Source organism: Tiliqua scincoides, chromosome 16, assembly GCF_035046505.1.
Source record: "Tiliqua scincoides isolate rTilSci1 chromosome 16, rTilSci1.hap2, whole genome shotgun sequence".
NCBI lineage: Eukaryota > Metazoa > Chordata > Lepidosauria > Squamata > Scincidae > Tiliqua > Tiliqua scincoides.
Genome location: NC_089836.1, coordinates 7,840,779 through 8,117,729, shown reverse-complemented (window position 1 = coordinate 8,117,729; position 276,951 = coordinate 7,840,779). Strand labels below are relative to the sequence as shown.

Sequence of the window (276,951 nt, the reverse complement as noted above, 5' to 3'; positions counted from 1 at the left end):
AGCCTTGGCAGGCCAGTGAAATTCCAGTTGCTCCCACAAGTGGCCAGCCGCACGCCCACACGGTCAACTCTTTTACTCAGACTTCTGCATTCAGCCGCACTCGAGGGGCCCTCACAGAAACAGAAGCCTCAAAGGCTGAATTCATCCTTTCGGTCTCAGTCATCACGGTCTTCGCAGTTTCTCTTCCGTCACCACACCATCAGCCACCTGGCAACTGTCTGGCAACACTGGTGGCCCCTGCCCGACTCAGGACCGGGGCTGCAGCACCAGAACCAACTGCAGGGCTGACACTTTGACAGGGCACACCTGAGGCGCACAGTGCAGAAAAGAAGAATCCCAGAAAGAATATGGAAAGCCGTTTTCAAAGAAGCAGGGAGAAAATCGGAGGCTCCTCATGGAGAATGGATGCCCGAAGCAGCGGAAGATCCTACTCGCTGCTGAAACCACCTGACGTGAGCCTAGCAGGGTGGCAGTCTTCCCGAGGTACATGAACACACAAGGGACGGTCCCATCCGTGGCAGAGAGGCGCCTCTGGCCGAGGGCTCAAGCACCCCACAGCCAGTCCCACAGAGGAGCGCATCCCACAGGCAGAAAGGCACAGAGGCCACATCACACACTAAGCCACTCAGTACGTGGAGGAAAAAGCCAGCAGGAAATTGTGCTGCGTATTATCAGGGGGCAATACTCTTTCGCTTGACAAGATGTTACAAATTGGAGTAACTGACCTGTGAAAGTGGCAAGAAGCTCAAGCGAGTTAAAAAATTATCCCATAAATACCATTAAGATTAACAGATCTTTCATATCCATCCAAGAAGCACTTACTCCAAGTACAACTGTTATGGTACCAGAGATTATTTACTCCGTGCTGTTGCCTTTAATGTAAACAGTTTGCCACAAAAACAGCACTGGGTTCTTAATCCTCTGAAGCTGAAAGTCATCACTTAGATTTTCCAAACTGATTAAGTGTGGTCTGCAGTGAGGGGGGAGAGAACACACACACACACACACACACACACACTCCTCAAGTCAACTTGCATTCCCTTCTAATGGCTGTAGAGCCCCCCCCCCCACAAGGCCTGCCTGCCTTGGCACTGTTTCCCCCCAAACCTCATGTATGAGGGTCCCTTTTTCTTGCAACAGAACAGGCTGCTGAGAGAGGCATTTGTGCATGTGGTTCTCAGAGCTGAACCACTATTGAGGTATAGAATATCACACATTAGACTGGAAAGCAACGGGGGGGGGACTACTTGCCCCCTTACAGTCTGGAATTTCCAGCACCAGCTTCCTTGCTCAGCCCTTTTTTCTCCTAATGCCTTAAGGTAACAAATCCTTATTCCTGTGAAGCTGCACTCTGCCATCAGCACAGCCAGAGCTGTGTCATTCCATAAGCAACAACAGGAGGCCCCCTGCCCTCAAGGATGGTGCAAGTCCCTGGCAGTGTGGAGGCCGCAGTGGGGCGCCAGGATGGACACCACGCGTTGCATCATGAAAGTGGGCAGGCAGTGACTTGATGGGTGGTATGGACACAAGCAGAGACAAGGAAGTCGGAAGAGCCAGGAAGGTTCTTCCAGAGGGTGGACCCTTGGCAAAAACCCTGGCACAGGTCAACAACGAGGCCGGCGAGATACACAGTAAACACTCTGGAGGAGCAGGTTGCTAAAAATACAGAAAGACCAGCAGCACACACATTGTAAGACACCAGAAGCAGGAAGCCAGCCAGAAGCAGGCACAGACAAAGGGGCAAAAGGGTCAGTGGGGAAGGTCCAGAGCGTGTAGAGGAGGCAAACACATCCTCTGCCTCAGAAGATGCCAGTTAGGTGCTCTCACCCACGCTCCTGGGAGGAAGGAGGGGCAGCTGAAGAAACACACCAAACGGAGGTGAGGAGAGACGAAATTCTAAGGCTAACAACAAACCAAAAATCAACACGTCACTGTGTCCAGATAGCAGACACCTGAGAGCCCTGGAAGGACGCATTTGTCAAACTGCTGACAAAAAAATGTGCAACCTGTCACTAAAATCAATCTTCTCACCAGAGGACTGGAAAAGAGCCAATATAACAGTGACTTTTAAAGGGGCGGGGAGGAGAGTCAGTAAATTATAAGCCCAATAATTTGATGTCTGTTTTCGGTAAACTGGCAGAAAGCATTTAAAAAGACAGGATTACTAAAAACACAGAAGACCAGGGACTGCTAAAGAACCTCCATGGCTTCTGAAAGGGAAGTCCCGCCTCATCAACCTTTGGGGTGTGTGCATGTGTGTTTTAAGTTAGCCACATATAGATGGAAGATACAACCACCAACATTGCTTATTTGGACTTCACAAAAGTTTGACACGGTCCTTCACCAAAGGTTCAGAGGCACATATAACAGCAATGAAATAAGGGGCAGAGCCTTTCACAGACTGGCTACTGGTTAAAGAATAGAAAACACAGGACAGGAGTAAATGAAGAGTTCTCCTAAGGAAGGGAGGCAAGCAGGAGCGCCTTCCACAAACTGCTGCTATTTAACTTGTTCACCAGTGACCGGACTCAGGGTGAAGAACCGGAAGCCAAGTTTGGAGACGATACTAAATTCTTTGGGAGTGCGAAGACGGAGACAACTGCAAACAACTGCAAAAGGATCTCTCCACACTACGTAAACAGGAAACAACCCAGCAAATAAGAGTTACTGTTTGTAAATACAGATGGAGCTTCTCTTATCCAGACTGCCTGGGACAGGAAGGTGCCTGGATTTCAGAATAATTGCATAAATATGCCATGAGAGAAATGCTTCCTCTTTTCTCACTTACCTCTATGGGGTGTCTGCTGCCCTCTGTGACGTTTCCCAACAGTGCCAGTGCAGGAACACACCACAGAGCGGAGAGGAGAACTTACAGCCTGAACGTGGAAATAGGCACAAGACCTTCCAGTGTACAGAATACAGATCCTAGGCCAAAATGTCCAGATTTTGGAACGGCCTGGATTCTAGATGCCTAAATAAGGGGTAATCTGCCCATGTAAAGTGAGCCCCCCCCCCCCCAAAAAAAAATCCCAACCTCAAAAACACAGCAATGGGGTCTGAACTGCCTACGAGCTTCTGGCACAGGGTCTGGGACTAGCGGTGGAGAGCTCCACAAACTAGCACCTGCATTTTAAAGAGGCAATTCCAGCCTTACGGTTGATTAGGAAAGTATGACCCCTCCAACAGCGTGAGGCCTTAAATGAAATGCACAGTGTAGCACAGTTCGAATACTGCATTTCTTCCAGAGCTTTCCACAAACAAAAGGGGTCCTGCAAGACGTGAGGAAACTGCAGGAGAGTCATTTCCCTGAGAAGACAGGCAAAAGCATTTGGGACATCAAAGTTCAGAGAATGAAAAAAGGCAACAAAAGCAAAGCACACTATTATTTATTTTATTTAAAGTATTCTGCCTTTCTCCCGGTGAGGGCAACCAAGGAGGCAGAATTATTATTAGTTTAAGGGCAAAGAAAAAACTTCTTCAGGCACGAAGCACAAGTAATGTGTGGAATTACCTGCCACAGGACATGGTGACGGCTGCCAGCTTAGGTCACTTTAAGAAGGGACTAGACTTTTTCCTCCATAAATATGTCCAGCAGCAGCACCTATTGCCCACCACGGCTAAATGAAACAGCCAGATTCAGAGGCAAAATGGGGCTGAGCACCAGTCACTGGGGCGTGATGCTGCTTGCAGGGACCTGGCCCGCCACTAAGGGAGACAAGATGCTACACAGACTTTTGACCCAATCCAGCACGGGGCTCTCACAATTCAGTTTAACACACGGAGGATCTTGTCTTGGGATCAGGAGATAGATTAGAGATCTTTCTCAGTGTTGAAGGGTGCCAGAGGCCCACTCTTCGGGAAGTGGCCCAACCAGCTCTCCTGGGGAGCGCCTCCCTGATGTTCTAGGGAACAGAAAGCTTGAGGAATACCGATGGATTAATGAACAATCAAGCAAGCCAAAAGAAAATATACAACTCCGGCCTCCGCATAGCAGAGCAGCAAATCCACACATTTTCAGAGTTCTCTGCAAACCGGCTTCTCCACTGACTGACTCTGGCCATTTCTATGACTCTGCCGAAGGGAAGCAAAAAGGCGCTGATTTGCATGGCCTTGTCACAAGCTCTTCTTCCTTCCCCCAAACATGGATTCAGACTCACAGCAAGCAGAGTCAGACAGCAGTCGGCTCCCAGGAAAGGGAAAAATCTGGAACTTGAGCCGCCCGACACCCACTTGAGCCAGGAGCAGGCTGCTGACTCAGAGGCAGGCGCTGACAGGCAGAGGCCCGGGTTCCAGTCCCCTGCACGTCACCTGGCAAATGCACACGCGGAGAAAACCATCCCAGTCACCCAGCACCCACTTTCTTGTGCGCAAGGCCTTTTCCAAAAGGCTGGTGGACGTTTCTCCTCAGACAGGCAGGATTCTGAGCTCACAGCCAGCGCAACCCAAGTAATCAGAGAACAGTAAACACCAGCCCGGCCTGCGAGCCCTGAGAGAGGAGCGGGTGCGGGCCACCACCTGTTCCAAGCGCATTCTTGGCGGGGGCAACAGTTCGCCAGGCCTCTCCAGTTATGCTTCACCTCTGCAACTTTGAGGGCACTAAACCACAGCACTTGATTTACTCTGAAAACCAAAAAGCCCCACAGGGAGAGAGAGACCAGCCAGCCACACCATTCATCCGACTGCTGCTCTAAGACGACAGACCAGTCGGAAGACACTCTCCGCATTTTGCAGTTTGGGCAAAACGGCCACTTTATGCCTTCCTCCGAGCAGCTGACGGCTGTTCTGTCAAAACAGACAATCAACTAATTATTTCAACAGCATGAATTACTGCGGTTCTAAGGCAGGATCTAAGGCGCAGGCAGGGCACGTCTGCGTTACCTTCAATAGCAAAAGCTAACAACAGGGGCTTCGTTCGGTGTCAAGATGCTGAGAGGTGCAAAAGACGCCTCTTTCAAGACCAGAGCCTCACATCTGCTTCCTTTGAGCCTCTACAGCAACAAGGGAAAGGCCCTGCTCTTATTAAGGAGTATTATTCTCCAGGCGCCCTGACCTCGTTGCGTAGAAGCAAGAAGAGAAACGCCACCGTGTTTATTCTGATAAGTCCTAAAAAGACAGTTTTGAGAGGCAGAGAGGGAAAGGCATTAAATGCAGGCACTTACAAGCGAGTCGCTGCAGGGACACTAGTCGAATTCCAGGGGAGAATTACTATTTCAAAGCAGCTCTGGGCAATATGTCAGAATCAATATTAGGCAAAGTTATCTGCGCTTCTAAATCTGCTCTTTAAAGAGAGATCTATAGAGCTACGTGCCCAGTCTCCGGAGTCAGGCATGCTTTACTCAGGAACGTCAAGTTCCAGGCCTCTCGTTCCGTGACGCACCTCGAAGGCCTGACTAGGGTTTTTATGAAGCAGCAGAGGAGGCGCCTAGGAAAAGGCGGCTGGGAAGGGACAGGTGGAGGGCTTGGAGAAAGCACCTGCACGCTCCCCTGCCAGTTCGCTCACCACCGTAAAGGGTTTGAGGTGGGGGGGCGCTCGCAAATCTAAAAACCAAATGAAAAAGGATATATTTAGCCTTTGCTTAAGGAACTACAAGGTGGGTATAAAGCAAACCATCTGCTCAGCGCCTGGGCGTGAAGAACCATCCACCCAACGACAGGCTTTCGCTAAGAGTCAGAAAGTCAATGCAGCCGACTGGATCTCCCGAGGTCTGCAGATGGAGCAGATCCCCTGAACTTTAGACAACTCTGAAGCACGATTCACACCAGCAGGGTGGACAGAGCCACCTAAACACTCAGCATTCTTTTGCGTCAATGGCAATCCCATTTTTTAAAGCAAACATTTACCATTTCCCCTGATTTACCCCTCGGGTCTTACACAGGCAGCATTTGGGCAACGTGCAAGAACTATGCCCACCAGCAACGCCACACTGAGGTGCACAAAACTGTCCCTGTGCCAGTTCCAGGCTCCCACAAGCCCCACTGGCTGGGCACAGCACTTCCCAAAGCGGTTTGCAGGGGGAGCGCGCACGAGTCTCTCTCCACCCACACAGCAGACTACACCTTCCGGTGGCTCTTTACTGGTGTTTCTTTGGCCTCTTTTCCAGGCTGTGACCCCTGTGGGGACAGGGACCATTTCTTTGGCTATGTACACCACACTTCCGGTCTTTTTTTTTTAAAGCACTACATCAATATCACCAATACATTAATTGGACTGATATTTCGTGTAGCACACACCTCACAAGAAGGGCAGACTCCACGGTCATCAACGTAAGAGGCAGCCAGTGCCTCAGAAAGAGTTTCCTTAAAGACTTATGACTCATTTGCTGCATATCAGACTGCAAAACTCTGCTTTCCGTCCCCACTCATGTTGCTGGCACCAAATAAAAGTGATAAATATTAGGAACAACACACTAAACAAATCCTGTCTGGACTGCAAGTTATTTTCAGGGGGTGGGAGGAAAGAGAATGTTTGTGTTGATCACAATCCCTTCTTTATGCCGGGGAGGGGGGGGCTATGAAGCCGCCACCTCCTCAAGTGTTGCCTCAGCCATTCTTTACAGGCAAGAAAAATCCCAGCCCTTTACAGCTATTGTTCCAAAATCTAGTGGTGCAATTAGCAAGTGCAAGGCTCTAATTCTCTCTCAAGCATCTAAAGCAGGGGTGCTCAAATCTACCGGCAGATCGAGAGGCAAAATGAGTAGATCGCGGAGTGCCGACCCCCCCCTTCAGGTGCCTCTGGGAGGAAACGCTGGGAGTAAGGCCCATTGTATTCAATGGGGCTTACTCCCAGGTAAGTGTGGCTAGGATTGCAGCCTCACAGCCTAATCCTAGGCATGTCTACTCAGGAGCAAGTCCTGTTATACTCAGTGGGGCTCAAGGTACACCAACATACATTGTACACATAAATGTTATATGTTATGATGGCGTGAACATTGTAAAAAAAAAAACTCTGGTAGATCTCCGGGCCTTGCTGGGTTTCAAAGTAGCTCTTGAGTCAAAAAAGTGTGATCACCCCTGGTCTAAAGACACTTGCTTTCTTTCCCCCAGAACTAGGATCTGGATGAGTCCTCAGGTACAAGACAGCAACTCAGTTCAGCGCTCAGGGGGAGGAAGAACATGTGTGGTGGTGGGCAAGAATGAGGGCAGGAGCAGGAGACTGCATGGAATTTATCAAGCCACTGAGCTCAGTGGACTAGATGTGGCCTGTGGGCCACAACTTGGGACCCCTGCCCGACAGACAGCAGAGAAAACACCACTCCCAGCACACGCTTCTTACTCTTGGGATGAAGGGGTTGCAAGGACTGCAGGCTCAGGCGGACAGCAGGCATCAGGCAGCGACTCTGAGCAACATGGAGCATGGTCAGTGCCACATGAGCTCTGCTGGCACCGCCAGACTCACTAGCTTGTTGTCTTTTGAGGATGACAGCAGTGCAAGGAGAGAAGAGCAACTCCAGAGACAGCTCCCTTTCAGGGCAGATCTAACCACGAAGCCCAAGTCATCATTCGGCATCCGAGATAAGCGTGACTTTTAACAAATCATTTTAAAATTACAGACACATTAAGGCTGTTTGGTGCGCGGCCGGAAGAGGCTCAGGCCACCTGGTCACTCACCGTCGTGCCAACGTGGCCACGTGCAGAAGAGCCAACCCAGGGCAGGCTCTGTGGGCTGCCTCCCCAAGCAGGACCCTGGCTGGGCTGAGAAGCAGAGCAGGCAGCGCGCAGGCACCTGGCAGTCCTCAGGTGTGCCCGTCACCCTCGGCAGCTGCTTCCCACAGACCACTGCGGAGCGGGCGCGAGGGAGAGGAGCCGCTTCCTGCTCAGAGCTGTCTGCAGAGAGAAGTTCCCAGGAACAGCGTTCCCAGGCACGTCTTCTGGCAGGGCGGCAGCAGGAAGGGCCGGGCCACGGTCCCGCACCGGGCCGCACAGGTGACCCTGTTCCTGGCAGAACTGCAGCCCTGCAGAAGGGGCTCCCAGGCAGGCTGGGGGGGGAGAAGCCCTTCCCACCCCCGCTCAGGAAACCGAAGGGGGCACAAAGACGACCCGAGACTCCGTGCAGGACCTCCTTCCCTGGCACTTGCGCCCCCCGCCGAGGCCTGCCCCCGCCACACCCCCCCGCCAGGCTCCCCTTCCTTGAGCCCCCCCGCCGGTCCAGGGCCCGTCCTGCCCCCGCTCCCAGCCACACCCCCCGGAGAGCAGGCGCCTGCCCGCCGACCACCAGGCTCCCCGGACGGCCCAGGGCGCTGAGCACCGGCCTGCCCCCCGCCCCAGGAAGCAGCGCCCTCCGCCCACAGCAGCTCGGGGGCTTCCTCGAGACCCCCGGAGGCGGGCCCGGGCCTCGGGCCAGAGGGAGGTCCCCGCTCGCCCCCGCCCAGCCACTGCCTGGCGCGGCCTGCTGGGCCCCAGAGGCGGGGGCCGCCCACCCCCGGCGGGGTCTCGGGGCAGCGCCCCGGGGGGGGGGGGCCGGCTGGCGGTCCGGGGGTCTCGGGACCCCGCTCGCTTCCTCGGCCCGGCGGGGGGCTCCGGGGGGCGTGGCGCGGGCTCACCTGCCGCAGATCCCTCCGGCCCGGGCTCGGCCTCCCCCCAGCGCTGCTCAGGCGGCCCTCGGCGACCGTGCGTGCGTGCGTGCGTGCGCGCCCCCGCCCCCTGCGCGCGCGCTCCGGCTGCCACGCAGGCCTCTTCCCCCTGATTGGCCGCCGCTGGCGCCCCGCCCCCGGCCCCGCCCCGCGCCTCCCAGTCCGGGCCGCGCGTGCTCACTGCCTCCGCCGAGGGGCGTGGCATGTGGGGAGGGGCGTGGCCGGGCGCGCGCGTGCGTAGGGGCGCCCAGTATGCAGCAGCAGGTCCCTGCCCCGAGGGGCTCCTGGGGAGGGCCTGGCCAAGGGGGGCGAGCAGCTGGCCCTCCATGGGGCAGGATGAACCTCTTTGGCCTCTGGGCAGAGAGAGTTACCCTGTGGAACTCCCCGCCACAGGACCGGTTACCCTGTGGAACTCCCCGCCACAGGGCGAGGGGCGGCCTCCAGCCTGGAGCCTTAGGAGGGGCCTGGGCAGAGCTCTGGAGGGAGAGGCCGCCCCCCGCCCGCTGCATGCGACGCCAGGCCTTCCCTGCAGCTCTCAGAGGCCTGAGCACGACGTGGCCAAGCCCGGGGGCACCACCAGCATGTGTGAGGCTCAGAAGGGGTGCAGAGGCCGCTGCGGGAAGGAGCCGCGTGACGACCGGCCGGCAGTGCTCCGGAGGCCACCCTGTTGCTGGGGCAGGCCAGCGCCAGAGCCCGCCGTCCCCGCAGGCCTCCGTGCCACCCTCCTCCCTGGGCTCTGCCACACAGACAGCCTCACTTCCGGCACGCGGCCATTGTGTTCGGGCTTGCGCAGCCTCCTCGGGCCGGGGCTTGTGGGGGGGCTGCCTGGCCAGGGCCGCGTCTGCTGAGTCAGCAGCAGGAACAGGCAATTACGTCCAGCCATCTGCGTCTCTGCCCCGACAGGACGCATCCCAGCAGCCAGCCAGCGACTGTGGGGCAGTGTGGAGCAAATTGGTCCCTGTGGCCGGGGAGGAGGAGGGAGGGGGCTCGGCTGTCAGGCTCTTCCACTTCCTGTGGCCCCCGAGGCTGGCTGTGCGGCTGCGGTCTTGCTCAAGCTGGCGGCCGCAGCATCGACAGGAAATCCTCCTTCCACAGAGCCCTGTGAAAGTCATCCCGGGGCAGGGACCGAATGCAGGGCTGTTGGGGGCATGCCTCAGAAGGGCCCCTGCAAACAAAGCGGGACCCTGGGGGGAGGGGAAATGGTGTGCGGAGGCCCTGCTGTGGGGGCTGCTGTGACAGAAAACTCCTTGGGAAGGGACAGTTCAGACACGTCCCAGTGGCACTGGGAGGTTTCCCCACCCAGAGAGAACGGGCTTGGAGGCCACCGGCTGGGCCTTTGGGTCCGCGGACACCAGGCAGCAAGACGCTGGGGTTGCCAGCTGACCAAAGCCGAGCCAGGGCTGTTATCTTGTGCTCTTATCAGCAGCTCAAGCCGGCCGGATCGGTGCAGAGGCGCTTCACAGCCTGGAGAACAGAATCACCTCCTTGAGCTCGCTGCTGTTCACGGCACAGGAACGCAGCCAAGTGTTTCACCTCCTGGTCTGGCCACTTCTTGCCGCCTTTTGCAGCCAGATTCCAGGCCCTGCTGGCCAAAGCCACGCCCAGCTCGAGCCCTCGCAGTGACTGTTCCCCCTCAGTGGGGCAATGCAGGGCTTCCCGGGAGTGCCTGCGGGGTGGCCAGGAAAGGCCAAGGAGATGGTGCTGTCTCCGGGAGGTTCTGCAGGCAACGGGTTTTTCGGCTGGCTCTGGCAGGGAACGTCCTGCTGTGGCTGCGACTGCCAGTCACTCTCCCGGCTCCGTGTGCCAGCCACAGCTACGTGTCCTGCCACCCCCACCTCATTTGCCTCGGTTCAGCCAGGCCCCAGGCCTGGGCCCCTCCACCTGCCCCCCGCTGGACGCCTGCAGCCGTTCAACCTGGCCAAGAGGCAGCAGGGGCCAGTCAGTGTCACGGCCATCTCCAGGCCTGAATGGCACGGCCGGCCTCTCCACCACCCCGTCCCTTTAGGCAGAAGGTGCGGAGCGAGGGGGCTCCCCTAATTAGCTCCCATTGTGTATGATGCTGTCAGGTCAATTTCCTAAACGTGCAGGGGAAATCTCTTCATTTGGCCAGCCGATGGTGGGTATCAGCAGAGCTCCCGGGAGTGGGCCTGACACCAATTCCCCCTGGTGATGTTACCTGTCTTGTCCACCTGCAGCCGTGTCAACAGCACCAGTGTCAATGCTGCTGATGTCCGCATCGAAGTCGTTTGTTGGGCTTCTGATTGATCGTGAAAAAGAGCAGGCGTCAGGCCCGCTTGTCTGGAGTGACAGTGAGGCTGTCCAGCCCTCTGAAAGTCCAGGCCTGCGAGACAGAGAGGCAGCAAGCTGCCCTCTCGCCCACTCGCCAGTCTGTGCCCAGAATGCTGGCGTCTGGGTCTTCTGGTGTTGCTTCCATGCCTCCAGGTAGCCTGCCAAGGTTGGTCTGTGGCAGCAGTCAGCGTGGGGCCAGGAGCTGGGAGCCGGGAGCCAAGGCTGCAGTCCCCACAAGAAGCCTTTGGGGTCTGGTGGCCAGCCCAAGCAGGGCAGAGCCAGTCCAGGCTTTGGGAACACTCTTTGCCCAGAAAGTGCTTTGAAGGACAGCCAATGGCTCTTGCACCAGGGAGCCCCTCGGCACTGGATGGACCCCAAGGTGTGTCCTGTGCCAAGCCTCCTCTGAGGCTAGTGTGCCTGGCCCATGTTTGGGCACCTGCTGGCAGCCACCAGGTGACCCCAGAGATTTGCAAGCTCCACTCGTGGCCCTGCTCTTGGGCATTTGGGGAGGGGAGGGCCCCTACCAGGCAGGTGGGCACTTCAGACCCTGGCAGCGTCTTCTGAGGAAAAGACTGGGGTCTGCTGCTCTCAGAGCCATTTGAGAGGCTCAATCCATCTGTGCCATCCAGCCTGCGACGTAACAGCAGCCACCTTAAAGTTGGAAGCGACCCGATTGCCAGATGGACAGGCCCCAGAAACTCACCCCTCCCCTTTTGGGATCGAAGCCTGCCACTCTCTGTCAGTGGCAGCAGTCTCCAAAGCACACCTCATGAGGTGCCAACCCCACCCTCGTCATCGGAAATGTGACTGGCTCTCCGTGGCAGCTGGGGGATGGGGGGGGAGAACAAGCTCTGGCACCCTAGAGAACTGAGAGGACAAGTGTGAGCACTTGACTGCGCAACGGCCACATAAATCAGGTTGCAATTCCACACGCGTTTACAGGGGAGTCGGGGACACTCGCATCAAAGCAAAGCGTCTTGGGAGCTGCACTGTGGCAAGGGGGCTGGGAATTCTCCATTGAAACCCTCCGGCCTCCCTCGCAGCTCCCGGGGGAAGAAAGCCTGCTGGCGACCTTTCTGCTCCAGCAAGGGAGAAATCTTCCTGCAGTCCCCATTAGAGGGGCACAGTTTCCAGCGCTCTCCCTCCCGGCAGTGATATTCTGAGCGCAAGCGCGTCTCATCCAGGTAAGGCGCTTTCTGGATGCGAGGCCTAAAGGCCCCTCTGGGACACGCTGTACGAAGCGGAGCAAACTCTCGTTCTCCTCTCTCTCTCCCTTTCCTATCTGGTCATGATTCCTCCTCTCCCTCTCGCTCCGAACGGTTGAAGCCTTTTGACAGAAAGCGGAGAAGCGCTGCTGTCATGCTGCGTGGCAGGGCTGGCTGCCAAGCCTCCCTTCCCCATCCTGAGAGCAGGGGCTGTTCCAAGGGGGCATATAGCAGTGGGGGGTCCACAGAAGAGCTGCCACCCCCGCCAAGGCCTGTGCTAGCAGAGAGGAGAGAGGAGCACCTTGTTTAAAAACAGGTGGCAGTGCAGGCTTTGATCTTCCCCCAGGCAGATTAGGCGTCAAGCCTAAAAATCTGGGGCTGCCACAGAACGCAAGTGGCTGTCTCTGCAACGCAGGAAATGAAACAGGAGACCTTTTAGGAACCTGGGACAAGCGCAGCAAACCGGCACAGCCATCCTTCAGGGCCCAGCCGATCCCGTTGCTGACCTGGCCGCACCACTACCAGCCCTCGCAGTTCCAAACTAGGCCTAAGCACAGCACCAGGACAGTCAGTCTGGCATGGGAAACCCCGGCTCTCTCCCCTGGCAGAGTGACTCAGAAAGCCCTCTTGCCTGGGCCCTGCAGGGCCTCCATGGCATGTGGGGTTGGCACACGGCTGAGCGGCTTTCCCCTTCCGTACCCAGGGTCTGCTGCTCTCTTGCCTTTCTCACTTGCCAGGAGGAGCCTCTTCTTCCCTGAGCCGTCCAGCAGCAGCCTGACACCCCCCCCCCCAGTTTCTGCACCCACAGAGCTCTCCTCGATGCTTATCTTGACACCACCAAGGCATGACTCACTGCTGCTCTCACCCACCAAGGCTTGTGGTTGCTTCTTAGAAAAGGGAGGTGGGGGCAGCCCATTCGCTCCTTGCCTGAAAAGCCCCTGCAGAGCGCATCTCTGCCTGCAGGGACTTGAAATGACGCACCCAAGAAGTCACGAGATCGGGGCCCGGTATTTTATCAGGAGGCAGAAATGAAGCGGGCGGCAACCTAGATGGACATGGTCTGTCACCCCCACATTCCCCCAAAGCAAAAACACCAGGGTGACCGTCACAGCTTAACTCCCCACATGAGGCAGAGTGGGGGCTGGCGGGTCCCTCTCTCTCGCAGGTCCTCCTCTAACAAGTGCCTCTTCGTCCAGCAAGAAGAGAGGAAGAGCCTTGTGCAGCAGGCACTCTCCAGGACCCCCACAAAAACTGAGTGGTGGGACAGTCAGGACAGACAAAAGAAAATATTTCTTTACTCAGGTGTAGTCTATGGAACACCTTGCCACAGGACGTGGTGATGGTGTCTGGCCTAGATTCCTTTAAAAGGGGGATTGGGCAGATTTACGGAGGAGAAGTCCATCACAGGTGACAATGGGTATGTGCAACCTCCTGGTTTTAGAAACAGACGACCTCGGAAGGCCAGGTGCAAGGAAGGGCACCAGGCTGCAGGTATCTTGTCATCCTGTGTGCTGCCTAAGGCACCTGGAGGGCCTCTGCGACACAGGAAGCTGGACTAGATGGTCCCCTTTGGCCTGATCCTGCTGGACTCTTACTTTTTGATGTTCTGAGGCAGAGTCCAGGGGCTCGGGCGCAAGCAGGAGTCTTCAGGCCATCCCTTTAAGTACCAGTAATGGGAGTGCTTTACTGGGAGCCCAGCACCATCCAACCCTTACCTTTTATTTATGGCTGTTGAAGCTCGGAGAAGAGTAAAAAAAGAAATCATAATCCTTTAAATAATTGAAGGCAGCAGTATTAAAAGTTCCCCGGCAGTTACAGTGGTTGCAAAAAGTCGTCCCCGCAGACCTGACGCTGCACACACCGGCCGCATTTTTAATTTTTCCAACATATTTCTCTCCGAATTATCCGGTAATACAAGAGAGCCACGTTTATGGGGTGATAAATTACTGTAATAAACTGCCTGATGTCCTCAGGCAGAGGCAGGGAGCCACCGCAGGCGAGGAGCGGGCGGCCCAGCCCCAGGAGGACGGGGGCCTGGCAGCCAAAGAGCCCAGCGCAGCCTCTCCGTGCGCTAAGCCTTAATTGCTGGAGGGCGGCTCCCTCCAGCGCTGGAGACCCCCCTGCAGCTGCAGCCGAGGACCTCCACTTGCCCACCAAGCCTGCGCTCAAGTGCCAGGTGCTGTGGAGTTCAGACATGCTCGGAAACCCCTCTTTCCTCTGGGGGCTGAGGAGGGGGCACAGAGAAGTATCCTGGGCAGGGTGTGAGGGAGATGGGCAGGCTTCTGCTGTTCCTAAGACCAGCCAGGCCAACTCAACCATCTCCATGGCAGCCCTTGGCCATCCACTTTGCGGCCTTGGCTGGGCCACCACAAGGGGGCACCAACAGGCAGGTTCTGGGGTCAGCAGAATGTGATGGCCTCCCAATGCCCGCCTTGCCCTCCCTATCACCCTTGTGCATGGGCAGGAGATGTGGCAGTGACATTTCTAGGGTGTGATAAGTGGGGGCATCTGTCTTGGGTGCTGGGCACAGACTCACCCATATTCTGCCAATGCTGCGTTTCCATGCCGTGGGACCTCCAAAAAGAGGTCAATGAATGCTATTTTTCATTTCTTTTTCGGGGGGCTGAGCCCCTCTGGATTTGTGCACTCCTTCACTTGGGGGGACAGCGCTGCTTCTTCCCCATCTCCCCTTCTCTGTGTAACCTGCCAAATCAATTCACTGGCTGGGATGGACAGGGCTGCCTTGCCACCCCACGATCTCCCCTTTTCTGTGTGAGCTGGGGCACAATGCCAGTGCTTGCCAGGGGCACCATTTTCCTTGTGTGGCTTAGCTTGGGGGTGACAACCCCCAGGAGCCACAAAGAGATGTGTAGGATGGATGGGGGGAAAGACAGACAGCGGTCAGGCCAGCACCATTCCCCCAGACCACCTCGGAAGTCCGGCCCCCTTCTCAACACAGACAGTCCAGCAGCCAGCTCTTGGGTCAGCCAGTGGTCAGCAAGAGGAGATGGTTGGGGATGGGGACAGACCTGCTTCCCCCCTCCTAATGGGAAACACAGGCACAGCACTTTCACTCGCCCAGCATTTGGAAGCCTGGGCAAGGATCAGTATTTCCAGACTGGACCCGATTAGGTTACCCGGAGGGGGCCCCGGCTTGCCTGAATGGCCGCTGCAGCTAACGAGAAGTGACAGAGTTGGAGAGAAAGCAAAGCGCGTGCCTGTCAAGCAAGGAGGTCTCTCAGAGGCCAGACGAGCAAAGTCCGGGCCAGAAGGGAGCCGCCCACCAAGAGCTGTCTGTTGCAGCGGGCCGGTTGGTCTTCCAGGGCCACGAGCACCCCGGCTCCTCTTGGGAAAGACCCCCAGGCTGCTTGTAGGCCCAAAGACCCGTCACTGGTCACGGCATTTTGCTAAAACTTTGAGAACTTGGTTGTTGGAAGCCACCCGGGGATGCTGGGATGCGGAGGGCTTGCTTGCCAGGGCTGGGAGGTCCGGCCGCCTGCCTCACCTTCGCCCTCTGCTGTCGCCCAGCAGCAGAACCAGCAAAGCCACCCCAGCCACAGCCTGCAGCCCTTCCACGGGCCATCCTGGACAGCTGCCTGCAAAGCCGCCTCCCTCAGTCTCCAGCCACTGCCTTTAGACAAACGTTATCACATCCAAGAACCGAGCCAAGCCTTTGGTGGGAATCACACGTCTGATCACTGGGCCTGAAAGGAAAATAACACCATTTTTCCAGGTGCCGCCCTTCGTGGTGGAAACGCAGTGAGAGCAACAGAGGTTGGAAAACAGAGCCCAAGGGTGCCAGCAGTCCTTCCCAGCAGGTGCGGGATATTTTGGACCTCACTGTTCCTTCCTCCTGCTGCTCACAAGCCCCACACTTTCCCTCTCATGTGCCTCGTATGCCCCGGGGGGCCTCACTTGCTCTCAGGGGGACTGTCACACAGTTTTCAGCAGCAGCCCTAGAAACCCACCGTGACTCTCGTGGGCCTACAAGGGAAGAGAGTGTGGGGTCACAATGCCATCCAACTGCCAAGGCTGGCTGTTTTCTGTGGTGACGTTCTGGAATACCTTCTACTCAGTTTGGCTTCAGACCGATGGCTGTGAGTCTTGCAGACCCCCCCGCCCCGCAGTGACCCAAAGGAGCAAAGCATCAAAACGCCTGTTCTGAAGACTGCTGCTCACCTGGACGCCTGTTTTCTTCAGTGCTGTCAGGTGCCAGACCAAGCCTCCCCCTTTTCTGCACAACTGCTGGAAGTCCAGATCCCGTGGACCTCCTCCTTGTATCCCTGCCCCACAACAGGTGCCCTTGTACAGAGTCTGTGTCATTTTCATGATTCCTGGCAGTCTGATCAGGTGGCTCCTAAATTGGGGTGCAGAGTCTCCATTAACCCTAAACACGGAACACGTTCATGGGGCCAAGGAATTCCATGTGGGTGCTTTCCGCAGTTTGTTTGGCTGGGCTGCACACAAACATCCAGCAGAGATGAAACCCTTCGCTGTTGATCAGATGCATCTCTGACGGAAGATGTTTCATTGTCCGTAATGAAATCCATTATGGGTTACAAGCCATGATGTGCATGCACAACCTCCTGATTTTAGAAATGGGTTATGTCAGAATGCCAGATGCAAGGGAGGGCACCAGGATGAGGTCTCTTGTTATCTGGTGTGCTCCCTGGGGCATTTGGTGGGCCGCTGTGAGATACAGGAAGCTGGACTAGGTGGGCCTATGGCCTGATCCAGTGGGGCTGTTCTTATGTTCTTATGTTCTTATTGGCCTCAATTACAGGTGCTGGGCTGCTGTGCTTCTGCCCCCCCAGCACATGCACCATAAGTCATATTGATGGACACTCACCCCTCCAACTTTTAATGGGAAACTGATTAGAGGGACTGATTAAAGATTAGCTGCGATCTTTAACGAAGCGGCTGCTGTTCTGCAATCACAGGCACCAACCTCCAAAAAGTAATTAAAACCTACAGAGGCCACCCGGAAAACGGAGCAAAATCAAGTTATAGAGACTTGTTAAAGGACAAGTTGTGGGATACGACAATCACAGCAGACATTGAATTATCTTTGATGAAAAGGAGCTGTGTGGGCAGCTGGGTCCCCTGGACAAGAGGGGAAGGGCACGACCCAGCGGGGGAGGAGGGGGTTTTTGAAATGCGCTGGGACTGAACGCTGGTGGTCAGGGCACCCAGGAGACACTATGTGGGGCTGCCATATCAGGCGCTGGCAAGTGCCACACCAAACCCCTCCCTTTCACACAAACGATAGGAGGACAGAGCTCACTGGTCCCATTTATAACAACGATGAGTAGAGATTCTACAGGACATGCACCACCACCCCAGTCAATGACAGGGAGAATGCATTTCTCTCTGCTAGTGATAGGACATGTGCACAGGCATAGCAAAATGCAAAGGTATGTGAGCGCCAGACCACCCGAGGAAGGAGCAGGTGGTTCCCAGGGGAGGCCCTGACCCTTCGTCCCTCTGGTGCTGGTGCTGAAAGTAACCAGCCAGCCCCCCCCCCATCCAGCAGCCAGCACCTCCTTGCACTGAGCCCAAGGTAGCTACTGGTGGTCCCAAGAGGTGGGTGGCCTGCTTTACGGCCTGCCTGTGCCATGACGAGGGGGGAGCGTGTTTGACCTGCTGCAGCCTCTCCTGGGCCAGCGCCGCTCAGGCCCCCAGCTGCTCTCTTTGGCCCCGTACCCAGCCGAGGCTGTTTCCAAGGAAGCACCACAAATTCTGGCTGCCTCCCACTCTCCGGAGACCCACAACCTCCCTCCTCAAGACAGTGCTTGAATCACACTTGTATATCACATTAGCACTCCTGCCTCCCATTTTCATCTTGATCCCTCAACACTTACTCTTGGCTCTAAATTGTTCGGTATAAAAGGGTCTGCAGGGACCTTGTTATTTTTATTACTGCAATAAGGCAGCTCCGCAGACCAGGACGGGGCTTCCAAAGAGAGCCCCAGAGGCTGAGCCGATGGAGGGTGCGGGGAGGTCTTGCTGCGGCCGGCTGTCCCTTTCGGAAGCAGGTGTGCCCCAGTGGTGGCACCAAAAGAGGAGCACCACACCCGAGCGGGCGGTGGACTGGACCAACCTGGCCTCTGCTCTGCAGCCTGCTTAATCCCGCCCTGGCCGGGGAAATTAGCCGCAAAAACCCCTTTGTGCCCCAAGAGCTCTCCACGCTTCCTTTCAGATCTTACAAGGCAGCGATTGATGTGCCCACCACACTGGGCCCTCCAAACAGCTCACAGCCTCTCGTGGCGTTTGATTTCTGTTCAAAGGCCTCGTGATTCAGAAGCCGGGGCCCTTTTCTTCCCCCGGCCCAGAAGAGGGTGGTTGGCGAGAGCCGAGAAGGGCAGCGTCCCTGCCCCAGAAGACGGAACTGCCCTGCACTGCGCTCATCACAGAGGTTCGGTTGTGAGCAGCTAAAGCAGGCCCAGCACTAGTTAGCAGGGCACAAACACCACTTCCACAGCACTGTTAATTAGCTGCAAAGGAGAAAGAAGAGTTGTGGAAGCAAGCAGGGAACAGAACAAATGCATGGAACTTTTCGTTGCCAGACATTTTAGGGACTTGGAGGATGACCCCGAAGGTGGGGACAGAGGCCTTTGGAGACCTCTCCAAGGGAGCCTGACAGCCGATACTCACCAAATCCAGGCTGAGCAGTAATAAAGATGGGAGCACCACTGGGCATTTGCACAGCGCCTCTCCTCAAGAGAATCAGGCTCAAGGGAGAAGGGAGGGCGCGGCTGTTTCCTCAGGTGTGTTCTTCCTGTGGCCACCTGCATCTGGCTCGCCTCCTCCTGCCCCTTTGTCAAGACAAGTCATCCCCACTGGTTCCCTGAAGCCTCTTTGGCAAGGCAGGTGGAGGCCTCCGGCCCTGAGCTCAGCACTAAGTCAAAGAGCGGCAGCTGCAGCACTCGCAGGCCCCTGTGGAGCCAGCTGCCATCAGTGGTCCGCCAGGTGCCCGCACCAGCTCAGAAGGATGCGCCCCCATTTCTCCTTGCCCCTCCCCACTTTTTGCCCTGTGTGGCAGCGGAGGAATGCACAGGTTTCTTTAGCGACTGCCTTTCATCTGGGGATGTCGCTGCCCTGCCCTCCACTTTGGCTTGCTCCTCTCCTGCCCTCCAGCCCATGTCCAGCCTACATCCCAATCCCTTCCCGCCTTTAGAGGTCGACCTCCGATAGGCGGCCCCTCCGAGAAGCGCTGCCTCGAAGACCAGGCCCTCCAGCCTCGGGCTGCCATCCACAGGCCTGAGAGCACTTTCCGGAAAGCGCACTGGCTGGCTGGCTGGCTTGGGTCAAGCTGTGCTTTTCTCCACAGGCCCCTTTAATCTACGGCAGTGGATTCAGAGACTTCCCTTCACCTGAAGGGAAAGCAAGCTCTCCGCCCGGCCCCGGGCTGCATCTGGGTCATTCAGCGGATAATGGCGGGAGGCTGGCCGCCTCCTTCTGCCTTTGAGGACTGACTCTCCAGCAAAGGGTGGTGGAGCCTTTGTGCGGCTGCTGCCCTCCTCGTCTGGCCCCGCTGCCCTGCCAGCCTTCTCATCAGAGAGCAGGCGGGGGGGAGGTGGGCACCAGCCTTCCCCTTCATGTCCTCCAGCTCTGTCCCCCTCCTGCCCCGTTTTCTGCCATTCCTTTGGCTTCTGAGGAAGAAAGTCGGCCTTCAGTGAGTGGCTGGGCTGTGATGCTGGAGTCTCCCTGCTGGCAGACGTGGGCCAGTCTGTGCCTCCCCCTTTGTACTGGGTGGATTGGAGGGGGAAGGGAGTGGGCCTGGAGCCCGGGCCCCCCCAGCACCTGCTGCCTCCATCGCCAGGTTGTCCCCAATTATCGGGGAGGCCCATATATTCTGCCTTCCTGCGATCGTTCCCACCACGTTATTCTGCGGCTGGATTCACGGCCTCCGCTGGGGAAGGCAGTAAAGCTGTCTCAGCCTGCCATTTTACGTCCACCCAGAGAGAGAGGCCTGAACTTCAACCTCACGGGCTCGTTCCCTGCTTACTGCCTGCACCAGGAAGGGGGGAGAGCCAAAGAGAAGCACCTGCAGAGCGGCCAGTCCCCTCGCCTGCCGGGGAGCCCGTGAGCAGCTCCAGAGATGCCTCCCGTGCAGCCTTGTGAAGCGGCTTCACATTCCTGCAAGGTGCTGATCGGCGCATTGAAACAGCCACGTGGCTGTCCATGGAAATGTGCCACCTCTGCACGTATTTTGTATTACATTTCCCCGTTTATTTTTCATTTATCTCAGTGTTTATATACCGCCTTTCTCCAAGACTCAGAGATGTGAGTCACATAGACTCATAAGAACATAAGAACAGCCCCACTGGATCAGGCCATAGGCCCATCTAGTCCAGCTTCCTGTATCTCACAGCGGCCCACCAAATGCCCCAGGGAGCACACCAGATAACAAGAGACCTGCAAGGCCTCCTGGGAATTGTAGTTAAGAACATAAGAACAGCCCCACTGGATCAGGCCACAGGCCCATCTAGTCCAGCTTCCTGTATCTCACAGCAGCCCACCAAATGCCCCAGGGAGCACACCAGATAACAGGAGACCTGCATCCTGGTGCCCTCCCTTGCATCTGACGTAGCCCATTTCTAAAATCAGGAGGCTGCACATACATATCATGGCTTGTAACCCATAATGGATTTTTCCTCCAGAAAATTGTCCAATCCCCTTTTAAATGTATCTAGGCCAGATGCCGTCACCACATCCTGTGGCAAGGAGTTCCACAGACCAACTACACGCTGAGTAAATAAATATTTTCTCTTGTCTGTCCTAACTCTCCCAACACTCAATTTTAGTGGATGTCCCCTGGTTCTGGTGTTGTGTGAGAGTGTAAAGAGCATCTCTCTGTCCACTTTAGACTCAAGGTGGTACACAGAGGCAGGCTGACCATAAACCCCATTTCCCCCCCATGGGGTTTTTACAAGCGTTACATGCAGCTGCCAAACAGACCTCACGCTGGTTCTCAGCATGTGATCCACATCTTGCCAGCCCCCAGGGTGCCCTCCACAACCCTAACCCTCCGAGACAATGCCACAAAAACCACTCACTGGAGATGTGGGTGCCAAGTGTCTCCTTCTCTAATTCCCCCCTTGAAACTTGCCCTGCCTCATTTCCTTGCTCATTTCACCCGAAGCCCTTGAGGTGGTTTGCAAGAATCTAAAACAAACGTCTGATTCAGAAACTTCCCAGATAAACACAAAAGCTAGACACTGGAGTGCTTGGTTGTGCGTGTTTCCTCAGAAGAAAGCCCCACAGGATTCAATGGGATTGCCTCCCAGGTAAATGTGCATAGGATTGTGGCCTTGGGCTACAGTCCCACGTCACACAGGACCTACTTCCACCTGAGCACATCCAGGATTACCTTATTAATGTGATGCAAACAGTTGCTCAGGCAGCCCTTGGAAGGATGGTGACTGAGACGTTCACGCGCACCCCAGGCCAACCTCTCAGTTGGCCTCCCTGCTGCCTCTTCTTAGCCAAGAGCCTTTGGAGACAGTTTCAGAGGCAGCGCCTGAGCACTCCTGCTGGTGGAGAAGCCTCACGGCTGCCTTCTGCCCTGCTCTTCCTCCAGGACGCCCTGGGCTGTGTTTTGCCAAATTCCCAGCCCAAGCTTTGCCTAGAGAACCTGTGCCCACTTGAAGCTCATTAGCTCCCCAACAGTGGCCCTAGTTTGGCACTGCAGGACCCCACCACCAGGTTAGCTTGCCTGTTCAACCTACAGAGGTCCTCCTTCCTGCCCTCTCCTGCCAGCAACTTTTCCAGCCAGCAGCACCTTGGTCCTCAGCCAGCCTTGGGATAGCAGCCACACACTAGTCTCCAGCAGTCTCTGTTCCAGCAGTCCCCATTCCAGCAATCTTCAGAAGTCCATTAGTCAGTGAGTCCACTGGACTATCAAGAGCAAGGGGCCACCACACCCTCTGTCCTTGAGGGATCTTGAATATTTCCATTACAGCTGGAGGTGGCCCTTCGGAACTGTTGCTTCAGGCCAACTTCCTCAGTCCCGCAGCTTGTCCCTGGGAGAGTCACGCAAAGCCCACTACCTCATTTCTTCCCAGGCTGCTTCTTGGAACTGGCTGCCTGCAGGAGCAGGACCATGGGGGGGGGGGGGGAAGACTACCTTCGTTGTGTTCTGGATCTTGGCTTCTGCCTGACCAAATATGCCTCGGGCCCCATTCACTAGCTGTAGGCAGGCCTGACCCCAGAGGGCCTCCTTGTGCCCCTCCACCGCTGCAGAACCCGCCAGGCCTGGCTGCGGGTTCTGAGAGCGCAGGAAAGAACATCAAGGCTCCCGCCCCCACAGTCCTCCTCCACCTTGCAGCCCCCCAGGCCAGAGCAGGCTGGCGTCCCGTTCCAAAGGCGTCCTGTTCCACCTTCCCTCCGGCTTTGATAGATGAACGGACGACCAAGAGGAGCCTTCCATTGTTAGCCCAACTCATTAGGTTTGTTTTAAACTCAGGAAAGCAAATGAATATCTAACGAGATTCTCCCCCCCAGGTGTAATTAGTGGCAAAGCCTCATGTTTCTCTAAATATACCTCTTGACTCCCCCCCCACTAAGTGCAAGAGGCCCGGAAGCCCCACCGCTGACACTTAATGAACTGAGCAAAGCAGATTGGAAACCAAGAATATTTTAATTGTGTTTATTTAGCCTTCAGCAAAGGATCAGAAAGATGGTCCAACCACATTAATTTCAAAAATGCAGCTGCGTAAAGTTGTCCAGCTAGGGGAGGACGTCCACATCGATCAACTGCAGCAAAGCCTGTCCTGACTGGACAGTCCCGGGGCTGAAAAATGAGGCATCTCCCAGAACACGAACCTGGGACTCGTTTTTGGAAAAGCCACAGAGCTGTTGATTCATTCCAGAGAGAAACTGCAGCGTGAGTGACGGGAACCACATCCCTGTGTGTTCAGGCGTCCTGAGTGGAAGGGGAGCAGGAAGAAGGGCTGCTCCAGGCCAACTCTGGGGGGAGGCAGGGGCTCTGCTGGGCTGACTCACAACCTCTGCGCAGGAGCACTTTGGAACCAGACCAGGCCCCACTGGACGTGGCGCCGGCCAGGGCAAAGCTGTTGGGACAGCAGACCAAACCTGGACTCCTGCCTTCCTCTTCCCATCCTGCACATCCTGTGTAGAGGAAGAGAGGTCAGGAGATGCCCCATGAGCAACAAAGGCCAAGAAAGAGCAAGACGTGGCTTCAGCACCCACGGGAGGTGCTCTCCATTCTGCACACAAGCTGGAAAGAGGAGGCCCTGCTGCGCCAGCCCAGGCTCATGCCCCACACACCTCACCCTCCCCAGCAGCCTCCTTCCATTCATATCTGTGCGCATGAGAACCACCCAAGAAGCTGTTCTGGAATGTCTCCCCCACAGCAGCAAGGGGCAGCATCAGAAGGCAGCCAAAACTTTGCTTGCCTGGCATGAGGCCCGACCCAGAAGAAGCCCAGAGTCAGGATCTGTGGATGGCTGGTACTGCCCCCCCCCCATGTTTAGCTGCCTCTGAAACATCCAGGGGCAAAAAAGTCCCACGTGGGCTGAGAAACCGTCTTTCCAGGCCGACAATCGCCGCTCCACCCCGTGGTGTCGGAGCAGGAAGGGCACAAAGGAGCTCTGTGGCCGCTTCCTGCCCTCGCGCCCCCTTTTCCAAGTCCGTGCGCGTCTCTTGGAACCGAGGACTTGTCCAGAAACAGGGTCTTTTTTGTCACACGTCTCCAGAGAGTCACATCACATCCTCCTCCTGCCTGTCCCCCTGCCTGGCCTGCCCGCCCCCTCCGGAGTTCCGCGCAGGGAGAGCTAATTAATTCTGACCACCCCTAATGGCCTGCTCGGCCAGAAACGGCGATTCGGCTGCGCTAATTTGATCTCTAATGTCCTCGTCGGCCGCATTCTCTGCCCGATTAACTTTGTGAAATTTAGTTCCGATAAGTGGAGGCGAGCTGGGCAGAAACTTCCGAAGAGATTTCCTTCATGGGCAATGGAAGGCCAGACCTCTCTGGACCTGCAGGGAGAGTGCCGGCCAAAGTTAATTCAATTTCCCCGCAGTCTTGATGGATGCCGCGGCCCGAGCGCAATCTGGGTCACTCCGCAGGCCGGAAGACAGCGGCCCCCCAGCACACACGTGAGGACACGCAAGTCGGAGAGAGGCTGCAACAAATAGATGCGGGGAAATGAGTGTTGCTTTTGCAGAAAATGGGGTGGGGGGAGACCCCATAACTGGAGACGGATCTGTGCGACTGCGAGCCAGAGGCCAAGAGGAGACTTGCAAAAGGAACTGGGTGCCCTCTTGAGTTGCTCACGAGGAGCCCTGCTCTGAATACACTTGACTGGGAGACTGCTCTAAGACCAAAGGTGCAAGTTCACTCACGTCACCAGTCCCTGGTCCTGCCAACAACAACCCAGAGTTGCAAGTAGGCCGCAGCTGAGGCTTGAGCGCAAGAAAATGGGTGCCAAGCATGTGCGGTGGGGCAGCAAACCTTGGCGGGCTGAACCGCCCAGATCCTGGTCTCCTGTCTTCTGCACAAAAGCTCCACTAAGTGTGGGGAGCAAACCCTGTGGAAGATCCCCATTTGGGGACCCCCAGAGACAGGTTGTCCTCAAATGCACCAGCAGCAAGAGACAACTGGGCAGGTGCAGGGGGGGTGCCACACTCCCCCCTCCCCGAGCTGCCTTGCCTGAGTCAGAGACCTGGGCCAGTTTGCCTGGCACTGCCCACTCTCTGAGTCGCCGGACAGAGCGGGGGTTTCGCAACCTCTGCATGCAGAATGAGGCTTCTCCTGCCAGGTGCCTTCTTCAGAGCTTTCAAGGGGAGTAGGTGTCATAAATATGTACACTTTAGGCCTAGGTTATCATGTGGATCCTGAACCAAACTAAGTCAGTAACGCAGAAGTGGCTCGCAGTTCCCAGCTGCGAGAATGTGAGTAAAGAAACACAAAGATGGTTGTCTCTCCTCTGCTGGCCAGAAAGGACAGATAACAAGAATTACAACCCATTGGAATGTAGCACCTTTGCAGAAAGAACAACGCCTTTTCAAGCTGATGAAGTGCAGCTGTGGATCTGCAGTTGGGAGGGGTAAGAACAAGGAGGAGTAGCAACCAGGCCCACTCCGAGAAGGTTCTGTCCTCAAAAGTTTCTGATTGGACAGTCTAAATAAGTATGAAGTCACCTCAGTACTATTGGCATAAGAAGTATACTAATGAGTGCCCCAAAGGGTGTGTCCGCTTCTTCTTGGGCAGAGTTTTTGGGCGCAACATCCTGCACGCTGGGAGCTCCATTGCCCACCATGGGCACCTGGCCTCACAGGTAGCCTGGAGCTAAAAGATCTACAAGAGAAGCTGACCCAGGTGAGAGGTAGGGCCTAACAGAGATAGCCAGCTAGCTTTATTATTTTATTGCTGATATGTTTAGGCCTCTAGCATTTGCTGCCTTATGTAACCTTATGTACCTAATAAACTAAAATCTCTTTTACCAAGTTGTTTCACTGTCTGTTGGGGACAAAGGTTCAGAATCCTGCCTAGCTGTTCAGCAAGCTGCCAAGTGCTCACTGAGGTCTAGTAACTTGAGGACTGAGGCTTTAATTGGAGAAAGCGCTCAGTGCCTGCAAGGGATAGAGTTAAGCCTAGAGGGTCTCAGTGCCCCTGAACTGAGACACTGGCACGTACAGGGTGGTGGCAGTAATACTGGACGGGGGGCCTTGAGGGCTTTAGGGCTCGAGAACCAAGAACTCTTGAGCACCCCAAACCCCCCCCCCCAAGTCTGCAACACTGGGATGAAGGGGGGGCACGTTGAAGGCCCTGGAATGGAATGAGCGACACGCACCGCACAGCCCAGCCTGGCAGCCTGTGGGCAGTCAGCCCCGGTGGGCAACAGGAGCGATTCCCGTGGCTTGAGGCCCCTGGCCAGCTGCAGCTGGTGGGACGTGCAAAGCCCTGCTGCTGCTGGAGAGGTGTGGGGCAGGCGAAGGGGGGGCTCCCCTGGCTGCAGAGAGAGGCAAGCAGGGAGCGCTTGGTGGAGGAGGGGGCTGGCCATCGAGCACCCCGCCTGGGCCCCTCGCCCAGGAGTGGGGGAACAATGGGGGTGGCCGGCCTGGCCTCCCTCCACAGCCTGGGCCCTTCTTGAGGCTCCAGCAGGGGGAGGAGGGGGAGGCCTTTCAAGGCGGCCTTTGGCTGGGCAGAGTGACAGCTGAATGGCTTCCCAAGGGCGGAGAGCGGGTGCCTGTGCCAGGAGCCCCCCTGCCCAGAGCACAGCTGCAGCAGCCGGGAGGTCCAGCCATTGTCCCCTCAGAGAAGAAAGGAGGGCTGCCCCCTCGCCCCCCAGACCTCCATCGCTGGCCGGGAAGGCCGAGGGGGCGGGATGAAGCGCACAGCTGTGCAGGGGGCTCTCCTGATCCTGCTGGGCAGGGCAGACCCAGAGGGGGCAGCGCAGGACGCCAGGGGGGCTTCCGGGGGGGCAGAGCCTGGACAAGGCGCAAGACCCCCCCTTCTGGGGAACACAGAGGGGGCTGAGCCCCAGGACTGCGAGGCGGCTGTGGGGTGTGTGTGAGTGGCACTCTGTGTGTGCTCAGGAACCCAGACTGTCCACAGCGCTTTCCCAGCCTAGCTGTCGGTGGCCTGCGCTCCTTCCCACTGGCCAGGCAGCAAGTGGCAGTGAGTCCCCCACGTCTGTCCCTGCAGGCCGGAGAGGCACTTTGCAGGCCCGGCTCTCACTTGGACGTGTTTCCTTTCCTCGCAGGAGGATGATGGCCGCAGTCTGTTTTTAGACAGAGCACAAGGCGGGCGAGGAGGGCGGGCTGCTCATCTGCATATTCTCGGCTCCAACTGCAGCCGCTGCATAATTTAAGACTGGTGTGAAAATCGCTGCCCACAGATTTGGGGAAAGGCTTTTTCTGCCAGCCAGCAAGTGGGAGGAGGGAGAAGGCGCTCCTGGAGGGGCCTCTTCATGTGGCCAAACTGGTTTTGCCCCCCCCCCCCAAGCAGCAGCACGATTGTCTCCTGCCCATGAAGGCTCCTGGGGGGGGCACATGCCTGGAGTCATCCCACCCACCCCCCAGTTCCTGCTTTCCAGTTGCAGGTGGACACCTAGAGGCTCTTTGGTGAGCACTTACAAAGAAACAGGTGGTGCCCTCGGAGACGAGCACATCCATGGGCCGCCCTCCCAAATCTCCTGGTTGGTTTTCTTGCCAGAGACTCACACAGCTGCAGCCCCCTCCGCCCATGCCCACCCCAAGCCAGGGAAGGAGTCCAGAGAGAGATGGGCGTGGTGAGAAAAACCAAACAGCATTTCAACAGCAGAGCAACAGAGACCTGGAACCAGCCTGGCACAGGCACTCCCCCCCCCGGCCCCGGAAAGTGGAGCCGCAGCCCTCCTCTTCCTCAAACCAGCCCCTCTGCTCCCTAGACTCACCTCCACAAAACTATCTACAAGCATTTCTACTCAGGCCGAAATGTTCCCCTCTGTTTTCCCAAAGCACTCAGAGGAGAGGAATTGAATGTCCCGCTCAGGTGGGACGTTCAGGGACTGGTGGGACGGGAGGTTCCAAATGGCTGTCGGCTGAGAAGACCAGCGTTCCCCAGTGTGGCTTCATTTCTACTTGGGGCAGTGCTCACAGCCTGGAACTCTCCAAAGGCCGGCCCCTGAACCCACGGCCCAGCCAGATGGTCCCAGCCTGCCACTCAGTTTGCTGGGCTGCACTCGCCCTCCTCTGGGCACTGGGCATCCTGTTTCTGGCCTGAGATCACTTCCTTTCCACCTGGCGGACCGTGGCCCAAACCGCCCCACCGGCTGCCTGCCAAGAACACGATCTCTCTGCACTTTGCACTTCCCCCTCTGGGACCAGCCGGCCAGGCAGCCTCTGGCCTCAGCGGCCAGCAGGGGTTTCTAGGCCAACAGCTGCGACCTGCTCCCGTCCTCCCCTGCAGGTCATGCCAGGAGCCTGTGGAAGGTCCTTGCTAGCAGGGCCTGCCCAGCTTCCATGACCCGGCAGCCCACAAGCAGAGGAGACTAGCAGCAGTGAGGAGGTGCATGGCAGGGCAAGGTGAGTTGCCCCCGTCTTCTCCCCGACAGCTGCAGCCCAATTAAACGCCACCGTGCGCAGGTGTTTGCGGTAATGACTTTAACACAAAAAGCGCTGCTCCCTTTAGAGCCTTTAAAAAAAATTTAGAGCTCTTTAAATTTTAGAACATAAGAACATAAGAACAGCCCCACTGGATCAGGCCATAGGCCCATCTAGTCCAGCTTCCTGTATCTCACAGCGGCCCACCAAATGCCCCAGGGAGCACACCAGATAACAAGAGACCTCGTCCTGGTGCTCTCCCCTACATCTGGCATTCTGACTTAACCCATTCCTAAAATCAGGAGGTTGCGCATACACATCATGGCTTGTACCCCATAATGGATTTTTCCTCCAGAAACTCGTCCAATCCCCTTTTAAAGGCGTCTAGGCTAGACGCCAGCACCACATCCTGTGGCAAGGAGTTCCACAGACCGACCACACGCTGAGTAAAGAAATATTTTCTTTTGTCTGTCCTAACCCGCCCAACACTCAATTTTAGTGGATGTCCCCTGGTTCTGGTATTATGTGAGAGTGTAAAGAGCATCTCCCTATCCACTCTGTCCATCCCCTGCATAATTTTGTATGTCTCAATCATGTCCCCCCTCAAGCGTCTCTTTTCTAGGCTGAAGAGGCCCAAACGCCGTAGCCTTTCCTCATAAGGAAGGTGCCCCAGCCCCGTAATCATCTTAGTCGCTCTCTTTTGCACCTTTTCCATTTCCACTATGTCTTTTTTGAGATGCGGCGACCAGAACTGGACACAATACTCCAGGTGTGGCCTTACCATCGATTTGTACAACGGCATTATAATACTAGCCGTTTTGTTCTCAATACCCTTCCTAATGATCCCAAGCATAGAATTGGCCTTCTTCACTGCCGCCGCACATTGGGTCGACACTTTCATCGACCTGTCCACCACCACCCCAAGATCTCTCTCCTGATCTGTCACAGACAGCTCAGAACCCATCAGCCTATATCCAAAGTTTTGATTTTTTGCCCCAATGTGCATGACTTTACACTTACTGACATTGAAGCGCATCTGCCATTTTGCTGCCCATTCTGCCAGTCTGGAGAGATCCTTCTGGAGCTCCTCACAATCACTTCTGGTCTTTACCACTCGGAAAAGTTTGGTGTCGTCTGCAAACTTAGCCACTTCACTGCTCAACCCTGTCTCCAGGTCATTTATGAAGAGGTTGAAAAGCACCGGTCCCAGGACAGATCCTTGGGGCACACCGCTTTTCACCTCTCTCCATTGTGAAAATTGCCCATTGACACCCACTCGCTGCTTCCTGGCCTCCAACCAGTTCTCAATCCACGAGAGGACCTGTCCTCTAATTCCCTGACTGTGGAGTTTTTTCAGTAGCCTTTGGTGAGGGACCGTGTCAAATGCCTTCTGAAAGTCCAGATATATAATGTCCACGGGTTCTCCCGCATCCACATGCCTGTTGACCTTTTCAAAGAATTCTATAAGGTTTGTGAGGCAAGACTTACCCTTACAGAAGCCATGCTGACTCTCCCTCAGCAAGGCCTGTTCGTCTATGTGTTTTGAGATCCTATCTTTGATGAGGCATTCCACCATCTTACCCGGTATGGATGTTAGGCTGACCGGCCTATAGTTTCCCGGGTCCCCCCTCTTTCCCTTTTTAAAAATAGGCGTGACATTTGCTATCCTCCAATCTTCTGGTACCATGGCTGTTTTGAGGGACAAGTTGCATACCTTAGTCAAGAGATCTGCAACTTCATTCTTCAATTCCTTAATAACCCTTGGGTGTATGCCATCAGGGCCTGGTGACTTATTGATCTTTAATTTATCAATGAGGTCTGAAACATCTTCTCTTTTAACCTCTATCTGACTTAACTCCTCGGTTAGGAGGGGCCGTTCGGGCAGCGGTATCTGCCCGAGGTCTTCTGCCGTGAAGACAGATGCAAAGAACTCATTTAATTTCTCTGCCATCTCTAAGTCTCCTTTTATCTCCCCTTTCCCTCCCTCACCATCCAGAGGGCCAACCGCTTTTATATACCAACTACATCAAACCAAAGTAGGAAACAATAAAGAAGAGGAGGGGGTGAAGGGACTGTGTGACCCCCCCCCCAGTGCCCAGCTTGGTCAGGTATGCATTGAACAAGGCCAAGGGGGAAGGGCACATTTCCCCACCCCCAAGAGATGGTCACACTGGGGTATCTCAGAGGCTGGGAAGCGAAGCGTGGGCACCCCACGACTCGTGTGTTCTCCCCAAGCACCCTCTCCAGCACCAGCTCAGTGATGCCAGTGGACGGGGTCAGGAGTCTGCTGGCAAGGAGAGACTCCTGACAGGTAGCCAGGCTTAGCAGCGGGAAGACCACAGAGCCCGGAGCAGCTCGGAGCCGAGTCAGGCTCCGCAGCCATCTAGGGGCAAGTGCCGCCTTCTCGAGTCACCCGAGCTGTTGCAGGGTGACTGCCCTGGACAGCTTCTTGGCCAGGGCAGCCCTTGCCATCAACGGCCTTTCACATGCAGGCAGAAACCAAGGGCAGCTTATGCCAACAAGGGCCCTCCAGACCTCCTGCAATCAGAGCACACTGCACATCAGGGCCGGGCACAATTCAGATTCTCAGCTAGTAGGCATCACAGGGGTTCAGCTTGTTCCAACTCACAACCCCTCCAAGTGCCCATGAGAGGGGTTCAGGAGGCAGTCCTGCACCACCACCACCCTGCACTACAGGCAGGGAGATATGGTGGGCAGGCTAGCTCCAGCTCCACCTCAGGAGGTGCGCCCCCTCAAGGCATGGCACCCAGGGCATTCCGCCCCCCCTTAGGCATGCCACTGTCGGGGAGGGCTGTGAGGCCGGGCAAGCAGACGTGCAAGCAAAGGCCCTCCAGCAGCAAGAGCGGAGCAAGCCAGGCCCCCAATTCAGAGTGAAGCCGTGGAGCTGCTACTCGAGTGCCACGGTGCACATCGCAGCCCTTTCCTTCCCTCCACTCGGCTTCAATTTATAGTTCACACAAGCAGCTTAAACACGCTGATTTGAGATCAAAACAGAACTGGGGGCTTCGGAGCATCTGCTCTGCAGAGGGAGCTGCGCGCCTCGAGATAATTTTAGAAGAACGTGTGATAAACAAGATCTGTGGCGCTCTGCAGATGGTGGCGAGCCGGGGGTGGGGGCAGGTGGGGGCACTCACAGTCTAACCGCAGACAGTGTTTAGCGGGAGCCGCGAAGTCAACTTTTGTTTGCTTTCAGGCGGCTTCAGGTGGGGGGGAGGTGGCTTGCATCCCCGTGGCCCCAACAGCCCTTCACTGCGAGAGGGCAGGTGAGCCCCTTCGTCACAGAGCCCCCGAGGTCTTGCAGCCCCTCAGCAATGCACAAGGAGGGCAAGTGAGGCCATTGCAGCCCTGCTCTGGCCTGGGCCCCCTCAGCACGTGGTGTTCTGAGGTAGCAGCCTCTGTCCATGGAGGTTCCACCAAGTTCTCAGCAACGGATGCAGGACTCTGGTTCAGACCAGCACACTTTTTTTAAAAACAAAGCGCCACAGATGGAATTCAGAGGACTGAGACTCTCAGGTGCTGTTTGCAAACAAGCCCCTCACTGCATTTCCAGCGCTCCTTCTGTATCACAGGCTGCCAGGTGGAATCAAAGCTCCACCATTGGCAGTGAAGAAGCCAATTCTATGCTTGGGATCATTAGGAAGGGTATTGAGAACAAAACGGCTAGTATTATAATGCCGTTGTACAAATCTACGGTAAGGCCACACCTGGAGTATTGTGTCCAGTTCTGGTCGCCGCATCTCAAAAAAGACATAGTGGAAATGGAAAAGGTGCAAAAGAGAGCGACTAAGATGATTACAGGGCCGGGGCACCTTCCTTATGAGGAAAGGCTACGGCGTTTGGGCCTCTTCAGCCTAGAAAAGAGGCGCCTGAGGGGGGACATGATTGAGACATACAAAATTATGCAGGGGATGGACAGAGTGGATAGGGAGATGCTCTTTACACTCTCACATAATACCAGAACCAGGGGACATCCACTAAAATTGAGTGTTGGGCGGGTTAGGACAGACAAAAGAAAATATTTCTTTACTCAGCGTGTGGTCGGTCTGTGGAACTCCTTGCCACAGGATGTGGTGATGGCGTCTGGCCTGGATGCCTTTAAAAGGGGATTGGACAAGTTTCTGGAGGAAAAATCCATTACGGGGTACAAGCCACGATGTGTATGCGCAACCTCCTGATTTTAGAAATGGGTTATGTCAGAATGCCAGATGCAGGGGAGGGCACCAGGATGAGGTCTCTTGTTATCTGGTGTGCTCCCTGGGGCATTTGGTGGGCCGCTGTGAGATACAGGAAGCTGGACTAGGTGGGCCTATGGCCTGATCCAGTGGGGCTCTTCTTATGTTCTGTGAGGATCACCTCGTGATTAAGGGCCATCTCAGCCCTGCAGGCAACACCCAAGACAGTTCCCATCAAGAAAGACGGGCTGCTGCTTTGCATGGACCCCTCGGGCTCAGCACTGGAGCTTGCAAAGTGAGCGCCGTAGCACTGGGACTCAAGCCCCTCCCTGCCTGTCACAGCCATGACAGCAGTGGGGGGATCCCTGCAAGAGGGTCACTGTGTAGACCTGCATCGCTCCAACACTATTAACTGCTGGGGGGGAGGGGGGTCCCTCTGTCTTCCTTTCAAAATCTTGTTGTTTACATTTTCATTCTTCCCTCCCAATCTTGGAAAGTGCCAAAACGCAACATTCAGCTCCGCTCTGGCACTGACAGATGTTGGCATCCTCAGTTGTGAATCAACATGTCAAAACTCCTCGTGGAAGCACCAAAGTGTGCGCAGTGTTTCGGTGGCACCCTCCGAGCGGCGCCAGCTCGCTGGGAAAACCGTTCCAGAAATGCTGAATTGGTGGGGAGGAGAGAACAGCGGGGGTCCCTGTCGGGGCCACGGGGTGGGAAAGCCAGTGACTCCCCCCCCGCGAAATATCAGAGCAGCACCACTTGAAAAAGAGCCTCTTGGCCCAGCCAGCAACGGAGAAGAGTCACACTGCAAGCAGGACCGGCTGACCTCGGGCTGCACAGCGCGGCAAGACGTCTGAGCGGGTCGCCAGCCTGCTTTTGAAGCCTGGACCAAGTCAGTGAGTTCCAAAGAACCCACGTGGCCCAGCTCCCTGACCGGACCCGACCCGTGGGACATGCCTCCCAGCCACGCAGCACTTGTGGGTGCAGCCCCAGAGGCTGGCCAGGCCCAGAGGCGGTGGGACTTCTGCTGCCACCTCAGGCCAAAAGATTTCAGGCAGGCGGGGCAGAGGCCTGCTTCTCCCTTGCCAAGCCTCCGGGGTTTGCCCGCCCAAGTCCCTCCCGCTCCCCCCCCACGCACATCTGTCTGTTGTTATCCCTACAAAGAGAAGCCGGGGACGTGTCTCAGGAAGTGCTTTCTCCTGCTCAAACATATCAGAAATATTGCTGACACTGATCCATGGCTGGGAATGTCATTTCTGAATAAACATGATGTCATTCCCGTTCCATTCATGCTCCTCCTGGACAGCTGCTGTCAGCACCACTGAAGAAAAATGCCACCTCACCGCTGACAGCTGTCACTTGAGCTACTTTGTGTCTCAGCCTTGCCAGGGCGGAGTGGGGGGGGCCGTGCTGCACAGGGAGGGGGCCAGTCATGCAGATGCTATTTAAAGTATTCGCATCTTGATGAGGCTTGCAGGAGGGGATCTGTGGCCAGCCGGGGCTGTGCGCTGCCAAACTCCAGGTAGGGAAGGACTTGCCGTCTCCTCGCAGCCTGGCCTGGAGCGGAAAGTTGTCTCCAAACGGGGCCTTTGGCGATCAGCGTACTTTGGCCTCCTGCCTCCTCCACTCACAGGCCGCTGTCACCTGGCTGAACAGGGTGCATGCAGAGACACGCAAAAGAAGCTTGCCCTCTTCCCAGCGGGGGGGGGGGCTGCGCATGTCCTGAGCCCCTCCCTCCAGCCATCCATCATCACCCTGGCTTCGCTTTGCTCCCTGGTGTTAGGCTGGGGCTCTCAGCAGGCTGCTGGTGGGTGGCTCACCCCTGTTGCTGTCCTTGGTCTAACGGCAGAGCCCACTGTGAGCTGCACCCCTCCAGGCACACCTTGGTGGTATGTGCCTGCCAGCAAGGAGCCAAAAGGGGAAACTCGCCAGCCTGCACCCTTCACTGCCTGAGTACTAGCGGTATGTGTGTGGGTGACCCAGCCCCACACTGGACCCACGCGCCAAGCCCAGGGTTCAAAGCAGGCTCCAAGGCTGGGATTGAGCCTGCCTCTGATTTAGCCCTGCAAGTGCCAAGAGGCTCGGCTCCAAGTGTCCCGCCGTGGCCCAGAGGCAGCAGAGCCCTGGTCAGCCAGGTAACTGCCTCACCTCTGCTGCCTCCGACATGTTCCTCGCTGGCTGCACCACAGGAGACATGCCCCCTCCTGGAGGCCTGCCAGGCACGGCTGGAGTGGCACCACCTTGGCTTCCAGCAGGACCTTCAACCTGCCAAGTGGGCCTGCTGTCCGTTGCACGTTGTGTGGCTGGGCTGCCACACAGCCATTTCTCCTCCCCCAGCAGCAGTGGCTAAACTACACCTCTCCTCCTCCCAGCAACCACATCCATTCCCCACACCACGGACCAAGTCGCGCGGCTTCCCCTGCCAAGGGGGGGGCGGCCATTCCGCCCGGGGAGCATATGCTCTTTTGCAGCCGTAAGTGCCGCACTAATAGACTCTCTGGCCGACAATTGCTTTAACTGTTATTGCGGCTCTTCCCCAGTAACGGCTCTCAGGGGTTGCTCTGGGGAAGCATCGTGTGCAGATGGCAGTGTGGGGAAGGCCTTCGGCAGTGGGGGGGCCTCCTCCTCCTCCTCTCCCACCCAGAGAGACTCGGCTTTTCTGCAGCAGCCCAGCCCGGCTGGCACACTCTTCCCTGTCAAGAGCCACTGTGGTCCTGTGTCTGGAGAGGGACTGACAGCTGCCACTCAGGCCACCAACGCAACACTGTGCCGTCCTTTCATCTTCCAAATTTGACAATCTGTCTTGAGCGGAACGAGAACCAGGAGCGCTGCTGCCAGCCACAGTATGGCCAGGCGCTGCTTCCCCGGCCTTGCACAGGCCTCCAGCTCACCACCCTTGCCACTGGGCTCCCCTGCGCCCCCTCGGAGGCCTGCCTGCTGCTGATGTAGGTCTCATCTGCCTGGAGCAGGGCTGGCCCGTCCAGGAGGCCGGCTGAGGCGCTGGCCTAGAGCCCACCACACTCTTCTCCCGCACACCTCTCCAATCCAGGGAGAAAAGTGGCCACTGCAACACCTAGCACTGTGCTTTCAGGAACCAGGAGGCCTTGGGGTGGCCCTGGCCTAGGTCAGTGTCGTCAACCCAGCCTGGCACGCCTCTCTGGGGCTCCAGGGAGAGGTGCCGCTGCCAAGATTGGAGTCTGGGCAGGCCTTCTGTGGCCAAGCTCGGGGGGGGGGGGAGGCTCTCTCACTAGGCTGCCATGCCTCCCGCAGCCTGCAGGTGAGCCCGTCTTTTGGCACACAGATGGGGGAGCCGCTGAGGACTTTGTGGTCAAGCTGCTTCTGGGAGATGGTCCCCAGGTGTCCCTGGAGCAAGTGCAGCAGGAGGCCCTTCCCAGGCTGGGGGGGCTCTGCTGTGCAGTAGCCCACATCCAGTTCTCTTGCGCCAAACTCCACCCTGTGAGCCACGGCTTCGGGTGGATCTTGGACTTCCCAGGCTTCTTAGAGGCAGTGCATGCACCGCCGGCTGGGAGGGAGTGCAGGACCCATTCGTTTGCTCTGCAGTCTGGATCGACACTCTGCCCAGTCACCCCGAGCCCCTGAACCCCAGAGGGGCTGCCTCCGTGCGCCGATCTTGGTTTGTCTGCCAGGCAGGCAGTGGGGCTGTTCCCCATCCCTGCCTGGAACATCAGCTGTGGAGAGAACTTGTAGGAGAGACCTGCCTGGACAGCTCTTCCAAGGAGCATCAAGCCCGACCTCCTGCTCAGACATGCAGCACCACCAGGGGGCGCCTTGCAGGCCGTGCCGGAGAAGCCGACATCTGAGTTCACATCTTCTGGAATAAAGGAAAATGTGTTCTGTGCCCTCTGAGGCCCACTTTTTGTACCCCTGCCCTGCTTGTGCCCCAGTTCTCCACACCTGCGCCACAGAAGTGTTCCATATCCCCACAGTACATCGCGCTGCCACTCAGTGTCGTGATGCCCACCAGCCTTGAGGGCTTGGAAAGGTGATGAAGCAAATTTGCGGCAAAGGAGCACAATGTCTCTCTGTGGCTGCTGGCCAGCTTGGCTACACAGAGGCTTACGTCTGGGCACTGAGGGCACTGAGAGCAGAAGAGGCCTGAGTGAGGGCCGGATGGTGCCCTCACTGGTCCGAACCCATCATCCTGTGCACCATCCCATTAAAGAAGAAAGCAAAATCCTGCTGAAGGATATTCACGGTCCCTCCTAATCTGAGAGGCCCTCTCCAGAGTTCTGCTGTCTTGCCAAATGCCTGCTGTGAATTTGGCCTAGAGAACCTCTGCCCACTTTAAGGCTGGTTCCCGAGGCGGCAGTCCTTCCAGGTGCCCCTTCAGCTCTCCACCACCAACCAGGCAATCAGTTCATTAATCAGTTGGGTAGTCAGTTAGTTAATCCACAAGTCAGTCCATTGGTCAAGTTGCCAGTTAATGAGTCCAAAAGCCCAGTAAGTCGTTAGCCAGGGACTCAGGGTGCAATCCTAACCCACTTTCCAGCATGGACGTAAGGGCAATGCAGCTCCAAGGTAAGGGAATAAACATTCCCTTACTTTGAGGAGGACTCCGTGAGAACCACCCGAATGCAGGATGCAGCACACGTCCCATTGGCACCGCTAGGCCAGTGCTGGAAGGTTGGTTAGGATTTGGGCCTTAGTTTGCCAAGCAGAGCCGTGAGTTATAACAGGCTGGTAGGTCAGTTAGCCAAAAAGTCAGTCCATTTAGCCAGCAAGTCTCGTCTTGTCTCGTCTCCTCTCCCTTCTCCACTCTGTCTCCAACTACAGCCCACCAACTCTCTCTGCCCTGCCTGCTCCTTATATCCTGTAACACCCTGACTGCTTCTAGGGGCTGCAGCTGTGCAGCACACCCTCTGCTGAAAGCCCAGGCCTTAACCCTGTGTTTCCCAGATTCACCAGAGCAAAGGGCCACTGCAGACCCCACAGCCCGTCTCCTGGCTGCATCTTCCGCGATTCCAATGCATCTGTCCAGCCCAATCTCCTTGAAAACACTCACACTTCACTGACCAGGAGGGGAGAGAGAGAGTTTGTCAAGCTGTGGAGAGGCCCAAGGGGAGGGCGGGGGGGGGGGGTAATAAGACCCCCAGAATATTCTCTGGCATCTCAAACAGGGGCATTCAAAGTCGAGCTGCAACGCTCAGGCAGACCAGAAACTCACCCTGGCAAGTTCGGAGAACAAGAGAAAGCAAGAAGGAACAAGCGAAGAATAATTTCGACAAGTCAGAGCGGAGCAGGCTCATTTCAATAAGCTGCATTCTGAATTTAAAACGCACTCACAAAACAGCATTCAGAATTCCGATTTGATGCCCGTACTAATGTATATATTTTAAATACATGTCAGAATCTCTCACTGCAGGCAAATGCAATATTTATGGGAAGCAACCGTGAGACTTCAAAACCGCTCTGCAGATGTTAAGCAGCCAGTTTATTCACAGGTTGAGAATAACTCGGAAAACAGAATGACACAGATGTACCTTTTTTTCTCCCCAGAACGGTTTCCTAATGCTTTGTCTCGTGCCCCTCCTGGGGAAGCATCTCCTGCCAGGAGCAGTCGGGGGTCTGGGCTTGGCACCCTGTTCTTTTTTGCCCCGTAAAAGTCAACTCCGTGGTCCTCCCTTGCAAGAGACATGAAGGCCCTGATCCAGCGAGAGTTCTCCCCTGTGCAAGCCCCGCGATGTGGTCAGGAGCGACTGGAGGCACGAGACTGGAGGGTCCTCGCTGCTGGCCCCCTCACTGGACCTTACTGGTCAGCTAGGAAGGGAGACCCACAGGGATGAAGGCCAGTTGTGTCCCCAGACCTGCTCTTGGGCCAGCTCCCCAGGGTCTCAGGAGAAGGCTCTTTCCCAGCCCCCCTCCCCCTGGTATAAAACCATGTAGGCTCATAGAAAATGTGGATGCCAGTCTTCACGTAATACAGTTTGTGCAAACATTTTCTGAGATCCCAGGAAATTTTGGGCCCCCCTCCTGCAGCCCCTTTTTGACACTGGGCCCAGGTACAATGCATGGCTTGCACCCTCCCCTCAAGGGCCCTGGAGTTCTTCTGTTGAACGAGCAGCCTCTTTCAGGAGAGGGCAGCCTCAGACACCTCCACAGCATCTCTAGCCTCCTTAGTGGCATCTGAGACTGAGCCCTGGCAGGCTCAGATGCAGCCCTGCCTGCCCATTCCCCGCCCCCCCCAAGCATCCAGGAAACTCTGTTCTGTTTCCCTCCCCCCCCAACCCATGAGATCTGAATCCTGAATTATGGCTGCCTGAGCTCTGAAATGTTTATGGCGCATTCACCATTAATGAGGATTAATGACTTGTTAAGGTGTTTCCAAATATTTATTTATTTTAAAATTTATTGCAGATTTATGGACGTTGTGGAGAAGTGCTGGATAAATTATTGAAGGTAGGGGTGTGTGTGTGTGTGTGAGAGAGAGAGAGCGAGCTGCATTTTCTTGGTCTCACTTATGCCTGGCTTTGCGCATGCAGGGATCTCTCTCTCTCTCTCTGCCACACACAGATGCAGCTGACACCCCCCCCCCAGGCCTTTTGGATTTGGGAACATGGCAGTGCTTGCCCCAGAGCCTCATTCCTTTCTCACACAGGCACTGACTCAGTGCCACTCAGTAGACTGCGTCCCATCACCAGCAGGGACAAAGCATAGAGTCAAGCACATCCAGGACACTAGCCAATGTGGGCATGCCGGGCCACAGAGTAGCAGCCCCTAGACTGGACATTTTCTGAGATCTCAGTGGCTGCAGAGCTGTGTTCTGTTGGGCAGGCCCTCTGACCACAGTGGCAGCCTCAAAGAAGGCCTAGACTGGCTAGTGTCTTTGCCACCTACGGCTGTCATCTTTTGCATGGAGAGCTTGAAGGTTTCGCCGACATCTACCCCTCACTGAAGCGACAGTGTGAACTGCCCAGGGGAGAACGAAACAATAGTGGAGGGTTTCTAGTGTGGGACAACCTGCAAGTGTCGTGATGACAGAGTGTCTGAGTGGAGCCAGGGAGAGATGGGTGCCACTTCCCACTCAGTCCTTCACTCCTTCAGGCTTGCCCAGCTCACAGGTGGTGGTGTGGATTGAAAGGAAGAGAGTGATGCACCCTGCCTTGGAGAAGGGAGGCTCAGCAACACAACCAGAGGAGCCCCCCTTTGGGTTGGGTGCACCAGGGGGCTTCGAGACGCGGACAGTGCCTGACTGGGCTGCAGCTGGTTCAAGCTTTTGCGGATGGCTCTTGGGGGACCAGCCTGTTCTCCCAGCCCCTACCCTGTTCCTGCAACTCTGCCTCCAGGTCTGGGCCACGTGAACAGCTGCCAGGCTGCCGTCTTAGGGAGGCACCCCTCCTTTGCAGCCTCCCTGCAGCGCTGCCACCTTCCCATCTCAGGTTGTTTTCACCTGCCAGGCTCAGGAGAGGCTGTGGGGAGGTCTCCTGGTGATGCAAGGGAGGCTGTTGTTGCCGCAGTCGGCTGGCTGGCAGTGAAGGCCTTGAGGGGCTGCGTGAGGAGCAGCAGGGACAGAGTATTTCTGGAGCTGCCGCCTCCGGGGAGGGGGGACGAAGCCAGGGAAACAGGCTGCTGGGAGGAGCTCAGCAGTGGGGAGGGGGTTGCTTCACTCTTCCTTTTGGCCCCCAGCCCCAGGGAGAGAAGTCAGAGGGACCCTTTAAGAAATGCAGGCACCCCCTCTAAGGAATGGGCCCCCTCCCTGGATCCTTCCCAGCATCACTGCAAAAGGAGCCATTGCAAGCAGTAGCCCCTCACCTGTGACCTAAGCAGGGGTCACTGAAACTGTCTAGCTGAGCTCTGATCGCCCTCGATCCCCAGACCTAGAGAAAGGCAGGGCTTTCCCAGAGCTCCAGAGGCTGCCACGGAGTGGGCCTGCAGGAGCCTCCAAAGTGCAAGCATCCCAGGGCCCAGCCTGGCCCACAGCGGTTCAGAGGAGGCGGAAGGGCACTCTCTTGGAAAGGAAGACCCAAAACATAAGAACATAAGAAGAGCCCCACTGGATCAGGCCCATCTAGTCCAGCTTCCTGTATCTCACAGCGGCCCACCAAATGCCCCAGGGAGCACACCAGAGAACAAGAGACCTGCAAGGCCTCCTGGGAATTGTAGTTAAGAACATAAGAACAGCCCCACTGGATCAGGCCATAGGCCCATCTAGTCCAGCTTCCTGTATCTCACAGCAGCCCACCAAATGCCCCAGGGAGCACACCAGACAACAAGAGACCTCATCCTGGTGCCCTCCCTTGCATCTGGCATTCTGACATAGCCCATTTCTAAAGAGGGTGCCTGGACTGTCCCACTGACTGCCTTTCTCCAGAACCAAGCCAGTGCTGGGGTCCTGCACACCTCAGTATGGTCAGATTTGCTGGGGGGGATGAAGCACTCCATGAAACAACCTAAACTGTTCCAAAGGTGTAAATCCCTGGAGGGCCCAAGAGCAGCGGATAAGTGGAGTGAATGGACTGTGATCGTGGCCAGTGGACACTCACGTCTGCTCCAGCAGCCACTGCAATGAGTGACGGTCCGGTTAGCAATAGGTGAGAGGCAGAGGCCCTTGGTGGACTGGCCTGCCAGTGGCTTCTTGTCAGGATGGCTGTAGAGTCTCTGTGGTCCGAGGCAGTCTACTCGGAATGCTGGTTGCAGGGGGCAGGAGGGGAGCTGTACAGCAGGGCTGGTGCCTCCAGGCTCAGTCTGCAAGCACCAGGGGGGCCACTGTCAGACATGGGATGCTGGGCGAGGTGGACCTCTTGCCCTGACCTACTTGCATCCAGCACAGAAAGCGGTTGGTGCGCAAACTGGAGCAGCCCTATTATGATCTGTGAAACTCTGGCGGGAACAGGAATGCCACCTGCTGCCCCTAGACCGGGGGGGGGGGGCTCTGCCTCGCAACCTCCCTATGTTCCTTCAGCTGCCCCATGGACTGTTGCTTGGAGTCATTTGGCCTTCTGGTTGTTCAGTGCGTCCTGCAGTTGCCCCATGATGTCCTGGATTTGCCCTTTTAATAGAGCCTCCGTAACAGTGAACGCAGAACCAGAATCCAACGGTCTCCCAACTTCTGGGAGTCAGAGCCCCTTTCTGCGCTGCTGTAGGGCAGCCTTCCAAGCGCCCTGAGTCCAGCCTTCCCCCACTTGCTCCTTCTTCCCCCTTGCTCACTTCTGGGCACACTCCCCCCACCAGAGCTCCCTGGTCTCCACGAGGGCAGCCAGCGTGAGGTAGTTTCCGTAAGTGGTTTTATTACTGGTTAGATTTTTACAAATTCTGATAGCTGAACAGACTTTTCACCTCTTCAAAATTCTAAAACATCAGAACAACCAATGAAGGGCTCGGGACTAATTCAAAGTAACAAATTCTTATTAACATTTTTGTCTTTTGTTTGTTGCCCTGGTCATAAATACACAGAGAGAAAAAGGAGGACCAAACGGGGGTGTGGGACGAGACGTGTGCTCCAAAGGACAACAGTATATAAGGCACGTGGCAGTCTTTGAAAGAACAGAAGCTTCAGCCAACTTAAATTAATTGCTGTTCCCCTTGCCCAGTCCACAAAACTGTACATTGACACAAATGTTGTGTGGCAGGTTTAACTCTTCCAAGTTCACCGCGACTTGACTCTCAGACCAGAACGAAGTGCCCCCTCCTGCTTCCCGGAAAGACCCTTGCGCTGTGAAAAGCCTCTAGTAACCGTACGCTTGGAATTCGACTAAGGGCGGTTCCTTTCTTAAAGAAACCCAGTGGGGAGAGTCATCAGAAGAGGTTGGTCAGCGTGGTCTGTGACGGGCTGCGGGCTTCGTGGACCTCCAGGCTCCCTGGCACCGACGTCAAGACCGGAGTGACCGAGGGCATACTGGGGTTGGTCAAGTCCGTGAGGGTGGTGGGGGTGCTGGAGGGGCTGGTGGAGGCGTTGGAGATCTCGGACGCAGGGCCCGACGGCGTGCCGGCATGCAGCGCTGAGTCGGACGTCTTGTCCACGCCTGTGTTCTCTTGACGCAAGAGGTTCCGCCTGAACTTGGCGCGGGCGTTTTGGAACCACACCTGAAAGCGGTGCACGGAAAGAGAGAGGGGGGTCGTTTACTGAGCAAGGCTGCTTTCGTCTCAGCCCAGACTCACAAAGAACATCATCAACATCAAGCCCACAGCTGGCATCAATCTGGGAAGGGCGGCCCCCCGCGACTGTCCAGCATGCCCCACAGTGACTGGCAGCAGGTCTCCGGGGCCTCTCCAAACCCGCCCTGCATGTGCTGGCACAGCAGGAGAGGCTCTGCCTCAAGACTTGCCTCCACCCCCACTGCTTGGAGCACCACTGCAGACCCTGCCTCATGTGCTGTAGGAGGCCCAGTTGGTGGGGAGGCATCGCAGAGTGGCTTCTAGAACTCCCTGCCTGGCACCCTGGTGTCATGCTGGCACGGGCTGGCACAAACACTCTTCCGCCAGAGCAGGGTATATACAGACTTCTGTGTGACATATCTGCTGGTTACACTTTTCCTTTGTGTCACTAATTGTTGTGCAATTATGTTTTGCTCTTGATTTGATTGCCTGCTTTAACCGATTGCAGACTACCTTCTTGGGGCAGGAGGGGAGGGCCTGGAAGGTGGGACGCAAAAGAAATAACAAGAGACACAAAAAATAAACAAAGTTTCGGAGCGTGTGAGTCTGACCTCAGCAGCCTGAAAGAGCCAGGATGAAATCCCAGCTCCGCCATGAACCTCACAGCAGGGGACTGTGAGCAGTCTTCCTCTCTCAGCATAGCCTACCTCCCAGGGTGGTTGTTATGACAACAGAATGGCTGGAAAAGGCCACATGCAACACGCTGAATGGCTGGGAAGGCAGGGAGGTCATGACGCGAAGGGTGCCAGAAGTCATGATCAAGAGGGCTGGATCCTGGTGGGTCAGGAGTGTCCAGCGCGAGGCTTCACGTGGCTCTGGTTCCAACTGGACCACGAAGAAAAGAAGCTCATCTGCATCGCGAGTGGCAGAGAGAAGCCTCCAGGTGGCGTCAGTCGCTCTGCTCCTTCTCTGGAAGGTCTTCTGGCCTGCCAGGGTTTGCACCACCTGGGGTTTTCCTCCAGAGAGATGGACAGATCTCAGAGGAGAGATTCCGCTGGGAGCTGCCACTCCAAATGCCAACTCCCATCATTCGCGCCATGGGGTTGGGGGGACAACTCTGTTCACATGAGCAAGACTGGAGTTGCTCCAGAAGTCATGCCAGGGCCAGGCCAAAAAGTGCCAGGGAAGCATGGCACGGAACAGCAGCATTTATGAGCCGGGGAGCTGGCTCAGTCTGCGTTCGGGTAGGAGAGGTGCAGTTGTCCTACAGGGTGGGAATTATCTGTAAAGAGGCAACACACACACACACACACACACAGAGTAGGTTTATGATGGGGCTACAGGCAGTGACCATTTGATTTCACTTTTAAAGAGAACACTCCAAGCGGCCCTCTAAGTCCTAAAGTCTGGACTCAGGAAGTCCAGTGTGTGGATCTCGGTTCAGCAAGGAAACAGCCCTGGCCAGGACACGCAGGTCAGCCAGGCGGCAGCACACACACCTAGCTAAGAGCCACCGCCAAGGGATGGAGATGTCAGGCCACAACTCTGCAGGTCTCACTCAGCCCCCCTGAAGCGCCAAGCCCTGTCCCTCATTGCCAAAAGCCACCCCAAATTCAAGCCACTGGGGAACAAGACAGTCATCCGCTATAAGGCCCAAGAGCCACACACTCCGCCTCGGAACACCACCTTCTGGGGAGACTGTCTCCTGCTTTGGGGCTTTGCAGGAGCACGTAATGGGCCACTGTAGAAAATGGGGCTCTTCCAAAGTCCCTAGAGGACCCAGGCACCTCTCCTTGTACTGGGGGGGGGGGTGTCACTAAAATCCATTCTCTTCCCAGGTCACCTTTGGACTGGACATTCCCTGGCATTGCCTTGAACAGATGCTGACACAACAGCTCTTGCATGGTAGGAGCTTCCCAGGCTGGCCACTCTCCCGCAGTGATGGTGCTGGCTCTGTGGAGTACAACAGATCTCAGGTGATGCCCAAATTCGGCACACGAGAAGGCACCTGTTGGGCACAGGTACCCTAATCCCCAAGCCTGGGCTGCAGCTGGCTTGTCCTCGGTTCTGCTGCAGTGCCACCCGTGCAGGAGGCCAGAAAACAGCATGGTGGCTGCCAGCTCAGCATGCACCAGTGGCTACAAGGACCAGCAGGGCTTCACCTGATCCTAGATCTACTCGGGATCTGGCAGACCCAGGCTCCTTCTTGCCCACAGGCAGGCAGAGACTCCATCGCTACCTCACTGCTGGTCCCTGGAAACTGGCAGGACACAGAGTTCCCTTCTGCTGCTGGCACAAGGAGGCTCAGAGGCACCTCCTCCTCCTCCATGCATCAGTCCAGTTCCCTTTGAAGGCATCACCTTCCTCCTGGAACTCAACTGGCTGTGATGTGATTGGGCTCATTTACTCACTTATTGCCTTTTTTTGACACGGTGAACAAGTGGCTCCTATTGTCTGGGCTTCATCTCGTGCCAAGACATTTCAGTGGGGGGTGGCCCTGGGATCTGGTGTCACGAGCAAGGAGGAAAATGACTCCCTGTCCACCTTCTCATAATCTCAGAAGCCTCTTCTTGTGTTCCTCCCATGCAAGCTTCCTCCTGACTGTAAGGAGCTCTGCTGTGGAAACGGACCATTTCTGCATGTTCGTTCAGGACCATCTTCTTTAACCAGCTACCACTCTGTGAAAGGACCTGCCATCTTGTCTCATGGCTACTAAGGTCACACAGGAGACTTTGGGGCAGGAATTGGTCCAAGGCTTTTTGGAAGTCCACGACTACACTGCCTGCCAGGTCACCCCATCCTGCATGACTGCTGACACTCTGAAAACTCCCCAAAGGCTGCACGAGCAGGACTCCTTTTGGCAGAAGCCAGGCTGACCCCTCCTTGGCAAGGCCCGTTCTTCCACTCACTCCGTTCTGGCTTTAAACCTGCTTTCCACCAATCGACCCAAGACTCAACAGGTTTATAATGTCCTGGTTCTTCCCTGGATCCTTTCTGCAAAATCAGTGCTGCACTGGAATTGCCTGGTGAGGAGGCCAGTCCGAAGGATGCGATATATCTGTATTGGAAGACTGGTTATTCCACTCTTTAAGAACTCATAAGAAGAGCCCAGCTGGATCAGGCGAGAGTCTGTCTGGGCCAACTTCCTGTATCTCCAGCGGATGAAATCCAGACCTGGTGACCGGCTGATACATGAATTGTCCATTTGCTGATTCTTCTCTCTCAGGAATTGTCTCCGTGACTGTGGACCGTGGGGGCAGCCAATCCAAAAAAACACATTCCAATTGCAGTTGTGTTTCTAAGAGCGTCCAGCCCAGAGGCTACCAAGCTGCATCTCGGAGACCTGGGTTCCAGCTTCCCCCTTGGCCATAGATAACCCAGCCCCAATCCGATGAGATGCCTGGGAGCAGAGGGTGGGGGTTCTGTCTGTGCCTCTTCCTGGGCTGACCGCTCCCTCCTGATCCCTCTCTCCCTCCCCGCCCCCCACTCCCAAACAGGTGTTCAGAAGGACTGAGGAACACTTCAGAGTACTTGAGTCAGTTTGACAAAATGGGGGGGGGGGAGGAGTGCAGCCCTCGGGACCAGGGCTGACTCTGTCACACACACACACCCTCCAGCTCTTCTATGCCCGTCTCCAGCGTAAAGAATGGCAAGGCTGTGTTGGGGAGCAGCACAATCCACTTGTCAGTCAGAAGCCGAGTGCCACGGCTGGAACAAGGGCTAGAAGCCCTTCTTGAGACACCCAAGTCCTGCCTCTCTCATGTCCAGCACGGAAGGGAGTCTTTAAGGGGACGGAACAGGGAGTCACATCCACACCAGACAGCATGCCAACGCTTTCCTCTCTGCCTCTCCCCACAAGGAAGACGGCCTGGAAGCTGGTGCAGCCTGCTTTTTTTTTCTCCAGCTGGGACCCAAGGTAGGGATGAAGCCAAAGGAGCAAAACTGTACATGTTCAATGGCAGAATTCACAATCTGGCTTTGCAGAGTCCACAAAGACGGGCCACAGAACCCCTAAATGCTCTGTTCCAGCCTAAGAACGCCAGGCTCAAGGGACCTGGCAAATTCAGCCACCTCCAGCTGAGCTGCTGGGCCTGTGCACCCCCCCATTGCAGACAAACCACCCACATTTCCTGGCAAGGCAGAAAAGGCAGAAGGGCAGCCCTCACCCCATGGCTAGCAGTTGTCATCTCAGTTCTCCTGGCTCCGAGGGACACTGCCTTGCGCAGGCCTTGATGACCCACCAAACCCTCCTCTACCCCCTCTTGCTGGCCCCAAGAGGTCCTCAACACACAGTACTGGGAGAACGAGAATGAGCCCCCAAGAACTGCTCTGTCTAGCGCCTCCCTCTTGGATCACTGAGAGCCCCTGAACGCAGTCAAGCATCTCTTCAGGGTTGAGAGCTCTTCCAGGCAACCGTTTCAGCCAAGGAGCCCTTCTGCCTTGAGGGCCAACCCAAGACACTGTCGCTTGGGCGGAGCGAGCCTGTTCTTGATCAGTGACGTTCACAGTTGTGTGGTCTGCCTCCCTTCTTCTACCTGGTGCCAACTCTCCAAGCTCTGCTCTGTTTTAAACACGTATCATGCATAATGCCTTAACCCAAACCCTCCATCACTACCTTGCCTTTTTCAGCTCTTTTGCTCGCTTGCTGGCAGCTAACCCTGGCTGCAGCCTCACAAGAGCACAAGGACTGTACAAGAGCCGCTGAACACGGGTGAGATGCGAGGAGCAGAGGAGGTCCTTGCCCCACACAATACCCGTGGCAAACACCACAGGAGACCCCTGAGAACAGACTGCCTTGCTTTGCAAAGAAGAGAAATGAGGGGGAAATTGTATGTTGTTCTCAGGGTGCTTCCAGAAAGGGGGGGGGGGCTTGACCTCAGCATTTAAGGAGAATCATGCAGCACTGTCTCATCTCCCACCCCCTGCCCAGCAGGGTTTCCCCAAGCACATGCTCTCGCATGGATGGATGGAGGGAGGGAGGGAACCCGGCTTTCTGGAGAGCAGCACCATGACTGCCCATGGGGACTTTTGCCTGCACTGCCCTCTGCTGGGCACCACAGGCCAGGGCAGAGGCCAGGGGGGCCCAAAGGGAAGGGTCAAGCTGGTGTGCCCACTGATGGTGCATGAGCACCGGCACCAAAAACTGGTGGGTTTTAAAGTGAAATCTTATCTTGGAGAAAACGAAAAGCTTCCAGTCTTCCCGATTGCGGGTGGAGGTGAGACTTAGGCAACGTTCAGCGTTGAGAGGCTGATGGCTTCTCCTGTCTTGTGTCCCAGTGGCAACCAGGCCACCCAGGTGCCCTTCCCCACAACCCTCCCAGCCCTCTAGACCTGTGAACCCAGTCCAGACCCAGCAGGGGCCACATCCAAGCTGTATCCTGCAGCACAAAATCTGCCTTCCCAAGGACGGAAGTTCCAGGGAGTGTTCGGCTCAGCTCAGTGCCCTCACCAACAATCTCAGCTCATTCAGGACTCTTTCTGGCCCCGCGCGAGCTCCCCGAGAGACAACCCCCCACCGGTGAGCTTTGAGTGATCTTTCAAGGGGGCACACTTAGCAGCAGAACAGGTGTTTTCCACGCAGAAGCAGGTCCTGTTCCCTGCACCTCCAGGTCAAGGGTCCAGAGAGCCAGGCTGGCAAAGCCCCTTCACTTCCTGGGATGCTGGAGAGCCAGGACAGGCAACGCCTGCCAGGTGGGTCAGCGTCCGACTCCGGAGCAGCTGGCTGTGTGGGGATCCAGGCCCTGCAGCTGCTCTGGTCTAAGGGGGCTTCAGCAGGCAGCTTCCATGGGCAGCTTCGGGGTGACTAGTCCTGCCCTTCCTCTGGGCCACTGTGCACCACTCTGGTTCCTGGAGCCATGAGGCAAGGGGTCCTCTCATTCAGGCCAGTCCGGCGCAGCTGCATCGTTTGTCTTCTTCAGGCCACGCCCTGTGGGAGCGACACTCCTGTGAGGCTCCCAGGCACCAGCCACATCTTCTGGGGCGCAGCAGAAGGCCCAGGTTCACTCTCTGACAGCACCTCTGGCTCACAAGGGAGCAGGCACTGCAAAACGAGGCCTGAGTCACGTGTGTGGCACCCCCACTGCTGGAAGCGCAGCTGTGACTCAGGCTGGCCTGGGTGTTGTGTGGGAAAGAACAACTGACTCTTCCCCTCAGCACAGAGCCTCCAGTTGCGCAGGCAGAGGGGAGGAACTGGCACCTGGCCGGCAGCGCTGCACGGAAGGCACCCGCCTCCTTGGGCCTCCGTCTCAGCCCACCTGTCTGCAGAAGCCGTGCCCACGTCTGCCTGATGCCCCACATTTCAGCAGGATCGCAGGAGTGAAAACACACTGAAGCTGCTCAGAGATGCTCTCGCAGGTGCCGCTGCCTTTGCCAGAGGTTTTGAAAAGCCCCACACGGCAGAGCCAGGAACTGGCAGAGCTCCCACGTCCGTCAGCCACAGGGAGGCAGAGTAGCTCATCCCCCACTGCCCCGCCCCCAAACAAGCTCGGCTCACCTGCCGCTCAGCTCCAAAGCGGCCTGCCTGGGGAACGCATTGCGCCTCACCCGGCAATTGGAGCAGCGATGCTCTGGAACAGCAACCATCACCATGGCGCCCAGCAGGGGAGCATCTGCAGCCACTCACCCTGGGGGCCATGTGCTGCCGCAGCCAGGGGAACTGCCTCAGATCAGTGCCATGTCTTCCCACCAACGCTCCTTTCCGAGCCACCTGCCAGGCTTTCCATGTGCTTCAAAGACCGACGGCACGGAAGCTCCCATCTAATGCTGGACTCTGAGATTCTGGAGCCCGAACATGCCTGACAGTGACTCTCCCCCCCCATCATAAAAGGAAACATCAGCACTGCTGGATCAGTCTGTCTGTGCTCAGGGAAAGGGGGCTGCAGGGGAAATGTGCACAGAGAGCAGATTCTGCAAACTCGTCTTCTGTGATTGTGAAGCCAGCAAGACAAAATGCCCGACTCAGGCCTGTGTGGCTACCGTCTGAGCAGAGAGACAGGAGGGACACATCTTCCCCCAGCCGGCCTCGAGTGCCAAGGTGGGGGCTCCTGCCCCCCCCAGCAGGAGCAACACCTTGAGTGGCAGTGACAAGCGTGGGAGGTCAGCTGCCTGTCCCCCCAGGGCAGCGACCACAGCTTGAGGGACGTCCTTACCTGGAGGACTCGCTTGGTCAACCCCGTTTTCTGAGCCAGCTGTTTCAAGTCCTTGGCATCGGGGTTGTGGTTAATAGCAAAGTAAGACTTCATTGTCCGCAGCTGATGGTGCTTGAAAGACGTCCTCATGCGCTTGGTCTTCTGATTGCTGGGGTACTGCTGGTCGCGGTCCAGGTGGTCCCCGTCGTTCTCGTTGCAGCTCAGAGCTGGGGAGGCAGCAAGGAGCAGGACAGGGGGTCAGCCAGGCTGGCAACAGAAGCAGGCCCCTACACTTCACCCCCCTTCCGGCCCGTGGCTCTCTCTCCCCCCCCCCGCATCCCCCCTCACCACACTTCCAGACACAATGGGAGGAGTGGAGAACAAGCCACCCTGTTGCTACACTGTGCAACGACAGACCCACAAGCCCTGAATCCAGCCGTATCTCCTTCGCCATCCCCAGCCCTCTCCCCTTCAATATTAACTTCCCAGAATACAAAAGAGGACATTCAGTCATGTTCAAGCTGGGAGGGGGGGGGAGAAACTGCACACACCCAACAGCAACTTTCAGTTACGGAGGGTGGGGAAGGGATTGTTGTGCCCAAGACCGCTGCAGAATAAAGTGAAGTGCCAACCCCCCCCCCGTGTGTACAGCAATCCAAGGCCCCCCTCAGAAGGCTTCAAAAATTCACAAATGTCATCTACACAACGGCATTTACACCAATAAGATAATGAGCAAACAGAGCCACAATCTGCACACCAAGCAAAATATTCCCGTGCGTGAAAAGTCTCCTTCTTAAAGAATGTAATTATTTGCAACTGAAAATAACTCTCCCCCCCCCCAAACACACATTTCCTCTTAAAACACCTGAAGCATCCAGGCTGCGCCTACACAGGAACACAACCAGCAGGGTCTGAACTCTCTTTGGACCTTCTGCCATTGAGACTCTTTTCCCCCCAAACTTATTTGGAATTTTTTTTTAAGTTCCTCCTTGAAAAAAAGGGAAATTCCCATAAACTCCATTTTATGCTCTCCCTTGATCATGATTTTTCCCCTGTAAACATTATATAATATTTATAATTTGTTTATACTGTGGATAATCATTCATTGATCATTTATTATAAATTTATAGTAAATTGAAATTATCTACTGTGCCAAAATGACTTAAAAAAAAACAAACCAATGTAAGAGATAGTTTTGTCTGCGTTTGAGCTTCTGTCCAAATTTTAAAAATAAAATGCACACTGTGGGAACGTCTAAATAACACTGTTACTGATCCAGCTGTCTAAGCACCTCTATACAGCCTTTTAAATGGTCCATCCTCACAGATTCAATTTATCTCAGGTCAGTGTCTGCATGGATGTGGCTCCGTTTCTAATGCAGATCATTTATCCCGTGGAACCCGGCAGAATAAACCAGGATTTCCAGAGTGCCAAAGCCCCAGACGACGTTGCACTTTCCCAACCATGCCCAGACAGTACACGGCCTTTGCAGGGCTGCGTGGGGAGGGGTGGCTTGCATGGCCACAAGCCCAGCCCAGGGGCCAACTTATCCACAAAGAAAAAACATTTGCGCAATGGCCATACTTGGCCAGACAACTCATTTTTCAGGCTATGCAACTCTCCAGTGCTGATGCAGCCATGCCAACAGGCGTGTTGCATCCTGCAGTGCTGGTGGGGGGCAGTCACGGAGCCCTCCTCAAGGAAAGGGAACCCTGGGGCTGCGCTGCGGCTGCATCATCGCTGGAGAGTTGGATAGGGCTGGGCCCCGAGTCTCTACCAAATATCCCCAGGAAGCTGCCTCTCTTGCTGTCCATCAGCACCTGGCTCTCAAAGTTACATGCTGCCTGCAGACAGGGAGGTTCTGTTTCCAGCTGTCATCCCTGAAGGCTCTTGGCAGTCCTGTCCCCCACACTGGCTCTCTAGTCAGCCACCCAGCCTCAGGTGCGCATCTCAGAAGATGACCAGGAATAACTGGGAGGGGGGCTTTGGGCACACACTGGATTCCTCACCTGACTCCTGGAGAGCCCTGCACAGGGCTGGCAGCCTGCCAAGCAATTGCCCATAGGCCAGTTCTTTGGCTCCCCAGCGCTTGACCCCTGCCAGATATTGTCCGAGAGGCTGTCCCGAGAAGCCACCTGACACCATCACCAACAACCCCCGGCCCCCTCAGCCATAATTTCATCCTTTTGTTTTTAATTCTGCAATTGCCAACTGATCCCGGCGCTTGCCATAAAAGCCAGGGAAGAGCTTTGCCGTGAGTCGGTCACATCGATCAACGTGAGCTCAGTCATTATGATAACTAATTACAGTTATTTGGAAAATTCACGTCGCTGTTTCACCATAACAGTTAATTCATTTCTTTTTGCCATTAGCAGAAGCCGCCTGCCTGACAATTAGAGTCTCTCTTCTCTTCCACATTGCAAAGGGCGATGTTTAACCGGCCCCACGCCCAACCCTTGGCCTGTGTGGCTCAGATGCTTGCTCTGTGACACCTGACGCTCTCCCACACCAGCACCCAGCGGTGCCCACACTTGGGCGGCAACAGCATGGAGGAGCCTATGAAATTGCACGGTCCAGAATTCCTTGCCACGTCCCAGAAGACAACGGGGCAGAACACCCTGGGAACCTTTTTCTTCCAGCGCTCTCAGGACCTTGCTGGGCAGGAAGTAATGTGGTCTAGAACCCCCCCCCATGCCCCCCACTATCTCAGTCTGCCACATAAATGCCTGGAACGTCCCAGGGAACCTATGGTCTGTTCTGTGGGGCACCAAGCAGCACCCCCCAGGCCCGGGACAGATTCTCACTCTGAGTAATACTCGGTGGCAACTTAAATGAACACCACGAGCCATGGAAATGACACCAAGAACGCTGGGGGGGGCGTAAGCTTCTCGGCAGAGACACGGGATCCTGCACACAAAGTACTGCCTTCAGACTGAGGTCAAGGAACACGAGGGCCCTGCAGTGATCTCAGAGGTCCCTCTCCTCTCAGTCAGCAAGGGGAGGAGGACACGGGGTTGAGCAAGGGCTGGCCGGCTGGCTGCTCACGTCTTCTCCCCTTCCTTTACACCATGGTCTGGCTGTGGTGCTGCTTGGCTTTTCTTTCAATTTTACATGCACGCAAGCATGTCTAGAGAGACAGGTGCTCAACACCCCAGGAGAGGCACCCCCTTCTCCCGCTCCAAGAGGGAATGCCTCTTTTCAGAGGCAGCGACAACCCTGCGACAACCCTGAGGTGCATCTCCTAAAAACAAAGAAGGGCTGCAACTGCTCTCACAGCTCTTTACTCATCTGCAGAAGTGGTCAATAGATTGACTGGCTACAACTCATTTCGTTAAATGCCCAGATTTCAGCATTTGTGCCACTGAACACATTTCAGCATCAGCATCGGTGCCACTGAACACAGAGGCTGCTCTGAGTCCCTATAGATTGACACAAGCATGCAGCATCTCTGGAGACGCAGCAACCCGGGGGCTGCACGGCATGACATGCTGCTGGGAGGAGAGGGTGTCTGCCCGGCTTCCCACCAGGCCCTCGAATCCAAGCCAGCAGGGTTTGCATCCTGGGGACGCCCCATCCCCACGGATCAATCCTTGACTCCTCAGCACTTAATTGTCAACAAAACACAAGCCATCACGGGCGGGCGGCAACGGAGGGAAAATTAGTCCTGCTCCCAAGAAATCCCACATTGGTCCTCTCCCTTTCAGAGTGGCAGGAGGAGGTGGTGGTGAGCACACCAGAGAGGGCTGGATCCTGGTGAAGTGGCCACCCACCCACCAGAGTTGTGCAACCTGGTGGAAGCCACTCACTGCATGTCCCAGGGAGGGCTTCCACGTTTGTCCTAGCCCTGAAGGACCGGAAGGTCACCCCCCTCCAGTGCAGGACGCCCTGCAACGCCGCTCCTGCACCCTCCCACAAACTCTGAGGCCAAGAGTGCACCCCAAATCAGCAGCAGCTGGGCCAGGCTTGTCTCCTTCCTGTCCGCACCATCCCACCCCCCCCCCCCAGCCTGTACAGAACAAAGATGAATGAAGCCTTTGTCCACCCTGTGCCCTGTCAATGGACGCCCAATGGGCGCTTGCCCTGAAGGGATGAAGGTGGTGGTGGGGAGCTGGTCTAACTGGGTTGGGAAAGGAGACTTCCCGAGGGAAAGGGCCAACCCCCCCCCCCAAATTTGGAAAGGGAGCCCTTCCAAGTTGATGCTGAAGGCAGGAGGTGCCCTGGCTCTGGGTCTAGGTGGGCCCTCCTCATGAAAGGAAGCTTCCTACACACCAGTGAGTGCAGGCTGGCGCACTGCAGGGTGATCTGCTACGCTGTGGGCGCAGCAGTCCAGGGTGGGCAGGAGGCCTACGGAGTAAGGAGTCATAATTGGTAACCTCTTGAGCATTCAAGGGTGGGGGGAGGGTGCCATGAAGAGTTGCTCTGCCCAGGGGAAGGTCTGTCCCCAGGGCCCCCCCTTTGTTTGGTCTTCTTGCGTACTCCTACTATTGGGGGGGGCTGAAGGGTAAGGCTGGCCAAGTCAGCCAAGAGCAGCTGGGCGCAACGGGCTCCTCTGGGGATGAGGAATGGGGCTCATCCAGACCTGAGCTGCCATTTGGGCTCCTGCCACACACTGCCAGGGGCTTGGTGGGAGCCTGGAGGCAAACTTGCACACTAGGACCTCTGCACAGCACTGCGGCAGCCACCTCTGGAACAGTTTGGGGAACGGAGCTGCTGCCAAGCTGGGCACCTGCAAGGAGCTGTCTCTTCCTCACAGTCAGTCCAGTGGTTCTTCTGCTGCCCCCCCATCTTCATGGCAGCTGCAGCCAACAGACCAATGCTTGCCACCATTCCTCCCCAGTCCTGCAAAGCGGGCTCAACATGCTGGCACCAGTCCAAGGACTTTCCCAGTTCTGCTACTGGCAGCTGTTGCCAGAGATGGGGGGGGGGGCTGTGGCTGAGTGCCTGCAGAGGCTGTGTGTTTGCAGCTTGGTTAGGGGAGGGGAGAGGCTGGAGTCCATCAAGTGGAAGGACAAGAAAGCACTTAACTTGTAGGCATCAGAACCCCCAGCAGACGTGGCCGAGATGGGCAGACGCTTGAACTGGGCAACCAGCCAGACGGGCGTAGCCATCACCACCAACCATTAAAGCTACATGAAACCTCCAGCTCTCAAGGCAGTGTACCTCTGAACTCCGAGTCTGGGACAAAGTGAAAGGCCTGGCTGTCAGCCACAGCGCTGGACTACTTTGAAAACTGAGAAGGACAAAAAATATGTCTCCTTGGTGGGGGTGAAGAAGGGGCGGAGCCAGAAATGCTGCTCTGATGTTTGCATGGTCTGCTATTCACATGCTTTTGTTTAACAAAAACAATTATGAATGCTAATGAGAACAGGAAGAGGATGGGAGGAGCTTTCCGGGCCTGATCCACAGGGCCCTTTGCAAGACAGCAAGCCCAGCGCTGGCCAGGGTCTGCCTCCCCACTGCCGTCCACTGGTCCCTAGAGCTGTTGGTTGGCAACCTTCAGTCTCGAAAGACTATGGTATCGCGCTCTGAATGGTATCTGGTCCCTGGAACAGGGGCATGTCAAGGGGTCTGGACCAGCCCAGGTCAGGACGGATCCGGCTATGGAGTCCCCTCCCCCAAGTCTAGTTTCTAAATGGAGACTATTGTCTGGGAAGGGGTTTGTTTGGGGGGGGCTTTATTCCATCAACACCTCCCTCCTTGCTGGAGATCTCTTTGTGGGAGCCACTATACAAGGTCTAGATTCAGAAGCCCGCACAGCCCCTTTGGAGGGGATCTGCCTAGCTCTGCCCCATACTGCGGGCTACCCCATACTAAGCCTCCCCCTGCCATTGCTGGTCAAATCCCTTCCCGAAGCAGAAAGAAGGAGCTGGGACCACAAAAGAGTGATGGGGGGGAGGGAGCGGGATCCGTTTGAAGCTCTGGCCCCCTCCGGAGCCTTTTTCCACTTGTCAGACCTCATTGGCGTCTCTGCCCTGGCCAGCAGCCCCTCAGTGCACTTTTGCGCCGCCTGCCCTGAACCGGGTGCTCAAACTGAGATCGAGAACCGCACAAAGGGCCCGATCCTATCCAGCTTCCCAGTCCGTATGCAGTGGTGCCACGGGGTGTGGTATGCGCCGCATTTTGCGATGGGAGGTTCGCCCTCTTTCACTCTAACTCAGCTGTCGGCAAGGCAGGGGCTTTCTGGGCTCCGCTCCCCCCCCTGCCTGCTCACGCCCTCAGAACCAGCCTGCCTCCCTCACCAGGCAGGGTGGCCAGATATCCAAACCCCAAAAGAGGACCAGGCACCCCAGAATGCAGAACATCGCAGAAAAATGTGGGACGCGACAAGATAAAAACTAAACACTCATCTCTGGATTTCACGGACTTAACGCAAACGCCTGGCTGCTGCTTAGTAAACCGAAAACTACATCACGGCTCGTTTACGACATTTAGGGCATACAGTCCTAACCAACTGTCCAGCACTGGCATAGCGGTGCCCGTGGGGCACGTATTGCACCCTGCAGTTGGGGGGCAGTGACAGAGGCAATGTTTGTTCAGAGTTGCGTTGCCCTGAGGGCTGGAAAGTGGGTGAGGATGGTGCCCACAATTTGTGAGTTCCCAGGCGAATATCCACTGCTGCGGGGTCCACTCCCAGGACGGAAAAGAAGGACACCAAAGTTCTTTTCCAGGACACGGCCTGGAGAAGGAGGGTGCCCGATCACCCTGACCACAGGTCGCCCGGAATGCCGGCCCCTCAAGGCCTTCCCACCCCGCCGAGTCTCCGCAGACAGACCCTCCAGGGCTCCTACCTGCGTTGTAGGCGGCCAGGTCTGCGCCGGGGCCGGGGCTCTTGCGCTTGCGGGGCCGGCCCTTCTGCACGGTGCCCACGCCGTTGTAATAGGGTGCCAGCCCCAAGGCTGCGGAGGCGCTGAGGGCGGCGGGGCCCTTGCCGGCGGGCCCCTCGGCGGCGGTGCTGGCGTGGCTGAAGTGGAGAGGGTACTCGCCCTGCAGCAGTGCCTCAAAGTGCAGGCGGCAGTAGACCAGGCCGTCCTTCATGCCGAAGTGGTCGCCCGTGGTCAGCATCTTGGCGCACGTGGAGCAGGTGAAGCAGTTCAGGTGGTAGACCAGCTCGCGGGCCCGCATCACCATCTCCGAGGCCGAGATGCCCAGGTGGCAGCGGGCGCAGCGCTGCACCGAGAACCTCCTGCAGGCGGGCAAGGGAGAGGCGGGCTCAGGCAGGCGCCGGCCAGGCGCCACCACGGACAGGGCCCTGCCCAGAGCAGCCAGCCCGGCTTGCTCACCGCCCGCCCGCCCGCCCGGCCCTACCTGTAGTAGTCCTCCTTGCAGTAGATGCTGCCGTCCTTGCTGAAGCAGGTGAGCTCGGACTCCAGGTGCAGCTTGCACTCACAGCACTGGAGGCAGCGCATGTGCCACTGCTTGTCCACCGCCAGGAGGTAGTAGCGGTCGGAGATCTTCCCCCCGCAGCCCGCGCACAGGGCCGCCCGCTCCCCGCTGCCGCTGCCGCTCAGGGACGGCATGGCGTGCTGGGGAGGCAGAAGACAGACAAGCCGCAGTCAGAGGGGAGCTTGTGCCCACAGGAAGCGCCCACCTGCCCGGGGCCAGAGGAGGCACTGAGGGCCCAATCCTGCCCAGCCTTCCACTGCCCGTGCGGCAGAGTGAGCAGATGTCATCACTGCAAGAGAGGACCAGAATGTAGGGCAGCCACAAAAACAATGGAGTTCTTGTGCTTAATTTAAACACTAAATTACTTCTTATTAAATTTGTGATAATCATTACAAATTATTATTTTTCTTTTGCAAATAAACGAAATTTGTTCTCCTGCATATAATTTATTCCGTATTAATTCCAAGCGGGCCCTGCGCTGGTGCTTCAGGAGCGGGCAGGGCCTGGACGCCTGGTCCCCCTGCCAGGCGCAGCCCCAACGGGAGGGAACAAGCCTTCCCTGAGGAGGCTTCCACGGCTGCCCCCCCCCCGCTGCATTAGCGCTGGAAAGCTGAACAGGATTGGGCCCTGCGCTGGCTGGAGCAGGGAGGGAGCCTGCCCCGACGGGCGGGGTGAAGAGAGCCCCCCCACAAAGAGCCTGCGCCTCCCCCCGGGCCAGCAGACCCCTCTACAAAACACCAAGACAGGGAGGGACGCCTCTTCCCCCCCGGGCCCGGATCCGGCTGCGGGGTGGGGGAGAGGGGACGAGGGCAGCTACGGGGAAAATCCAGTCCAAAAGGACACGGCTCCGGCTCGGGCGCTGCGCAAAATCCGAGCCGCTCTGTGGGGCTCCCGCCTTGCAGGATCGGGGCCCAGTCCTGCCCAGTTTTCCAGTGCGGTGTGCGTTGCATCCTGGCCTGGGGGCCCCTCGCAGAGGCCTCCGGAGGGAGGGGGAAATTTGCTGCCTGGCCTGGAGGCTGCAGCGGAGCTGGAAAGTTGGAGAGGATCGGGCCCAGAGGCCGAAACGAACGCGGAGGCCGGCCGGCCGGCTCTTTCTTTCTTTCTTTCTTTCTTTCGCAAATCAACGAAATCCAGGGGCCGCTCCCCCTCCTCTCTTTCTTTTCCCTTCCCTCGTTTTCGGGAGATGCGTGCCTGAGCGAGGCCGACCGGGTGAAGCGCAGGCCCCGCGCCCTTCCCGGGAGCAAGTCCGCTCCCTTCCTTCCTTCCCGAACCTCGGGAGAGAAAGCGAAAGCGCCCCGTCCCTGGACTTCCCAGCCAGCAGGAGGCTGCGGGCGAACTGCGGGGGTCCCGGGGCTTGCTCGGAAGGGGAGGCCTGCGGGCGGCAGCTCGGAGAAGGTCCCGGCCGAAGCGCCGCGCTGCTCCTTCGGAAGGCCTTCGGGCGATGCTCGGACGGGGACAGGCGCGTGTGCGGAGCGCGCAGCTTCTCCGAGGGCCGGATCCGCTCCGCGCAGGCTCCTCCGACAGGCTCCAGCAGCGCGAGGCGGATACATCTCCACGCCACGAAGCTCCGTTCGAGGGAGCACTGCGGCCCTTCCTCCCCGCCGCCCGCGGCCGCAGCCTCCCCAAGACCGCCCCGGTCGCGACTGCAAACGCGGGCCGCGGAGACGGGAGGGCCGGCGTCGCGCGGAGGCTGCTGAAGGCTGCGCGGCTCGGCCAGACCGGCCGCCCCGTCCCCTGCCGCCGCCCGCGAGGCCCCGCGGGACGGGAACGAAGGAGGGCGCCGGCGGAGGAGGGGGGCGGCCCCGCGCGCTCCCCCTGCCCCGGCGAGGCCCGGCGAGCGGGGCGGGCGCCCGGCCGGGGGGCCTGCGGTCCGAATTCGTTTCGGGGCCTTCCCGAGGCGCGCCTGCAACGGGGCGGAGAGGCGCGGCGCGGCGCGGAGGAAGCAGGGCAGCCAGCCGGTGCTGGCGGGCGGGCGGCTCGCGGAGGGCCGGCGCCTCTCCAGCCCGGCAGCCCCGCTTCGCGAAGGGCTTGGCCGGGGGAGGCGGCCCGTCCGAAGCGAAAGAGGACGGCGGGACCCGCTGCGGGGCTCCGAGAGGCCCCAAACCCCGCCCTGCGCGCCTCAGCCCCGTTAGGAGGGCGCTTCTCCTCCGGCCCGGAGTGGATCGGGGCCCTGGCGGCCTACCGTCTCGGCGTCGCCGCGGTCGATGGCGGAGCTGATGGCGGGCGCCTCGCCCTTGGCGCGCCGGTCCATCTCGTCGATGACCCCGTGCGGCTCGGGGCCGGCCAGGCTGTGGAAGAGCATGGCCGGGCGGGGGGCGGCGGGGCCGGGCGGGGGGCCCCGCCGCGGGCTCACGCCTGCCGCCGAGCCATCCCCGCAGCGCGGCCGCCCCGTCTCGCCGCTCCCGGCGCTGCCCGGCCGCAGGAGGCTGGAGGGCGCGGCTGGGCTCCGCTCCGCTCGGCTCGGCTGCTGGGGGACGCGCGGGCGGGGGCGGAGGGGGGCGGGCGGCGGCGGCGGGAGGAGGAGCGGCGGCGGCGGGAGCGGCAGTCCCGACCCGCGCAGGGCTCCGCGCCTTTTCTAGCGCCGCGCTGACATCACGTCGGGCGCCGCGCCCATTGGCTGCTCCCGCCGCCGGCTCCATGTGCTCGGCCGCCGAGGAGCGCCCCCGCCTGCCTGCCACCCCAGCCCAGCCCAGCCCAGCCCCGACGGGCGGGCGGGCGGGCTCGCTGCCTTCCGTGGGCCCCCAAGAGAAGCGCAGCCCAGCCAGTGACAGCCCCGTGCTACCCACGCTTTCCTGGGAGGAAGCCCCCTTGGCCACCATGGGATCCGCTTCCTCAGGCTGGCACCAGCGCAGGCTTGAGGCTGGAGGGGGCAGGCCCCAGCGCGCCTCGCCTCGCCTCCCCTCCTGGAGGTGGCCAGGCAGCCAGCTCCATTTGCAGGAGTGCAGCTCCCTTGCATCAGCTGCCTGCCCGCCCACCGGGCGAAGGGCCTGCGTGCGCTGCCACCGCCCCTCTGCCTCCTCCTGAAGGTGCGCGAGTGTCAGGCAGGCGGGCTGCTTGGGGGCGCCCAGTTTCGGGCCTGGGGTCAACCCCAGGGCTGGTCCAGAGGAGCCCCATGACGCTCCCTGCCCACCACGCCAGTCTGGGGCATCCCCTGCCCAGGGAGGGGCTGCCGCAGCCATGCCCGCCTGAGCCTCCAGGCTTCTCCCAGGCCCTCCCTGAGGTCTCAGGCTGCAGATGCCCCAGCTGGGCGCTGAAGTCCTAGCCCCAAAAGAGGACCGGCGCCCAGAATGGAGGAGGTGGGAAGCTGGAAACGCTCCTGGCTGCAGTTCAGGGGCTCCTGGAAACGCCCCCTCGTTGGTTTGTTTATTTATTTATTGGATCTGTATCCCGCCTTTCTCCCCGAAGGGCACCCAAGGCGGCTACCAATCAAGTTAAAAAATACAAGGCAGACCAACATTAAAACAGTTAAAAACAATTAAAACAGGAGAAAATACGTGGCCGCAGGCTGAAAGCAGGCAGTAAAAGACATCAGTTGAAAATTCACATCAACAGCCCTTATAGTGCCTGGAAGGCTTTCCGGAATAAAGCAGTGCATCCCAGCCAATGCACTGGGGGCCTGGACAGGGAGGGGGGACCCCACCCCGCCAGCCCCCCTCTGGATCTGCTGGAGCTGGTGGGCAACTGCCAGAAGACCCCGAGGTGGGCGGGACGAGGCGAAGCGCAGAGGTGCCCAGCGGGCCGCAGGCTGATGGCGGAGCCAGAGAAAGGGAAGGAACCAGAACAATAATAATAATAATAATAAATAGAGCTTGCGACAGTAGTTATAACAGCAAACCAGGGTCAAAACCAGGTCCTTGGGAAGGCCAACAACACGCACCTGACTGTCCAGAAATCTCCTGCTCCTACTCGGAGTGAGGAGCCTGGCTGGGGACGGCGAGAGTCCTGCGACCGCAGGATGGGACCCCAGGCCGGCCAGGCCAGGCCGCGAGGAAGCGCCCAGCCCCCCCCCAAGAGCCCAGAGAGTGCCCCGCAGCTCCGGCGCCTCCTCCTGCCCCCGCCCCCATCGGAGGAGACAGGTGAGCGCGCCCTCCCCGCCCGGGCCATCTGCCGCCTGGCAGCCACCGGAGCCGGACAAAGGCGGCGGCTGGGGCTAATTGCGGGTTTCGGGTGCCCTCCGTCTGCTCGCCCGCAGTTGGGAAAGGCCCTGCCTCGGCGGGCTCAGGGACGCCTCTCGGAGGGGCGCACAAGGCGACGTCCCGCAGCTGGACCGGAATCCTGCTGGAGAGACCCGGGCAGCCCCCCAGGGACGGGCCAGAGCTGCCGTCCAGCCTCTTCCCCTCGCAGAGGGCGCAGAATCCAGGGGGTGGTCGCGGGAGAGCGAGGGAGGAGCCCAGCGGGCGCTGTCAGGAGCCGGCAGGGTGCCCGGGGGGCTGCGCAGAGGCAGCGGAGGATCGCGCGCCGGGCGGCCACCCTCCCCCAGCGCCCCTTACCTGCCCGCCCCTCCTCCCCCCGCCTGGCGATGCGGAGCGGCAGACCCACATCCGTGGCGGAGGCGCCCACAGCCCCGACGGCATCACCGAGGGTGGGCAGCGGCAGGGAGGCGGCGCGTGTGCCCGCAGCTTCCCCGCTCTTGCGCCGGGACCTGCCCCGAGAAGGCCTCCCAGGAGCGAGCCGGTCCGGGAAGAGCCGCTGCAGTGAGGGCAGCGGGGGGGGGCGGCCTGCCCGCCCCCTGCAGCCCCCGCACTTTCATCCGGGGGTGGGCGCTGCTCAAGCGTCGGAGGCTGGAGAAAGGCGAGGGGGCGCGCGCGCGGGAAGGACCCCCCTCTCTGGGCAGGCAGCGGAACGCAGCGCCACTGGAGGGTGGGTGTCCGGCGAGGGCGGGTAGCCTTCTCCAAGCCCCCCCAGCGCGGACGGAAAGAGGAGGGGGCGCGTGGGGGGAGAGGCGGACGAGGCTCCTCTAACACCCCACGTTGGAGGCCAGCGGAGCAGCAGGACCCCCCTTCAGACGTTCGCGGGACGTCCCGCCCCCCCTTCAGCAGCACCCCCCGTGCCTGAGCAGCGGACGGAGGTGGGGTCGGCAGGAGGCTTCCCTGCTGCTGGGCTGCATCCACGCGAAGTAAGTGCCGGCGCAGCCCCCCAGGCGCTGCACGTGTGAACTGGCCACCAGCGCCCAGGAGGGAGCCTCTCCCCTCCCAAATCGGGGAGACGAAACAGGCCCCCCTTTCCGCCCCAAACACCCCCAATCGGAAGCCCCTTCCAAGGCGAAAGCCCAGGGACCCACCACCCCAAGGAATGAGGCGCGCCCCCCTTCTCTCTCCCACTGATGACCCAAGCGGTCCTTTGGCTTCCTGCCCTCCTTCTCCAAGTGCCACCCTGCCTGCCACCGAGAGTGCAATCCTATGCTTGTCTACTCAGAAGTCAGTCCCATTAGAGTCTGAGGCTTACTCTCAGGAAAGCATGGCTAGGACTGCAACCTGCCCAACTCAGCAGTCCCCACTCCACAGGAATGAAGCTGTCAGCAGTGGGGGAGGGGCTGGGGCGGCCCAGCGCCACCTCCCCCACACGCACTGCTCAAGGGGTGCCCAGAGGGAAGCACTGGCTTGGGGGGGGCCAGGGGCCTCTCTGTCCTGGGAGGCTGCTCAGGCCACATGGACACAGAATGGCCAGTTCCGCCCAGCAGTGCTCAGGAGGAGCTGGTGCCAGCCAGGCAGTGCTTTTCCAGTGCTCAAAACGCTGTTTCCAGCACTTCCAGTGTTCATGTGCACACCCCCTCCCATGCCAGCCTGCCCAAGCACCAGGCCAGCCGGTCCAGCCATCTGCACCGCCCAATCTGGGCTCAGGGTCCAATCCTAGCAAACTTTTCAGCGCTGGTGCAGCGGCAGTACAGTTCCTAGACAAGGGAATAAATTTCCTTACCTTGTGGAGGCCTCCGTAACACCCTCCCACACAGGATGCAGGGCACACCCCATTGGTGTGGCTACACCAGGGCTGGAAAGCGGGGTGGGGCCTCAGTCCCCAGATTCCAGGGCCTGCCCCGGGTTCTGAGCACTCCTTTTCTCTCCTCCACTCAGTGCTCGGGTCTGCGCCCAGCCCGGCTTGCTCCCTCTGGCCAGCAAACACCACAAGCCCAGGTGAATCCTGCAGGTTCTCTTATGCATTTCAGGGTGCAGAAGCAGGCATGGGGGGCCAGCAGGCCATGCTAGACCCACAGCAAGCTCCAGCCTGCTTCTCCCCAGACCAATGGTTCTTGCCCCAGATTTAGCAGGCTGGCCTGATGGCAGCTACTTTCCAAGGAGTCTTGTTCCAAGAGCGGCCAAGTTGCCCAGCACTGCCTCCTGCCCCTGTCAACAACTGGGCGAAAGACCCACCGGCCCTGTGCAAGGCTCACTCCTCTAGCCTCCCACAGCAAGTCCTCCCTCTGTGGTCTGGGTCTCTGGAAGCCCCTGCTTTGAAGCCAGGGCTCCCCCCCATTACGAAACCAGGCCACTGACTGAAGGGCGTTTTCTGCTTCCTTCCACTGTGGGGGCCGCACACAACCTTCTGTGCACTGCTGTCTCCAACCGTTTTTCAGCTGACAGTTTCTCATTTCCCTGCTCTCCATTTTAGGGCCTTTTTTACTAGCTCCCTCCTCTCTGGTTTTCTTTTTTCCTGGTATGATCCGTCCCCTGAGGATGCTGAAGGTAATTATATTGTGGTCAGTTTACTTAGTGGGTCTGTTTGAATTACTGTGCAAGTCTCAAGTCCCAGGCAGTTCGGAAACCAAAGGTGAAAGGGAGGCACTTGCCCCCCTGCTCGAGTTGATCAATCATGGATGCGCCATTCTCAGGCGCATGAACAGGCACCCTTACTGGGGGGGGGGGAGGGAGACGTTCAGTGCCAGCCACCCTTACACAGAAGGGCCACCAGCCTCGCCAAAGAGGCTTTGAAACACACCATCATACTGGAGAGAACAGAACTGGTCAAAGCCTTGGTGGGCTGAGCTGAGCTGCTCCAAGATTTGTGAGAAGGCAGCTTCAGAGGCGCTGAATTTTACACTGTGAACCTCTTGGGGCAGTGACCTGCCCTCTTAAATGCTGGGAAGCGCCATACCCATAGGTGGCGCTATATAAATAGCAAAGAATCACAGATGTGGTAGGTGGGGAGGGAGGGGTTCAGCAGCACCCCCACTGGGCCTGTCATCCTTGGATCCAGAGTGGCTTGAGCCTGCCCGCCATTTCTCTTCCTCCCCCACTGAGCCGGCTTCCTTGGTGAGTCCCCTGCGCCCACGTGGGCCCTTGTGGCGATGCTCTTGTCCTCCGGATGGAGCCTCACCTTGACCCCTATCGGTCATTGTCGCGCATGTTCTTTTCAGTTCAATCCCTGCCAGCATCTCCAGTTAAGGGGATCTTGGACAGCAAAGCTCAGGAGTTTCCACTAAGGCCCTGGAGAGCCTGCTGCCAGTTGGAGCAGCACTTCTGGGCTGACTGACCCAGTGGTCTGTCTCTGTAAGGGCAGATTCATGCGCTGGGGGCAGAGTTGGCTGCAGCTCAATGACAGAGCGTGGGCTCTGGGTGTCGAAGGCCCCACATTCAACCTCCTGTTGTCTCAGGTCGTGGGCCTGGGGAAGGCAGGGCCCACAGCCTGACTCCACACCAGCAGCATCCTGTATTTGTGAGCAAAAATCTCTAGCTGTTCTCTCTCTGTTTGGCACCTGTGGTGGCCAGAGGTTGTTTTGCAGCGTCCCGCCCCGAGTCCCGATGCCAGACTCTGGCACTTCAGAGCTGCGCTGCCCTTCACAGCAGCCAACAAAGCGGCTCACTCCCCGCGGAGAAGGGGGTCAAACACAGCAAAACAATTTTTTGGCCAGTGCTGTCATTTGCCTGCAAGGAAAAGACTCGGAAGCGGAAAACAGCAGCCCTCGCTCAGGGAGGGAGGGGGAACCGCCAGGCCTGGGCAACGCTGGAGACATCAAACGTGGAAATGCCTTCGGTGGAGAACTGCAGCCGCAGCGCTGAAGTGCTGCCGCAGCCACGTAAAGGTCTTGCTTAATTGTGCTCTGGTTGGAAACATGCTCATTAGGAGGCTTGTGGGGGGCTGGCATGATGTTGCTAAGCAATGGCGCGCAAGAGTCGCTGGAGCCCAAAGACTCGCCGCTGCTCCGGGCTCCAGGGCAGCCCATTAGAGGAGGAAAACTCGGCCGAAGTGGGAGGCTGGCTCGCGTGGCGCGGAAACAGCTGCGTGAGGGGTGGCGGTGCCATCAGGACGGGTGGCTGGGAAAGGCCAAGGCAGGACGCAGCCGTGTGTGTGTGCGTGTGCGCGCGCGTGCGCGTGCATGTGCGTGTGTGTGTGCGTGTGTGTTTGTAGACAGGGCTGGCCAAGGCTCCAGGCCCTTGGGCAGTGTGCAAAATAGATGGTGGTGCCCCAGCCTCTGCTCCTCCCACGCCCTGGAATGCAAGAAGGATGTGAGGGAGCAGAGGACAGAGGCACAGAGGAGAGGGGGAATGCCGCTCTAGCCCACCGCTCTAGCCCACCGCTCTACTCCCCGCTCCTCCAGATTTCCTGTTTTGCTCAGTGCCCCTCTTCCTCTGCCAAGCCAGGGACTCCAAAGAGGAGGAGTGGCGAGCAAGCAGGCTGAGACCGCCAGCCAGGCCAGGCCCTGAGCTCTGCCAACTGCCTCAGAGCAAGACCAGCTGCCTCCAGAATGGCAGAAGCACCCTGCTGGGCCAGGCCAAGACGGGCCCCCTTGCTCAGCAGCACTGGGTTTCCCCCTGCAGAGGATCACGGGCAGGACAGGAAGAAGGCAGCAGTCCTCTCCCGTGGCTGGTCCCCAACACCTGTTTCTGAAGGGAGCCCCTGCTGGGCCACAGGAGGATTTGCCTGGTCCAGCCTCTTCTTTCCAGCCAGCCACACACACCTCCTGGCTTCGGAGGCCAGCCACCTCCCTGCCAAGACCACTCTTGGCCTTTGCCTGCTGCAGAACTCTGGCTGCTTTCCTGAGCACAGGCTGGGTGCAGAACCTGAGGAGTGTGATGTCTTCAGCACACGCTGCTGTGCCAGCAAGGGTGGCAGGTGGGGGCTGCTGCTGCTGTTTTTAACATCACTGCGGGAGGGGTGTCAGGCGACTAGGTGAGAACAGCAGCCTCTTCTGGCAGGCTCCTCTCACCCCCCCTCCCCCATCCCGTCTCTTGCTTGCAAATTAAAACTAGCAAAGATGGAAACTGGGTTGCTGGGGTTGGGGGAGAGGAGCCCTGCACAAGCCAACAGCAAGATGTGTTGCACTCACCAGCTTGCCAGGGGTCTTCTGGTAAGCAGGATCCCACCAAAGCTCTTCCCACCAAAGGCCCCGTTTCCACTGCTTGAGCAGAGTCTCTTCGGAGCACCTGCAGAGGCTCTTATCTCTGTGCACATGATGGGAAACCCCACCTCTGTCCCAAGCTCTCTGCACATGACGCGGGACTTGGGGACAGAGAGGGAGTTGGCAGCAACTACCAAAAATTCCTGGCTAGGAAGCCAAGGCAGCATTGGTGGATTCTGCTCCCAGATTCAGACCTATGGGATCTAGGGATAGAAGGAGGGGTCCAGAGGAGAGCCAGCTCAGTTGTTCTCAGGCAAACGCAGACTCGGCAATGGGCAGCTCCAGGACCCGGCAGGATGAAAGCTTTGCAAGCAGCCCTTCCCGTGACAAAGACCACTGCAAGCGAGGTCGAGAAACTAGAACGTGCCATGAACATCCTATGGATTTCCAGAAGGGCCTGCTCCAGCTGCTGCCAGTGGAAGGTAGCCAGATCAGGACCACAGGGCACTGTACCCCACCTGGCTGCAGACCCAGTCTGGGTTTGCCCTCTCTGTGGGTCTTATCTAGCAAGGAAACTATTTTTATCATTATTTTAGACACTTAAACCCTGCCTTTCCATCGCTAAAGAGATGCTCAAGACAGCTTACAAAAATAAAAAAACCCAATATTTACACAATCAACACAGTACAGTAATAAAAATATATCAATTAATCCCCAAGATGAAAACAGCACATAAAGCACAAAGCCACAAGAAAAGCCAGAACAGAAGCAGCAAGACAGAACTGCCTCCAGGAGCAACTGCCAAGAAGCGTCCCCAGAGAAAAGGCATGGGTGAAGGCTTCTTCTGTTTCCAGATGTGCCTTTGGTTGTGACCTGGTAGAGTCACACAAGAGGGCCTCACCCACCCACCCACCCACCCCACTGTGCTGATGTCAGCAAGCAGGTGAGGGTCCAATCCTATCCAGTTTTCCAGCACCGGTGCTGCTGTGCCAATGGGGCATGCACTGCATTGTGGTGGAGCAGCAGTCACAGAGGTCTCCTTAAGGGATGGGAATATTTGTTCCCTTGCCTTGGGGCTGCACTGCGGTTGCACCAGTGCTGGAAAATTAGATAGGATTGGGCCCTGAGTATGGATCGCAGGCCCAGGCCACTCAGGGCTTCCACGGACCAGCACTCTGGATGATGCCAGGAACTGGCTCCACATGGACCAGACTCACTCAAGAAATAAGACCCAGATGTGGCTGCAGGCCTGTAGCCAGGATTCTAGAGGTGGGGGAAGGACTATTTTTTCAAAGGGGGCAATGATGTCAGGTATCTATACCGGTGGACAAAATGAAAGGATAAGTCTGGAGAAACATCAAAAACCTGAAACTTCCCCAAATTTCATGAAGAGAAAATAAGTTGGGGTTGTTTTTTTTGACAGATGCATTCATTATCTGTAAAGCTGTAACAATAATTGGCATAGAATAAATGCATCTCTGCATGCAACGTAAAATGTGTTGCCTACATAGAAATAACATTGCCTACATTTAAAACTGCCTACATAGAAATAACATGCAACACATCCTTTCATTTCATTCATCAACACCTATAAAGCGCCTATCAAGTACCTATCTATATAGCACCCATTTAATACCTAAATAATGCCTATCTAGCACCTACCTAGTGCCTATCTAGTACCAATCTAACACCTATATAGCGCCTATCTAACATCTATATAACCCCTGCTAATTGGGTAAGAGGCACTTTTTCAAGTGGGTGCTCCTTTTTTTAGCAGGGGGAGAGTAACTGGCCCACCTCACCCCAGCACTGTCTCTTCTAGTGGCTGTCTGCTGGTATTCCTTGGCATCTTTTTAGATTGTGAGCCCTTTTGGGACAGGGAGCCATTTAGTTATTTGATTTTTCTCTGTAAACTGCTTTGTGAACTTCTAGTTGAAAAGTGGTATATAAATACTGTTAATAATAATAATAATAATAATAATAATAATAATAATAATAATAATAATATAGCGTCTATCTAACACCCATCTAACACCTATATAGTACCAATCTAGCACCTATCAAACACCTATATAGCACCTATCTAACCTATATAATGCTGAACTAGCACCTATCGAACACCTATATAGCACCTATCTAACCTATATAATGCTGAACTAGCACCTAAAGAGCAACTATCTAGCACCTATCTAACACTACATAGTATCTAACACCTACATAATGCCTATCTAGCACCTACATAGCACCTATCCAGCACCTATATAGCGACTAGCACCTAATACCTATAGTGCCTATCTAGCACATATCTAATACCTATCTAGCACATATCTAATGCCTATCTAGCACCTATTTAACACCTACCTATACAGCACCTATCTAGCACCTAACACCTATCTAGAGCCTATATAGCACCTGTATAGTGCCTATCTAACACCTATATAGCACCTATCTAACACCTACATAATGCCTATCTAGCACCTATCTAGTGCCTAACACCTACTTAGCACCTTTATAGCACCTATTTAACACCTATATAGCACCTATCTAGCAGCTATATAGCGTCTAACACCTATGCAGCAACTAGCACCTAATACCTATCTAGCGCCTATCTAGCAATTATTTAACACCTAACACCTATACAGCAAGCTATCTAGCGCCTATCTAACACCTATACAGTGCCTATCTAACACCTACATAATGCCTATCTAGCACCTTTCTAACACCTATATAGCACCTATCTAGCACCTAACACCTATCTAGCGCCTAACTAGCACCTAACACCTATACAGCGCCTATCTAGAACCTATCGAACACCTATCTGGCACCTATCTAGCACCTATCTAACACCTATATAGTGCCTATCTAGCACCTAGAACACCTATATAGCACCTTTCTATTGCCTATCTATAGCGCCGATTTAGCGCCTAACACCTATATAGCACCTACATAGCGCCTATCTAGCACCTATATAAAATCTAGCTAGCACCTATCACCTATATAGTGTCTATCTAGCACCTATAAAGCGCCTATCTAGCACCTACATAGCACCTATCTAACACCTATCTAGTGCCTATATAAAACCTATCTAGCACCTAAAACCTATATAGTGCCTATCTAGCACCCATATAGCGCCTATCTAACACCTATATAGTACCTATCTAACACCTATATAATGCTGATCTAGCACTTATGTAGCGCCTACCTAGCACCTATCTAACTCCTATATAGTACCTAACACCTACATAATGCCTATCTAGCACCTTTCTAACACCTATATAGCACCTCACCTATATAGCAGCTAAGACCTACATGCCTATCTAGTGCCTATGCAACACCTATCTAGCGTCTAACACCTATATAACGCCTATCTAGCACCTAGCTAGCACCTATATAGCGCCTATAACACCTATCGCCTATCTATATAGCGTCTATTTAACAGCTATCTAGTGCCTATCTGGCACCTATCTAGCGCCTATTTAACACCTTTATAGAGCCTGTCTAGCTCCTATCAATCAGCTATATAATGCCTATCTAGCGCCTATATAACATTTGTGGATGACACATTGCTGATGCATTGATAGATATTAAAATAAAATTTATTTACTTTACATAAAAGCAAGAGAGATGCTAGTCAACTGCAGCAACGCCACTGGAACACTAGTTTTTTTTACAATATTCATTACTGTTAAAAAGCAAAGTATAGAAGATTTGAATTCATGGAATCTGCCACGGAAGCAGCAACCCCACCTTGAAGATCCCAGCGGTGGGAAGAGCACGTGAATCTTGGTGCAGGTGCCCAAGTCAACGCCACGCTTCTTGGGGGCCGGAACAAGCCTTGCTTCACGCACCTGCTTGCCTGCCTCACTGCCTGCCCAGCGTGTGTGTGTGCCAGTGGCAGCAACCCCTGCAGGCCTCCTTGCACTGATTTATTGGGGATCAGCTCCCTGAGCTGATTTAGGGAAGGCGCACAAGACCATAATATTTTTACGCAAATGATGATGCAAACTACATCCAGGACAGAAATATGGCCGGCAGAAGAGGAATGTCTTCTGTCTCGGGGAAGTTAGTAAACATTTAGAGCCTGGGAGAGTGAGGCGGGGGGGGAGGCCATGCTGGTAAATCAGAGGTGGCTGTTAATCATCCAGGGCTCGGCAGACAGGCAGAAGTGGTCTGTGGAGAGGCAGCAGCCCTCGGATGTGCTCCCCGTATTTAAATCTTCCTCCACTATAAAGTGGAGAGTTCATTCCAGGTCAATCATCCAGTGCTCTTTTCTGGTGGGGATGAGTCCCCAGCTTGGTTAAGGGGGATTTGTGGGCCTGAGTTACGACTTTTGGCATAATCACAGGCCGGTGATTCCTTACTCCTTTGCGGAAGGGGCACGAGAAGGTCACCTGGAGTGTGGTGCTCTAACTGCTTCCCAAGAAGTGCTGTATATCAGGCTTGTTAGCGGCCAGGAGGAAGCCTGCACAATGCTGCTGCCCTATTGCCAAGCGGGAGGAGGTGGAGGGAGGGGCGTGACTGGGGGGAGAGGGAAGAGGCTTGCCAAAGCCAATGGCCAATTAATCAGTTAATCAATGAATCATTTATTCATTTACTTCATACATTAAATTTGATTTCGTTGTGGGGGGGGGGCTATAAAATGTTCTTTGACCCTTAGCGATGCCACAGCCCCATTTTTCATTTTTGTCAAAGCCTGGGTGTGATATTATTAACAGTATTTATATACCGCTTTTCAACTAAAAGTTCACAAAGCGGTTTACAGAGAAAAATCAAATAACTAAATGGCTCCCTGTCCCAAAAGGGCTCACAATCTAAAAAGATGCAAAAGAATACCAGCAGACAGCCACTAGAACAGACACTACTGGAGTGAGATGGGCCAGTTACTCTCCCCCTGCTAAAAAAAGGAGCACCCACTTGAAAAAAGTGCCTCTTACCCAATTAGCAGGGGTTTCACAGGGAAGTGATATCACTTCCAGGGCAACATTTTGCACTTGGCACCGGGCTACACTTTCATTAGCTACACCACTGCGACTAACATTCTTTTAATCTTGGCAGCCCTACCTGTGCAGTTGCTCTGAGCCTGCTCCACACTGCGGCATGGGTGCTTCCTGGATGGAGGGTCTTTCCTCAGCGAGACAGGCTTTGACCGGATAGACATTAAGGGTCTTACCAACAGCAGCCACGATCCTGTGTGGAAGAAGGGGAGCTGTCAGCTGAGACTGGCTGCAGAGCCCCGCTTGGCCTCTTTTCCTGCTGCACCCCAAGGGTCACCTGCCTGTCATATGCACAAGAGCACACCTCCTCAGAGGTGATGCTAGGGTGATTTCCTGCCCTCCAGTGCCTCGGTCAGTCGGACCGGAATGCTCTCCCAGCCACTCAAACCCAAACTCAGCCATTCATTGGCAGGAAGCCCCACCTGGCAGTATCCCAAGGCTTCTGCCCTTCTTAATCCCAGCATTGTTCTTTTTTGATGGAAGTTCCCAAGGGCCTTCTTTTGTGCTCTATGGCTCAGCATGGCTGAGAGACGAAACCCCGCAGCGAAGTGGCTCCTCTGCCTGGGAGGCTCCGAAGCCCCGGCCCAAAGGACAGGGCAGCCAGGCTCGACCCTGTGCCAAAGGGCTCCGCTTCTCAGCCACCTGCGACCAAAATGTACTCCTCCTCCAACCACCTGCACCACACGACAGCAGGCTATGGGTTGCTCAGCTATCAGCTGAGAGGCAAGTGGCTAGTGGCTAGCTAGTGGACCTCGTTAGAGAAAGAAGATACTCCAGCAAAGGACCCCTCTCCAACCTACATACAAATCCTCACTCATGTGGAGCCAATTTAACAGAGAACTAAACACCACTTGGTTTTCAAAGGCCTGGTGAAGCAAAGGCCTGGACTGAGGGGCTGCAGTGGGGGGCTACCACAAAAGAGGCCCTGCTCCTTGATGTCACTTTCGACCCTCAGCAGGCACTGTGAACGAAAGCTTTGGCCCTCTGTACAAAACGAGCCCTTCAACTGCCTCTTTTCCAAGTAAAAAGCCCCCAAAAAAGGGTGACCAGATGTCATAGCTGCAAAAGAGGACAAGGCGCCCCAGGATGCAGGACACCCACGAAAAATACAGGACTTGACAAAATAAAAGCTGAAAACACTCTTGTATGCGTTTCATGGAGTTATTGGTTGGCAACCTTCAGTCTGGAAAGACTCTGGTATAAGCCTACAGCACCCAGTATTCCCAGGCAGTCTCCCATCCAAGTACTAACCAGGCCTGACCCTGCTTAGCTTCCGAGATCAGACGAGATCGGGCATGTGCAGGATAACAGTTGCTGCTCATGGAGTTAATGTAAACAATACATGTTTACAATCAATGTTTACATGGAGTTAATGTAAACAGCCACCGGGTAGATGGGACTCGTCAGCCTGGGAAGGCAGCTCATCTGAGAGAAGGAAAACTCTGACCCCAAACCTCCTCTGCCTTGTGGCTACATCCAGTTACGGAAAAGGCTTCAGGAGTCAACCTCGAGGCAAAATCTGGAACCGGAGTCCCTGAGGCAGTTCATGGCTGAACACAGTCACGTTCTGGCAACTCCTGCGACGCCGCTGGAACCAACCGTATTGGCTTCTGCCTTTCCATTGGACCATTTCAGCGACGTGGAGAGGGGGGATTTGCTGCATGGGTAACAGCCTATCCTCCATACCTACTTTACCCAGGCTTCACGCACTGGAGAGGACAGTCTGTTCCAGAACCACCATTCAGAGCGTGACACCAGAGACTTCTGAGACTGAAGGATGCCAACAATGTAAACAATATTTGCTTATTATTAATTTGAAAACTATATTGCTTATAATTTATTAATTCCAAGAAGGCTCTGTGCTGCCTGGTGACAGGGAAGAGGACATTTAAGTTCTTTTCCAGGACACGAGGCTAATAAAGAGGACGTGTCCAGGGAAAAGAAGACGCCTGGCCACCCCACCCCAGACGCTGTATCCTCACCTTGTGAGGAAGGCGCTGCCTGGAACTCTGAATGTCGGCGGCTCCCTCTTGCGCCTTCCCCTTCTTGGAGCCCGGTGACCAGGAGTGCGCGCGTCCTCCGTGCCATGGCCGGCTGCGTATCGACGTCCGCAGAGGCAGCGGAAGACGGGGGGCCTTTGCGTACAGTCCTGCGCTTTGGTGACGGCGGCCTGAGTGCCGCGGCAAGACACGGCACACGTGGTCTTGTGTGCCGGTGGGACGGCAGGCCTGCCGCCGTGGCCCGGTCCACCGAGGACGTGCCGCGGACACCGGGGGGCCGACACGCCTGGGACTGCGGCCACAGCAGTGCTGCGCAAGGGTCTCCTTCCTGACTGGGGCGCTGGCACTGGCGGGGTGGGGGAGGGGCGCTGCACGCTCTGGGGGCGGCACTGCCACAGAACGGCCCCTGGGTGTGTGTGTGTGTGTGTGTGTAGGTACACACACGTGTACCGTGCAGGTGTGCAATCCTCGACGTGTACACGCAGGCATGTGGCGCGGGGCGCTCCACGAGAGTCCTCACGACGCTCTGCAACAGCGCGGCCTACGCTCCTGAGAGGCCTGCTCGCGCCTGGCACGGAGCGCGCGCGCGCGCACGCGCAGGAAGAGCCGCCCGGGGCGGGGCGGGGCGGGTCCAGCCGCGGCGCCTGCGAGGGGCGTGGCCGGGCGGGGGCGGGGCGGCGTTGCCGGGCGACGCGCTTCCGCGTGCGGCGAGGACTGCGCTTCCCGGCAGGCCTCGGGAGCGCTTCCGCCCGCGGCCGTCCTGCCGTCAGCCTGCCTGCCTGCCTGCCAGTCCCGCGCTGCCCGCCGGCCCCGAGGAGAGGCGGCCGGGGCGGCGCGAGCCGGGCCAGGCCGCTCCCCGTCAGCCAGCCAGCCAGCCAGCCAGGCCGGTGCAGCGCCAGCGCCGCCGGGGCGCGTGCGGCGGAGGCTGCGGCGGCGGCGATGGGGTCCCGCGTCAGGTGAGCGGCGCTGCCGGCCTGCCGGGGCGGAGGGGCTGCGTGCGCCGCCGGGGAGGGGCCGGCTGGACAGCTCCTGGCCGCCCCCCGCCTCAGCCCCGGGCCCAGCCAGCGCCCCGTGGAGGCCGGAGCGCCCCCTCCTCTACCCCCAGCCAGCGCCCCCAGCACAGGCAGCACCCCGGCGCCTGCGGGCCTCAAGGCGCTCCCGAGACTCTGCAGCTGCTGCTTGGGGGCCCCACGCGAGCACCCCAGGACAGGCCGCTGCCGCCCCACCTCTTGGGCCTGCTGCTCTCTGCGGAGCCGGTGCTCTGGGGACCCCCCACGGGAGCACCCCAGGACAGGCCGGCTGCCTCCCCACCTCTTTGCCTGCTGGTCTCCGCAGGAGCGGGTCGCAGGGGGTCCTTCCAGCCCCACACTTGCTCTTCAGCATGCACCGCTGTATGAAGCACGCCTGGAGGCCTTGTCTCAATTGGCTGCCTTTTCCAGCCCCCCCCCCCCCCAAACACCTTTGGCGCCTGTGTGCGCGACTGTCCCTGCGTGCAGTGGGCTGGTGGGCTCTCCGGGGGCAGGTCTTTCCCTTCAGGCTCCGGGTCAAAGAGGTTCTGTTGTGTGTGTGCATAAGGCGCAGACACGCAGGGCACGTGTGCGCAGGACAGTTTTTCAAACTGCGGGTCAGCACCCACTAGGTGGGTCCCCATTTATTTCAGAATTTTCTTTTTAATATGTTGGTCTTGACGCTCCCGTGGTGTGTGGCTGCATTTGGGGGAATTTGGCAGATCTGTGCTTCGACCAGGCTGCTCTTTCTAGTGCTTTGAGCAATGGTAGCCAATAGGACTTCTTCTTGGGTAGGACCGCAGCCTGGTATTGTCAACAATTGCCCTGCTTGATGATGTCATTTCCCATCATGACATCACTTCCGGTGGGTCTACAGATTCTCGCTCTAAAAAGTGGATCCTGGGAATGCTTCCTGGGAGCCATACTTCTCCTCCCTCTCCCACCTTGGCACCAGGTGGGCCCTGTAAAGGAGGGAGCAGGGCAGGTTAGCCAGTGGAGGCATGTCGCTGCTGCCCCTGGCGAGGCTTCTGGGGCATTCCAAGCGTTTGCATGATTGGGAAAAGGTGACATCCTGGGCTCCTCAGGTGTGGGTCCTGCAAGTCTTCATTCAGGTGGTGCCGGTTTTTCTGTCAGGCCAGATTGTGGAGGAAGAAGCTGTCCTTGCAAAACCTGTCCTGTTTCTCCTGCTACCCTTTCCTTCCAAAAGGGTCTTGTGTTGGTGCCATTTTGGCATGCTAACAGCCAGCATGTCTGTCAGTTGTGAGTGAGGTGTGTGTGGCCCTTTGTGGGCTCCTCGACTGTTACTGCAGTGCAGGAATCCTCCTCTGGCTCTAGGGTCCTGACACCTGTGCCCAGGTTGGCGGCTGAGAGCACTTTCCCTCAAGACAGCAGCCTAAGAAACTGTTGCTTGAGTAGGGTACAGAGGGCTTAAATATGCAGTAGGAATTCAGGCTTGACTGAGTTTAGAAAGACACGGAGTTTCCAAACCTTGTCTTTTTCACTTTATCCCTTTTGTTTCTTCTGAGCCCTGGATGCTGAATCACCCGGGGAAGAATGTGAGTCCCTGGATGGTTTCTGGAAGAGAAACTTGAGGGCTTTGTCTTGGGTCACCTTCACAACTGGCGTTAATGCTGCATAGCCCTTTTTTGTGGCAACTTGTATGCATGCACTTGTGGTCTACCTTAACGCAGGCTTCTTTGTGCCTATGACTGCTTGAGAACAGCCGTGCTCTTTCTGAGACACATCACCCACCTTTGTGCTTTGTTGTCGGGATGTGTGTCGACTTCTGTGGTGCTTGTGGGGTGTGCGTAGGAGGGAGGCACTGTAGTACAAAAAGGGTTCCTTGAAGGGTGTTGGGCGTTTGGTAAGGTGGTTACTTGGGGGGGCACCCCCAAGCTGCCAGCCAGCACCATCAACCTTGAAGCAAGTAAGTTCGGTAGGCAGTGTGGGATCGGTGGCCAAGGAATGGGCACATCCAGTAAAGAAAGTGATGATTGTGGTTCATGTACAACACTGGTGAGGTCGTCCATTTCCCTGAATATTGTGAAATTTCTTGTCAGCTAGTGGGGGTGGTGGTGGTGGGGAGAAGCATACCAGAATTGTGTAATAATTGCTTGGGTTGGAAGTGTTTAGCAACAGAATGGAGTGGATTTTTCACCTACAGAAATGGGGATATTACGGCAACAAAATCCGACTGGTATGGAACTCATTATTTTCCTATTATCTTCAGGATGGAAATTGCTAGGAGACTGGAGGCAAGAGCAAGAATGTCCAGTATTGAAAATAAGTGCAGCACATTAGAGAAAGCACATTGAGAAGTGAGTTGCGATGATTTTTTTTCCAGCCTGAACCCTACTTCCAAGCTCTGCTGCGGCTTCAGACCGCTGGCCCACCTAGCTTTGCTAGCACGTGGCAGTGGCTTTTCAGGGCTTCAGGTAGGAATGTTTCTTTGCCCTTGCCTGGGGATGCTGCCAGCAATTGAGCCAGGGCACGCAGGGCAGGTGTTGATGCCTTGTGCCACAGCTCTTCCCACCCACATACAACGGTTTGGTTCTGTTTCCCTGCTTCCGAACATCTGCTGAGCCAAAAGAGGCTCGTGACCTGAGAGACCTTCAGCCTTAGACTGACTGGGTAGTTGCAGAATTGCCGAGGCAGGCAGCTGCTTCTCTTTCTGCCCCTCTTGCGTATCTTCCCTCAGTGGCCCCACTGGTTTTATATATCACCAACTCATTGGATTTTCGTGGCAATGAGATGGCGTTTAATTTCACCTGCTTTACGTGACACAGGAGTTCAAAATGCTGCATCCTGTCCTAGAATCCTACTTGGACGGAATCGGAGCAAATCTAATTCAGCTGCAGGGCTGTCTACCTACCAACTGCCCTGCGAGGTTGCTTGCTACTGTACGTGTAGAGTCCATAGCCGTCTAGGCTGGAGAACTCCTGTGAGGCTGTGGAATATTCATGAATGCTTCGTTGGTGCAAAAGGAAGAGGAAGGGTCAGTCATAATATAACATTTTAGGGCAGGAATTGTGTGGAAATCCTGTGTGTGTGAGGAGAGTTGCAGGGACAGGGCTCCCTGCACCACCAACCAGCGAAAAAAAGGGAGGCACATCCAGTTTTGCGATGCTTCCAGTTTGCCAGATTTGCGTTGCTCCTAGCCTAGCACTTTTGTCTTCAAGGTTGTGGGCTGGCTGTCCAGCTCCAGCACCCGTGATCCTTCCCCAAGGGATGTTGTGCGTTGAGCCAGCCCTCTCAGGCACGCTAGGTGAGGAGCCACCATCCTGAGGAGCTTCTTCGTGTGCGTGCAATGCCAGGGTCCCTCATTTCCACTGATGTTACAAGATGTTCAACAGGACTCAACAAATCCTCTGCTGAGGTGTTGGGTTGTTGAGGATACGAAGAATATGTCCTTTGTTCCCAGCCTTCTGGCTTTTGCAAGCCCGCTCCTTATTTTAACACTTGGGGGAACAAATGAAGGCCTGTTGGGGAGTCCTGGGTCTGGTCTGGTCACAGCGCTGCCTTGGATGTACTGCTGCGTAAGAGGTGTTTCTGCTTGGGGGCCTGATTGAAGCACAGGCAGCCCTATTGAGTTCATAGTTAGAAACAAAAAGCGTCTTGACAGAGGATTAAACTGGCCTGTGCTGTAAGGAATGGAATTTGTGTGTGTGTGAGAGAGTGAGAGAGAGGCTGACTTTTAGATAGGTTGAAGGACTGCAGCCCCAGAGTTAACCACTTCTGATGTGTGGCTCTTGATTCCCTATCACTGCAGTTGTGACAGGAGAAGGTAATTGAAGGGTTCCGTCCCTTGAAACAAGTGTAGCGAGTGTCGTCTTTTATGTTAGTTTTTGGAGTGAATCCATAGCTTGTCTTGTTACACTTTCAGGCCAGTTCAGTGAACTGGTCTGCAAAAAGGAGGCGTGAAGCAGGGGATCTCCCCAAATTGCAGCCCACCACCTGGGATGCGAAAGGCCTGGTTGCAGCCCCCTCTCCCGTACTTGCAGCAGCCGTTGAACGTGATCTCCAGCCATCTCTGCGACACGTTTTGAAATATTAAAGCACACATTTAGCTCAAATGAAAACAGGACTCGCAAACTGTGGGCCCATTTTTAAAACTACTCCAGGAGGTGTTGAAAGGCTGCCTTGGTCTAATTATAGCTACTGTTAAGTAATGTGTTGCAATAATTAATCATCAGCTCTGCTTGTAGGAACAGGGGAGCTGGCGCCTGTTCCTCTTCAGCCCACCCTGGTGCTTTCCACTGGCCGGGGTGCTGCTTTTAGGAAATCCTGGGGTGCCCCTCTTCTAAAACCTGCAGTCCTGCCTGTGGGGGGCTGTTGCCCGGAGGAGTGCTGCCTTCTCCGTGCCGGTGGTGACGGCGGGGTTTGCTTCAGCAGTATGCGCACCCGTTCGAGTGGCGCTGGGTGCTTCCTGTGGCACTGATCCTGGTTGCCAGCGAAGCAGGCTGCGGCTGCCCTGCATAGGCACGAAGCGTGACCAGGCAGCTGGATTAGTTATCACCCAGATTATTTATTATGCAGTGTGCTCTGCAGCTCTGGTCAAGAAATAGTTTTGCCAACAGATTCCAGTTTGAGTGATTGTGGTAAGCTATTCCGTTGGCCCCCTGCGCTCTGACACCTGCCCTTTGGAGAGGTTCAGGCTCTTGGGGAGGCAGCAGTGAGTGGGCTCCTGCCAACCTGGTGCTTGACCATCTTTCCTGAACTGCAGGGCTGCAGAACAAGCTAGGTCTGCCTTGGGAAGCACAGCATGAACTGGTTGATACTTGGGGTTTCCGCGCGGCCTCCTTGCTTAGCTTCTACCCACTTGGGGCTGGGCTCCAGCCTCACTTTTCGGCCACTGTACCTGCCACTCAGGGTCGCGCTGGTGGTGGTATCCTGCTGCTTGTGGCCCATGTGGCTGGTTGTGTGGGCTCAGTGATGCAGTCCAGCTGGGCTGCTGCTCAGGCAGTTACAGTGGCTGTCAGTTTGTTTTTGGGCGTAATTCAAGGTGCCGGTTTTGACAGTTAAAGCCTTTCTTGGCTTGGGTCCAGGGTATTTGGGGAATGGGTGCCCCGTTGTGGGGCTGGGGAGAAATGTGGGATGAAAATATCTTAAATCAATAAAATCTGGGTAGGTTTTTTGTTTTTGTTTTTGAAGAGCATATTAGCTGTTCCGGAAATGGTTGTTCTCATTTTCATGTTGTCTTGTTTTCTTTCAGGCAAAACCCGGAAACCACATTTGAAGTCTACGTGGAAGTGACGTGCCCAGCGGCAGCAGGCACAGGTACGCCATATAGGTTCTGTTTGTCCCCCTTGGTCAAATGCTGCAGAGGCTAGGCTCAGCTCAGGCTAGGCTCCCAGCCCATGGTGAGCAGTATCCTCAGTGGTGTCCTGTAGAGGCTCCGAGTTTCCAAGGAGCAGGTTTCAAGTCTTGCTTTTTATGTCAGCTTATTTTTTTTTGAGTGTGTATCGCCCTTTGGGGTGCCCTTGGTGGCTTACAACACAAAACAGGCAGACAGCCTTTACACTGTGATGTACAATACAGTTTACAACACAAAACAATAAAAATAGCAGATAGAAAGGAGCTATTGAAACTACTTAAAAGGGAGCAAAACGTTGCCCCCTTTCTCTGTGGTGTCAAAGTTTGCTGTGGTCTTGCATTTGGGCTGGAGACTGCACTTGTCTCTGTCTGCTGGTTGAATGCCTGTTTGGGAGGTGTGGGTGGGGGTATTCTCAGAGCAGTGCAGCGGGCAAGCCTGTCCATGAGAGATAAGGTTGGCACAGATGGTGGCGATCTTGTGGCATGTGCATGTGGAGTCTTAGATGACTTTCAAGGACTGTCTGTGGCTGGACCTCCATAGTCCTAGGACACCTGGGAAGGGAGTGAGGTGGTCTGTCTCTTGCACTAATGTAACGTTGGAAAAAATCTTGTCTATGGGCCCCAAAAGGCGCCCCTTAGCACTGATCTGCTGGGAGCTTGTTGTCCAGAAGCTGCCAGGGGTGTTGCTGCTGTGGCTCCGCACAGCGGAATGGTCCTCGGCGCGGCCTGAGCTTAAAGCTTGAATTTTAGTGATATTGAACTCCCTGCTTGAAGCTAAGAAATGGTCAGATCAGTTGAGAAATTGGACTGCTAATAGAGACAACTTTTTTTGGGGGGGGCAGCAGCATCCGTATCGGCTCCAGAGCCTGTTCCTCTTACATTTCCTGCAAGGTTAAATAATAAAAAATCCCGCCTTTGCCCTTGGAAGCTTTGATAGGACAGCCCTGAACATTTTGTTGCCTACGTTCTCCTCATCTATAGAAAGGTTCTTATACATAGAGACTGAAAATAACCTCATAAAAATGTCACAGACGTGCTAAGAATGAAAAATCAGAATGACTGTTTCTTCTTTTCTTGTCTGTCTCTCCCCCCCCCGCCTTCCAATTGCCTATTTTGTTTTCTTAAAGAAAGCCGCTGTGTGTCAGGCGCCAGAAATGAGCTGCTACCCGATTCCAGCTACCTTTGAGACCTGTGCCAAAGGCCCTTCCTTGCTGGGAGGGGGAGCAGAGAGAATTTGGATACAGCTGTCTTACTAATAGTATAGGGAGGAAAAGTGCGTTTCTTAGTCTAAAGTAACTGATCAAAATAGTTACCAAAGCCGGAGCATTTGAAAGTAAAAGGCCCACAAAAGTGGGGGGAGAAATTCCTCGTGTCGCAGGCTTTTGTGTGGCTTTTTTGTGTGTGTTCTTGCCAAAGGAAACTTCAGAAAAGTGTGTTGGATCCTCCGCTTTGTCACGCAGGGAGCCAGAAGGCGCTTCCCTCCAAGGACCTTCTCTTTTTCATCTTTTTGTGAGAGCCACGCAAAATCTTGCTGTGTGTTCAAGGAAATAAAGCAAGAAATGGTTTTACACAGCTACAGCTTTCCTTTCATTTTTTCCTTTTAGAAAGAAAAATCCTGATGGTTTAAGTTAGAAACCTAAATGGCACTATATGGGGATGAGCAGGGCGCAGTTTTTGACAAACGATCCCCTGGATTAGTGAAGGAAGCGGCCACTTGGGCTGCTTCCCTTTACAACAAAGCCTCTCAAAGGCCTTGGCTGAGGAGTCTGGCTGTGTGTGTTTCTTTTCTCTTTTCCCAAGTATACCAGTAGGCTGAAAGGGGAGATGAATCTTCCTGGGGAAACTATTAACTCAGAGGGAGTTTATCATTGTTTGAGAGAATGGGTGCATTTGCATTTGAACTGGCTCTGAGTGGAGCCTGCCTATCCATAATCTGGTTCCTGCTGGAAACTGGTGGAGTAGTTGGTGCAACTAAGTACTTGCTACTTTGCGTTTTGACCTCTCCACGCAGTAGTCTTTATTTTTCTTGGCAGATCACAAGAGCTGCGCCTTAAAGTCATCAAAGTCCCAAGCTCAGCTAGGAGACGATGCTGTGGCGTACCTGGGTCTTACGCACTTCCTTGGTAGGACTTCCGCAGTTGGCAGGGAAGCCTAGAGAACTTCTTGGTGCTGAGAAGTGGGATAAGTGCGGTATCTGGGTGATGTGTGGAGGAGCAGCCTTGCTGCCTCAGACCAAGGCCCCCACGTTGGGGCATGAAGGCAATAACTATCCTTTGCAATTGCCCCTTCCTGGGAACATGGAGATTTCACATACTTCCACTGTTGCAAATAATCACTGATGATCATCTCCCGCCTCATGTAATTTCTGAAATATCCTTTCAAAACCGTCTAAGTCAGTGGCCAGCATAACCTCTTACGATGATGAATTAATAAATAATAATAAACTTTATTTATACCCCGCCCTTCTCCCTAAAGGGACCCAGGGCGGAATTCCAGTTAATTATGAACAATTTAAGGGAGCTTATAGTATCAAGGGAGATGACACGCTGGACTGCGACCCCACTATTCTCCTGACCTTGCAGGAAATGTAAGGTGGAAGCCTGGCGTGCTGTCTCTCTTCTGCTTTCTTTTCTGCCAAAGAAGACATTCATATTCATTTAAAAAACAATCAAAAATCCCTGGAGGAATGGTGGACCAGCCCAGCCAGCTGTTGACCTGGATAGTCGCACTGACTCAGAGGGTTGGAGTAACTGCAGAGTGGGATGGGTTAGTTGCTATCAACCAGGAAGCTCCCAGTTCAGATCTTGTCTCTTTCACGGGCTCTGTCAGGAGGTGGCCTTTGGCAAGCTGCTTACAATACCAGGATCCTGTCAGTCTGTCTCGCAAGACAGCTGTCTGGGTTCCTGAGAGGCCATCCGACTGTTGTCAAATGCCTTCAGGATGCCGTCACTGTATGGCGCTCCTTCTCTTACTGTTCGCCCAGCAGTGGAAGGTGTCTCGGGACCGCTTCCTGCCTGGCATTTGCTGGAGCCATTTCTCTAACCACTGGGAGAGCCAGTGGTTCTTTGCGTCTGTCTGCATGGAAAGCGGAGTGCATTCTGGCCCCCGTGCCTGCCGAAAAACTCAAAGTTGTGTGGTGGTGGAAGTCTGGGAAGTGTCTGGGAAAAGTGTGCAGCCAGTGATCAGTTTGCACGTTTAATTTTCTTGCCAGCAGTAACGTGGACTGGTGTCGCCTCTACATCATTGGACAGGAATGGTCGGATTCAGTGCGGCTTTCTTGCTGCTGGTGGTTTAGCCAGAAAGAGGACCCTCTGTGTAGAACTAGGCTTGATCACAAGGCTTTTTTCCTTTACGGGGTGGAGGGGGGAATCTCCTCCTTTTGTTGATTTTTATATATTTAAGGGAGCTTGACATCTTCATCAAGTTCACAGTGGGCCTGCTTTGTTTGCTTTCTGCTGAATGGGGGATAAGACTTTTTTCCCCCTTCCATTGTTTTGTGCAGCAAGAACAGGCCTTGCCGGGCTGAGGTGGGTTCTCCCCCCCTTTCTTTCTTTCTTTTTCCCCCTTGTAAGCTCACAATATGGTCATTGTCTGGTGCTGAATAATTGTGGCTGGTTTTGTACAAGCAGAACGAAGGCTTTGGCTTTGAACAGATTCCTTCTTAGCGTGAAAAGAGACTAATCCATGTAAATACAGGACCGAAAGAAAGCTGTACAGAAAAAGGGAAAGGCAGCTATGCAGGAGGGCAGAGGTCAGCAATTTAACCTTTAACCTAACAAATAAGAAGCATGAAAGTTCATGAATTGGTTTACAAAGGCAAACTCCTGTGATCTGTCAGTTTTTCTTTTCAGGGCGGAGATGGGCGCGAAATCTGACAGCTAGTGCCTCCTTAGCCGCATGTGGAAATTTCACCACTAAGCCTTGGTGGGGTGAAATTTACTTTTTAATGGTTTACAAAAAGTTATTCATGCCTTTTCACTCCCCCCCCCCATGTTTGGGGGCTGTGTGTGCCTGAGGATGGTTTCCCATGCGTGGAAGGGGAGGGTCTGCGCTGGCGAGCAGAATGGAGAGAGTCCACTTCAGGCCTTGTTGAAGGATTTGGGATGGCTGAAGCATGAAGGGCCTGTTGGAGAAGCCTTTTTCGCAATTAAGTGCTTGTTAACGGGGCTCCTTTAAGATGTGGGAATTGCATTGAAACAACCGGCTGCACACAGGTTTTCCTTTTGAATGGGAGTCGATGGGTTGTGTGGCTTTGGTTAGAAAAGGTTTATTTTAAAGGTATGGTTTTAAACTCTTATCTCCTGCTCATTGACAAAATTTGCAAACAGTTTTCCTTGTTTGTGCTTATTTAATCACAACAGGTAATCTTGTTAATGAGTGTTAATTTTTGCTCTAAGCTTTTAATGCATCTGAAGTCAGCTGTTATATCTCACTATGGAGAATTCTGTGATTGGGGAAGAACTTTAATTAGAGAGTCATTGAGATTAAAAAGAAACAATGAACTAATGACTTTAAAGCAGACTCCCCATAGATTAATAAGGGCAGTGATTAAGAGGCTGAGCTTCATGTGGTAAGGCCCACGTCCTATTGTTGATTTTTACCATTAAGTTCCTCCACCACTTGCAATGCAGCTGCTCCTCGGGGGGGGGGGGCCCTCCCATGATGGATATTTCTGAAGCAGCTCCTATGCTCGTGTGGTGTTCACTGGGCTTCTTGGCAAAAAAGACTCTCTGCGACTCATGGAAAAATGCTGGCTGTTTGATCAAGATGCTGCCACTTATGCAAATAATACCTGGATTTACCAAGAGTTTTTTTGTTTTCAGAAATCACTGGTGATGTTATTGGAAACCTGTGATGCCTTTAAAAGAGGGTTAGGCTGATGGAGGAGAGGTCCTTTGCAGGTTACGTTATGAGGACTGTGTGCAGCCTCCAGGTTTTAGAGGAAGTTATCCCTGAAAGCCAGATGCAAGGAAATGGCAACAAGATACGGCTCTCTTGTTGCCTCTGTGTTTCCAGATTCCTGCAGTGGTGGGCTGCTGTGAGATAGAGGAAGCCGGACTAGAGGGCCCACGGGCTGATCCAGGACAGTTCTTAAGTTCTTAACGTATACTTGTTGGTGCTTGTTTCGTTGTGGGGACTGTACCTTTGGCAGCTTGTGCACAGCCTGCCATGGACTGTGTGTATCAAATATGGTGATATTATTGTTGTTTTGTGGGTGAGCTGCTATAGCATGCTGTGTGGTGTACTGTCCTTAACGCTCTGGCGTTAGCTTGTGGAGGCTTCTGTTGGCTTCCAATTGCCTTCTGAATGCAATAGCATGTACTGCTTCATGTCTCTGCTGTGTTCCCTTTAATAGTCTTCTTTTTAAGTTATAAAGCCCCAAATGCTGTAGTCTTTCTTTGCAGGGAAGGTGCTCCAGCGCTCCGGTCACTTGGTGGCTCTGCAATATTTTTCTTGAGGTGTCCATAAGAACTGTACACAGTATTCCAACTGTGGCTGCACCAGAGAGATATATGCGGGACCATATAATGTTGGCATTCTTGTTCTTCTAGATCCCTTTCTTAACTATCCTTAGCATGGAATTTGCCCACCTGCATTGCTGCCACGTGCTGGGTCAACATTTTCACTGAGCTGTACACTGTGACCCTGAGATCTTTGTCACCAAGAGCTTAGACCCCTTCGATGTTTATGCAAAGCTGGAATTTTTGGCCCTAGTGCTCTTCACTTTGTTTGCTGGTGCTGAACTGCCTTTGCCACTGGTTGTCTGCCTGCCCTGGAGATGTCGCCCTGGCTAGTTTGGTGTCATCCTCAAACTTGGCCACCCTGCTGTTTACCCCGACCAGGACATGGATGAACTGGTTGTAAAATTCCCAGCACAGATCCTTGGGCAGCACAGCCTTTTCCTTCCACTGTGTGAAAACGATTCATTTATTCTTACTCCCCCTTGTTATTTTATGTTTTTGCACTGCTCCTGTGATGCTTGTGTTGATCAACCATAATTTTAAAACACTAGAACTGTTTTGATTGTTTGTATGCCTCCCTAAGCCCTTCCCTTTGGGAGGGGAGCAGTGTGGTTTTTAAATATACAATTACCTTCCCGAGGTTGCTGGAATGGGCTGGGCTGGTAATGTAAGTAATCCTGCCAAGTCCCCAGTGCAGTGGGGAGCTGAAAATCTCTCCCTCTTGTATCCTTGACTGGGCAAGATGAGAGGGGTAAAAGGGCAAGCACTGGTGCATTCCCAGCCCTGCCATAAGGGAGAACCACAGTAGTGCTCATGTTGTGCCCCTCCGCACACCTGCCACCAAAAAGGAACCCGAAGAGGCAGAAAGTCCATCCTGTTGCTCTCTGTCGTTCTCAAAGCCTCTGCAGCTTCAATTTTGAGGATCTCTGTGTTCCTTGCAAAGGGGATAGCAAAGGTTGCCCTGCGCAAGCGTTGATAAGGTGGCATCAAGAGAAATGTCGTGCTCTCTGAAACGTTTTCCTTTTGCTTCATTCCCTCTGCGGTCAGGAGAAAGACAAATGTATTTTATTTGATGTACTGCACATAAGGGAACTGAAATGAGGGGAGTGAAGAAATGCACAGGATGCTGAAATACCTTGAATAGCTGCCTGCTTGCCAGCGAAACAGGACTTTGCAACCCCTTTCTTCCCACTGCTACCACCAGAGACAGCAGCTGCACACAGCTGTGCACAGGAGATGACCGTCCCTTGTGCATGGCCCACTGTGGGTTCTTCAATTACAACCACCGCTTGAACTCTTCTTCCCCAAACCATGCCTCTGTTTGGGAGCCAGGCAGCTACACAGCACCCCAGCTCTCCTCAGTCCCTGGGCAGGGGGGAAATGGGTGCTCACCAGGGCAGTGCAGCTTGCTACCATGTGCCGTTCTGTGATGAGCTACTGGTCAAAAAGTGCTGCCTGAGTAAAAGTGGAGAGGGGGACACACAACACAAAACAGCCTTCTCTAGTAGCGCCACAAGGATGGAATTCCCTTGCGGGGGAACTAAGAACTGTCCCCGCCCTCCTGCTCTTTCTGTCTTGTGCCAGTGACAGGTGACATGTCGTTGTCTGTCCCCTGTGTCTCTATCGCAGTGCTTTGGGTATAAATACTTGCCCTCCTCTAGTTTGTTGTTTCCCATACGATTTTATGTATTGTTTTATATATTACAGATTTTAATTCTTGAATTTTAAGCCATCTTGAGCGTTAGCTCTGGCGTAGAGAAGGCAGGATATAAATCTTTTAATAAATAATAAATGGACAGAGAATCTTGTAGCACCTTTGAGGTTAACCAGTTTCTTTCAGTGTGAGCTTTTATTGCTGTCCACTATGACCAGAAATGCTTACGATTATTACGTATAGGAAAAAAGGCACTGTGCTGAAGGCTTTTGTGGGGAAGGGGGACTTTAAGAAGCAGCATGCAGGGTGTGAGTGAGGACCAGTCCTGCTGGCGTCCTGGGAGGTGGTTGTGTTGGAACATGGGCAGAGGCGGCATCTTATGGCAAGAAGGTCCCAGGATGCTCCTGGAGTGAGTGGCCTGGCCTTGGGTTCCATGCTGAGCCTAAAGCACCCGCCTTGGCTGTGAAATCCTTCCACAGTGGGAATGCCAGTCCCTGAGTCGCTCAGCGCTTGCCCTGTTCTTTCTCTCTTCATTTCCCCCCTCCCACTCAACGCCCCATGAGTTTGACGACTTGCCAGAGGAGTCCCCTGAAACCAGGTTTGCCATGCGCAGCGGCTCAGAAGCAGAGATCATTCAGTTACTGCCAATTAGGGAATCTTACCCTAAAGTATTGTTTGAAACGAAAAGTCTTCCTTTCATGCTTAATGGAGAGGGCCGTGAGCTCCGTGGAGTGCCCAGTGGGTAGTCTTTAACTGGGCATTTGCGATAACATGTGAAAATGGTTGGAAAAACCCTTTTTCCAGTGGTCTCCCTTTCCTGACTGAAGCATCGAGCAATTTAGGGGATGGTTAAGAGAAATGTTACATCCAGAGTGATGCTCTCACTGAGAGCTGGAGTTTTGCCGATAGCCTAACTCAGAGGGCTGGTTGTCGGCCATCTAGCTAACTTGCTGTAAACAGAGCTTGAAAAATCCATACTCCAAGGAGATTTTCCTGCTGGGGCACCAAAGCAGATCCTTCCTTCCCAGCCTTTATTTTTGCTTGACGAATGTTTTGTGGTCTCAAGTCCACCACGCAGAGCCGTCTGTCCAATGTGTTCTGCCTTTGCTGGGAAGCCTTCTGCATGGGGCTGATTACAAGATCATTTTGGCAGGTGTCCCATAGTCCATTCTCTAGAACTGGGCTGTCCAAAGGCTGTGTAGGCTGGCTCCTGTAACCCTCCCATAGTCCAGATTCTCCACTTGTGTTGCTCCACTTGTGGTGTTGCTTCATAGAGCTGGAAAGCTCCAGTGTTCCAGTAAGGTGGTGAGCTGAGAGAGTGAAAAATGCACGCACTGATTCTGGTGTGCTTGTCTGTGGGTTGGAGGTTGTCCCCAAGTAATACTCCCTCCCTGCTAGCACCATCAGTTTGCTGTTGGGATATTCTCTTCTGCCTGTTAACTGGAAGAGGCGAAGACTCTGTTAGACCTGCACGTGGTTCTTTCACTGGCACCAATTAATATCTGTTTGAGGTCCAGTAGTGCAGAGACCGATTATGGTGAACGACGGCTCAGGTCACCATGTTGAGTGGGCTATTTTCGTGTGGCAACTCGACAGGTAGGAATTAGGCAAAGACGGAGTATTAATTCATGCTTATCATCTGTGCGCCAGTCTTTCTTTTTCACAGCACAAGCTCTTAGGCCTTTTTTCTATAATTTGTGTGGTGAAAATTGATCTAGTTACTCCAAAGAGCTGTTTGGGTCCCCATGCTGGGCTCTCCTGAGTTATGGCAGCAAACTGGGGAGGTCTCCTGAATGCCGCAATGTACTGCTGAAGGTTTCGTTGTTGCAGTTGTTCCATTTTGGTGTGGCTTGTGGTGACTGGAATTCCAGAAAAGCTTATTGCGCATGCTGGAAGCAAGAGGGAAATGTTTATGTTTTTATTTTAAAAACATTTTTATCCTGCCCTTGTTATCACAGGGCAACCCACTACAGCTTCCCAAACAGGGAAGGCCTGGTTAGTACTTGGATGGATGGGTCAGGCCTGGTTAGTACTTGGATGGGAGACCGCCTGGGAATACCAGGTGCTGTAGGCTTATACCATAGTCTTTCGAGACTGAAGGTTGCCAACCAAATGGGTGTGGGGAGCTTTGTATATTCTGCAGCAAAGCAAGCGTGCTCAGCTGGCTTTGAGCAAGACTGTAGGAAATGCTGGGTTGCACGTTCAGAATGGCCCAGCGGGGTGGAGTGGGTTTTCTGAATGTGCTAGACATGGGTTAAGCACTGGCCTGAAGTCATGTGACTCTTCTTGTTCACAAAAACTTGAGCTGGATCTGTGAAGTACAGTTCTCTGAAAAGCGAAGGTGGTAAAGTGTTCCAGTTCACACCCGGTTCATATATTTGGTGGTACGAGCATAAAAACTGGCAGGTGCTTTTCTAGGCATCACCCACAATTTCTGACATGGATCCTCGATCAGTTCGAATTATTTCCATCCATCTTCAGAATGGATGTCAAACCAGTGGGAAGGATGGATGCCCCGTTTACAGCAGAACTGCCCCTTTGTGATGCAAACATGACACGGGCAAAAGTACGTCTCGCAATATTTTTGACCGTCTGACACGTGGATCATAAGAACATAAGAACAGCCCCACTGGATCAGGCCATAGGCCCATCTAGTCCAGCTTCCTGTATCTCACAGCGGCCCACCAAATGCCCCAGGGAGCACACCAGATAACAAGAGACCTCATCCTGGTGCCCTCCCTTGCATCTGGCATTCTGGCATAGCCCATTTGTAAAATCAGGAGGTTGCACATGCACATCATGGCTTGTACCCCGTAATGGATTTTTCCTCCAACGCTAGGTCAGAATAGATGACTGCTGGGAAACTGAGCCTACACACCATTCCATAGAACAGGCAGGAAAACTGGTTGTGGATCTTGTCTGTGGATCTTTCCATTTGAAACTGCTTCGTAGTCGGGCTCTTACCTGGAGTAGTTCTGGTGAGTTATCTCTTCTATGTAGCATTTTTAATTTCCCTGTGCGCTGCCTTTGAGACTTCTCCATGGTTTTTTGACTTAGATCTTTTAAAAAAAAAATGTTTTAAATGTGGTAGTGAAGTTGTATACCACTTAGGACTTTTCTCTGAACTTAAAAGCAACTATACCATATGTTTTCATGATGGTTGTGTTCCTCTCTGGCCCCCTCCAGTGGCACATTCCCTGTGCTTGCACACATTTAGATGTGCCTCTGAGGACAGGCATGGCTTCAGTGATGCAGGCTGAACTTCAGCAAGAAGTGGGGACCTTCACAATGAAGGGGCTTCTGCTTTCTACCCAATAATGTTTAGAACGGCCATGAGAAGTTAGGCGTTTTGTCTTTCTCGCTCCAGTGCGCCTCCCCCACTCCATTCCCAAGAGCAGCCCTTCCCTCCTAAGGAGAATCCAGCTGCTCTCCTTAGCAGTTGAAATGCTGTGATTCCCCCCCTCCTCCCCCCTGCACAAAGCCAAGACCTTTCTCTTGTCTTCAGTGTCCAGCCTGTGGCCTCTTGGAGGTGTCACACTTGCAGTGGTGTGGAACAGGGTGCAGGACTTGTTGTCCTTTGGTGTGATCCGGCAGAGCTCTTTGTATGTTGCCTGTTGTAAAATATTTATACCTTGCCCTTCCAGCCCCCAAGGGACTATCAGGGCAGCTAACAGCATATTAAAACAATATCCTTTAAGTTCCGGCTGCCAGGAGTCTGTTCAAGGCAGCCCGCCTTAGGCCAGACTCTGGCTGAATTCCTTAAAAAATGTATCCTGGTTGGCACAGACAGGGGAGAGGAGGGTAGCTGGAGGCTGTGGTGAGGCGTATCAAGTGCGTTGCATTGCTGGTTGTGGGGTGAGGACTTGCCGGCCCTCTGAAGGAGGTTGCAGCCCGCCTTCTGCATGTTTTATTTACTCCCAGCATTGTTGACACCCGGAGCTTCATCGGTGAAAACCCTCCGTAGCGTAGCAGTTGTGATCTGTTCTCTTTGTTTTGTTGAGCAGAAACGTCACCGATGCCTGCTTGGAAAGTTGGCTTTGCCTCAACATTATGATAAATAGTGACAGATTCTATGCTTGTGGAAGAAAGCATACTCCACCGACACCTGGAGTAAAGCTTTGCAATGCAGTAGGCTTCCTACGGACAAGCTAAATGGGAAAATCGTCGTCCTTTACGTCAGCCTCGTATCTTCCTCTTGTTGATTTCAAACTTTTAAAAAATACCTAATGGCCTCTTTGCAGCCTCACTGTAATTACCATGTTTAAACTTCTGTGCATTTTTTTAAAGTTTTAACTGCCTTTGTGTTTAAAAAAAAAAGGACTAAAAGAAAATTAATGAGAAGAGACAAAGAGACATCAAAGAGCCGTTCCCTCTGATTGCAGTGTTAGAACTCTTGCCTGAAAATAGGTTACATTTCTCCTGTTTTCAGTCGAATCCTCATTAACTTTACATTTTAATGATGTCCAGAGCAAATCACGCCATTTATGGTAGATGGCTTAAAGGGAAGCTCTGAGGACACCTCTTCAGCTTTGTTGCTTTATTGGAAAGTTGGCTTTGCCTCCACATTATGATAAATAGTGACAGATTCAATGCTTGTGGAAGAAAGCGTCTTGCTGAAATGCCGTGGGGGGAATTATTTATAATAATTATAAGTAAATATAAAATTTATAAAAATTAGAAATAATCTTTCTCGCCATTTATTTAATTCCTTGATCTTTGATTCTCATTTTAACACAGTCTCAACATTTGTGGGTCTAATTTTTCCTCCTTACGGCAGCAGCTACTGCAGTGCTGTTGTTTAGAAATGTTTAAGAATTATTCTTTTTTTTCCCTCCTCGTCATTTGCAAAATAAAGTTTCAGTTTATAACAATGCAGAATTAAGCACAAGCCTTTCACACGAATTTCATTTTATTCCATCTTAAGAAAAAAAAATGCAGTTTTAGAAATGCTGCAGGATTGTGTCTGGCCATGCTTCTGCCGTGTTCTTGGTGTGGTTTTGGAACATGCCGCACTGTTAAATGCTGCGCTGGGCCTTCTTCCTCCATGTGTCATTGTGCAGACTTGGTGTTTATGGCAGCTACTGGTGCCTTGGTTTTGACCAACATGTTGTAGTAGACAGTGTCAAGAGAACGTCAGCATGGTGACTGGGAGAAGCAATGGTCCCTCTGAGCGTTGGAGGGAAGGTGTGGGCGCAGTGGGGTGGGGCCAGAAGTCATAACTCCCCAGGCACAAGTGGAGACAGCCCTAGTGTACCAACATCATCGTATGAAATGGAATCCTTGGCTATTAGTAGATGCTAAACAGACTTCTGGAATGAAGGCCTCAGCAACATCTATTGCTCGTTGATATTAAACCCCAGTTGCCTCATCTGCTTCCTGCTCCCCTGTGAACGTGGGTGACTTGGAATACTGAGTATGCTGAAGAGCGACGTGCTCCAACAGAATGAGAAAGGCAGGTCGAGAGAGAGGGTGATGGACCTCATAGTTAAAGAGATCGTAAAGCAAGTCTCAAGTAGTGTATCCTTGTTCGGAGCCAAAACAGGGAGATGTTAAACAGGGACCCCAGCCGCCGGGGGCTGCACAGTGGCACTCCAGTTCCATCTCTTCCGTGCTCACAGCTTGAGTACGCTTTTCTTTCACCCAGAGGAAACCGGAACCCGAGGATGAAGATGGGTGTGCTTTTCACTTCATGTGAGTATGTGGGAGCAGAGGGTGGCGGTGGCAGTACCAGTGACCCCTCCTTGGAATCCTGAATGAACATAAGAAGAGCCCTGCTGGATCAGGCCCAGGGCCCATCTAGTCCAACTTCCAGTATCTCACTGCAGCCCACCAGATGCCTCAGGGAGCACATAAGATACTTGCATCTCGCTGCCACTCCCCTGCATCGGTTTACCCTTGCACCCCTCAAGTGAGCGAGGGTGGCTGCCCAACGAGATAGCAGTGGCCCTCAGAAAGCCCCAACCCAATGGGTATTCCGATCCAGACCAGCGCTTGGGGTTTTCTGATAGGGCCATTGCCATCTTGTTGGGCAGCCAACCAAATGGAAGCTTCTTTTCCCCAGTTCCTGTCTTCTCTGTGGTCAGCGACCTGTTTACCTTGTCTGTTCTGTGCTCTCATCTGCCCAGGTCTTTTGGCCTCTGGAGCCTTGTTTTCAACTTCCTCCTTTAAGCGTGCGTATTTTTCTTGTTTTCTGTCCTGTCTTGTGCGCTTTTATTCTGTATTGTGAGCTTCTCCTGATTGAAGGCATGTGTGTATACTTTGAATTCTGCTTGTACAGAGCCATTTACAAGGGCTGAAATAATGGCGAGGTCTACTTGAAAGGGAAAAGGTGCATCCTTGTTTTCTGGCTTTCCCGGCATGCAGTTAGCTATGGAAAAAGCACTAAGGAATGTACTTCCTGGAGACTCGTTGCCCAGGTGTTCCCACTCTGGCAGTTTCTGCCCAGTTATGGGTTAATGATCGTGCCATGGAGAGAATGTGTTCCTGTTTCCAGGCTCCTTTTCTTACATTTGCAGCTTTGCCCATTTCTCTCTCTCTTTCCCTTTTGCGGTATTTCTCAGGCTTTGTTTTGGTCAATTTTCTCAGCGTAACAGAGAAGACATTTGCTTTGTTGTCATCTTTCTCTTCCACCCCCCTTAAAATTTCCAAGGAAGTTATTCTTGAGAAAAGGCTTACCAGAGAGAAGAGCTATTTCTGTCGCAAGCTATTGATTTTTAATTAATGGTGCCTGGGCTCATCCATATTGGCAAAATTGCTAACAGCTTGTGGCATTTTTTAAATTCACATCTTCTTTTTTTGTATTTTGACAGTGTCATTCAGCTCTCATGATAAAGTACCTCCGTCAGGTTAAATGTGTTAAAACATTGAGCAGAAAGAAGAGAATGTAACATCGGGGCTGCCTGGAAACCTTGATCTCCTGCCAAAGTATTTAAACAATTTAGTGTTTTGGTTTCCTAGCTCCAAACTGCTTCTCAAATCCCTTGCTAATTAATCCAGTTAATTCTCAGTAGACTCCCTCATAGGCAAAGCTTTTTGCCTGAGCTTCTATCACTTGCTTTGTTGGAGCGAACCTGGGCTCTGTCAGGAAGGCTGTAGTAAAGGAAAGAGGACTAGGAGATGCGAGTGCAATGTCTGAATGGTCCATAGAGCTCTGGGTGTGCATGCGCAGGTCGTCCTTTATAGGCTGCATGTTGCAGATTTAAAGGTAATGAATCATGGCATAGAAATGTGGATGTATTTTCCTGTGAATGTGCTCTCTCTCCCCCCACCCCCCACCCCCAGCTGGAGTGGCTTTGGGTGGCAAACTCAGGGACTTCCATCCTGCATTGTAAAGCTTGCTGGTCCCAAAGAATGAGAGCGGCAGGAATGAGTGAGTGTTAGGGCTGCACTGCCTCTCTTTTGGTATTCTTGTGGCAGTTTTGTGCCATGCCTCATGAGGAACAAGCTGAACACCTGAAGTGGAGTTTTCTCCCATAGTCAGGATGCTGCAGGGTAGAAAGCATGTGGGTGGAAGAACAGGAAATGGAGACCAGGGGAGCAGTTGGGAAGCATAAGGGGAAGGCTGTGGCTGTCTGCATACATGTGGAAGGTTTGGTTCTTTGGTATCTCCAGTCAGAATGAGGGGTTGGGAAAGGCGTCTCTGCCTGAGCCCCGCCAGCCTCTTGCTGAAGAATGCTGTGGCTCTGTAGGAAGCAGTGAGAGACATTCGGTGGCGGGGTTTGAATTGCAGGTGGAGGTGGCCTGGAAACGGACTGGTATCTGTGGACTTGTGTAGACGGAAGTGTTCAGTACCGGACTTGCATTTGGGAGAAGTGGAGAGCAGCGTAGTCACCGTGTCGGTGCCTGCCCACAGGCAAAGCTCCGTAAGCTTGAAGAAGGGCCTGCGCTCGCGTGAGCTTGTGGCACAAGCACAGGCCGCCTTCCAACACAGACAGCCGTGCGTACTGGGGCAAGGGTTGCAGGGTGTCCTCTTTGAAACCTGCCAGCGGTGGAGAATTTGCGGAACAAGGTTTCCCTTGATGGGTAATAATGGCTGGTTATGGTTGTCGGAGGGGGATAAAGAACTGAGGTATGGAAAGGGATAAGTAGACGGGCCCTGTTTGGGGAAAACGGTCTGGAGATGGAGCTTGACGGATTCCTCGTAGCTGCGCTCAGTGTAGCGTGTCCAGGAACATCCAGGCCCAAGGTGGAGAAATGGAGCGGAGGGAGACAAACTCAGCTCCGGGTGTGCATTTCCTGGTGACAGGAAAAAAAGAGTTCCTGAGTTTCCACAAAGGAGGAGAAGCCTAAATTAGGGTCTGGCACGGAATGTCCACAGCTTGCAGTGAGTGGGAGACGAGTCGGAAGACCCTCTTCCTAATCGGCATTCTGTTCATGATCTTTCTTGGCTGGTACCACAACTTAAGTGCCCCCCATTCAAGCTGCTCCCGGATTTCTTTCTCTTTATCCTCCCCCCCCTTTCAAAAATATGTCAATTTGATTGGTTGTGTGCAAGATGGCAAGCAAATCCAGCATGTGTTGGGTGGTTCTGTTGGCTGTGCGGGGCCAGCAGTATAAATGAGCCTTCAGCAGAGCTGTCGGATTCAATTACAGAAGCCCGTTAGGAGCAGATCTGCGTCGTCGTCTTTTTCGTGCCACATTTTTCTCCCCCTCTTTTTTTCCACATGTTCGTTTCTTAGAGGTGAACGGCACTTCTTGAATTTGATCAATGTCATTAAATATTGATTGTGAAACGAGAACATGCCTCCAAGCAGGTGTTCAGTGGTTCCCGCGGAGTTGGAAGGATCTTTGCAACTTTTCCCAAGCACATCTTTGGAGAAGGCGCTCTACAAAGTGGGGAAACGGCCTGCTGGTAGGATGCACGCTGTTCTTCCCACCAGCGTCTCAAACTCTTTGTAGTCCTTAAATATAGACGTTTCCTGATTGCGTTTTGTATGGAATCGCTTGCATTTTTGATGCCCCTCGCGTTGATTCTGGAAGGCAGGAGATGGGGAAATGCAAGGGGCGCATTTGCAGAGTCCAAGGGACGGTGTGAGGAATCCAGCGTGCGACTCTGGCCTGCACGGCTGGCCACACCTGAGAGACTCCTGTACCAGACTCCAGTTTGTGAGTTGCAGGGAAGAGGGATCTGGACGAACAAAGCCTCAGTTGCCTTTGCAGATGGATTAGCCTGGGTGGCTGCTTGTTGCAGCAGTGGAGAGATGGCTACAGTCTTCCAGCCCGTCGTCATCATCTGGAGGAGGAGAAACGGAAAGTTCTGCCAAAGAGTATGGACGAGCCTCGCATCGTGCCAGAAATGGGAGCCCCAGACATTGGGATGAAAACTTGGGCAGCAGGGAACAGGCCACACAGGCCCGGCATGCAACATTCTGCAAAGTAAACTGGTAGGACTGGGGAACTGGAGAAGGGTTGAGTCTTAATGTTTCCAACCCGCCAGGATTGACCTAGCGTCCTCTGAAATCAGCATCGACCCGCAGGTGTCACCTGGTGACTTTAACATTCCTCTAGGAATGTCCATCGTTGCATCCTACTGCAGAGGGGAATCTTCTCCAGGAATAGCTGTGGTCAGGGTTGGCGGCTCTAGTTGTGTTTGCTCTGGGGGCTAAAAACCATGTCTTTAAAAAGTGTAGTGAGTGGTATGTTGGGTACTCTGCTTGCTTAGAGCACATCCTTGGAGGGGACATAGAACATGTGCTTGATGTGTGGCAGGTCACAGGTCTGATTCCCGGTGACTGAGGTAGACCTGGGGGATCAGGGTTCCAACAGGAGAGCCCACTGCCCTGCAGGCTAGACGGCGCTGAGCAAGTGAACCAGCGGTCTGCCTTCTTATAAGGCCTGAAGCCCTGTGAAACGGGTTGAGCACCACACATGGCCAAAGTCTCAAAGCAGCAAGTGTGGTGCTTGGTGCAAGGCGCGGCCTTCCTTAAAGTGTTGTTGGAATGACTTGTTCCCTCTCCTGCAAGTTTGTGCTTCATTTGCTGTTTAGGTCTAACAACGCACCATCCCTTGAGTTTGACTTCCAACTTTTGAGCAGCACAGTAGTTCCAAAACCCAGAAGTGGGGAGAGTGTATCAGAAATGAGGCATTCTCTCTCTCTCTCTCTCTCTCTCTCATTTCTCCAGTTGCATGTTTTGGGAATCTCTTTCCATAACCTCCAACTGCCGTCGTCTTTGTGCTCACCAAATGTTGTGTTTTCTGCCAGTGTTGTCACTCCAGAGTTCATCCCCTCTTCCAGATCATTAATGAGTCTGCCAGAGAACAGGCAAGGCCCAGTGCAGCTCCTGGGGGCGCCCCGCTGCTTGCTTCTCTCCATTGAGAAAATTGGGCATTTATTCCTCCCCTTTGTTTCCGTATCTTTTCACCAGTTGCTGATCCATGAAAAGACTCTCCTTTCTTGCCCTGTGTCTACTACTTAGTTTCCTGAGAGCTTTTGCCAAAGGACTTTTCCAGGGTTCTTCTGCAAATCCAAACAGAGCAGGCATCGCCCTGAACCATATGCTTCTTGGTGTACTGGAAGAATGCAGATATTCTCAAAAGGCTCCCTTTCTTTTCTTGGCCTAAATAGCAAGCAGTTTCAGAGTAGATTTTTTTTTTGGGGGGGAGTAACTTTTCCAGATCTTCTCTATCAGTTTTTTGGGTCCACATTGAACAGCAGAAAACAAGCAACCCAAATTTTGTGCTGACAGAACTCCAGAAGCAGAAGGAAATACTGTACTCCCATAGATCCATTTCTCTCCCCCCCCCCCGTAAGGAATAATCAAGGCAAGCTCTTTGAGAGAGAGGCCAGGTGCCTCTTCAGTCTGTAAGAAGAATATGAACATGGCCTTTTATGCTCAGTGCTGATGCACTTTGAAAGAGAACTTCTTCATTAGGGGAAAGGGATGGAGGAGTCGCCGTCCCTCTGATCGCTGGCCCTGGGCTAGGTCTTTATTTATTGCCATAAATCGGCTCTTGGAAACGGAAAAGTCATGATCAGTGTTTCATTCTGTGTGTGCCTGTGAACCTCTTGGGTATAGGCACATCTGTGTGGTGGTGCTTTCTGGACTTCTTCCAGCAATAGCCAGTGATTGGTTGTTTGTGGTTTTTTTCCTAGTGAGAGAAGATCCCCTTTATTGAACTTTGAAATTTAGGAATATGTGGTGGAAGATGAGCCTGGCTTCCTTGCATTCAACCTTTGTGTGACCACAGCCCGACAGCTGCAGACCTTGCAACACAATTGACTGGAGTCAGTGATTTGCTAAGTAATGGCTGGGGCCTTGGGGTGCGAGAATGGGGACCTTCCAAAAGCTTGTCTTCACATGGGACACAGAAAAGACTGGCCTGGGACAGCCACAGCACTGGACACTGCAGCCCTGCAGAAGGGGAGCAGCTGCCCTGCAAGTTGGCCTTGGTTTCTGTGAGGATCCCAGCTGTGATGGCCAGGATAGACAGAGTGCGGTGGCACTGAATGTTTTGCTAACCAACGTGTCTTGCAGTGTGTCCTGGTGGGGCTGGATGAGGCTATTCTTCTTTCCCCTGCTTTTACTTCTTGCGCCTCTCACACAAGCAAGCATTTTTCTAAACATTTCTGCTGCCCCTCAAAAAGCCACTTGGCACTTTTGAGGGGGACGGAGTCCCAAACCTCTAGTTGCCTTTCAGGCTTCTTTTCAGTGGTATTGAAAAGCTGCCCTCCCTCCTCTGACCTTGCTCTCCTCCCCCTCCTGTGCAAAGTGAAAATGTGTTGGACAACCTTCTGGAATGAGGAGGGTTCTTTGTCTGAATTAAATATTCTGGAGTTTCAGACTTTCTCATTGTTTAGTGGAGGCTGCACCATCTTGGCTGCTGTAGGTATTTTCTAGCACATTCTTCTCTCCATCTTTCCTAAGAAATAACACTCTGGTGTTATTGTTAGTCAACTTCTCATCCCATGCATTGGTTTTGTATGACAACAAAGTCTTTGCTTCAGGGTTAAAAGGCAAACAAGCCACAAAGCAAGCAAAAGTGATGTTGTAAATGTTAGATTTATTTGAAGTGACATTTTAAAAGGTATTTTGGGATCAGGGATTAAGTGTTAAGGGAGCTGTTGGAACTTTTAGAACAATTAAAATTCCAGCTTGGGCCAGTCTTGTAACTTCCTGGCATGTATTCATTCAATCATTCTTTCTCTCTGGCTCTTTGATTCGCTTTTCGAAATTCAAACACTTGAGAATGTTTTGGTCCTGGAAGCAAAGCTGAGACACCTGACAACGTCCTTTTATTTGTCGATGTCCTCCTCTTTCTTTCACAGTCCAGGATTGGTATATTTTATAGTTAGCGATATATTTGTAAATTTTTGCATAACTACCTTTGCTGTTTTTAAAATGCATTTAACAGGGGTTTTTATCCAGACTGCAGTGTTCTACCAGTTGCACTGTGGCTGTTTCTTGAGTTATCTGGTGTGCTCCCTGGGGCATTTGGTGGGCCACTGTGAGATACAGGAAGCTAGACCAGATGGGCCTGTGGCCTGATTCAGTGGGGCTGTTCTTATGTTCTTAACTACAATTCCCAGGAAGCCTTGCAGGTCTCTTGTTATCTGGTGTGCTCCCTGGGGCATTTGGTGGGCCGCTGTGAGATACAGGAAGCTGGACTAGATGGGCCTCTGGCCTGATCCAGTGGGGCTGTTCTTATGAGCAAGTCATCAAACCAAATTCCTGCAGTATGTGCTGGAAGTCTTCCCAGGGTGACCACAAGAATAGGAGTTTCCCCCATCTTGTGCTACTATAGGTCACTAGGCCTTGGCAGATGCAGCCACCCTTAGTGGCTGGAATATGAAGCTAGGCTTGGAATTCTCTCTTCTAGTTTTGAGAGGAAGCTTGTTTAGAGGGAGCTCACTGCGTGATTGAGTCCTGGTCTTGGTACGATACACGATGGTGTCTTTAAAACCTGTATTAGTGTGTTTAAAGGGTGGGCATCCTGTTTTGCAGCCAACAGGGCACTCAGAGTGACTTCGGGCAGTGGGAAAAGGGCAGGCTTATTTTCTGCTCTTCCTTGAGGGGCAGTTGAGGGGGGTCTGTGACCACTGAGGAGCACAGGCTTATGAGGTCACCAGTAATTGAGCCGACTTTGACTTAATTCTGAGCGGTGCCAGTCCCTGGTGTTACTTGGGAGCAGGGGCTTGTTTCTCAAATTCAAGGCAGGCAGAAATGTTGAGTCACCCAGCACGTCCCCCACAGTGGCATTTCGTTTCTAAAGAGGAATTGTTTAAAAAAACTGAGGAGTTTAGTTAAAAGGAAACTGAAAGGGAAAGTCAGGAGGGTCCAACCTTTTCCACAATGCCTTGGAAGTTATTTTAAACCACACAAATAGAAGCTTGGATTAAAAATGCGTATTGCAGATTAGGAGGTCCTGGGCCCTCCGAGAGGATGCCGGCGTGGTTAGGGGACAGAGTCAGGAGGGAATAGACGGAAGGGGGGCTCCTGTCTGAAGGCAGAAGTCTTGCTGAAGCGAGGAGAACAGAAAGCAGCGCAATCTCTGGAGAAGGAGGAGGCAGAGACTGACGGGCAGTGACGGATTGCAGCTGTTTCAGGCCTGCTGATGACCAATGAGTTTGCATGGGAAACGACCAGTATCGCTAAATGTTTTTCCTCTTGAATTCCGTAGAACATTGTGGAGTTTGGAATGCAGTTGTGTGTGCTTGTGTGTCCATTCATAGAGAGCAAGTGTAATGGCGAAGAGATTGGTGCAGGGTGTTCCTCGTCACAAACTCTCACTAGATGGCCTTCGGCAAACCGTTCCCTTTCGGCCTTGGTCTTCCCCATCTGCAATACGGGGGTAATATTTGCCTTACAAGGGTGGTTGTAAAGATGACAACATAATGCAGGAGAAGCATTTGGCCTGCTTGGAAAGAAGTGTTAAAAGGATTTCTTGTGTTCCTTGCAATTTTGGTCCATGAACTTTCATACTTTAGCAAACCTGTTAGACTTTGAGATGTTTCGAAAGTGGTGCTTCCGTTTAGCGACTTGTGGTGTGATCTCCTCTCAATCCAACGGCCGTCCCCAGGCGTGCTGCTGGCCGTGACCTCACAGGACACGCTGTAGTTGTTCAAAAAAACATTCAAGGTGGACTTTGGCCTGGCGTAGGCAGAGAGTTTGAGGGGCAGGGTTGTGATCCGCTGGAATGGTAGCCATTACTGTCCATCCCAAACGCTTCTCCCCCCTTGAAGGCTCCTCTTCCCTTTTCCATGTACTTCTGCTTCTCCTTGTTGCTGCAGCAAGAGTATCTCCTAAACTTAATTTTTAAAAAGCCTTTCAAGATCAAAAGGAAGCTGGGAGTGAGGACAGCGGTGACCCCCCCTTGCAGCTTGGAGGGCTGAAGAAGGGAGGCACGAGCAGCTGGAGCACCACATGGCCCCCCCCACGGGTGTCTCACTCTTTGCGCCTGTTTATGAGTTAATTATAGCCACGATGCAAAAGCATTTTCCAAGTTTGTCAGGGCACTTTTGGCATCCAAATCACATTTTTTCCCCCAGCACTGATGGGGGGGTGGAAGGGGGGAAACTGAAAAACAAGCCCACCCCCTCAGATTCCCTTGTTTTTAATGACGGGGACGCTTCTCCAGCAGCTGATGCATTTAGTGCTGGTGGATCCCCTTAATTGGTGACTGCACCACTCTCAGAGCAGCTCCAGCAAGTGGAGACAAGAGGTCGTGCCTGCTCCTCCAGGCGCAAGCCTAGTCGGAGCCGCAGGGCAGGATTCGGTGCTCCCGGGGAGCAGTAATCTCTCCCGTGAATGGAGGCTTAGCTGGCCGGTCGAAGGTGGGTTGTGCTTTTGGTCATGCTGCATCCCGCTGACTGACTCGGAGGCTTGTGTTTGCGGCGATTAAGTGCCTGCTCCAGGGAGCGGCTGGCTCTCCTCCGTCAAGACTGCGCCTGGACCGGGAGTTGTGAGGCAGCCAGTGCTCCTTCCTCCTGTGCGTGGCAAAGAGCAGCCCTGCTTGTCGGGCTGCAGCCCCGCGCCTGCGTTCCTGGAGCCGGCCCCACTGAATGCAGTCAACACGCATTGGGCTGCCCTGCTTCTGCAGTGTGAAAGTTCTCACCTGGTGGAGGGGCTTGTTCCTGTGCCCCAGAGCATGTCGGCAGAGGCCCTCCAGCTGCAGCCCCTGTCTTGGCTGGAGCTCTTCTCTTCCAAGCTGCTGGAGAGAGTCGGGAGGTGTGTTGTGGCTGTGAGTTCTGTGCTAGAGCTGGTGGAGCATCCTCTTCCGTGGAATTCCTTCCCACCCCTGTCTGCACCTTCCCCCTGTTGCTTCTCTGCTCAGCCTAAGATTGTTTGCAAAGGCAGATCATTAACCTTGACTGGAAGCTGCCTTGTGTTGCATCTGCCATTTCTCTGCTCTTTTCTGGTGGGGGGTGTTGAGCTGATCCTTTTTTTTTTTTTTTGAATTTAAATTGCAGTACATTTGCTGGCTGCCTTGAGTAGTCCTGAACCTTATCCTACAAACGGGCAGACTGCACCTTGCAAGGAGTTGTGTGACGTGCAACCTCTCCCCCTCTTCCCCCTCCACCTCCGCTGCAACCTTTTCTGGTGCGGGAAAGAGAAGCAGGAAGTGAAGGCGACCTGGAAAGTGGCAGGGCCTTGCAAAAAGGGGGCTGCTTTGTTTGGCGGTTTAGCCTTGCCAGGTGGTTTACTTGGAAGCAGGGCTCATTGCGTTCAGTAAGGCTTCCTCTCAGGTAAATGGTGCAGCCCAGGAAATGAAGCTGCCCAAGAGAAACTCTCCCTTGTCTTTATCATTCTGGCACTTGTTCTCTGTCTCTCCGCACCCTGGTGCCCCCAGACACTTGCTTTGTGTCCTGTGAGTGAGTTGGGATGGTGTGTGTGTGTGTGTGGAAAGGTCCTCTTCCATTGTATTTGAAAGTTGAGCCTGCTTCTGAAGCATGCTGGAGAAAACGGCGCCTCTTGTGGCATGATTGCACTGCTCACTTTTGATCACCGTTTGCTGCTGTGGCTTTATGCATGAAGAATCATTGGAAAGAAGCAGGATGTCTCTGTTTCTTGCTGCAGTCAGGGGAATGTTGATGTGGTCCAAGAGAGAAAAGAGGGGCACCAGCTCACTGATGTGGGGCAGGCTCCCACCTTGTCTTCTGTAAAATGAAATCTGGTTCCAGCACGGGGGCTTGCAGGGAAGGCAGGTGAAGCGTTCAGAACCTGAGCGCCTCTGGACCTTGGCAGAGGAAGTTCCCCGGACACAGAGTACGTTTTGGAGAAGGTCTGTAGGCCTAACCCAAATTCAGGTTTCCCACTGCTTCTCCTCCCCCCCCCAGCAGACTTTGAACTTGCTAAGGGGCTTGTTTTTAATATTGACCTTGATGCTGAGGGCACTGGACAAAACCCCTTTTAAAGACAAGTAGACAAAAGGAGCTCTCAAAACACTAGTGCAGGGCTGTGGTTCTAAATGCAATTTAAAGGAAGTTCCTCCAGTTGCCAGGAGGTGTTTGCTATTTCTCTGTAGACTTACTTAGCTTTGTGCTGCAGGTAATGGTTGCCCAGGTGATTGAGCATTTGTGTGGGGTGGGGTGGGGGGAGTTGGCCAGCAATTATCTCCTCCTTGCTGGACTTATCAACTTACTGGTTGGTTTTTATGATGGTTGGCAAGCCAGTTGGACCAGGAAAGTGGGATACAAACGTAAACACACACGGCACTGAATAATGCCACAAAGCTGAAATGAAGCTTTAACTGTACGCCTTTTTGATCAGATCTGTGGGGAGGTGGCCATGTTCCCAACTATCAGCTTGGGGGTGGGCAGTACTTGCCCCAGAGCTGCTTGGAGAGTGACCAGTTCCTTGGAAAAGTAGGTCTGAGTGTCAGTTCCCTTCCTTGCATTGCTCCCAGCTTGGGAAACTAGTGGAATATCCCTCACGCATGTATATTTTCATGATGCCTTTCTTTCTTCCCCCCCTTCCCCCCTCCCACATTAAACTGAAGGCACTTGTCATTTTTGTATCCCCACTGGAGCAGTGAGCTTATCTGAATAAAGGAGCTAATTCACGTTTTACAGCATAAGAAAACAAAGCTTTTAACGGGAGGCATAAATTGTTTTTAAAATGTAGGCGGCCTTCGTAACTAATTTGTAAATGTTTTATTGGTGCAGAGGCCTGTATTTTGGAGTGATCTCTTTACAGCTTCTCTGTAGCAGTCTCTGCATGCAGTAATTTCTACGGCTGTGTTCTCAACTTCGTCGGTGTAGCACGAAGCCTGATTTGTGGACGCCCACTTTTTCAGAAAGCCAGGCCCACCTGAAGTCCTTGTCTGTGCTCAATGTAGCCATAAAAAGCAAGTCACCCAGAAACCACTTTTTATTTTTTGTGGTTAACCAGACTATTTGCTGAGCAGCACTTTGAAAGCCACTTCAGGGGAGTTTGCTTGAACAGCGGTTTGTATCTGTAGGTATTATCAGCTGGTGAGCAACTCTGATGAAGAGCATCGGCTTGGCTGGGCTGATAGCTGCGGGGAGGCACGGTTGTTGTGAAGTTCTTTTCAGAATACCCTCTGAGTGTTCACGGTTTCTCCACGCACCTCTGCAGCGACTGGTAGGCCCTGGTGCTCTTGGGGGTCATCCTGTGGTTGAAGCCTTGGTGGTGCCTCCCCTCACACCTCCCTCTCTGGCCTTGTTCTCGGGTTGCTTTTGCACTTGAGTGAGAATTGTGAGTGGAGTTCAAGTGCAGGTGTCTACTTGGAGTTCACCCTTCCGAGTTTTCATCTCTGCCTGGAGGCCACTACTTAGCTGGGATGTGGAGGTTGTCACTTCCTTAGGTGACTGGCTAGATTGATGGAAGAGGATCAGCCTTCCTGTAGAGCCTGCCTGTTCAGGGGCAGCCTACCTCTGGTTGACAGGTCCTGGGGACAAATGGTGAGGAGAGGTGTTTGCCTTCATGCTTGTTTGGCTTTCCAGGGGCAGCAGGTGGGAAGCAGGGCCCTGGGCAGGGAGAACCTGAGCCAGAAGGGCTGGTCTGAAATTTTGAGAGTGCAGCCGGAGTAACTGTGAGCTGCAGCTAAAGGGGCTGAAGCCACATACAACGTGTGCTCCTTCACACTGGATGGCCTGCGTTCCCCCATCCCAAAGATGTGTTTAATGTTCCATAAAATGCCCCCGGCCCATTTAAGGCTTGTGAAACGGCGGAGCGGATGCAGTGCAGCCCCCGGGCAGAGCCCTGGTGCAGGAGGCGCTGGTGTTGCTGCCAGATGGAGAATTTAAAGGCATTTTGCGAGCTGCAGGGTGCCAGGATGTGTCCGTATGCCAAGCCGTCAGCGATGGAAATTGGGGCTCCCGGAAATGTGAGCATCACCGGGGGAAAAATGTGGGTCAGGCCAGTCTGTCAGCAGGCCTGCTGCTCAGGAGGCCATTTCCTTTAACACAGGACTGTTGGGGTGAGCTCGGCGGAACCTACTTCTGAGGAAACATGTACCGGACTGCGCTGCAAGATGCTTAGGCAGCAGCACCTCGTCCGTGTCTGTTTGGCCGGCTTGCTCTGGGTGTGTCTGCTCTCGTTTCCCCAGGCCTGGCTTGTCCTTAAATGGACGTGCAGTCTGTAGTTGCGTGTGGAGGCAGATGGTGGTACCAGGAAAAGCACAGCTAGTAGCACATGCTCCAAGAGGGCTTGGTTTGGGCTGGGTCAGGGCAGGGGAGGTCTCTTGGGCTGCTCAACTCTGCCCTTCCCCAGAGCGCATGACTGTGGAACCCAAACCGCAGCCTCCCACTGTGGGGCAGAGGGAATGAGGTGCCCAGAAGAGGGACAGACCTGATTTTGGAACGGCAGCTGCTTGGATACTTGCAGTTTTGTCTTTTGGAGAACACTCCCAGCTCTGGTTTTGAAACCCGCCCTGCTGAATCTGGCTTAGAATCGCTGGAGATGGATTCAGATGTTCACTGTTAACTCTTCCTGTGGAGGACACACGAAGGCCTCACACGTGTCTTGTGCTTACTCTTCTGCGAAGGTCCTTCCCATGTAGGAAAAGTGACCTGTGAGTTAATTTCCTGGAATGTATCCTAGAAAGTCAGGCATAAATGCCTAAATATGTGAAGAGGTGCCATGTGGAGAAAAAGACTGAAGTGCTTCTTAACTGTGTCTATCGCTCCCTTGACTCCCTTGTCTGTGGTGTTGATTTGTCAGCTCTCCAGTCATCGCTTGGTTTGAACAGAAGCTATTCCATGAAGTCCTCGGCCGCAGTGGAAGTGCTGGATACCTTGGGCCTGGCTTGCACAATGCCAGGCCATGTTTGCGCGTGTTGCCCATCAGCCACAGCCTGTCGTGGCGAGGCGGTGGCCAAAGGGTGGGGGTGCCCGCTTTGGTGAGACATGACACCAGTGGCTTCTTCGGGGCAGGCAGGTTTCTCTAGAAGAAGAGGAACGAGATGCCTATTAGCTATAGGGCATCTGATCTGAATTTTGGGGTTGAATGTAACTTGTGACACGTGGGCATGTGGCAAAAAATTAGTTAATAAGACCTTGAAGTGGGAGGAACTTGTATTAAAAAGTAGGGATTGTTTATTTTGAACTACCTGTATTCTGCTTAAAGAAGCGTGTGTTGTGGATCTCTGTGTGAGCTTCCATGATGCTCCCTGCAAGGGTGGCTGTGCACCTACTTTTGTGGCAGGGGCAGCTCAGCATGCACACAGGGGCACATGCATAGAGGAGCATTGGGCCTGAAGCTACGGACAGTTGGCTGCAGACCCCCTCTGCCTTTCCCCAACTATCCAGTGGCACCTGCAGGGAGCATTACTACAGCACAGAAGTTGTAGTAACCCTTCAGGACTTTCCCTGACAGTCATGGGGCATGTGGGGTGGGAACCTTGCTGGGGATTCAGCGGCTCCTAGCTGAGGACGTGCAGGGGATTCCGTCCTGTTGTTGTCCTATTCTGCACGGCTCTCCATTTCTGTTATGATTTTCTTTAGTGTGCCCTCCCCAATCCAAATGCACTGCTAAAGGCCTGCAATAAAGCTTCTCTCCACATGGAAAAATTAATATCAACATCAGCCAGCCTGTTCTTTTTCTTTCTTTTTTTTTTTTACTGCTCTTACTGTACATTTAAATACCTTGTTGAAAGCAAGTATAGTTTAGTGGAAATTCTGCATCTGCTAACAATTGAACCTGCCAATTAACCAATTTATTAGCAAAACAAACTTTTGCCTGTATGGAGCTAGGGTGGGAGGACTGGCTTGGGGTGTTCTTAAAAGAAGTATATGCTGTATACATCATAAAATTATTCTCTGCCCCACAAGCCTTAACTCAGGCAGAGGCGAGCAGTAATTGAGCAGTAAAGATTGTTTACAAACCCCTGCTCCCTCTGTAATGATCAAAACGTGTGGAAACATTTTTTCCCCAGCAAAAATGGAAGGCATCTGGTTAATCGCACTGCATCCGGCACAGCGAGCCTCAAGGATGGAAATGTGGGCGCCCCAAATGTTGGTCTGACAGCCAGCTCCCTGCAGAAGTGACAACTTCTTCCTTGTGAAATCCAAGGCGGCTCGTCCCTTAATCTATTATGGTTATAATTAAAAATTGCACTGGTAATACGGAGCCTGGCAGTCTTGGAAACATGGTTAGGATAAGCAGATGGTCGCCGTGGAGTTGTTTTGAGACGGTTTGTCAAAGAAATTATTTCGGTCTGGGTCTGCGCGTTGCTGCTTCTGTTCTGCGTGTCGTACAATTAAACTGACTCAGACCCGCCGTTTCTTAGGTTAGTCTCCTGTCATTGCTGGTCCTGAGAAACGAGAGAGCAAAGAATTTTTTTTTTTTGGGGGGGGGGGGTCGGGGGAAGAGATTGCAGGACAGAAGGTGATGTTACTATTGCAGGAGAACCCCATGCCCTACCCAGGCTATTTTTTTGCTGGATCCTCCTCAACAGTCCACTTTCCTTTTTGCCTGTCCACTGGGGTCCGATTTGAAAGAGCTGTGATCAGCCTACTGAATACTTCGTTGGGTTCTCCCCCCTGCCCCCTTTTTCATAAAGTCCATTCCTGTAGTTGGCTAAATGAGGTGCCTGATTGAAAATAAGGAGTCCAGGCACGCTCTCTCACCGTTCCCTTGCAACGCACATGGCTGGCAATTTGCACCTGGTTAAGTTTCTGCATGAGATAACAGCCTAAAGTTAACAGTAGCATCAGGTCTCTCTAATTTCTTTTTTGTCTTTCTGGAAAGAGGGTAAAAGGAGAGCCTTGAGGGGTCCTTACTTCCTCTTATCTGTGCCTCAGCCTCAGCCGCCCTTCTTGGATCCCCCACCAGGACTGCTATCATCTTCTGATCAAATATTAATGTGTGATTCTCTGCTTGCTCGCTAATCCAAAGCCAATTAATATTATCTGTCAATTATTTACAGATCCTGAGGTGCGGAGGCGATTCCCGGAGGACTACAGTGACCAGGTTTGGAATGCGTAATTAATTTTTTACACGACAAAATTCATTTCAGCGTTGTTCAACATATTCTAGCTGTTCTTTTTTCCCCTTTTTTAAAAACCAGGAGAGAAATGAATTTTTAGAAGAAAAAGGAACTGTAATTAGACGCTTGAGATGTTTAAAAAGGAAACACACGAACAGTCTGTAAACTGGTGTGGGAAGACCTGATCGCAAAGTGTTTGGCTGCCAGTGAGCCTTTGCCATTGTGAGAATTATTTGGGGTCACAGACCCATGAATTTCAGTTAAAGAAACATGTGTGCGGAACTTTTCCTCTTCCTGGTTGGGTCTGCTGCTGGCTACAGAATTCTCACTGTCGTTTCAGAGGTTTATGAGTTTACTTAGTTGTCACAGCTTAGTTTTTTCAAACTGTTTCCAGGGGTACATCAAATCTTGCAGAGCAATAGAATTTTTAAAAAAAATGGTGGAGGGGAGTGGAGGGGGGGAGCTGAGTATGCCTGTCAACAACCGTGGGAATTTTGCAATTAGTGTGCCGACCAGAGGGGACTCATCCTGCAGCATGATAGTTCGTGGGGATGATTGCTATAACTAAAAGCTATGGCTGATCTTGATGGCTCCTTCCTCCTTTGACTGCATCTCATTAGAGAGTGGCATTGGGAGGGAGGGAGGGAGGGTGGGAGGGAGGGAAGTTTATTCTTTGCGGCTGTAGTTCGAGTGCTCGTGCTGTTTGCAGAGAAGCTGCAGCTTTTGGAAAGGGGTTTTCTCTCAGCCGTTGCAAGTAACGTCTGGACCGAAACTTGGCGTCTGGAAGAAATTCTTTTCAATTGTTGCATCCCTGAGAATCTCCATTCGGAGGAAGGAACCTGATGCAGAAATGGTGGGACAGAAAAAAGCCCCCTTGATCAGCTGTACTGGGATATAGTGGAAGTTTTTGATTCCCGTCCTTTCACCCCCCCCCCACTCTTCTCCCTCCCTCCTTTAAAAATGTTTCTGTTCCGTGTAAAGCACAGCAGTGTCGCCTGCCTGCCTGCCTGCTGAGCACGTTTCAATGTGGCCCTTCAGGGCTCAGAGTCCTTGACTTGTACTAGTGTGTGTGCCGCCTGGGACAATGGTTGCCCTGATGCCTGTGCTCCTAGAGGGTCTCTGTAGTATTAATATTAATTTTTTTTTAAAGAGCAGCGTGCTGCTTGACTTTTTTTTTTGCTACAGTTTTATAGCAGCCCCTTGTCAGCACTTACAATGCACAGTTGTGGCCACGCAACAAAGCATCCTTTTGTAAACGCACGAGTCCTCATTGCCATCTCGTGCCAATAATCTGTTAATAAATAGCCCCTTAAGTACACTCTGCAGCAGTGGGCTGCAATGTTTGCTGAAACCGCCGCTGCTCTATCGTGGCGAAATGTGCTTGGATTAAGGGTCCCTCCGAGCTGTTGCTGTCTCTCGTGCCTGTGATCTGTGGATTATAGGACTGTCTCATACATAAAATATTTTTCCTTTTGTAAAACCACCAAAAAAAAGAGAGACAAATTTCAACATGCAATAAAGCACCTCAGACTGGATCAAGCCTGCAAAGCGAGAGATGCTGAGATCAGGCATTGCTACAGAACTTTCCTCATCCATATATTCACCTTGCACAATCTCTGTGTGTTTTCCCTATCTTTTAAAAAAAGATGGTCAATCAATTCAGGAGGTGGGGAAGCGGGGGAGGGAAGAAAGCAAACTTCTCCAACTTAAAGCGCGCGCGCACCAATTTCTGAAGCATAGTCCTTTCCCTTGATGCCTTTTAAGGCACTGGAAAGATGTAAACTCCCCATTTAAACCTGCAAAAGACGACTCGAGGAGCTTTCGGGAGTGATGCTAGCAATGACCAACATGTGGCTCAGTGCTCCCGTACGCCTCTCAGGCAGCACAGAAAGCAGGAGGCAGCCATTTTCCAACTGATTCTTCTTTTGGTTTGCAGACGTGGCAAGCCCAGACGCTGCCTTTGAAAGGGATCACGAGCACCTTCCAAGGCAAGCAGAGGGTGGAAAGTCAACCGGCAAACACCATTTGAAATGTTTGAGCATCCAGGTGCCCCAAACGGGCTTTTTTAATAGCGTGTGCACAGCATGTTCAGCTTGCGCACGGGACGTGTGTGTGAATCCTGGCAAACGTTGTTTCTTGCTGCTAAACACCGCTGACCCAAATCCGCAAGGAATACGGCGAGTTAAGTCAACACCCGGCAAGCCACTCATTAGGACGAGAGCCCTCGAGTTCTCTCCCTGGTCCAAATTCCTGGCGCTTGTTTTTATATACAGTGTGTTTCCCATGTAGGCAGCGCATCTGATCAGAGACCTTTGCAGCTGCTGGATGTTTTATTCTGTGTGTTCTTTGTACCTTACAGTATAAGAATCTGTCACAAATTATTGTGGCTCCCAGCTTTAGAAATGGGAGAAAAAAGGGAGGTTAGACTGACATCTGTGGCTGAATAATGATGGGCCGCCTTTTGGCTCCCCTTGAGCCACAAAGCCAGCACTGCCTTTAGAGAGGAAAAAGGAGTAAGAAGAAAGGGGGAGGGATAAAAGGAGGGTTACAAATCTGTGGCCCCGGAGATGTATGACTGTTGAGCCAGTTGTCTGCGTGGCACGATAATCCGGTTTGATCTCCTGTCTTAATTGTCTGCTAAGACAAATGGGCAGGAAAAGTTCATCAGTTTCATCTCTCTCTCTCTCTCTCTCTTTTTGTGCTTCTCATTTAGAGGCAGAATAAATGATCCGTCACTACAGAAGAACGCCTTTCTTTTCCGACACGGACGGAAATGTGGACCCCAACACATTTTTATTAAAATATTTCTCCCTCATTATTTCAGCTCCGATAGATCTTGCTGTTTCATGAAAAATGTAATCTGAAATGTAAATAAGGGGTTTGGTACAAAGTCGGGAAGTAATGAGCCGGCTAGTCTTGCATTGCCAGAATCTTGATTGTCACTCCTGACCAAGGTGGACGTCCCCTCGTCCTGATTTCTCCCCTCCTTCCCCAGCCAGTCGTCTTTCCTTAGTCAGACCTGGGCAGTGGACACGGCTCAAATCTGTTAAAACAGTCATTGTCCTTGGGTTTTATTCATAAAGTGATGTGTAGGCTATTGAAGGGGCATACAGGAACAGCAGGAATGTTAACCATCTCTCAAATTTATAGGAACAGGAAGGATACTCTAGATGAGTTTGCCTTTTCAAGGTGGCCCCCTTTAGCTTGGTTCACTTTTTAAGAACATATTTGGTGGAGAAAACTGTCTGTTCTCCCCCTCCGTCCCTATTTGTTTGTGTGTGAGAGGTGTATAATGGACATGTATTTTGTGTGTACTGATCTGTGCAAGCTATGGACTATGAGCCAGATCTGGGTTTCTCTCTAGTATCATTATACAGTATATCACGCGTCCTAACTGTGGAAATAATTTTAACTCTTCCAGTTGTTCTGTTGCCGTGTTCAGATTCTCAAGCAGGTGAAAGGTGAAAATAATTTCCAGCCCCTCCAATCATTAGGAATATTCTGAGCAAGTAATTCCTATGATTGGGGAGAAAAAGTTACCTTGGGGGTGTGTGTGTGTTATATGAAAAGAAACCGAACACTAAACATTGGGGTAGGATGTTTTTAGGATGGCTGTTAAATTTTGGTTTGTTCGATATAGAAAAGCAGTGCTTGAACGAACCAAATTAATTCTGTGTTTCTGTTCTTTTTTTTGTAGCTTTTATTTGAGTCTTTAAAAGCTTGTCCTTTATCATACTTGTTCAGGAAGATGATAATCCTGAAAACTCTGGTCTCAAGAAGTGTGTTTCCTCTTTTTATGGGCACGATCCAGCCAGCTTAATCACACTGATGTTCCCTCTTGTCTTTCTTGGGAGAGTGGTGCATGTAGCTTCATCCCTTTTCCCTCTTGGAAGGGGGCTTAAACATGCCATACTGTTGTTCTTGCATATTTGCACCCTGACTTTAGAACTTCTTTCACCATGCTCTACCTTCACACGATCACACTGTGTTTTGGTAGCTGTGGTGGGAAGACTTTTGAGATTATTTTAAAGGGGTGGGGGAAATAACTTGAGTGACCCTTTAAAGGGAGTGTTTTGGCACAAACCAAGTAGTAATTGCAGGACAGAACTGCTGGACCTCATGGGCATCCTAGTCTCAGTAAGTTGCTAACACAGCCTCCTGAACCATTAGTTGTTCCCTTTTATTCCTCCTGCAATCTTTTTATTGGCCAGCCTTCCCCCCCCCAAATGCTGATTTATACACTCCATCTGCTTCCTAGCAATATGATGACAACCTGCCTATATATAATTTGATCAACGGTTGATGGAGGGCTGGGGGGCACTCCTTCAAAACAGCTACCCCTGTGCTGGTGGCAGGTATTTTCTCTTCCCCCTTTCTTTTTTCCACAGGCAACAGAAACGGGCTGTAATGAATCCCACCATTTTTATACGTTTATATAGAAACCATAAACGTTTTACGGCCCACTTTATATAGAAAGTAAAAGTCTTTCTTGTACAAACTCTATAAGGCATGTAAGAAACATCGCATTGGTGGTGGGGGAAGGACTTAAACATAAAGGGCGGAGGGAGTCCTTCTTTTGTTACCATGCTACAAACTGATTTGGAGAATATTTATGCCGTGTGGGTTGTAAGCAAGCCCTGTGTAAGCCTCGCACTAGCCCAGTCAGGTGTGCTGAAAGGCTGCCTTTAAACAGGGGGTATTAGAGTCCTCAATGGCCATACCCTGTGACAGGATTTTGGGTGCCATTTAAATGGAGATGGATCTGATGCAGTGAACCCGGAAGGACTTCTGCTGAAGCCTTTTTGAAATGAGCAGGAGCTTTGTGCAGGCAAATGTGTTCCAGTGAGGCTCCTGCAGGAGAATGTGACGATGGCCTTCTGCCCCTTGAAATTAGCACCAGCTTGGAGGGGCACAAAAACACCTTTGGCCACCGCAACTGGAATCAGAAGCTTTGCCTTTATTGGTTGCATACAACACCGTGTAACATCGGTATGGCTTTATGCATGCGCAGTTGTGAATTGTTCCAGGCACTACAAATAATATTGAATTCTTACGAGTGACTACAAAGAGCCAGTTCCTTTGTTTCAGACGAGGAATGGTTCTGTGGCAGGCTTGAAGGGAAAAGTTCAGCAAATTGTTGATGGTCACAGAAGAAGAGCAATTGGCAGCACTGAAATAATGAATTTCAGTCTGTCCTATCCTAAGATTGCTTGTCGGAGCCGGATGGTTGGTGAGCAACACGGATGGTGAATGAATGGGTCCCGGCCACCTTTCCAAGCTTGCCTTAAGAAGAGATGGGGAGGCAGCACCCTGAGGAGTAAGTGGAACTGGGTGTCCTGCCTGTTGGTTAGGTTTTCATCCCACCTTTTCCCTGCTATCAGAAAGTGCCGCCTCTGAGCCGTCTGGTGTCTAAGAACTGTGACGTTGGCAGATGCAGAGCTAATTTGCCACAACCCCACCATTCCTTGTACGGATTAAATTTTCCATTTTGTTCTCTCTCTTCACCCTGCCCCACCTTATTGCTGTAACTGTGCAATTAAGAACAGGAGGGCAGCTCTGTTGGATCAGGCCCATGTTACTCCTGAGAAGCCCACATTCAGTGGATGAAGGCGTCCTCCTCTCTCCTGCAACTGGAACTTGGCAGCCGACCCCCTCTGAATCTGGGGGTTCATTCACATATACCAGTTCTTCCATTCATGTTCCGTTCAGGAACGGAAGTACATATTCTGATGTACTAGGAGTTCACTGATTATGGATCAGCCACCTTCCTGTGAAGGGCACTTTCTGTTACCTTTGGGCACTTTGCCTGTTATCGATAGGAATGTGATCAAATTTGGGGGGCGTTGTGAACATTGCTGATGCTGGTTCTTCCTTTTTCTCTTAAGAATCTGGGGATCCTTTTGTTTGCATTCCCTTTATGAGCAAAGCTGTTGCCAAGCTGGGCCAGAGCTGTGGTTATGTAACTAGCACCTTGCCTTGGGCATCCAGGGTCCAGGCAGGAAAGGTCCCAAGCAGGGCATATGGTGGTCACGCACCCGTCAGTTCCCAGGATCTTGTAAACCTCCTCTAAATGCGGAGGTCACTTCCCGATCCTCCTCTCTGAATTCATCAAACTTTTGATAGGCTTCCTGTTTGGTGGGCCTCATAGCTGTCCCAGTTAGCTCTTCCTTGCACTTTCTGTACACCAGCCATCCAGGGTGTGTCAAATGGTACTTGCCAGAAAGATGAGCCAACCTCAGTTGGTCGGAGAGGGGGTGGCTTCGCTTTGCTCAACACCAGGCTGCCGATATCCTTGCAGGCCCTTGTTTCGCGTTAGCAGGTAAACCTGGTGGGCAGCGACGGCCGAGCCTGTTGCGGTGGGCAGAAGGATGGGTGTGCAGCAAGGCTTCTCCTGTGAGGAGAAGAGCTTGTGTTGTGTGTATTCACGGCCTGGAGGCTCTTGTGTGGTGGCTGTGAAAACGCAAGTGAGGCGCAAGCAGTTGTGCTTCTGATATAGTACACAGGAAAAGGCCCTTTGCATCTCTAAAGGCTAATTAAATTATTCAGAAATAAAATCCGGTTTAAAGTGGTAATGGACATAATTAAGGAATTTTAAATAGGCTGTGAATAAGTGCTGTCTAATTCTACTACCAACAGGCTGCCAAAAAGGGGGCGCTTCTGGCGCTCCCCCCAGTAATTTATTTGATAGCTTGCAAGATTTAAAGCAAAATGGTGATTTCCCAGGATTTTTTGTTTTGTCTGCAGTGTTTGGGTTTATGACAGGGTGGCAAAGGTTTTAATTCAGCGGAGGTTTAAGTAGCTGCAGATTGACTTGCTGATTACAGTTTGCCACCAATAAACTGCTAGGGCCAAACTGGGAAGACTGGGCTTCTGTGCAGGTCGCGTAGACATTCCTGCCCCCTCCTCATCCTGGTTCCAGATCTGCTGATTGACAGGCTTGTGTGTGTGTGTGTGTGTTTTCCAGCTTGTATTCATAGTTGGCAGATAGTTTTGTTTGTCAAACTTGGGGAATTGGTGATCCCTCTGATAAAACTCTGCATCTCAAAGTGCTGGTAGACTTTTTCTTCCCTCCCTCCCTCCAAGTCATCCTGGTTTTGCTATTGAAATAGGGTTGTGTTTTTGTTTCGGCCTCTGAACTGATAAAAAAGAAAGTGGGTAAAGATGGCACTTTTTTCTTTTTTTACACAGAATGGCACTTACGATTTAATAAACAGAAGCAATCTCATTGTTTAAACTGCCCCTTGAAGACTTGCATTTTGGTGCAAAGTTAATCCTTCGGCTTTTGACTTGACCACTTGGCTAATCCTTTAATTAGGCGGTAGCCTCGGTATATAACCGTTGGTCCCATAATTGGAACATTTAGTGGCGGTCTGTTTTCCCACTCCAAAATCTTGTCCCAGCCTCCAGCTCATCTTGTAAGGTCTAGCGTACCTAGTGCTTGGGAGAGCAGAGCTGTATCTTTGAACAGTCTTCAGTTTGATTTATTGTCCTTGAGTCGGGTTGATGCGCTTTGCCACTTGGTTCCAGCAGTCTGGTGGTTTATACAAGTCTTTTTTACTGCTGTAACCGTTGGCATTTTTTTATGTGCTCACTGGCAGAAGCTGCATCAGAAGCCTGAATTTGCTTGCCGGGAGCATTATGCCAGCCACAGAACTTGCTGGTATAATGGAACGTGTGCTTCTTGGCAAGAGCAGAGGACCAGGAGATGCGCATGTGGCCTTCGGTCCACGCAGGTGGTGTTTTGGGGGATGAGATCCAGAGTGTGAAGACTGGGGCACATGGCTGGGCCGTGCCCTGCCCTCATGTGCACTTGAGGCAGGCAGAGGTTCTGTGGGGCCTCCATCCAGGGACTTCCTGGGCCCCTGGTGCATGAATTGGTGTCATTCACGCGATGCGTTGCTGCCCAGCAAAACACTTAATACGTACAATTACTGCACACATGCCCACCTCCTGCTCCTGTTCTTGTCTGTATCATCCAAGGTGGGTGACCTTTTTGGTCCTTGACATTCGCCTTGTGTCCAGCACGTTCAGGCCATGCTCCTGGAGATGAGACTCAGGGAGCTGGAATGCCGGCTATCAGGGGTTCCTCTGGGCCGACCGGGCCCAGAGCAGCTGCTTTATGGTTATTCAGCTTATGATACATACATTTTTGTTTGTTAAGTCAGGCTTGAAGTGCAACAGAATTATGGACAGGAGACCTTTCCACGGCCTTCCTTGGCTGCCCCAGCGCGTATTTTGCCCAGACCGTTCACCCAGCAGCGGGAAGGAGGCATTTGTGCCCTCACTCTGGCCTTCTTTGGGACGCCCGTTTCACACCGGCTCTCTCCACCTCTCTTCTTGTTTCTTGTGGTTGGGTCTGTGAGCTTAGTTCCCCCCCCACCTCCGTCAGCCCCCTCAAGTTACCCTGCTCTTTCTTTCAGTCGTCTCTGCTAATTGAATCAGCCGCTCTGAGTGCAGAGGAAGAATTAAGATATTTACTCTCCCTTGACCCGATGGTGGGCTTCCTTTCTCAGCTTGCCCTGGTCTTTGCTGCTCCAGTAATTGCTCAGTGTTTGCATTTCAGTAATTCCCTGAGCCTGCCGGTCTCTGTGCTTTCTGTGGGCCACTGCAGGCATCTCTTGCACGCTCGGAGCTGCCCGCCCGCCCGCCCAGTTGCTTTAACTGTGTAATGAAATACTTTGGTCAATGTGATTGTCACTCTGTAAACACTGGGCAGGACAGTGTGTGTGTGGGGTGGGGTAGAATTTTGCGCCTGTGCATGGAGATGGCCTGTGGCTGCAGTGGCAACCGGACCTGCAGTTGTTTGTGGATGAAAGGCGGTGGCAGCTGGAAACGCGGCAACAACATCTCCTTGCTGTCCACCCCAGAAGGCCTTGATTTTGCCAGTTTATCTAAACAAGCGCAGCTAATCCCAACTATCTGGGGGAATCCACTGTCAAAGGAGCTCCAGGGCCCGCAGGCAAGAGCAGCCACACAGAAAGGAAGGAGGCTGGGGCTGCCAGTGCTCTTGGAGGAGGCTTTTTCAGGGAGAGGCAGAATTTGCATGACGCCTCTTTAGTGGGGTCCTTGTGGAAGGCTGGCAGAGGTCCGGCTTATAACTCTCCGCCACAATGCGGAGTCTATAGGAGAATCCTTGAATGACCCAACGGTATTGAAAGGGGGGAGATGAAAGCACAGCCCGGGGAGGGGACGAGAGGCGGCGAGGGGGCCGCGGCATTGTCTAACATCTGCTCTCCTTCTCGTTAGTTTTGTTCTTTGCTATTCTAGGTGGACTTTGGAGAAGCCGAGGATAGCCGAGCGAGCGAGTGCGGAGCCTATAATCTTCCCTCTGAATATGTATATGGAGTTCCTGCCCCCTCCTCCTCCTCCTCCTCCTCTAAGCGGCCTTTGCATTCCCCCCTCCCATTTATGATGCTCTCTGTTGAGGCCAACTTTTCAAAAGTTAAATAAATGTTTGTGGGTGTTTATAAATCTCACTTGCGCAGATTTGCCTTTCCTTGACAGAGGTCACTGTTTTTTCCCTCTAGCTTTGAGGACATTGTTCCAAAAGTTTGTTTTTTGCACTGGAAAAGTCTTGCTTGAGGGGGAAACGGGCTGGCAGGTGTGGTGGGGTTCAGGAGAGTGGCAGAATCGCTGGTCTTTGGAAAATGTTGTAATGCCCAAGAACTGAGTTTTTACTGGCACGGCTGTCCCCAGGGAGTCCAAGAAGTGTCTTCAAAGAGTAAATGTTGTACAGTGCGGTCCTGTGCCCGCCTGTCTCCTCAGGAGTAAGCCTCACTGTTTGGCATGGGGCTTGCTTCCTGCGATGCTTATCCCGGTAGCCTAATTTCACAACACAAGGCCTCTGCTTTTGTCTTCCTCATAGCATATCCTGACCACCTTCTGCACAAAAGGGCTTGAACCTGCCCTGGCTGGTGGAACAGTTCTCTGCATGTTGTGAGTGCTTTAATGAAATGCCTACGCAAATAAACCTGTGCTATACGAAGCCCTTGGGTTGGAGAGAAAAGTACACCTGTCGGACAGGACCCCGACTTATTCTTCCCCTGTAATTTGATGTATAAAAGCGGGACATCAGAGATCTTGGGTCTCCATATTCTATGGTTGACAGCCTTGATTGGTATTCTGTGCTTCGGAGGGTCTGCAGTTTTATTTTATTCTTAATGACTGTATTTAATTGGGAAGGTTAAGCTGGTTTAATGTGGTGTTTGTGTTGGGTTTAAATTTTGCTGTGTGTGAAAGGAGGGGAGGGGAACCTGACTGCTCCCTCTTAATACCCCTTCCTTTGCATGTGAATGCCATTAAGGCACAAATCAGAGCTATGTTTTTCCAGCAGAGAGTGTGTGTGTGTGGGGGGGGGGTTTAAAAAATCACATCTGCTAGGTCTGCATCCCAGGAGGAGCTGTGTAGAACAGTGAATTCAATGCAGACCCATTATCTTCTTCTGTATTAAGGAGCGGGACCTCAGGGAGGCTGGGAGTCTCCTCCTGTGTAATGTCCGAGCCAGGTTTGGAGGCCTGGTGGCCTTGGGAGGGGTGTGGATTTGAAGATGCAGGCACAATTAAGCTTAAAAAATTCAAGGGTTGTCAAAACTGATAATGAACAGAGGGGCTTTCCCCGTACGCAATGCGAGCAGAGAAAACTTGCCCATCTGTGTATCGCTTGTGGAGGTGAAATTTGCATCCAAACATACCTCATCATTTTGCTGGCAAAATTTGCCTCCAAGATGTTGTCTCCGGTTCTTTTTTCCCTGCTCCCTCTGGGGGAGTGGCCGTTCCACTAGACTTGGATTCTTCTGCGTCGCGCTGGACTTTTTCCAGATCATCTCTGAGTACTGCACACTTTTCTCTTCCCACCGCACTTCCCTAACTGCGCTTGGAGTTAAAAGCTGTCTTTAAATTTCTAGTGAAAAATTGGGAGACACTTGACTTTCTGTTAAGATCATAAGGAGAGCCCTGCAGGGTAAGGCCCAAGCCCTCTCGTCCAGATTGCTGCATCTCACGACGGTGCACCAGGTACCTCGAGGAGAACACAAGATACTTGCATCTCAATGCAAGATTCTGATTGTTTTTATTAGACTATTCTATTTCTAGGTTTAAAAAAACCCACCGTGATTTTAAAGTAGCTTTTATTTCAGTTTCTGTTGACCACTAAGAATGGCTGCAATTTGTGTCCAAAATCCCTGAACGTGGAAATTCTCTTCTGCCTGCTAAGTAGTTCTGTGGACATCTTTTGTCACAACTGCACCTTCCTTCCGTATTGCGCGTGTCATCACATTCACAACTAAGGGCTCACCTTGAATGTGTCCTGTGTCGTGCCGCAAGGGCAGAGTGATGCCCATCAGATATATTCTGCGCCCTCATTAAAGTCGGAAGGGCCTCCTCTCCCCCTCAGGAGCTGGCTTGCCTGTGGCCACAGAAGCAAGGCTTCTGGCAAAGTGTGATTTGTCTCTGGTTCCAGGGCGGGGCAGTCTGGTCTTCCTCTTGGGAGTGGGTCACATTCCCAAGAAACATGAAGGGAAGGGTCTAGTCTGGCCTCTGCGTCCGTCCCCCCCCCAAACTGGCCCTCCCTGGGTAGTGAGTGTTTGGTTGACATGGTCTCAGCTCCAGCCAAACCCGGTCCTTGTGCTGCAGCGCGACTGCTGTGCTATAGAGTACAGGAAAGGCCTGCAGTGTGCCTCTAGGGCAAGCCTGGGCTCCGCTCCCCTCTCAACTCTGAGGTCTGCTGAGCAGTGCCCCCCCCCCATTTCAGCAGGACTCTTCTTGCCCATTCAGCCTGCCTCAGGAGAAGGCGTTGCCTGGTTCTCGCCAGCCGCTCTGAATGACATCGGAGTTTCCTGCCCATGTTCTTCGGGTAGCCATAAGTGTCAGACAAGAATGAATTGTTTTGCCAGTGGGCAAAGCCTTCTTGCTTGGCCCCTTCCTGAGGCGAGGGGTGGGACAGTCACCCACCTCCCCAAGGCTGCCTCCTTCCCTGGGTGCTCTGTGACTTGCAAGTGCTGCACGGCTTTCCTCGTGGCTCATTTATTTTGGAAATTTCTGCTCCTGGAACAGCCAAACTTAATCAATGTGTTGTCTCCAATAAGCTGTGCACTGGCTGGATCGATGAGGAGGGATTTCAGAAAACCCACGTGGGGCTTATAATGTCAGCCGCGCTTTGATTATGAAACGAATTGGAACCGAGGGGACGTCGGAGCCAGGTGGCAAGTGTCCTCGCGCCAGCGGTGAGACGGCTCTCCCGAAGGCCTCCTGGGATGCAGTTCATGCCCTGCACTTTAACTGTGGTGACGGGCTGGTATGGATTCTCTCTCTTTTTTAATGCTCATTAAAATGTTGAGAATCCAACTGCGCATGAAAAGATTTGTGAAAGCATAAACTTGGGGGACCCGATCCCAAAAAACTGGCACGTGCGACCCAAGGGAGCCTTGGTGGCAGCTCTTTGGTGATTTACATCTCCCTTCGCGGGGGCTTTTGAATCATCCTGTTGTCCCCCCCTCTGTTGTGGTGGGGGGAGGGGGGAAGAGAGGAGACATGGGCAATTTTCATGACATGCAGACCCCCGGGGAATTGAGCCCAAAAATGGAGGTGATTCCTCATGGCTGTCTTTGTCAGGTTACCATAAGAAACCCCCATTCATGATATAAAAAGGATGGTGTTTGTGCAAGCCCATGCTTCCAAAGAGATGTGTGCCCATGTGGGTGAGGGGGAGGGTCCCCAGCCCTATGGAGGGGAAGGCAGAAATAGTTTCATGGTACACAGTTGGAAAGTGAGGTTTGCAGTGGGGCTGGGGTTTGTACACAGTTTTCTTGAAGGAGTTAGGCAAGAAATGGAGGGGCATGGCTCTGTCAGTTGGATGTTAGGACTGCACCCTGTTTAAGCCAGAGGGGGGCCTCCAATTCATGATGCCTTGGACTCCTAAAGTAGACTTCCAGTGTCTGCGGGCACTGGGGCAGCAGACGGTTCAGACTAAATTTACGGGTAAATGTGACACGAGCCCCCCCAGTCTTGGTTTTTCATCATCACCCATTCACACGTTCACTTTAGACAAAATACCGGTTAAATTTTGAAGTAAACTTTTACTTTGAAACAACCTAGTTTTATAAAAAAAAGTTCTGATTACCACTGGAAGCAAATATATTTACATTACAGTACAAGGGTGGCATGTTATCTGTTTAAGTTATAATAGTTGCAGAGTCTTTCCTTTCCCTTAGGGGCAAAGCGAGAATCTAAGGGTGGTAGGAGACTGCATCCACTGTTCAGCAAGGCGAATGTGTGTATTGCGTCCCTTGGGAAATTGCTCTCCGAGGAGCACTGCTGATTTAAAGATGCAGCACTCCCTTTGCTTGCTGGGAGCCAGGACAGATATAAACTTGTCCTAGAGATGATCCTTTCAGGGGCTTAACAGGTGAAAGCAAAGCCTGTTCCACCCTTGAGGCAACAGAGGCCTGTTCTCAAACTCCCGTCCACTTCCCTGTATTGTCACTTTCAGCCTCTCGCATCAGGTGGGTCTGGGCTGGCAAGTGTGTCGGGCTACTCACTAGGGTTGTGTCGAGGATGCGTGTTGAGCTGGCACCCCACCTTGCAGGACGTGGGTCCTTTCTCTGGCCTCTTACTGGTGGGTTCTGGCCTTACCTTGGCACAGCAGTTGACCTGCTCCATCCTGCATGTGCTGAGTTTGGCTGGCGTGTGGGCTGACAAGCCAAACCCCACGAGTGTGTGCAGGAGGTCTTTAGGGGGATCAGTCGCCCTCATTGCCTGAGATTTTGGAAACGGGCCGCTTGTTTGGTACCTGACGGGTCACAGAGCCTGGCTGGTGACCTGTGCTTGGCTTGGTGGGTTACATAAGAACATAAGAAGAGCCCCACTGGATCAGGCCATAGGCCCATCTAGTCCAGCTTCCTGTATCTCACAGCGGCCCACCACATGCCCCAGGGAGCACACCTGATAACAAGAGACCTCATCCTGGTGCCCTCCCTTGCATCTGGCATTCTGACATAGCCCATTTCTAAAATCAGGAGGTTGCGCATACACATCATGGCTTGTACCCCATAATGGATTCTTCCTCCAGAAACCTGTCCAATCCCCTTTTAAAGGCGTCTAGGCTAGATGCCATCACCACATCCTGTGGCAAGGAGTTCCACAGACCGACCACACGCTGAGTAAAGAAATATTTTCTTTTGTCTGTCCTAACCCGCCCAACACTCAATTTGAGTGGATGTCCCCTGGTTCTGGTATTATGTGAGAGTGTAAAGAGCATCTCCCTATCCACTCTGTCCATCCCCTGCATAATTTTGTATGTCTCAATCATGTCTGTGGTGGTGCTGTGAGCACTTGAGCTTGCAGCCTATGAAGGAATGGGATGCGCTCAGCTGAGTCTTGTCGGAGGACCCTCTTCTCGCCAGGAGAGTCAATATGTTTTCTGCTCCATTGAAGGGGTGATTAGATTGATGTGGTTTATTTGTTAAATGATGGAAGTGGTTTTGAGAATAAATGAAGCACGAAGCATCAATTCTGTTAGCACAGATAATTTATTATTACTAGCCTGGAAGTACTCCATTTTGTAAATTGATCATTAATTTTGTCAAGCGTGGTGAGGCTGGCGAAACCCGACTTTATCCCTCCTTCTTGGATATGTAAATACAGAGAAAATGGGGCAACGTGAGGATTCTGTTGTTCTCCCGGAGTGGCAGCAGCTAAACATGGGTCCTCCCCCACCCCCAGTGCCCCACAGCCACTGCTGCATTGTGGACAGTTTTTTCCCCTTTCATGCCTTCCTTTTTTGAACTTAGTTCTACAAACAGGAGCGTAACCTTTTATGATTTAAAAAGTAGTATTTAGAGTCACGCCAAGAGTTTGCAGATCCATGGAATTTTTGTAGAGAACATTTGTTTGATAGGAAGTTTTACATAGTAAGTAAATCTAGTGTGGCCAAGCCCCTCTTGCGTTGGCTTCGTCGTGTGCTGGGGATATTTGGGAAGCCTTTCCGGCTAGTAGGGACTCCCCCTTGTTCCTAGGAAACGGGAGAGTGCTCAGTGGTGCCAGGAGAGGGAAGGCTGCCAGGCGGCCCCGCTGGTGTCATTTGCTGGTGTCCATATGGTCAGGTCAGAGCGCCTCCCCAGAGGCGAGTTAACACTCGCCGGCCCAGCCTCCTGCTCCTCTTTGGAGGCCACCGGAGGGCTCCTGCTGCTTGCCCGTGTGTGAATCTTGATTAATTTTTCATTTTTAATGAAGTTTGATCATGTTTATTATTTCACATGCTTGACTGTCTGGTACTCCTTCCATGTAATTGATAAAGCGCATTTCTCTTCATCTGTCTCTTGTTTCTTCAGGGCAAAGTTGCGGGATTGTGTTCTGTGGTTAATGTTAGATTTATTGGTCCCATTAGATGTATAAATTATCTCTCTCTCTCTCTCTCTCTCTCTCTCTCCAGGAAATTCTACAGACTCTGACCAAGTTCTGTTTCCCGTTCTACGTGGACAGGTAGTGTGAGATTTCTGAACTTTTACAAGAAGGAAAAAAACAAACGGCCCTCTGTCAATAAAACACTTGGAGAAAATAAAAACCATGCCAGGCTCAATGCTCTGTCTACCTGAGCGTGATTTAAAGTGCCCAAGTGTAAATTATAGTGGCAATATCCTTTTTCCTCTGGATTTTTACTAGGCACCATCAAAAAAGTTTTAATTTTACCAGGCATCAGCAGCAGTTTGCTCTGTTTTTGTCTCCTAGTGAAGCTTTTAGTGCCAAAGGTAAACTTTTGCTGATTTAATAGTTGCACTCCTACAGTTGACAATATGCAGGATTTACAACTGTGTGGCTGTGATTTTTTTTTTTACAAGTATTTGGCACATTCAGTGTGAGTTGCTCTAATTATATAATACAGGAATTGCACTTTCCTAAACTTTTTGGGTAGGGGTAATGAAAGTACCCCTTTGAAATGAAAGATAACTGAATGTTGTCTGAGGCTGAATTAAAAGTGACTCATTCGTTAAAATATTTTTATCCTGCCTCCCTAATTTTTTTGAATTGCTTGTAAGAGTTCACAATACCAGTAGCTTAAATTAAAACAACAACAATAAAAAAAATAACCCACGTGTGTGCATTGCATGTGCACCTCTGCTGGTGAATGATGAAAAGCACCTTCCGTGTTGGGGGGAGGGGTTTCCGCGCTGCTTTTCCTGGTACTGCTTTCCTCCTTTGTCCTCGCTCACACTTAATTGGATTTGCTGGGTTGGTCCACGTGACTTTGTCGTGGGTGCCTGCAAACTAAATCCATGGGGGCTGCCACGACCAGTGAGGACTGAGTGGCAGCGTGGGAAAGTGAGGGGAAGACGGTGAAGGAGAAGAGAGGACACAATGGCACCAAGGAGAATCAGAACAGGAAGGGGTCAAAGGAGTGTTGAGATGGCATTCGTTGACCTGCTCCGCTGTGCAGTATCCTAATTTCAGTGTGAACATCCATACGGCTGCCCCTTGGAGAGGATCACCTGCTCTGCATGCAGAATTATTTAATTAAAATATGTCTGGACTGCCACTCCCCACTCCATTTAAGGGACCATCAAGCCATCGTTCCTTCTCTGTAAAACAATAAACTGCAGTGTGACAACAAAATATGAATTGAGAAGAGGCCAAACAGTTCAAAAGAGTCTTGATTAAAGGAAGGCAGCGTAAGGGTCAGCTGTGCTTCAAGGGGGAGAGAGTTCCATGGTCAAGGTGGCGACACCAGAAAGGCCCCGTTAGCTCGTGGGATGCAGAAATGATGTGAAGGTAGGCTCCAAAAGTTCCAGGCAACACAAAATCTCGGGTAGGAATCTCAGAAAGCCTTCCTCTGTGCAAGATCCTGGAGAGCCACTTTTAAGCAGTCAGTACAGGCTTGAAAGACCAGTGTTGTGGGGTCTCAGTATAAGGTCACTTTCTGTCTTCCCGGACAGTATTTGGTGCAGCCCTAATTTTAGTGAACAGCATCCTGCTTGATGAGTTCGTTGGGAAAGCGTGCCTAGGATTGCAGCTTCAGGGAATTCAAGGGGTTTGCTCTGTGCCTGCCTTTTGGCTCACAACTCTCTGCCTCAGTTCTGCAAGGGTTGCTCACAGCTCTGGTTTCCATATTCAGCTCCCTGCAAACCCCACTGGAGCACTACAGCCAGTGGCCAACTGAGGGCTGGGCACGAGAGGCCAACCTCAGGGTGGCAATTTGGGGGAGTCTTCCTTTTGAGCCTGGGGCTGGACTAGATGTGCTCCAAATTCACCATTCTCCAACTACATCCCTGCTTCTGACGGTTGCTTCTCATGCTAGAGATAAAACTGTCATTCCGACAGTCCTTATCTGAAAATCGTTTTGGTTGGAATTCAGTAGGGAAGCTGTGAGCTGCAAGGGGGCAGAATCCTCCCTCCCTCGCCCCCCATTCCTCTCTCTTTCACCCCTTTGGATGGCTGACCCTTGGCCGTGCTCAGAGCACTTTTTGCTGTTTTACGGGCTGGCAGCGCTGCTGTGTCCACGCCGTGTCCCTCTTTTGGGGGTGGCCCAACTGGAGCTCTGCATCTTGCAGCTGTCCCATCATTCATGGGACAGGAGCAGCTGAGTGCTGCAGGAGCTGGGGTGCTTGGATGACGGCATCTCTTTCCTGTCTCCTGGTTCAGTTTTTCAGATGGAGGTGGGAGGTGGCCAAGCGAGGTGACTCTTGCTAGGAAACCTGTTTCTATAATCTCCTGTGTGGTGAAGAGAGGCTGTCGTTGGCCTGTTCCGAGTGGGCACATGCCCCCAGAACGGGAGGCTCAGGCACTCGGTCCCAGTGAGTTGTGAGTGTGGGGTCCTCAGAGAGAAATTGGTCAAAGTGGGAGGGGGTCAGAGGCGGTGGGTGGGAGCCGTGCTGAGAGTTTTACCTGGACTCCGTCCCTGAGCAGAGCAGGGAGGAACCATCAAGGCAGTCCCAGGAAAAAGGAAAGAGGAGCCAGGCAAGGTCTCTGCTGCCCGCCTGTAAAATTGGAAGGCTCTTGCTGTGAGCCTGCTGTGAAGCTCTTGCAGGACTGAAAGCGCCTGCCATGCCGGAGTGAAGCATTGTTCCTCCTCTGAGCCTGTGGAACAGCGGCCTGGGCGTCTTCTCTGGGGCTTAATTGCCTCTGAGCCGAATCAGCGGCTTCTGTAGGAGCAAGCCCTGGATCTCCCAGGGGGAACTCCGAGCCTGCAATTTGCCCCGGGTATTTTTGTGTGTGACGGTGGCGCACACAAAAACTCAGCAAAGTCTCGTGCGGAACGAGAGGGACCTGCTTTGTGTGCTTCTCCCCCTGCACCCCGCTCTGGATATTCGTGCTTTAAGTAATGGGTTTCACACATGGCATAAAGCAAGCTGTTATTTATGAGAGAGGCACCAAGCTGCTAGCAGTAATATCCTTTACTAATTATAGTGTTGGGGGAAGGAGGCTTTGTGCCCTGCTCTCAGCTTCTGCCGCTGCCCTTCCCCTGCCCTGCTTGGCTTCCTTTGCCGGAGCTCCATTTCACAAAAGGTGGGGAGGGGGCTTCCTCGCCAGGTACGAGGGGGTTGGCGTCGTCAAGCAATGTTGTGGCATTGTTTGCGCTCTCGCAGAAGAGGCAAATGAGCACCTCTGTGCAGAGCGCGGTGTGATTGGGGCTTTGGAAAAGGGCCCAGATATGAACCCTGTTATCAAGCTCCCTCTTGGGTGGGGCTGGGGGGTGTTTCTGGAGCATTGTGTTGACAGGAGAACACCAGGGAAGGTGTGTCTCAGCTGCCGCAGCAGCCTTGCATGTGCACCTGTGCTGCACGAGAGCCCATTTTACTCACTCCCTTTGAATGCCCCCTCCAATTTAAATTAATATCAGTGACAGATTGTAGCCTCCTTTGACCTGTAGTGATCTTGGGGTAATAGCGCCGAGCACTTTAGAAATGAAAAGCTCTTATCGAAAGTACGAATGTTAACCTGAAATCTCAGCCTTCTTCTTTTGTGGCAGCTTTCCCCTGGGATTAAATATCTTGATTTAAAGAAGCAGGGCAAAAGTAGTTCTCCTGCTGCCTCATTAGGTAACCCAAAACTTGTCTTTGGCTTGGAGAGGTAGAGTCTCTTAAAAAAATAATAAAGTAATAAAATGAAATAATATTTTAATATAATATAATAATATACGATATTTAATTTAATAAAATAATAATAAAAATAAAGTGATAAAGTAAAATTCTGAAAACCTGAGCTGGATGTGTAACTTTTACAGTTTGACGTGTTCTGATCTGCCTGTTGATTGTATTTTCCTGTGTAATTCACTCCTGAGTACCCCTCTGCCCGTGCAGTAATCTTACAAAACAGGTAAAAGACACTGTCCCCATTCCGGCACGATGCTTCAGCGTATCTGAGTGTGCGCATGGTGAGCTTCAGGCTCATGTGCTTCTCCTTTGCTGTGAGGGGAAGGGGCGGGCTTCCGCCTCGGGCTTCCAGTGGACCACAGCGTCCTGTCCACATGGGAACGTCACGAAGGCATGGTTTGTTGCATGCACACACGCGTGTTCTGCTTTTCGCTGCTGCGTATGTGCCTGTGTCACAGAAGGATAGTGTTGCAGAAAATTCCTTCCTTCCTCTGGGTGTGTGAAGGGAAGGAAGGCCTCCCTGCCACCTGTACTTTGCTGAAGTCCCAAGAACTAAAAAAGAGCTTTCTTCCTACACTGTGACTGATTAAAAATGAGTTTCTTGTTAATCAAAAGTGTTTTTTTACTGATCCAACCAGTTCAGTGCCTGATACTACAGCCTGTTAGATCAACTGGGGAGTGCCTCTTCCAAACTGTGTTCATTTTTATGTGCGGATGTTTCGTTGGTTAAAGCTCTTGTATCATTAGCCAGCTAAGATTTCAGAAATCTGATGGTGGTCCGGTATTTTAAGTTCTAGGCCTCTTCTGACAGTGACTGGCCCAGGTCCTCCTTTCTCCAATTAGCTTGTGAAACCATGAAACAAAGTCTGCTGTCCCAACAGCTGATAGCATTTTAGAGGCCCCCAAAGGCATTTCCTTCTCGCCCCCCTTCTCAGCAGTTAATTCCTAAGAAAGGAGGTGTCTCAGGAGGCCCACCTCAGGTGCATCATGACACCTTCAGGCGGCTGAGGCCTGTTGCACGTGACTCACCCCTGAAACCTGCCTCTGTTGAAGTAGCAGCCCTTTCTCAGTGCTGTATTGGACCCTAGAGCAGCTCCTGAATCGTAACTAGTAGGGTCCAGAAGAAACCCTGAAAGGCAGGAGGCGTGTCCGTTAAATGCGAAGAACGGTCACTGCGGATAAGAACCAGATCCATTCATACTGTGTGAAGGGATATCCTTGGACTTGAAGGGTTTGGGCTGCAAATTCCTAGCGTCGTGTTTAGAGGAAGGCCGGCTGGCTCACGACCTGGTCCATGTGGATGCTTAGCGTAGCTCGAGTGTGAACAGCCCCTTAACAGACGTCTCTGTGTTTCCCCACTTCCAGCCTCACCGTGAGCCAAGTTGGCCAGAACTTCACTTTTGTGCTCACGGACATTGACAGCAAGCAGCGGTTTGGGTTTTGCCGCTTATCTTCAGGGGCCAAGGCCTGCTTCTGCATCCTAAGGTAAGTCGGCGTGCTCGAGGGCCCCCCTCTCTCCAAGAAGCCCTGTTGACAGGCTGCTCCTCTTGCTTTTAATTAACACTTTCCAGCTGTTGAAAGACTCTCCTCCCTATCTGTGCCTTGAGAAGTCACTGCACTTCTGGAGCCTGTGTATGCCAAGAACTTGGCTTGCCCTTGTGGGGGTGGAGGGGAGGGCTTCTCTCCTGCGATCTGTATCCTGACCTGGCTTGTGTGAGGATTCCTGCTGTGTTCTGTGGGGGTGGACTAGCACACATGAACCCTTCCAGCTGCAGTTACTGCCGCCGTACTGCCACAAACAGGTCTGGTGGAACCCTATGCAGGTGAGTTGGTTTGCCCCTTTAAAGAGTTGGAACGTGGTGACATTTCCCAGGAAGTCGCAAGGCTGACCTTTGTGCAAAAGAACGCAGACGTCAGCGTGCAAAAGGAAGGGCCTTGCAGCCATTCTGTTCACTCTCGAGAGCCACAGCAGTAGGTTCCCTGCTGTCTTGCTGCACAGAGCCTTGTCTTCCAGAAGTCCTCAGCGTAGCCCAGAGAGGAAATAAAGTCCTTGTAGGTGTCGTGGGAACACTTGAAGCAGGCCCTGCCGTGGCCGTATTCATGTGTGCAAACTGCTGCTCAGGGGCAGATCACTGTGTTTCATTTCCCTCTGGGTTTTCTACCAAGTGGTGCGCAGCAGTGTCCCAAAGATTGATGTAAAGGCTCAAAAGTGATGCAAAATGGAAAGCGGCACATAGGCAGAAAAGACACTCACAGCTTACCAAAGGGGGAGGACGGGTCTCCCCCTTTGCACCCCATTTTACGTGGGAAAGGAAGGCCCCTAAGGAGGAGGCCTCACAGCTGTAGCACCAACACCAGGAAGTTCTTACTCCGTGAGCCTGCCCAGGCAGAGTTGGATGTCCGTACCTGACCTTCTGATGGGCAGGTTCGTAAGGGGGAAGGGGTCGCCAGGGTGTGCTGGGCCCAAGCCTAGATGGAGCTGTGTGTGCTGCTGGCTCACAGCCTGTGCTCAGTGGTGTGGTCTCATGAGGGAAGGCTTGGGCATAGGAAGTGTGCCTCCTTTGGAGTCAGACTGCAGGTCCGTCCACCAGAGTGCTGTCAGCAGAGACTGGCAGCAGTTGTCCAGGGGGCCCCAGGCAGAAGAGGGTCTTTCCCAGCCCTGCCTGCAGAAGCTGTGGGGGAGCAGCCCTGCTGGGACTTTCTGCATGGCAGCACAGGGGAGGTTCCACCACTGAGCCGCAGCCTCCCATCCCTGTTTCTCCTGCCTGTTGGGCTTAAAACTCCTTGTCTGCAACGGTGGCTAAACGCTCAAATGCGCCGATGCTGCTCCACCGACTGCGCGAGCCGTTTCTCCCTCGAGGGCTCCTTCTGATGCATCTTGAAACTCTCCTCTGTGATTTGCTTACATTTCATGCTTGGATTGCCAACCTGTTCCTGAGACGCTCGAAGGGCATGGTCTCTGCTTTTCGAACAGCAGAGGGCGCAGGAGAGCCCAAAGCACCTTCTCGTCCATCCTGTTTCTGCCTGGAGGGTGCAAACTTTTTCTGTAGAACTGCTTCGTGTTCTTGGTCAGGTTGAAACAGATTAGAGGAGCAGGTATGTTTGTGTTGATGCTCTCTCTGTGCATCCATCTTGGTGGTGCTTCTCATGTCCTGCCATTTGTGCTGTTCTTCAGACCTTTGAGAGCTTCAGACAAAACCCCACAGTTCTTTTTTTCCTTGTTTTTGGCACAGGATAGGCATATGTGCCCACCTTTAAAGATGTTTTATAAGTCCCTCTGTTTTCATTTTTGCTCTTAGACTGTCAGCTGCTTTTGTAAAGCCGCTGAGGCTCTCTCCTACCTGTGTTTTGGGCTGCGCTGCTGGTTTCCTTTTGCGAGAACTACTTTGCGTGTTCAACCCAGGGGTCTGCATCCCATCACCGGCTTCCAGAGGAGTTGGCCCTAAGCCAGGATGTGCTGTGGAAGGGGCAGCCCCAATTTCCTCTACTACTGTATTTACCTGTTCCGGGCAAATGGCCATTAGAAGGCTGACCTCTCCCTCTTGCAATTGGACTTGTCTTTATAAAACCTGTGTGTGCACCTGCCTGTGTTGTGGCAGTGAATTCTTCCTGTTAATGATGATTTAGGGGCTAGACTGACTGGCCCCTGCCCCCCCAACACTGTAGAGCAGTGGTACTCAAACCTTTCCAGCCAGTGGCTCCCTTGACCCCCGTGGCTGTTGGCCATGACTCCCCATCATGTTCCTGACGGCTGGAAGTGACATCATTAAACAGGAAGTGGCCAGAAATATTAACTATATTATATTATATTTATTATAATGTAATATTAAATATTAAATATACATTAACTATATTAATATTAATTATATTAATCATATCATTAATTAAATGCAGATCTTAAAAATATATTATTAATACACAGCAATATACGTGCTTTATAAATGATCAGCTGCTGATCACTGTTGGAGATAGGATGCTGGAGTAGGTAGATTTTGTCTGGTCCAGGAGGACTCATTTTTTAAAACCTTGTAAGCATACCAATAGAATTGTGTTATCAAATGAACTTTGTGAGCAACCAGTCTGACCAACATTACACACACACACCCCTGTGGACCCCAGTCCAACTAGTCATTTCTCCCATTCTCCTTGGATAGGATCGAACCCTTTATTAATTTAATGAAATTAAATTTTCCCAGCAGCTGGTGGGGAAAACAAAAATAGACCATTAAAATATATCAGAGCTGATAAGGGTTTGGTTAGGAAGCTGATTTGTCTCCTATACTAGGAGATGCACAGCCCAATCCTATGCATGCCTACTCAGAAGTAAGTCCCATTAGAGTCAATAGGGCTTACTTCCAGGAAAGTGTGGATAGGATTGGGCTGGCAATCACTTCATCAATGGCTTATAAGTATTCCCTTCAAATAGCAAGGTTCATCACTTTAAAAATACAGCCTCTCCTCTTCAGTCAAACAACAAGATTAATAAATCGCTTTAAAAACAGTACCCTTTTTCTGCTCCTGGCCAAGTAAAGTGTGTGCCTGTCTCTCCCCTCCCCCTTTGCCAACTGCATGGAAACAACTTTAAGGGGAGGGGGAGGAAAGCAGGAAGGTTTGGAGACTGAAAGGGGGAAGAGGGAGGGGGTTGAAAAGAGAGATTTCACTTTGATGAGAAGCGATCCCAGGCTGGGAACTAGGAACCAACCAGACAAGGATCAGTGAGGGTTCAGGACTGCAAGCCGTGCTCAGAAGAGGACGGGGCGGCAGCAGCCACTCTCGCAGCTGAGCAACTCCCATTTCTTCTGCTTTTAAAAAAAAGCGCAGACGTCTTTGAATAACACTGCTATAGAGCTTAAGCAAGTAACACACACACACAAACCCCTTGCAAGTCTCCCAGGCTTCTGGTTGCCTTGCTGGGTCTTGGTGGATTCCCTCATGCTCGGAGCGAAACTTTTTTAGAACTAGATGTATGAATTGTTCTCTCTCTCTCCTCTCTCTCACTCACACACAGAGAGAGAGGGGGGTAAAAGTGTCCCACGTAGAGGCTTTTTACTTGCCTGCTTAGGGTCTCATTCAATGACTTCCTCCTCCTTTCAGTGCCAGCTCCGATTATAAGTTGGGAAGGAGGAACCCTCCCCAACGGAGGACAGAACAATGTTTTCCTTGGTCTGTGTTGTCCTTTAAAAGGCCTCTTTTGCGACCCATAGAGAACAGTTGGGCAGTGGTCGTCCCCCCCCTCACACCCCACTGTTTCAGAAAAACCTATTTTATGGTTGGAAATATTTCCAGCATTGCTGTTCAGCCATTGAAAGTGGTGGGGGAAATTCTTTGTGAAGCAACAGAGGAGAAGCGAAACGAGAACTTCCAAAGGACAGTTCTGTCTTTGCATCATTTGACTATTCCTCCTTGAAGGGGAGGAGTGTTTGTGAAATGTGCAGCTTTGAAGCATTTGGGGCAGGGAACCGGAAGGGCATCTGCCGGCACAGAGGATGGGCGCTGCATTGAAATGTGTGGCTGCCTTTGCCGAGATAACATGTCGTCATCCGAAGGAAGGGAAGCAAACTTTCCGAAAGGGGGACTTGAGGTTGTAGGGATGCTGCAGTCTTGACCTGAGAGTTTTGTTTGCTTGATACATGCAGGGAAATCAAAGGCAGCCTTTAAAACAGAGAGGAAGGGGGGAGAGAATGAGCCAAGCTGAATTTTAAATGTGTTGGGGAGGGCAGGAGGAAGAAAAGAAAACCCAGTTTCTATTCAGGAGTTGCAGAAAATGCCCTCTGAACCATCAAGGGTTGACTTAAAATCCGTTGCTGTTCCTAACGCAGAAAGAATATTTGTTAAACAGTTCAGAGTTCAAGAGATAATTTATGGCTTTTAATCCATGCTGTCTCTGAACAAACTCCTCTGAAGGCATCTTCTCAGAGTCCTGCGTGTGCTCTGAATTATTCCACAGCCCATTTATGTTGCTCTGCATTTGCAGTGAAGTCTCTACTATTACTATTACTATTACTATTATTTTATTGGTTTCTGATGACTAACCAGAATAATTGTGTGGTTTGTCTTGGGGCGGGTGGAGGAAAGACTTGGGATGTTGCCTGTGTGTGAAGCCAGTTCATTTGGGGGCTTTTTCTTGGATCTTATTTGTAAAAGCGAATCCTCACCTTCGGTGTGGCTAGTTAAGTTTTGTTTTCTTCGAAGTGATTTGCTTTGCTTGCCACTGTTTTGGTTGCTAGATGCGTTTAGTTCTGGAGTGGTCCTAATCCAAGCCGTGAAGTTGTTTTCTGTGCATGAACAGACGCTAAGCGGTTCACAGACCTTTCTACGAGTCTCTTACTCTGCAGAAAGGCCTGATCTGGACCTCTTGTGCTCTCTGTGTCTGTCCCGTCAAGGTTCTTAACCCACCCAGTCAAGTTTCCCTGTGTGTTTCCGCCTGCCCAGCTGCTTGGAATAATCACACTGGATCTGCTCCTCTCCATCCAGTCCCTGCCAAATGGGCTTGTACAGAGGTATGAGCAACACTTTCTCCCCCACCCCCCCAGGAAGGAGGGGTCGTGGCTGGCTCCGTGTACCTTTGCACAGTGTCTGCAGCTGGGACTCTCCCCTGCCAAAGCAGCTCTGCTGCATGGCCCAGGTGGTCTGAGGGTGACCTCTGCAAATGGAAAGGGAGTCTCTCCCATTTTTCCAAATTACTTCTGCAGGCACCGTTAGCAGCAGGAGTGCTGCTTTTGTTTCTGTAACCCTTTTCAGTGTGCAAAGCGTGTTAGCAATTCCCGGCTCACTTACCTCTCCACAACAACCCTGTCAGGTAGGTTAGGGGTGTGTGTGTGAAGGTGGAGTTCCACCTTCAGGATGGTGCAGTGGCAGTGTTTGCAGGCAGATGTTTGCCCCAGCACGGCCAGCTTCTTCAGCGCCCTGCCAGCTGTGGTGTCCTAGCATGAGAAGGCCCCCTGGAGCAGCTTGCTTAGCTGTCCAAGCTTGTACAGCTCAGGCACCACACAGGCTGCGTGGATGGGCCCTGGGTGTGGCTTGTGGGGTGAAGGCCTTTTCAGGGTCTTTAGTCTGCCATTGCTGGTGGGTTTGAGGGGGAAACAGACAGCAGCCCACAAACGGGGTGCTGAGGAAGTGGAGGAGGGCCAGTGCAGCCCCTCCCATTCCCTTTCTTGTTCTAGTCCATTTGGCACATTTCTGCCTCTTACGTTGCAGGGGAGAGGAGCACCTGAAAGATCCATCTGGGGTAACATGGAGACTTGTGGGAAACAGGAAGCGCTCCTGTAGCTACTCCTCTTTAGATGAGCTACTTGGGGATCCTTCCACCCACCCACTCCCCTCCTCTGTGGTCTCCCTTACAATCCCTGTGTACATTGTATGCCTCTCTAGACCTGTCTCCTCCTCTTTTGTGAAGCTCCACATATGTGGATGGTGCAGGCCACAAGGGCAGTGCAGACCATGTGCAGAGATGTGTGAGGACCAGGCGCAGCCAGTCCACTTTCTTCCCCTGTCCAGAACAGCTGAGCTGAGCATTCTGGTTGTGCGAGGGGGGAAAGCCTCCCGACCACGATCCCTGGCTCTGGCACGCCTGGAGTCATTCTGAAATTTTATGGTGGTCTGGCTCCTGGACTTGGAACAGAAAGCGCACACACCCATTGTAAATGAAACGCAGGGATCTGCAAGACCTCCCCTTGCTGGGAGGATCCTGTCTTGCAGAGGAACGGTTCTGCTGTCGTCCCTGCCAGATGGAAGCCCACTTAGCAAACGGCGTAGTCCCTGCCTGGGAGTTTTTGGGGTGTGCGCTGCGTTGCCGTAGTCTCGAATTCCTGCCTTTTCTATCCACTGTGTTGTAGGGAAAGAACAGGGGCGATGAGCAGGGTGGGGGCTGTCTTGGGAGCAAGTCACACATTTTTTTAATTGAGCAGAAACATGTGGAAGGATCAGGAATATCTTGAGGGATTACAGGAGGAGAATTGTGAGTGTGCGCTGCTTACGGCTTGTATTGGGGGCAGGTTCTGCTGGGAGTAAATGGCCGCAAGCGGCGCAACCTCTGCCCTTTGGACCTGTGGATGTGGCTGGCAGCCAAGAGCTGGCCACAGAACGCCTTTGTTAGGCTCATTCATGGCTCCGTGAGCACTCCCAGCTGGTGCCCGCTGCCAGCTCAGAGGCGGGGAGGCAGAGCCCCCTTCTTTCCCAGGCTCTGGAGACGGCAGGCACCCTCCACCAGCAGGCCTCTCTTAATAGGGCTCCATGGCCCAAGCAGGATCGGAACTGACAGTTTCCTGGCACAGGCTCGCCAACTAGCTGGGCACCAAGGCACGGGAACAAGCGGTTTTGGGGCCCACTGCTCTGTCTTGATGGGTGCACAGATGAGGCTTGACTTGCCAGTGTTGCCAGGCCTGGCCGGGGGTGGGCTTAAGCAACGGCATTTTGTTCAACCTCTGTGGACCCTTTTGAGAAAGGGGGCATGCTTTGAATTGCCAAGGATGGAGCAGACGCCTGGATTTTGCCTGTGGAACAGGCCCAGAAAAGTACCCCACGTCCACTGGATGCCGTAGAAATGTTGGCGAGGCTGCGTTCAGTCGGCTTCTGGAATATTCTCCCTGCTTTGCTTTCCGTGCCTGGTCAATGCCAGCTAATCCCCTGCTTGAAGGGGATGTTGCTCCACTCTGAGCCTGCACAGGCCGCCAGTAACATAACCTGGTCTGAGCTTTATCACTTCACTGCCCAGCCGAGACGGAGGCCTCAGAGGTGATCTGCTTCATCCCTTGGGAGCCTCCGACGTCTGGGGAGTGTCCTGTTGGCAGACACTTTGTGGGGCAATAGCTGGGCAGACCAATCATGGTGTACTTTTACATCTCTCTTTCCCATCTTTGCTGGCACAATTGTGAATGCCCCAGGCGGGGGTCTTGCTTCCTCAGTTCCCTGAGTTGAGCCAAAGGCAAGGGTAGCTCATGGCTTATCCTGAATGTGCTGCCGGGGGTGGGGTTTGCTACAAGATGGCAACACCCCACAGTCCTCTGTCTTGGGTGAATCTTGCCCCCCCCCCACACTTCAGAGTGCTGAACAGAGTCCTCACACTTCCGCCACACTCCACCAGCTGTGCCTTGGGGGATGCCTTGTGCTAGAAGAGGCCAGTTCAGCAACGAGGGTAAATTTACCCCCTAAGTGGGGGGGGGGGTGTCAGGGCTTGAGTCTGCATCCACTTGACTGCGCCAGTTTCACCCCCCTCCGCACGTCTCAGTTGCTCACTGCAGATCAAATGCAGGATGTGCAGCCGAGTGAAAGCTGCTCATGCTTATCGGGTTAGCAAATGGGCAGGAGGAAGGCGATTAGGCTTGGAAAAAGGAGCGCCTGCCGCAGGCTGCGAGTCCCTCTCTGCTCCTGGGAGGCCAGGCAGTGAGTGACCAGTTCTGGCTTCAGGGCTCAGGTGGGGCTTCTCGGGGAGCTCAGCACAGGCCAGAGCGGCATAAGCTGCCACTCTAACATGGCCGTGGAGGAGAAGCCAGGGAGGACTGTCCCTCGACAGGTGTAGTGGCCGGCTTTTCTTGCCCACTTCGCCCTGCCCTCCTGTTAAATTTTAGATTGCCTGCTTCCCGGGGCAGGGGCCCGTCAGCTTGTACTTTGTCACTGGTTGCAGAAGCGTTTGGTGCCAGGAAGCTGAGTGCCACCGTCTTCATGCCACTCCTTGCCCAGGCCTGGACTGCTTCAAATGAAAAGCAGCTCCTGTGCTGGAGCGTGTGGGGGGGAGACGCTGGCCTGCCACCCTGGGGGAGCACTCTGTGGAACCTGAGGGCCTGTGGGGGCGTCGACTGGGGGGGGAGTGCGTGCACTGCACGATCCACCCCAGGCACCCATCTTTTGAGTCTGAGTGTGGTCTGACTGGGGGCCGGAGAGCTTGTAGGGCTGAGCTGCAGCAGCGGCCTGAGAGAAGGTGGGGCTTAGGCCCTGCAGTGCTCCTCAGTGCAGTGGCCTCCATTTTGTCTTGGCTGGGAATTTCCTCCACCCCAGCTGCAGGAGCCAGTGCGGAGGGTGACGGACGGGCCACGTGGGCCACGGTCCCTGCCCTTGTGTGCTGCCTTTCTGGGGCGCCTGGACGTGGCTTGAGGCACCTGCCCGAGGTGGTTGAGTGAGCAGCTCCAGGCCGTGCCTCGCTCCGAGAACGCCCAGCAGGCACCAGGGGAGGGCCGCCTCTGCCTTGGGCACCGCTGGAGCTCCAGCACAGTTCTGGCAGCGGCTTCTGGTTCTCTTCCTGTTGCGCCCGCAGCGCCGACTTCGGCTCTGGCAGCCCGGGCTGGAGTGTTGCCAAGCTGCTTGCAGGAGGCGGACAGGCTGCCCACCAGCCCTTCCTTACGTAATGTGGCTTGGAGCGCACTGCGAGCTGGCATGGAAACTGAGGAGACGTGAGGCGCACCGGGGAGATGCCATGGCAACCCAGCACAGGCTAGGTTGAACTCAGGGAAGGACACTCGCTTGCCCCCCCCCCAGAGCAGGAGATCTGCCTTCCCTCTCTCTCTCCCTCTCCAGTCCTCAGGGGCTTCCTGAGCCTACAGGAGTCTGTCCCTTGGGTTAACAGTCCCCCCAGCTCCCTTTTGTCTCTCCGGCTGTGTCCCCGCAGCTTGTTGCCTGGCGGCATCTTCCCCTTCCCTGCTTGGGACGTCTTCTGTGGTCACTCCTGGTGCCTCGAGCCTTCCTCGGGAGCAGGGGCTCTGCTTGAGGCTGGCTCTGCAGTGTCTGCCTTGGGATGAAGTTGTGCCCTTGCTTTTTGTGGCTGCAGAGCTTCCCGCAGCCAGAAGGACAAGGAGTTGTGTGCAGAGGGAGCCCCTTGCGCCTCCCTCTTTCTGCCGAAGCGTTCAAGCAGCAAGGCCGGCGCAGTCTATTTGGCACAGTAGCCGCTCTCCCTGGCCCCCGCCTCCCCACTGCTAGGCAGGGCAGAGGATGTGCCAGATCCCCCGTTGCAGCAGAGCAGGCCTCGCCTGCAAATCTGCTTGTCGTTAGCCTCGGGCTCTTGGCAGCGCTCGGCAGCCATTGATTTAGCTGCAATCCGCTTCCCTTAATATTTTCCATCTGGCCAGCAAAGACCTCTCCAGGCAAATGCAGAACAGGGCTGGAATGAGGAGGACCGTGGCCGAGAAGACACTTCCAAGCCTCTCTGCTCTAGAACCTGTAGAGATGGGCGGGCGGAGGCGGAGGCAGAGGGCTGTGGCGCTGCTGTTCCCACCAGGCCGGAAGGAGGAGGCTGCTTTCTCTGCAAGTGGCTGGTCAGGAGCTGCTTCTGGACCTGGGCCGAGCTGAGTGAGCCCCTGCCCTGAGTGCAGGCTCGGCAAGAGACCAACACAGGCTTCAGGGAGCTCTCCCGAGAAGCCGCACCTGGGGACCCTTTTAGCTGTGGTCCAAACTGGGTGTCTGTCTGTCTGTTGCTTGGTCCTGGCAGAGTTTCGGGACTGGGATCTGGCTGGCCTGCTGCCAGGTGCAAGGACAGTGCTTTCTGTCTGCACTGCCCTCAGCCCCGGGCTAGCCGGTGAGTCTCCTGTCTTGCCTGTGGGTCCAGTCCTCTTGGGCCGAGACCTCTGGGTTGAAATACGTGGCCCCCAGAGGGCCCCCAGAATGAATCTTTGCAGCCAGAACTGGGGTGGAAATGTCCTCGCAGTGCGGTTGTGTGTGTCCTGGACGTGCAGGCCTTTCTACTATCAAAAGGCACTTAAAAAAATTATGATGACACAGAGCCAGGATGGGGAGCCTCTCCGGAGCCCTCTGGGGAGACGCTTCTGCAACAGGTACTACCCGAGTGCCGGCGTCTGTTTATTTTTGGCCTCGGATGGAATGAGAAAACCAAAGTTTTAGGGCTGCCCAGACAAAAGCCCCAGTGAGCCAGGAGCCCGGCTTTTATTTACCAGAAACTCCTTCTCCTCCCATTCATTAATTAGGCCTTCCTAAGGCACCTTCCCCGGTTGCCAGGCAACCGTAACAGTAGTCGTTAAATCCTGCCACTTTTTATTAACCCTTTGGCCCTGGGTGGGTTGGGAGCTCTTCTCGTAGCACTAATGCAAAATGCATTAGTCCCCCCACCTTGAGGGAAACCCAAAACCCAGCATCGGAGAGGGGCGAGCTTGCAGGTGGGGGGGCGAGAAGGGATGCGGCCAAAGGGAAGGATGGACCCAGGGTTTCCTGGTCTCCTCAGCAGTTGAGGCTCTTGGAAGGAGGCAGCTGTGCGGGGTGAGGCCGCCCTGCTCTCCTCCGCTGACAGACGCGCTCAGCCTCTCCAGGCGGGGGATTAGAAGGCGACTTCCTCCTTCCGAAAACAACAAGAGCTCGTGGGGTCCCTGGGGACAGGCACTGATAATGGGGGGGGGAAGGTGTGAGAGGAGGAGAACCACATGTGCAATCTGGGCTGCTGCCTCCCTGCTTGGGCTTGGAGCCTGCTGCAGGGGGACCCTTTTCCGCCTCTCCTGGAAGGAGGCTTCCCTGTGGGCAATTCTGGCAGGCTCCGCGGAGCCTGGGAAGCCTGCTTCTTGTGCGGGCCCTCGGTGGCCAGACAGGGTGGTGCACTGGTCAGTCTTTGTGGCGCAGGCAAAGGAAAAAGAGCAGGGAGCGCTCTCCAGACTGAGCTGCCGGAGGTGGGGGTGCAAGGCCGGCGGTGGACCCGTCCACAGGGAGGAGGGGGGTTCCCACTGGGCTGAGTGCCCTGCCCCCAAGAGGGTGAAAAATCTGTCTTTCCTGTAGGGTTCTGCTGCCCGGGCCCTCCCGTGGTTTAGCGGAAGTGAGTGCAGCTGGAGCAGGCACAGTCTTCTCTTGTTTGCCGGCCAGAGTTCTGCTTGCCGACTTCCGTTGTCTCCCTTGTGTCAGTATCTAGATGGCATGCCCTTTGGGGCAGAGACCTGCTTTTTCCCTCGGTGTGTCAAGTGCCAAGTATACGGATGGGGTTATGGCTGTGATAAATAATAGCTGGAGTCAGTTTCTTTGAAGTGAGCTCAAAGTCTTGCACGCCCGAGGGGTCTCCGAGCAAAGGCCTGCAGCCCTGAAAATGTGCTGCTCTCCCCAGGCCACTGTTTCTGCAGAGCCTGGAGCTCATCCATATGCCAAGCTGCCAGCCCCAAGTCCTGCATTTGCCCGCACTTGTCCCTTGCTGCCCTTCTTTCCTCCTCCTCCTCTTCTTGTCTTCCACCTTGCACGAGGTGCGTGTCCTGCGCTCCTTTTCCGTGTGGCCTGGGGAACTCCTTTAAAGTGGCGTCTGTCGCTGTGGGATGTGAAGCCCCCTCCCCATCTGGTTGCAGGCCGTGGTCCCTGGGAGGAAAAGGAGAGAGTTGAGGGGACAACTGGGAGGAATAGAGACTTGCTCAGGGAGGTGGGAGGCACGTGGGGTGGGCTCCTTGCCTAGTGCGGAAGGGCTGCTGCTGCTCCCAGGAGCTTCTGCACATTCTCTTAGTCCCGGCCAGGCCATAAAAACTGGTTCAAAGCCTTCCTCCTGGCACACGGTGCTGGAGCCCAGTCACTTGTGTGCTTCCGCAGCCCAAGACCATCCGGTTGCACTTGATAAATCTCGTATCTCCTCCTCTGTCAGCCACATTGCGCCAGGTCCGCCCCTCCTCCGCCTTCCTGCCAAATGTGCACCCGCTGGCCTCCCCTGTCCTGGGGGGGAGTAGCTGCCCTTCCTCGCCTTTATTAGTGCTGTCTTTGTACTCCTAATGGCGGTGTTTGTGCTTGGTAAATGCAAACAGACTTCCATTCGCTGTCTCTCTCTTTATTAGGTGTCGCCAGCCCCCCCATCCTCCTGCCTCCACCATGTCTGCCTCTTTTTGCTTCCAGGCCGAGCACATTAAAAGAGCTTTTGCGGGTCTGGCACTGGCGGGGCAGAGGGGGCAGCGCCACTGTGCCCTGGGGTTTATGGGGGCTCCCACCTATTTTCGTGGATGTTAACAGAGCTTGGAGGGACAGTAAAACCACACTCCCTTCTCCCCCACGTCCTACAGCTTTGGGGGCTCGTGGGCACGCTGGGGCTGACATACCTCACAGCCCTCCCCCCATGTTGCTCCAGTGTATACCGAAAGGGGCGTTCCTGCCTGCTGGTTCACAGCCCCTCGCTGCTGTCTGGGCTGTCACCTTTCTTCTTCCAGAGATAGGGCCTGCCACCTTCGCGCCTGACTGGCAGCTCGTCACCAGCTGACTGGTTTCACTCTCTGGGGTCCATCCTGACATAGTGGCTCCATATTGTCAAGCTCTGGCCAGCAGCAGGAGCCTTTTCCAGCCCTACCTGGAGATGCACAGCAGGGGCTGCCCCCTTGGGCTGGCTGCTGCTGCTCCACTCACTTGAGCAGAGGACCACTGCCAGCTCTCCTCTTGCTCCCCCGTCGGCTTCCTTGTGCCCCAGGGCTGAGGAGGGCTTGGCTCCCTCACTCACCCCTCTTTTGAGAGAAGTGCTTCTCCTCAGCAAGGTGGGATGGGGGCCGAGCCCCTCCCTCCCATTTCCTTGCTGGTGGTGCTCAGTCCTCCCCCCACCCTTGGCAGCTGATGTCCCAGGTTTAACGGCCCTCGTAACACACACAACTTGCCCACCTGGGCTTTTTTAATTTTGAAAGTCTAGAAGTATTATCTTTCTGCAGAAAACAATTTCAAGGCAAACAGCAACTTTCCTAAAACCATTAAAAAGATTGGCAGCCCGACCGAGGGAGCTCTCCAGATCAGAAGAACCCCTGGGCGCTGCGTAGGCCATCGACTGTCACCCAGAGTGTCACACAGAAGCCAGGTCTTTGCTGGGTGCTGAAGGCTGAGCTGTGCTGGGGCCAGGCAGGCTTCCGGGCGGGGGGGGGGTCGCTTTTCCATCAATGATGCCACGACCCAAAAGGGCCCATCCCTAGCAAGTGGCCGAGCTTCTGACAGTGGCAGGTGCTGAGCTGGGCTCCAGTATTGATCTGAGTGTCCAGAGGGGGCTGTCCTGCTTTAATGAACACTGGCCACATCTTGTGTGTGCCTGTTACGGCAGAGGGCATCATCTTGGGGCATCGTGTTACGGCAGAGGGGGTGTCTTGGGGCATCCGGAGTTCCATCCTGTTCTTCTGTGGCATTTCTGTCCCTCTCTCACATCCAGTATGCGGTGCTCCCCCCGTGTTGTCCTTTCAGCAGCTTGGAGGCACACAAGCAGCTGGCCCAGGGCGAGTCTGGCGCAGTGTTCAGCACTGTGTTGGCTCTCAAGTGGCTGGCAGGCCCACAGGTGTTCTCTGAGACAGGTGGGGAGTGGGGCATCCTGTCCTGGGTCTGCAACCCAGCGGACCTGGTGAGGGGAGCTCAGCACGGATGGCTCCCTTGCGTGCAGAAGATGTGCTCTTGTTGTGGCGGAAATGCTCGCTGCACGGGGCTGCTTCTGTGGCCTTCCTTGTGCACTTCTTCCAAGCAGGGCACGCTGGAGGAGGTGCCGCGGCTCTTGTTCTGGGCCAAGTTCTGTTAAAATCCTGAGGTCGCGCCTCGTCCTTTGATGGCCGCCTCCGGGGTCGCCTGCTTGAAAGAGGAGTTTCTGGAGACTCTCTCGGGACTCTGCGACTGAACAAACCGAGCTGCGCGGAAAGATCAACGGGGCCTCCCTCAAAGGGCTCGGCGATGGGATTGACGGAGGCCATGAAAGCCGGGAGGCGAAGGCGCTGGGGGGCCTCTCCCTTCAAAGGGCGACAGGCAGCCGCGCACAGGGCTGCTTTCCCCCTAACGAAGCCGGTTCCGACTGTAGTGACCGGGTTGCGGAAGCGGAACAATGAGGGGCTCCGCTCCCGAGAAGCCTCTCGGCTGGTTCTGTGGCAGGCCGGCCTGCGCTCATCGGCAGGCCTGCTTGTTGCCATGGCGATGCGTGCGCATCCGTGTGCGCTCTGAGCTTGCAAGTGTGAGAATGCTGTAATGGGCTGTGGGGCAGAAGAGGGAGCAGGCGGTGACAGGCCGGGTGGCAGAGGAGGTGCAGACCTGTCTCTGTGGTGGGCAGGGTTGGCGCCCACCCACCCTGAGTGCCCGGAGGAGCTGGGAATTGGGGTGCCAGGAAAGGGGGGGCTCAGTCTTTTCTCACCACCTCCCGTTCGGGCTGGTCAGCGTCTGACTTGCCGTGCTGCTGGAGGCCTCGTAGTGGTGTCTCCGTCACAGGCAAGGGCAGGCTTATGTGGGCAGACAAGCGGTTGCGTGCATCACTGGGGCAAGTGTGGGAGTGGGGTGCCCTGGCCAAAATGAGACACGTGTGTGGGAGAGGGAGCGGAGTCTGCCCTCCACCCTGCAAACTCCAGATGCTGCGCCGGGGGTGAGGCCTGGGCGAGCGTTGCCCAGCTTTGCTTTAGAAGAGCCAGCACTCCTGAGTCCGGAGATATTCCCCACCTGGAGGGAGCAGCTTTGCCTGCCCCTCTTTGCTTGGAGGGTTTTGTGCAGCTCTGCCCCAGGCTCCTGCTCCGCATGTCAGCGATGCTTCTCCTCACCATGAGATGGGGAGAGCTGCTGCTTCCACCCTCCTTTCCAGTTGCAGACCAGCGGAATGGTCTTTCTCCGTCTCGCAAGGCGAGGCCCTCCAGGATTGGCGCGTCTCCTCCTTGGGCTGGATTTGTGGTTCCCCGGCAGTCAGAGCGGCTAACCTCTTCTCTCCCCCCCCCCACTTTGGCGAAGCAGCCGTGCCTCCCATCAAGGAGGCGTTTTTGCACCCAGGCCTTCTTCGTTCCTCCTGACCTTGGGTTGCTGGCTGCTGGGCGAGAGCGGCTGCCGGTGAGCTGAGCCCGGGCCTGCCGCGCTGCCTGTCTAATGAGCTGCTCTTCTTTGTTTTTAAAGGGGAAAAATCAAAGGGATGTTAATGGTGGAATCTTCACATTTCAAAGGGAAGGATATTTATTATACAAACCTCCAACTCATTAGGAATGCCTCAATGTGAGAAGAAACAGCTGCTCCTGGTTTGGGGGTGGGGGGAGAGGCATTTTCCTCTCTTTGCACACCCCCCCAGCTAATATTTAAATTTTGCTTCTCATCCAGCCGTGCCGCGAGTGCTTTCTCGGGCTCTGTGTCGGTGTGTAATTTTTTTTAAAGGTGAAATAGTTTTGCATTTCTTCCAGAGGCATAGTTGCACGTAACACTCTTCTCTTGCCGCAAGTCGTCTCCCTGCAGGAGCATGCAAAGATTCCCCTCCACGTTGGTCAGGCCAAGGCTTGGCCTCGCCCGCCCTACGCTGCCCTGGCTGGAGAATGGCAGCAGCAGCTCCCCCAGGCCTTTGGCAGAGAGAGATCCTTTGAGCCTGGAACTCCTCTCTGCTTGCGCGTTGCACGGCACCCACAGAAGCTGAGCCTTGTCTGGTTTCGGTTCCAGTTTGCTCAGCCACGTGCAGCCCAGAGCAGTTGGCCCGGAGCCTTTCGTTTGACGTGCTCTTCGGCTGTTAATACTCTCCCTTTGCTGTAGTGAGCTTGAGAGGTTCCAGGCTGCCGGGAAAGACTTCATGATGTTCATGTAGTGCAGCGTCGGTCGGCCTGTCGTTTCCGAACAGCTCCATCCCGCTGCCTCTGCCTTCCCTTTCTAGTTGGCCAGAGATGAAACAGGCTCAGTTTTAACATCTCCTTCTCCTTTACCTGGATCCGTTTTCCTCCTCCTGGTGGGCAGAAAGAACGTGTGGCCTTGATGAAGCGGGGATCCTTCCTCTGCATGTGGCCAGCACGACTGGTGGAGTGCGAAGGGGGAAGAAGCAGCCGGAAGCCCGCTTGGCTGCAGTACAGCGTTCTCATCTGTGGAACAGCAGTGAGCTCCCTGGGCTTGGCTTCTTCAGCAGGGCAGCAGCCGCAGCCTGGCCCGGGGGCTTCTGTCCTCTGGGTCCAGTGAAAACCCATGGCAGGCAACAACCTGACGAGCAAATGTCTCGTGCCTGTGAACTTATATATGCAAAGCTGTATCTCCCCCCCCCCCCATGCACTGCCTGTTTTGTGCATTTGATGGAGGACGGGGTTTTGCCGGTAAAAGCTGCCAGCCTTGGAGGTGCCACAGGACTCCTGGCCTGCCGTGACAGAAAGCAAAGCAACCGCTTGGCAAACAGAGCTCCCCTTCTGGAAGTCATAAAAGCAGCAGCCCCACACAAGCTACTGAATGAAGCAGTGTGAGTCCCACCCAGCCGCTTAACTGGATCATATAAAAAGCGCTGGGGTTTGGTGCCCAGCCTCCCAAGGCAAACAAACAATCAGGCCTCCATCAGACAGCCCTGGCTCCTGCCGCGTGGCTTGCTCACCGAGGGAAGGGGGAACAGTCCCGGGGGGCCTGCTGACTGAGCCAGGCAGAGGTGGCTGCGTTGTGGCTTCTCGCGCCCCCTCCCCTTGCGAAGGGGAGCTTCCCCCATAACGCAGGGGACAGCACAGCATCCCTGGACCAGGTCAGCTGGTCAGTGCTTGATTTGTGCTCCAGATTGACAGTTCCTGGAGTCTTTGAACTTCAGCTGTCTGGAACAATCTCCAGCCTATCACTTCTGTTAATGTTCCTTGAGCCAGGATTGTTCTCTTCCCCCCCCCCTTTTGTAGTGGAGCTCTGGGCTATTTCAGCACGACGGAGCACTTCCCTTCCTCTGTTTAACCTCTGACCTGTGAAAACAAGAGTTAATCAGAAGTTCTGAGGCCGCTAAGAGGAAGGGGAAGTGTTTGGTTACAAATTAAATATGAGCAAGCCGTGCACCATAAATCCCAGCTCGGTGCTACTTGTCAGGGGGCTTTTGGTGCTCCGGTTCCATGCGATGCAGGGTGTTGGGGCTGTAAATTCAGCCTCTGTGCCCTGAGAAGGAGAAATGCAAAATCGATCTGACAGGCCGGCCGTCCCAAGATAAATTCTCTCTGTAGGTCAGCTGGTAGAAGTTAAGTGGGACTTTGAGGAAAGGTTGTTGGCTGGTGTGCAAGCAGGAGGAAGGACAGGGGGGCCTTTCCAACAGCCACTGCAGCAAAGGTCAGCCAGACCAGTGCTGGGCACTGTGAAGAGTGTTGGCATTTTGGCACCTGGGAGAGGCCTGTCTAGCTGTGAGGGGGCACGTGCGGCACCTCTTGCTTGCCACTGGGTGGGACTGGGTGATGTGTTTAGCATCCATTCTAACAGTGAGCAGGGTGCCAAGGCACATCCTGCAAGGCTGCCCAACATACATGGGGGTTCTGCGAGGGTTGGGGTTGCTCCAGCACTGGAAGCCAGGGAAGCGCTGCTCTCTGGGCGTCCCTGTGCATTGGCAGTGCCAAGTGCCAGGCTGGTGGGAGAGGGTTCCTCTTGTGCCGCAGGGGTGGTTTGTGTGGCTTCCATCTTTTCCTGGTTGCTAAAGCCCCAGGTTTGATTCTAAACCTTCAGCCTTTCTTCTGCCTTCAGCCTGACCACATGCCTGCTGTATAAACATTTTTCCCCAGGGATGCCTTCGTCCTGTGGCGGGGCGACTGTGTTGCCCGTGTACGACTGACAGAGTTGCTCTGACCAATTTGGGCTTGACTCCCTCCCTCCGTTTTGCATTCTTGCTTGGAGCAAAGAAGCTGCGTTGAAATTGGCTGTGTTTCCAGATAGCTGCTCAAGGCGGAGTGTCTGCTGCTTTCTCTCCCCAGGTGCAGAGAGGCAAGGCAAGCGTCCCCCGGGAGCTGCCTGGTGGTGGTGAGAGCCATGCGGAGTGAAGGGATCCGTACGCGGTTGCTTGGCAAATGGAGTGCAGGTCCCCCAAGGCGCCCCCTCCCTCCTGCGCTTGGCACTTAGACCAGGGGGAGAACTGTCGGCTGGACGCCCAGCCCTTTCGCAAGGTGTCCCGGCTTCAGTCCTGTGCCTGCCAGTATTTTGTTAATAAAACTGCCTGCCTGTTTGAAACGGCAGAGCCTCCCCTTTTCTGTCAGTTGTGTGTCCTTCGTGCCTGCGAGATCCAGTCCTGTTCCCAAGGCAGCCCTGGTGGTGTCTGGGGGTTGGCTGGCATCAGTGCCACCTCAAATACTGAGTGTGTGGATTCTCTGTGGCGTTCTGGCAGTTTGCTTTGCCATCCCCAAGAATCCTGCCGAGCCAGGAACAAACGGCATGGAGTGAACGGAGACGAGGCTGGCGGTGCAGGCTTGGGGGCGGCAGGCAATGAGGCTGAGCTGAGGGAGGCACCTCTCATGACAAGAGGAGGCCACCCTCGCGCCTACCTGGGCACTGGCACCTGCGTTCCAGTCATGCATTGCTGATGGAAACACACCTTGTGCAGACTCAGAGCTGCTTCAGTCTTCTGCTGCAGTGTGGACTGTCATAAGCTGGACTTCCCTGGGAAACAAGTCCTCGCACAGAAGTTGTGCACACAGGCCCACAGATGCCCTCTCTCCCCCAGCCATGCTGCCCTTCCTGCTTGAGTGTGTTTACCAAACTTCATCTTTTTGCAAAGGCTTTTGCTTCGGAGGCCTTTATCTTTCTGGGTGCTCCTGTGGTCAGCTCTGAATCCCCGAGCTGCACAAGACCTAAAATGGGAAGCAAAACATTTCATCGTCCCTCCGGTCCCCCTGAAAGAGTTGCATCCTGTTGCCAAGCTCGGAAAAACCCTTTGCAAGGGGCAATAGCCTTTCGGCTGGCCGTTAGCCAATCCGCTCCTGGAACATACTAACAGCTGTGATAATTCTGTCATAGAACGTGAAGAGTTTAGTTCCTTATCAGTGCAGGGTTGATGAGCTGCTTAAGTTCTGTGGTAGCCCTTGCAAGCTGCAGGCAGACGAGACCAGTAGAGCTGTGCTCCCACCCTCTGTCAAGCCTGCTGCCTTGCACTTCATTTATCACCAGGACTTGACTGGTGGGGCACTGACTCTCTTTTGCGGCCACGGAGACGGCCGGGCTGTGGGGGAGCCTTAACCCTTGTCTCTTGGACGTGGCGGGTACTCTGTTTGCCCTGATAAGAAGTGTAGAAAGTCTTCTCGGGGCTCTGGTCCACTGCTGCTCTCAGGGAATTCCTGGCAGATTTTTGCAACCCAAAGCCCCTGCTACAGAAGCTTGCTCCAAAAGCCCACCCACCTGAACCTGCAGCATGCACCGGTAGCTGTCCTTGGCTTAATTTCGGGGGTGGGGCATGGTATTTTCCCTGGAAAGCCAGCTCATGCTGGATCTCTCTATCTTGTTTTTACGCCTGACCTTTGTGTTCCTGGTTAACGTGCAGCTGGGTGGAGAGAGAGAAGGAATAGCCTCCAGTGCCCTTTTTGAAGGGGCCTGCAGAAGTTTTGTCCTAAGGAAACTGCGGAGGGTGTGTATGATGTTGTGTTCTTCCTTCTAGTTATCTCCCGTGGTTTGAAGTCTTTTACAAGCTGCTCAACATCTTGGCAGACTACACGGCAAAGGGCCAGGTAACCCCTGCTGCACTCCAGTTTCTGTGAGCGAGCGAGCGAGCAAGTGAACCTGCTGGCCTGGGGAGTTTTGTCTACAAGCAAACCTTCAACTTGGTTCGCGTGTGACATATTCCATCCAGGGCACGTGCTGGTGGTGGGTAACCATCACTTGCACAAGAGACCCCCAAATCTGACACCTTTGAAAATACTAAAGGCAGGGTTGGCTTTGCTGGCAACCTCCAAAATCAGACCTGACAGTCATGTGGGATCAAGTTGTGGGTCAAGTTAGTTTTAAGTGGACCTGCGTCCCATTTGTTGCCCTGGATCCCTAGATATATATGTTCCCCATGTATCAATTTGTCCTAGGAATTTCTGCCACCTTTCAGCCCTCTACAGAGCCGATCACACCCAAGTAAACAATGTACATAGATGACGACGATAATAAAAATAGAAAGCGTCACCCACAAGAAACAATCCCAAACCTGGCCACTGCAAAATCTAGGGGTCCACTGTGACTCTGGTTCCCAAAAAGGTTTTGGCCAAATGATTTGGGACTCAATTTCATTTGGGAGCCAGAGAATACTACCGATCCTCTGCTCCCAAGGAGGAAATGGTGGCTAGAGAGCAGTGTCCCATCTCATGGGCTCAGGGTGGCTCACGGTGGTGCCGCCAATGCTGTCTAATGTTGGTCTCTCATGTTCTAGGACAACCACTGGCATGAACTCCTCGAAGCTCTTTATAAACTGCCCATTCCTGACCCCGGCACGTCTGTGCATCTCAGTGTGGTAAGTAGCAGGCATTGGATCAAACCAGGATGGCTCCATCTGGCCCGGCCTCCCGTTCTCAGGAAGGGCCAGGAGAACACAAGTGCGAAGGAAACGCCTCTCCCTGAGTTGTCCCCAGAGACTCTCTGGTGTGCGAAGGTCTACTCCTTGAGCAGGGAGTTTCCACTCTTGGTGGCTGTTAGCTGGAGCTAGACAAGGTTTGCCGTGAATGTTTGTAACCCTTTCCAAAAGCCCCAGTCTGGGTCAGGGCAGGTCCACGCAGCTGAAGCGGCCAAGCAGATCACCCTGGGAGGCTGGCAGACAGCCCTCCGCTGCTGCTCCTGTGTGTCGAGCTGCCCTCGAAACGAGAGGCCTCTGTGTAACCCTCCAAGGGGCTTCTCCCCGGCTGGCTGCATCGCCCTCAGAAATGACACAGCATGTCTCGGCACGGGCAGTTTGGGCAGATTTTAGCAGAGCCTTGCCGAGCAGACCCGCACCCTGATGTCTGCCGAGGATGAGACTGCTGCTGCTCCGTTTGGAGTTCTCTGGGCTGGTCCCCCCCGCCCCCCCGTGCCATCTCCAAAATGCTTCTTCTCACTGCTCTGCTCCTATAATGCCCGTGAACGGGCAGGAGCTCTTTCACCCGGTGAGGCCGCCAGCTGGTGTGGGAGGCCCCTCAGGCGGCTCGAGGAGAGCACCTTTTCTCCCTGATGCAGAGGACGAGCCCTCCTGTGTCAGGCAGGAGGAGAGGTTGGGGTGTTTTGGCCAAGATGCTCCAGTGCGCGCAAGGAATGCTCTTGACCTTCTTTGCCTGGGACGCTTCGTGGGCGGCGGAGCAGGAAAGGGGCGTCTCAGCAGAGGCCAGGGGCTTTCTTGGTTTCTGGCTCTGCCTGACTCATTGCGCACCAAGCCCGGCTGCCCCTGTTCAGTGTCCAGTGCTCGACTTGCCGCTCCTTCTGCAGCGTGCTTTCTCTGTCCCTTTCCGAGCACACTGATTCCACGTCAGGTTTGGCAAGCATGGGCTGTGCTGAGCCTGTTTCCTCTCCAGCAAGCAAAGCTGCAGGGATTTCAGCCCATATGTTGTTCACGAGGTGCTGAAATATCCGATAAACAACAGAAAAGGAGCAGGTTCTGCTGCTCGGGTAAAGCCTCGTCGAGGAACATGCCGCGTTTGGAGCTTCCGCGGTGCTGTGGGCTGCTGTGCGTTGGGTGCGGCACTGCTGATCTGGCCTTGACAGAGCTACAGTTCTGCTGCCCGGCAGGGGCCTGCCTCCCCTCTCCCGGCACCATCTCTTTCCCCAGAATTTCTGGCAGGGTTTCCTGTACTGGGGAAAGGCTGGTGGTGGCAACCAAGAGCGGTTTTTGTGGTTGTTTTCTCTTGCCCGTTACCATTAATGTTCTGTCAGCTCCGCCTGCAGGGAGAGGTGTGTTTCAATAAATGCACAGTGTTGGTTGTGGTCTAAAAGGAGGCCAGCCTGAGCCCACATCTGTGTCCTTCCTGTCTCCTGCAGCACTCGTACTTTACTGTGCCTGACACCAGAGACCTTCCCAGCATCCCAGAAAACGTGAGTAGTGTTTTGATGGCCATCATTTTGGCTTCCTTCATGGACCTCCTTTGCCCCAGCATTCAAGGGAGCGGCACAGAGAGAGTGACTCTGGCCTGTGGGCCGGGGTTGTGCAGGGCCTGGGACAGCTCTGGGGGACCAGCAGATCCTGTTTGGGCTGGGGGCTGGCTGCTAAGAGCCCGGAACGGATCTGCTAGGAGTCAGGGGCAGCCGGGCTCCCTCTAGACCTCCCGCAATTCAGGCCTGCCCTTCTGACTGCGAGGCTGGGCCCGTGACCCTCGCTGGAGGCAGCTTGCTGTATTGCAGAGGGGCTGTGAAGGCACGGACGTGGGAGGGACTGAGAAGGCACGGGCGTGGGAGCACTGCACTGCCCTTGTGGTCCGTGCCGGCACAGAGCCACTCAGTGGAGAATCTCTGGTCCCTCCAGAGTGGCTGCTTTTTATGGCATGGAACTGTGCTCTCGTAAGCCCTCCCTTTGTGTCGCCACATCAGTGTCTCGGAGAGCGCTGCTGTCATGCTCAGGCAATTGTTGCAAAGCCCCAGAAGCTCATCAAATCCCCATTAAACTGTCAGGACCTCTTTGCTGCTGTGTTTCCTTCTGACAGCCACGGCCAGCTCCTTTCTTCTTGGGGCCAGGCTTTCCGTCCTCTCGCAGCTCAGTCCGCACCGACCAGTGTCGGTGAGAGCCACATGGCCTCTGCTGAGGCGCAAACAGCTTGCAGGGACAAGAGCAGCAGGAGAGGAGAAAAGGGCCTTGGACCAAACTGGTCTTCTTCTTCCTCTCCCACCCACTTTCCTTACCTACCTGGATGTGGGGCTCCCTCCTTCCCTCCCCCCTCCAACTACCTGGTGAGAACTGAGCCAAGCCAGGACGCCAAGGCGGCCTTCACAAGCCCTGTGTGTGTGGCGTGCGCTTCTCAGAACAACCAGGAATCGCACAACGCACCCAGTTGCTGCGAAGCGCAGGCGCAGTTCCTCTGCCTGCAGCTTTCCCTCAGTGTTGGGGTGGCAAGCTGTGGAACATATTCCCGCACAGTGTGACGCTTCTTGGCAAGCTCCTCAGGCCAAGTTTTGGGGGCAGGGAGGTTCGGAGTTCTCTCTGGCTCTGTTGGAAATGGTGATGGGCCCTCTGAGCTTCCGGATCTTCTTCTTCCTTCCCTCTTTGCTGCCTCCTTCTGGGGTGCCTGCCTGCCTCCCTGTGTGTGTGTGTGTCTGTGTTCCCAGGTTTACTCCCTTCCCCCACTGGCATCTGTGAGGTGGTGAGATGGCTTGCTTGCCCACGGCTGTGTGTCCTCCTTGGCCTCAGTAGTGACCTCACTGAGCTCTGCAGCACTTGTGCTTGGCAAGTCAAGGCAGGAGTCCTTGCAATGCAGGGGAAGGGACGCCTTACAAGCAGGAGGCAAATCTGGTGACTGTGCAGGTCTGTCCCCCTGTTCCCTGAGGCTCGGGGCCCTTGTGGCTCTTAACCCCCCAGTCCCCAATTACAGTGATGGTCAGATTGGCTGGTGTCTAGGAGATTGTGTGTGTCTTTTCATGCCCCTGGGTGACTAGAGCGGCTTTTGAGAGGGTTCTTGCCAAACACTCTTCCCCCATCTCTGAGTGGAGCATCACGAAGCTTTCTCTCTCTCTCTCTTTCCTAGAGAAATCTGACGGAGTATTTTGTTGCAGTGGATGTGAACAACATGCTGCACCTCTATGCCAGCATGTTGTACGAGCGCCGGGTCCTCATCTGCTGCAGCAAACTCAGCACTGTAAGTCGGGGGGGGGGGCGGGCTCATGGTGGCCTGCAGGTGGCGCTACTGTTCTGGTGGGGCACCATGGAGCCACCTTGGGGATCTGAACAGGTGGATAGGCAGGCCAGTCTGTAGGGAGCCAGCCAAGGGGGGAGGCTGTGTAGTGAAGTTGGCAGAGCGCTGACCCCTGGGTGACCTGGGACCCCCTCCGTCTAACCTGCCTCATAGGGTTGTTGTAAGGTTAAAACGACTTTGTTCAGCCATTATAACTAGTGGCCCTGCCGGCCTCCTCCTCTGCCCCTATGAATTTGTTCAGCTCCCTTTTAAAACCTTCTGAAAGTAGCGAACCTCCCTTCACCTCTTTCTGTGACGGCAAGTGTCACCCGTCGGTGGTGTGACCCACGGAAAAGCCCTTTCTTTTTATCTGTGCCAAACGTGTTACTAGTCTGTCTTGCTGCACTTCCCCAGGTGTTTGGGTATCCACGTCCTCCGAACCTGGCCTCGCTGCGCAGCCCTCGTTCCGTGTGCTCTTGCCTTGATTGCCCCAAGTGGGCTTTTGGGGGGAAAGCCCCTTTGTGGTCATTTCACCTGCGTCTTTTTCAGCTCCACAATACCCTTTTCTCAGTGGGGGCAGCCAGAAGCGTGTTCCAAACACAGTTGCACTGTAGATATGTGCAAGAGCCTCGGTCCCAGACTCAAAACAGTGGCTGAGGCCCGCCTGGTTCTGCTTGGGTTTCATGTCAGCCTCAGCAGCACGAAGGAGCTTGGCAGAAGAAGCGCGCTCGGGATAGAGGTCTTGCTTCTTGCCCTGTGAGACGTCTGGAGTGCCAAGTGCTGCCTCTGGGTGGCTGCAGGTGCTCTGGTAATAACGCACACGTGGCATCAGCAACGGCCTGTTGTGTGTGCTCTTGTCTCCTTGTTATATATAAAATCCCGAAGGAAATGGAGAAGCGAAGCTTTCAGGTGGGTCTCCTTGTAGCCCGGTCTTGATGAACTCTGATGGCAGATGATGCTGTGTCTGAGGACGGCATTTTTCGCAATTTTGTTGGATAAGGACGTGGGCTTAATGCTACTTAGGCTCCATCAAGCCCCTGCGAGATGAAAGCAGCAGCCCACTCAAAGCGCCATCTGCTTCCAAGGTGGCCCCACATCATTACTTAAAAAAACCACGAAGCAAAAAACACCCCAGCTTGCTTTAGTTCAAAGTTTAGATCTCAGTGTTTTCAAGGTTTTTGCAGTCAATATGCTGGTACGCATTTTTTTTTCCCTAAACAGAAGCAAATATTAACACTTCCTTGCCGTTTGCTCTGTAAATGGGTATTGATTGGGGTTTTTTTTTGTTCGTTGCCTTTATAAATGGTGAATGAAATATGTGTCTCCTTTAATGCCACAGACTTAGTTGAAAGGCATTTTCCAAAGCTCCTGTTCCTGTGTTGTGGCTATTACTGGCTTGTGAGTGACTCTGTAGTCCCAGTCTGATCTTGATTGTACGATATTGCAACTGTACTAAAGGGAGCCGGAAAAACAGACGGCCGGGGGGGTTGGTTGGTAGGAGGGATGGAAACAAATGGTTTTGAAGTAAAGAGAAGGGGGGAACGGCACCTGTTGATGGGGGGGAAAAATGGAGGGGACCAAGATCTGAGTTCAGATAATCTCTGAGTCACACTCACGGTGCCCAGTTCTGACATGCGCAGGTGAAACCCTCGAGCAGAGTTTTCAATTAAAATACAAATCTCAAGGGATATGAGATCTCCTCATTCTGGACTCTTTAGAGATGACTCTTTAGACTCTTTAGAGATCAGGAGATGATGCTCCAAGCCCTGCCTGGCAGCTCATAAGAACATAAGAACAGCCCCACTGGATCAGGCCATAGGCCCATCTAGTCCAGCTTCCTGTATCTCACAGCGGCCCACCAAATGGCCCAGGGAGCACACCAGATAACAAGAGACCTCATCCTGGTGCCCTCCCTTGCATCTGACCAGACCTGGCAGGAGGTCTGGTCTAGAGGGTAGAGCCTCCGTCTGCCTGAAGATAACATCCACAAGGTCGCCAGTTCGAGGCCACCGGCACCGTGCGACCTTGGAGCAGCTGACAAGCTGAAGCCGAGCGATTCCATCTGCTCTGAGCGTGGGAGGATGGAGGCCAGAATGTGAAGCCAGATCGGAATGAAACACCTTGCATGTAGTCGTTCTTGAAAGAAAGAACCTTCTTTGAAATTGTAAAAATCCCTATTTAATAAGGGATTTAATAAGACTGCCTATGTAAACCGCCTTGAATAAAGTCTTGAATAAAGACCAAGAAAGGCGGTATATAAATACCTGTTGTTGTTGTTGTTATTATTATTATCTGGCCTTCTGACATAAACTTTAAATGATTAAATAAGCTGCTTTATTAACCAGGAAGTTTGCTTATCTGGGCAGAGGGAGAGGCCTTACTCAGTCAGGAGGGCTTGTCACAGTTCATGCATGAAGCCCTAGCAAGAGGAGCCAGTAAGAGCACAATGCACCAAAAGAGAGCGAAGTCCTTCCTTGACGGTCGCCCTTCACTTCTCCTGTGGCTCGTGCTGGAGCAGTTGGTGTATCTTAAAGACCAATTCAATTAGAATTCTTTGCATTGTGAGAAGTTGCTGCGGCCCATTAGAATCTAAAGGGAAGGAGTTATACTGAAGGTTAGACTGACTAAATGAAAATTAGATCTGCATGAACCTTTAAGGTGGAAGGGTAAGTCACAGGCTGCAGTGGAAGAAGACATGAACTTGTAAGCCTTCCTCCCAAAAAAAACTCTCTGTGGATTTGTGTGTCTCGCAGTTGTTTCTATAAATCTTTCCTCCCCCCAAGGGCTGTGATCCTTGGGAAAAGGATCTGAGCAAATTGGGAACTGCATACTAAACATGATTTTAGCATTCAGTCAGTTCAGAGTGTGAGCAGACAGCATAGCCCTCGCTCTGTTTTGGCCTGATCGAGTTGTCAACCAATTACAGCTGCGTTGGTGGCAAGCCTTGGAAATGCAAGCACAAGTTTTTGTCGATTGGTCGCTTCTGACACGATGTGGCATTTCAGAAGTAAACACCTGTGATGGAGACCCGGTTCTGTTTCCTTGCAGTGTGCGAGAGGCTTTGCGGGCACAGGGGCCTCTTGAGGTTAATCTGAAGTAAGATCCATGTCCTTCCTCTTAACCGAAATGGAGATTTATAACAAGCATCTTCCAATTTCGGTTAAATTCCACCCTAACCTTCTGCCGTGTTTCCTGAGCCCCCCCCCCAACAAGGTGTCGAATGAGTCAACAATGAGTTTTTGTCATTCAAATGGATTGATTTCTCGCGTTCTAGGAAAGCTGGTATTTGCGCCACAAAAGACTGGTGGGAGCAAGTGGGGAGCTGAGGACCGTGCTCAGTGTGCGAGGCCCATTAGCTGCTGAATCCCCCTCCCTCATTTCGTGCCTCCCACCGCATTACTCCCAGCAGGAGGCAGCATTGCCAGAGTCTCTTGTGTTGATGGGGGAGGCCACACACCCCCTCGCAAATTCTTGTTAACAAGCTCCTTCCTGCCTTCAGCGGCGGAAATTGAGCCCTGGCAGGTGCAAGTGGCGGAAGGTGAAAGTTGGATCAGTGTCTGAAAGTGGCTGTTGCAACCTTCAGAGCAGCTTAGCTGGGCAGGGGAGGAGGGGAGCCGAAGCTGGCATGGCAAACAGTCACTGTGCCCAGTGGCTCTCAGGATGCAGATCTTCCAGGGTGCCCAATGTGGCAGCTTCCCCCGATGGCACTCGCAAGCCATCAAGCGGCAGCCCCCTGGGGAGAGCGCTCTGGGGGTTCTTCTCTCCAGCTTCCAAGTGGGCAGAGCAGTGGGTGGCTGGGTGGGTTCGAGCTCAGGGAGGAGACTGCTCTGGGCTGTGACTCATCTGCTCCTTGCAGCCTGGCGTTGCCTCTGGCCACAGCTCAACTCCAGGTTCTGGCTTTCGCATCAAGGAGTCACAGAAACCCACGGAGGGGTTGCGTTCGACATGTTTCAGCCTTTGCCTGGGTGTGCGAGTGGGGGAAAGAGAGTGGGGTGGGGAGAATTCCATCTGTTTTTTGAATAGCAAATGGGGAAATCTATTTTTGTTCACTTCTTACGGTTGCTTTCCTGCATCAGGGTTCAGAGACGCTTCCCTCCACTTCTCCCTGGAGAGCCTCAAAATCTCTGGCTCGCCACCTCATGGCATATCCAGATCAGTCCTGATCCGGCAGCCCAGAGCGGCTTGCAGTCCGTGTTCGGTTCCTCCTGGGTGAACTGGGCTAGTTGAATCTGTCTGTTAAACCCATCCTTGGGAAGTGCAGAGGGGTCAGAAGTGGGGAGAGCTCAGTCCCGAGGTGGGAGCAAGCAGACTTGCTTGGGTGGGAGTTGAGTCCACCAGGGGCGTAGTGAAGTCTGGAAGCTCGTGGGCCTGGTTCTCCAAGGACCGGTGGCCTTTGCACACCACCACCTCTTCCTTGACCTGCTCAGGGCCTGAACTGAGAGAGTATCTCTTCCTCCTCAGGTGCCTAGCTGGGTGAGAAACCTGTGCCAGTCACGTGGGCGCTGCTTGGCTAGACCTGAACTTTGGCCTGGGCCCATTGCCGGTCTGGGGCCTGCCACCGAGCCCGAAGGCTGCCTTCTCTGCTTCCTTCCCAGCCAAGGAGGGTGGGTGGAGCCCTCAAGGAGATGGGAGGCCTTCCTCTTGGGGATCCTGGTGAGGCACCACTGGGAGGATTCCGCAGGTTACCCCGCTTTGCTGACGTTTTCATTGTTGTTGTGCCTTCCAGCTGACCGCCTGCATCCACGGGTCTGCGGCGATGCTGTACCCCATGTTCTGGCAACATGTTTACATCCCCGTCCTGCCCCCACACCTCTTGGACTACTGCTGGTAAGGCTCACGCAGGCCTCTCTTTTCTGCTGTTTGGTCAACCGCGTCCTGTCTTCCTCCTTGAATTGAACTTGGTTTTCTCCGCAAACTGCGATGTTTTCCTCCAGTTCTTGTTGGGATTGCGGTCGTGCTTGCTTGCGAGGCAGAACGTTGGTCCCTAGAAGTGACGTTTGGGGCCTCCCTTTGCCCCCCTGGCTCCACCTGAACCTGGCAGCTGCCCTTCTTTTTACCCATGTTGTCAGTGTGCTCCCCCGCACAGCCCCAGTTGCCTGCGCAGCCCTGCCCCATTTTTTTCCTCCTTTGGCCAGTGTCGGCACAGCAACCCCACAGCTCCCCCTTCATGTCTCTGCTTGACTCCTCGGGCAGGCCTGATTCTTAAAGAGTGGGGGTGGCACATTCAGTGGCCCCTTTGCTGACTTTGAATTGTGGGGCACGTTTTTTCCACCCTGGCTTGGGGTCTGGCAGGGAACTCTGATTTTGCCAGAGTTTTAGGCTGAACCAGAAAGAAGTTGATTCTTCTTCCCGGACTGGTGGTGTTGTGGCTACAGAGGCGACCGTTTGGCAGGCAGAATTTGCAGCATTGCCAGGAAATGGGCCATTCCTGTGGGTATTCCATGAACAGGAAGCCCCGGGTGGCAAAATGCCTGGCACTTCCTGCAGCCTGCCCCCAAGTATGCGGCTGTGTGAGCAGGCAGGGTTCTGTTCTGGGGCTTGTTCCTTCTTCTCCCCTTAACGTAGCACTCCTGCTGGAGGAGCTCGGCTGCCATCATTGCCTCTCTGCTGTGCTTGGGGACTGCCACTGCCAAGTGCTTGGGGGAAGTTCCTGGTTGCTGCCTCAGGTCTCCGAGAGAGAATGACTCGCAGCAAAATATAATTATGCCAGCTATTTTTTTGCTTTGATTACAGTACCCCGTTGGCAAAAATATTGGTTAGTTACATACATTTAAAATAAATAATGGTTTCTCACTCCCCCCCCCCCACCTGCATTATTCAGCATTGAAAGCGTCAAGCTTTGGCAGCAGCTCACGTTTACCAATAAGCACCTGCCACATTTTTAAGAATAGCTTTTGAAGTGCAGCTCCCTTCCCGCCCCGCCCCCGCGCCCCCCCATTGGCACCATCCCTGCCATTTGCCAGGGAGCCTCCTGCCGCTCCCATCTCTCTCCGTCCTTGTTAGCTTTGTGCCGGTCCTTGTTAATCTCGCTCCAAGGGAGCTGCGCTGCAGCGGGGACAGGAAAGGGGGTGCCGGAGTCGAGGGTCTGCAAACAGAGGGCTGGTTGGGTCCAGAGAGCACCTTGTGGATTGGGACCGGAGGCAGAGGCCGTCCTCCTTGCTGGATGAGCCTGGAGGAATATTGCAGCTGACTGGCAGGAGTTCTCTGGGTTCTGGGTGTGGGGCAGAGCCCTTCCCAGCAGCATCTCCAGGCAAGGCTGCGAGCCAAACCCAGGACCTTCTGCACACAGTCAGGGCGGGATCGGCTGCTGACCGGCGTCGTGGAGAGCACTGTGAGGGCAGGAGGAGTCTCCCCAACTAGACCCAGTTCAGACGCTCACCCAAGTGATGTTTGTTGCTGTGCCTTAGCAGAGGGTCCCTCCTTCAGCCCCCCAGCAGGTGGAGGCCGCCTTGGGGGACAAGGGCAACCTTATTGCATTGTAGTTTCCTGTGGAAGCTGGCTTGGAGTTTGAGGAGACGGAGGCTGGTGTGCAAGTACACTAGATAAGCAGAGGTGCCCCTTTCCTCCCAACCGGTTTGGGAGACTAGGATTGTGCAGATGGGGCATTCATGTTATTGTTATTGTTAGCAGCAACTGTTACCCTGCGCATGCCTGATCTCGGAAGCTAAGCAGGGTCAGGCCTGGTTAGTACTTGGATGGGAGACCGCCTGGGAATACCGGGTGCTGTAGGCTTCTACCATAGTCTTTCCAGACTGAAGGTTGCCAACCATTATTATTATTATTATTATTATTACCGCTTTTCAACTAGAAGTTCACAAAGCGGTTTACAGAGAAAATCAAATAACTAAATGGCTCCCTGTCCCAAAAGGGCTCACAATCTAAAAAGGTGCAAAATGAATACCAGCAGACAGCCACTTGAACAGACAGTGCTGGGGTGAGGTGGGCCAGTTACTCTCCCCCTGCTAAAAAAAGGAGCACCCATTTGAAAAAGTGCCTCTTACTCAATTAGCAGGGGTTCATATGCATTACACGCACCCTAATTTATTTATTTATTTATTTATTTATTCAAAACACTTATGCCCCAACATTCCCAAAGCTCAAGGCGGCTTACAAAACTTGATACATGAAAACACAGCATAAAGTTATAAAATGCACAATTAAAATCTAGATCATTTAAAACCAGCACAGCAAGTCAAATAGTAATTCCAAAAACCCAGAGGTGGTGACAAGGAAGAAAGCATCACACAAGCAGCGGAAGACATGTGAATACGCAACGAAAGCAGGTCCCGTAAAAGAGCTGGGTCTGAAACACGGGAGTCTACGCCCTGATCTCCAAACGCTGCCACACACACCTCCCTCCTGTGGGTGTGGGTGCTTCTGTTGTGCCGCCCCTGCAGCAGAGGAGGCAAGCCACCGTGGGGACTGAACTGTGTGCCTTGCCTCGCTGAGTTGCAGCCTGCTCAAGGGAGCTTCAGACAGGCGTGGGGGTGCCCCTGCCCGTTTGTCCGCCAGGCAGACCAGGTGATTATTAGGTCACTCTGCCGGATATTCCCCAGGCTTCTCCGGCCAAATTCTGACATTCACGCACTGGCCGTAAAAGTCCCAGGAGCCTCTTATTTCATCTCTCGGGGGGGGGGGGGTTTTCGTTGGAGGAAGAGGGAGAGAGAAGCTCCAACCTGGGCTCAGTTCGAAATGCCACCCCTGGAAAGGAGCGGGAATCATCTCAACAGGTTTTGACCTTGATCACCTTCAAAGGAGCTTCCGTGGCTCCCGTCATTATCTACACGTGCCACAAAATTGGCACCTGGCTGATAATAATCTAGTTTGTGCTTTTAAGGGGGGAAAAGGGAGTGAGAGAGGTGGGGAGGGAGGGAGGGAGTCGAGGAGGGCTCTCTGGTGCCTTCTCAGAGCCAGCAGGGATAACTAGCATGGGAAGTGAAGTGCCAGGAGCCTGAAACACGTAAATTCCGAGGAGGAGGTTTGTTCCTTGGTGGATGATTTGAGCGCAGAGACACCGAACGGAATCTGAACACTATTATCTCCCAGAGAAACGAGCCCTCCGTGTTCCTGGCTGCTCAGGAAGGCCCGGCTCCCAGTCATTTGCACGACCAGCAGGTGCCCTTTCTCTGCATAATGGGCTGCGTGCCCGTAATTAACACACGGAGGGAGGCTGCCACTGCCTTCAGGTGCTCAGAGCTGCTGCTCGGAGTTGTCAGGATAGTAGCGCGGGGGGGGGGGCTGGGGGGGAGAGCTGGTCCAGGCGGCCTCTCCCAGGAAGGCTCGCTGCAAGGGCCTTGCCTTCGGGAGGACAGGTTCTGGAGCAAGAGAGCGCCTCCCCTCCGGCCCAGGCAGGCTTATCAGAATCTGCAGGCAGCCAGGTTTGGGGGGGGGGGGGGGGGACACAGAAACAAATGAGCTCAGCCAGCGAAGCTGCAGGCATGGCTGGGGAAACCCTGTAATTACCAGGAAGAATCTAATTGCACTTTTTGCAAACACAACGCCTGATCACCCTACCCTGATGTGAACTTTAATTAGAGCGGTAATCGCACACTATAGTTGCCTGAATAAATCAATTTAGCACTTAATTTGTGTGCCATAAATATGTTTTTCCTCCCAAAATAGCTCCCTCTGTTTCTGAAGCAGGGTGAACTTTTGCAGAAGGTGCTTTTGGCCACGAAGTGCCACCCCTGTGCAGCTTCCTCCCCAGCAGCACCGGCTCCTGCCCCTCGCTGGGGGGTTTCTGCTGTCGAGGCTGGAACCTCGCTGATTTCTTTGCGTTTGAGCCGAGTTTAGATTCTGACCCTTTAGGTGTTGTTTCGCTGTTGTCTTTGCAGCTGTGGTGCTGGAAAGAGAAGCCCCAAGAGCAGGACAGGCAGCAGAGAGAGAATTCCCCCACCCCCATGCCCCCACTGCCCAGTTCTTGCGTGCCCATAGGGCAGTGTTGGTTCATGGCCGTCTGGATGTTTGTGGTTTGATGTGGGACACCAGAAGAGGCCGGTTTGTCTGTGGGGACTCTCTTCTTCCTGCCCTCTAAGCATCTCTCTGATTCATCCTCTCCCTTGCCTTACCCCGCTTCGTATTTTAGGTGGTAATTTTCAGCAGGACTTGGGTTCCTGAGCCAAGCTCACCACCCAGGCTTGAGAGGATCTGCACTTCTCCTGCTCTGCAAGTCTGTCCTGGGACAACTTCAGTGCCCACAAGCGGAAGCTGTTGACAAGCAGCCTTTGCACTGGCACGAGAGCTGTGATTTATGGCCCAACGAAAATCCAGGAGATGGTGTCGGAAGCCCAGTGCTCAGAGTTTTGTCCAGGGTGCAACTGTCCCATCGCCCCCCTCTAGGGGGTATGATATGGGGGGGTGCTATGGCATCTACACTGATTCATGGCTTTGGAAGGCTGTTTCTCTGCTGCCGTTCTCCTGGGTGGTTGTAGACTCCCCTACCCCTTAATGTCAGTGTTTTGTTTTTTTAAAGAGCAACTCTAAGGCACGGGACTCCATTGCCTTGAATTCCACAGTACATGCAGGCAAGCTCCAAGCACCCATCAGCAACATTCTCCCAGTGCATTGTCCCCTGGGGAGGACAGTTGGCATCGCACACTCTCTGTGGCCCTCTGCTCCACTCCTGAAGCCCATGCCCCAGTTTCTCTTGCAGGTTGCAGAAACATTTGTTGACAACCACTGCCCATGAGATGCTCAGGCCTGTAGCTTTCTGTTGCCCCTGCCAGCAAGATGCCACTCAGCGCTCCAGTCACCAGTGGGCAGGCAGGGCTGTGCGGATGTGGAGGCAATCCCTAATTCAGACTACCCAGATTACTCAACTGGGGAAGCAGATCTTTGCCGTCCAGTCCCTCTGTGCCCCATGTGTGTTTCAGCATCTTGGAGTACTTTTGATTTCAGCGAGCCTGAAGCTCTGGTAACTAGTTCACGGCCCCTGTTGTGCTCCTTGATGAATGGAGGAAGACTGGCAAACCAGCACAGAATGGTTGGTTTGCAGAGCTGACTTTTTCTGTTTGCTCGGTGACAGGCTGTTCTGCTGGGCGCCACAGCAAACGGCCTGTTTGGGATGGGAATAAGGCCCCCCCCCCCGCTCTTTTCCATTATGCTTGCTGAGGTTCACAAGATGAGACACTGGCAGCCCTTGAGACGTCCTGCCGAGGTTCAGGCTTCGCATTCTTGACATTGAAGCTGTCGGGTTTCCGAATCTGCTTAATTAGAAAAACCTTCGGTTCTGCCTCGGCTCCTGGAGCAGGGCTGGCAGCCTGGCCAGCCCCTCGCCCAGGGAAGCCCCGAACCTTGAGCGGCTGAGCAGGGGGTGCATTGCTTTGGGTTGGAAATGGTCCGGTGTGGCTTTAGCCTGGGAGGGGATCGTGTTTAAAGGTGTTCTCTAGTTCTGAATATTAGAAAACACCCCAGTACCCTGTCATGCGGAGTTAGATCCGGCGCGGTGGGGGCAGGGAGGGGCCCAGGCTTATCGAATCTGCCTCTTGTCCTTCACTGTTCAGCAGCCTGAAGGTGGCTGACAGTGGTCCACGTGCACCACAGCAATGAGACATCAAAAACAGGCATGGAGATGAAATTGGCAGAGCCAGCAAATAAGAGATGAGAGCCGTAAGGAGGATTCTGATGGGCCAGCTGTAAGGGAATGAAGGTGGCGTCAGGTGGGAACCTTCAGGGGAGAGTGCCGTTCTCCACTAACCTGACCTCGGGAGGTCCCAGGGAGTTCCTTTGGAAAAGCTGCTTGTTTCCGTACCTGTCCAGGTGTGTGCCGTAGGCTCTGGGCGGGCAACACATCGAGACCAGTTTGCTGTCTGATTTTTGTCTGCTCCTTGATGCTGAGGAGCTGGTTTGGCTGTTGCTTAGAAAGATTCACTGAGACCGATTCTCAGCAGCCTGGTGACCCCTGTCTCTTTCTGTCTCTTTGCAGTGCTCCAATGCCCTACCTCATAGGAATACACTTAAGCCTGATGGAGGTAAGTGCCTCTGGCTTCCTGGGGTCATTGGGACTAAGGCGGGTTGGTCTGGCTTTTCCGTTTTGGGTGCACAGTGGCTCAGGGCTTCAGCCCGTCAAGGCTAATGGGGGGGGGGGAGGTCAGAGGCCACCTCTCAAAGAGTTCAGAGGTCAAAGGGCAGGCAGAACTTAACCATATTAGTCTGCTGAGCAGCTGTTTCCAGATTGTAAATCTGAAGGCCTCTGGGCTGCTGCTGTGGGCCGCGAAGTAATAAAGCGCAATATCCGCTGTGACCAGATTGATACGTTGTCATCTCCGACGCCTGTGGGGTTCACCGCCTGCCAACAGTGTGTGCTCTTGCCTTCCGGGCATGTTTTGAATGTGGAGCCTGTTTTCCTGCAGAAAGCCTGTGTTGGGGAGAGAGAGGAGGGGGGTCCTTTCTGTTTTTTTTAAGAGGAATCTCCTCCATTCATACTTTGCCGTATGAGCCGGTATGAGGAGCTGGTGGGGTGTGTGCTTTACGTTGCCGGCTGCGCACAGGGGCATTGAGACTAGGAAATGAGTGGTGCCTGGGTGGGTCACCAAGAACAGGGCCTTCAGCAGTGTCACCTGCACTGTGGAATGCCCTTCCTTGGGATTCTTGCCATGCTCCGCTCTGCCGGCCTTCGGACAGCAGGTCAAGGCCTGGGATTCCGGGATGCGCTGGGCTCAGCTGCGCGCTGTGGCTCTGGGTGGCTCTTCAGCAGAGAGGCATTTCTGCTCAGCTGGTCTTGTCGCATTGCTCCTGCCGTTTGGCATCATCACGTAGAAGCCGCAGGGCGAGAGGCTGCAAAGATGACGTCTTCTTTTCCTTCTGACGATTCCAGAAAGTCAGAAACATGGCCCTGGATGACGTGGTCATCCTGAATGTGGACACCAACACCCTAGAAACGCCTTTTGATGACCTCCAGAGCCTCCCCAATGACGTGGTGAGTATCCTGCTGGCTGGCTGTCTCCAGGCCTGTACGTGGCTGGCTGCGTCCCAAGGCCCGAGTTCCCTTCCTCCTTGAACGTCCCTGACTCCTTCTGCCCACTGGGGTTCTTGTCGTATCAGAGTCCACAAGGTTTGCCTTGGCTGGGGCTGGAACAGGGATTTTGAAGAGAGTGACCCGCTCCGATGCAGTGGGCTGCTCTGGCTTCCTTCCACCTGCTGATTCGCCCCTCCCGCACACGTTCTCCATAGCCCTGGGGAAGAGCAGAGTTCATGGAATGGAGTGAGGAAGGGGCTGGATCCAGGCCTCACATAGGGGGGCATGATTTGTCAACAATCCATCTTCATATTTTATTTCATGGCCTTCCTTGAAAGCAGCCGTTGTGAGTGGAGCATCAGAGGGAGTCTTGGCAGATAAACCCCAAGACTGGCAGCCTTGGGATGCCATCAGTTTTAAGGGACTTCCTCCCTGGGTTCTTTCCGTTTCGGGTCCAAAGAGAGCTGCGTGACGCTGGTTAAAACGCCAGGATTCCGTTTTCCGCGGCTCCGGGGGTGCAGTTAGGGATGTGTGAGTGCGTGTGTGTGTGTGTGTTTCAAATTTTGAAGGCTGTCTGGAGCGTCAGAGGGAGCGTTGCCAGCCCGTATTCAATTATCCCGTTTGGCTCGCGATGACAGTGTACGTGGTTTGGGGGTTTCCTCCTCCTTCCCTCCCCCCTTCCCAAACTGTTGCGTAAACACAGCTGGGCTTAATATTGTCCACGACAAAGCTCCGAGTCGGCTCCTTCTGCTTCCTGCCTCCTCCTTTCTCCCACTTGTGTCTCTTTCGGATGCTTTCCGCTCTCCTCTCCACAATGGCTCTGGCTTTGGGGGTTTCTTAGAGAACAGGTGTCCCCCTTGTTGTTCACACAGCGTTTCTGTGTCTCTTCCTACTCTGCATGTTTGGATTTACAGGCTGCTCGACGGGCCTCAGGGAGCTTTTCCAGCTGATCTTTCGCGCTCGTTTCCCCCGGGGGAGTGCTGGGTTCTGGTGAGCCCAAATCCCCCTGGGCTCCTCCCACGTGGAAGCTGCTCAGGTCTGTGGAAAGCCATGTGTGAGGAGCGGGACAGGTAGGCCATTGCTGTGCTGTTGCGCAGTCTCTTGAGCAGCAAGCAGGCTGTCTGCGGGCACATGGGAGTGAACCTCAGAAAGGGTCCCAGCGCCACAGTGGACCCAGTGCCGTCTCGCCTGACCAGAAGTGGCTTGCCAGGGTTTTGGCCTCGAGTCTTTCCTAGCCATGCTGGCAAGGACTGGCACCTTTGCTGCCGAGCGATGCCCCAAACACACGTCAGGTCTGTGACTGCGTGCCCAAGAGCACACCTGGCAGGGCCTCTGCCTTGCTGCTGTTTTTGTGAGTGCTGAGCTGGTCTCTTCTGATCCAGCAGAGCATCCCTCCCTCCGTTCCTGGCTCCTCGAGCAGCGACTCCGACAGGCCTCTTTCCAGACTGGCCCCCGAGGCAGAGCGCTCGGCAGCCCCCCCTCCCCCCAAAAGGAGGGTTTGGTACCTGAGCCTGACGTGTGGCCTCCCTACTCAGGTGCTCAGTGGCAGCCAGACCTTGGCAACGGTGACTGCGCTGCTGGGGGTGCTGCCCTGGGAGCTGTCCCAGGTCCTGGCCTGCTTCACAAGCCCCAGTGCAGGCAGTCTGGAGGTCTTCTGCCTCCTGTTGCACTCGCCCCACAAATGGGCTCCTTCTGGGCCTGGCCCTGCACCTCCTTCTGGGAGCCTCTTCTCTGCCCCTCCACTCCTGTCTTCTGACATCAAATCAAAGCCCTGTTTGGCCCCGTGAGCAGTACCCCAGGGAACCCCTCCAGGGTTCAAGGACCCGTCAACGTGCAAAAAGAGGGGTGAAAGTTCAGGGGGATGTTTTGATGCAGCTTGTCTGCCTGGTGGCTGGACATGAGCTCAGCAGGCCCCAGGCAGGTCGCCCCACAGGAGTGAATGCCTCAGGAAGTCCCCATTGCAAAGACCCAATCCCTGGTCGTCCCCCCCACCTAATCTCTGAGCAGAGCCTCCAGTGGGCCTCTTGCAAGCATTTCCCCCAAGCATTCGTAAAAGTATATACATTCCTTTGCTTGGACACCTCTCAGGGCGAACTTAGATTTCATGTCTCCAGTTCCGTGGTCAGAACAATCAGCATAATGAATGTGTCTTTTTTCAAAAGCCACCTGTGTGGGCTGCTCTGGGGCTGGGGGGGTCAGGGTCTAACTCTCTCCATGAGCACATGGTGACCTCAACCCACATTGCGGGTGAGCTGCTGTGACTGTGGTGGTGGGACGTGTTGGCAACTTTGAGGTGGGGAATTGGCATGGAGGTGCAGGGCTAACCCCTGCCTTCTGCTCAAGTGGTCCAGGTTCAGATCAGAGCTTTGGAAGAGCTGGAGCGGGGGAACAACAGACTCTGGAAGTTCCGTTCTTGCCCCTCCCCGGTTTTGTCTGCTTCCTCCCTCCATCTCCAGAGGCGGGAGGTGCCTTTCTCTTCCAAAACGGCCTTTGGAAACAGCACCTCGACCCAGAACCAAACAGAGTTGGGGGCTTGTCAGCAAAAACGCATCCCAGATCTCCAGCCCGCTTGGTGTGCAGCCTCGTTCCAGCCCATCAGAACGCGGTTCGGGGATCAAACCTTGTGAACAGGCTAATTGGCTGGTGATTATGTTACCCTGCCAGCCAGGCATCCTCTCTCTCCCTGTTCATTAGCACGTTCTTCCAAGGAGGAAACCGTACACATGCGCTTGCTTTTTACACATTGTGGGGATCGAAACCCACCGAGCGGCTCACGTGAGCACCGCGCTCTGAACCCCCCACCTTCCTTCCTTCCTTTTTCTGTAAAGGTGGCTTGCATTTAAAGTTGCTTCTTTTCCTCCTCCTCCTCCTGATATGGTGTTTTTCAGGAGAGCCTGTTTTTTCTTGCTTTATTCATGTTGACAACTACAAAGCCTTGGACCTAATTAAAAGAATTTCCACTCGCACCTCTGCTGAACCGTTTCATTATGCCGCACTGCACAGATTGCATTTTGAAACATGGTGATAGCTTAAATCTGACCTTTAATCCTGAGCTGCCAAGAGTATAAAAATCTTCTTTTAAAAACCCTTCCGGGATTGGCTGGGCGTTCCTGTGCCTGCCTGGGTGAGAAACGGCCCCTGTATGGAGCGGCTCCTGTCCGAGTCTCTTGAGCAGAGCGGCTGAGCGCTGGGCGCCCGTCTCCAGCTTGTGCGCGGCTTTTTCTCAGAGTGCGGTGGAGGCCGAGAGGGAGGGGGAGGGAGCTGTTTTGGGCCTGCCTTTTATACAGCAGCCTTGTCCTCTGGGCAGGAGGGCCTCCTCTGAGCTGAGAGTGACCCTCCAGGGCCGAACACCAGAACACAATGCCAGCCCGGGCACACTTGAAAGTAGCAGGGAAGGGGAGAGTGTCTGAGCACACGCAGGGAGAGCCACCCCAGCTCACTCTCAGTCCCCGAAGCCCCTTTCCTTCCCCACTCGAGCAAGGGGTGTAGGTCCGGAGGAGGCGTTCTTGCATCCTCCAAGCACCAGGCCTTGAACTGATGGTCCTTTGAGAGTAGGTCTTGGGCACTTGGGGTGGGAGATGCCCGTGGACCTGCAGAGTTGCCTCCCAGGCGGGCTGGAGTGCTCCACGACTTTCCTATTCCTTGGGGCCAGATCCGTGCAGCAGTGCAGAAAAGCCGAGGCTTGTCAAGTGCAGGCACGGCCTCTGACGGTCTCAGCCCTGGGGTCAGATCCCAGCTGCAGCCGTCCTGTGCCTTGTTGACGTCGTCATGCAGGGTCAGCGCCTTGTAGCACCTGGTGGTGTTGTGTGTCGGAAGAGGAGGGGGCCTCTTTGGGGTGAGAGTGTGGGCCCTTGGAGTGCACCTGGGCGCCCCGAGGCCTCTACTCTTCAGGTTGCCAGGAGCACTTTTGGCAGCGGAGAGAAGCAGCCGGCGGAGGCTGGTGTTCTGCATGCCGGCTTTTGCTCCGCCACCATCACGGAGCGCTTCTCTGTGCAAATAGTAATGAGCCCGTTAAGGTCTGTGTTCACCTGAAGTGCAGTTCGGTGAATCGAGGCAATTAAACACCTTCAGGATGAAAGGAAAAGGGCAGTGAAGGTTAAGCGAAGAATAATCAGGTGGTGAGGAGGGAAGCTGTGGAGGAGGGGGAGCTGCTTCCGGGGCCGTGCTTTCCCTGGTGGGGGGCGGCAGGCCCTTCCACTTCTGAAGTGCTTCTTCTTGGGGATTCCAGCCTGCACTGAGAGCACGTGGGGGGAGATGCCAGCCTGGAAGTCTCCATTGTTGTTCTGGCCATGTCTGCGAGGGGGCTGTTGTCGTCGCTGCACTGGCCAGGAGGCTGGACTAGATGATCTCCAAGGTCCCCTCAACAGTTAACGTTCAGTGTTTCCTGATCGGTGTCCCCGAGAAATCAAACCAGAGAAGCACCTCAGTTTACGCGTCGCTTTAGGCGTCTTGCTGCTTTTCAAGCTGCCCTCCCCAAGCGGTTTGCACAACCGCAGTGCCCACCAAAAGTATAGGCTGAGATGCTTGGTGGGGAGAGTTTAGAGGCGGGGAGAAATGATCAGGCAGGCCTGCAGTCCACTTCAAAAGCCTGGGGACTGTGGAGTGGGGAGTTGGTACCCAGAGTGGCACCGCAAGGCCACACGTTGTGGCGGAAGTGGCCTGTTCCTGGCTGGCACGTCCCTGCTTCACCTCAGGGATGTTGGGCCTCTGAGAGGGGCCTGCCTCCAAAGAGCTTGGAGGGGCTTCCATGGGGTTCCCAGGCTTTCAGCTGGAGGACAGGGTGAGCGGTGGGGATTCCAGCCCCTTCTCTGCCGCAGCTGCTGCTTTGGCGTGTGAACTGGCCTTCCCTTCCCTTCAGCACCTGGAGCACTCTTGGAAGTGCAGTTCCCCCGAAATGTGTTGCGTGTGTCTCTTGCTCTCGCCTCCTGGCGGAAGCTCTTTAGCCAGCACCCCTGTTGCAGTACAATCCTTGGGGCCCATTCCTAGGGCGAGGGACTGCCGGACCACACTGCTTGCAGGTAAATCTTTGCTCCCCTTCCTTGTGTCGTCCCAGGTCTCTGCTCTGAAGAGCAGGCTGAAGAAAGTCTCCATGACCACTGGGGATGGAGTGGCGAGAGCGTTCCTCAAAGCGCAGGCCGCTTTCTTTGGGAGTTACAGAAGTGCACTGAAGATTGAGCCGGTAAGTAGCCCCCCAGCCATGGTGTCTCTTCCGCACTGGAGAAAAAGGCAGGAGCTGCTGGCCCAGAATCCGCGAGGAGGAGGGCAGGGCTTGTCTCCCTCCTGGGAGTGTGTGTCACTCCTGCCACCGCTTCTGACATGCTGTTGGATCAGCAGGACTTGGTGGGTTGGTTTGCCTGCAGGTGGGGTGTACCTGTAGCACCCAAACTAAGAGCAAATGTACTTGCGCCTGTGTGTGTTTCTCGGGGGCTCATTAAAATGTCAGGTGTGCACACTCAGCTTCTGGGGCTCAGCTGCAGCTTTAATTCCCAGCCATGTAAAGAAGCGCTCCGGGCGCACCGCGAGGCCCCAACTCTTAAGCCTCCCTGATCCGTGGCAGCCAGCGGCCAACCTCCTTCCTGCCTGCAGACGGTTGGCGCTCTCCGAGGCTCCTCCTGCTGGTTGCCTGGCAACTTGGCGAGTCTGGGCAACCCCCCCTCCCACTTGGAGCACGTAAGAGAGTAGCGAGAGATGAGCTCCAGCGGTTTGCAGGATGCACATTCGGGGTGCCCGTGTCTTTTAGGACTCTTCACTTGGCAGCACCAGGGAGTTGGACTGTGCTGGATGATGCGTCAGGAACCAATTATCTACGGTCCTTCTTCCCCATCCGTAAAAGTCCTCTTGGTCCAAATTCCTCTGTATGGCAGGAGTCATTTCAGAACCTAGATCTAGGGACTCCCATGCTGCAAGCCTTATATGCGGATCTCCAGTATCTGTGGCATGTTGCAGAAAGGGCAACCTGAAAAAGCCTGGGGACTGCGGAGTGGGGAGTTGGCAGCCAGAGTACCTTGCTGGAGAGAGCACTGCAAGGCCACGTGTTGTGACGGAAACCTGTGGTTTCCACAGACATGACCTGGGCTTCTGCAGGAGAAGAACCAACTGGTGGATCTTTCCCAGAGCTTGCACAGTATTTCTGGTGAGCTTGAGTGACTCTTTGAGGAGTTTGGATTGTCTGGTTGTCTCTTGGAGCAGCAGAGTCAGAGATCCGGGTTGCTTTCTGCTGAGAAGACTGGCTGGTGGTCCCCGTATCTCCCTGGTGCAGGCAAAGATCCACTCTGCAAATAAAACAGCGCGCAGTTCACTTTCTACACTGGCAGGCTAGAGGTGAAAAAGGTTTCTCAGCCAATTCTGCCCCTCCAAGTCATTCTAATTCTTAGTATGTTGGCGTTTAAATATTTAGTGCCGTGTTGCAGATGCAGTGGTGATGGTGGTGGGAGGGGCAAGGGAGCAACTTGACAATTCCCCAGTCACAAAAAGCACAGGGATCCTCTTTCCTGTGCTGACACCTAGTGGCCGGAGGCAGCTCTGCATCTGGCTGGTTCTCCAGTCTGCCTGGCATTGCAAACCGAGCATCGTCTTCTGTTGGTTGGCCACTCCCTGCAGTTTGGGGTGCCTTGAGGCAGCCTCTGTGACTACCCCCCCCCCACAAGATGCAGCGCACACCCCACTGACACAGCTGCATCAGTGATGGAAAGTTGGTTGGGCCCTGCGTCACTCCCCTACACCAGATATAAGGTCGGTTTGTGTGTTTATGTAGATATCCTCACTCGGTTCTGCACAGGTGAGAAGCCTTGCCGTTTGCAAAAATGTTAAGCAATAAGGAAGACTTGCATGGCATTTCAAGGATGCCACACGCTTCAGATACGTTATTGTCCTAATCCTTGCAGCTCCCTGTTATGTAGGTCATATTCCCTCCGTGCAGTGGTGGGGAAGGAGGCCAGGAGGAGGCTGCCTCCTTCTCTCAGAACTCCAAGGGTTGCAGAAGCATCTCTCTCCAGCCACCTTGATGGTGATGAGAAGCTGTTTCTGTCTCCCTTCTGTGATGCTTAATTTTTTCTAGCAGAGTTGGCCCGCCGTGCAAGCCTCACCTGGTCTCCTGGATGTGGAGGCCTCCTTGTTTGTTTCTCTGCCTTGAACACCATCACTAGTAAGGAAGGCAGAGATTAAAAGGAAGAACGTGTTTCCCGTGAAAGAGATGCAATTACTGTGCAGCGTTAGAAGAGTGGAGTCTGTTGAAGGGAGCCAAAGTCTTTTCCTGACTTGTTCAGGAGATCAGAGCAAGATGTGTGCGAGGAGTTTGCAGCCCCTCTCCAGTGAAAAGCGATTCCAGAGAAGCAGCACTGCAGTGAAGGTGTGAGGAGAGGAACTGGCAGGAAGAGGCGGGTGGCAGCTCTGCAAGCGCAGAAGTGACCCCTGCAAATGGGGTAGTTTTGTCTGCTGTGAGGCAGTGGGAGAGAAGATGACCAATGGGAGGCCTGTGTCAGTGCCCAGTCCAGCTTGTCCTGCTGCTGGGATGGCAGGGAAGCAAAAGGGAGAGAGGGCTGGGCCCAGCTTTGCTTGGCCAAGCCTAGCTCTTTGCCTTTTTACGTTCAGCCTGGTGGCTGCACCTCTTGGGGAACCAGGTCAGTGAAGGTCCTGCAGGAGGGCAGATAGAGCTGCTGGCTTCCTGCCTGGTGATCTGCTCCACAGTCAATGCTGGAGGCCTAAGTGCGGTTGTTGCATGACCTGTTGAACTGAGGACACCATCTTGAGTGGTCAGAAGAGCCAGCTCTGCAAGAAACACTCTAGGCGCAGCCCGTGGACATCTTCAGTATCTGTGACACAGGAAAGGGTTAGGGTTAGCCCTCGTGGGTTGAGTCAAGAGCCCAGCCGAGGCCAGGGCTCCAGGAAGCCCACAAGCCAGAGAGAAGGGCACCCCCTTCTTGAAGGCTGCCCCCGCCATTGAATAGGAGGCTGTGTGCAGAAGAGAGCCCAGAGCCCCCTCTCCTGATCTGTGACTCCTCCATCTCCAGGGTAGGTGCAATGTTGGCCTCCTCAGGCCGGCCGGCCAGCCAGCCAGCAGTGCCCTGGGAGACTTGGTTTGCCTTTGAGGTGGCCTTTGATCTCAGAGAAATGGCCTTGCTGTTTGACGTGGGGCTTGGAGCACTGTGGGGCTTGATTCCCACAAACGGGTCTGGATTAGCTCAGTGGGAGTTGGGGTTTCCCTTGCCAGCTTTAGGACAAGAGTGAGTTCCTCCAGCCAGATTGGCTGACTTTCTTTTAAGCCTCATTTAGCATGGAAGATGGAAATGGTTTAAGAGCAGGTTCCCAAGCTGGGGGTGCAAAGCTGGCTTCCTCCTGGGGGGGCCTGCCAACATCCAGGCCAGACTGGAGCCTTAGGAACTGCAGAGCTGCTTCTGGACATTTCACCAGCGCGTGCCTGTCGGCAACCCAGACTGCTGCGTTGGATAGTCACAGTACTCTCAGCTTAGTGCTTCCCCTTTTTCTGTGGGGACAGGAGGAGAAGGGGGTGTTGCTTGCAGCCTATGTGAGCAGTTGGCAGATGCCACAGACTGCTTTGGGGGGCTCATCCTGGGCAACCTCCAGAGGCCTACACGGTGATAAAGGACTTGGGGGCTGAGGCCGTGCTGCTCCCCCCAACGCAGCAGTGTTGGTGTGGGTCCTCTGGTGCCTGGGATCTGAGCTACTCCTGGCCGGGCACTTGGGTATCAACTCGCCAGCCTTTGCAGGCACGGAGGAGCCGGATCAGCGGCTGTGCTGGGGTGAAGATTACAGGGCTTAATGATGAGCTGCTCTAAGCCACAGCTGATGCCAGACCCTTCCCCCTTTACACCTAATTAGCCTCATTAACGAGCTCTCCTGCTCTCCACAGAGAGGGCAGCCTCCCTGGAATAGCAGGCAAAAATACCTCTCCCAGGTAGCAGTGCCGGAGCCCAAACCGGGTGTGTTGACAAGCCACGGTTAACTCTTGCAGCTCCTCAAAACCCTGTGATGGAAACTGAGTTGTTGTTAAGGCTCGGAGCAACGTCAGGCCTTCAGAGGCTGAGCTGCTCTTGAAAAACCTGAGCGGGGAGGGAGGGAGGGAGAGCCTCTGCCCTGGACTGTGTGAGCCGACTTGGAGCTGGTTCAGGATTGTGGTTTCTGCTGCTCTTCACACCAACCCAGGGCAACACAAAGCGGGTCCTGTTCAGAGAGATTTGCTCCCCCCTTTTTGCCGAGTGTCACCTGCTGCTGGTGAAGCCACCTCCCCCTCTAGCCCACCTCACCCTTGGGGGTGCAGTGGCAAAACCCGAGGACTGCTAGGCAGCTGGAAAGCGCAACACCTGGGAACTGTGTTCAACCTTTTATACTGGTGCTTTTCCAGGCTCCTGCTCACCAGCAAAAGGCAGAGACCACAGAAAGGTCTCTTCTCGCCCTTTCTGGAAGATGCTGGGTGTTTGCCACATCCCCCTGCTGTGGGCCCCGGCTCAGGCGGTCTGCGTCTCCCGTGCATTTAGTTCTGCTAACTTGGCACCCAAGTGGCTGGCGTGGCCACAAGGAGGACCTGTCACCGGAAGGTGCTGAAGCCAGAAAAATGGGCAGGTCTTGGAGGAGCGCAGGGGGCCGTGTGCGTGTGTGACGTTGGAGTCTTCCTCTCCGGGAGGTGTGTGGAGAGGGAGCTCTGCAGGTGCCGTGGATCTGGACCCCCCTGTCGTGGTGGGTCTGGGCGCAGGCTCCTGCCTCACTGGGCATGTCGGGCGAGGGGGACTTGCTGGGACGGATGGCGGCTCTCCTTGCAGGCGCATCCAGGTTGGAGGGGAGCTGCCTTGGCACCTCTTGGCCCTCCGACAAGCTGCCCATCTGCTCTCTGTCAGAACGCGTTAGGAGCGTGTTTGGACTCGTGCCCCAGAGTCTCAGCGCCGAGCCAGTCATGTGCTCGTCTCCACGACAACTCAGGGAGATGTGTAAACTGCCATGCTCCGAGCCAGATGCTTCTCTGCTCATGTGATCTAATTAGATGGTGTGGCAGCATCTCTCCTCCTCCCCCCACCTCCCTGTCGCGATGGAGCTCGTTGATGCTGCCGCCGCCGCCCGACCCCTTCCGTGGCTGAGGTGTGAGGAAGGAAGCTGGGGTGGGTGGTGGAGGCGGCCTGGCCGGGTTCCGTGTTGACTCCCTGGCAGGAAAGCCCCTCCTTGTTCTGTGGGCGTGACCAGTAGTGCCAGAGCAGCCCTGGGCTCAGTAGTCGTGTGCCTGCATTTGTGTCCTGGAAGCCTGAAGAACGGCCTGCTCCCTCTTCCTCCCAGGAGTTCTCCGTGCCCTGAGCCCCACCCGTTTGGGCCCCCATGGCAGCAGCCTCCCTGCTTCTCCGCTTCTGCCTGCAAGCGGTGCCTTCTCTGTCTTGGCTCTCAGCTTGGGGGGCTGCACTTTTCTCCCTCTTCGCTCTCCCCCCCCAGCAAGGCTTGTGCTGCAAGCGTCCCCGTTGCAGGAAGATGCTGTTCTTTTGACACCTGTCCAGTGACTCTGGCTGGTCTCTCGTGGAGAAGAAGCACCTGCCACCAATAAGCTGCATTTCATTGGCTAATGAGGTTTCCTTGGAGACCATTATGCCACTGGAGCAGAGACACGTGACCTTTCCTGGCCACCTTCCATTGCCACCTTTTGATTAACCTTCCCTGGCGCACCAGCTCTGAGCCTGCCGTTGTCCCACCAGCCCACCCCTTTTTTCTGGGGTGACTGTGAGTCCCACTGCTCACTCAATTAGCGGGTGCAGTTTGCAAGCCCCCCCCCCCCCGCGCTCGCGGCTGCTGCGTCCTGCGGCCAGTCCTGTTCCTCGTCCCCACGCCTGTGTTAACTGTGGGAGACGCACATCACAAGGAGCGGGGCGGGGGGAGATTGCTTCCCTCTCAGCAACTGGCTGGCCAAGTTGAGGAAAGTTTAAGGCACTGAAGGCAAGGAGTTTAAAACATAAGAGCGGCTTAGCGGTGGCACGAGAAACCAGTCCTGTTTGCTCCATCTCAGGAAGGCCAGGGTCAGGCTGGGAAAAGCACAACAGAGGGTCTGCTCTGAGGCTTTCCAGCTCGGAAAGGAGGCCGTGATGGAACCCTGTAGAATAAGGCACGGTGGAGGAGGAGGCAGGCTGCCTCTGGGTCCCGGTTGCTGGTGGGAGAGAGTTGTGGTCTTCATGCCTGGCCTGCAGGTTCCCCATTGGAGCCTCCAGCCGGCTCCTGCAGGGTGCCGGCTTTGATGCGCCCCTTGCTCCGGGATGGCTGCTGACCTCGCGGCGAAGAGCAGCAGATTCAGCTCCGTAAATCCGTTCCATGTTAAACACAGAAAGCTGTGTTACTCTCGTGTCAGCAGGACTGTATGTCACAAATGCATTGACTTGATATGCCACGGATTTGCAGATACGGGGTGGGTGCCCCTTTGGCAGAAGCAGAGCAGACAGTTCCCCCATTAGCACATTACAGTAGAGTAAAAACCCCTTTACCGCCCCGCCCGAGGATGAAAAAGTGTCCTGTTGCATGTCCGGATGGCAGGCCGGTCTCTTTGGATCTGACTGTGCAGGAGTCCTGGTTTGTGTTGCTTCGTTCACAGCAAGCAGCACCAGTGTTTGCAGCGTTGTGTAGCCCCAGAGAGTTTCTGGGGAGAGTTTCTGCCTTGTGATCAGTGCCTCACCCCTTGCCAGGCTAAGTGAGCTTAGAAAGCTGCTCTTCACTGAGCGAGAGTGCTTCTGAGCATGAGCGGAAGGCCTTTTCTTTTTGCCTCCTTGGCCCCAGGCGGCCGAGTGTGGGAAGGACCATCTCTCAGGGCGGCACCTCTTGTCAGAAATGAACCAGAGCCACAAGAGGGGAACTGCCCTGTCAGCGCCAAGGTGAGGAGGGTTGGGGGAGTGCCTGAGTAGCAGGAGGAAGCTGGTTGGGGAAGCTGTTGGGGAAGGAGGAAGCTGGTTGGGTGTCCCAAGAGCGTCACTCCTTGCTGGCCTTGGTGGGACCGGGCCCTGGGACTGTGCCAGCTCTGGGTCCCTGTTGCCAATGCTCCTCTGACCACCTCTTCAGGAGGAGCCCATCACGTTCTGTGAAGAGGCCTTCGTCGCCCATCGCTCCGCCGCCATGCGCCAGTTTCTGCAGAATGCGACCCAGCTCCAGCTCTTCAAGCAGGTAGCGTGCCAGGGCGGGGCTTCCTCTCTTCCCCACCTCCTAATCGCTGCCTCCAGAGGCTGTGATGCATACTGGGCTGTGGGTGGTGTGAAAAGCGCTGGCCGCTTCCTGCCCTCATTAGTGTAATTTATGGGTCAGAATGAATCTCTTCTGCGTCAACTTTCTCCAAGAGGTGTGTGTGTTTCCCAGAATTCTCTGGTTGCAAAACGGTGTGTTCTCTCCCTCCTCTTCGGGTCTGTGCCCTCGAACTCTGTGCGTGTGCATGCAGGAGAGAAGGGAGCACCCCGTACCATTCTTGAGCAGGATGAAGCTCCAGTCCTGTGGGCCCTCCAACAGGGAGCAAGCCTGGGCACCGGGGTGGGGTGAGGTGGGTGGAGAATGGCAGCAGCCATCTTTCGAGGCTCATCTTCTCTCTCCTCTCCAAGTTCATCGATGGCCGCCTCGACCTTCTCAATTCTGGAGAAGGCTTCAGTGATGTCTTTGAGGAAGAGATCAACATGAGTGAATACGCAGGTAAGAAACCCTTGCTGGCACATCGATGTGGGTCATTTGGGAGACACAGAACCATGGAAGGGGTGTTTGGGGGCCCACTGCTTTCTCAAGGGCAGGCTGTCAGCTTCTGAACTGCGCAGGGCTTCTTGGCCAGGCGTTTAGAGTGAGGAAGCCAGATATGTTTTTGGTACTCTGTGGCTAGCCCATGCCTGGATATGTTTGTCCCAAAGGGGAGGGGCTGAGGCAGTGAATTGGGCTGTGAGCTGTCCGTGCTGGGGAGGCTCCCAGTGGCACAAAATCCGGGGGGGGGGGAAGCAAGGAACGCAGATTAAAGACCAAGATTAAGCACACTTTTATCTCTGTAGAGCTGTTGGCACATTGTTGGGCTAGTGGAGCTGGGTGCAGATGGGGACTCCATGCAAATGGCAGGTTTGGTGGAAGGCGGAGTGGATAGAACCACCTCGTGGCACCCACCCCAGCTTGTCTCGCCTGCACTGCTTGTTGTGGTTGCTGTGGGGCTTGTCCGGTGGTGTGTTGGTGCCCCTCCCCCCGGGCTCCTGCTGTTTCCCTTGATCCCACCTGAGTAGGTCCCACTCAGTAGGTACTTAGTAGGAGTAGGTCTCTGGTCCCACCAAGAATTCTGCAGCAGGGCAGGGCAGCAGTTGAGAGAGGAGCACAACTCAGTGCCCTGCTGCAGTTCAGGGGGAGAGGACACAGGCAGCCCCCAGAGGACCTGCTTCCCACACTGGGAGCCACAAGAGAAAGCCGTCTCCTTTAAAAAGAAAAGAAAAGGAGCTTCCTCCTCACTCGTGTTTCTAGGAGGGGGGGGGCTGGAAGGTGGTGCTCTGGGGGTGCTGAGGGCCAGCGGTTCTCACCCGTGCACTGTTTCTTTCTGGCAGGCAGTGACAAGCTGTACCACCAGTGGCTGTCCACGGTCAGGGTGAGTGTCCTTGGGAGCCTCCTTGTCCTGTTGTCCTGGCAGTGTCTGTCTCACTGCTGGGGAGCAGCATTTGAGGTCCCCTCCCCAGTTTGGCCCTGCACCCACAGTGACCCCACAGTGCTGGGTGCCTTCTTTAAAGGGCTCCTTTTTGAGGTGGTGGGGCAGGGCTCCTAGCTGGGCCTCGTGCTTGATATGTGTGAATGGCAGACTCCAAATAGGTCCCTGGAGCCAGAGACGAGTGATCCTCTTCCTCAGCACGGCACATATTTAAAGTGGCGGTTGGGAAAGAGAGCATGTGCAGGGGAAGCTCTGTGCAGAACCTGCACCTTCCTCCCTGACTTTCTGCTGAGAGAGATTCAGGCATCCCTCAGCACTAGAGCTTCTCTGGGAAATAAAAGAACTGCTCTGGAAACATCAGACCTGCCTCATGGACAGCCTCGCAGAATGCCAAATAACGTGCCAAGGGTTGTTGTTGGGGGGCTGGGGGAGGAAGGTGGCTGTGAATTAATAGACTGAGTGAAGCCTGCCCTGCTCACGGCCACCACTGTTTGTCACCTGGCCTGTTGAGCCACCTCTCTCCATTAATGTCTCATCAACAGCTCGCATCAGGCAAAGTTCATTATTGCCTTAAGGAGACCACTGGTGTGTGTGTGGGGGGGGGGGCAGATTCGCTGGGAACTTGTCCATCTCTTGTGCCTGGATTTTGTACACATCTCTTGTACACGTGAATGGATTTTATTTATCAAGATACTGCATTATGCAACAAAAGTCAACAGTGCGCTGGAAGATAAATAAAACACCAGCCGAACTCTTAGATTATTCTCTCTGACATATCGGAGCCTCTTTTCTGGCTGTGTCTCTTGCACATCCAGTTTGGCCCTTCTGGAATTATCTGCCGGTGGGTTTTGGGTGCCCTGCCCTCAGCTCATGCGAGGCAGGGTCCCTTGCACCCACAGCCCCCTAGCAGTTCTGGGGGTAGATGACCTGGGCAGAAGACTCCTGCAGGAGTCTGAGGCCTGCTCTTTCTGCATGGATTCCCAGGGACTGCAGTGTCTCTGGCATGACTCTGAGCCCACAGTTAATGTGTTGCTGCTTTCCCCACACAGAAAGGAAGTGGTGCCATCCTGAACACAGTGAAGACCAAGGCAAACCCTGCCATGAAGACGGTCTACAAGTTTGTAAGTGTCCTGTAGTCGCATAAGCCATGCAACAGGGTTGGGTATTGGATGGGCAGGGAACCTGGTTCTGGTGTTGTGCAAACAGGAAAAGAACTTCTTCTATTCATTTGTCAGTCCTAAATTACTCTTCATTACAGTAAGACAATTTCCCCAGTTCTTTAGGTGTTCTCAAGGAGCCACACCAGGTTTACACAATGTGGCAATATTCATCGGCAGATTTTGTTGTCATACGCCATACAGTGGTCATCAGTGTGCTAGCACAGGGGTCTCCAAACCCCGGCCCGGGGGCCAGATGCGGCCCGCAGCAAGCCTCTGTCCGGCCCACGGCCAACTTATTGTCCTCTGAAAGCCTCTGGCCCACTCAGCTGAACATGACCAGAACTGTGCTCTGATGGTGTCCGGAGGGTGTTCTGAGCGCCAGAGAGGCGGAGTGAATGAGCCCATTCATTCATTTATTCACTCATCTAAGTTCCATCTTTAATTTATTTATTTAAATTTTATATTTAGCCCCCCCCCCCCAACACCATGCCAGATATTGATGCGACCCTCTGGCCAAAAAGTTTGGAGACCCCTGTGCCAGCCTAAAAATCTTCAGGTGTACGCAGAAAAGAGGCAGACGGAACCCCGGAGACTACCTGGGCCATACGCAGGAATATTTGCCACCTGCTGCTAGATCTTCAGGGGGGCAAGAAATAGATGGGGAGGGGGATGTGAAGAAAATGTATGGAGGAGGTGGTGGGCAAAAGCCCCCTCCTGCCAGCTGTCGGGGCTGCAGGGGGTGAAAGAAAACTGGCAACCCTAGAAACAGCCCTCTTGCCTTTGGCATGCCACTCTGGAGGTGTGGGAGCTCCAGCCAGCATCTCCAAGGCTGCAGCTGGCAGCCCACCCAGTGAACCTGGGCTGGGTTCAAAACGGAGCCCAGGGCGGACCCGCGGCCCACAGCCAGGGAGCGCGTTGCCGTGCCTTCCTCTTAAACTTTTCCCGAGCTACGAAAGGTCAGATCCTGCCCTGGAGAGAAGCACTGGGGCTTTTCACACTTGTGACTGTGCAGCAGAGATGAAAAATAATTAGAAGGAAAGAACAAGAAATTGAGGCTTTTGGAGGGGTTTGTTCTCAGCAAACAAAATCTTTTTTTCCCCCTCATTAAAGATTGTTTTTTTAACCTCTTTGCCTTTGTATTTGTGTTTATACCCATTATGTCTTCGAAGGGCTTGATGACCCAATTTTTTCCTCCCTTCCTCTTCTCGGTAATCAGAGAAGGTGGGTCTGGATGGAGTGCCACTGAGCCCCCTTGCCTTCTGGAAGGATTTCTGGCTTACACTCATTCCCCCCTCCCCTTTTTCATGCAGGCAAAAGATCATGCAAAAATGGGAATAAAGGAGGTGAAAAACCGCTTGAAGCAAAAGGTACTTGAAGTTTGTGTGTGTGTTTTTTGTATAGAAAAGCATATACTTGGCCACTGACAGCATTATGTGATCAATAGAGAGCTGTTTGGTGCTGTGGTGTGAGCACACTTCAGAATGCATTACCAGCTGTCCTGGATTTTTCCCACTGTTATAAATATTCACAGACAAAAAAGCAGCTGCATTAAGGTCCAGTGTGGGATTTGTGCCCAAGTACCAGAAAATGGAATCAGGCTAGGAAAGCTGGAGAAAACCTGCCTCTTACTTGTAGGGGGCTCGGAAATGGCTGCCTCTTTGTGTCTTCTCCTGTGCAGAAAGTCAATTTCTGGGCCCCTTTGGTCACCTCAGGTTGACTCCCCAGCACGTGTTGCTGTGCAGAAGAAAGATGAGCATCTTTTGCGGACTTTGCGCGAAGGGGGCTGCGTGTGTTTCTGATGCAGGGCGGAACGTCCACGCGAGTGGCGGCCGCAGGTGTTGGCTTGCGTTGTGTGGAAGTACCGTCCCAAATAGGAAACTGGCTGTAGGAGAAGCAGTAGCCCTTTGGACCCAGCCAGTCCAACACAGCAAGTGGGCTGCCTGATCTCCTGTGGACCTGGCTGGGAGCAAGGTTTGCGCTGCGCAGATCAGCACTTGTTCAGGGGACGAAGTCCAAAGTGGGAAGGGAATAAAAACTCGAGAGGATGATCTGTATATTCCTGGAGTGGTGATGGTGCCGTCAGCTAAGCAGGGAGGGCTTGGAGAGTGGTCACTGGCTGCCCTGTGGAGAAGCCGGCCCTGTGCTCCTGGCAGACCAGCCTGCCTGACTGTGCGGCAAGGTGGGTTGGGCACCCAGGTTGCTCAGCAGCCTTTGCTTCAGCAGAAGGGGACCAACTCCCATCACCTCTCTGGTGGCAGACAGGCAGTGGGCTTGGAGTGGTCCGAAGCGTGTGTGCTGCGTGTGTGAACACGCATTTCCAGATGCCAAACCAGTGAACCTTCCTTGCTTCCAGGGGAGACGGCCCACCCTCAGCAGGGAATGGCACTGGGCTCCCAGCCTGTCTTCCGAGCTAGATATTCCACCCATTTGGCATTCAGACTGGCTGCACCACCTACATAGAAGATGCTGTGGCTGAGTTGCCCTGGTCCTGTCCTCATGGCTGCCTCTGGAGTCATCACTGGGAGTCCAGACCCAGTCGAGGAAGCCTAAGGCTCTCGCCAGCCCCCTCCCTGGCCGCGCTCATGTTTTCCTGAACCCACCCCCCCCCAGCAACTGCTGCAGCTCTTTCTCAGTTCAGCGCACTGGACTAAGTGGAGGAGAAAGCACTCGGCCTCTTCTCTCGAGGACGCGGGGCTGAGCTCTTGGCTCTTCTTCGATTCCTGCGTTTCTCTCTCTCTCTCCTCCCTTTCACGCTCTCAAGCACGAGACGGTGAAGGTGAAGAACAGTGAGAGGTTTTGCTACATTTAAGCCAAGATGCACAGCATAAGAACATCACAAGAGCCCTGCTGGATCAGGCCAAAGATCCCTCTAGTCCAGCCACCGGTATCTCGCAGTGGCCCACCAGGACACTCAGGGATCACACAGACCCCAAGAGACCTTCATCCTCTTGCCACTCCTTTCTGCCTGGTGCTCAGGAGGTTGTGTATACTCCTCGTGGCTTGGCACCTGTGATGGACTCTTCTTCCACTGATCTGTCCAGTTCCCTTTTCAAGACATCCAGGCCTGACGCCCTCACCACATCCTGCAGCAAGGAGTTCCACAAACTCCTCGCACGCTGGGGAAAGAAGGTCTGTTCTAACTTTCCTGAGAGATGTTAGTCCATGTTCGTGGCCGTCCCCTGGTTCTCCAAGAGGGCTTCCTGGCACAGCTCCGGGCTGGAGCTCTTGGCAGATCTGTTGGTCCAGCTTGTGTGCTCCTTTCCATTGACTTTTGCAGGTGGCCCTTGCTTCACTTGCTAGTGACAGGGTTGCCTTTGCAGGAGTGATTCTTCTCTGCGTGGCAGAAAAAATGGTGCCTTTATCCCCAGCCCCCAAGTCTTGGGTGAGTCCCCCCACTTTTCTGGATAATTAATGTGGGGCTCCTCTTGGTCTGGGTGTCGTTAGCCACTGCCTGTTCTGGTGTTGACATGAACACCGCCCCAGCTTTTGGCGGAGAAGAGCCAGCCCTTGCGCTCTCCTCCGTTGCCTGCAGGAGTGGCTTTTCGGAGAGACGTTAAGATGGCTGAAGCCAGGAGAGTGGCTCCCTCCCTCTGTGCATAGCAACGATGACCTCTCCGATATAATCAAGAGCCCATCTCTGCCCCTGGTCGGCTCCAGTGCGGAGTTTGAATTGCAAATGGGGAACGCGGCGTCGACCTCCGGAGAGGTCGGCCTGGCGTATGTAAGGTCCTCCTCTAATATGATCGCGGAGATTGAATGGGGCCCCCTCTCCATCCCGGCTGCGTTTGTGGTCTGGAGCTTTAAAAGCATCCGGCACCATTTGCACAGCCACTCGCCGGTGGGGAGAGCAAAGGCTTGTTAGCGGGAACGGGGCCCAATCAGGCATTGTGCAAAGCGAAGGCAGCAGACCAGTCAAGCCATCCTCTGACTTGAAAGCCCGTTCTGTGGGTCAGGCAGCAGTGGGAGGGGGGCGCAGAGAAGGGGCCTGGCCGCTGCACGGCCCTGTCAGTGGCTGCAGCGGAGGCCTTTCTGGTCCGAGAAGCCAGGCAGGCAGGGACCAGCTGCAGTGAATGTGCTGGCCACCTCCAACGATGCTTCAGCCTCTTTGGCACGCTGTGGGGGCCGCACAGGACCCTTTTTGACATTGGGTCCAGGGGTGGCTGAGGGAGGTGGGTGTGGGTGTGGATTTCTGGGGCAGGCAGGAGTGTGTCTGGAGGTACCACGTCTGAGCCCCCACCCCACTTATTTCAGTCCACAGATCTGGCCAAAGTTTCCATGCAGGAAAAAATGTGCTGCTTTCCTTTCCCTGCACGAGGAGTGAGAGGAACATGTTGGGGCAGAAGCAGCACCTGCTCTGGTCTGTGTCACTGAGCGCAGGTGGAAGAGCCTTGGCTGCTCGGAAGTGGGTCTGCTGGCTTTGCGTCGCATTGCCTTGAAGTCCACTCAGAGGCTGCCTGGGTGCCCGCATGCCCAGCTGTGCCGGTGCTGGCCTTGGCCCTTGTCCTAGCTCTGGCACATTCCTGCCAGAGTCTGCTTCCGTCCCCGAGACAAGAAGTTGTGTTGTGTCTTGCTCCGTGTCCTACTTTTGTCGGGCTGTACAAAGGCGAGGCGGCTTTGTGCCGTCCACACGAAGCGCCTTCCTGGAGCTCCCCCTACTTTCCTTTGCCACGCTCAGTGGCCCTGGCGACAGGCCCTTGCTCCGCCTGCCGGGTCTGAAAAGGGCTGTTGTCTTTCCACCTGCCACCGCCTGAGCTCCTCACAAAGTCTGTCCACCTTTTGTTGCATTTGACCTGAGTATGTTGGGTCAGCCTGTGTCCAAAGCAGCCATTTCTAATTGGCTATTGGCTTACATGTCTCATTATAGTGTTTGAGCAAGAGAAGACCTTGAGGGGGCAGGTCAGGGGTCAGTCCATCAAAGCGCCTGGCCTCGGGGTCGAGCCTTCCACAGGCCTCGGCATACAGCACTCCAGCTCTGCAGTGGCGGCGCATTATCTCCTTGGCATTGTTGCCGAGGCTCGCGGGGCTCCAAGCTTTGTTCCTCGGCCAATTGTCCACGTCTTCCTTCCTCCTCTGATCTTCCAGGAGACCCTGCCTGCCTGCCTGTCTCTCTGCCATGCCTGCCCCAGCCTTGCCTCTTCCAACAAGCCTTGGTTGCGTGGTGCACACGTTTGCCTTGCCATGTGTGTGGGCTGGTGCTTTGCTGCCCTTTCCCTGAAGGCCAGGCTCCCTGGACTTGCTAGATCACATAGTTCCTTGTCCTCAGCTAGCTAAGGCGTTTTGAAGTCAGTTGGCTGTTTGGTCCTGAACTAACTGGCAGCTCCGTGCATTTAAACAGAGTCACAAACGGCCACATTCCAGCGAAGAACCTGCAAGAAGGGGATGGAAACTGGGAGTTTTCTGTGTTGGGTCAAATGTGGGAATATGGACTGAGGAAAGGCGGGATGCAGGTCTCAGAAACGATTCCGTATTAGAGCTGCACACTAGATCCAAAAGGCTCCTGAAATAAGCCTGTTCAAGGGCCCACTGGTGCTGAAGGTGTCTTGGGAGGGCATTCAGCAAATACCTGCTGGCTGTAGACAGAAGCGAGATGAAAAAGTCACGTTTCAGTGCCTCTTCCGTCAGGTCTGGTACCGGACAGGGGGAAGGAGGCAGAGTTTCTATGGAGGAGAGCACTGGGGATGTGCAGTCACCAGAGCGCACCCCTGGGAGCCAGCAGCCTAGGTAGGTGGGTGTGGGCTGTCAAGGGCAGGGATTTCACTCTCAGCAGGTGTGTAGTGGACAAGAAGCCCTCCATGGCCGAAGTCCCTGATCTTGACTCACAGTGTGGTTCTGGGGGCCCTGCTAAGAAACCTGCCCCTTGGCTGACGTGCTGGCTGTGCCTAGCCGTGGCCGGTGGCAGGTGCTGTCAGAGCAGCCTCATCCACTCTGGCTGTCCAGGGGGCAGGGCTCACCTTGTCCAAGCGGCTGTTGGTGGGGGGAAGAGGCTGCAGCTTGGCCTGTTGACTCAGTTCCGGCCCTTCCACACAGTGAGCTCACAGTTTGGGCCTTTACCCGGCTCCTCCTTTGGAGAGTGTCTTGTCCACTTGGAGAGTGGGGGGGGGGGGCCTCTGGACTGCCTTGGGGTGTGTCAAACGATCCAACTCGGTCCACCTTGGAGGAGGTGTCAGAGGCTGTTGTGTTGGACTTCTCCTGTGGAAGCACCTGCATTGAAACTGTGATTGGCCTGAGTCATTTGCTAATTGTGTCTTTCCTTCTGTCTCTGCTGTCTCCATCCCTGACATCAAAACTGTTCAGTCGGCTCTTTCCCCGAGTACCTCCTTTTTGCCCCTGACCCTGAATCAAGAGTGTTCCTGGCCATGCAATTCACCTTTTCCTACCATACAGGACATTACGGAGAACGGCTGCTCCGCTGTGCCGGAGGACTCGCTGCCGCAGACCGCACCCTCCCCGTTGGCTGAAAAGAGAGAGGACAGGCGACCCATCACCGTTCACTTTGGACAGGTACGTGGCGGGGGGGTTGAGCAGTGAAGTGCTTAGCGTTTGCAGACGACACCAAACTTTTCCGAGTGGTGAAGACCAGAAGTGATTGTGAGGAGCTCCAGAAGGATCTCTCCAGACTGGCAGAATGGGCAGCAAAATGGCAGATGCGCTTCAATGTCAGTAAGTGTAAAGTCATGCACATTGGGGCAAAAAATCAAAACATTAGATATAGGCTGATGGGTTCTGAGCTGTCTGTGACAGATCAGGAGAGAGATCTTGGGGTGGTGATCTTGGAGAGATCTTGGGGTGGTGGTGGACAGGTCGATGAAAGTGTCGACCCAATGTGCGGCGGCAGTGAAGAAGGCCAATTCTATGCTTGGGATCATTAGGAAGGGTATTGAGAACAAAACGGCTAATATTATAATGCCGTTGTACAAATCAATGTTAAGGCCACACCTGGAGTATTGTGTCCAGTTCTGGTCGCCGCATCTCAAAAAAGACATAGTGGAAATGGAAAAGGTGCAAAAGAGAGCGACTAAGATGATTACGGGGCTGGGGCACCTTCCTTATGAAGAAAGGCTACGGCGTTTGGGCCTCTTCAGCCTAGAAAAGAGGCGCCTGAGGGGGGACATGATTGAGACATGCAAAATTATGCAGGGGATGGACAGAGTGGATAGGGAGATGCTCTTTACACTCTCACATAATACCAGAACCAGGGGACATCCACTCAAATTGAGTGTTGGGCGGGTTAGGACAGACAAAAGAAAATATTTCTTTACTCAGCGTGTGGTTGGTCTGTGGAACTCCTTGCCACAGGATGTGGTGATGGCGTCTAGCCTAGACGCCTTTAAAAGGGGATTAGACAAGTTTCTGGAGGAAAAATCCATAATGGGGTACAAGGCATGATGTGTATGCGCAACCTCCTGATTTTATAAATGGGCTATGCCAGATGCAAGGGAGGGCACCAGGATGCAGGTCTCTTGTTATCTGGTGTGCTCCCTGGGGCATTTCGTGGGCCGCTGTGAGATACAGGAAGCTGGACTAGATGGGCCTATGGCCTGATCCAGTGGGGCTGTTCTTATGTTCTTATTTCCCGGGGGAACTCTCGCCTCCGGAAAGTGTGTGGGCAGCACCTGAGGCTCTGCTGCGCCCAGCGTGTGTTGCGCACAGCAACCCGTGAGCCCGGCCTCCCTTGTGGACCGTTCAGAAAGAAGCCACTATTCTGTGGGTGCCAGAGGATTGCTGGGGAGGCAACATGTGCGAAGAGGCTCCTGTGAACCCCACTGGGTTTCACCCAGCTGAGTTTGGCCCAGTTGCGCCCAGTGGTCTGGCTCTGGCTGCAGCCCTTGCTGCCTCTCTGGAAAGGGAAGCAGTGTCCTGCCTGCTCAACTCTGGGCTTGCTGGTGCTCCCTTCTGCACAACTTATCAGCTCTTAAGGCATCGTCTCTTCTCTGGCCCGACCATTAGTGTTGGCCTCAGCGAGCCCCTCGTTAGAATAAGCAGCTCGGCACACTTTGGACGGGAAGGGCCGTGGAGTGAGGCTGGGAAATCAATTAATGGCTCTGTAATGGTGTCTTCTGTATCGACCGCGGGGTTGTTTGGATAGTGTCTCTGGCCGTACGTTTGTGGAAAGCAGTCGGGGCTGGAGTGGCTGATCATTTTGAGAATGAAGCCCCCCTGCAGCTGCTTTGGGGCAGCACGTGGGAGACGGTCCCTGCAGCACCCCTAGATTTGTATCGGCCTAAAGGTCCATCTAGTGCAGCCTCCTGTATCTCGCAGTGCCCCACCAGCTGCCTCGGGGAGCACGAGCCCACGTGATCCCTGCGTCCCGGTGCCATCCCTTGCATCAGGGATTCTGGGGCAGCCCCACTTCTGATGCCAGGAGGCTCACGCCCTGCCCGGTTTATACCTTGTCTCTGCCAGGCCTTGGACCAGTTCCCTCAGCCTCACTGTATTGGCAACCTTCAGTCTCGAAAGACTCTGGTGTCGCGCTCTGAAAGGTGTTTCTGGAACAGCATCTGGTGTGGCTGAAAAGGCCAATCTGGGAGTGACAATCCCTTCCACACTGGGAGCAAGTGCAGTCTGCCCCTGGTCTGTCTCCCTGGGTATGGGCCTTCCTTCTTTGCCTCTTTGCCTCAGACTGTTGGCCAAGTGTCTCTTCCAACTGGGAAAGGCCATGCTGCACAGCCTGCCTCCAAGCGGGCCGCTCAGAGGCCAGGGTTTCCCACTTGTTGAGGTCCACTCCTAAGGCCTTCAGATCCCTCTTGCAGATGTCCTTGTATCACAGCTGTGGTCTACCTGTAGGGCGTTTTCCTTGCACGGGTTCTCCATAGAGGAGATCCTTTGGGATCCGGCCATCATCCATTCTCACAACATGACCGAGCCAACGCAGGTGTCTCTGTTTCAGCAGTGCATACATGCTGGGGATTCCAGCTCGTTCCAAGACTGTGTTGTTTGGAACTCTGTCCTGCCAGGTGATGCCGAGGATGCGCTGGAGGCAGTGCCTGTGGAAAGCGTTCAGTCTTCCCCATTTGGGGACAGTATTTCCTTGCCTGCGCAGAGTTGCTGCGAGGGGAGCATCAAGGTCACCCCCACGCAGCACTTTGCGTGCTGGGAACACGCTCCGTGGTGTTGTCTGCAGCCCGCCCCCTTGCCCTCTTCGTGACCATGCCTTCCCCTGGTGCAGGCTTTGTGGCCCACGATGGAGGCCGTTCTCTCCTGCTGCTGCCTGTGTTTGCGGTGAGCGAAATGAGCTTTCGTCACATGGAAAGCTCGACAGGCATGCTGAGCAAAACCCAGCCATTTCCCTCCTTGGCAGTGTCCCCACGGGGGGTGGGCTGTGGGAAGCAAGGAGCACCCCGATGCTGGAGGCAGGAAGGTCGTTAGCGTCCCAGTCTCCCAGCGCCGGCAGCCGGCTGCCCTTAGCACGGAGAGAGCGGCTCCTGGCCGACGTCCTTGCAAAGAGGCAGGCGTGGCGACTGGAGGTCTTGTTTGCAGCAGGAGAGCCTCATGTCACCCCCCTGCCACCATCGTCGGGCTGATGAGAGAGAAGCCAAGCCTGGCTGAAGTCGGGACCGCGCGCATGTGCTCCTCCTGCTCCTCAGGGCTCTCTGAGCCTGTCCGCCTCCTGCCAGGGAAGGGGCCTTGCCTTGGGTCTCTGTCTGCCTGGGAGGGTCGGGCCCTGCATGTCAGAAATATGGCTGGCTTGTGGCTGCAGCGGCTCCCGCCCCAGTGAGGCGCCTTAATTGAGATGTGTTGTCAGAGTGACAAACACATTTGCATGCGGGCTGTTTATTGGGGGGGGGGAGCTCTGGCCGCCACCGCTGCCGGTGAACATCCTTAATCAGCTCTCTGCTGCTGCGAGGGAGGCACTGTCTGCTGTCCTGCGCTGGGCACTCCTCGTCATTAAGTGACAGATTAGCTGAAGGGCTGGGCTGGGGGATGGGCCCCTGAGCCAACGGCAGCGCTTAATTTTAACTCGTTAGTGCTCTTCTGGCTGGCCTGGCAGTTGGTCAGTCGTGGACTGCTTGCGCGCCGCCAATACCCGCAAAGTGGCCAGCCTGTCCTGGCACCCGGGCAGTCAGCGGAGGCTTGTCTCTCTGTGGCACAGAGGCTCGGACATGTGCAGGCAGCACTTGTCCTTCCCAAAACAGCACGCGATTGCTGCTGGGAGGCCGGCCCTGGGAAGCTTTTCCTGGGAGCCTTGCTGTCTGTCGCACCCAGAACTCAGTGAGCAGTGCTTGGATGTGAACGGGCAGGGGCAGAACAAGCCGGTTGCACTGGCACAGATGCCGCGTGGGGGCAGGAAGGGAGGGAGGGTGGGGAGCCGTCTGCCTGTGCACACGCGGTCCACTGCCCTCCGCTTCTCCGGTAAGGCCACCTTCTGGTGCCTTGCTTCCCGCTGGCCAGGACCTTCCCTGTCCCCAGAGCTGTGAGAGGCACCTAGAAGTGAGCAGGGAACCTTCCTGTGCTGTGCAGTCTAGAACCTTCCGCTGCCCTCCCAGGTGCCCGAGGGGCCCCGTGAACTGCCAGACCCTCGTGTGCGCAGCCCAAAGAGGGCGGCAGGCTGGCCTCTTCCCGAAGCGACAGCTGCTGCCATTTGCACCCTTGCATTTCAGCTCCACTGCTGCAGGAGAGACAGTTCTGCCCCCCCCCCGCCCCGCAGCCAGTACATATCAATTGGCATTCCTCTTAAATCAGCCGGCCTGCTTGGATTTTGTAGGTGCGAATTCCGGCAATCAGTCCCACAAGAAGCTGCCAGAATGGCCAAATTTTGAAGGGAAGGAAGCGGCGGGAGATGAGAGAGTTTAAAACCCTGGCCCGGCTTTTTGTCTTTGGCTTAATGCGCGATTGGTGGGTATTCGGCGTTTTAAATGAGAAATGTATGCAGTTAGCTCTCTGCTGACAACGTCCTTGAGGATTTGACAGTGAGATTTTCCAGCAGTTGGCGCTTCGTTAGGATCCTGGCGGTGTCTAACAAGGCAGCCGAACTACTGGTACCTTCGACTCCTGTTTGTTCTCCGAGGGCTCGGGGGCTGCTGCGGTAAGCACATCGACCAGGGCTGATCATTACAAGGGCGTGCGCCGCCATGAATAAAAATGTCACTCGCTCCCCCCGTCTCACAGCAGTACAAAATGTCAGCCCTGTCAAACACACGTTGCAGGGAGCACTGAGCAGTCGGTACAAATTGGAAAGCCGAATATTCCCCCGGCTTTCTGATATTCTTCATTTGAAGCAGAAGAAAAACAGTTGTTAACCTATTAGCTGTGATTTTAAACTCCGCTGAAGCCCAGGATGGACGGCTTGTCTGCGCACGGACTGCAGCGCGGCTCGGCTTGGGAGGAAAGGCCCCCTGCGCCCCTGCCTGCTTGGGGGCCCCCCAAACAGGGGCTCGCTCCTCTGTTGCTTGCCAGCTTGGTTTTTCCCTGTGGTTTTTCCTGCGTGTGACTCAGGTGTTGAGGCAGGGAACGGCTCCTTCGCTCGCTGCCCAGTGCAGAAGCGCCAGTCCAGAGGTGAAAAATAGCCACGGTCACAGCTTGAGATTTCGGGTGGTCTCCAGAAACACTGTGAGCTGGTCCCAAAGGCGCCTCCATTTTTCCAGGCTCAATGAGACCCATGGGTTTTTTTGGAGGGGGGGGGATTGATCCAAGCAGGTCAGGATCCAGGCTTGACTTACAGGGGCAGCAGAAACTGGGCCTGGTTATGGAGGTTCCACAGTGAGAGGAGGGAAGGCACATAGCTGTGCAGTGCCTTGACCACACCGTGAGCCCCATCGGGGGCACCGTGGGGGGGCCCTTGGTGTTTGGCATCCAGCTCGTGTGCTTCCCTTCCCAGGCCAGCGACACAGAGGATGTTGCAGGAGGCCTTGGCCGGGCAGTGATCTGTGAGCGCAAGGGGCCCGGCGAACCTGTCACTGTCCTGCCCACGCTGCCACTTTTCGAGGGAGGGAGGGTGGCAGCTAACGAGCTTGGCTGGGAGGCATTGCGGGGGCTTCGGCTCCAGGTCTTCCCTCGCAGCCAGTTGTGCTAGCGGGCGGCCTGCCAGGGAGGGCAGCGCGAGGCCTCTCCGGTGTCCGAACTGGGCTGCTAGACAGCAGTGCATGCGATGGCACATCTCCCCCCCCGCCGCCAAAGACCCTTGGAAGGAAGGCCAAGCTGCAGGAGCCCAGCCTGGATGTGCCGAGCGACCACCCTTGAGGTGCTGCGTGGTCGGCCCGTTCCGTGGCCGACAGGCCTGCAGCAGTAAACGAGCTGCTCACCGCGGCCGCCTGGACACCTGTGCTGCCTCCCCCCCAGGCACCCGCCAGTAACGAAGCTGCGATTCCGACACAGCCTCCCCTCCCGACCTCTGCGGAAAGAGTGCGTTTTGCCGCATCAGCAAATCGGCTGCAGATCCAGTGAGCCGTGATCTTTGTGTCCTGTGAATGTGCGCTTGGAGTGGGAGGGGCCCCGGAACTGGAAGACGGGGCCACGGGCAGGTGCCCGCTTTGCCATCGTGCCCTCTCACTTGCCGTGTGTGGGCATGAGCTGGGCCAACTGCCTACATCCTGGCATCCAGGTCTCTACGTGTGGGCAGCATTAGACCTGGCGCACCGCAGAATCTTGCCACGCGAGTGGCACCGAGTGTCGTCTTCAGCATCTCGAGAGGCTGGTTTGTCGTCTTGTCTTCCGCTTTGCAGCTTTACGTTGTTTGCAGGGCCTCCTTCTTCCAGGCTGTCCCCGGCGCAGAAGGCTCTGGTCCATCGCGGAGGGTGCACTGCCTCCCTCCGTACCGCAGAGCGCAGAAGACCGGAGGTCTTTGTGTCTCTGCTTCTGTAAGGAGATGACTCAGGTGGCCCGGGCAGGCGCTGCCAAGAGGCTGTCCAGGGTGGCCATTCGGCCTGCCCCAGAGCAGCTCTCGAGGTCTGGTTCAGGACAGGATTTCAGGGCTTCCCTGCTTGGTCAGGCCCAGCCAGTGGGGGCTGCCTCCGTGCACTGAGCCCCGCACTGGCCTCTCCCCTTCGCAGACCTGCCCGTTGCGCCTGAGCTGGAGGCTGCTGCCACCTCCTGCACCCTGCCTGTGACTGGCAGAAGGTCTGCGTCTGCATCCCCTGGTGGAACTGTCCGCAGGCTCTGAAGGCCTGGAGAGGGAGAGACGCCTCGCCTTGGGTGTGTGTTGGGTGGCAGTTGTTGACATGCCGTGACTGGAGTTTCCATTTGCTGCTGCAGCCGAGCGCCCGCCCTGCGAGACCGCCGCCTCCCAAGATCCTGCGCTCCGCCAAGCCTGTGAGTAGCGACCGTTTGCCTCTCTGCTGCCGGCTTTAACCCTGTCTGTGCTCTGCAGCCTGACTAGATCCTGCTCCTGGGACCTTTCCGCCGTCGCAGCCACTCTCTACGGGAACTCGGTGTCCTTTCTTTGGCAGGGCTGGTCCCAGGCCCCCTTCCTCTTTTCTCTCCTGCTGAGCCGGGTGCTGCTTCCTGCTGCTGCCCTGGTGCCCTTGAGTCTCCGGGTAGGTTCTCAGCAGAGTCCAGCGCCTTTCCAACTCGGCACCAGCTTTTGGAGGCTTGTACTGCCCCCCAAGGCAAGGCTTTTCCCACCATCCGCTCTGCAAGAGGCCAGTCGGTCTCGATAAAAAGGGCTCTTGCCCTCAGCCAGATGGTGGCTGACGTCTGCCACTTTCCCCAGAAGACCTGCCTGAATGCTGGGTGCTGCTCCAGGAAGGTCTTGTCTGTAAAGCACCTTGGAAGGACTTAAAGGAAGCTGTCTCCCCCCCACCCACCCACAGGACCTGTTTCAGAGTCAGCAATAGGACCTTCAGAAGCAGGTTCCGGAACTGCACCGTGGTTGGTTCTTGTTGAGCATTGGAGGAGGAGACTGGAGTGCCACAGGCCATGGGTGGGCGGGGACATAGTATGGGACAATACATAGTATAGACAATAGTATGGGACATCCAGGGGGCTCTTTCCTCCGAGATGACTGTCGAGGGGCCCAGTCCTCTGGGAAACTTTTTCACGCAAACCCCATGGACACAAACAGGTGGGTCATTTGGGAAGGAGGGGGTCCAACTCCTGGATTATGAGCTGCGCATGTCCCACGTCCCCCCACCCTTAGTGGCCCCTGACACTTGCCTTCTGTGGCCGCTTCTGTGGTGGTCTGCATGTTGCCTCTGCCTGTGCACCCCCCACCTCCCGCCTTTCTCTGGGCCAAGAGCAGCTGCTGGTCTGGGACAACCTGGATGCCAAAACTAACCTGGGGAAGGCTGCTGCTGCTTCCCAGCCGCTGGCTTTCTCTTGTGGTGGGTGATGGGGATGGTGGCTTCCTGCCCACCTGGGCCTTGGCCTTGGTCTTGGCACCCCACCACTGGAAATGTTGGGGGGGTGTCCTGTACAGTGGGAGAGGCCATCGCCACTGAGCGGCTGCCCGTGCGAACGAGCCCTTCTCCAGGGTCGCTCCCTGCCCAGCCATCGTCTGCCAATGGCTGCCCCGTTGGCCTGGAGCCCCTTGACTCAGCCTGGTGCGCAGCCGGTGTCCTGCCAGAGGCCCCACAGTGGCCTTCTGGAGCGAGTGTCTCTTGAGCTTGCTCAACCTCCTTGCGACTTGGATGCCGTAAGCCGCCTCAAATCCCCCCCCAAGGAGGGGTGGAGCAGAGGTTTCCCTAATGAGGAGGAGGCTGTCCAGATGCGGCTGTTCTGTGGGCAGCATGGGACGCAGGTGGCAGCCGCTTGGCCCCGGCCCGGGGGTGGCTGCCTCCCCAACTCCTCTGCGGCTAATTTGTGTAAAGCCTCCTTAATCCCCCCTTTCCGTCATCCGCACCGGACCTCGAGGGGCTGACCATCAGCCGTGACAAAAGAGGCCTTCTTCCTTGCAGGTATAAATGGTGGTCTTTAGAGATGCGAGGCTGTTCCGGGCTGCAAACGTTTCCTGAGCAGGTGCAAAGGGCTCCGTGTCTCTTCTTTGGATGTGGGTTTTGCGCATGCCCAGAAGTGCACCCGAACCTCTCCACGCACCAAGCCAGCCTCGAAATCCTCCTTTGCCTTCTCAGGCAGCCTCTGCGGCTGGCGAGTGGGGAACTCTGAGAGACCCCTGCACATGCCCAATCTCCTCTGATCTCGGAAGCTAAGCAGGGTCAGGCCTGGTTAGTACTTGGATGGGAATACCGGGTGCTGTAGGCTTCTACCGTAGTCTTTCCAGACTGAAGGTTGCCAACCAACCACCCACGGCCACATCAGGGCTTTGCTGCGGAGGAGAGCGTTGTCTCCTGGGCACCTCCAGCTGCTGCCTGCTGGCCCTTGGGGTCCACGGGCTCGGCCCGCGTCTGTGGCTGCCGGCACCTTCCTCCCACAGTGGTCTTGTATTTGGCCCTGGGCTCTTTGGCACCACTGAACAGGAGGGGGACTGTGAGTGCGAGGGAAGCGCCACAAAGCCCAGCCCTGCAGGAGGAGCCGCAAGTGCAGCTGTGGGTCAGTCCTCCACCCCAGCCAGAAGCAGGGGTACGTGGGGGTGGGGGGTGGGTGCATTCAAAGCTCTTGTTCTGCTGCTGTTCGTAAAAATCTCCCTGGTGGTTTTACGGCATAAGTGGCCAAGACTGGAGTACGGTCAGCAGCCTTGATGCTGGCAGCCCCTCCTTGTGCAGAGGTTCCAGGACGCACGTGGTTTCCCTGAGCCGTGCAGCGCCAGCGGCCTGAGCGAGCCTCTCCGCTTGCCACGCAGGGACGGCAGCCCCTTGCTCTCCCCGCCTGCAGTGGGGGCCCCTTCGCAGGCAGGGCTTCCAGTGAACTGCCCGGCCCGCCTTCACGGGCTTGGCATTTGCCCTCTGGGCCGTGGCGCGCACACCCGCAGTGCCTTGGCATTCAGTGTGCGTTTAACCCCGCTTCCCCGGTAGCCTTCGCAGCCCCACTGGGATCTGGCCTTTTCCCCCTCCCCCCAGCCGACTCCGGCGCTTGCACAAAATGCTCCCCCCTTGCGCCCCTCCCTCCCCAGTGTGGTGGAGTTGCTGCCGCCGCCACCGTCATGGCTGTCGCGCTTGCCGCCCTTGCCGGGGGGGGGCAGGCTGCGCCTCCCGCCCCGAGAGGGCCGCCCCAGAGGTGAAAGTGTTCGGTGCGCAGTGACAATCCAGCTCTAGGCTTAATTAAACAGTTTTCCCGGCCTCTTCCCTGCTCCCTCGCCGCTCCCCCCTTCCTCCCTGTGTTTTATCATCCCTAATGAAGCAGTCTCCTCCATCGATCCTGCTGATTGCCAGGCCTTCCTTTTGTTTGCTGGCGCTGAGCCATGCAGGCGCTCCCTGACAGCTCAGCTCCTCTAATTAGCTCTGTTGTTCTTTTTCCCCCATGTTCCACCGCCTTGCAAGTTCACTCGAAGTTGCCGCAAAGTTAATCCTTCCATTCCTGCCATAAATTCGCTGCCTTAAGCCGCCCTGATTGCGGAGGGAGAATCAGCCTTGTGTGCAAGCCGGGCTTGGAGGCCTCTAGTATCTGACCTCCTGGCTCCCGGGGGGGGGGGCGCAGTGGCATTCAGTTTCTCTGGGGACCAGGCTGCCTGGCCCGCAGCAGTCTGGTTAGGACCAGGATTCCACGGGGAGCTGTGTCCGGGGAGCCAGCCTTCCAGTCAGGGGCCTCTTGCCATGAGCTTCGTGTTCAAGAGAGTCCCATCGCCCCACTGCAGGGGCGAATTCACAGGGAGAGTGCCTTTGGGCCTTGTGCAGACCAGCCCCTGATGGTTTGGGGCACAGGGCGCTTTGCAGGCCATCTATGGAGGACAAAGATGCCCAAAGGTGTAAAATTGCCCAGCTTGTTTCTTCCTTGCCAGAGCGCTCTGGGGTGGGCTGCAGGCACTGCTGCCTGTGCTGAGGTGGTGGGGGGTGCTCTGACGATGACTTTACAGGGAGCACTCGCCATAAGGTGAGAGAGCCCCGGACCCTACCTCTGTGTTCAGGCACAGCACAGCACACCACCACTCAAACCATTTTCCTGCGACACGGCAGGTGTCTCTGCAGGAGGCGCCAAAGGTCTGCAGGCTGGGGGGCAGCCACGCTGCAGGGGGACCGTCTGTTCAGCTCCTAAGAGCCTTGGGAGTGGGGATCTTGCACAAGTCTCGGGGCTGCCCGAGTATGGAAGAGTCTGCGGTCAGTGGGCGAGGACCAAGGACCAGCTGCTGCAGAAGTGAACCCAGAGTTCCTTCAGGTGCCTTTTGCAGGCTGCTGGGACGTGTTTCCAGCGGAGGGCTCCGTCCTGCCAACATCCCCTCTGGAGCCCGAGTGTTCAAGGCCGTTTGGGGCGGCTGCCTCAGGCCGGGGTGCGTATCTGTTGGGTGCGAGGAAGCCTGTGCCCTGTGCATCTCTCCCCTCCCCTCCCCTGCGCCTATTTATGGCGCACCAAGCGATGCCTGCTTGGATCACGGGGGTTGCTTTCAGCAGCTTAAGTTGGAAATGCGTTTCAGAGGTGTGGCTGGACCACGGTCAAAGTTTCCTATTTTTGTTGATGTGAATGGAAGAAAATCCACTGGCAGAGCCTTCCATTGAATGGCTGAAAAGCTCCAGACCGCCTCCGTGGCCGTCCATTAGCCAGGACACTGTTCCCCTCCGCAGTCTGCGCTCTGAGGCCGGCACCGCCTTGGAAGCATTGTGTGGATCCTTGAAACAAGACTGAAATGTGGAGGCCGCAGCTTCCGAAGCAGCCTGGGTCCCTGCAGGCAGGCTTGGGGCCGAGGGGGCCTGTTGTGGGTCAGTGGCACGAAGACACTTTGGAGCCGAACTCTCCAGCTTTCTGTTCGGGTGCACAGACACCTTCCGCCAGGGTTGGAGAAGCCCCTCCTGGGCGCTCTGATCTGGTTCGGGGTCTTGGGTGTTTTTTCCCCCTTACAGCTAGAAATTGATTCTGGCATTGAGGAATTGGAGGCCTCTGTACCAGCCTTGCCCACCAGGATTCCTGCAGCTCCACTGTGGGAGTTTGCACCCCAGAGTCCACCTTGCAGCAGGATCATGTGCTGTGTGTGTACAATGCGCTGCCTCTCTCTCCCACACGAACATGTGAACCAAGGGCCTCCCTCTCGGCCTGCATCTTCTGTCCCAGTGTTTCCGAAGAGACTTGCAGTTTTGCTTGGAAAGGGATGTGTAATGTGCAAGCTCCTGATTGTAGAAGCAGGCTGCCTCTGAATGCCAGGTGCAAGGGAGGGCACTAGGCTGCAGGTTGTCTTGTGTGCTCCCTGAAGCATTTGGTGAACCACTGAAATACAGGAAGCTGGACTGGATGGGCCTTGGGCCTGATCCAGTGGGCTCTTAGGCTTTTATGGAACATTCGCTCTGCCTGTCCATGCTGGTGCTCTGCTGGGCCCTAGGATGGAGCGTCCTGCCGATGGAATCTGCAGCAAGCTTAGCGAAGGGTCTTGGCGGGGGGGGGGGGGGCTCTGCCACTTCTTAAGAGCAGGTGCTGCAATGTCTCTGCTCTCTGCCAAACAGGTCCGGCCCCCCAGGCCGCACGTTGTCCGGAGACCCAGAAGCAACGTCGCCCTCGATGGCCGAAGGACGTCCGTCTCCAGTCCGGAGCAGTGAGTATCTCCACCTCGCGGCTCTCCCTTCCGGAGTGGGTGGGTTTTTTTTCTCTGCTTCCTTCATTGGTGCTGTTAGATGAAGAACGTTTTGAGGTGGGCTGAATGGTCTGCCTGATCCTGGAGCGATGTGGCCTGCGTGAGGGGAAAGACCAAGGGAGTCCTTGGGTGCCGAGGAAGTGCGCGAGGCTCTTCCCCAGTGTGCAGCTTGGCAGGAAGGGATCAGGGGATGTTCAGTGAGAAGTCGTCACCTGTGCCTGGAGCTGGGCAGGAGCCTGGTGTTGGTAGAGCGCCAGCGCCCCCTTGTGGATGCTGTTTCCACAGGGAGGCCTTGCCTGGAGGAGTCCTTGAGCATTGCGCCCCGTGCCTCCTCAGCTTGGGCAGTGAGTCCTGCGTGGGGAGTCTAAATTTGTGCCTTGCCAGTGTGAAGGGAAGACCCCAGGCTTCCCCTGCCCCAGCATAGCGAGCTGTGGGGAGTCTGCTAGAGGCTGCTGTGCTCTCTCTTTCATGGGTGTGCAGCTGCATTTCCTAGCAGGACACAAAACTTCAGCAGCCAAGTTCCTGGCTGCGTGTGACTCGGTGGGCGCGCTCCAGGCGAGTCTTGTTTGTCTTCCTTGATTTTCGTGATTGTGATTGTGAAAGTGTCTCCCCTTTGAGACGTGCAAAGCTGAGCAGGGTTTTGGTTTTTAAGCCAACTTGGAACAGGAGAGTGCAGCAGGCTGAAGCACCCTCCCCCCAGCACTGTTTGTCAGAACGTGGGCTCCAGCAAGGAGTGCGTCGGGCCTGGCCTGGCCTGACATTGTGAGGGTTACTCAGCTGTCCTCGCAGCTGGAGCGTCGCCCGGCTGGCCTTTGCCCTTGGCGGAGATATCCTCGGTGGGAGTTTGCGGCAGTGTCAAGCAGTTCAGATTAAAGGCGAAGTGTCTCGCTGTTTCAGTGCATGAGCCTTTCTCAGAACGTCCCTTTTGTGGCAGGCGGGGGGCTGGGAACTCCCCTGGGAAGGCTGCCTGGATGCCGATGGCCCTCTGGCGACCGGCACTGTGCAGGCGGGGCAACCCATCGAGCCCCCGTGCCCTCCTGCCACCACACCTCCCTCTGCCTCCCCCTCCTGGGTGTGCTCCGTGCAGAGCTTCCACCAACCAGCTGATGTTCAGACAAACAAAGGGGGCCTGGGGAGTCCTGTGGCAAACAAAGGCCGCCCCCGAGGACCCCCCTTCCAGGTGCCAGAGTCCTTCCCAGGAGAGGGTGCCACGTCTGACATGCCCCAGCTGGAGAGGAGCTGAGCTCTCGCGGTGGCGGGGGGGGGGGGAGAGAAGTCTCCAGTGCTTTGCTCTTGGAGGTCTGTTTTACTTATTCATTATTGTTGCAATTTATAGGGTTGCCTCTTAAAGACTGCCTGGGGCAGCTTCGGAAGCAGCATCACCAGGCCCAACCTGCTGCCTCCCAAAATAAAATAAAATTCATAAGCATATCTGAGAAAGACCAGCCTGCCGAGTTTCCCAGCAGCTGCGCTGCCCAGATCTGCCTGTCTCCACGTGGGCTGCTCAGAGCCAGGATTCCTGCGCAGGGACCGGCTTGGCAGCTGGGCTGCCTCTCTCTGCAGGGCTTGTGGCGAGGGGGGTGGCCCCCCAACAAAGGCTGGTGCTGTCCCTGGCCACCCAGGGGAGTGGCTGAGGGGTGGTCTTTTCGTGGGGCACCTCTTTATCTTCCTTCTGCCCAGAGGCCGTGGCCAGTTCCGCTGGCTTCCCTCTCTGGATCTGTTTATTTGCCGTCTCCCGGCCTCTGCTTCTGAGGTCCTGAATAGCCACATTTTCCGACTTGTGCCAAAAGCCCCTCAAGGAGGGCACCAGGCGGGCGGGCAGGACAGTGCCACCCACAAGAAGGTCCTGTCTCAGGCTGCCACTCTCCCTGCCGTGGAAGTGGAGGGGGTCCTCCAGCAAAGACCTTGGCAGTTGGGCAGGACCTGGAAACCGCGAGCTGTCGGGGCTTCTGAGGACAGGCTGGGTTTGCTGGCGAGGACCCCCCCCCCGGCAAAGGGGACCCTCTTTGGCAGGAAAGCAGGATATGAGTATCTGAAAGGCAGGTGCTCTCCGCAGAGGGCATCGCTGGCTGTTGAAAGCGAGAAGGACCACGAGCCACGTGGTGGAGCCGAGACTGATCCTGTGGCTGTGCCAGCGCCTCTGGCTTTTGCCTCTCGCCCAAAGGATGCCACGTGGGGCCCCTGCTGCAAGGAGCGTGGCAGAGCTGCAGGGTAACTGGGCAGCACCACCAGTGGAGGGCGAGAGGGAGGGGTGTGGGTGCGGCCTTGCCCCCGAGTTCCTTGAGCCCCCAAAGGCACGGAGGAGGGGGCTCTGGCTGCCCACAGTGGGAGGATAGGAGGGGGTGGTCCTGGCAGGCACCCTGAGCAGCCCCCTGCGTGACCTTCGCGGCACAGGCTGCCCCCACCAGCACCGCTTTTGGGAAGGGGCCTTGTGGTGTGGGCCGGGCCCTTTTCTGCGGGGGCAGGCCTCACGGAGTCCCGGAGACGGCCCTGGCCGCGGTTCTGCCGGCTCTCCCCGCAGCCCTCTGTGCCTGGGCCAGGAAGGAGCTTCCTTCTGCTGTGGGTGGCCCAGGCGAGCCTTCAGGCCGTGTGCCTCTTTTGCCCAGCGTGGATTCTTCCTGCAGACAGAATTCCTTTTGGAAGCCCCCCCACTCCTCAGCCGCCCCACCCCCACTTCCCTCGCTTTCCTTTATCTGTCTTAAGTACATTTAGGTGTCAATTAAATTTGAAATATCTACATTTGTCAGCACTTGGTTTTTGGCCGGCGTGATGTGCTGCTGATTTGTCCAGGCCTCCTGACACATGGGGGGGAGAAGCCTCCGAAATGCAGATTGTCCTCATTAAAACCGAAGCGCCGACTCTCCTAATGGTAGGCAGAGCCGTGGAGCGCGTCCTCGGCTTTCCTGCGCCGTGTTTCTGACATGATATTTAAAAAGGAACAGCCACGGCTGTCAGCCCTGTCACACGCCAGCGCTAACCGGAGACATGTTAAACTAAACATTAGAAGGCGATCAGCAAGCCATCTGCATGGGAGCTTGGCGGGAAGATTAGGGAGGCAGGAGCCGGAGCAGCCGCGTGGACGGACGGGCGCAGTGACGGACAGGTCCCTTTTCCCCGCCAAGCCGCCGCTGCCGCTTGCCTCATCGCGTCTTGCTGTGACCGCCTTCCCGAGACAGCTCTTTGTGTGCGAGATGCAAGGAGTGGGGGGTGGCAGCCAGCGGGAGAGATGCCGAAGTGGGTTAATGAGGGGAGAAGCTCCTGCAGGATTCCATCACCTCAAGCTAGGAAAAAACGTACACTTGGATGTCTGCAGGTCCTCTTCCCTAACCGGGAAGGGTTCGCAAGGATGCCCTGCCCGTCTCTGTCCTCGCCACCAGGGAAGCGCAGGGCTTCTGGGCGGGTTCCAGGTGAGAGATGTTTGCTCTGGCTCTGACCACTTATTGACTCAAATCAAAAAGGGTTTTTCCTTTTTTTTAAATAGACGTTACAGACAGAATATTGTTTCCATGCTGTCCAGAAGGGACTCAAAGCTCCCCCTGACCAAGTGAGGTTGAAATGCCCTTAGAATGACTACTTACGCAAGCAAATTAAGTACAACCCCTCGTGGGCAATTGGCCCTGTCTCCCCCAAGCTGTTCCCTAAGTAGGAAGTCGCTGCCCTGACCATCTCATCAGCCTGAGACGTCCCTGGCCCACGTCGACTGAGGCTTTGTTCATAACACGTTTTCCCCACCTTTATTCTGCTGCGCAAGCTGGGCTGCAGCTGTGACGCAAGGCCTTCCTTTTATGCCCGTGTGTCCTGGCCCTTTAGATGGGCCCAGCTAATCTCCGTTCAATGAACATAAGATTGTGGGTAGAAGAGTGGATGGAAATGGGGGGGGGGGGACCACTAGTTTTCCCCACACTTCCCTCTCTTGGCCCAGACCAGGAATTTGGGTCACCCATATAGCCTTACATATTGAATATTGTTGCTGAATACCAATACGATCGACTATCCTACCAGTACGAATGCTGATGTGATTGTAGCACTTGACACTGAGATGAATGCCCTCTTGTGGGTTTGGACTTTTTACGCCCTTTTGACCATAATTCTCTTAATCCAGCACCAGCTGCATCTCAGCATGATACGTATATATGACCAGCACAGGTTAGGATTTGCAGGGTTCTGATTGGACTCTGCGACCAGCATCTTACCACCCCTGCTGGCAAGACCTTATCACATAGATAGAGGGAGGTTTTCACCGTTGAAGGAGGAGGGCATCACTCACCCACACTGTTTTCACTCGAACCCCAGCATTGGCAGGGGCATTTTTCCAACAGGGTGACATGCTGTTGGATTTAAGCTCCCCTGAGCACTAACATGCTCTTTTGCCATCTTTGCCACTGATCCGGACCCACTCCCAGTGTGAGCTTGGTTTGTGTGCACACCTTTAGCTTTCCGTCATGCTTTTCATACATTTAACTTTCCCTTAAGATACGGCAAGGAAGTTCTCAAGGGAGGGTCGTTGTTACAGCTGCGAGTCGGGTGATCAAGCCAGTCTGATCTCAGTTTGGGACTGCAAACTGACTAAGCTCCCCAGTGATTTCCTCCAGCTGGCTTCATATTCACCCACTGTGTATGAGACCTTTCTTGTTGTGCACTCCCAGCCAGGGTACATTTGGGGAGAAATCCCCAGGCACATCCGCTTCCAAGTAATGCATTCCCACATGTCAAGTAAAGCAGATACACTCAGGCTAAAGAGGATTTCACTCTTCCTGGCACTCTTGCAAGTGTCGGTCTTAGCAAAGTTCCAAAAGTTACACTCCCTCAAGCCAGATCCACTCATTCTTCCTTCTCTTCTTTTCACAGCACACACACAAATCCTGCTTACCGACTCATTGACAGGGATCTTCTGGAGACTGGGCCTTCTTTACCATGACTTGTGTGCTCCCTGGGGCATTTGGTGGGCCACTGAGATACAGGAAGCTGGACTAGATGGTCCTTTGGCCTGATCCAGCAGGGATCTTCTTATGTTCTTACATATTGGATGAAATTCACTCACTTGGTTTACCTCCTTTCTTAATAGAGTCAGACTCCCTTTTCTGACAGTGTCAGGCAGAGAATGACGAAAGTTTATCACTCGTAAATATGGAAATATCTATAAATTCAATAAATTCAATATCCCCACACATTGAATGGCCATTGAACTCCTTAGACCCAAGTCCACACATGCCCATTAACAGACATCTGGATTTTGAACAGACCTGCCGTTGCAGGTATTTCTAAGACAAGTTATCCACTTTTTAACAGAGTATACATGATAGTTTCAGTCTTCTTACTCCAATCTAGCCCTGTGGCAAGATACAGAGGAAAAGATGGGGTGGCTGCAGCATAAATAAAAACTCCAAGGAGATTCCTGCCTTTTGATTTGAGTCAGTAAGCAGTCAGAACAAGAATCAAAATTTCTTTCTATCAGTTGGAGACCCAGATGTGACTCTGATTTATTGCTGATTGATTGATTGATTGCTTAATATTGTAGCCCTGTTGCTGGAGTGACTGCCAGTTCCACTTGCCGGCTGCCTGGGACTGTTCAGAGAAAACAGACTCAGGTGCCAGAACTGGAATGGGTAAGATTTGGCTCAGGGTGTGTCTGTTTCATGTCTGTGTATTGCTTGCTCACAAGCGCTATTGCTCTGTTGCCTTGCAATGGGGTTCTTTGGGGGCGGGCAGAGAGGCTGGCGTCCTCTGGACTGCAAGTCCTGTCTGGAAACCGTCCTGGCCAGACAGTGGGGAAAAGTTCCCAGGTGTAGGTAAAGGCTGTGCCTTTGGGTCCCAGGGAGAAAGAACTGGAGTGGCTGATGTGACCCTGGTTTCAATGGGTTGCCTTTGGGTGAGTCTCAGCGAAGTCAGAAGTTCCCTGGACTGGGTTCTCTGTGCAGGGGAGATTTCTTTTTCTCCCTGTTCAAGAGGCTGCACTAAAAGTCTCTCCAGTTCTGGCAGGTGTGGCTGCTCAGGAGAAACTTGGAACTGTGTCCTGAACTGGTGGCTGGAGTGAAAGGGGCTGTTGGTGTCAGGAAAGGGGGCTGGTTGCATCCAGTCTCGTTCACAGCTTGACACAGGCAGGATTGCACGGCAAAGAAAGTCCTCCCTGGTCTTGAGTGCAGCCCAATCAGCTCAGGAGCCTGGCAGTGCCTACAGTTTAATCAGCTGTTTGATTTTGCTCTGCAGGTGGCGGCTGAGTAATGCTCCTCTCTCTTTTTGTCTGTCTGTCTGTCTCTGTCTCTCTCTCTCTCTCTCTCTCTCTGTCTTCTTCAGCCTGGTAAAGCCCACGCGCCACTATACAGTCTTTCTCTCGGAGGACTCTTCCGGCGATGAGTTCCCGCAGGAAGAGGACCCCGTCTCCGCCTTCTCTGACAGCTTCCTCTTCTCTGCTCCCTTTGAATGGTCTATACCTTGATTCTTTGCTGCCCTAGCCAGAGCTGCTTCCCCTCCATGCTTGGAGCACCCACCCTGCAAATGTGTTGGTCTCTCCCTTGCTTGGGTGTTTCAGTGGCAAGTGTCCGTGTTGTGCATGTGTCCCGTGTGTACCTGTGCAGGTGACAGAAAGATGTTGGGATTCTTTTTCTGACACACTGTTAAAATGGTCAAAGGTCTTTAGGAAAGTTAGGAAGCTTTATTTTTTATATTAGTAGATGGATTACCAGCCAGTTGTGGATATATGTATGAACGAGAAGCCACTTGATCTCAATTTGGATACAAATGTCCACTGTTCACCTCAGCCTCTCTTGAAACCACACCTTTAGCAAATGGATTTGTGCTCCACAACAAGCAGTGTAACACATTCAGGAAACTCTGTCACATTATTTAGACCTAAGTTTCCTTTGGGTCTGCAAGATTCTGGGTAGCTCCCTTTAAGAAAATCAGGATCTCAGTGTTTTGCCAGTCACTATTTCTTCTGGTCAGTGTGACTGGCTGATTTCCCAGGAGCCCTGGAGAGCCTTGGCTGTGTCTCTGTCAGCAGACAGTTGCTTAAGGCTTTAGGGTGTTCTTTGGGGTGCAGGATTTTAGAATGTGAAGTGCCGGAGGAGGTGGGAGCTGATCTGATGCTTCCTTCCGGAGTCTGTGTTGTGCTTAGGCTCTGTTGAAACACGTCCCTCTAGAACACAGAGCTGATGCATTTCAGGAGTGGGGTGATGGGGCCTGTCTGAGTTGCTGCTTTGCTTTGTGTTTGAAGGTCTTGGTCCAGTTTTAACTTTGGAGATGGTGTTGACAGAAGACAAATGTTATCCAAACATCTGTACCAACTGGATACAAGTGGAGACGTTTGACAAACAGCAAGTGCTGTGGGCTGCTCCTGAGAACGATTTCAGGGTCACCCCAGTTGTGTTCAGCTGGGCACTGAGGTTGGGGGTGTGAAGAGTGCTGTTGGGGTCATGGCAGTTGTGGGCCTGGAGGAACTGCACGGGAGGTCTGGGGAGTGGGAGAGAAGGGCATGTCCAGTGCAGGTTGAGCCTGATTGTGGCTGGGTTTGGCATCTCTGGCTTTGGCTCAATGGGACAGCTACCCACGGGGAGCTGCTGCCAGGGGTCCTTTTCAGTGTGTGTCCACGAGGGATGGGTTGGGGGGGGGGGTTTCTGTCACCTTGCCTGGGAATCGGGGGGGGGCAGCCTCTGGGTGCTCGGGGAAGCTTGTTCCTGTTTGGGTTGCCCTCCCCCCCTTGTGGAAGCTGCCCTGCGGGCTCTCTCTTTCTGGCATGTGTGTGTGTGCCCTGGTATGGTCCTTGTGATGAGCTGTGGTGACTAGGAGTTTGGAGAGAGCCCAGGGCTTGTGTGTTTGCTGTGCAGCCCACCTGCCTCCCCACCTGCCCAAGGAGGATGAAACACACACAGGGACAGATACACACATATATAAAAACACAGACACACACACACTTGCAGACAGACATACAAACATATGTACACACAGACGGGGACGTGAGCTCCCTCACTTCTAGAGAGACAAATACTCACTGCTAGATAGATAGAGATATGTGGAAAAAGAGAGAGGGAGTGAAGGTCCAGTCCTATCCCATTCTCCAGCGCTGGAGGAGCTGTGCCAATGGGGCCTGGTGGCGTGGCAGTCACAGGGGACTCCTGAAGCGGTGGGAATATTTGTATATTTTGTATACAATATTACAAGTATTGTAATATTTGTGTATATACGAGTGTTTTCCAGGCAACACGAGCAAACGCGACCAGGTATATATAGGACTGTTTTCCTGCCAGCACAAGCAAGTGTGTATGTATATAAAATAATAATAGATGAATGATAAGGCAGTTGACCTCAATCTGGATACAAACATCCACCCTTTCCCTCAGCCTCATCTCTCCAAATCACACCTTTAACAAATCCGTTTGTGCTCCACAACACACAACATACACACATTCAGGAGACTTTGCCACATTATTTAGTTCGAAATTTCCTTTAGTCGTGCCGGATTCTAGGAAGCTCCCTTGAAGAGAACCAGGATCTCCAGCCGTGTTTTGCCAGCTGTGATTCCTGGGAGTGACTACAGCAGAGCACCTTGCAGTTATTTTTCCTAAATTAAAATAGGGAAGGAGCCATTAGCCACTGGAGATCTATTTTCACATCTGTCCACCACAGGGCTGCACAAACCCCTTCCGTGAACTGGGGCAGGGCCAGAGGCTGTCTCTGCTCTGACACTGGCGATAGCACACCCTGCTGTTCCCCACTCCTCTTCCCTGCTGCCCTGCCCCATTCTGTGCTGTCGACACGTCTTCCCAGCTTCCACCTGGGACCCACCCAGCAGCCGCTGTGGGCTCTGCACCCTTCTAGTCGGTTTGGCCCTTCCCCTCTTGGCAGTCAGCTGACCTGGGGACGCTCAGCGAAGCACAGGCCACGAGTCGCAACCAGGGACAAGGGTGGCTTGACCCTCCTGCACCCAAGAGCTGGACAGTGCTTGGAGCCAGCTGTGCTCTGAGCAGCTGAAGCAAGCGGGAGGTGGTGCAAGGGGGGAGAGGTGAACATACTCTGGGGGCAGGAGGAGGAAATGCCACGGGGAGAGCAGAGAGGTGGCTGCCCGTTCCCTGGGTCCAGCTTCCTTTTTCAGGAGCAGGTGTGGGTACCTACCCCCTCACCTGCTGCTGGCCAAAGCCTCCAGCTGCAAGAACTGCTCTGCGTTGCACCCGGCAGTAATGAGCCCGCTGGCGCAAAGAGAGCCCCCTGGCTAATGAGCGCTCGCAGGGCGCAGCTTAGAGAGAGGGAGAGGAGGGTTCCTGGGCTGTGTTGCTGTTTCCTGGGGCCTCCCTCATGTTTTCCTCCGCTGTTTAAAGGGCATGGTGAGCCTGGCTGCCAGTCAAACGCCAGTCACCGTGGAAATGCATGTCAGTCGGCTGTGTTAATTGGATGCGCGCTGCGCTGCTGTCCTCTCGCGCACGGAACCGGCATGCAAATCGCAGGGAGTTCAAGGCCTGTTTGCCGAGGCAGGCAGGAGCAGAACCTCCTGGCGCTCCAGCCTCTTCTGCCACCCCCACCGGCCCCCGGGATGGATGGTGGTGTTTCTTGGTGCAACGACACTAGTTCAATCTCTGGCACTTACCTCAGGAGGCGCCGGGAAGGGCTTGCGCTGAGTCAGCCACAGTGGAGAACACGGAGCCCTGCCTGGAGCCACTGGACCAGCAGCGGTGCCCGGGGGGGGGAGAGTCTCCGCACAGCTCACGCAGAGCACTGCCTGGTGTGTCTGCGGCTCTTCCGGGGTCCTTAGCAGTTGTCCCGTCTTCTAGTTCTGGGCTCCTCGTTTCCCAGCCAGTGTCGTTGGGGCGACTCTGAGTCACAGCCTCTGGGCAGCCTGCCTGGGCCTCCTGACTCTTCTGAGCGCCTTCTGAAACAGTTCTTTCCGTTTTCACAGTGGGGAGCAGTCCTCCTCCTTCCACTACCCCTGTGGCTCAAGAGTAGCTTAACTCTAAGGGCAGGGAACTCCTGAGTGTTTGTGGGGCCGTTTGGAGGGATGGCGACTCAGTGGCAGTAGCACTTCCAGGTTTGCACTGCTGCTGCTTAAGTAAAAAGGGTGGGGGGCTTGCACTTAGCCAGCAGTCGCAAGAACTCGGGTTTTGCCGGTGTGGGTAAGTGCAAACCCTCTCCCTTTTTTACTTAAGAGGCAGCAGCACAAATCCAAAAGTGCCGACCCTGCTGTCCTGCCGCCACTCCTCTGAAGGGGGAATTCAGCGTTTCCCACTGCCTGAGGGGGTCATGACCCCAGCGTGGGAAGCACTGCGCTCCTCCCTTTCACGTGAGCTTCTGGGCCGCTGCTCACTTCCTCTTCAGAGGGCCCCAGTGCTGCTTGGTCCCCCTGACTGGAAGGCGCTTCCGTGTGTGGCCTCTGCACCCAGGTCTTCGTCTGGGGTGCTGCTTTCCAAGCGCCACCACTGGGACTTGGGAACGGAGCAGGCCTGGGCCGTCCCCTGCATCCGAAAGCGGGAGCGCCCGGCAGGAGGATCCCTGCCGGCCTCTTTCCCATAATGCAGGCCAGTGGAGACCGGGCGCTTCTCTGAGCTCACCAGGCCCTTTCTGCCCTCCAGGCCTCAGCCTTACCGTGCCCTGAAGGAATCTGACAGCGCAGACGGCGAGGAAGGGACCAGCCCCGAAAGCAACCAAGACCCTGGCCGAGCTGCAGACAGCCCCACAGAAGTCAGCCTGCTGGAGGGCATTTTCATAGGCCTGGAAGTGGAGGCGCAGCCCCCTGTCCTCCTCAGCCAAGCCAAGAGCTTGGAGGACTTGAGGATGCCCCCCGAGGACGGAAGCCAGCTGTGCACCTTTGATTACCAGGTAGGGGTGGGACTCTGATCGCGGGGGGCTTCTGGCACGGGGACAGCTGCCGCCGCCACGGGCAACCAAGAGATCGTTCGGCAATTTTCAGCTTGTGGCACACAGACAAGCCACACCATCGGTTTTTGGACAATTAACAAGGCGCACTGCCAGTAGGGGGCTCACATCTCCAGGGTCTCTACTAGTAAATGACCCTCCCCCAATTCTCACGCACACCTGCGGACCTTTTGCGGCACACCCAAGTGCCGCGGCACAGCGGTTGAAGATTGCTGGGTTACTTGGGAGACAAAGTGGGAGGTGGGGGCATCAGGCAAGCTGCCGGGGAAAATAGTGGGGCAGTGGGGAGTGGGGAGGCCTGCAGGGAGGGGGTGGTGAGGAGGAAAGCAGAGGCTGAGCAGGAGGCGGGTGAGCAGAAGGGAAGTCCTGCAGTGCTGACCATTGTGTGCTTTCCGGCAGAGGATGGATCCTGGCTTTTCTGAGCCGAGCTGGGCCGCCGCGGGGATGAAGCCCTCTCCGTGCCCACACAAGCAGCCGTGGGGCCTGGACGACATGGCCCTGCCCTCCAAGCACTCGCAGGGCTCCCCAGAGTGGACCCGCACTGCACCCAGACACCTGCCTCCAGTCCCCCGGAGGCCCTGCAGCAGAGGTGGCGGAGGCAGCCAGGGCCCCCCCGAGAAGGTCACCGCAAGCCCTCAGACGTCCCAAAGGAGCATCACCATCCCGCGCCCGCAGGGCAGGAAGACGCCCGAGCTGGGCATCGTGCCCCCACCGCCTGCCCCCAGAGCAGCCAAGGCGCAGGCGACCCTGGAAGCGGCCCGTGGCGACCCGGCACTGGAGCCCTTGCAGGAGAACCTGGCGGCCAGGACCTTCAGGCAGCCTGCCGGGCTTGCCCCTCAGCTGCTGCCTGGCCCCGGAGGCCCCACAGCAGAGCTGCTGCAGCCCGTCAGAGTCGGCACGGAGGCTGCGGGCACCGGCAGCGACTCCCTTCTGGCCCTCCTGGACCCCCTGAAGTCGGGGCCTCGGGAGGCTGGCCAGCAACCCAGCGCCTTGCTGGGACCGGCCTCTCCCAGTCCTGCAGGAGTCGCCTTCCCCCCGATGGCAGGCGACCTGGCGCCGTTCGGACGGCCTCTGGGGTACCTTTCCTCTGCGGCAGCAGCACCACCGCCGTTTGTGCAGGTCCCTCTCAACCCATTCGTGCAGGCGGTGCCCTTGTCCCTGGCCAGACCCCCCGGCAGCCCCTTTGCCCCCTCCCTGGGCCACGCGTACAGCTCCAGCTTCATCACCTCTACCTCTGGCTTCTGCCCGCCCCTGAGGTCTCCCCCCAACCCACTGACGCTCTCCATGCCCAACCTCTTTGCTCAGCCGCCGGCACTGAGCCGCCCCCCGTCTCAACCTGCGCAGCTGTGCGGCCCTTCCAAGATCCGGACCCTGCCCCTGGCTCACTCTGCCGCCCGCAAGGAGGCTCAGGCGAGGCTGGCCGCCAGGCCCCGTGACCTCCCACTGGTCCCCCACAAGGCCAGAGCGGCAGAACCTCCTGCGTTGCCCCCTTCCAAGCCCCTGGCCCCGAAAGACCCCTTCGAGGACTTGCTGAACAAGACGAAGCAGGAGGTCTCGGTCGTGCCTGGAAAAGTGGAGCAGCTGAGGCGGCAGTGGGAGACCTTCGAGTGACCCCCGGCTGGGGCAGGGCTCTCCTCAGAGGTGGGGCAGCGGACCGTGCAGAAAGACAGTATTCCTTGGGACTGGGAGGGCTGGTTGGCCAGGAGCAGCTGCTGCTGTCCCTCCACAGCTGCCCCCGGCTAGACACTGTTGCAGGGCAGGGCTGCCCCCGCAGGACCCCCTCTGCAACCTTCACAGCTGGGCCCATAAGAGGAATGAGGGGTGTGGGGAAGTGCCAACTCTTTCAAGGCACCTGCTGAAATGGGGGGCGCCCCAAAGTGTGGTGAACTTCTTCCTCCCTCCCAAGGCTTTGCTTCCTCACCAACGTAATTAGTATTGAGTTTAGATTCTCCTGGACCCCAAATCATGTTTTGCCTTCATGTTTTGTTTTGTCTGTTACTGCTGTTACCCAGGTGCACTTTTGAGTTGGTGGGTGTGTTGCTCTGAGGATGCCTGTGGGTTCTCTTCCGGCCCCCCCTCACATACAGTGGAGGGAGCCCCTTCACGCCGCACAGCTTGGTCAGGAAAGCGGGAATCGGCCTTTCCGATCCAGCGGGAAGGGGAGGTGCCACCTGCGGACCTCTGTTCAGCCAGCCCTGTGGTGGTTTCAGGGCCTCCCTCCCCTGACGGTGTCTTGATAGTATTCCTATTATCTCTACATGTATCTCCAAGTGTTACTAGGTGGCAATGCTGCAGCTTGATGTCCTAGCACCATATTTTATGACCAAAAATAAGGGAGGGGGACAAGGGGCCAGGGCACGTGTGGGGTGCAGGGGGCTCCCTGAGATCAGGCTGGCACAAGGGAAGGACAGGAGGGTGGCAGAGTCTTCAGGCCAGGCAGGAACTGCCTTTGACTCTTCTCTACCTGGAAGCAGAAAGAAGCTAATTTGGACTCTCCCTCCGAGGAGCCTGTCCAGGCTGCTGGCACCTCTGCTGGGCCAGATCCACACGAATCCAGCAGGCTCTCATTTGGTCACTCAATCAGTTTTGAAAGCCAAACTTGACCCCCGAGGTGTTTTTTTAAGGGAAATCACATGACTTGTGTGAGGAATCCCCTTCCAGGCAGACGGGGTTGGTCCCCCACCCTCTTTCTGCTTCCAGGTGTCCTGCTCTGTGCTGGTCTCCGGACAGCTGCCTGCTGCCGCGTTGCTAGTGTCGCGGGGCAGCTCCTTCCACGGTCCAGCCTGCGTGGCGGAGGGGAGTCTCTCTGGGTGCCTCCTGGCTTCGCGTTCACCTCATCACGTGTCTGCTGTCGAATGCTTTTGCTTTGACAAGCCGTTCTCTCTGTTTTGTATTATCTTTTTTGCTGGAAAAAGGTGTTTTTGATATTGCCTAGTTCAGAAGAGTAAAATATTTAAAGTCCACCAAGCAGATGCTGGCATGTTGGTTTGGTTCATGTGGATTTGGGGCATGTGGCGGGACGGGTAGAGTGACAGGCGCCCCCCCCAGAGGCATATGCTTGGGGACGGGGCACTGCCTGAGCTGGACCTCAGGCTGGCCCGGGAAGGGCGGTGGCTCTCTGCTGCGTGTCCTGCCTTGACAGCCACGCTTGGTCAGTGATGGGAAGGTGCCAGGTGGGCAGCTGAAAGTCCACCTTGCAGCCATTCAAATGCATCTTTTCAGATGCTGCTCAACCAGGACCTGTCAATAGCATAAAACCACTATCCCAGCAGCACTCGGATTAGTCAGAAGAGCAGCTGATGGGCAGTGGTAACGAGAGGCTGAGTGGAGCATGTGCTCCTGGGGGGTCGCGTGGACCTCCCCCCAGGACTGGGAACAGCTCCTGCCAGTAAGTCTCTCTCCCTCACCCAGCTCTTCCTGCCTACTAGAATCGGCTGACCCTCGACTTGGCTCCCCTTTCCTGCGAGGGTGACAGCAGGAAGGACCCCAGGTGGTTGGGGGGCCTGCTGGCACTGCCCCTTTGTGGGCAACAGAGTGGGGTGTGTTCTGCTGTCAGCGCCAGGTCCTGTGCCTGCCTACAGTTGTGATCCTAGCAAGGGGAGGGGCTACTGACCTCCAGCCCTGGTGCAGTCCAAGCACACGATGTGTTGGGTTACCTGAGAGAGACCCACGACTTCAGGCACTCGGCCTGGGTTTCTTCTGAGGCTGATCTGAGTGAACAGCAGGAGTGAGTTGTGAGGCAGACGCAAGTGGAGTTTGAAGCACTCTCAAGCTTGTGGCCATCTTCCCCTGCCCTTGGAGAAGCCTGGAGGAACCTGTCGGGGGCAGCAGAAGCTTCTGGGCTGGGGGAGCAAATGGTAGCAGGGAGCAATTCAGGGAGGTTCTGGAGAGACCCCTTCCCCTGCCCAACAGCCCAGTCCCCTGATGTTCTGGCCGCTCACAGAGAATCTGTCCCCAGCAGCCTGCTCACAAAGACACTGGAGCCTGTTATGCTGTGAGGAGCAGCACTCGCTGCCCTGCGATGTTTCTGCAGCCAGCTCTGGGGCTGACGATGGGCTGGAGGCTGCAGGGCCACCCCGGCCTCCCCACTGCGGGGGGGGGGGAGTCCTTGGTTTGGGGTGGCAGACAGACTTCACGGTGGAGCAGTTTGATCTGTACAAATCAGTGCACATTTTAATCGCAGCAATGATCACAAGTCTCTTTTTCAAGGAATGTCCTAAGCCTCTTTGTGAAAAAATAGATCCAAAATTAAATATCAAAAGTCAGTTCACAGTGGAAAACGGGAACGTCCATAAATTAGACAGCAGGAACAAGAGGAGACGCCGTTGTGGGGTCCGTGGCAGGAAGGGCCTCTGGTGGGGCACAGAACCAGGAGAGTGACAGGGCCCCTGTGTGGAAGCAGGGGGGGGAGCCCAAGACAACCAGCAGCTCTTTTGGGGGGGGCGCAGGCTGGCCTTTTTTGGGGGTTGCTGCACTTGGTTGTGACACCTGGTCTTGGGAGGCCTGTTTGCCCCCTTCTGGAAATGCAGAAAGGGGGGTTGAGCCACTTACTGCTGCTGAGCTGCCATGTTGGCATGAGAGACCCCCCACCCCCAAAAGAGTGGTAGGAAATGGGCTCTCTGCTTGGGGGAGCTCATACTCTGCAGCATGCCAGGCAGGCGCAGACTGTTGCTGGGGAGGCTGGATGGTCCCCACCCGCTCCTCCTCCGAGCTGAGCCTTCTGCTGGTCCTCAGGGCCTGAGACCCACAGGACAGAGTGGAAGGTGGTTGTGGCCTCCTCTTCACCCCCCCCCCCAGGAACCTTCAGCTTTCCCTGATGTGATCTGGAGGACTGGGAGGGGGCACATGGTCCCTGTGGAGCTGCAGGGAGGCCTGTGGGAGTGAGCCAAATGCCAAACAACCCGCTTGGGGTGTGTGTGTGTGTGAAGTAGCCACCAGGGCAGAGCTGTGCTTCGAGATGGACTCTGTCCCCTGCCTATGCAGGGGAGAGGGGGTTTGTTTCACTGTCCTCCCTTGACAGGCTGGCAAGGCACCTGGGCTGCTGGCTGTGGCACGGCGCACTGCCCGGCAGCCTCGCCTCCCTCGCCGGTTCTCCCTGTGGCCCACGAGGCTGGCGGAGTCTCTGCCCACGGCCACTGTGGCATAGGCAGGGGAGCCCTGCATCTGTCCAGGCAGCCAGCCTCCTGTCCTGCAGTGCTCCCCCTTGCACCGCCCTGCTGCTGGCTTGATGCTCCAGCTCTTGTCCACTGGTTGTGCAGCAAGTGGGTGTCTGGTGTGTTGCCTTCGGGCCGGGCACTCAGATCAACCGCTCCAGTGGGGGCAGCTTGATGACGTTCCACATCTCCACCCGGGCCCCATCTTTCTCCTGGCGGCTGGGGCTGTAGGTGCCCTGCGTGGCTCTTCTCTTCTTCATAGCAATGACCGAGATGCCAAAGACGGTGACCAGCACGGCGGCCCCAGCGGCTCCCACAGCTCCCACCAGCGAGGAGCTGCTGCCCTGCGCCCAGGCCGGTCTCTGCAAACAAGGAACGTTACTGGCTGCCTCGCCCAGCAGCGCTGCACGAGTGAGACGAGGCTCTGGGCCACGCCTGGTAAGCTAGGAGGGACCTCCTACAGCCATCAGCCGGGCCCTGCTGCTGCCCCACCTGTGCTGGAGCCAAGCCCCCCGGGCTCTCTTCCACCACAGACACAAGAACGGCACTTGGCACCAGGAAGGAGCCAAGCTGCCTCAGCGGTGCCTGCAGAGCTGTCAGAGGCTGTGCAAAGGCTTCCAGGGGTCCTGTCAGTCCCCACATCCTTAGCCTCGTCTGTGGGGGGAGGCAGGACTTGTGCTGCTGTTGCTGTTCCAGGTGGCCTGACCCCAAGGGTTGGGGGGAGGTTCTCCCCACTGTGCTGCTGGGTCAGTGCCTGCAAGGGGCTCTCCTGCACTGTGCCCCAGAGGTGAGGCTTGTGCCTTGTGCTCAGCGGTCCCCTGGCGGAGCTGGGTGAGCCGCACATGGCCGGGAACAAATTTAGCTCCAGCACAGGCCCCCCCAAGGCCCCCTGGGGCCTAGATCAGGCGCTCTTCGGGCGGGACCTTGAGGACACTGTCCATCTCCAGGCGGGCTCCGGCCACCTCCTGCTGGCTGGGGCTGTAGGTCCCCTCGGACTGGCGCCTCTTCCTGGCAGTGAGGATCATGAGGACGAGGACCAGAATGAGCAGCAACAGGCAGCCACAGGCCACTGGCACTGCCACCTCAATTAACGGGAAGGAGAACAGGACCCCGGGCGGCCCCCTCTGCAAGAGAAACCAAGGGAGAAACCATGAGTCTGTGGCAGGGGGTGGGGGGGCGACATGCTGCCCCCCAGGCACGTGTTAGTGAAGACAGAGGGGAAGCGGGTCAGCAGTCTGTGCTGTGGAGGGGGGAATGGTTCAGTGCGAGGTGGGGAGCCGTCTTACGCAAGCACTTGCCACGTGCCAGGTGGGGCCACCCCCAGTGAACTGCAGTGGGAAAGAAGCAGGCACTGCCGGCTACGCCGATTAGCTGTGGCTGAGCGCTGGTCACAGGGCGTTGGGGGGGAGCGGCCCTGACGCCAAGCGTGGGAAGCAGGCAGCCGGCTGCAGGGACGGGGGAGCTCTGCCTGGGCTCCAGCATGCTGAGCGTCAGACACGAATCCCGCAGGAGGCACCTGGGCAACAGCAAGAGCTTCCAGCCTGCCTGCCTGCCCCACACACACGACACAAGGGGCCCTCAGGCACTCAGGGTTAGTCTGTGCCCAGCTAGGCACCTGCTCATGCAAGGGCGTTTCCATGCAAGCCACAAACACCGCAGCCCTGGCCACTCTTCCCCGTGCCCCACGTCCATCTGGAAAAGTGCAGAATTATAGCCACTGCCCTCTCAGCCCCCCCCCCCGCACAGCAGTGCTTAGAAAACCCTTTGCTGCGTTGTATCTATGCTGTAAATTAGCAACACATCCTGATGGGTGTCTGGCAACAGAAAGGGGGGCGCTCCCTGCCTCACACCTCTCCCTGTGTCTGTCGCACAAAATATTCTGAGTTCCCAAAAAAACCCATTGGTGGCTACAGTGGTGGAAGACTTAATTTCTCGGACTACAATTCTGGTTGTGTCTAATATGTTCTGGAAGGCCTTGGTGGAGCAGAGCAGGGGAGAGGTGCTGGCAGGACCCCCATCCGGACTCTCAGAGCCTAACCACTCCCCTTTGTCTGGCCTGCGGTCAAACCCCTTTGTTTCCCCACTAAGGGGGCAAACTCTCCCACCCTCCACACCACAGCAAGGAAAGGAAGCAGCCTGACTCACATCCACGTCGCACCGCTCTCCCGTGTAGCTGGCACTGCACACGCACCGGTAGCGGTTCACAGAGTCCTGGCAGGTGCCCCCATTCTGGCAGGGGTTGGGGTCGCAGTCGTTGATGTTGATCTGACACCTGCGGAGGCGACAGGGCGGCTGTCAGCCAGGGCACTCCCGGAACGGCCCCGAGCAGTGACTTGGAAAGGGGCAGTTTCATGCCTTGGCCCTTTAACAGGCAAACTTGGCCCTGACCAGTGAGCTTCCAAGCAATTCCTGTTCCACGCCAGTTCTCCTGTGAAGGAAGGTGGTGCCCCCGACCCAGCTTTCTTGGCTGGGAACGGCAGGGTCTGCTCCGAATGGCTCCACCTGCCACTGGCCCATTCCTTAGCCCAGCCTGCTTCCTACCATTGGCTCTGGTCCTTCCCAGTCCCCCATGGGACTCCCCTCCAGTACAGGCCCAGCTGTCTCACTAGGCACACTGCTCTCTGGCCCAGGCCCAGAGAACATGCTGTAGGGGAGTCTTAAAAAACATTAACAAGTCCTAAGTAACTGGTAGTGTGTGTATGGACGAGAGAGAAGAGTCAAGGCATGACCTCCCCAAGGTGGGCTTTAGTAGGAGACGGCCTATACTCTCTGGCCAGAGGGTCCCCCCCACCCTCACAAAGCCTGCAAGAGGGACCAGAGAATGCCCGCAGTACCTTCGGCCTGTGTAGCCTGGCTTGCAGGTGCAGTTGGCTCCCCAGGGCCCGCTGACGCACCTGCCCCCGTTCTGGCAGGTGAAGTTGTGGCCACACTGCTCTAGAGGAAACGGCCACCTGGGTTGAAGACCAAAGAGAAGTGGTATGTCATTCGTTCAGCGCCTCACACTTTCTAGGACTTTAAAAAAAAATATTTACAAACCAGCCATAAGGGGGAAAGAAGAACAGAATCTGATTCAGGAGCCAGTTCTCCTCCACTATTCCTTTCAGGGAGTTGGTCTCAGAGAGAGCGCTGAAGAGGGCACCCAATGGCTGGCGAGCCCAGCAGCTCTGGGAGAAGAGCTCAGCCATGGATGGGACTGGGAACTGCTGGACTCAGGCAGTGCAACCACTGGGGAAGGGGCCCTGTCCACCAATGTCACTGTCTTCCTGAGAGGGGGTTGTCAGGGCCCTGCCTGGCAGGTGGGAGTGGAAGCAGGTCTCAGCACACCCCCGACCCTTTCTCAGCTCTGAGAGAGGCCTCCACCCCGGGCCGTGCCCCTGAAAGCAGCACCTACTCGCAGCGAGGGCCCGTGTATTCCGGCAGGCACTGGCAGGAGTAGCTGTACACCCCGTCCACGCAGCTGGCCCCGTTCTGGCACTGGTGTCGGATGCAGTCGTCCACATCTATGTGGCAGCGCTTCCCAATGTAGCCCTTGTGGCACTCGCACTGGAAGTCCGCCACCTCATCCACGCACCGCCCGTGGACGCAGGGGCTGGAGGCGCAGTCGTCGGTGTTGCTCTCACACCGCAGCCCCTCCCACCCGGCCCTGCAGGCGCAGCCGAAGGCGTTGAACAGGTCCAGACAGGTGCCGGCGTTGAGGCAGGGGCTGGAGGCGCACACGTCTACCCCCTGGCAGCCCAGGAGGGTGGACCCGCCCCTCGCCTGCAGAAACTGCTCTGGCTGTGGGTACCCAGCGTGGGCAGCCAGGGGCAGGAACACTCCGCCAATGTCTGCGCGCCCCAGGCAGCCGGTGAAGTTCTCGGCCAGGACAATGACCGCATTGGCTTTGAGGAAGTCCAGACTCCCTGCGTGGCCCTGCAGGGTGGTGTTGACGGAGTCATCCAAGCGGAGCTGCCACCTGGATGAGAGCGCCGAGGGTTCTTCCATGGACAGTGCCAGGGTGTGCCAGGAGCCGTCCGAGATGGGCACTGGGCTGCGGAAGGTGGCCCCTTCCACGCCGTTCCCGCTCCTGATCTCCACCAGCAGGGAGGCGTTCTGGATGGCCACAAGGAGCGAGTCCACCTCCTGCCTGGCCTGAAGCAAGACGGCCTCTTCGTCCCGCGTCCTGAAGTCCAGGTGAAGGTTGTGGAGCGCTCTAGCAATGGATGCGTTGGAGGTGAACTCGATGGCACTGTGGTCATAAAACGAGGCATTGGCCAGACCTGCAGGGAAGAGGAGATGAAGGACAGCAGTCAGCGCGCTCAGAGCAGTGCCCCATGACAGGCTCCTAAGAAGACAACCAAGGGAAACAGAGCCTTTCTACAGGGGCCTCCGCAGAGCTTGACCGAGCAGGAACGGTGCTTGCTAGTCCTGCCAAGAGATGCACACCTCCCTCCCCCCCCACCTCTCAAGCGGCCTTGTAACTTTCAAGGTGCTACTCAAATCCTCTGAAGGACAGACAAGTGGGCTGTTTGAGCAATCAACTACTCCTTGTACCGAGGCCGAGTGTGTACAGAAGCTGGACAGATGTCCTTGACTGCCCATAGAGGGTGGGGAGCAAAAGGGCCCTTCTGGAATCAAGGGTACAGACAGCTCTGTGAGGCCTACTCCATTGAAGCCCAGCCCTCCCAGAGTGGAGCTTACAGACGTAGCCGGAAGGGACGTCCCTGCAGGTGGTAGCCGGAGGGCACGGCTCACTGTGGCACCAGACCTTCTCCTGGCAGCGCTTGCCCGTGAAGTTGGCAGGGCAGTGGCAGTCGAAGTCATTCCAGGTGACGGTGCAGTGGCCGCCGTGGAGGCAGGGCCTGGGCTGAAAAGGAAAACTGCGGTGAGAGGAGAGGCCCCTTTTTTCAGGATGGGTGTGAAATGGAGGAACACCCAGCTGGAAATGGCTGTGGCTCCAAAGAGTGAGAGGTGGTGGATTTGGACACAGAGTGATGGCCTTTGGGAGGGAAGGATGAGACTGCACGTCTAGTCATGGACCTTTCCTGCCCTCTTCGGGTGTTTTGGGGACGCAAGTCTTACTGAACACACTGGGCTGACTTCTGAGTAAGGTAAATAACACTGTTTCAAACAGACCTCTTCCCGTAGGCCTGGCAGAGCAGCCCTGCAGTGTGGAGGCCTCTCTTGGACCGGACACTCTGAAGAATCCAAGAGGGGGAAGCACTCTGTGTGCTCAGTCTGGGTTGCGCCCTCTCCTCAGAAGCCATGCTGCCTTCAAACCGGAAGTGGGGAAAGCCTCCCCCTGTGAAGAGCCAGGCGGAGCAGCTGGCTGGAACCGCCCCGTTTCCAGCCCCTGTCTCTAGCAGGCCTCTGCACTGCGTCCCCCCACTCAGGTCAGAGCCATGACAAGATGAACATGAGGTTGCCAGACATGTGCAGAAGACGCTCTTCTGAGGACAGGGCAGGGAGGCAAGATGCAATGGGGGGGAGCAGCGCCCATGAAGACATGCTGGGCACAGGACAGAGGCAGGGACGGCCTGTACTCCACCTCAGAGGGTCAGCGGCGCGAGTCTTGCCTGCCCAGTGCCCGCTCCTTTGGTAGCATGGGGAGGAAGAACAAGGACAGGCTGTAGCAGACCACCTTCCAGGCCAGCCCCACTGCAGCTTCAGCAAAAGCTGTGACCCCACTTGCCTCCACCTGCATGCCCTGGAACCGAGCAGCAGACACAGGGGGTCACAGCCCCCTCCCCCAGTAGCCCTGCACAGCCCTGCCCTCCATACCTCACCTGAAGGGTGGCAGGCAAAAGAGGGTGAAAGGCCAAAAAGGCAAATGCACAGCTGGCCCCCCACCCCAATGCCTGCCAAATGCTGCCCCCTTGCCCACTGGTGAGCTTCTGCTCCTCCAGTCTTCTCCTTCCGCTCTGTCCCCTCACTTTCCAATCCAGGGTTAGGAGCAGTGGAGGGTGACAGAGTTGGGCAACCCCCCCCCCCAGCAACCTGCTGCATGAAGCAACTGTTTCAGTTGACCTCATGGATGGGTCAGCCTTAGGGTCAGCCAACGGCAGGGCGATTCTAGACACTCTGCTCCCTCAGCCCTGATACGCAGCCATTAGCTTTTGGTCACTCCCTCAGAACGCAGGCTCCTGGGAAGCGAGACCTGCTGCGGCAAGAGTGCCTGGACACCAACACTCTTTCCAGCCAGCGGGGAAAGGGCCATCAGCGAGAACTGCTTGCTGTGTCTAAATTGAGGTGATTAGATGACCTGATGATGGCTCCTATTGCCCGTGAGGACAATTCCCTTCCACGGGGGATGGTCTTCCGGGGAGACCGTACGTCGTGTGACAGGCCCCGGCCTGGCAGAGGAAGGAAGCAGCCCCGTCTGACGCTCCCACAGGTGTGCTTCTTGCGCCACAGAACCTCAGTCTCAGCAGATCCCCCCCCCCCCGGGCTTCCTTTACCTTGCAGGTGTCATCCGATACGCAGCCTGCGAGGACGTTGGTGACGTGTGCCGCGTAGATCTCTTGCGTTGCCCCAACTTCGTCACTTCGGCGGGGGAAGAGCCGCATCGGGCGGTGGTTGAGCTGGAGGTCCTGAAGGCAGCCCTTGAAACATCCTCCCCAGGCCTCAGTGTCCTGGTCCGGGAGCCCCCCCACATGGATCTCGGTGCCAGCTGCAAGGGGAGGCACTGCCAGAGGCCCCAGCTCCTCCTCCCCGTCGAGAAGGCTGGCACGAGCAGCACCCTCCTGGAAGATCAGCGTCACCAACTGCCTCTGCCCGTCGGCCAGGTGTCCTGAGGCGCTGAGAGCCGCGGTCAGCGGTGCCTCCATCTGCAGCTGTCCATCTTTCAGGTACACGGTGAGGACCGTTTCGCTCCCGTTGCTGATCTGGAGCAGCAGGCCAGTGGCCTTCAGGGTCCGGATGAAAAAGGACAGGCTGAAGCCTGCCCCGGGACTGACGCTGACTGTGAAGGTGGCAAAGCTGGAGGCATTTTCCTGGCCAAATGTGCTCTCGGGAGACTCTGGGGAAGAGGGAGAAGCAGCAGGCCTGTCAGTGCCAGCATCCGGCCACCCCTCTGTAGGGCCAAAGGGAAGGAGCAGAGCCCGGGACAGCTCACCCCACCCCACCAATGAAGGGCTGGAGACCACCTCCCACAAGCAGTCCTTGTTTCCAAGGCAACCCCCTCCCCTCCTCAAGGGGCTGGCAGTCAGTCACTCCAGCTCGCCACTCACCATAGGCGCACGTGCGGCCTTCGTACGGCCGAGAGCAGCTGCAGCGGAAGTCCGCCCAGAGGTCGATGCACTGGCCCCCATGCAAGCAAGGCTGGGACTGGCACCACTCGGTCCTCTCACAGCCCAGCTGGACTCCAGCAGCCTCAGATCCGGGCAGCTCTTGCGGCAGGACCATCACAGAGTCAATCTGCAGGTCTTCCAGGCAGCCAACGAAGCTCCTTGCGGAGTGATCCCTGAACTCCCCTCTGAGGCCTCCGACGTACGTCTGCGAGAAGGAGGGAGGGAAGGCTGTCCTTCCCAGAGGGCGGCTCTGCAGACAAAGCCCAGCCGGGCAGGCTTCATGCCACAGCCTGAGCTCCAGGGAGTTTTGCAACAGGACTTCCGTCTTGTGCCAGCGGCCATCGTCCACGCGCGGTGCCTCCAGGCTGGCGGAGCAGGCCCCATCCTGTGCCGTCAGCGTCGCACACAGGCGGCCACCTGTGAGCTCCAGGCACAGGCGCTCTGTGTCGTGGCCTCGGCAGAAGAGAAGCGCGTCGGGGAGCGTTGTTCGGAACCGGAGCGCCACGCTGAGCTGGCGCCCCCCAGGTGCAGTGCCACTTGTGCTCTCGTTGTGGGCAGACAGGTTAACAAAGAGGTAGGCGTTGGAGCTGAAGGAGAAGGTGGTGGAGACGGAGCACGTGGGGCCGTAGAAGCCCGGCTGGCACTGGCACAGGTGCCCGTGAGTCTCCTCCTGGTAGGTGGGGGTGCACAGGGCCTGGTTTTGGCACTGGTGAGCCTGGCAGCCTGTGAGCTCCACAGAGCAGTTCTTCCCACCCCAGACTGCGCCACCCGGACTGGGGCTGCAACGGCAGATGTAGTCGGCCACACGGTCTTCGCAGGCCCCGCCATTCTCACAGGGCTGCTCTTCACACTCGTCTGTGTCCGTGGCACATTCCACACCTGGCACACAGGGGGGAGCAAGTCAAGGCGGGAGTCTGTTACTGCAGAGCTTTTCACCAGAGGGCCTCTGTCCCCGGCACCCGCACACTAGGAAAAGGAGTGTGCCACCTGCCCCTGGACTGGAGCCAAACAACTCCAGCCCCTGCTGAGCACAGGCAGGTAGGAGAGGTGTGTCCCAAGGGCCTGGAGTGTCTTCAAGTGCCTGAGGACCGCTAAGCCCTGATTAGGAAGCCTCCTTCCCCACCAGCTCCCTGACACAGGTTCCCACTAATCTTCCAAGACAGCTGCACAGATAAACACGGTCTGGATTACTCAACTTAATAGCATTACGCCTTGGCCTGCAGCCAACTGGGGCTGCTGCTCAGAGCACAAAGGGAACCTGGAACTGGTGTCACCCCAGGGCTGGTGGGGAGAGAAGCTGCTGGGCTCCAAATGCTGCCGCCTCGGTTGGTCCCCACGAGCACAGAGAGGAGTGACGGGCTTGGACTCGGGCACAGGGTTGAGGAGCCTGTGCGTTGAATCTGCTGCTGGGGCTCCAGAATGCGGCCTCTGGGCCCGCAGGCGTTCAGTGCTAGTGCAGCTCCAGGTGCCTCCTTAAGGGCAGTGCTGCTGCTGGGCGGACAAGACTCCAAGCTGCCTGCCCTGCTTTAGGAATGGGCACCACCTGCAGCTGAAAGGGCTGAGATCGGACACCCTCACAGTCCCCAACCCCCACACATCCCTATGAAGTGCATGGGCCACCTGCACAAAATGGGGAGGGGGTTGTGTGTGTGTGTGACACGCTTCCAGTGACAAAAGGGGAGTGGGTGCTGCTGGGCCCATGCCGGAGGAGGGAGCCCCTGCGAGGATGGAGCATGCCGGCTGCCTTCACTCCTTGGACGCTTCTGCCCGGGGGAGTCTTTGCAGCAATCTATCCAGGGACACCCCCCCCCCCCGCAAAAAGAAAGTGTTGCCTCTGGCCAGTGCAGGCAGGGAGGGGTGGGCCAGCCAAGTCCTCCAGGACGCCGCCTGCTGCCGGCCTGGCCCCGCGAGGGGCTCCGGCCAGAGCCACGGAGCTGCCCCCGAGCGAGGCTCCGGCTGAGCGCGCAGCCCCGCCGGCAGAGGGGTGTCGCGCTCCCTCCGCGCCCACCCGCCGCAGGGCTTCCCCGAGAGGCCGGGCCGGCAGTGCCCCCCGCCCGCCCGCCCGCGCGCGCGCCCGCCCCACCTACCTGCCAGGAGGAGCCCCAGCAGGGCGCGCAGCAGCGCGGCGGGCATGGTGCGCGCCTGCGGGCCTCAGCGGCGGACTGTGCGCGCCGCTCGGGGGCCGCCCGTCCGCGGCCAGGCGTCTAATCCGCGCCGCTCTCCGCCTCCCCAGCTGGCGCCCATCGCTGCTGACACGGGAATGCCTCCGCCGCGCGGGCTGCGCTGGCCTGGCCTGGCCGGCCCCCGCCCCTCCCCGCCCGGGCTGCGGGACCGGCAGACCGCCCGCCTCGTGGCGCCAGGGCAAGTCGCCATCTGTCCAGGATGGCGCTCCAGCCTCTGTTGGGACCCTGGTGGGAGAGCCTCCCGGACTGCCTTGGGAGTCCACCTTCCCGCCTGCTCCATTCCAGGGCTCCACACGCTTCCCCTGGCAGTTTCACGAGCCACCAGTGGACCCCGGCCCACAGCTTGGGAACGGCTGCTCTCCTCTGTCCGCGTCTCACATTAAGGCGGACGCTGTGAGGCTGGCGGGCGGGGGAGCAAAAGTAGCCCAGCAGCCTCTCTGCTGAGGACGCAGGCCAGGATTTTTGCTTTGGCTGAAAAAACAAGCCACCCCCTGGCTGCCCAAGACAAGCTCTGACCTTAACACTGGAAATTCCCTTCACCTTTTCAAAGCCCAAACTTCTCACAGTGGCTGACTGAACATTTGGGGACGTCTTCCATTCTTGGCACAGAGCCAGGAGGGCGCCCCCCCCCTCCCCTAGAAGTTCTTCCTCCTGCCTGGAGAAAACTTTGAAGCTTCCCAAGAGCCCTGTTGGAGAGTCTGATCCTCTCGAAGGGATTATGGGGCCATCCTTCCAGGGAGCAGAAGGCTCAGCTGCTCACGCGCACTGCAGGTCAGCCTGGCAATCCAGGCCACAGTGGGCTATGCGCAAAGAGCGACTGGCTCTGGGCGACTCAAGTAAGCGAGCCCAGCCAGACTTGCCATTTTGGGGACCAAGGCACAACTGGATTGTGGCGCTGGAGAAAGCAACTTGCAGCCCACCTTCTCAACAGCACAGTCTTTGCTGCATTCCTCCGTGCAACTGCCCCCCTGGCAAAGGCATGCACAAAGGGCTTCTCCCAGCTATGGCCTGATGTTGTCTCCCCCATGGTATGTGCCCAGTCCTGGGGCAGGCAGCACACAGCTGGTTTGGTGGCAGGCAAGCGAGAAGACTTTTGCTGACTCCCTTCACTCTGTGCAGAGGGAGCAGGGAGTCAGGAGTCAGCCTGGAAGGGGGGGGAATCTGGTACAGCGACTCCTTGGCCCCCAGCTCGGGGCTGCCACAGAAATGCATCACAGAAGCTTCTTTGCAGAGTTGCTCTGTGATCCTCATGTGAAGTAATAAGCTGTTTACACAGCAGGGCCAGACTGGGATTAATTGGCAAAGCAGGAGAGATTAATTGCCATTATTTCCCTGTCAGCTTCGCTCTGCCGCAAACTCTCACACAGAGCTTGCAGGGAGGCTGAATGCGACTCCCCCAGCAGCTGTTCTCATCCAGCCCTGCGTGAAAAGGCTCCCCCCCCCCACACACACACACACGGCAAAGGACTTCCAGAGAACCGAATGGAAGCAGGTGCTGGACTGGAGTCCTCTGCCTCACACCCGCCCCAAGGCGAACCCAGACCAAGAAGCAGCTTGTATCCAAAGCTTTCTGTCTTTGTGCGCAGCAGCTCAGGCAGAGGCATAATCTGAATGTGGCAACCCAGGAATCACTGCACGGGTCTCATGTGTTTCTAGTTCTTGTGGGTACAAGACTGGGGGGAGCAGCTTCAGGGAGGGCTTCACAGCAGTGGGCAAAGGGCTGAATGCCTCCCCCAACATCAAGAGTCTATCAAGAGCCAGTCTGGACAAAGCCCATATGGTGTGTGGCTTTAAAGGGAGAGGTTCTGGGGTTCAGAGCACGAACCAGGAGGCCTTGCACTGCTTGCCATGAAGGCAGACCCCCAACTGTTCACTGCCAGGCAGAAAATGTGCTCTGCATATGCTCAGAAGCCCTCTCTCTGCATGCTCCAGGACTGAGCACCATAAGTTCTGCATGGAAATGCCAGCTCTGTGGGGAACCTGCGGTTTCCTTGCCTTCCACAAGGTGGCAGCCTCCCAGCATTTTCCAGACGCTGTTCAGTGCTCATTGGGATGAACTGAGCTGCAGAACTAATTGGAATGTCCTGAGATGAATCAGAATCGAAAGCCAAATCTCCTGATTTTTTTTCTTTGCAAGCAGACTCCAGAGCAAAACAGAGACCAGAGCACTGAACCTTCACTTAGCCCACCGGACTCTGTCTTGTTCTGGAGTCTTGCACGTGGAGAAGGAAAGCTTTGATGCTTTGGCAGAACTGCTGGGAAGGACATGGTTCCTGGCGGCCCCCGGCCTGGCCTCTTAGCCAAAGTCCAGCACTTGGGCCTCTCCCCCACCCCACCCCACCCCAACCATATTGCCACTCTTGCTGCAGAGCGGAGACACCCCAAGACTGAGCCTGCAAGGCCTGGGAAGGGCAATGAAGGAGAGTGCCCCCACACCTTGGGAAGCTTGAACACGGCTCCACAGCAGCGCCTCCCCATCTCCTCCGACCACCACCAAGCAGGCCCAGAAGTTCACAGACACTCTGCAGGATGTTGTGGTGCAAGGCGTCCTGCAACACCGGCTCTCCAGCGCACATTTGAGCAGCATTTGGCACTGGGAACCTGAGCTCCAGGTTTTGTGCAGGAGTTTCTACTGTCAGACCCAGTTGGAGGAATTAAAGGCACTGAACGAGAGAGGCCAGACAAGCACTTTCCCCGCCAAGACAACTCCAGGCATGGGGCAGCTCCCCAGATTGGCTGGGGTCCTACTCTGTTGCGCACTGGTTGCCCCGAAGGGTGCCCTCACCTGAGTAGCCCGGTGGGCAGCGACACTGGAAGCTGTTCACCAGGTCCACACAGCTGCCTCCGTTCTGGCACGGCTGGGACTCGCACTCATCTGTGTTGATGGCGCAGGTTTCTCCTTCAGGGGTGGGGGGACAGAAGCAAATCACTGACACAAACTCACTCCCCCCCCCTGCTCTGGTGCTGTGCAGCCACTCAGAGCTGCAGGGTCACCCTGAGCACATTCAAGGAGGAGGAGGAAGGGGATCTATCCCTGGCTAACAGCCCTGATGGGTCTCTGTATACCCCAAACACCAATTCCTGAGAAAGCCACGGCAGAGGAAAGCTGTGGCCTTCAAGTCCTGCTTCCTGTGGCAGGAGGTGGCGGCCGAGTTGGTGGGCTCCAGGGTGGTCCACCAGGGCTCCGAATTAGAAAAAGCCCCTGCCTGTTCCCCTCTTCTCTCCCCCGTTCTCTTAAGGGAGAAACCTCCACGTGACTCACCCTCAAAGCCTGGCAGGCACTTGCAGATGAAGCCAGCAGCCTCTTGGTAGCTGAATGTCTGTGGGAAATCCTGGTGCTCCCCAAAGTGGCTCTGGCTGGACCGTTCGTAGCACTGGCCGCCATTCAGGCAGGGCTCTGCCTCACATTCATCCACGTCCACCTCACAGTGCTCACCCTCATAGCCTGGTGACATGGGGGGGGGGGAGGTTAACAAGGCGTATCTAGGGTGTGTGTCTTATTCAACACAAAGCAGGAGGTGTATGCCAACACCCAATGCCAGCCTTGCCAGGTCTAAAAAGAAAATGATTTATTGTTGAAAGCAACGCCGTCTATAGGATAGACAGCCCATCTGGTATCAGGCAGGAGGTTTTGTCCTGAACAAGAGACAGGCGAAGTTTCTTTTTGCAAATGCACTGGCTGACTGTGCACGGGCAACAGGACTAATTCAGTTCTCCGGCATGCTCAGCTGAGGCAGAAAGCCCCAAAGGGCCGCCTCTCCTAGCAGAGAGGACTGGACAGGCCTTGGCGCATCGGTTTCATGCTGGGGGGACACAGGACGTCCAGAATTCACTCAGGAGGCATGGGAAACTGCAGACCATGCACCATAGTATGAAATGATGACTTCTTCGACCTCCCCAATTCAATTTGGGAGATAGGGAAAGCCATGAGATCCCATGACCCTGGCAGGAAGCCACACCCCCTAAGCATCTCCACTTGAGTGAAGACAAGCAAAGCTTCTTCTGCATTGAGGTCCCTGCCACGGTGGCCCCTTCTATTCTCAGGCATAAGGGGAGTTTGCTTGCAGTGGGGGGTGGGTGGACAAAATGGCAGGAGCACACAAGCCAGACCTGGCTTGTAACAGGGGGAGGCTTTCCAGTTTGGGGCAGTCCACATGCCACACTGCGTCAGTTACAAAACTGACACCATCAGCTAACACACGACTGCTGAACTGGTTGAAAGTGCGCAGTGTGGATGCGCACCAGAAAGGGACTGCACAGAAAGAACAGAAAGACGTGTCATTCCAGGCAGCCCTGTGTGCATCACAGAAGGGACTTTTCCTTTAAGGAGTACAAAATTACCAGAGAAGGGAGGGCTTCTGGACCATATGGTACAACCCCTGTTGTGCACCCACGAGGCTGTATCAGATATGAGGGTTTCAAGCTGACTTCTAGAGAGACAACGGAATGGCCACAGGAACCTATGACGTCCCTCAAACCTTTGCAAAGTGGGCTGAGCCCAGAGATGGGCGAGGGCAGCCTCTCTGTCTACAGGGGGTTGGTTTGTTGTGCCAAAAACCCCAGAGAAGCTCAGAGAAGCGTTGAGTTTTCACCTGGGGAGCAACGCAAGGTCTTCACCCACCTGGCAAACAAGCGCAGCTGTAGTGCCCCACTCCCTCCAGGCAGGTGGCGCCGTTCTTGCACGGCTGGGAGGCACACTCCAAGATCTCCAGCTCGCAGGACAGTCCCTCAAAGCCCGTGTTCTGGCAGTCGCACTGGTAACTAAGAGGAAAAGCAGCACTGCTGGCTCTGTGGGATGGCCAGTCAGAACCACAAGCACCCAGTGCTTCCCCACAGAGGACGTGACTTCACCACACAGGCAAAGTTCTGAAGTTTTACTTGCCTTAAGAGTTCTTAAGAACTCTTAGCCAAACGCCTCTGGCCCTGGTGACCTGTGAGTTTGCAGACACCCCCCTCTCTGTCTGCAAGCATCCTCTGATGGACTGTGTGAACAGAAACCTGGCCCCAGGGAGCCTCTCTCCTTGCCACTGTCTGCAGCAGAGGAGCCCAGTGGAAGGATATCATTGGACGCATGAAGCAAAGCCATTGGCAGCTCTTGGAAATAGTGCTGAGCAGAGCAGGAAGCAGCAGGGCCAGCGACTCTCGGGGAAGCCATGCCAAGTCCTGCTGGGCAAGCCACCGGATGCAGCTGAGCCACCGCCGCTCACCTGTTGACCAAGTCACGGCATGCGCCTCCGTTGAGACAAGGCTGACTCTGGCACTCGTCAGTGTCCACCTCACACTGGGCCCCCTCGTATCCTGGCCGGCAAGTGCAGGTGAAGAACCCGATGTGGTCGTTGCAGCTGCCGCCATTCCAGCAAGGACCAGAGTCACACTCATCGATCTCCACCTCACAGTTCACACCTTGGCGGCCAAGGAGAGAGAACGGCTTGTTAGCAAGGGCCCTTCCACGGCACTAGAAAGGGGCACCGTGCCCCGTAGGCTTTTCCTGGTTTTGATCACAACCAGGCTCACCAGGCTCCCATTCTACGGTCAGAGAAAGTGAGGCCAAGAGAATGTCTCAATATTGCAGGGTTTTTTCTTCCCCCTTGACTGCTTCTTGGCCCCCAAGGCTGGCATCAGGCAGAAAGGGCCTGTTTTTTTTTTAAAGCACTGGCCACGCTTGCGTCTGCTGCTGCTAGCACACATTTTTAAACTGACTAATGTTTAAACAGTTACTACCCACACATTCCTCACCCGAGGGAGGGAGGGAGAAAGAACGAGAAAGGAAAACCTGGAATCTGCCCGAGGGAAGCACAAGGAAGACAGGACCTGGTTTCCCTTTCCCCAGACACCCCCCCTCCCGCTGACGCTGCCATTCTCCTGCAGAAATTCCTCCCCCACAATTTGGGCAGGGGCATCTGATGTTGCAAGCCCCCACCCCCACCGGCAATAATCTCCAACTAGGCTCCCTGACATTCCTTCCCAGCAATGTAACCCTTCCTCGCAGGCCTGCTGCTCACTCGCTCGCAAGGATGAGCCAGAGGAGGCCAGAGGAGCCTCTGCGTGCCAGTCGGTACCAGGTGGGGGCGGAGGGGCAGTGGGCTGAATTCCAGCCTGATAGCAGGCCTGGAGGAGAGTTCCACAAAGGCCTGGCGGGGGTGGCTTCAGCAGGGAGCTGCAGGTGCAGAAGGAATCTGCGCCACTCTGGATGGACAGACAGGCCAGGGAGGCAGCCTGAGTCACATGCTGAGAAGAATCCAGGCTCAGCAGAACTGGGGAGCGGAATGCAGAGCCAGCGAGCAGCTCCTCTGCACCCGAGACCCCGGCAAGCCTTCGCTGAACTGCCCTCCTCCAGAGTGTTTGCAGCTTGTCCTTGGCAGCCACATCTGCCGCCTACAGTCAGCCACTCGTCCCAGGACCAGGGTAAGGAACACGATCAGCAGCAAGAAGAGGAAGCCAGGACCCCAGATACCGCTCTCCCTTGAGAAGAGGGCCAGCAAAGACCAAATAAACACAGCCACGCAGTTGCACAGCCAGCAGCAGGATGGGGGCTGTCCAGTGTTTTGCACTATATGCCTCTGGGGTGTGAATCGTGGGTGTGCCTCGGTGCAAGGAGCTCCAGGGACTCGGAACGAGTTTGCTCCAGTGAAGCTTTAGTTGCGGACCTGGAGAAGCAGAGGCAGGGAAGGAGGGACCACAGTGACACTCCCAGACCTGTGCAGGCATCTTCCCACCCTCAGGCAGGCAGCTCCTCAGCTGCCGGGGTAGGAAGTCTCAGGGCTGGAGGATGTCATTCTGGAGCAAAGGGAAGCATTCTCGGAAGTGCCACCTGTTCCACGTGCAGGACCAGTTAGGCAGGCGGAGCTCAGGGTTTCAGTGCGTGGATGAGATGGTGGTGCTGGGAGGAGGGGTTTAGAGTCAGTGATGCACTGGAGACAAGCTGGGCCTGTACAAGAGGGACGGGCTTCACTGGACCTAAAACAGAACCAGACTGCTGGAGCGTAACATTAAGAAGGTGGCAGAGCAACTTTTAAACTGAACCCTGGGGGGAAGCCGACAGGAGCCGAGTGGCGCCCGGCTCGAGGCTCCTCATCCCTAGGGGATGAGGATGGGGAGTTTGGAGAACAACAGAGTGGGAATTGGGACTGGAAGCATGATGGGAAATGACAACCAGTCCAGGGATCATTAAGAAGGGGACTGAGAACAAAACAGCTAACATTATAATGCTGTTGTACAAATTGATGGTATGGCTGCGCCTGATGTGTTCGGCTCTGGTCGCCACATCTCAAAAAGGACACAGTGGAACTAGAAAAGGTGCAGAAGAGAGCAACCAAAATGATTACTGGGCTGGGGCACCTCCCTTATGACATGCAAGAGATGCAAGTGTCTTGTGGTCTTGCGTGCTCTCTGAGAAATCTGGTTGGCCATTGCGAGATACAGGAAGCTGAACTAGATGGGCCTTGGGCCTGATCCAGCAGGGCTCTTATGTTCTTACGTTTAAACAGGCAAGTCACCCTGGTGGAGGGTCCAGCAGTACTTTCTGAAGAACTAGGGCCATTGTTGGGGGAGGAAGCACAGCTAATTAGTCTACAGTGGACACAAACCCACTAGAGAACAGATCTGATGGGACAAATCCCGAATCCATTATAATCTGGTGATTACTCAGACCAGGAGTCTCCAAACGTTTTGGCATGAGAGCTGCCATGGTGTCAAGGGCTGGAAAATAAATACATTTAAATAACTACATTAGAAGTGGAAGTAGGGGAACGAATTTTGAAAAAGGACTGGGGAGAACAGAGTGCAAAACTGATTTGCACAGAAAGAGGAGGAAATAGATGTTGAAAAGGAAAATTAATTTTGGAGTATGGATTTTGAAAGGAGGAATAGGGGAAAAAATGTTTTTGGAAGGGGAAATTATTTGAAGGGACAGGGGAGAGAAGTGAGGTGTTGGAGGGTCTTCTGGGGTGATCTTTGGGGAAACCTCTTCAGCGGAAGCATCTCTCCACCCAAGGCTCTGTATCCAGACTGTCAGCCAATTGCTGTGAGCCAGAACAGCCAAACTTTCCCACCATGTGCTGTGGGCTGCATCAAATCTCTGGAGGGCCAGCTGTGGTCCCCAGACCAGGTTTTGGAGACCTGAATTAGACCCTTAAGCAAGACTGAAACCTCATCGGCCAGCCTTGCCAAGTGAAATTGAAGCCTGTCCCACTCAATGTTCTGATTCTTGTGGTTTCTAACTTATGTAAATATATATTTTTTTAAAGAAAAGCATCTTCTGCCTGTCTGGTGGGCGGTTCTGACATCCAGTGCATAACAGGGAATGTGTGGTGACAAGAGGCCAATGGTCACACACACCCCCAAATCTCCAGCATCTCTCTTCTGCCAGCCTCAGCAAAAGCCCCTTGAGCAGCTGCCTGGCCAGGCGTTCTTGCCCATGCCTCCCTCTGGAGAAACCAGGCTCTTCAGAGGGAGGCTGGGGGGCCGAGGAGCCCCACCCCGTGAGCGATACCTGTGTAGCCGGGCAGGCACTGGCAGAGGTAGTGGTCCATCAGGTTGAGGCAGGTGCCGTTGTGCCGGCAGGGCCGGGAGGCGCATTCGTTGATGTCTATCTCGCAGCGGTGGCCCTGGAAGCCGGGCACACAAAAGCAGCGGTAGTCGTTGGGCCTGTCCAGGCAGATGGCGCCGTTCTGGCAGGGGCTGGAGGCGCACTCGTCCACCTCCTCCTCGCAGCGGGCCCCGGCATGGCCAGGCAGGCAGTGGCAGGCGTATGCCCCGCCATTCTCGGCGCAGGTGCCGTTGTTGCGGCAGGGGTGACTGGAGCAGGGCCCGGCGTGGCAGCTCTCTGCCCTCCGGCACCGGCAGCTGTAGCCATTGGGGATCTCGGCACACTCAAAATGCGGCTGCGGACAAGGGCTTCCCGCACACCCGGCACCGGCACCGCTGCAGTCCGAACCGATGGCGCTTGGCTGACACTGGCAGCTGTAATTCAGCAGCCCGGGAGTCCCGCTGCAAAGCCACTCAGGTGGGCAGAGGTGCCTGGCACAGGCTTCATGGAGGGCCTCGCAGTCTCTTCCCACATACGCCAGGGGCTCCTGGGGACAGAGGCAGCGGTAGCCACTTTCCAGGTCCTGGCAGGTCCCGCCGTTTTGACACGGGGAGGAGGCGCAGGGGCCAAGCAGCTCCGAAGAGACCAGTCCTGGAAGGAAAGCAGCGTGTTGGTTAGGCAGGCCTGGGCCCCAGCACAGACTCCGCCAGGGAGGAGGGAGGCTCCACCAAGCCCTCTCCCAGAGGCATCGCCAGGGCTGAGGCCACTCAGTGCAAGAGCCCAGGATGGACCTCATTCTGCAGCGGACCAGATCAAATAAATGTACTATTATTTATTTAAAAGATGTGTGTCCTGCCTTTCCTGTGCTGGGGCAACTGCTCCAGGTGGCTAAATGACAATCTGCTGGGCACAGTCTCGGTGCCCTGGCTCTCCTCTCGCCCTTTCACTGCTGCAGCCCTCCCCAAAACGACCTTTCTGGGACATGGAGGATTTGCACGGAGTGCGGCAGGCTTTAGCCCCCTCCTCCCCACATGTGACACTGGGGAATGTGCTTTGCTTTGCACTGTCCAGCGCTTCCTTTGTCTTCCCCCCACCCCCCACCGGCCCCTTTGTTCTCCGATTCCCACTCAGGCAGAAAATGGGGCTGACGGAAGGTGCCTGGAATCTGCGGCAGCAATTAGTGCTGGATGCCTGGGCAGCCCATCTGCAGCAGGACTCTTTGCTCTGGCAACCAGCAGCCAGGCTGGGACACAGCACAGCCCACAGCACTGCGCTCTTTCGCTACAGCAGAAGCAGTTGCTGCCGGGCTCCCTGCAAAAGAGCGAAGGAGGAGGGGGTAAGAAGTGAGACTACCCTTGCTGAGAGGGGGCCATTGTAGGCGATTGCAGGAAGGGAGCTACATGCACCTGCAGAGCTCAGCACCAGGGTGGAAGCTGGAGTCTTGAGCAGGCCCAGGAAGAAGCTACAGCCCCCTCCGCTCCAGACAGAGTTTGGGCAGCATGTGCCCTTGCCAGGTGTATGCCCGCTGAGGCAGGACACAGCAGCTGCCCTGCGTGGCCCCATGGAGACGGGTCAAGCCTTACGTGTGTCCACGCCTGAAGAGCATGTTGCTTTTCTCATCCTGCTCTTGGCCTTCACGATGCCCAGAGTGCTTGTTAATGAGCATGTGTGAATATACACAACACATAATTAGCACAATGCCTCAATTACACTTAGCTCTTGAATGACACAGACATGGAAAACGCTGCACACAGGTGGATCACAAATCTCCTGTGTTGGAGCAATTGTTTCAGCTGCCTCGCAGTGCAGAGGTTTCCTGTGTTCTACAAGAGGCACTGCAATGGTTTGTGGGTCTCCCAGGGACTCCTTGAACTTTTGCCCCATGTCCAAATGAGAGGATTGCAGCAGACCTGCCCTACTGCCGCTTCCAGAAAGAGGGTTTCACACACTGGAGAACAGAGACTGGAGGAGGATAAACTTCAAAGGTAGCCACAGATAAAGACTCCCCCCTTTCCCTCCTGTAGTGCGAGTCTGGTGTTTGCATTTGCAGAGGCTGCATAAATAAATTACTTTGACACGGGGTCCCTGGCAAAGCTCTCAGTGTGCATTGCCAAGCTGCCATTTCCTGGCAGGACACACTTCCACGCTGGTTGCCAAGGCCCCATCAGGTAACAGGCTACTCTGTATATGCTTTTAACAATGATGGTCAATAGGGTTTACTCCTGGGTGAGTATGGCTACGATTGCAGCCTCAGATGGTCAAAAATTTTCCTGCTTGATGGTGTCACTTCTGGCTATGACTTCATCACTTCCAGGTTACTGATATCACTTCCAGAGGGCCCTGACATGTTGTCATTCTAAAAAGTGGGTGCTGGTGCTAAAATGTTTGAGAAGCACTGATCTATTCTAAACCGTTGTGAATGAGTCACAGCAAGTCTAAGCCTCGCCTCCTCCTCCTCGTGCCCAAGCAACGAAACGAAGCCTTCATTCTCAATAAGCTGCACTTTCCCGCATGTCTGAACTTGGAAAACTGCCACCCGTTAAAAAAGCAAAGCCTGGTTCTGAAATTGGGTTTCAACCCTGTTTTGTTTGTTCTAAGCACAGCAGGAATAAATCAGATTCCAGAGTCTGCACATACAATAATGGGAAGCTGGTTTATTCTGAACCAAAAGTGAAAGCTCTCCACATGTGGAGGGGAGGGAGAGAAGAGGTGCCACCAACAAGCTGATTGGACTTTTTTCCCCCTCCACATTTCTCTTAAGTCCAACACAAATGGAGCAGGGAAGTAAAACACTCGTTGTTGTCATTTTCAGGGCAACAGTCAGGTCTTTTGAGTGCCCCTGTTTGGGACTGAGCATTCCATGCCATGGCCAAATATCACCTGGCTCTGACCCCCCCCCCCCAAGAGCAGCAGGCAACCTAAACGTCACTCGAACATTAGCCATGCACCCGGGTTCCTGCTGCTTCTGCCAGACAGCCCCATTGATAAGCATCCTCACCGCTGACCCAGGTCCCGCACTTAACATTCCAGCAAGGGAGCCACAGGCCTCGAGGTTATCAGCCAGCCTCCTCCTCTTCACACACACACCCCCCTTTTCTAAGTCCTGCTACACACAGAGCAAGGTCTGGCCATGGTCAGGCAAACACTTCCACCAGCTGCAAATGAGCCAGGAGTTGGCCTGAGGAGCTTCCACTCTGCTCCCTCCCTACGCAGACCTTCAGGGTGGTGTTTATTGTCTTTCAGGACAAGGCGAGAGGCTCCCCCCCACCAAGTCTGCAAATAACTCTGTGACTTGCAGCACGTCACCCTCTGTGGAATGGAGCAGTTGGGCAAAAAACATTTTTTAATGGTCTCAACCCAACTACATTGGTCCTTTCAGATGCCCCTCTTGGCTGCTACCAGAAGAGCCGGAGCTAAACAGGGTTTGCACTGCAGTGCCACTGAAACAAGAATGGGCAAACTTAGCATGACGAGAATGGGTTAAATTGTGGTCTCTAATCGCACAACACTGTGTGGAATCTAGCAGTTCTAGATCGGAGATGATCTGCTACCTTCACTTTCAGCGTCATCAAATTTCGCTGGTTTCTTGGAGTCAGAAGGACGTGTCCCTGGCAGGCCACCTGGCTCCAGTCCTTTCCTGCCCAGAGCATCAACTCCCTGTCCCTTTCCACCACCACCCCCCATCAATACAACAGAGCTCTCCTCCTCCTCCGGAGGCCAACTTTGAAGGAGGGATGGGTGATGTTCCCATGGCAATGGAAAGGCATGTGCTTATATCAGTAAATCCAGGGTGACCTCTGCTGCCCTCCTTCCCTCCTGGCCAGCCAGCGGATTAGCCGAAGAAGGGCCTGCTCTCCGGACAGGTCCCAGGAAGGAAGGAAGGAGCTGAAGGGTGTGGCGAAGGATGGGAGGGTCAGGGCTGGCGAGTGGGGATTTGAGACTGCCAAACAACTGCTTCTCTTACAGGATGAATTGCTTCAAATCAGCAGCCCCAGTATGGTTTAATTCCTGGAGTCTCAGGGGGGCAGAGCTGACTTTAAGCCAATTAGACCCATTCCTCCCAATTGGGCCCCGTGCCTAAGGGGGCCCCACACCAGGATAATCTAGTCTGGTGTGCAATTTATATTGAAATGTGCTTTGACTCATTTGGTCCATTCGGTCACCTGCACCCTTGAAGCGCATACTTAGATAGCTTTCCAATCTACCATCTAAAGACTACAACAAATCGTATTGATAGCATTCAGATTCTGCAGTTCTTGGTTGTGAACCTGGGACCCCTGCAAAAAATGTTTCCAGTGGGGCCCCGCAGCTTCTAAGGCTGGCCCTGCGTGGAGAACCAGCAAGGACAGGGTGAGGGGGGCTGCTGTCAGTTGACTGGCCAAGAGGCTCCCAGGCAGAGAGAAGACCTGCAGTGAGAAGGAAGCAGCTGGGTGGAGCTGCCTGCATAAGCCCCTTCCTTCACCCAACCTTGCATGGGGTCTCTGCTACCCAGTTCCAAGAGATCGTTCTCTTCCTCTGCAAAACGGAGCGGAGCAAAACACTCTAGAGTCTCCTTGTCCTGTTCCAAGGGATGTTGTCCTACCCTGCAGGGGTGGCAGAAGGAGGTGCAAGCCAGGCATGTGTCCCTCCTAGGTCTTGGCCATGGGAAAACTCACAGGCACATTTCACTGGCAGCCTGCTGGGCACCCACTCAAGAGGAGTCCTCTTGGAAGAGGGGGCTGTGGAGAGGGCAGCGCTGGCCTGGCGGGTAATCCTCCATCCCCATGGCAACACAAACATTCCCTTTTCTTTTCAGTGTTGTGCAAAGGGGGTGGGGGGTGGGGCGGAAGAAAGGGAAGGGGAGGCAAGAAGAGCGGAGCAGTGTCCAGGCGCAGAGCAGCCCTGGGCTGGCCAGGTCAAGCCAAGCAGGCTGCTCTGTTTTGCACCTCCTTCTGGGCCAGGTTGCGCCAGACCGACCAACTGTTCCACGACCAGAGGCTGTGCTGCGTCCTGAGCTGGGGCTGAACTAATTCCAACTGCCAGGCAAGAGGCCCTCCTGACCTACTTCACTTGGGATCACCTCAGGCACTGCCAAAGCTCTCAGCGCCTGTGATACTCCGTAGCTGGCATCGCCCTCACTTGAGAACGGGAGCCTTGAAACATCACCACAGGGTCATGCGCAAGGAGGACAGAGACCTTCCCCCCTTTCTCCTGACTTTGCTGCTGTTCAGCCTCCAAATGACTGCCAGAAGTTTGCCATGTGCAACAGACAACTGCAGGAAGCGAATGGGTGCTCCATTGGGGTGAGGTGGGGGGAGCTGAAAGGAGCCCTGTTCTCCCCCTTGTGTCTTCAGACACTGGAAGACAAGAACTCGGGAAGTAGCCCCAACAGGTATTTTCAGGACGGGGCTTCTGGGAGGGGAGCCCAGGGTGCAGGACATCACACCGATGCGTCAGCTTGGAGGACCCACATGCTGAATCGGAGATGCATCCCTTTACAGTAGTGATGCAACCAGCCTCAGTTTCTCCATATGAAACGGACACCACTGTGTAGTCCAGTGGCGAGCAGGAAACAGTACAAACGCACCCCAATCTCTCGCAGAGCCTGCTGTTCCCCAGACCTGCCTGTGCAACTCGTGGGGACGGGCCCACACCTCCTAGGGCTTGCGGGCATCAGGAGAGGTAATACACGCCCCTATGCCAAATCCTCTGCCCAGAAGCGCTCCTCTGAGAGCAGAGGGGTGGCTCCCTCCAGCAAGCTGCCCTCCCACCCCTGTAGGGACAGATGGGGCCCACATTCACCTACTGAATATTGCCAGCCTCACTGAGCGCAGGGCGAATGGTGCTCTGCGGGAAGGGGGGCTGGCCAGGTGTGCGTTTGATCGTCTGCACCCTGCTTTCTTGTCGCTGCGCCCATTATCAGGTTTCGGTTGGGGGGGTGATGCAGATCCCATAAATCCAGATCGGTTTTATGGTTCTCTTGCCTGGGCGCCCCAGAGGTGCTTTGATCTTCCACTTCCCATTGTGTCCTGCTCCCCCCCCCACCCTAGCCAAACACCCCTCCAGTAAACACTCCTCCAGGATGACCTTCACGCTCCCCCCTCTGATCTCCCAGTCTCGCCTGCTGCTGCTGCTGCTGCACATCAAACACTGAATGGGGATCAAGGGAGGCAGTTCCGCTGTGCTCAGGTTAGCCATCCCGGCCTCTTGAGATTTAGTGCTAAATCCAGTCTAAATACGTGAGCAGCTCACGCAGGCAAATTAGCCACTTAGGAGAGGAAGGAAGGAACACTGTGACTCAAGGTATCCCTAGGACACCAGGTCAGCACCCCCCTTCAGCCAAGACACAAAGCTGGGTGCTTGTTGGACACCAGAAGGAAGAGGAGGAGGAAGGCCTAGGAACACACCACACGGACTTTGCAGCAGACCCCTGAGCTGCCTGGGACTCAGGCAGATGCCCTACCCCTTCCCCAGTCCTCCTCCGGGACTAGAACCGGCCAAGGACGTGCTCCCAACTCAAGTTTCTTGCCTGTGGCTGCCTCCCCCTCCCGGGCAAGGTGGGCTGAAGACCACAGCAGAGATGCAGAAAGGAAGCTATGAGGCCAGAGAGCACCACGCTGTGGGGGGGGGGGAGGTTGGCCTCCACCATGCGGCCTTCTAGCAACTGTGCTGGCCTCAGGAACTACCCAGCAGGGGCCACGTGCTCAGCTCCTGGACAGCAGTTTCCACACTCCACCCCAGAGTAGCAAGGCAGGCTGCTCAGCTCCAGGCAGGGTCCCCCTTGAGTGCCCATCATGAACACATCCAGCCTCCACTCCCAGGGCCTGCAACCAGGACTGCTGGCTGGCATCAGCCGGCAAGAAACCACTTGTCCTCTTCTCGACTTCCAGGGCTGAGGGCCTACAAGTGACTTCAGGGACAGGCACTCCAGAGCCTGTTCTGGGGCTTCAAGATGATTATTATTATTATTAACAGTATGCATATACCGCTTTTCAACTAAAAGTTCACAAAGTGGTTTACGGAGAAAAATCAAATAACTAAAAGGCTCCCTGTCCCAAAAGGGCTCACAATCTAAAAAGATGCAAATGAATACCAGCAGACAGCCACTAGAACAGACACTGCTGGGGTGAGGATGACCCTGGAGACCCAGCTCACTGCAGCAGCCAGGAGCAGTGGCCTTCGCTCCGCGCCCATTTTACAGAGCAGAAAGACCGAGGTCTGTCCCAAAGGGCAGGTGGGGATTCAGTCTCTGTTCAGGAAAGGGGATCAGCTTCAGAGGCCCCTGCGCCTGCAGAGCCCCCCAACCCACAAGGAAAACCAGCCTGCTGGTGCCCCAGTGGCCCCAGCCTGCTCTGCACTTCCAAGCTCTGGCCCCCACCAGCCCTTCTATGAAACCAGCGGGACAGCTCCTCCTCCCCGCAGCCCCCGGCCCATTCAAGCCGAGCTGCCCGCACAAAGCCGCCCAGTAGCCATGGAGACCCGGAACAAAGCGGCCCCGCGGAGCCCCCGCCAGCCAGCCAGCCAGCCATGCATTCCAGCAGGCCTGGACAAAGAGGGGGCCCCAGGCGGGAAGCCCCCGAGCCGCAGGCAAAGTCGGGGAGCGCCAGGAGGGGCGAAGGCAGCGGGGGAGGCTGGCCTCTTGGCTCCCCGGTCCTGCAAGGACGAAGCCCCCCCCCCCCCGGAGACCGGCCTGCCACGTTCCGGGGGCCACAGGGTGAGCCTGGAGCACCCCCGCCAGGTGCAGGGGTGCGGGTCCTCGGAGACCCTCGCCCTCGGGGGCGGCCCCGCCAAGGGAGTCCCCGGCAGGCAGGGAAGCGGGCTTCAAGTGGCAGGGGGTTCCCCGGGCTGTGCTGGAGCTCTCCCCGGAGCCTGCCCCGCGCCCCCACGTCTTGGAAGCCCCCTGCCTGCCTGCCTCCCGCCGGTTCCCAGACGGACAGCCAGTTCCCCGCTCGGGGGCACACGCGGTGCTGCTCCGCGCCCCACCGGAGTCCGTCCCACCCCCGACCGGGTCCCCCGCGGCACTTACGCGCCAGCCAGCAGGAGAGCGGAGGCAGCAGCAGCAGCAGAAGCGCGCCCGGGCCCATGGCGGGCGGGCGGGCGGGCAGCAGCGCGCCTGGCTGGCCTCGGAGCCGGCAGGTCCCGCGCAGCCAGCGCCGGGGGCGGCCACCGCTGCTGCCGCTCGGGGATGCTGGCCGCCCGCACGCTGCGCCCCCGCGGACTGGGCATCCTCGCCGGCCAGCGCCACCCTGCGGGGGCCCGGGGAAAGCCCCGCGCGAGGGAGAGCCGCGCAAGCCCAGGGGGCGGGACAGCCCCCGGCCCAGAGTCCCAGCCGGCGCCCCCTGCCCCAGCAGAAGGAGCAGGTGGCTCCTGGGAGCAAGCGCCGTCGATTAGCATGGGACTGACTTCTGAGGAGGCAGGCAGAGGACTGGGCTTTCTGGCCGCAGAACCCAATGCGGGACCAAGGCAAGAGCCCCCCCCCCCCCCCGCTGCGGAAAGCACACCCCACCCGAGCCCAGCCCCACACTGGCCGGTGCAACCGGGGCAGGGAAATCCCGCCCTCCTCTCACAGGCATCCAGCAGCGGCCGGAGGGCTCTCATTCCCCGAGTCCTTTGCAAACAGAAATTCCCTCCACTGTTCTGCCGGAGCCAAGCCCCTCCCGCCCCACTCCAAAGAGCGACTTCCCCGAGATAACCTGGAAACCTATGGAAGTTTCAAGCAGCTCGGCCTGAAACACCCCCTTCAAGGAGAGTTCTCCTCTGCGGGAAAGCTTCGCCACCAGAGGGCAGCAAGTGCTCACCAATGCCGGGGGAGCGGCTTCTCCTTCACCTGCTCCAAGTCCCCAGCCCCAGTCCAGGAGCCCTCGGTGTGTCCAGGAGACTCCGGCAGAGCCAAGGTGTGAGAGCAGATCGCCCAGGGCCAGAGCAGCACATCCGCATCCACTGCCACCTGGCCCTGCTGCAGTTCCAGCACCACGTCTCATGTTCCCCGCATTCCTTCACCCACGCATGACCTCGCAGCCCTGGCGCAGCATGCCATTTTACATTTTAAAAAATGGGTGCACAAGTCAAACGTGTCCTTGCATTTATCTATTTATCTAAAATACCTTCTCGTGTATTTTACAAGGGCAACACTCCCCAAGCGGCTGGGCAGTACTGAAGTGGACCCTGGAAGTTGGCAAAATGGAAGCAGTGCGTGGCACCCATTTCCGGCAGGCTGTTCTCTGCCATTACAGGTCACTGCTGGAGCTTTTCAGGAAGGGTTCTGCAAGGAGGCTGCAGTCACCTGCCAGGTGCCACACGGCTCACCCAGCAGATAAAAGGGTGAGACTGCCTTCTGACGGGCAGGTCACCGGTCACCCTTTCATTGCAGCCATCCCTGAATGGAAGAGCCACTGACAGAAGCAGTGGATTCCAGACACCCCTCTTGCTCAGGAGGATTTGTTTCCCCGCCTCCTCATCTCTGCTCCTGCTCACCTTTCCTATCCCAGTGCCACATGACTCCAGTGCTGCTGCGCCTCCTGACCTTCCTCCACATTTATGGCACTGACTTCTCACAGACCCTGTGCTCCCAATTGCTATTCCCCATTTGCAAGCTTGGCACTTTGCTGCTGGATTTGCTTCTGATTTTTGCCTCAGCAACATCTTCTGGGACCGTCCTTCTGACTTGCTCTCTTCTTTGTGTCTTGGACCCGGCACACAGTCCCTGGGTTGCAAGAGTGCCCTTGGCACTGCCGTTCTGGCTTTGTACCCGACTCAAACCAGACCACAAGCATCTGATGGTGACAAGCGCCTAAGACTCACCCAGCATGAAAAGAACAGAAGCCACAGCTGTCTGCTCCTGTGGCCAATTATAAATAGCTCCTTGGCAATCAAAGGCAGGAAGATGCGGAAAAAATGGCACCACTCCACTGCTGGCTGAGCAAGGGCCGTGATGGGGCAGCACAAAGTCCAGTTCTTAGATATATGCAAGCAAGAGTCCCATGAGAGCCTCTTAAGAAAGTGCAACACACTCTGGTCTCTGACTATCAGAGGGAGGCGAGAGAGGTGCGTGCACCAGTTCCACAGGACCTCAAATGCTGCGGAGAACTCTCAAGTGCTGGGCAGGAGTGTTTTAGTCCTTTCCCTGTCCATCACTCCTGTGTTCCAGAACTCTTCGTGCTGCTTTGTAGCAAAGTGGGACATCACATTTTTACTGTACAACTTTGCATTTAGTTTTTACCGACAGCCAAGGTCTCATCTTTGAGAGTGGCTAGCATGGCCACTAAGCAACCTGCCGCCCAAATCAAAAGAGAAACTCCTGCTGAACCAGGGTGCAGGATTGGACCAACCAACCAGATGTCTTGCTGCAGAAAGGTGGGGATGCTCATCATGCAGTTCCTCTTGCCTCTCTGCGGAAGCATCCCTAAGGCTCTGGCCTGAAGATTCAGAACCACAAGTCCTCTCAAAGGGCTGGACACAGGACATTCGTGGCAGGCCCCAGCCTATTCTCAGAGATACTGGCTTGTCCGTCCTCCCTCCCTCCCTTCCTCCTGGGGCCATTTGCCAGACAGCCAGTCTCTGCTCCCTGCCTCAGAGTCAACAAACTCAGATCCTTCTCCTCCTCTCCTCTGTGTGCCTATTCCATTCTCAGGCAGGTCGAAAAAGGAAAAAGAACTGAAGCCATACCCACATCTTCTAATTGTGAGCTGGCTCTCTTGCCCTGACAGATCATTGTTTTGTGCTGGGGGTGGGGGGTGGGGAATCTTCTCATTTTCCAAAGAGTGTCCCTTCTGTCTTCGGGAGTGCGACCTCCTCTACCCAAAGCAGCACCAGTGTCAGCTTCCTGATTAATGCAAGCCATGAAAGCAAACCGCCACTTGGTGGCAGAGGTTGGATGCCGCATTCTCTGCTCAAGGTGACTCTCAAGAACTCTCCTTCCCAATGATTATACATGTTTATAAGCAAGTTGGGGTTTCAAGCTTAATTGTTTATTTGGACATTCAGAGATCTAGCAGAACGCAAAGGATCAAATCCTAGCTGGAGGCAAGGGCACCCATTTGTTTTCTGCTGGTAGGACTCTCTCACCTAAGGGTCAAGCCCTCACAACACACCAGCCATCTGCTCAGCAAGAACAGCATAATAAGAAACTTTCATCCTTTAAAAAAACAAATGGCTTGGGCTGCCTGATCTCAGAGGCAGTACCAGTGCTGTCACAAATCCCCTTAGGTTTTTAGTCTGCAAAGGCAGTGGGAGAAACCCTGGGGGGCTTCTAGCTGGTCAGGTCAAACAGCGTTTCAGAGGAATGAGAATCATGGGACACTGCCCAGCAAGTACAAACAGAGAGAACCTTCTGCTCATTGCAGCTCTGGAATGGTTTCTCAGCCATGTCTGGGGAACACTGGTTGGGAAATGACTCGAGGCACCCACCGACACTCCCTTCACCCAAGAAGGCAAAACGGGCAAGGAAGAGCCATTTCAGTCTTGAACTGAAATGAACCAGGGTTCCAGGAATTAGATTTCTCTTGAAGATGCTTTGCCTGCAGCTCCTCATCCACAAGAGAAACACATAAACTAGCAGTCCTGCCCTTCTGCTTTATAAGGTGACCCCAACAATCACATGGCTTTGTCTTGTTCTTAGCAGCCCACATGAACGTCAAATTGATCTAACAACGCAGGGTGCGGTCGCACAGTATAGAAAAGGGCTGTTTGTATGGGTAGTGCTACTTTAACAGCAGATTCTCTTTCTTCACCAAATCATTGGTTCACCCGCCTCTCCCTCCCTGCAGCATCACCAGAGGCACAATCCCTCCCTCGCTCAGCAGTCCTACTCTGTTGAGCTCGCTTTCCAAGAACAAGAGGCACCCAACTGCCTTGTAGCAAGCGGTATCACTGCCAGGATAGGGCAAACACGTGCAAGCATTTTTGGGTTGTCCCTTCCCCTCACTTCATTTCCAAACAACTGGGCCAGCACTCCCCCCCCAATAAGAGTATGTACTTCTGAGCAAGACACTGTTCCTAAATTTAGCACTAATACAGCCACAGGTGTCCTGATCCAAGCAGTTCCTCTCCATTTATCTTTCTGATCTGTCCACCCGTTGGTGCAAACAACTGGCAGCCCAATCCTATCCAACTTTCCAGCACCGGTGCAACCGCCATGCAGTCCCAGGGTAAGGGAACAAATGTTCCCATACCTTGAGGAGGCCTCCAAGACTGCGTCCTCAACACAGGAAGCAGTGCATACCCCACAGGCACATCAGCACCAGCACTGGGAAATTGGATAGGATTGGGCCCTGAGTTAGAAACAGATGGTCTCCGCAGCACTGTGCCTGCTTGGGTAGCTGAGATCCATCTATTGCTCAGGCTCCTGCATTCTCACTTAGCAGACACTAGGAACACAACGATTTATTTTAAAAAGTGGGCAAAATATAACAACATCAGTCCCTACAATAAAAGTTAAGCCCCCAGCACTCCAGGAGAAGTTCACTGTTTATCAATCACATCAATAAATGATTAATGATTATTGCAGTATTTTTTGAACACAGATCAATACAACATCTCCCACTGAAATCCTCCTGCAAACAAGAGCTGCTTGTTTAACAAATGTTTTCTAGCAATGAGAGGCCAGGTTATGGTATCAGAGGAGCCACCCCCTGCCCTGCCAAAAAGCCTCCTCCTAATCAGAAGTCAGCCACCGAGGTACACAATCCAGGCAGTTGTGTACTCTGGGATATTTCTGTTCCCACCATCATCGTCTTCCCGCATTCAACGGATGAGTCACCCAACATCATTTCCATCAAGAGATGCCACCATCCTAATGCATATTTTGTCAGTTTTGCAACCGTCCCTCCTGGGTGAGAAGGGAACACAATTGGACCTATAAGGGACCGTTGTGATGTCACAACAAGGACACTGCATCACGGTCATGCATTGCAATGCTCACTCCTACAAGTCACAGATGTGCTCTTACCATCACATCTCTCTGTCTTGCCCTCCAGTCTCTCTTTCCTTCTGGCAGTTTTGAATTACTATTTATTATTATTATTATTAACATTATTAACAGTATTTATATGCCGCTTTTCAACTAAAAGTTCACAAAGCGGTTTACAGAGAAAAATCAAATAACTAAATGGCTCCCTGTCCCAAAAGGGCTCACAATCTAAAAAGATGCAAATGAATACCAGCAGAAAGCCACTTGAACAGACAGTGCTGGGGTGAGGTGGGCCAGTTACTCTCCCCCTGCTATTTATTCAGCACATGCAAGACTTTGGGTGGCATACAGATATTTACGATGTATAAAGCAGCCAAAGCTTATAGGTGCTGTATGTGGACTAGAAAACAACAGAGTCCCTGCCTGCAAACTAGCCTTACAATCGAAAACACAACACAGAAGGAAGAAGGGATGGGGAGAATACGAAAAGGAGCACAATCAGCTGCTAATCATTAAATTACATCAGTGTTTAGTGACCAGGTGGAACAGCCACTGAGGGAGATAGTTCTGGGAGAGGATGCAACACTGACTTTCAACCACCCACCCACAATTCTATATTAGCAGGATAAGAGGAGGTCAAAAGACAAACTGAAACTCAGAAGGGACAATAGGGTGAACTTAGAGGCTAAGGGTTGTTCCTCAGGCTACTTTTAAAAGTTAAGGGGGCACTTTTGGGAATGACAGTAGTGTGGAAGTGTGTAGCACAGAAACTGCATGATGATCACTTATTTTGCACAAGATACATGTGCTCCAAGGCATGTGTATTATAATGTAGCTATGTTTTGCTTTTAGTTAATAATTAAAACATTAAGAATAGTATATACTGACCCCGCAGACCCTTGATGAGCTTAAAATACACACACTTCTTATATTCACTCTTTAGATCAATGATTCTAGTTTTTAGTCTCTATCTTCATGATTCTGGTGAATTCCACTGAGGAGGCCTGGAGCGTTAAGCAGAAACAGAATTTGAAGCAGCCCAGTTGGCAGCGTGTGGGCCAAAGCCATGCCTGAGAACTCATGAGATCTCATGAGATCGCCTCAGATCATGTGGCAAGCCCGCACCTCAGCTACCGGCATATGAGTCAGGAGCAACCTTGGTTCTTGTCAGTGTTCAGTATGCTGATCAGTACTGAGGCATGTATTGATCAGAAGCAAGCTGAAGGTGTCAACCTGTGGCACGTGACAGAAGAGCTTTTGCTTCTGGAGTGATGGCCACCCCTGCCTGGAGACTGCCCACAAGGGGGCATCTCTGCCCCAGCAGCAAATCTTTTGTCCTCCAGACGGGAGCAGCCAAGGAGTCAGGCAAGCCTTTTGAAAGGGGGGAAACAAGGGCAGCTCCCAGCTGAGATTCCCAGGCACAGCATCTTCCTTTTCATTAAAATTTAAAAGGCAGCACTGCTTTTTGCTCAACAAGCAGAATGGACACTTTCATCCAGTGCAAAATAGTGCATTCCCCCTCCCCTTCTCTGCAGCAGCATTTTTCCTCTGCTTCTTTCACTCACTGCTATAGACCCAGAAGGACAGCAAGCCCTTCATGCTCACTGGAATCATGCACAAAGCACAGCTCCTGAGGCAACAACGCATCTGAAGGCCTGACACCTTTCCATGGAGGGAAGGTTCTAACCTGCCACCCCCCCCCCCCCCCCCCGTTTCCAGAGTCAAAATTCTGTTTGAATCTTTCATGTCCCAAAATAATGGTCGTTTGTGCTGCCTTGTTACAACCTCACCAGGAATGAAGGCAGAGCAAGCAAGATAGCACCTGCCAGGTCCATCCCCCACAAGCAGGTGCGGAACCAAGCAGAACTCTCAATTAACTGCTGTGAGGCTTAGGAAAGGGTCTTGCATCACCACCACTGCTGGCTCCGCGGTGCCAAAAGTCTGCAGGGAGGTGTGTCTGTGTCAGACTCCCTCACCCACTTTTGAGAGGCAAACGAGGTCTGCACAACTGTTGTGCTCTGCCCAACAACAGATTTAAATGCAGGAGTGCACTAGTCACTAGTGCAACACCCGGAGCATGCTTGTCTTCCTGGAAGCGCAGCACTCAGCATGCACAGATCAGGTCACGAAATGACCTGAAGCAAGGCCTCAAAGATTCAAGCCCTGGATTGCGAAACTCTTTCTGTCATGTCCTGCTCTAGAAATAACGTACTGCCCAGAAGAAACAAGATTATTTCCTTTAAAAGGCTCATGTCACAGTGACATGAAGTTGGATTTCATTCAGAGAGGTAGGCATGCTGAGCAGATGCTAGTCTTGCAGCTCTACCTTCCTTGGGACCTCAACACAGGCTCCCACAAAGTGTCAGGAAAGAGAGCAGGTGGCCCAACGGGGCCTTAGCTTAAAGAGGCATTGCAAATATCTGTAATATTTCTCGCTACACGGGCATGCCATCTGGAGTGATGGGCAGGCTGTGTGGTTTTTACATCAGCTTCCAGATGAAGTACCTCAATTAACCACAGTTACAAAAATGCACAGCACACTTCCCCCAAAGACACGCCAAGGGGGCCCTTTCAGCACTGGCTGAAGAGACAGTCGTCTGCAAAGCGAGGGCCTGGTATGTGCAAAGGTCAGATTACATTTGCTTGGAAATCATTTCACCTTTAGAAGCCCTGAACACTAATTACGGCACTGATGCCTTGTTTAGCACGGAAAGGGGCCTCTCCCGAAACGCGAGCTGTGGCAGGTGTGCCCTCTTCAGTGTTTTTCCTGAAAGCAGTCCCCTTTCTAACAAAACATGGCAATAGACTGTAGAGGGACCCCGAGATTAGACAAATGCACTATTGCAGAAGTGGAGAAAACCAGCCCGACACTTTCCCCCCACATCCCCCTGCGGTGATGTGAGAAAAGATGGTGATCTTTTGCTTTGCTTTCAGAGATGTTGTTCCAGTGACCTTGCTGGGAGTCGCCATGCCAGACATCAATCAGCAGCTACATAGGCAAGAAGCAGAATTTCCCGGGTCCCCTGGGAAGAACAGCTGGGTTCCAGGATACACACATGCAGTGCAAACCTGGAGGACGGTTCTGCAGCCTGGGTGAGTGTCTCAGTGCTGATCTGCAGGTTGGCTTTAGTCTGCAAGATGCAACATGCTGCAGAAGGGCCTCGACAGGAGGAAGTTCTCTTGTTCTCCTCTCCGACTCTGAAATATAAAAGTATTGTTATTTCACACCTGATAAATTCCAGTAGGGAGCCACCCATATTGCCTCAGTCTTTCAACTGTAAAATGCCCAAGCATAAAAGCTCCTTAAAAGGGCGAACACAAAGTAATTCTTCCCAACCCCCCCCAACCCCCCAACAGAATTTGTCAGGCTGCTTCTTGCATGGATGAATCCCCATGTCTGGTGGGGGACAGGAGTGTTTCTCTCAGAAAGAAGTCATGCTCTAGGTGCCTCCTCCCCCTGCTACCTTCCAAAAACCGGCTGACAGAGACCTGGGAGATGATCTCCTTTGTGGTGTCACCCCATTTCTGCCAAAATGCTTGCTTGGTGCCCATGTTTTCATGTCTGGGTGCCAGATAAGACTGTTTTATTTTCCCAGGCGGCTGCTGCTGCTGGTAGCACTTAGTTGTTAGAGCATGAACTGTGCTGTTGGAAGGCTAGTTTTGTTTATTGTTGTGTGGTTAGGTTTTTGGTTTTATATTATCTGTTTCCAAGTTTGTGTGACAGAAGTTGTCTTGAGCGCAAACAGATGAAAGGCTGGATAAAAATACATTTCCCTCCACAGGTACACGGACCAGGCAGCCACTGCCTGCTGCAGCTGCTCAAAATAAGTGAAGAGCAGATCATGCCTGCGTGCCGGCATTCACACGGTTCTGAAACACAATTTGGGCGCAGTCCTAACCCCTTATGTCAGTGCTTTCCAGCACAGGCATAGCAGTTCCAATGGGACATGTGCTGCATCCTGCAGTTGGGTGGCACTCACGGAGGCCTCCTCTAAGTAAGGGAATGTTTGTTCCCTTACCTCGGAGCTGCATTGCCCTGATGTCAGTGCTGGAAAGCACTGACATAAGGGGATAGGATTGCGCCCTTTATCTCTGTATCAGAGAACATACACACAAACCCTGCAGGTAAATGGAAATTTGCAAGGAGATACACTTGCAATCTGGGGAGCACTGAGGGGCTGCAGGGGAAATCCTCTGTGGTCTTGTTTATTTTCAGATACACAGTACAGGCCTAGCTTAGCAGACTCCCCTTTCCTCTATTGCACAGAAACAAAAGATGACCTGCTGAAGCAAGTTGATTAGGGGTTAACAGCTCTCTAATACACTTTCTGCCATATGGATTATTTGATGACCTGAATAATAAGGCGCCAGCACGATCCCCAGCGCTGTAACTTCATCTGCCTTCCCATTTGCTTGGCTAGAAATAGGACTTTGGAAGCCTGGTCTCCGAGTGTCCTCAGAAGGGCACTAGAAATTAATACAAATCATCTTCCGGCTAACCCTGGGAATCACCCTGCTCCCCTGCTATTGTTAAGAATACGTAGAAAAAAATTTTCAATTTACTATTCACCTTTCACCCAAAAGTCACAAGGCAGCTCACACAAAGATAACAGCAATGCCAATAGAGCCTAAAAGCAATGCCAATAGAGCCTAAAAGTCCTAGAGGTTGGGCAGAAAAACCTCTTGTTCAGAAAAACCTTGGTCAGCAGATGGAATTCCACTCACCCCCCCAACCAGAAGTCTGGAGAAACAGGAATGCTCTGTTTAAAGAGTGGGAGAACAGGAGCACCACAAACATCCTTGGGGGGGGGGGGGAGCAGCTGCAAAGCTGCAAGGAAAGTTCTGTCCTGCATGGCACGCAGAACAGATCTTGATAGATGGGGAAGTCTGTGTGGTGAAAGGCAGTCCCTGAGACATCTAGGATCTCAACCACATCAGGATTTGAAGGCAACGATCTGCACCTTGAACCGATCCCAGAAACAGATGAGGAGGCAGTGTAGTTTGCCCAGAACTTGTGTAACTAGTTCCATGAGGTTCCCATGGAGCCTCATGCGGTTCCCATCAGCACTCAAGTTGCAGCCTCCAAAGCTTTCAGGCGATGCGGTAGAAGTGATGCTGTCACTTTCAGTGCTGTCCCAGCTAATAGGAAGGCTTCCAGTGAGAAATGCTGTATCCAGAATGAGGAAAACGTTCCAACAAGACAGCCTCTCTTCCTGATACACAACTTCCAGTCAGTCACTCAGTCAGCCAGTGCTATCAACTGAAAATGCACACAGCATACTTGGAGCAAGTGTGTGAATGTGTGTGTTCTCCCACCCCCCTTTGTAACAAAAGCCACTCTGAACAAAACATACACATTTTGGAAAACAGGGTTGATTTTGAAGATGACTGTACCGCCTTGTACGCCTCACTCCAAGGAATTCTGTTTAACGATCTCCAGCCGTAGAGCTGCAGAAACATGTCTCCATCTCCGAGAGGTACTTCACTGAAGCATGCAAGAGGTTCTCAGCATGGATGGTGCGTGTCCCTAATTAAAATGGATGTCTATTAGAAAGCACTTTGCACAGAAAAATAACTTCAAGATGTACTTAATAGTTTCAGTGGAGCAAACAGTCCAAGACTATAGTCTGGACTTTGCCTCTATGGTGGGATGGAGCAAGTGTGGAGGAGAGTGGTGGGAGATACGCTAGCCCACCCCCCCACCCCACCAATCTGAAGCTTGAGGTGACTGTCTCAGTTGGCCTCATGCATGGACCAGCCCCGACTGTTACGGTGAAATGGCAACATTCTGCCTACTCACCTTAATCTAAAGGCAGCTCTAAAGTCATTTGCAGGACGCAGAATTCCATAAGGCCCTCCATCCTAGCAGGAGCCTGGGGGGGAAAAATCAATAGGCACTAAGTAATTAGAAGAGGTGAAAACATTTCAGCCATTAAAGAGCAAACTGGATGAATAAAAGAAATAGTGTAATCTGTATGCTTGGTAATCTGTATGCTTCTTTACATAGACAAGTGTCACATACAAAGGCATTGGTCAGCGCAGCTCTTAAAGTACATGAATGATACTGTCCTGAACCACAGACTGGGAGGCTGCAAGATACCCTTAAGTCACATTTCCTCCATATAATCTAAGGCAGTGGTTCCTAAACTGTGGGTCTGTGGCCCACCAGTGCGTCCCACCCCAATCTTTTCTGGATCACAAAACTGACAATTGGACTAGACCAGTGATTCTCAAACTTTTAGTACCGGGACCCAATTTTAGAATGACAATCTGTCCGGGATCCACCAGAAGTGATGTCATGGCTGGAAGTGACACCATTAAGCAAATTAAAATAAATAATTAAAGTAAAACAAATAATTAAATAAGGGGAAGCCAGCCCTGTTCCACCAAGTGAATTTTCTCTGTAGCCTGCCTGCAATAACAACACCCCCCCCCCCCCACACACACACAGTTTGAGAAACTGGACTAGACTATAACCAGACAATAACTAACTAGACAATAAGATTCTACTATGTGTATCAACGTTAAACAATGAGCTACTTGGGGAGAGCATTATGGCCAAAAAACCTTCACTGAGACTTGAGTGATTAGTAAAACATTTTTTTAGGTGGGTCCTGATGCTTAAAAGTTTGGGAACCACTGATCTAAGGTTTTCATGGCTGATGTATTAGTGTTGCAGGGAAGCGACAGAGATTCAAAACACTGTAACAATATCAAGAGAAAGGAGGAGACTTTGAGCATAAGCCGTGCTTGGGTACCGGAAATGCTGGTATCCAGGAAAAGAACTGGGTTGTGGAAAGACTGTGCTTCGCATACCCCTCTGAAGTTTAGCGTAGTTCAGCGCTTTTCCAGCTTCCCCAACTACATGTTGGTACTGTGTTCAAATCTAGACTCTTTAGAAAACAAACAAACAAACAAAAAACCCAAAGGCACTCTTAGCTGCATCCCAACTATATGCACTTCACTAGTTCCATTTATACCAAACCACCTGTAAAGTGTTATTGATTTCAGCAAGATTGGTCAGAGATGTTCAGCATTACACATGCTGTGTGCCTGATTGAAGCAGAGTCCCTTGTGACATTTAAATTCAGACTCTGCCTCCAGATACAGGTGACACAAATCCCATTAGCTCTGGAAGGGAATCGCACACACTGAACTTGGTTTTGAAGAACCAAGTTGCTGAACAAGTATTGATCTCAGAGAGTTTTGCTTTATGACAAACTCCCCCAAATTTCCCTTCTCTCTCTCAAGCACACACCCAGGATTGTCTTTGAACCTCCTTGCTTGTCTGTAAACAGTAAACACACACTTGATATTTGGTTACGTTTCATCCTTGCTTGCCTAGATCTCTTTCCCCCCTTCTTTTATTATACCTAATAGCCATTTACTCTCTGCGGTAGCAAGAATAGCTTGTATTATGTCATCCAGGCTTGCTGTCCCTGGGGGTACCCTAACTGCAGACTTCACTTTGGTTCATTGCCTCTAAATATAAAATCAGTTACAATAAAAACAACACTCCCTCCCTCTCTCTCTCACTCACTCTCATAAACACTATAAGACAAACATTATTTTCCTCCTCTTTTACGTCTTGTTTGTATACGTTGTGGTACGTGTCAAATTCCTTTGTCAAGTCTCTAATGAAAAAGCATCATATTCTGGGGGCCAGTGGGGAAATTGCTCGACCAACCCAGCACATCAGGCCAAGCCCCTTAATTTTCACTGACTAACGAGTACAATATTGATTTTAAGGGGATTATTTGTGGAAGGACATACACATGCACGCACAAGTGGGATGGAGCACTAATTACATTTAAGTGGTAGATGTAGCTTCTCTTTTTCCTCAGATGTCTCTTAGGTGAGTCTATTAATGACTGGTTCCACCAACCAAAAAACAGTTACATACTGAAAAGGCATGACTATCAAGAATGACTATCAAGAAAAAGCATGACTATCAACTTCCTGAGGCTGGATCACATGGCACTTTTTTGGTTTTAATTTTCAGTTAGTATCTGCTGGATGAACTGTTATCTGTCAATCTCCCACATAAATTGCAACTGTTTAAGCTCAGGCAGGCCGATTACTGTACTTTTCTTAAGCACCATGGTTATTTAAAAAAAAAAAACATGCACTATACACCTACTTATAACTGACCAAAACAAACTTTTGGTTAAGTCCACAAACTGCACTGCAGGGGAGACTTTGGGGTGAAGTCATGGCATGGGACCAAGGGCAGGGAGAGCCAATCAGCACTGTGCAGGGCTAGCTTAGGCATCGATGCTACAGAAGCATTTTCCCCTTAGATCCTGAAGAATAATAGGTGCTTGGGCAGATTCCAGAGCACAGAGCAGCCCCACTGCTCTCCATCTTCTCTCTTTATAACCTGCTTGCATGGATGTGCGTATCTTCTCAGATACAAAACAAATTGGCTTTGTGCTCAAGTCACCCAGCCTCCAAAGAATTCCCACATGGGGCCCAGATTCTGAGGAACGTCTTGACCCCACTTTGCTAGCAGACTTGATCACGCAGCAACAGCTCGATAACCACGTACTCCTGCTTCTCCTTATTGCCGAATACCTGGTTGCGGCTCTCTGGAGTAAGTGGCCTTTTTAGTCCTCTCTGGAACTGTGCTCACATGGAGCCTGCAGTGCTCTGCCCCATGCTTTTATCGGCCTCTCTGAGGAAATAATTATACTGCTCCCATCCTTCAGTGCGGGCTTTCTCCACCTCTCTGGCTTCCAAGTTGCTTTTCTCAGGAAAACCAAAAGCCATGATTTCCTGTCCTGATTATGTTCTGAGTTTTCCTGTGCATCAAATACCCTGCCTTCTCCCTTCCCCTTCCAACTTCTTATTCAGGATGACAATGATGAACACATATGCATTTTAAGTATTTTCCTGTGTCCTATTTTTTAGAGCCCCTGAACAATTTGGCCACCACCATTTATCTTTCTGTTCAGCCTTTAATTGACTCACCACAAGAGTCACATCTCCATTATTCTTCAATGACTTTGATCAAGTAGACCTTAAATGTTCTGCTCCCCCCCCATCTCTGTGCTGATGGCAACTTCTGTCAAAACATTAACTTTTGGCTCTGTGCTTGACTGATGCAAACATTTTCCTATATGCTTCCCCCCCCCCACTGCATTCTCGAAGTTCAGAGCAAATCTTTGCTTGCTCATTGTTTGCAACGAAAGTTGGAAGTGCCAAACCTTATTGCGTGATGCTAGAACCCCTGAAACATTTTCACTGTCTATTTTACTACTTTATTAATGCTGAATAACGGTATTATTTATTCTATTTTTATTGTGCTGTATAACGTTTTCCTTATGGTATTTTTAGGGTGTTTTTGGGTGAACTTGGAATGGCTTTGAAAAGAGTTACAATTTTTCCTGTTTAAATTAATGCAATAATTTAACTAATAATAATAATAATAATAAGCCCTGCTGATTGGGTAAGAGGCACTTTTTCAAGTGGGTGCTCCTTTTTTTAGCAGGGGGAGAGTAACTGGCCCACCTCACCCCAGCAGTGTCTGTTCTAGTGGCTGTCTGCTGGTATTCCTTGGCATCTTTTTAGATTGTGAGCCCTTTTGGGACAGGGAGCCATTTAGTTATTTGATTTTTCTCTGTAAACCGCTTTGTGAACTTTTAGTTGAAAAGCGGTATATAAATACTGTTAATAATAATAATAATAATAATAATAATAATAATAATAATAATAATTATTATTATTATTATTATTATTATTGTACTCGTTATGCAGATTTTCACTACAAGGGCTGTTCTTAGGAATGAATTACCTAGGTAGGAATAATGAGGGATGAGTTCACATTGTAAGCACCTAAAGGCACTTGCTTCCAAAGCCTTCCCAAAGGCACTTGCTATTTACCTCAGACACACAGGCGAGTGGCAAACTGCATAGCTGATATTCCTGGTTCCTCTTCTTCCTCAGCCACAGCTCAATTCTTCCCACAGCATTTTCACGCATGACGACTTCCAGCACTTCTGAGCCAGTCTCACGCTACAGTGCACATACCTGAATGTTTACAGTAAGAAAAGATGGTGGAATCATTAGGGGAAATTATCTTTGGTGCAGCATCCATTTACTTAAAAGCGTCAGCGCATCACAGAGAAGTGGCACAACTCACTGCCCCATGGAATTCATTTCCAACATGGGGCAAGCTACAGCCTCAAAAACTGTGCTGTGAGGACACTGCATCCAAACTAAACAGTAGGGCAATTCAGGGCCAAATCCTATCTAATTTTCCAGTGCCAGTGCAGCCGTGCCAACGGGGTGTGCCCTGCATCCTGAGGTGGGTAGGCAGTCACCAAGGCCTCCTCAAGGTATGGGAACATTTGTTCCCTTACGTTGGGGCTGCATTGTAGTTGCACCAGTGCTGGAAAGCCGTATAGAATTGGGATCTCAGCCCACAGTGGTTTCACCACTTCAGCTGTTCATCTAAATCCACTCCCTGATCATCTAGTTATGAAAAGAAAAGGAGATTTGACCCAGCCACTCACAAGTTGAAGAATAAAAAAAAAAACTGAAACAAAATGGAGGGGGTCTAGCTACGACAGGAGTGAGAGGCAGGAAACAGGCCAGATTCTGTGGGGTTTTGCCGGCATAACTTTTGCAGGTCTAGATGACGGACTTCAAACCACATCAGCATCAATTCTGCCCTTGCTCAACTCACACAATTAGATGTTTATGCCTTTTTCTTTCCTGTTATTGATTCATTATACTGCCTGTCAGTTACAGTGGAGAGGGAGAGAGAGGACTCTGTTCTCCTCCAAGCAGCAAAGTCCTTCACTGCTGTATGCACTGCTGCCACTGAACCCAGAGGTAGCTCATAGCCAGCCGTTGACAGATCTGTCCTCCACATGCAATCCCGTTTTAAAGCCACCCAAGCTGGAGGCCTCACTGCATCTTGTGGCAGTGAATTCCAAGGGCTAATGATGCAGTATGAAAGATGAAAAGTCTGCCAGGGACCCAAGACCACTCGTGCTCCCTGCACCCCTCCTCTCAGCCTTGCTCCTTGGAAGGAAAGATGGAGAAACACAGCCTTCTCCTGGCCTAGCAGGGCGGGGAAGTCCCTTGGAGGTCCCACAGTCGCTTGTGCTCAGCACCCCACTCAGGGTGCTGGGTGCCTCACTCAGGCCACCCCTGGGTGGCACCCACTGCTCCTCCTCAGCCTGCAGGCACTGCTCTTCTGAGCTGCCAGGGTGTCAGCAACCTTGGAGGAGCCCCCTGCCACTCTGTGCCCCACCTCAGCACTTCTGCCTGCTCACCTGCGCTCCATCAGGCTCACCTGTCCCTTTGCACCTCAGTCACCCCCTGCCTGCCCCTTCACCCCTCATCCTGATTCCCCTGCTTTTACCTCAGCCCCTTACCCTCCACTCTCGACCCCCCCACTGTGCCCCCTCCCTAATATGGCTGTCACCTCCCCCCTCCATTTCACCTCAGCAGCCCACCCCCTCCAGGCACCCCCATTCTACCTCAGCTTCTCACACCACTTCCCCCTCAGCCCCCTTACCACCACTCTACCTCACACCTCACCTTGCTCTTGTCCCCTTGCCCCCACCTCATGTGACCCCCCCTTGCCCCACCTCATCTGGCCCCCCTTTGCCCCACCTCATCCGACCCCCCTCATCTGGCTGCCCCCATTTTACCTAAGCAGCCCCCCACAACCATTTCCGCTCAGATCCTCGCCCCTCCCCCACACCTGCCTGCCCCCCCATTCTCAGCCCCTCCCCCTCCCATTCATCCTCTGGGGCTCCCCCACCTTTACGCACTTTGCGTAAGGAGGTCCAAGCAGGCGGCTCGGGACTACGGAGTTTGCGTAAGCGCCCTGTCAGGTGCGGCGCTCGGCCGGCAGGGGAGGCTGCGGAGAAGGAGGAGCTCGCGCAGTTTGCGTAGGCGCAGGTATAAGAGCGGCGGCGCGCGCCGTGCGCCGGTTGCGCGAGCGGGCAGGGAGGGAGCGGCCGCGCTACGCCGCTTGCGTGGCGGGGCAGGCGCCTGCAGCTCTCTCAGGTGCGGGGAGGAGGGGCGGGCTCTGTTGCCCGGCAGCCCTGGCCGGGGCCAGCCTATGGGGGCGCAGGGCGCCGTCACGTGCTCCCGGAGCCCCCGAAAGCGGCTGGCTGCGGTGCTGCGGGACCGGGCCGGCGCTGCCTGGAGCCGGGTAAGGACCGTCCTCCGCGTGCACGGGCCGTGGCTGCACTGGGGGCGGGGGCTGCGGTGCCTGCACGGGGGGCCTGGCCGTGCAGCGCGGTGGGGCGAGGCTGCACAACCTGCAAGAGGGGCTGCATCTTGGGAGGAGGGGGCGCCCCACCCCAGGAGGCCTTGGGGGGGCTGCAGGGGAAGGAGGAAGGAGCTGGCTCTGTGAGCTGCAGTGGGGCTGGAGGAGGAGGAGAGGAGAGGAGAGGGGGCGGTGCAAGGCAAGGGGGGCTTGCACTGTGTGTGTGCAGGGGGCACACCACCAGTTTTTGGGCAGTTGACAAAGCACACTTTGCTGCCAGTGGGGGGGGGCTCAGCCCCCCATGGCCCTGCTACTAAATGACCCTTTCCCTAGTTCTCATGGCACACCTGGGCACCATTCGTGCCACACTGATGTGCCACAGCACAGTGGCTGAAAATGGCTGGCCTGGGTGTTGCTGGTGGGGTCGGGGAGGGGCTTCTAAGGAGTAGGAAAGAAGGGGCCAAGGGGGGCAGCCCATTCTGTGACCTGGTGGCTGCTAAGGGTCAGCAGCCGAGGTCCCCAGGACCCCGGTTTGGGCATAGGCAAGAGGTCTGGTGGGAGAATGGAGTTGGCACAAGGAGGTTTCAGTCACCTGGAAGCAACTGAGTGGTTTCTGCTGGCTGTGGGAGATGTAGAGGGTGACTTGTTCATTGGGGAGGGGGTGTGATTCAGCCCGTGTCCTGGATGGCTTTGGGTCCCCGCTGTGTTGCCTGGTTCCTGATCTTTAGTGAGAATAAGATAGGAAGCCTATTAATCTGTGCTTGAGAGCATTTCCTATGGATCGTTGACTCCTCAACTACCTCGTTCGATTCACAATTAGGGTATTAAGTGTGTGAGTTTCACTCTCTGTTTTCAAAATTCATGTTTGTGAGCTGAGGGGGTTCTGGTATTTTAAAGGGATTATGAATATGGACAGTCAGTGTTAATATGAGGTTTAATGGCACTGTGTGTAGACTCCTGACTAACACAAGATTTTTCATCAAACTGATTGTCATATCAGATAAAATAAGGTTCTGGGACAGGAATGGATCACATGTTTTTTTTTCCTCTGATCTTGTTTGAACATCTGTAGAGCAACTATTACATTTTGTTACTTTTACCTGTGTAAGAAAATGTTTCAGCCACCGTGGGTAAGACTCCTAGGTGACTTGCAAGGTTGCACCCAGCATTTCACACTTGCCTTGTTCCCCCTCCCCTAAAAAAAGCCCCCATTTTTGTTTTATTTTTATTTTTAAAATCCTTGGCTGTTCAGATTCTGCTCTATTTGTAGTGTAGTGTAGGCACTGCTATGGGGAAGCCCCACAGGCTGAAGCAGATAGATTTAGGATAGGATTTTGTACATGGAATAACTGGTTTGTGTTGAATTGTATCATAGGAAAAGTCCATTATTGTCCTACTGGCTTGGGGGCTGGGCTGCAGGACAATTTTAGTGTGGCATCTTGCTGGGACTGTTGTCCTTGGGTCTGCATGCAAGGCTGAAGGGTGTGGGAGAAGGGCCTGGGATGGACCTGGCTGCAGGTAGCACCTACAGCTACCAGCTAAGGTGCAAGTGAACTTCCCAGTTCTTGGTTCACAGCTGGGGTTTGGGTTGTCTTTCTGTGTGCAGATGTGATAATGGAGAAGGATTTTTTCCTGCGGCTCTCCAATGAGAATCGGAAAAGTAAGTGGGTCCATCACGTTGTCGTAGGCGCTCAGTTTCTTTGAGCATCCTGGCTTTTTGTGGATCTCCCTAAAGGACCAAGGAGTGTTCTGATGGGTGCATTGGGCTGCCTGGTCCTCACTGCCCCTCCAGCCCAGCCATCAGAATGCAGCCTCCGTGCAGCTGGCGTGGTGCATCATATCATGTCTCTGCCTGACCTGATTTTTCCAAAAATGAAGCATCTGCACTTCCTGGTGGCTCGCGAACACTCTGTGCTTTTCCTTTTAGCAGCAGTTCCAAAGCGGGTGGCAGTTCTTTAATTGCAAATGTTCAGGCTTTTGCTTCAGTCCTTTTCCCTTCCCTCTCTGGGTTTGCTGTCTTCTGATTGTTATTAATCATTAAACCCAAGACCTGGAGTTTGACAGAAGAACCTGGAAGGAGTGGGAGGAACAGGAGAGACATCCATAGAGAGTAGACTGTCCTGGCTGTTCAGGGCTTAGTAGTAACCAGAAGGAAAAGGAAGAAGCCTCTTGGTCACCTGTCTTGCACAGCCACTGTGTTTTAACAGCCGACCTGCCCAAAGAGTTTCTGGACTGCTGACTGACCTCTGTTGCCCCATGTGGTCTGATTATGTTTATGTGCATCTTCATAGCTCTCAGAGTAATGTGTTGATGCTTTCTTCGCTTTTCAATGCACATCATGTCTGGTGAACTTGTACATTGTGCTTTGGTGCGGTTGCCTTTGGTGTGTGGGCTTCTCATTCAGGTAACCAGGTAGAGAGGTTTGCTGAAGTTGATTCTTTTGGGCCACAAGCAGGAGATGCAGACAATTTTAGGCAGGGAAGCTGATCTGTGTTTTTTTTTAGTTTGTTAAATTTGATTTGCATGCCCTGACTAGCCTATCAAACATGGCTGCTGGACAGGTTGTGTTCAGCAGATTTCTGAACAGAGATGCTCAGGACCTTCTGACTTGACATTGCATCATGAACTCCCCAATCAAGCTAGTGATTATTCCTTGGGAAGGAAAATACACTTGGCACATGTGAACTCTGCCCTGCTGTTACTTTCCCCGCTTTGAGTGTGCCTGGTGCATGCATTTCAGTACAGTATCCATTGTGATGAATGAGCAGGAGGTGGGCAGAGGCAGAGAGATGCTGGCTGAACTTGGGGTTTTTACTTGAAAATAAAAACCACTGATTTCAGTAGGACCTATTTCCCAGGAAGTGTGCTTAGAAGGGGCAGTTGGCTGGCCTTTGCTTTGGGGTAGCGTCCTTGGAGCATTCAGTGGGAACAGTCAGCCAGTTTTTATTGGTTACATTTGTATTTCACATTTCTTCCAAGGATGTGGTGTATCCCTTTTGGTCCTTACAACACCCCTGTGAAGTAAGCTAGCCTAAGAGACAGGGAGCTTTGTGGCTGAGCAGGAAGGGGATGTAGCTTATTGGGAAGAGTGTTTTACATGCAGGAAGTCCTGGGGAGACACTGAAAGGTATCCTGGCCCAGTTTCCATGCAGTTTTTGGGGCAGTGTTTCTGATTAGTATTTGTCAAGATCTGCAAGGAATGAAACAAACCGAAACCCCCACCCCCTGGGGCAAGTTGAAATTGCCTTTTTAATTTCTCCTGCAAAATTGGAGAAGTGCCCTGAGTTTAAAATATTAATGTACAAATGAACAAGACTTTTCAGGGGAAAAATATTACATCGTTGAACACGCATAGAGGTGTGGAAGGGGCTGTGTGTACCCCCTGGAGCCTTTCCAGATAGGAGGCGTGTCCCTTTAAGAGGGATCCTAGGGACACAACGGAGTACTTCGATTTGGGTGCCTGCTTAGACTGGAGGAGAGAGGCATGATTTGGAAAAAAGGTGATCTGGACACGGTGGCCTTGCTGTTAGAGTTGTGGTTTGGAAGGCAAGGACCCCAGAGACCTCCTAAGGGATCCTATTTAGGGTTTATAATATCACCTTATGCTGAGAACTCGGCAAGCTAGTCACTCTTTTTATATAATTAAAAAAAAATCTGCAAAAGGCATTTGAGGCTTTTCTTGGGAAGGGCGATACTCAGTTTCTGCGTGTGTGCTCAGAAGCCTGCTGTGAGCTGTGGAACCTGGCTGGCTTTTTCCCGGGGTGGGGGGGGGGAATGGACCCAGGATGGTTCTGGGCTGGTCCTTGCATACTTTGGTAGGGTTCTGCACTGCCGTTGGTCCAGCAGGCCAGTGAGTGTCTCTGATGAAGGAGCTTCTGTCAGTGTGCCAGCTTCGGAGTGGCACAAATTCCTCACTGGGTTGAACCAAAAGGCAACTCATTGTTGGCCTTGCAGAGGGGAAGGAGGGCTGCCTGTGAGCAGGGAAGGGTTAGCTGCTCCGCCGTTGCCTCTCCTGCTGGCCTTCTTCCCACCCACCCTTACGGATGTGTGAATCATACCACCAAGTTCTTTCTGGTTTGGTGTTCTCTGCAGACTGGTAGCAGCTCAGCAGATCCTGGTGTTCTTTACCATCACCCGCTCACCTGTTCTTTTTACCTCCTTCCGTATGCTTTTTACCACTGAGATATGCCCCCCCCACCCATGTGGGAAGCGTTGTAGGGTCACATTTTGGTTCTGGGGCTCACTGAGAACAACCTCATCATCGGGTTGTAGACCTGGGTGACATGCTTTCGCTGCAAGAGAGGACTGACACTGATCAATACCTTGATTTTTAAAGAGGAATTTGTGAGTTAGGGTGTTTTCAACATAAAGCTTACTTGGGCTCTCCATATAATTTGGAAGAAAGTATGCGATTAGTCAGTCAAAGAACAAAGATGTCCAACTGGGCAGGACATAAATTCTGTAGCTGTCAGTCAGCCGTCAGCCAGTTATTGGAGCGGGGGGGGGGTGGATGAGAGAAAATGCTAATGGCAAATCTGATATGGATGTAACTTCCCGCATTAATGGCCGAATCTGTTGACACTGTGTTCTCTTGGGGCTGCTTTTCTCTCTGGACGTGTCTTGGCAGCCCCTGAGAAGTGTCCCGTCTGCTACCCTATAGGGACCTGGGCAGGCCTGGCCCTTTGTAGGCCCAGTTTTAAGAATGTGAAGGAACCTGGGGTGGGAGGGCTCTGCTTCATCATGACCCCAACCCATCCCATGTTCCTTGGGGGTTTTGTTTTGTCCAGCCTTCTTCAGAACGCATAAGGGTCCTTGTGGCTGTGAAGAGCTCGCCCCTCCTCTCCCACATGGTTCTAGCTGTGTGTGCTTGGAAGTCAGTCTCCCTGTGTGCCATCGGGCTTACTCTCTGGTAAGCATGTGTCAAACTACAACTAAGAGCAGCAGTTTTCAACCTTTTTATCTCACGGCCGACTGAGAAGGCACTACAGTTGTCAAGGCACGCTGTCGGTTTTTTGACAGTCGACACAGCACACCACCCTGCCAGCCAGCCAGCCAGCCAGGGGTTCATATCCCCAATGATCCCACTAATAATGACCTTCCTCTAAACTCTTGCAGCAAACCTGCAGACTACTTGCGGCACACCAATGTGCCGTGGCACAGTGGTTGAGAATCGTTGCCCGAGAGTGCTGTATACGTAACAAGAAATGATACTTATGTGCATAGCTAGTTGCTTAGCTTTGCCACCCATGTGACCTTGCTTGGGGGTGCCATGGGGCAGTCAGGAGGCAGGGTTGGGATTACTTGTTCCTGGGTGCAAATAGGGTCTTATGACCGAGGGCTCAGTGCACTGCCAGATTGACAGCTGTGACGGTTTCTAGAGAGAGAGTGCCCTTGTGGTCAGGAAAGCAGAAATCTGGTGTCCTAAAACCTTGCTCCGCCCTGCTCCTAACACCCCAACCTCCTTGCTGGCTCGGGTGTTCCTCTTTCCCACCCCTTGCTTGGAAGTTGGAAATGTCTGCCTCTCTCTGCTCAGCTTATTTTCTGCAGGACAAATTGTGGCACCTGGACGCCACAGATCCCTTACCCACCACCTGATCTGCCTTGTACCCTCCTGGGCCTACGTGAGTCTGTGCCTCTCCCTGCTGGCAGGGCAGGAAAGTGTCTGGGCACAGGCTGTACTGAGGCGGTCCCTAAATAAAGACCACGCTGCTCCTCCGATGCTAAGATAAGGGCCTCTAAATGCCTGGAGTGCTGACAGGCAGAGAGGTGGGTTTGGGCTTCGCTTTCTTAAAATACGAGGGTGGGGCGGTCTGGAGCTCCATGTGTTCCAAGATTTGGGGAGATGGCCTATCTCCTCCGAACTGATGGGGATCACTTGCTGGTGGGCAATGCGAGCCGGCTCAGATCTAGCTGTGCCAGCGGAGGCCTCTTCTCCCTTCCTGACTCAAAGGGTGAATGGTTTTGAGCGTCAGGAGAAGCCTATTTAAGCGGGCGGGCATGGGGGCTCTTTCTCTCTCTCTCTCTCTCTCCCAGCATGTGTGCAGTGCCTCCTTATGCCAGATTTGAAAACTTAATTCTTTTTATAGAAATAGTGCTTTAGCAAAAAAAGCCAAGAAAGCACTCACCCACACATTTTTTCCGCACACTGGGGAACCAAGTGTGCCTGTAGACTTGGCTCTGTGGAGGTGGAGGACAGTGAGGGCGGGGGACGTGGAGGGGCAGAGCAAGGTCCTCCGCCGGCCGACCCTAGAAGGCAGAGAGAAAGTCACTTGAGATGCTGCTGAGACACGCAGTGGGGCATCTGGTAAGGTACTTAGCAGAGCTTACAGCAACATTCCCTCCTCCTGGCCTGTCTGGTTCTTGAGCTGCCTCCTGGCAAGGCTCACGAGGTCAGTATCTGTTCTCACCTGCAGGAGGAACCTGGTGCATTCCCCGGGCAAGAGGTGGCTTATCTCCCCCCTCCCCCCCACAAATAAGCTGCTTCTTCAGTTGCGTGTTCTGTGCTCTCTGTAGTTGCTTTGCATTCCTCTGGCAAACGTCTCAGTTGTGTCATTGTGAGGACTTAGGAAGGAGCCCTGGTGATCAGGCCAGCAGTAGCTCAGGAGTGAAAGCTGCTTTCTGCAGGCAGAAGGTCTGCCCCAGATCAGTCCCTGGCAGCTAGAAAAAGACCCTGCCTGCAACCTGGGGAGTCTCTGCCAACCAAAGCAGGTGGTGCTGAGCTTAGGTGGAGCAAGGACTGGACTCGGTGCAGAACCACTTCCTTTGATCGGACACTCCCAGGAAGGCTACAGACAGGGTGTGACGGCCTTCACTTTTGTCCCTGGCATTCAGAGGTAGGTGCCACCTGAATATGGTGATTCTGTTTCACTGCCATCGCTGCTGGTAGCCTTGGCTCCCCAGTTCCTCCTGGGCTTATTGGGCTGCTTGTCAGTTGTCAAGTTGGATTCAGTCGGTCGGCTTCTGGAGGGCAACTGTGGGTCTTGAGATCCACACCTTAGAGGCTTTTCACAGAGACTGATCCTCTTGATGGCCCTGATAAAGCTGAACCCCACATTCTGCTGCGATTCAGAGATGGGGGGCTTCCAAATTTCTTCTGTTCGTCCTTGAGCCTTGGCTTGTACCTTGTGTTAGTCAATTTCCAGGGCATCTGTTTGCAGATCATAAGTATTGCTGAGTACAGGGGCGTTGACCAGCTTGTGTCATGAGATAGGAGATTTTGTAGAATTAAGTCACATGCTATGCTGTTTTGGTGGTTTCTGTCCTCACCCACAGGAAGGGTTGGTTGAGCCACTGACCCCTGTATCAGTTGAGCCACTGACCCCTGGTTGGGTTGGTTGAGCCACTGACCCCTGTATCAGTTGAGCCACTGGCCCCTGTAGATCTCCCAGCTTCACTGTCCTTTAATGTCTCTTAGACAGTGAAAAACCTGTAACAGATTTACAGCCAAATGTCCACTGGGGACCCAGTCCTAAGATTGGTACAGGAGCATAGGTACCTGTTCTGGTCTGCCCCTGTTGATGGTTTTTTCCTGTTTTAGGTGGTACTCGATGATTCATAATTTCAGCTGTTTGAACCCATTGTGTTCTACAATGCATTCTTTTGCTAAGAATTCTGGTTGTTTACTTAGCCATTCATAAGGGCAGAAGTAGAGATTGCACCAGTGTCTAACCCAGAATCCTGCTTCTTCCCACAGGGACCAACCAGATTTTCCCCCACCCCAGCAGGAAATGAAAGAAGAGACTGATCCTCTCCTGTTTGTTCCCAGCATGGTACTTGAGTGGTAGATTGCTCCTGGGCATAGAGGCTCCCGTTTAGCCATCCTGGTGGTTAACTATTGATAGGCAAGAATTTCCCTGTTGGATCAGAGCAAAGTCCAGCAACTTTCTTCTCATGAGGGCCATCCAGGTACGCCAGGAAGTCCGCAAGGAGGGTGTGAGAGCCTGCTTGTTTGTTCCACCCAGTAACTGCTTTTCGTCTGGTAGGAACATAAGAAGAGCCTTGCTGGATCAGGCCAAACGCCCCTCTAGTCCAGCTTCCAGTGTCTCACAGTGACCTACCAGATGCTTCAGGGAGCATGCAAGACAACAAGTTCCCTGCATCCTGGTGCAGCTCCCTTGCACCTGGCCTTCTGAGGTAGACCACTTCTAAAACCAGGAGATTGTGTATACTCTTCATGGCTTGTAACATATGATGAACTCTTCCTCCATCAATCTGTCCAGTCCCTCTTTTCAAGGCATCTAGGCCAGATGCCGCCACCACATCCTGTGGCAAGGAGTTCCACAAAATAATTACACCCTGGGTAAAGAAATATTTCCTTCCGTCTGTTCTGACTCTCCTGACACTCAGTTTTCGAGTGTAGGGGGTGGAGTTCCTGTCCTAGCTGCCCCTATTTAAAAAACGAAGCAAAACACCAGCAGGCCTGCAGTCTGTGTGCCATTCAAGAATGCTTCTGACTTTTCCGACCTAACACAACACCACAATCACTAGTCACGTGCAGGACCTTCAGTGCTGTGATGATTGTTGTTCCAGTCTGATGTGGTTCAGCCTCTGCTGGTGTTCATGGTCGAGGAGACATCCCCCTGCTGGTCCCAGTCAGGCTCCCAAATTGGCCATGCCCAGGGCAGGTGACGTTGCCAAAACGCTAGGCTACCATGCAACAGCCTCCTGTTTGACAGCCGATTGCCCTGCTAATTAAGAGCAGGGTGGTTGTTGCAAACTATGGCTTGTCTGTCCCAGTTTGTTGATTTATAGTGCTTTGTGGTCAGAGTTTCTGTGTGCTCCCTCCTCAGTATCTTGTCAAGGAAGTATCGTTCTCGGTTACTGGGGTGGAGAGATAGAGAGTGAGAGTTTGAGATGTCATTTCAGGAGCTACTTCTTGAAACGCACCCCCAAGAAGTTCCTGTGGCTCATTCGTTCCGGGAGATTCCCCTCGTTGTCGGTTGTCAACTGTTCTCATGCGCTCCCTCGCTCTGTCGGGGGAATGATTTAAAGCAGCCCTTGCATGTTGTGGTTTTGGCTTGCTTAGTCATAAGGGCCTGGAGACGCTGCCACTGATTGACATAACACAATGTAAATTATATTCTGTTTTTTACTAGGCACTAATTCCACCCAACTTGAGGTTTTTATGTCGGGAACAGTCCAGTGCTGCTCGTTATGGTGGCTTCCCCCCGACGTGTCGTTTTTTGTGAGGAGGAAACATTTGTGTTAAATTGTGTGTTCTGGAAATGGAGGGATGGTGGTGAGAAACGGGTGCCATCCCAGCTATTAAGGATTTGTTTTTCCATCGTGATGGTTTGTTGCTCTCTGTGTGTGTTTTCCAAAAGGGGATCTTTGTGCTGGATTCCGCAGTTGAGGCTGAGTCTCTAGCCAGTGTCTACTAATAGAAAAAGATTGTTGCAGGATCCAGCCAAAGGCCAGCCTCCTTCGAACAGACACCTTGTCGGCAGCTCAGGGATGTTGGTTCAGGGATTGATCCAGGAGGTTTTTGGGCTGCGTCCCTGACCTACCAGAGGAACCCCCCGGGTGTACAATATCCTCAAAACCACTGCAGTACAGTGAAAGTGCAAAACAATGCAACAGAGCAATATCGGTGAGGTGTAGCATGGAAAAGATTCTATAGGAAGTGAAGAGGTCTTTGCTGCCCATTCAGAAACTGAAGCTTGAGTTGGAAACTGCTGCTGAGCCCTTGCTAGGATTGGGAAGGAGGGGTGCAAATGGTGAGATGAGCAAAACAGAACAGCCAGGTAGCAATTGGTTCCCTTTCAGCAGAGATCCAAAGTGGAGCATGATATATGAACAGACAGGGGGCATTGAAGAGGCACAAGGGGGATTTCCTGGGTCTCCAAGGTATGTAGCTTGTGCACGTGGAGACTCTGTCCTGAGCTGGCATGAGCAGTGTCTCAGTTGGTGGCTTTAGAGCTGGCTGATCCTTTCTAATGCAGCACCCTGTTTCCAACAGTGTCAGCAGGAAGCCCACAGGGAAGGTGCAAAAGCACTGGCTTTCCAAAGTGGTGCATTGTTTTCTGTGTGAACGAGGAATTCCAGGGTGTTTTCCCCATACGTGAATTGCTGCATGTGTTTTGTGCAAAGGTTTGCACTCCTGTGTGCCGGTGATGGTGGCAGTCTGCTGTCTTGTGTTTCACTCTTGGTGAGAAGGCCGGTGCTGAACCAGGAACCTTTCCGATTGTGCCCACCTCTGCCAGTAACTCACCAGCTGATTGCATTCCTTTTAACCTACTTTGCAGGGCTGTCATAAGGAGGACTGATAATAACACCTGCAGGTTGCTTTGTTGTCCCAACGCACTGCCATTGCCAAATAGCCCCGCCAGGCCTCTATGTACGACTGCAATAAAACTGTGCTGGGAATGGCTTGCCACGGAAACGAGTCTGGGATTTATCGGTGGACCGAGGAGGCCGGAGTGGCCAAATGACCCTGTAAACGGCCGCCTTTCCCTCGGTTGGCAGCTGCACACCATCAGGCTGCCGCAAAGCCTTGCTCCTTAGCTGCCAAACGGAACAATCGTGGACAATTAATTATTGGCCTTAGCTTGGGCAAGGTGGGTGGGTGTGGGCGAGTCTGGGAGAGTGCGTACTCTCAATCTCCCTCTCGCTGTACTCTGGCAATCTCTTCAGTCCCTGGTGTGTGTTAGCAGTAGGCAGAACCAATACCGGGGTCAGGCCTCTTGGCCTGGCCCACGCCTGGGGGCTTCAGCACAGGGTGCTCCTATCACACACACCTGAACTGTGGGAGCAAGCCCGCTGAGTGGATGAGGTAAGAGATGTGCCTGCCCAGGTATGTCCAGGATCAGAGATTGGGACTGTGACAGGGCGATGGAGCTGGCTGTGTCCTCTTGGAACAGAGAAAGTGGCTGGACCATCAGTCCACCTCAGTTAGCACAGTCTGCAGTGCATGGCAGCAGCTGCTCAGGGCTGCAGGGGGACCATCCCCGATGCATCGCTGCACTATCTGCAGAAAAAGTGCTTAGTGCTGGTGTCTTTGTGTTTCTTTAACTGTGCAAATCACTGGGGACATGTTCCTAGGAGTGGCACTGCTGAAGCAGGGTCTAGGGTTCTGCCTGACCCCCCCCCCAGCTCATGGAAGACCCAGGAGTGCTTTGGTGTCTGCTGCCTTTCTTCCTACACAGTTCAGGTGTGCCATAAGCATGTGTTGTGTTCAGAGGCAACAGCTTGTCCAGGGCTCCCTGCCCAGGGGTGGCAGGTGGGCTACGGGCGCAGCATCTCTTCCAGAAGTAGGAGGAAAGGGGGAAGGCTCTTTCCCAGGCGCTGCCTGTCAGCTGCCTCTACGGTTGCCTTTTGACTGCAGCTGTCAGGCAGCCTCCTGCGTGGGACACAGGGGTTAATGTGCGGGGGGGGGGTGAGCCTGTACTGCAGGGCACTCCAAAGTTCAACCCTCCGGTCACAAAGGGCCACATCGTCGGAATAGTGCGTTTGTTTTCCTTCCTGGGGAAAAGGCCAAAGCCCAGTGACTGATGGGGATTCTGGGAGAGTCCAACTATTGCACAGGCTGGATAAAGAGCATCTGCATCCAGCCCTTTGACACCCCTGCTTCAGAGGGACGGAAGGAGGCTGCACAGAGTGGATTCCAGAGTCCCTGCAGGGACTGCTGGCCCTGAGGGCAGGGGCTGGATTGGCATGCGTTCTGGGCAGGAACGGCTTAGGTAGGAGAAGCAGCAACTGCTTGAGGTGGGGTGTGTGTTTGGTTTTGGGTGACTGTGCATGAGGTCTAGTTTCAGTGCTCCAGATCTGTGTATGTTGGGGGGGGGAGGGTGAAGAAGGTTTTGATGTTGGTGGAAAGCATCTGGGATTGTTTATTTCTGAAGGTCCCTCTCCACTGAGGGGCATCCAACTATGTAAATACTTCTGGAAATGGCAGGAGCCACCAATGTGCTGCAGGAAAACATGCACAGGAGCAGTTCTGATTTTTGGTTCCTGCCAAAGGCCTCCCCTCTGGAAGGTGGGGGGTGGGGAACAGCCGTTGCTGACTTGTGCCGGAATGGTCTTGGTTTGGGGCGTGCGTGGGGTGCAGGCAAACGGTGGTGTAACTTTGGCTGCAGTGGCTCTCTTAACCTGGATGCATCGCCGGAGATAAAAGTGATCTGATCTGCACCCCCTGCCCCTTTCTGGGTGCTGAAATGTTGAGGGTTGAGAGGTGTGTTCCTTGTTCTGCAGCCTGGCTGGAGGCTGGTCTGTGCTTGAGTGGCCAGAGGCAGGATACAGTCCATGTCCCTGAATTCCCTGGGACCTGCTTCTGCTGTGCCCTGCTGTGGATGAGGCTGGTACAGAGGCCTGGGCCTCGCAATGTCTCTCCCAGAAAGGCATTCCTTTCTTCCCCCCAAGCCCCCTCCCTGCGCTATGCCTTGCACCTGAGCGCACAGATCCTCTTCTGGGAGCGAGTGAGGCAGGTCCCTCCGGTGCTCTCATGCTCGCATTCCAGCAGCAGCTGTGGACTCCTGTCCTCCTTTGGATCACATCTGCAGTCGCTCTGACGTGGCTCTTGATCCTGGAGATCGTGTAACTGCTCCCTGGGACATCGATAGGGCAGTGCTGAGTTCATGGAGACGGGGCTCCTCTCCAGGTTTCAAACTGCCCTTTTTCTGGGGGAAGGATTTGAAATGGATCTTCAGAGTGGGGCATTTTTGGCCAGCGAATGATCCCTTGCCCAGTGACCTCTGTTCAGAAGAGAAGGTCATCCTTGTCCTCTGTAGGGGAGCTTCTGTTCTCAGTTTTCAGGCTTTTACTTCTGAGGGGGCCGGGGAGGGGAGAAAACTGCAAGTGAGTTTTTGAGAAGCCAGCACTGTGTTTCTTACTTTCTTGCAGCCTGGCTCTGCAGAAGCTCCTGCAGGCTTGATCAGTGCTCCTGTGCTGGCCAGCTGCAGCCGGGCAAGGAAGGCAGATGTTGGTCTGGAACTGCAGGAGGGGAGCAGACCTTGCAGGTGCCTGGGAAGAAAGTTAGTGCAGGGACAGAGAGCAAACCCTGGCAGTACAGTAGTCTGGGATGCTGCTCCAGCACAGTGCAGAAAAAATTACGAGGCGGAGGAAACGGCAGGTCACAATGGCAGCAGCACTTAAGCTCTTAATTGGGGAATGAGTTTTGAAGGTATGTTTTGCTTAGCTTGTGTGTTTGTGTGTGTGTGTGTGCTCTCTTGTAAATCTGCAAGCCCCTCTTCAGCATCCAGACTCTCCAGGCAGCCAAGCAGTTTGAAATGACAGCTACAATTGAAAAATGCTTGTAATACAACCACACAAGCATCAAAGGCTTTAGGATCCAGCACAAACCATACAGCTGCAATGCTCAGGCACATCAGTCTTTTCCTCAGGCTGGAAAGACCCCCCGAACTGGTGACAGGCAAGCTTCTGAGAACGGTGAGGGGAGGGGGTTCCATATCCTGGAACTGCGACCAAAAAGGTTCTCTTGCCTCCACCTACCTCATCGTCCTGAGAAGAGAGCCTTAGGTGACAAATGTAGACTTGAACAGGCTCATGCAAAAGAAGGCCATCCTTGTCTGTAACCTGCCCAGAGCCCTGGGGATGAGGTCCTCTAAGAGGTCAAAGAAATGGAAACTAAATATTGGGGGGGGGGGAATCTGCAGGTGTCTTGTGCCCACATTTGAATTGATTGGTGTCAGTCCTGGGCATGCAATACTGATTTGTGGGGTGTGTGTTGGAACACAGGAGTAAATAGGAGTTGGGGGTGTAGTAGGGGGACCTGTGAAGTGCGTGTGAACCCATTGCGGGCTCCCCCCAAGGGAGTTGTTGGAGTTCTGAGTCTCTTCCCAGCACACATCCCATCCAGGGCTCTGTTCCGCTTTCCCTGATACCTTCTCTTGACCGCTCTTCACATCATCATTTCCCCAGTGCTGCGAAGATCTTAATTTTAGTGCATCTCTCATTAGTGTTCTTTTTTCCCCCCTCTTTGCTTGGTTGCATGTTAAATGCAGAAGAAATTCTCATTCAGACACATCCTTCTGAAATCATTCCATAAACAAAGCTACTGAGGCTTGTGAAAACCTTTTCAGAAACAGAGCTGTAGTCTTCTTTGGTGTGTGTGTTGTTTTTTTCTTTCCTATGTGTGTTCTTCTGTTTCCAAAGGGTTCCATCTGTTGCAAAGAAGTATCTTGGTTTCATTAGACTTTCCTGCCAGATTGGGGGGAAGAAAAAAAAAATTAGTGGCATTTGAAGTAGGAGCAGAAATTGCTTCCCGGTTTGGCTGCACAAAAATAAAATTGAAATTTTGTCAAAGCCAGGGTCAGTGCAGAAAGGGTTGGTAGCAAGAGTTTGGTGCACTTCTGAACTGTCTGGCTGCAGTTGAGGTGAGCAAGTTAAGCCAGTTGTCCCCAGAAACTTCCCCAATTGGGTTGATTTGAGTCTTCTAATCTGCTCTGGTATTTAACCGTGATCACCTCGTTGCCACACGTACTGGTTTTGCCCTGTTTGTTCTTGTCGTTTTAAAAGTAGCTTGCTGTATTTTTAATCGTGTTGCTCTCTTAGAACTTTGGCTGCAAATTGCTGTGTGGACTGGAGGAGGAGATGCCCAGAAAATGAATAAGAAGCAGCCATCAATCATTGAGGACGTAAACATCTGGAAGGCTCTTCCCAGAACTGTGGTGAGAGCAAGTGGCTTCCCAGAGAAGACTGGGCACATTTATGAAGGGGGTTTTAGTTTTGATTCATTGTCTGATGTTTCACTTGGAGCCGAGTGCTCCAGAAAAGTGTCTGACCAAGAGTCTGGTGCTGTAGAGAGGGCAACTGCAGTAGGCGACTTCTTCTAGAGCTGCATGTAACCTGCATCTGGCCTGGGACGGTGATAGGGTACCCTTGCCAGCCCGCAGTGGTGTTTGTGCCCGAGATGTCTGACTTGAAAGCCATCACGCACATGACCATTTCCTGCAAGGCACATGGCACACGTTCACCCACTTGTGCCCAAGGGAGCGGTCTGCTGCCCCTCCGATGCATGCACCCTGGCTCAGTGTCTTGCCTGGAGAGGCATCAGTCCTAGAAGGGGAGGGGGTTTCTTGGGACCAGTGGTTTCCTCCCCACCATAAAGAGAGCTGCTCTCTAGCCCAGCATGAGGACGCGAACATGCCTGGGCGCCAAGTCAGAGCTTCCATTTATCTCATGCCGTGTGGTTTCCACCGGTTGGCAGCAGCTCCCCAGCGTTCCTGGCTAGGTGGTGATGCTGCCAGGGTTGAACCTGGGTCCTTCTGTGCAACAGCAGAGACAGTGCTGTTGCTGAGCTCCCAGCCTTCCCGCTGCTGCAGCCCTGGGACTAGGTGCTGGACCTTCATATCGCCAACATAGAGCCCCCCCTCGCCCCCACATGGGCCTTTCTGCCCTCCTGACCTGGTGGCTGGGTGTCAGAGCAAACCTGACCCCTTGATGCAAGGACGAATGCAGGAAATGAGATTCCCAGACCCCTTGCAGAGTGCAGGATTTGAGAGGCTTGGCCAGTGTCGGAGTTGTGCTTCTCCTGCACGCACTTCCACAGACAGTGCCTTCTCCTTCTCCTCCCTGGCATGAGGAGGAAAGGCTTCCCAGCTGTTGCACAGTCCCCTGTCATTCCCAAGGATGTCTCATTCAATTTATTCCCCATTGGTGTCGAAATATGTTTCTCCGCTTGCTCGGCTGCCGAGGCAGCTTCTCTGGTGCTTGTTTGGAGTGCTAATCGGTTCCAGAGACTGACTTTTGGTTTGGCTTGTTGGTGGATGCTCCCTCCCACCCCCCGGTTTTTAATTTTGCTCCTGAAAGTGTGTGGCTCCCCGGCCCTTGTGTTCTTGAAACGGAACTGCAGAAAGCTGGCTTCTCTCCAGTCCCATTGGGGTCCTGGGCAAGGAGCACCCCGGCTGGCGGCTGCTGAAGCAGCTCCTTTCTCCGCACAGATCTTCCCATCCGCCTTGCACTCTTTCTCTGCAGAGTTCTTCTGGGATTCCATCCTCTGCAACCCTGCTAGGTAGCCTGGGGCAAGAGAGAGAGTGACGAACCCAAGGTCACCCTCCATGGCTCAGAGGTGATTTGTATCCAGCTCTTCCTGATCTGGGTCTGTGGCTCAGTTTCCCACACCACGGGGAGGCGGGGTGGCTTGTCCTGATGGAAGATGCCCCTCAGCCACTCTGGGTCACAGCTGACGAGTCTTCAACTATTTTAATCGTGGTGTTTTTAAGAGGCTCACTTGAGCGCTCACGGTATTCATGACTGCGGATTAATGTGCCGATTAGGACCTGCTGGAGCAGGAGCAGTGCCAGTGTCTCGGATTTCCTCCTTCTCCAGGAAGGGAGGTGGTGGGGAGCGAGCATTCCCCTGGGGTTAAGGTGATCCAGGTGCTATACCGGGTGTGCGGCTTGAATCGTTCCAAGTTGTACTGGAAACAGAGGAAAAACTTCTCTCGCTGTTTCCCAAGTGCCCCATTTGCCAAACGTTCTCGCTGGTTGTCTGTTTTCACAAACCCCAAAGCCCCCCTTCTTTTTGCCTTCTCTTTGCGAGGGTGCTGCTCCCTTGTCATTTCACTAGGCCACTTCTGCAACTCTGGGATGTGCATCTAAATGGCTGGGCATGTGCCTCAAGGCAGAACCTGTGCAAGGCCTCCCACTCTAGAGAGGAATGCCTGCCTTTTCCTGAAGAAGCGCGGAGTGATCCTGGCATCTTCTAGAGCAATAACGCAGATCTCCCTCCTCCTGTTTCTCTCTTCTGGTACTTCGCTCTGGGACGTAAACCACTCGTCTCTTTCCACTTTTCATTATGCACTAAATGCCATGTTTTGCATTCCCTCCCCCCAGAAGCCGCATGCGGTTGGTCTCTCTCTCTCTCGCTCTCAACTAAAAGCTAGTCGCACAGCTTCTGGGCGGAGAGCCTGAAGCGCTGCACCTTCTTTCACCCCTTCTCCGTGCTGCTGTCTCCTCCCCATCCCTTCCTCCCCTGAACCCAGTTTGCTTCCTCGGCATCGATCCCTCGGGAATCGGCCCTGGATATCTGAGCATCCTGCAGCGTGTGACTATTTTTATCTCTGCAGTGCGGGGTTTAACAGATCCCATTGTGTTCTAGGCTCACGGCTGTGGTTTAGCCCATTCTTGCAAAACGCCGCAAGAAATTTCTACTGGAGGAAGCAGACAATGCGCGAGGATGAGAGGTTTACGCCAACTCCACGGCCCTCTGTCCATTAGTGGTTGGGGCAGCTTGGAGGCAGAATCGCCCCCTGCTTAACGGAGCCTCCTGAAATGTAGCCTCCAGGTTGTCTGATGCAGTGGAGACAAAGTGGAGGGGGGAGACTTTTTCCCCACTTTCTCAAAATACCAGGGTTTGGAGTCACCCAGTGACACCAATTGCAGGACAGGCAAAAGGACACCATCTTCACGCTCTGTGGGCCTTAATAAACGGGAGCATGTTGGCCTCTGCTGCGTGGTGAGTGAGGCTAAAGGGCTCTGGGCTTGTTTCTTGGTGGCGGATCTGGGTGGCCACATCCAAGGCGGTTCAGGCAGGGGGAGCAGAAATGCAGGCGAAGCCCCAGCTGAAACTTGATGCAGAATGGGCGTCTTCAGATTAGCATGCAAGCTGGCTCAGCACATAGTTCGTCCTTGCAAAAATGGGGCCTACGGTTGCCCTGGTAGAGTGAGCAGAGTGGGAAGGGGCCCTGCAGCTCTCTGGTTGGACTTGCCCTGACTGTCCTCCAGCTCTTGCCCCACAGCATGCATCTGGTAACCTTTGCCAGGGGTGAGTTGTCCTGGCACAGTCCACCTTTTTTCTTAATCGAATCTCTGTGGCCTGTCAGCGTGTCTTAATTTAAAAGCAAGCACGGATGCTCCTGATCTCTGGCTGGTTAAGTGATCCTGAGTCCGCAGTCTTGTTTGGGAACCTGAGAAGTGCCCTGGAAGAGCAAGCTGAGTTCTCCTGAGTTCAGCGTTCTGTGCAAGTGATTCCGGATAACTAGCCGGCACCTGGTGGGCCTGCCAGCGGACTGCAGCGTCACTGCTTCTCAGCCCTGACCTGAGGGTGAATGCAGCCGCACCTGCCGTGAGCTTCAAGCAGGACAGGTTATCGCAGCAAGGAATTGTCAGGAAATTCCTGTGCGCGAGTCAAGCTGCAGGCGGTGAAGACAAAGTGGGGAGTGCGCAGACCCAGAGTTGGCGCCAGAAATTCCTTCTTGCAAAATCCATTCAGGGGGATGCTGCAACCGACTCCCTTGCGTCTGTGCCCCGCCTCGGGTCGGCCCCCTACTTTAGCAGGTGCCTGAGATCTGACTCATACAGTAATGCAGCCAGCATGCAGCATCCACAGAGCTGCCGGTCCTTGCTTGGAAGCACTGTTCCAGAAATGCTTTGAGGCTGGCCTGCATCCGTCCTGACCTCAGGCTTGCCCGGTGTGTGAATAGCTGAGATGCCAGGAAAGACGGGTGCCAGGGGAAAATTGGTCTGCTGTCTCCTGTGGACAGGCTCCGCACTACTAATAAAAATATTTTGCTGGAAAACAAAACAACTCTTATTTTGCCCCATTTCTGTGTTCCAAGAGACTCTCAAGCCTCTGCTGTTTGTGGAGGAAGTGCATTTGAAGACAGCAGCTGGTGCCAGACTCTGGAAACTTTTTCACTTTCTTGTTCTTATTCCAAACCCTGCTTATTCTCCTTTCCAAGAGAAATCCAGTAGCCGCAGTGGTTTCCCCCCCTCTCGAATCGCTTCCTGGCCTGGTCCCGTTGATGCTCTTCCCATTGCAGGTCTGCACGGGCACCCACCGGGACTGGGCTCCTCTCTCAGCCGGTTTAAAGATTAATGAGACTTCGCTTAAATGTGCGGCTCGCTTGTCAGTCACTGCCTTGTTGGTTCAATGCATTTTTTAAAAAGGATGCAAATGTCAGGGCAGGCAGGAGCCTGAAGAATGCAGCTGGTGGAAGGGTAGGAGGGTGCATTCCACATGGAGGGGCTGGGAAGCCCACCCCCACTCTCCCTTTGAGCTGAGCACAAATGTTTCAGAGGGAGGGTGACTGGCAATTCCTACGACATGCAATCCCTGCTTTCTTCTTTTTAGCTACTTACTTATTTTAACGTAAATTCTTGCATGCTCTTTTGTTAAATATTTTAGTGCATTTGGCTGGAGATGAACCAGTTCTTTTCCCAGAGAACTGAAAGTCCGTTTAAGAGGGTTTTCTGTCTATCAGGTGTGCACTCACCCTGCCCTTCCCCCGGCTTTGTCTCAAGTAAACCCATTTTTATGCTGCTTCCAGAGGCTGCTTGCCCAGGCAGTGGGTCACAGTAAATGTGCGCATGACTCCTTGTCTGTTTTCTACTAGGGCTTTTCTAGCAGATTCTTGTGTGCAAATAGTTCTGCCCTCCTCAAATTGGTCTTATTTGTTTTTCTGATCTTATTAATTGTTTTTGTATAGTGTATATTTTATTTACAAATTGTGAGCCGCCTTGGGTATCTGCTCCAGTAGAGGAAAGAGGGAATAGAAACCTTTTAATCAAACGAAATTGCTGCTGTAGGCACTTGAGTTGCAAGCTGTGCAGATGTGTGAGTTCTGCCCATGCACAGACCAGCACCCCCGTGGAACTGCTGTTTCAGTGCTTGGGAGATATGGGAAGGGTTTGTAACCTTTGCAGAAGGTTCTTGGGTACACAGCATTTCCTGACATGCCAGCCTGAGCTGGGTGTTTTGTTCTGTATTTTGAACAAACCGACGTTCCTGAGAAGCCTTGGAAGGTGTCCATGTGCATCGCATGTGGCAGCAGTCTAGCCTTGAGTTTGCCATGTCATGGTTAATCAGGCACATTTGGCCAAGTGCCCCTTCCTGGCTGTGCCTGTACTGGTTTTGTGTGCAGCTGAGACCTTCTGGAGAAACTGGATTCTCCTAGGGAGGTGCTGCAGGTGTGCTGCACCGTTCACTCCCCCATGTCCTTTTTAATCTCCGGATAGAATTGCACAGGAAAGAGAAAAGAGCAATTGTGGGGTAGGAACCCAACACCTGTGTGATCCCGGCTGCGCCTCTGGCTTTGGAATTTGGAGTGCCGTTCCAGAGACAGTCTCTGTGGCAGGGCTGGGCCCTGCATTTTGGTGGGAGGCGGTTTGGGGAGCAGCACAGCGGCGTTTGCATATGTGTGTCATGGGCATCTGCGGCTTTTGGGAGACTGGGCGCTCTTGGGAGGGTGGGG

The 276,951-nt window shown here is 54.4% G+C and overlaps 5 protein-coding genes and 1 pseudogene across 14 annotated transcripts in view; 2 read left to right on the top strand and 4 right to left on the bottom strand.

The window, feature by feature from the left end:
- Positions 1 to 41,680: 41,680 nt before the first annotated feature.
- LHX2 (LIM homeobox 2) lies at positions 41,681 to 59,178 on the bottom strand. The gene is made up of 5 exons (XM_066610753.1): positions 59,059 to 59,178; positions 56,799 to 57,016; positions 56,282 to 56,676; positions 49,515 to 49,720; positions 41,681 to 42,354 (listed from the first exon to the last, which is right to left on the bottom strand). The coding sequence occupies exons 1-5, from the start codon at positions 59,176 to 59,178 to the stop codon at positions 42,067 to 42,069; spliced, it is 1,227 nt and encodes a 408-aa protein (XP_066466850.1). The 3' UTR covers positions 41,681 to 42,066.
- A 13,168-nt stretch (positions 59,179 to 72,346) lies between these two features.
- On the bottom strand, positions 72,347 to 72,466 carry LOC136635769 (5S ribosomal RNA; annotated as a pseudogene).
- A 1,503-nt stretch (positions 72,467 to 73,969) lies between these two features.
- Positions 73,970 to 210,896, top strand: DENND1A (DENN domain containing 1A). 4 transcript variants are annotated; one of them, XM_066610583.1, is made up of 24 exons: positions 73,970 to 74,100; positions 79,364 to 79,428; positions 107,908 to 107,951; positions 123,394 to 123,443; positions 128,414 to 128,533; positions 148,248 to 148,317; positions 149,004 to 149,084; positions 150,575 to 150,628; positions 152,269 to 152,379; positions 157,142 to 157,242; positions 163,340 to 163,385; positions 164,231 to 164,332; positions 169,425 to 169,550; positions 176,405 to 176,506; positions 176,932 to 177,019; positions 177,898 to 177,938; positions 179,045 to 179,116; positions 180,466 to 180,522; positions 185,540 to 185,656; positions 192,344 to 192,400; positions 197,569 to 197,657; positions 203,991 to 204,119; positions 208,253 to 208,499; positions 208,956 to 210,896. In XM_066610583.1, exons 1-24 carry the CDS (start codon positions 74,084 to 74,086, stop codon positions 210,165 to 210,167), a joined length of 3,198 nt encoding a protein of 1,065 aa, XP_066466680.1. In that variant the 5' UTR covers positions 73,970 to 74,083; the 3' UTR covers positions 210,168 to 210,896. The 4 variants fall into 4 exon arrangements, with proteins under 4 accessions (XP_066466680.1, XP_066466681.1, XP_066466682.1 ...); XM_066610584.1 differs by lacking the exon at positions 192,344 to 192,400 and having other exon boundaries at positions 73,971 to 74,100; XM_066610585.1 differs by lacking the exon at positions 203,991 to 204,119 and having other exon boundaries at positions 73,971 to 74,100.
- Positions 210,897 to 213,852: 2,956 nt separating this feature from the next.
- Positions 213,853 to 214,351, bottom strand: CRB3 (crumbs cell polarity complex component 3). Its single transcript, XM_066610902.1, has 2 exons — positions 214,202 to 214,351; positions 213,853 to 214,071 (listed from the first exon to the last, which is right to left on the bottom strand). The coding sequence occupies exons 1-2, from the start codon at positions 214,349 to 214,351 to the stop codon at positions 213,853 to 213,855; spliced, it is 369 nt and encodes a 122-aa protein (XP_066466999.1).
- A 254-nt stretch (positions 214,352 to 214,605) lies between these two features.
- On the bottom strand, positions 214,606 to 238,459 carry CRB2 (crumbs cell polarity complex component 2). The gene is made up of 14 exons (XM_066610900.1): positions 238,353 to 238,459; positions 236,155 to 236,270; positions 231,652 to 232,338; positions 228,368 to 228,563; positions 227,782 to 227,921; positions 226,423 to 226,605; positions 225,946 to 226,059; positions 220,918 to 221,856; positions 220,147 to 220,706; positions 218,390 to 218,555; positions 217,101 to 217,968; positions 216,544 to 216,660; positions 215,855 to 215,981; positions 214,606 to 214,833 (listed from the first exon to the last, which is right to left on the bottom strand). Exons 1-14 carry the CDS (start codon positions 238,457 to 238,459, stop codon positions 214,606 to 214,608), a joined length of 4,548 nt encoding a protein of 1,515 aa, XP_066466997.1.
- An 18,202-nt stretch (positions 238,460 to 256,661) lies between these two features.
- Positions 256,662 to 276,951, top strand: part of STRBP (spermatid perinuclear RNA binding protein) — a 60,566-nt gene continuing 40,276 nt past the window's right edge. For all 7 annotated transcript variants that reach the window (XM_066610566.1, XM_066610565.1, XM_066610568.1 and 4 more), the window contains exon 1: positions 256,662 to 256,745. The gene's annotated coding sequence lies outside the window, so the exon portion shown is untranslated. The remainder of the gene's footprint in view (positions 256,746 to 276,951) is intronic.

Coding starts and splice junctions, on each gene's coding strand:
- CRB3 (XM_066610902.1), bottom strand. CDS start 214,351: ATGTGGGGACTGACAGGACCCCTGGAAGCCTTTGCACAGCCTCTGACA. Junction 214,072..214,201: donor GGGGCTTGGCTCCAGCACAG/GTGGGGCAGCAG, acceptor CCTTGTTTGCAG/AGACCGGCCTGGGCGCAGGG.
- CRB2 (XM_066610900.1), bottom strand. CDS start 238,459: ATGGGCACTCAAGGGGGACCCTGCCTGGAGCTGAGCAGCCTGCCTTGC. Junction 232,339..236,154: donor TAGCAGAGACCCCATGCAAG/GTTGGGTGAAGG, acceptor CTTTCCTTCCAG/GACTGGTCTCTTCGGAGCTG. Junction 215,982..216,543: donor CCAGGCTACACAGGCCGAAG/GTACTGCGGGCA, acceptor TCGCCTCCGCAG/GTGTCAGATCAACATCAACG.
- LHX2 (XM_066610753.1), bottom strand. CDS start 59,178: ATGCTCTTCCACAGCCTGGCCGGCCCCGAGCCGCACGGGGTCATCGAC. Junction 57,017..59,058: donor ACCGCGGCGACGCCGAGACG/GTAGGCCGCCAG, acceptor CTGCCTCCCCAG/CACGCCATGCCGTCCCTGAG. Junction 42,355..49,514: donor TGACCAAGCGAGTCCTCCAG/GTAAGGACGTCC, acceptor CACCGCTTTCAG/GTGTGGTTCCAAAACGCCCG.
- DENND1A (XM_066610583.1), top strand. Junction 128,534..148,247: donor GCCTGCTTCTGCATCCTAAG/GTAAGTCGGCGT, acceptor TCTTCCTTCTAG/TTATCTCCCGTGGTTTGAAG. Junction 197,658..203,990: donor TCCGTCTCCAGTCCGGAGCA/GTGAGTATCTCC, acceptor TGTCTTCTTCAG/CCTGGTAAAGCCCACGCGCC.